This window comes from Rhineura floridana, chromosome 2, assembly GCF_030035675.1.
Source record: "Rhineura floridana isolate rRhiFlo1 chromosome 2, rRhiFlo1.hap2, whole genome shotgun sequence".
Lineage (NCBI taxonomy): Eukaryota > Metazoa > Chordata > Lepidosauria > Squamata > Rhineuridae > Rhineura > Rhineura floridana.
Window position 1 is genome coordinate 27,145,519 of NC_084481.1, and position 249,369 is coordinate 27,394,887.

At 41.7% G+C, this 249,369-nt stretch overlaps 1 protein-coding gene across 4 annotated transcripts; it reads right to left on the bottom strand.

The window, feature by feature from the left end:
- Positions 1–29,513: 29,513 nt before the first annotated feature.
- On the bottom strand, positions 29,514–228,327 carry MYO1B (myosin IB). 4 transcript variants are annotated; one of them, XM_061608188.1, is made up of 31 exons: positions 228,247–228,327; positions 185,835–185,979; positions 153,891–154,006; positions 131,875–131,969; positions 127,928–128,032; positions 124,456–124,502; positions 117,625–117,688; positions 104,077–104,175; positions 103,800–103,903; positions 102,584–102,731; positions 101,324–101,442; positions 97,492–97,578; positions 97,203–97,268; positions 85,186–85,290; positions 77,503–77,565; positions 74,897–75,097; positions 74,230–74,456; positions 71,641–71,841; positions 63,413–63,506; positions 62,491–62,640; positions 61,575–61,643; positions 58,032–58,118; positions 57,643–57,729; positions 47,612–47,698; positions 45,077–45,151; positions 43,563–43,697; positions 42,310–42,416; positions 40,581–40,713; positions 39,410–39,562; positions 39,102–39,229; positions 29,514–31,096 (listed from the first exon to the last, which is right to left on the bottom strand). In XM_061608188.1, the coding sequence occupies exons 2-31, from the start codon at positions 185,967–185,969 to the stop codon at positions 30,973–30,975; spliced, it is 3,411 nt and encodes a 1,136-aa protein (XP_061464172.1). In that variant the 5' UTR covers positions 185,970–185,979; positions 228,247–228,327; the 3' UTR covers positions 29,514–30,972. The 4 variants fall into 4 exon arrangements, with proteins under 4 accessions (XP_061464172.1, XP_061464170.1, XP_061464173.1 ...); XM_061608186.1 differs by lacking the exon at positions 228,247–228,327 and adding an exon at positions 228,130–228,213; XM_061608189.1 differs by lacking the exons at positions 57,643–57,729; positions 228,247–228,327 and adding an exon at positions 228,130–228,213.
- Positions 228,328–249,369: the final 21,042 nt, after the last annotated feature.

Here is a 249,369-nt window from a genome sequence, read left to right on the forward strand (position 1 = left end):
TCTTAACTTCCACAAGAATTTTTTCTTTACTCTTCATGACCGTGTTAACTGTAGTTCGAGTGAAGCCTAGCCTTCAACCTATCTCAGCTTGAGAAACACCTTCATCAGACAGTTTTATCATTTTAAGCTTCATATCTAAGGTAATAGATTTACGACTTTTCTTTTATCTGCCATTACTGTATGTACTGTACTGAACTGTACTGTACTGTAGTACTGTACTGTATGAAATTGTGAAGCCAAACAATTGAAGACAAGGGAAAACAATACCAAGAGGCACCCCACACACACACACGCAAAACCACCCTATCAAGGCTTGCAGTTTCTATTGGGAGTCACAAGCCAACAGTGGCAAAAGCCAGAACTAATGACGGGCAGAGACAGAGAGAAAAGTATTCCGGATTAATTAATTCAGAATAAAGATTGTCCTGCTTCAATTTTCACTAGGGTAAAATTCCCAATCCTATGCAAGAAGTGAACACAATTGCTTTTTTACTGTTCTTTAGTGTGCTACAGAGAGAGAGAGAGAGAGAGAGAGAGACAGCAAGAGCGCAGACTTCTGCTATTTTGTTCTCAACTAGCTGGGGGGAGGGAAGCCTTTTCCTCAAGTTATAAAACTAGATTTTTTAATTTTTTTATAATTTTTTTTAAATATATTTTTTAAATTGTATCACAATGAAATAAAGCAGGAAAGGAAGAACTCTGATGGGACAATGGAGAGGTATAAAATGAAAGGGGGCCCGTGTAACTCCTGGACTTCAGGTTGTACTTACTGTACTGTAAGCACAAGGTGCCCCCCCCCACACACACACACGCAGGCAGAGCCAGCAGCTGCTGGCTAGGCTCAGATCGCTACGGCTTCCACCAAGGGACTGTACAGTACAATACTGTAAAGAACTTAAAGAACTTAAGGAGTCGCTCAGACCAATGTACTGTACAGTAAAATTGAACTTAAATGTAAAGGAGTTGCTTAGCCTTCAGGTCAGGAGTCGCTCAGAGTCACTCAGATCCCAAAGGAGAAGACGACACTCTGCTGCCGCAAAGCACGAGGCACGTGCTGTACAGAACGCAAGTTCGGGCGGTTGTGTCAGTGTCCGTAAGTGTCTGTAAGTACGAAGCAAGCGTCCGTAAACAGGGGAATGGTGGAGTACGGAGTATGTTCGTACTCGTGAGTGAACATAAAATGAAGGTCCTTAAAGCGGGGTATTCCTGTAACTGCTTGCTTGTTTTAATCAGAAGTGGTACTGTCAAATTTCTGCACTTCATACAGAGTGGAGGAATATAAACAGTGCACAAATCCTTTTTTATATATATAAAAATGAAGAATCCACTGAGTTAGCTGGGAGGAGTTGCAGTAACCTCTCCTGGTTAAATCAGCACAGCCACAGAGTGTTGCATTGTCTGGCCCAATGATATCACAAACTATTGCAAAGAGACTGGAATTACTTCTTGCCTTTCATGCCTGCAAGACTTAGGGTAGGCATGAGCAGGATTATTTTTTTTTAGTAGAACCCTGAGATTCACTAATCGAACCAAATGCAATATAGTGTTGGAGCAGCAACAGATGCTGGAGGGTTCAAGGGATGGATCGATTGCAAGGTCCATTGGTGGCCACACAGAACAGGGCCTTTTGAGCAATGACACCCCTTTCTCCCCCAAATGCCAAATGAGATCAGGTCATCCCCATCTCTTGTTAGTTTTAAACAACCTTTAATGACTCACATTTTTACCATGGCCTTTGCGGGCTAATCAGGTACTATTCCTCAGAGTTAGGTGGGTTATTTTCTTTGTTTGGTATACTACTCTATATTTTGGGTGGAACTGAACATTGTAATAGTTTAAAATTCTGCTATTGTTGGATTTTTTAGATTTGTATTTCACTTTAAACTGATTTGGAGGTCAGTTTTGCAGAGTTTCCCAGAAAGAGGGATTGACAGGGCTCATCTACAACGGGTTTTACTGTGTGTCTGGTGCTACTTGCATCCCCTTTTAATTTGCGTGGTTCACATGACATTACTGGCAAACAGAAGCTATCACGCAGTTTCCCCTTGTAAATCCGTACAAACCCAATCCTCTGATAATACGAAAAGGGAAGGAAAAAAGTCTTTGCTCCATATCTCTAGGGCTTGCAGATGCTTTGCTCCGATGCTTTTAAATGGGTGTGTCAACCGTTCCCCTCTCCATGCCCACTCCCTCCTCCTCCCTTCTTTCATTTCATTTCCTGTGGGCTGAAGAGAAACTTCTGCTTTTCTCTCCTGTTCCGCAAGCGTTTTTTATGTTGCTGCAAATGGTGCCTTTATTTCCCCCCCCAACTTGTGCAAAAAACCATAACACTGCTGAAACAAAGATTTGTATTATACCAGTGAAAATACAAATAATCACACTTGCAGATTATTATTATTTTTAAATTAAACTTACTGGTAGAACAAACTGAGCATGCTCGTTTGCCAGATAAACAGAGAGAGTAGAAATATTAAATTAGAGGGCATGGTCTTTAGGAAACTGCGTGAGTGCTGCTTCCCCTCAAGTGTGACTAGAAAACACTGTGTTTGCAGCTGGCATTGATCCCTTACTGTAGACAATACAAACAGAAAATGGAGGTAAAAACAGTGTCTTTAGCATGATCCCATGTGGATAAGCCCATAGTTAAACTACACTGGGAATTGTAGCTCTGTAAGGAGAACAGTGGTCTCCTAACAATTCTCAGCACCCTTAACAAACTCCAGCTTCCAGGAGTCTTTAGGGGAAGCAATGACTGCTAAAGAGGTATAATACTGCTTTAAATGTATAGTGCAGATGGGACTTAGGGCTCATCAACACAGTGGTTTAGTGTGTATTTGGTACTACTCACATCTCCTTTTAATTCACATGGTTCACATGACATTACTGGCAAACAGAAACTACCACTCAGCTCCCCCCATGTAAATCGGTACTAACCCAATCTGCTGATAATTCGAAAAGTTTAGAACAATATGGCTCCACTCCACTCCATGTTTTTGAAGACAGTTTGCTTTGATGGTTTATAGTGGTTGAGTGAATCATCATTTTCAGCTGTTCCCCTTTCTCCACCCACTGACTCTCCCATGAATTCCATTTTGTTTCCAGTGGTTTATCTAGCAACTTCTGACTGCTGTGTCCTCCCCGCTTCACAGTTTGCTGCAGCCCACCCTTCTTTTCTCCCTTTCTCCCCAAGTAACTTCCTTCACTCCTTGTAGCTAGTGATGGGATCCATTGGATTTTATTATTCTTTCTCATATTCTTTATCTTTGCAGAGAGAATTTTGAAGTCTGTCCACACCTGGTTTCCAATTTTTTTAAAAAAAAAATCTAAAGTGGATTTTAAAAAAAAAGTAGCCTCAGAAATATTAATATTGATATTTTCTCAAAATATTGATATTGATATTTTATTTAAAATATCAAAATTACATTGATTTGTTTTTCCAATGGAAAAATTAACTCAGAAAAAGCAAGAGGCAGTGAAGAAAGGAGGGGCAGATGACCCCACTTCTTTTCAACCAGCAAACTTCAGAAAGCAGGAGGGAGTGGAAATACTGCGCAGGTTAAAAATATTTGCACATGCCCAGTAACTGAGCAACTGGAGGGAGTAAAAATGTAAAATTAGAGGGCAGGGCCTGATGGAAACAGCAACACTAATCCAGAGCTTGGAAAAGTTACTTTTTTGAACTACAACTCCCATCAGCCCAATCCAGTGGCCATGCTGGCTGGGGCTGATGGGAGTTGTAGTTCCAAAAAGTAACTTTGCCAAGCTCTGCACTAATCCTTCCCAAAGGAATGCCTACTTGTGTGAATGGAAAACAATGGATTTGAAGCTACCATTGAGCATGAAGTGTGGACCTTGCAAATCTATTACGGCAGTAAAAGCAGTGTATTTGCTACAAAGAAATGCTCCTATGTGGATAAGCCCATAGTAACATGCATAACGCTGGCAGGCAGGCAGGCAGAAGCATCTAACAGGGAGATATTCATAAGCAGACACCTTTTAACACTCTCCACCACCAACCACACACACACACACACACACACAAGCTTAAGGAGTCCCAGCTTTAATCCGCTTTAATAGCACAAACCTAAATTTCCGGCATGCACATGAATCCCCCCCACAAAACAATGACAGTTTGGAGGCACCCAGACTGTTCTCTAGCTTTGAATCTAGCAAAATTAAGTTGCCAGATCTTGAAATTTCCACACCATACATTTAAAGTATATCCAACACACACATTCAAAGCAAATGACTTCCACCAAAGCATCCTAGGAACTGTGATTTCCCCCTGACAGAGCTACTACACTACAGTTCCCATGATTCTTTGGGGGACATCATGTGCTTTAAATGTGCTTTGAATGTGCTTTAAATTATGGTGTGGACTATCATACAAAAATCATGTCAGCCGGCTGGTACCTGGAGATGGTGCCCACTAAATGGTAGCATACCAACTTTGCCCCCTAGGTGTCCTTTTCTGATGAGTCACCCACCTTGGAGACAATGTGTTTAGGGTCAGTATGATCTGACTGAATAACCATGGCATTATCAGATTACCTAGATCCACATCATTAGGCCCAGCGGTCAAACTTTCTTATTCTTTAACACCACTTGTGGCTAAGAAGTCCTGACAATGGCAATATCTATATCAAGGTAACAACACTTTGCCCCCATACCCAAGAAGAAGACACAGAGACAAGGCATTGGGTTGAATGTTATATTTATTAAAATATAACAATATTCAAATAAGAATCAAGTATCTCCAATTAACCAAATTAGAACATAGGTGAGGAATTCAACTACTTCTGGTAGGGAAGACTCCCCTGTTTTAATAGTGCTTTCTTAACTCAGAGAAGACAGAAAGCTGCTTGGTATGACTAAAGCTTTATTGAGAGAATGAATACAAGATCTATAGTGCTTGCTCAGGCTCCTTTCATTTGACCTTTATACTAGAGTTCAGCTTCCAGACCTCTATGGCAGTCTCCTTGCAGTTCCCTTTGCTGTATGGAACTCCTACCTATTATAACATCCCCAATGTCACATTTGTTATAAGAACATACAAACAATGTAAGTATAACTTCTCAAACTAAACAATTAACTTGAAAGTAGCGCTGGTTCTGAATTACTGATAATTAAGCTGCCTATCAGTCATCTAATACAAAATCTGTGTATAGTTTAGGTGGTTTGATATGATTGCGGGTACACATGCTCTTACAAGGTCACTGTTCGGTGTTGGTGATACAGTTACATGTGTCTCTTGATTTTGTGGTTCAGGACCTGGAGTATGGTGTGCATCTTCGTGAGCGCATGGAATAATGGAATTTCCTGTATATCATCATCCACCACATCTGAGGTGTCTTTAAGTCCTTGAGGACTTATTAGGCAAATGAACTTAAAATTCCGTTGATATGAGCACCCCATTTAACTTCAACAATATAAGTGTGGGGATTTATTTGTCCCATGCATGTTCCTTTCATCCAAGGACATGTCTTGTCTTGAGGAAATAATTGGACACTTACAGAATCTCCAGTGTGCAGAGGTGGTAGCTCTTTTGAATCCCTGTCATAATAGCTTTTAGTGTTATTGTGTTTGTGTTGCAGCTGATCTGTGACTTTCATTGAAATTTTGGGTTTCAATAATGCAAGAGCTGTAGGTAGAAAGGATTGTCTGCATTTGGACATAAGTCTTTGCACTGGGCTGCTATTCATGCCAGCAGTCAGAGTATTTCTCCACTCCAGGATAGCTTGCCATATGCTTTCTTTATTTCTTGCCATTTTCTTTAATAGAGTTTTTGCAATTTTGACAGCTGATTCAGCTTTGCCATTAGACTGTTGTAGGGAGATGACGTTATGTTGTGAAATTCCCAGTCTTTTGAAAATGTGGCAAATTCTTTGCAAGTGAACTGTGGTCCACCATCTGAAATCACACAGTCAGGTATGCCAAGTCTGCTGAAGTGGTTCATGATTCTTTCTGTTACAGTTGCTGATGCTGTATCTGGCAGTTTATCCATTCCCCAGAAGTCTGAATAGTAGTCTACTAGAATGAGATAATTGCTGCCATTTTCTGTGAAGAGGTCCATCCCTACCTTACCCCATGGTCTGTTAGGAATGCTGTGTATCACCAACGGTTCTTTTTGCTGACTGCCTTGGAACTCAGCATACACATCACAATTGCATACAAGGTCTCTGATGTCATTAGTAATGTTTGGCCAGTATACCACATCTCTAGCTTTCCGCAAACATCCTTCTATTCCAGAATGACTGCGATGTATTCTTGATAATATGTCTTTTCTCATGGCCTTTGGAATGAGTATTTGGTGTCCTTTGAATATGATGCCATCTTGGACACTTAACTCATCACAATAGTTCCAGTATGCCTGGGTAGACACTGGAGCTTTGTCCCGGGTGTCTGGCCAACCTGCTAAGACAACAGAGATCAATACTTGCAGCTCTTTGTCCTGTAAAGTATGTTCCTGGACTCTTTGAAGTCCTTGATGTGAGATGGGCATATATGCAGCTTGATTAATGCTTTCTAGTTCCTTTTGTCTGGCTTGCGCTTGAGTATCTCAGAGTCTTGCTTGTCAGTGTGCCTGTCATGTGGCAAGGGTGCACTGGATAGAAGATCTGCTATGTACATCTCAGCTCCTTTTTTATATTGTACCTTTGAGGGATAGCATTGTAGCCTAAGAAGCATGTGTTGGAGGCTTTTTGGAGCTGATAGCAATTACTTCTTAAAAATAACTTCCATCCAGAGGCTTATGAGCGCTGTCAACCTTGATGCATTTCTGACCTCGTATATATTGGTCAAATTTTTCATAAGCAAATACTATTGCTAAGCATTCTTTTTCAATTTGGGCATAATGCCATTCAGTCTGTGATAGACCTTGATGACAAAAAAAAAAGGCTGTCCTTTTTGCAAAAGTTTCACTGGCGTCACATTGGATGGTGACATCTGCATTCATGTCATAATACTTCAACACAGGTTGTCTAGTAACCAAGTCTTTGATCTGTTGGAGGGCTGCGTCATGTTGAGGTAGCCACACCCAAGTTGCACCTGTGTCCAATAGTTGTCTGAGAGGCTCACAAATATCAGAAAGGCGAGGAAGAAATTTGGACAGATAATTAACAAATCCTAGTAACTGCTGAAGAGATTTGGTGTTGGATGGTTTATTTTTGCTGATATAATGCATGCCATCAGCTTCTGAAGGGTGCATTTCTTGCATTTGCACAAGGGCTTGTTCACTAGCCTTGCATATGTCTATAGCTTCGTGCAGAGTCAAGGTAGGCTTTCGGAGTATTCTCATCTGTGCTCCCTTTGCCCTTAATGCCTATAGCCAATCTGTCTCTAATAGATTCTTCTTTCAAAGTGCTATATGCACATGAATCTGCCTTTCTGCATAATTTAGCAACATACTGATCTGTAGTTTTATCAGGTTCTTGTGCACATTTGTTAAAGAGATAGTGTTCCTATATAACATTTCTAGTAGGTTCAAAATGCCTTTGGAGGGCTTCTAGCAATTTGGAGGGATCTTGTCTGTCTGCTGCTGTAATATCAAACTGCTGCTGGAGCAAATGACCATCACCAATAGCGGTGTTGCAACCCTAATCATTTTATCTTTGCCATCCTGTCCTGTTGCTATTTCATAAATCTCCCACTGCGCTTTGTAAAACATCCAGTTATTAAAAATATTACCTGCCATGTCCATGGCCCCTGAAACTGGAATCATGCTGGCTGCCATTGCCAAAGTATCTTCTGCTGCCACCAGTGTGCTTGTTGCTTTTGTAAGCAGTGGTGCTTGAGCCCTCCTTTTCTTCAGAAAAGTATATTCACTTCTGACACCATGTTTAACTTTTAACAGTGCTTTCTTAATTCAGAGAAGACAGAAAGCTGTTTGCTATGTCTAAAGAATTATTGAGAGAATGAATACAAGATCTATAGTGCTTGCTCAGGCTCCTCCCATTTGACCTTTATACTAGAGTTCAGCTTCCACATCTCTGTGGCAATTCCCTTTGTTGGATGGAACTGCTACCTATTATAACTACTTCTGGTAGGGAAGACTCCCCCACACACACTCCTGGGCATGTTGTCCAGCTCATAGCTGTGACCCACCAGCCAAGGATGTGGAATAATTTTCCCTCCTTGCTGGGTGAGCCTTGGGCGTGGATCCCCCATGCGCACCCTGGCCCCGCTGTACTCGCATTCACCCTGATGAGCATGACAGTCCACAAAGTGGGCATCCCCCAGTTCACCCCAGACTGAAGGACTGTTGGATCCCTGAAGGGTGCGCCCCTTACCCAATAATGCCTCAGTATATCTAATTGCCACCCCTAATTTCCTCACCTGCCTGAACTCAATGCCATAACAGGCCATCAGCCACGCCTCTCTCTAAAAGCCAAATGAATTAGACCCAACAGTATGAAGTAGGCAAAACCCAAAGGGCCCCAACAAAGGGGGCCCCACTAAAAAATTCCTACTTGGCCCCCAAAAGGTGACCGGCATAACCCATACTGCATGTAGGGAGGGAAGGTAGTGCAAACAAATGCAAGAGGAGGATTGGAGAGGCGAAGTAGGCATTTAAGCCCTACTTTGCCCCTCCCTCATTGGAGTGGAAACTTCATGTGCCCCATCAACTCACCCCTCCCTTCAGGACAAACTAGCTCCGTCTTCTTCCTAGGAAGAGAGTGAGGGCAAAATCACCCCCACTTTATATTGGGAATGTTGTTTTATCATATTGAGTGTCAGGATCTTCAAAGGTGGTGACAGAGGAGGTCCTGAAGCTGCCTCCAGCTTCAGGGATATCTATGTGACTATTTCAAGGTCATGCAAAGAGCTCTTTTTTTTTATTCTGAAAATAACTTGTAATTACAGCATTGTCTCTAATCACTGTCAGAAAAATGCATATATGCAGTAATCAAATCTATTGAGCCAATCATGCAATCAAGAGAAATCAGAGGCTTTATAATGAAGAGAACTGCAAAGATGCAAGAGAATCAACACAAATTTGATTTAGATACATTTGCACAGTTGCTTCCCAGAGAATCACTTTCGCATATTTAGGGGACATGTGGAAAGTAGACAATACAGGCATCTGAAAAAAAGGAAGTACTTTATGCCTTCCATGAAACCATCTGCCTTGCCAAGTTGCCATACAGCCAAAACATTCCATGTTGCAGTTGTCACCATTTGCAAGCCAGCCGAATTTAGTACACGCTAAAATTGCCGATATATGGATTGCAGATGTCAGTGTTCATTGGGTGCACATCACCATTCACCTAAGGTCAATTGGACACACACACCCTCGCAATCTGTTCCCTGCATGTTTTATTTTATTTATTTATTAAAGTGGGGGAAAACGTCAAGTCCAAAAATGTTTCTTCTGATTTTGCACATTCCATTTGTCCATTATTTATCCCAACTTAAAAAAAAGGCTAGTCAAGTAAATGTTCAAAAAGCAAGAGCACTAATCTGCCCTCAGCGACAAATTGGCCTAAGCAGTTGCATCTGTTGAGAATAGCAGGGAAGATGGGACATGTGGCTGATGTTTCAAGAGGATGTTCCCCCTTGAGAAGCTTGGGAAAGCAGCTGGGGTGAAAAGGACAAGGAGACACAGGAGGCTTGATACCCCACAGCCCTCTTGTTTAAGCAGATGGTAATCTAGGAAGGTCACTTGCTAATGGTATGAGAGTGCTGGAGTGGGTTAGGAAAACAGGAAGAAAAGAAAACAAACAAGATTCCCTACAAATGTTCACATTTTGAAATGTGTATGAAACCTGTTTCAAAATGTATGCAGTATCAATTGTCATGCTCCGTGAACAGATGATCATAAGTTCTTCACCACTCCCTTGCCCCTCCTCCTCACATGCAAAAGGCACAGTCCTTTAATAAGTTAGTCATGACCAAGTCCCATTCCTTTTCTTCCTAAGGGAATTAAGTCATGACTTACTGTTGCTGGATGCATAGAGGGTTGGATGCACCACAAATGGTCCCAAAGCAATACAACCCACTGAAAGAGCCTTGGTTATTTCTCTATTTTATTCTTGCTGATGGAAGGACAAAAATCATTCTATTATAACTAATGCAATGGAGTGACTCATGTGACACAACCTGATCTTAGGCATGTTTAGCCAGAAGTAAGACCCATTGTATTCAATTAAGCTTACTTCCCAGCAAGAAAGGGTTGCAGCCTAAACCCTTTTCTAGATCCAGCAACTCCCTGCAGACCTCAAGGCATTAACACATATCGGGCTTAAAGTGACTCTAAGCTTCGATTGGCTATGCAGTATGAAAATAGGCTAATGAGTCAGAGGGCTTACTTGCATTACAAATGCCTCTCGTCTTGTTTCTACACAAACAGCAGAAATAAACTTGAAGAGTTCAAGAGATGCTTAAAGGCTACTTCAGCCCAATGTGTTTAAATGTCCTGGTCATTGTATACCAAACAATACACACAAAATTCAATTCAGTGGAAAGAATATGGGGAGGTGGGTGAGTTTACACACTTCGTGCAATGATGCCTGCTTCATACCACCAACTCTCAAACTAAAAACAAAACTAGTTACTGTTGTGCATCTCCAGTCTTGGATAGATCAATCACCACTGCTGGTCAGCTGTGGCCTAACATTTCCTACCATGATGCATCACCTAGGCTACAGCATTCTAGAAGTCTGCTGTGAATACCTTTGGATCAACGAGGTTAAAGGCAGGAGCGAGCAGCAGTTAACTGGGTGCTAGGTAACAGGACAAAAGGTGGCTTAACACTGAAAGCTATAATTATGAAAAGGTTAATGAATTCAAGCAGAATGAGGTATGTAGTTGCTTATTCATTTTAAATCAACTGCTGATTTGCTGCCAAAGAGGCAGGGTTACCCAGGAACTACTGCTATCTACTTGACGAAGTTCACCGCCATTCTATCTTTCCATCCTTGATGTTTAAGACAAAACACTTTTAGGCTGTCACCATATCCGGAGAAAAAATTAAACTCTGGATTCTAATGCATAAGAACGTGGAAGTATCTGATTACTGAATAGCAGTTTTCCCACAATTCATGAGTATTCTTTTCAGCATCCAGGAGTCTTTAGGAAACAAATCCAAAGCTTATCAGTCATATCTGCCATGACGTGAGAGCCTTATAACCATGTTTGACATCCCTGGAGCACTTTGTTATTTTTCAGGGTTTTGAAATTTCATATTTTTCATTCATAAGACTAGAAAGGTTCAGCAGCCCAAGTACAGCTGACTTTGCAATAGTGAACATTTGAGTTCCAAAATAAAGTAAGGTTGCCCATATTGGTCAAAGGAGAGACATCCTCTAGAACTTTTTTTAGGTTTTCAACAATGTCTATGCACCATCTACAACAATGTGCCTTTGTATTTGAAGAGGTTCTTTGTGTACTTATGTACATTTATATCCCACCTTTTCTCCAGGTTGCTCAAAGCAGCATACGTATTGTTGTTCTCACGGTCTCATCACCATTACATTTCATCCTCATAACAACCCTGTGAGATAATTAGGCTGACCCAAAGTTCCCCAGGGGCCAAGTGGGGATTTGAATCAGGGTCTCCCCATGTAAGCACTCTACCCATAGGCTGCATAGACACTTCACAGTTTGCAGCACAAAAATGTCATTTTTCTCAATACAGAATCGTCCATGCACATCCTCAACATGCTACTTTCAATCTAGATTGTAGATTCTGCCATCCAGACAGGTGGGTGTGGTTACTTGATACGTGTTTGAAAACCCTCTCTTTCATTAGATTATGTGCTTGAGAACCCTCCCCTTGTGATCTTGGTACATACCCACCCACAATGTGATTGGGCAGGTCTCGATACTCACTCCACCTCATTGCTGGGACCGCCCACATCTGTTTTCAAATGGACACACTGCAGGGTAACACAGAATCAATCTTCTACAATGAGCTTTTATTTTCAGAATGAAACCAGTTTGTCAATAAGTGCTTTTCAGGGGCACAAATATGCAATAGGTCTAGATTATGTGTGGACTGAGTAGAAGAAACAAGAATTCATTCTCCATAGGATCTAAAATGAAATGTGCTGTGTAGAATAGGATAGGATTGCAGCCACCATGAAATAATGTTATGGGGAATTGAAGAGGAGGTGGAAGGGGAGAAACCTGATAGTGTGTAACTAATGCAGAGGGAAGTTCAACATGATCTCCAGTGATCAAGAGGTCAGGCTTCAGTACATAGCCCCGGTCTCCCCCATGCTGCAGCAGAATAAGCCTACCAACCGATGCACATTTACAAGTAAACACACAGAAAAATGGGTCATAAATTGTGCAAAATAAACAAACTTAATTTTCATCATTTATGCATATCCCAGGATCCAGCTTGTTTCCACACAGGATTTGATGTACCATGCAGTATTTTCTTGTTTAACCCTGGGACTACACAGCTGATACTACTTTCACCATTTTAGCATATTTTTATAGTAAAATTACATAGACAAAGCTAGTTTGCAACTTAAATTCTGTAAAACCATGTCATCAAATATATCTCTAGGATATAGGTTGAAGGAAAATTTCTGCACTTACAAAAGGTTCTACAGAAGGAAACCATAAATGATTTAAATGGATTTACAGCCAGCATTATGAATATACAACCGCAGCTGTGTCTTCAAATCCATGACAACAAAACTCAAGGCTTACTGAAACGTTGATATTTGGGTCCTAGCTAAGATTTATACATTCCTAATGCTTGCTATTTCCGCCTTGCATAAATAGCTTAGCAATGCAGACAGCTCAAAACAGATGTGACAGCATCTTCTTTAATTAGATTGATCCCCAAAGAATATTTCCTTTAGATTACAGGAGAATAAACATACTGGCGCTTAGAGCTGCTTGTAGTATTGACTTCCCATATTTTAGCATTTCCCCCCACCCCAATTAAATGCAGATGTTGGGTGAGAGCCAACTTTATGTTAGCACAAGAAGTTTGAGAGTTGACGTGTTGTTGCACAAGTGTTTGCACGAACAGTAGTGCAAGAGATAGTGGACAAAGCTTAACTGTCACCAAATAGCTGTGCAACAGCTTTCACAAAGGCAAAACACCCATTGTATTTAGTTGTGCTACACTAAGAACAGAGCTCCAACGAGTAGAATGGGTGTTGTGTGAACGGGCTGCCAGAATTGGATATCACCCATTGTCGGCATGTAGCACAAGCTTATACATGTTTACTTAGAATTAAATCCCAATGATTTCAGTGGGACTTTCTCATCAGTAAACATGCATAGGATTGCTATCTTAATCCAACTTCCTATATACAGTCAACCCTAATCTAATGGCTCTAGTGCACATAACTTCTCAGGAGCTACAGATCTTTGGATGCTCCTTGGCACTTTGTTTTTCCCTAGTTTCATTTAGCATAGGAGTGATAAGCCACCAGGGCCAGAGTCATGGGTTGGCATGATCAGGTACATGCTAAGGATCTGGAGGTTCAGAAGGGCCCATTGCTGGCCTGCCACCCCATAAACATTGGGACTCCCATCCGAGTTTCTGTGTGGCACTGCTGTGGCTGCCACCATCATTCTCATCTCACCTCACAGCCTCCTTCCCACAGAGTTGTTTACCCAACAGATAGAATATTATTAGATAGAATCATTATTTTTAAAATATAAATCCTGCTTTTCATCATCTAGGTCTCAAAGTGGCTTACAACAATAAAATATGCATACTTCAAAACATAAATTAAACCTCAAAAATTTAAAACCTCAAAACAACCCCACCAGAAAATGTAAAACATCAAAGAAGCTTTCATGATGCAAAGGTCTCCCAAAATGTAATGGTTTTAACCAGCACCAGGGAATCCAGCATGCTAGCAGCCTGCCACAGAACAGAGCTGAGGGGTGTCTCAGTTCCTGTAATAAGTGCTGCCACCTGCCACTGGGTTAACATGTCTATGAGATGAGTGAGTGGTGGCAGCAAGCAACTGAACTGTGTGGCTCTGCACCAAACAGAAACATTGTGGGGAATGCACCAACACTATGGGGGAGACTATACAGCCCATCAGGAGCACCTTGGTCAGGCCCTGCTATAGTCTGGCACTGGTACTATAAGTCATAGACATAGCAGTCACCTGGACATGTCATTCATTTCAGGCTTGGGACATGAACAATGCTGAGCCCCAGTTCCAGAGCTTGGAAGATTACTTTTTAAAAGTAATCAATTACAGTTACAGTTACATGGCCCCCCAAAGTAGTAATCACCGTTACAATTACAATTGCTCTGAAAGTAACTGATTACTTTACTTTTACTCAAAAGTAATTGCTACAATTACATTTTCGTTACTTTTTTTAAAAAAAATTGCCTACAAGGTGTTGGCCTTGGCTGCTGCACATCTGAGTAGCCTAAAACAACATTAAAAATAAGCACACACACACACACACACAGAGGGTAGTAGAATATTTTTTTTTATCCATAAGGTTAACAGAATGGCATAACAGAATCTCACATCTCCTCACCCCACCCCCAGCAATGATGATACCCCAACACACATATTTTTGTATATATATATTGCCTCCAGCTCTTTTCTCCTTCCACTCCTGTCAATTTTTAAACAATTGTTTTCTCCACCCCATCTCGCTCTCCACCTCCTCCCTCGTCGCCTCCTAAGCACCCATAGAGCATGAAGGAAGAACGCTGCACAGAAGCCCAATTTGAAGCACATGATTTTTATTCACAAATCAGAGGAGCAGAAGACTTCCCCTGCTCTCTCCCAACTAATGCGCAAAAGTAATGCTGGCAACACTACAATTACTCTTCAAAAGTAATGAAGTTACTACTCATTCTATTACCAGCAAAATGTAATGAAGTTACCCACTCGTTACTCAAAAAAGTAATAAATTACAAGTAATTCGTTACTTGTAACTAGTTACTTCCAAGCTCTGCCCAGTTCATATATTCAGATGAGGGCAGTACTTCAGCAGCAAAGTGGAGGAGCAACATTCAGCGACTGTGTGGAGATTGGATGATATATAGGAGCCTATAGGTGTAGACACCAAAATACCTAATTCTCATTGCGCAATCTGTACACTGGAAAATTGCAGTGAACAGATTGTACAATCGCCTACTCACATAATGCAGATGTTATGATCACTATGTGGGGATTGAGTATGTGGACGGGGCAGGATCTGCTATTTTGATTGCCCACTCCACACATTCATTTGAATCTCTGCACAGGGCTCATGAATCTAGCCAACGCTAAGAACCAGGCCTTATGTATGAATGTCCGATTGCCATGAGCACCATTCTGGTATTCCCTTCTATCAAGTGGAGGAAGCTCTAGTGAACTGAACCTCCATGTAATCAGTCCTCACACTGAGGACTTATCTCTCACCAGCGGAGGCTGGTTCATTAGGGCAAATGGGGCACTGCCCCACCAGCCTCAGTCTGTCTCCAGCCAGTATCCCCAACCTGCCTTCTTATTTATATCCAGTACAAGGGCTGGGACTGCCTATCAGCTTCCTCCTCCTTAGTCTCAGTGTTGCCCTTGCAGAACTCTCAAAAGGGAGGGGAAGGGGGACAAAACCAATATTAGTAGACTCTGTCTACCATTGGCCCAGGCTCCACCTACTGCCTTCTGCCCCACCAATTCCAATGGGCACCACCCACCACTGCCTCTCACAGTAAGCTGTTTGTGGAGGGAAAGTCTATTATATATCAAGCTATTTTTGAGTGACTAGTTGACAGCAGTTTCAGTGTCCTAGTTAATCTACTTCCATGCAAAAACTACTTTTGAAAAGCTTTGCCATCCAGCTGTAAACTCTGGCTTCAGTCAAGCATTGTCCATCAAATATTTCCTAGTGTGCACTTGTATTATGAGTTTTTCTTATGAGTTGTTCAGGATATTCCACAATTGTCTGTGGAGGAGTTGAGAGGGTAGGGAAAGAAGTGTATGTAAACATGGAACTGAGGATCAGTGGAAGGTTGTAAGAGCAGAGGATCAGCACATTCTGTCAAAAGAAAGTTCAGCAACTTCCCAGCACACTGAATTGTGGGAACTTTTGCTTTACCAGGGAATAGCTGTGCTATTTTTAACATTTTTTTATTATACAGTTTGTCACAAGCTGTCTCAGGAGACTATCTACAATCAGTTTCAATCCCAAACATTTTCCCACTTGCAATGCGGAACATCTGGAGCAAAGGGACGTGCTTTCAAAAGATGCTGAGCAGTTGGGGTGACTGTTCATTTCTTGGTTCTGCCTTCATGACTATTCACATGCATTTCGCACACATAAAGATGAACCATTCAAAATGCTGTTAAAACTAGGGAAAACTGCTTTCTTTGAAGAGAAGGAAGGAAGGAAACCCTCCTCCCCTCCATGAAAAATGGTACTTTGGCCCCTTTCAGTATGTTGCTGAAAGCCAACCATTTGCACATAATTTCCCCAATGACAGGCCATAAAATGCTTGAGCTGGAAAGAGGCCAGCAGGAACCAGCATGCCAGAACATTCACATAAACATTCAATCTGTAAAACCCTAGAAAGACACACGTGTGCCTCTCTGCTATGTCCCAGCTGTAGCTATTAGCTGTGTGTGCTGCTACCATCTTTCTCACCCAAGAAGAAGGATGGCTTTGGAAAAACACAACAGAGAAAGAATTATGTCTCCAAACAGTTCTCTAACATGCTGCAGTTTTTAATTCATCTTGACTTCTGCCGCCCCCACTCTCCATTCCTGTTTTGCTCAATATGACAAATGACATTTCTAGTGATGATGGCGGTTGGGTGAGGGATCACTGATCCATTTTGTTGTGCAGGACTGATTTCCAGGACCACCTTTCAGGGCTGGTGCAAAAACAAAAGACTGTGGCATTATGTCAACATTTTATTTATTCATTTATTTACATGAATGTGTTTACCCCTTTCTTCTAATGCTACATATCACTCAGGGCAGATTACAGCAATTCATATCAAATACTATATCATCAGAAAAACTACAATATCAAACAAAATATTTTGGCAGTCAGAACATATAAAAACAGACTCCAAATTAAAATCATTATCTGCCCAGCAGGGCAAAACCCTGTCAGAATTAAAAAGTCTTTACTAGCCACAGAAGGTGGGGGCCATCCAAGCTTAATGGAGCAAGTTATTCAACAATCTCAGTCTGGCCATTGAAAAAGCCAACTATGTGTTCACCATAGGACAAAGAGAAGGGCTTCCAGGGCAAATCTCACTCAGTGGACAGGCTGGCATCGGAGGAGATGGTCCTTTAGGGATTCTGGCTGGATCCAAGCCATTGAGGGTCCAAGATATTTAGGGAAATAAACTGGCAATAAGTGCAGCTCTTACGAGAGATGTGTTATATGATCAACATGGGTAAGAAGTAAGAACCTACTGCCATCCTTGCTGCTACATTCTGGACCAACTGAAGTTTCCAAAGACTTTTCAAAGGCATCCCCCATGCAGAGTGCATTGCAGTAGACAAGCCTGAGGCATGCGTTACCATAGCCAGATCTGACATCATTAGGAATGAGGACAAGTGGTACATCAGCCTAAAGGGGGCAAAGCTATTCCTGGCCTCTACTGCCACTCCAGGAGAACTTCCTGAATAACTTCCAAATTCAGAAGAACATCCAAACAGCAATGCAGATTCTTCAAGGGGAGGACAATCCTAGTTCAACAGTATGTCTCCTTTCTGACCAGGAGCACCTTTATCTTGTCTGGGTTCAGCTTCTCTTGATTAGCCCTTATCCAGCCTATTGAAATGGAAATGGACTGCCTTCAAGTCGATCCCGACTTATGGCGATCCTGTGAATAGGGTTTGCATGGTAAGCAGTATTCAGAGGTGGTTTACCACTGCCTTCCTCTGAGGCTGAGAGGCAGTGACTGACCCAAGGTGAGCTTCAAGGCTATGTGGGGATTTGAACCCTGGTCTCCCAGATTGTAGTCCACCACCTTAACCACTACAACACAGTGGCTCCAGCCTATTACCACCCCCATATACCATCAATTCGAAACAAGACTATTATCCTTCTTATGGAGATATACAGTACGTATCTCTATAAGGCAATGGCTGGGAACCTTTTTCAGCCTATAGACTGAAGGAGGAAAGTGAGAGAAACCCAGCAGGACCTACACCTTGCTGCTGTAGCCTCCTGCAAAACTCCATCTGCAGGCTTCCTCGGGTGTCAGCTGCTACTCCCTGCAAGGCCTGGGTGCCAGCTGAAGCCAGTTGGAGCTAACAAGGGAGAAGGCAACTACTTGAGGGTGGGGAAGAGAGCTCCCTTTTATAAGAGTCACCTCTAGCCAAGGCTCTCCCCATGTCAGATTTTATTTTACATGTGCTGGGGTAGGAGTAGTTGGGGGCCCACCATTAAGGTAATATTGGACAGGGGACGTAATAGCGGTGGGAGGCAGACTGGCCGTTACAGGGAAAGGGATATAAGACATCTTCATGCTTGCATCCATTCTGGTCCCCCTTCCAAACCTTGGAACACTGGTAGCTATGCTGGGAACTCCCTGAATCTTGCTGTCCTGCTGATGAATGCAAGGTCAACATAGATCATCGGCCACAGTGACCAAAGCTGTCTCAGTCCCAAACCCAAGCCTGAAGCTGAATTGAAATGAGTCTAGATAATCCGTGTCATCCAAGAGCTCCCAAAGCGAAGATACCACCACATGCTCAAGTGCTTTGCCCAAAAATGTCAGATTGGATACGTGTCAGAAATTATCCAACAGCAGGATCCAAAGAAGGCTCTTTCAATAAAGGTTTTGCAAAAGCCACTGTAAGGGTGGGATGGCATTGCCCCTTCTTCTAAAGGACAAGGAACAAGCATGCACATGATTGTGCTCAGGCTGTACAAAATGAAACAAATCCATTACAACAGGGCAAGCAGGACCCAAAGGCCCATCATTAAAAACTATTGTAATCATGGCACTTAAGACAAAGTAGATGCAAGTGACTTTATCCACAAAATGTCCAGCAAAACTGTCGCAATGGGCCACTCTTCCTCAATTCTGGTCTTGTTGTGTAACAGATCTTTCATTTCTTGGATCATTCTTAGTGGATGTGATGATGGTGGATAAGTATTACCATCACCATCACACTACAGGCCTTACTATAGGCCTGTGTCCAATTGCATTCATCCGAGGTCTTCCTACACCATTTTTATTTGTTTATTTATTATTCAATTTGTATCCAGCCCTTCCTCCCAGCAGGAGCCCGGGGTGGCAAACAAAGAGCCAAAAACACCATCATCCCTGTTTCTTCATTGCCCTGGAAAGCCAAGGAACCTGCCTGTCTATATCAGCAGGGATAGGATGTTCAGGAGCAATTGCGTCAAATTCCTAGGATGTTTCCTTTTCCCAGAGGCTTCAGTAGAGGTGGCAGAAAGCACCCACAGAGTAAACCAGGAAACTGTTCAGATCCTTCTTGCTCCAAGGGCAGACCTTTCTAATAGGTCCCTTACCCTGCAAAAGTTAGGTGTTCCTGTAAGCACAGACTCCACCAGATAGTCATATGTCCATGACAAAGGGGCCACATACTGCCCCTCCATACCTAGATCACCACCATCCTGTCCAACACAAAAAACCAAACCAAGAGTATATCCTGCTATAGGAAGTCAATATTGCATCATTTGTGTCACATATATCTTAGGATAGGGAATCGTAGCACAGTATTTGGAGTGAATTGACATGTCATCCTAGTTCTTTTCAGGGAGATGTAATTGAGTCTGGCCTAACCACTCCACTTCTTTTTTCCCCTCCTACTTTGAAACCATTTCACTCCCTTTTTTCCCATTTTGGGCACTGGTTGTAGTATATGGCCTCACCAGAGTCCCATGATTGCATTCCTTTTTATTCTGGTTAATCACTCTTCTTTGCTTCTCTTTGTTTCCACAGTACATACATACACAGAAAGACTAGCACAGGATCAGAGCGATAACAGACAAACCAAATGGGTTGTGCCTTTGCTGAGCTGAAAAGCAAAAAAGAAGAGATAAACCTCAAACTGTTACCAAGAAAAAAGTTTTGAGGACTGCATAAAGTTCACACAGTATGGATTGTCTTCACACTGCACCACTGAACCTGTATCATTTTAACCACATACCTACACCTGCTATGTGGGAACATCTTCCTTGGTTCCTTGGAGAATAATACAATTCAATAAAGCTTCTCCAGGATGAGATTGTGCTCACCTTGTGGCAGTTTGATATCTGTATGAGTTCACAATGAGGACTTGTCATGGCAACACAGCGCTGTTGAGGACCTGATACATGTTGATAACTTGCTATGCTGTTCCTTTTCAGATAAGAATGTTCATCTCATATTCCTTCTTCAACCAAAAGAGAAGCAGTGTGGCAAATGATCAGTGCCATGTTTGCTGGAATATCAAGCCTGTGAACTGTGTTACATCCTCTCTCATAAAAAGGAACACAAAAGCACACAGATACTGTGATATCTGCACTAATTTCTAAAGTTTTGCTTGCCTCATCAGAAGCAGTTGAAATGTTGATAAGGGTTGCAATCTGGATCTTAAAGCACACACACGGAGGCTGGTTCTTAGAGATGGAAATGGAAAATTAAAAACAGAGAGCAAAAATGACATTTGCTTAATGAGATTCAGATGGGAGAAGAACAAAGCAACCCTTGAAGCTTTAACAATTCAGAAGCATTTAAGCTTTCTGCTCTTGAGTTTCATAATCAATATAAAACCACATACTATCAAGAATATCTAACTTTGAGTTAAAGTTGGTCAAGCTAAAATGGTTCAACCAGAGGGAATTCTGGGAGCTTGTTGATCCCTGGGACATTCTGCTGGAGAAGTCCAAGGCTTCAGTGCCAGACAGGAAATTTGCAAATGTCAGGAAGGTGCAACTGAACCTTATTTGTTGTCTCTTATTTGCTTCCTGAGATCAAAGTCAGGGAAAGTGGATTTTGCAGATCAGGACCCCTGGGTGGGACTGTCTAGCCCCCCTTATCTTCAAAGGAGGTGATCACGGAAGGGGTGCCTGGGATGGTTAATTGGCCCCCTCCCTGTTGCCAGCTAAATCCCATAAAAATGAAGGGTGATCCTTCAGTTACTTGTTCCAGTTCCCGTTTCCTAATTCCAACTACGTGGACCTGCCTGACAATGCTGTTTGGGAACCAGGCGTTACTGAAGCAAGTGACCTAGCTAGGTTAGGCAGAGGTTTGTTGTTGTTTTGTCTGTTTGAATCTTTCACTATTGTTATGCCAATGTATTTCTTGTTAGCCCCGTTGAGGGCAATTAGCTTTTAAGGAAACAGATGCTGCTCTCTTTTTGTATGTACCTTTCTTTTCTTTTAAAGAAACTACCCTTTTATTAATGGTGTGTATTGCTTGGGGCTAATGACTCTAAATTCAATCCTTGATTGTTGGATGCTACTGACTACCCTTGGTTAATGTGGGTTAATGTTCTAGAGCAGAAGGAGTAACAATAGGTATGCTCGAGGATCTCAGTTAGCGCTCTGAGGTCCCCTTCCTCAGAGTAGGGAGCTAAAAAGAGGGGGGGTGGCAGTTCTATCGTAAAACTAATCCTGGAAGAGGGAGAGTTTGCCTGGGGAGCAGTGGCCCAAGGGAATTGGAACTGTTCTCAGAAGCAAAGAGCCTCCTTGGGGTACTGAGGTCAAGGGACCCCAGGGGGACAATATTTGACACACACACCCTGCACTTCACCTATCAATTTGTGGGGGGGCAGGGGGAGAGAAGAAAATGTCAAAAAAACCTTTCCTGCAATGCAGAAATGTGTAAATTATAATCTCCTTCTGTGAAGCCACCTTTTCCTTCTGCTAAGCAACCCTACACCCACTAAATTGTAGAATGCACTTCAGCAAGAGCCATCCATTGAAAGAAAAAGAACACTTTCAAGCATAATGGAGCTGATCTGCAAAATGTGCCTTGATGACTGCCAGAAGCACCCTTCCTCTGATTTTCCCCTACAGAGTCACAGAGGGTAGCTGAGGTCAGTGAACAGAGCAGGGTAGCTATAGTTTTTCTTGCAGTGTTAAAATACAAAGGAGGGGGATGAGAGTGGGTAGCGAAATTCCCCAGTGATCCATTCTCTTTCCCAGCTCTAAGCATTCCACATTCAGAGGCTTACAACAGATGAGAGAATAGGCAGAGAGATGAAGCATGCAAACTCCATGGATGATCAATTGGCATCTATGGATTCTGTTCCGAAAGCATCTAGTGAAGAAGACACAACACAATGCCAGTCAAGTGACAGTATAAATTACTTGGGCCACTCTCTTAATAAGGATGGTTAGACTTTCCCACTAATGACAGCAGGATAATTTAAAACCATAGCCAAGGAAACGGAACTTGAAGTATGCTTCTCTCCCGAGAGAAAATCATTAGGTTGCTCTAGACTAGGGTGTGTGTGTGTTTCTGCAGGGGTATGTTGCAACATGCCATTTACACAATAATTATGCATTAATGATGGATTTCTATAGGGCCAACCACAAATCATGCTGCTTTATTAGTTGTTTTGCAATGTTTCCTCAGTGCTTTGCATTATTGCTGTCTTGAAGGGCACTCCTGCACTATAGTGCAAGAAGAGTGGAACACCTACCCACATCCCTCCAGAACATTTGTGGTCTAAAAAGTTATGGAATTTTAGCAGGGGTGTTAGGGGGCATGCACCAATTAGTAATGGAGCAGTAGGTCCACCCTGAAACCTTTGCAGATGCAGACAGTATTGAAAGTGGGATCATGTTCAACCACTTGGATATCATCATGGCTGAATGTGAAGCAGTTATCTTGCCACTAATCTCATGAATCTCAGAGCCACTTCACACATCCTGGACCAGCCAAAATTAAGAAATGTTTAAGTATCACTGAACTGGATTTAAAGCATTCAGCAAACGTATAGCTTACCAGATACTATGGCTGCACGTAGAGTAGTGATCGCTGCTGGGCTATGTGAGTGACATACATCTTGGACCCCTGATTGGGTTGGGAGTATGAAATGTGTAAGCAAATGTTTAAAAGTACACTTGCATAAGTCTGCACTGCCTTGGGAAACTCCAGTGCAATGCCTATGCATGTACATTTATTTATTTATTTATTTATTATTTAATTTACATCCCGCCCTTCCTCCCAGCAGGGGCCCAGGGCAGCAAACAAAAGCAGTAAAAACACTTTAAAACATCATAAAAACAGACCTTAAAATACATTAAAACAAAACAACTTTAAAAACATTCTTTAAAAAAGCTTTAAAAACATCTTAAATAAAAAGGGTTAAAAAAAACATATTGCTTAGAAAAAAATGTTTTTTTAAAAATATTAAAAGCAATTCAACACAGACGCAGACTGGGATAGGTCTTAACTTAAAAGGCTTGTTGAAAGAGGAAAGTCTTCAAAAGGCGCCGAAAAGATAAGAATTGTGTTTGCCATGTAACATGGATAGTTCCCTTAAACAATACTCTTATTTCTGACAATAGCAAAGTCTTGTAGCACCTTAAAGAGTAACAAATTTATTTACGGCATTTGTCATGGACTAGAGTCTACTTCATCAGATGAATGAAGGTTTTTTTCCTGCAGTAGACTAAATCAGTGACCGTCTGGAAGTAGTTTCTAAGATGCACATGCAGTGTACATATTAAAAATGCAGTAGGGCCCCACTCATATGGCAGGTGACGTTCCAGACCCCCACCGAAAAGCGAAAACCACTGAAAAGCGGAACTCATTGAACAGAGTGGTGTGCGACACCCGAAAACCGCCGTAAAAGCAGAACAAGCGCTGTATGAGTGGGGCTTTAGTCTAATTGCGTCTAATTGAGACCGCCGCATTAGCGAAGCGCCGTAAAGTGCCGCCCTACTGTATATGGGTGTTTTAGTGTACACACAAAGAATGCACTCTCAGAGGCTGTCTTGGAATATGTGTGGAAAAAGATAAAAAGGACCAAGTGAAGGACGTATCACTCTCATACACCTTGGTTGTTTAGTTCCAAAGCTGAAATGTCCTTAAAGAGTTTTCTTCGCACATGTCCATTGTGATTCTTTCTACTCTTTTAAAACAAATATTTCCCATTTGACTCAGTGTGGCTCTGACCATTTACTGTAATTCGAGAACTCATGCACATAGTTCAAAAGTTCATTAATGTGCCTCCATCTGCAAGTCTGATAGATGGCTTTAGTTTCGATGGTGTTGGGCTTTGGCTTAGTCATTTTGGTCTGCAGCATACACAAAATGGCTGCAAGAGCATTGCAGGGCGTTAGCTCTCTATGGGAGTTAGCTCTCCATGGGAACTGACATCCCAAACAAAGGGAATTAGTTCTTTGCCACTGTGCTAAATTGTCACCCTCTAGCACAGGCGTGGGGAACCTTTGGCCTTCCAGACGTTGCTGAACTACAACTCTCATCATCCCTAGCCATTGGCCATATAGTAGGACCCCACTTTGTGGCGCTCCACTTTGCAGCGTTCCACTGATACAGCGGTTGTCAATTGTGGAAAGGCCCTGCTCCTATGGCGCTTGTTCCATTTTTACAGTGTTTTTTGGGTATTGGGCACCATTTTAGACAATGTTAGTCAATGTGTTCCGCTTTGTGGCGGCGGTCCGGAACGGAACCTGCTGTATGAGCGGGGCCCTACTGTACTTGCTGAGCTGATGGAAGTCATAGTTCATTAACATCTGGAGGGCCAAAAGTTCCTCACACCTGCTCTAACAGGACTGTTCAGGGGCCAGCAAGCAAGCAATGTTCTCCCCCAGGACATAAGCAGTAAAGGGCTCGGGGAAGCCTATTCACTCTGCTGCCCTCCCCTCATGCCTTTTTCTTTTCCAACCAGCACTCAAAATTCTGTGGGTTATATTCAGCATAGCACTAAGGCTAAGGTTACATCAGCGCAAGGATTTCTTCTTGTGCAGTGGAACAATCTCTCCCTCCCCCTCCCCCCTAAATCTGTTCTGGGGGTTCTCCTAACTTTTCACAGCCAATTTGGGGCCAGCATGGGGGGAGGAGAGGGGAAAAATCCCTTTGCTCTAGTGCAAACAGTTAAATACAACCCCTAGCCCAGCCAGAAATCTCTTCCGTTAGTTTTTATCAGCCACAAATAAAGAACCTCTTGCTGGAGGGAAGTGCTTGAGGGTCGACATGTGCCTGAGAGAGAAGCAGTTGGGGAGAGCATGGGGGGGCTATTGCAGTGGTCTGGGGGAAGGGGAGGCATGGTGTGAGAGAAGAAGTAGCCAGTTAAGGCATACACAACACAGACAGTTCGTGCAGTGGTGTCACTAGGGTTGGTGTCACCCAGTGCGGTAACTCATAGTGTCACCCCCATGGACCTCTTACAGCACCAGACCATACAGAATCCTTAGTAATGTTTTTTGTACTAATGTTACTCGTACATTGTAATTCCCGTATATCACTGAATGTAATAGCACACACACACAGAGCCAGCTGTGGGATCGTCACACAACCTAGAACATTTTTTCCCTTTCACAAGGACATGCAAAAGATTGAACCCAGGACCTTCTGCATGCAAAGCACATGCTCAGCCTACCACTGAGATATAGGGTAGAAAAGCACTCACTGTTCTGCTGGCCTGGGGATAATTCTGAGGGCCAGTGGGAACCACAGATGTGATGGGAGGCAGGGAGAAGTGAATGGGCAGAGAGTGCAGGTGCAATGCTGAGGTGCCGTCTCAGCAAAACTGACGCCAGTCCTAGTGGGTAAGCCCTTGTAATCAGCTCTCAGTGACTTTCAATACCATCGACCATGGTATATTTCTGGAGTGGCTGTCCAAATTGGAGGTGGATTGCACTGCTTTGCAGTGGTTCTAGTCTGACTTGGATGCTCTCAGAAGGTTGGGGAGTATTGTTTGGCCCTGTGGAGCCTTCAGTTTGGGGTTCCTCAGGGTTCAATTTTATCCCCCATGCTATTTAACATCAACATCAGCTTTTCTCAACCTTTGGGTTCCCAGATGTTGCTGGACTATAGTTCCCATAATTCCTGACCATTGGCCAAGCTGGCTGGGGCTGATGGGAGTTGTAGTCCAGCAACATTTGGGGATCCAAAGGTTGGGAAAGGCTGATCTATGTGAAATTGCTGAGTGAGGTCATTCGGAGATTTGGAGTATATTGTCACCAATATGCTGACGACACACATCTCTACATCTCCCAGAGTTGCAGTGGAAGTGCTAGACAGATGTCTTTCCTCGGTAATGGACTAGATGAGTCAATAAACTGAAGCTCAATTCAGACAAGACTGAGGCACTGTTAGTGGGTGGTTCACTAGACTGGATGGAGGGGATGTGCTTACTATATTTATGGGGTTACACTCCCTCTGAAAGAGCAGGTGCGTAGCTTGGGAGTACTTCTGGAACAGTTACTGTCCCTTGAGGCTCAAGTGGCCTTTGTGGCAAGGAGTGCCTTCCCATCAGCTTCGGTTGGTGGCCCAGCTACAACCCTACCTGAATAGGGATAGCTTGACTTCTGTTGTCCACACTCTGGTAACTTCTAGGCTAGATTACTGCAATGCATTATACATGGGTCTGCCTTTGAAGACAGTTCAGAAACTGCAGCTGGTGCAGAATTCAGCAGCCAGGTTGCTCACTGGGGCAAGACTTTATGAGCAGGCAAAGACATTTCTCCCAAGCATTTGCTCCTAATTTGGGGGGGGGGTGCTTTTGGAGGACTTTGTTGCTGTAGCCTCTTTTAGGGGCTGGGCTGTCAGTGCCTTCACATTATGTATTGTCTTTTTGGTTTTTTAAAACTTTTTAATTTTTTATACTGGTTTTAATCTTTTATTGACTGTAAGTCATTTTGGGTTCACCTGGTGAAGAAAAGCAACTAACAAATTTAATAAATAAATAAATGATTCTTTGAGAACACTGAGCATACTCAGTCCTCATTGTATTATCACGAAGGGGGAGTGTCCTCTTTTGTGTTGGTTTTGTACTTCTACAACACTTCCGGTTCATCTGAGCATGCCAATACCTCATTTTTTTTTTAGTGGCCACATTGTGGCTCAACCATCTGAGTTTGCTATTACAGGAAAGATCTAGAACCTGTAACAAAATGTTGCAGTGTGGCATGCAGCTGTCCAGGACTCCCAACCATGACATCTTCCATAATATTCCATTATATTTCCCCTCGCCTGGTTTTTCTTAGAAGAGCTGCCTTACTTGATCAATTCAAAGGCCCACCTACTGTACCATCCCCTTTCTCAGAGGCTAACTGCCCATAGGAAGTCTCAAAGCAGGACATGATGGCAATAGCTTTCTCCCACTGTTGTTCTTCAACACCTTGCATTCAGAGACATACTGCCTCTGATCTTGGAGGAAGCAGCCATCATAAGGAGCAGACACTGATAGTCATGAATTTGTGTAATTCTCTTTAAAACCATTTAGAGGTCAGGGGCCTTCACCACATATTGTGGAATTGCATGGTTTAATTATGTGCTGTGTAAAGCACTACCTTTTGGCTGTTGTGAATCTCCCAGCATTCAACTCTATTGGGTGACCCCAGGTTCTAGTATTATGAAATTTATGAAAATTATGAAAAGCAGAAGAAAAACTTCCCTCCACTCTTTTTCGAGATACTTGGCATTCCAGGGCCATTCAGCATGCTCAGTCCTCATTGGGCTGAATCTAAACATGTTTTACTTTTGTTCATGGTTCAGTCTTTGGCACCACCAGTTTAAAGGATGAGGTAGCAGGTGATGGGGAAGACCTCTTTGTGCCCTGGAGAGTTGCATCCCATCCTAGTAGACAATGCCTTCACTTGTGGGGGGGGGAGCTCTTTTCAGCTTGAGGGCTGCATTCTTTTGCAGGCAACCTTCTGGGGGCCACATGGCCAGAGACAAAAGCAGATAACAGATGCAGCTCTTAGTACAGTAGGTTACTTTCCAGCCATGCAATACTCAAGACGTTTCTACACATCCCACTTCAACTTCCCATCCAGGCAAGCATGAGGCATCATCATAGTTCAAGGATATATTCCAGCCAGGCAAAAGCACTCAAGGAGGGCACGGAACTGGATCAGTGAAGGGTGGGACCTGGTCTTGGGGAGGGCCAAGGGCCAGACAGAAATGCCTGAAGGGCTGCATTGGTCCCCTGGCCTGAGGTTCCCCATCCCTTGGCTAGATCGATAGTTTGATTTGGTATAAGGCAGCTTCCTATTTTCTTAATGGAAGAACCTCATGAGATTAAACGTACATTAAGCCTTACCCATGAAATCCCTGTCAGTGTGGACTTGGCCACTTAGGGCTGGAAGGCAGAAGCAGGTTTTGCTCTCTCTGCAACATTGCTCCCAAGTGCTGCAGTCTGCTCTTTTGCATGGGGGCAAATTGCACCCATTCACTTCAGGAGAGGGGCAGAGTCAGGGAGGCACTGATCTCCCTATCTGTAGGCCACCTCTTTACCTTTGGTGTCTAGGTCACGCAATTATAAAGAGGTAGTAGGTCAAAGTTTGTTCCCATCATAGCACTGTCCTAGAAATATTGGTGCTGTTTCACTTTCCATACAGTAGAGCCCCGCTTCTCGGCGCCCCGCTTTTCAGCGTTCCACTAATATGGCACCAGTGGGGTGATCAGCTGGAGGGGGGGCTGGAGCTCCCCGCACTCCAGCTGATTGTGCCGCAGAAGGGGAAGATCAGCTGTAGCATGCTACAGCTGATCTCCTCCTTCTCCTCGGGGGCCGTCAGACTCCCACACTCCAGCTCACCGCGATCAAACTCCCGCTTGAGCTGATCGTGCCCGAGGAGGGGAAGATCTGATCTTCTCCTCCTCTGGTGCGATCAGCGGGTTAGGTTCCAGAACCCCACGCTACAGCTGATCCGCTTTCCAGCGGGGGTCTGGAACCTAACCTGCCATATGACTGGGGCCCTACTGTATATGAATTAATGACACCCACCAAGGGGTACATTTGAAGGGTCTACTGGGATGGGGGTAAGCCCGTTCCGTTACCCCAGCCACTCAGAAAACAACCCACACTTTCTCCATAGCTCTGCCTCTTTATCTGCATACCATCATTCTGAGTTTGGTTTTATGGTAACACAAGTACGCTGAGATTTACTGATTTATAACAGCAGCAGCATGTGTGTTTCAGAGTTCCCTGAAGGCAGCTCTACTCTTAAACATTATTGCCACCAGAAATACCATTGTAGGAGACAAAACCTGACTGAACAAGTGGCCATCATTACAGTGAGAACACAATACAAATCCCAGGCAAGAAACTGGTGCACCACTGGAGAGAAACCAGGGCCAAACTTTTTATGAAATGTTTGTGGTTCAGAAAGTGAAGCTGCTATCTAACATGAACTGTATATATTTGCATTTTCTGCATTCAGTATGAAGTAGCTCAAGTTGGTACAAGCTCTTCAGAAAAGCTCTTCAGAAAAGTTCTTCTGAAGCCATCAAATATCAAATGGGACAGAATTTGAATTGTAGATGCAAGAACATTTTTTTTATTTAAGAAACCCATCTGAAAAAAACTATATACTATTAATGGATCTGCTGCAGTTCAGTTTTCTACTCTGCAGTGTAAAAAAGGTCCATGTCCATGTCTGTTAAAATAACCCAAGGGCAAACACAAACAGCATGTGTTTCAAAGCTTCTCTTTACTTATACTTGAGCTTTTAGCATTGCACATCTCATGCAGTTACCTTTCCTTGAAGGCAAGTTCTTGCATCAGACTGAGAATACAGTAGATCTAAAACCATCCTTACATCAACAAAATCAAACAGTCACATTCAACAATCTCCTTTAGCTAACTTCTATCTAAACACTTGAAAACGACACTCCATAAATCAATGTGTTTGGCTAATTCTCCTGGTTCATACAAGGCTTTAAGTTGCAATCTGTATGCAGGAAGTTTAGAATGCAGTTCTTGATTGTAAAATGTTTCTGTGCACACATTACATATCAGGCACACAAACTTATATAAAACTGGTTGGAATACAAAAATATGGTTATCACAAGAGTACCAAACAGCACAGAATTAAAACATTTATCATTAATATAAAATGTATGTACAACATTCCCCAAATGATTTCTCTCCGCAAAGTGATAACTTCAAAATTAAGACAGAACTAGCCTAACTTCAGTCGTTACAACAAATACACAGGATGTCTCAACCATCTTTATTACCCACAGAAGTTATTATAAATAATTTTCACAAGTTGTGTCAATGCTTTATTGCACATTGTACAGCACATATGCCAATGTCTGAGAGAAAGAGAAAACGATTCAATCCCTTCATTTGACAAGTAGTTTAAAATACCTTACTCTCTGTTTCCTCATGCAAACAACTGCAAGTTATAAAATTTAAACAAAAAATTAAGGGTCATTTTAAAGAGGGGTAGGGCCCTCAAACAGAATAGATGATTTGTAAACTCTTATAAAGTCATTAAAAGGTGACAATTAAAAAGTATGATGCAGAACACCAGCTTTTTCACTGCAAATAAAAAAATATGCAGCTGCTGCATATGTAGTCATACATTCCTTCTGCTTTGCAGAATTAGGGTTTCCTGCCTCATATTCCACTAAAGATCAAATTACATGGTGCTTTTTGCTGTTGGCAATTAACAAGGTAACTACCCAGAATTGTGCCGGAATCTCTAATCTTGATTCATGATTAACCCTTTGGAGTGAGCTTTGCCACAGAATAGGATCAGGAGGAAACAGGCACAGCATGTCTTTTTGGAAATCTATATAGCCTGAGGTAAAGGATTGTAAGTCTAAAGAATATTAAGAATGGGCCATAAAAGCATATGGATTTACAATATGAGGCATTAAAAAGTAAGGAATAAAAGAAGGAATTATAAGCGACAAGGCATTGGCTAGTTCATAATATGCTGTCAGCACACAAAGCCTGTATATAAAACCAACCAAAAGTTATCATAACAAAAAAATGTGTGTGTGGTCAATAAGTTAGTTGCACCTTTCAGCAAGGAATTCTCAAAGCTATTGGCCATTTGCAGAATATCTCTTCCACAAAATCCTCCTCTCATGGATAAAATTGCACCATTACAAAGAAATGTGTTGGAGAATATGTATAGTTAAGGTACAGCAACTTCAAGAAGTCTGTTGTTTTTTCGCTTGCAAGTGGGTATATTGCCATTTTTCTGGTTGCCTCGCACAAACTTCACACACACTTTGTCTTGTCTGAACTGAACGAGGAACCTAGGAGATGAAAAACACAGGTTGCAGTTCAGAGTTACATTAATAATAGTTAGCCGCAACACCGAAGAAAAGGCAAAAAGCATAAGCACATTGCAAATCTTCTTTATATGAGTAATAAAACGGAGAGTGATGTCCAACGTTAGTTGTACTTAGAGAAGACACACTGAAATCAATGGACTTAATATGACCCATGTTAGATATCCTGACCTAATAAAGCATTGTAGGTTTTTCACCTTGATTTCCAGTTATTGTCCATAGTGCTAAGTGAGTGGGAAACCTCCAAAATTTGCTTGACTAGAGGCAACCCTACCATTAGACAAAGTGAGGCAGGTTGAGGATTTTGGAGGCTATTAAAGGCTTTCAAATGTCAGATAGTTTACTAAAAAAAAAACCTATTACTGTTGAGAGTAGGGGAAATACGTGTCCGGATTCTCTACTACAAGCATCAAAACATTTGGGGCTAGTTCTGGTTTATGTAGTACAGAGTTCATACTCAGTTTGGAAAGGCCCAATTGTTTTTAAAGACTAAAAGGCAATTATTAGGACTGTTATTTGATTAAAGAAATATTTGTGGTTGAGAGGGTTTTAATAAACTAAATCTGCAGCTTTATGCAAATAAAACATTTTGGAGAGAGAAAAACCTGTGTTATTAGATAGTGTGTGTATGCATAACAGCTGGCACCATTTTAGGAAAAACTTTTCCTCCTGCGGAAGAGTGAAAGGGGATGCCTGTTTTAAGGTGCTGCCTCTGTTCTCTGCAGGTTTTTTAAAAATAAGTACTCACATTAAAGTTAATTAGCTTTTTAAAAAACCTGTTGCCAGTCAATGAGGGATTCCTGGTCTTTCATCTGAGTATACATGCATAAGATTAGGGTGAAAAGGCTGCAGTCTTAGAAACAATCACAGAAAGCTGACATGAACATATTTTACACTAGACAGCTGAGGTGCAGAGGTCTCTGTTCCAGCATTGGGACCCAACCTCAGCTCCACTACCATCACAGAAGCAGCCATGAACCTTCTTGTTCTGCTGTTCTCTGCCCTTACTTCTGTATCCCTTGGGGCATACAAAAAAGGAAGGTATGATATTCTGGAAGGGACAGAGGTGGGGAGGGGCAGGATCTCTTCTGGACCCCATTTATGCCATGCCATAGTCTTTTGACCTGCCGAAGCAGCAGAGTTATGCCAACTATAAGGTGGAGGAATTTGTCTTAATCCCCTTTAAAAGCCATGTGAGCTGGTGGCCATCGCCATATCTTGTTTCAGTGACTTCCACTGGGTGTCACATGAAGAAGTCTGCCCTAAATCTCCTGCCAAACCATTTCACTGGATGACCTCACGTTCTAGTATTATATGAGAGGGAACATAAAATCCCCACTGCTTTATTTGCTTTTAGCATCCCATTGGAAGGTCTCAAAGAAAGCAACGTTTTCTATGGCGTGTCAAAAAGTGGATTGTTTGTGTGTCTGGTGGCAGCCACATATGACCAACATTAGAGTAATCCTTTGCACATGCATGTCTCCATGCACATGGAGAGGATCATACCGGGGAGAGAGAGAAAGTGTGGAAAGCCCTGATTGACACCCTTATTGTGTTGTCCTTCAGCATGGTATTACAAAAAGGAAAAGGAAAAGCAGGCATTGGAATAAATACAAAAGTCAAGCTTTGATTTTACTTTCAAGATTGGATCAACATGGTGTGCAAGAAACTCTACCACTGGCTAAAACAATCACAACATATTTTTCAGCTGTATTTGAGCTCCAGCACATTTAGTACAGAGATATTATTTCCCCACTTGATGCAAGGAAATAATGCAAGGAATCCAAATGGGACACATTCCACCACCAATCCTTCCTGGTGGAAGAAGGAAGACACCAAGGAGACTTGTTCATCCTTCTCCTGCATAATACAGAAGAAAGCAATGCCTTAATTGCTCACTGTCAAATTACTGTTCTCTATTCTTATTCATGTAATCATTGCTAGCTACTGCATTCTGTGATATCAATATTTTTAAACCTTCTAAAGCCAGTTTATAACGGTTCTCACCAATTGGAAAAAACTTTTTTGGGGGGAGAGGGAGCAGGGTTAGTAAACAAAGTCTAAAAGCCCACATTTCCCACAAACAGTTCCACTTTCCTGTAAGGTATACTCTAAGTCAGAGGGTACTACTAACCTAGTCCTATTTGTGAACTACTTACCAACACCAGCAACCAAGAAAAAACCCACTATTTCTATGAACTTCAATGGATTCTTTAACCCAGAGGTAGCCAATGTGGTGCCCTTGAGACATTGTTAGGCTACAACTCCCACCATCACCCCTGACAGTTGGCCATGTTGGGTGAGGCTGATGGAAGCTGGAATCCAACAATATCTGAATGGTACCACATTGGCTACCCCTGTTTCAATCATTATTCTTCTGCATAAGTCTGGGCTGCTACTGGGAGGAAGGGCAGGATATAAATCAAATTAATTAATTAAATTAACAAACAAACAAACATGTATATCCACCCACAAACAGGGAACTATTTTAAAAAGCTATTCAGTATTCTAATATACTTACTATTCCCACGCCTCTATCATTTCTGAGGCCTGGTCCCTGCTTCCTGCTCATTTCAATCCAACTTCCTTCCATCAGCTCCCATCAGCTGTCACTCTCTCTTACAGCTTAAATATGCAATGGTTCTTCACTCTATATACTAGGCCTTGTCCTACAAGAGTGATCAGTGGACACGATCCAGCTAAAATTAATCACTTGGTTGATCCCATTTACTGCAACAGGCAAGTTAAGCATGTGTCCAACTCTCTCCCATTGGAATCAATGGAAGTTTAACTTCAACTGAGCAGTGATCTACTTTTCAAACCAGATGCTGACATACACTTGCATTTAGGAAATCTTCCTTAGGGCATCCAGTGCAATTACATTTTGAGGGTTCTCTCAGCCATGGGGAAGACTTCATACGTGCTTCTTTTTTTCTTTTTCTTTTGGTAAGCCATGATAAAAAGTTCAGAACTTCTTAGAAACATCTTGGTCACTTGTATCTACATATCTGCTCTATGATAATTTAGGGCTTATCTGAATCCATTTAATGTCTAAAGCCTCTCATTTTCATGTTATACTAATCTTCACAATGATTATGTTAAGTCGATTTCCTTTTCAGCCCTGTCCAAGTTATATAACCAGTTCTTGAAATCACTTTCCCTCTCTTGGCTCTGTTTCTTGAAGCTCTCCATATCCTAGTGGGTAGGCACAATTCCCAGTTGCTTGCAAATAATTAATTTAAGCATGACTGAATATTCCCCCCCCAATCCAATCATTTCATATAGCAGCACTGGAAACCATAAAGATAAACATCATAGCACTATTTAGCATTGACAGGTCCCACTGGTAAAGAAGCAGGAAAGCACACCACCTTTGAGAAGAGTCAGCCTCTCCTTCTAGCATTGTATCTTAAGTGAGACTTCCAATGGAGATTTAACACACTCCAGAAGGATTTTTGCCTTAAAGCAGAAACCACAAATCAAACTAACTGCAGAGCTCCTGGGAGGAAGGAGCCTGCACTTTTCTGAGCATCTACCCATGTACATCTTTCCAGCTATTCAGCTGGGAGTCCCAGACGAGTCATTAGGCCAGAACTCTCATCCACTCCCTTCTCCCAGCACAGCACTCACCAAGTACACTGGAAACATAACTGGCAAAAGAGACCAACCCTTTACAGTGCACTCTTCTAACACCACACCCGGCATTGTTGTTTGTGATTCATAGCATCACAAACACGCACATACACCCCTGAACTAAATCATACTTTTAAAAACATCTTCGTAATGTAATGTTAGTTGTAAGCCACCTTGGAAGGATTTGTATCCCTGAAAGGTGGGATATAAATATCGAATGAACAAATGAACAAGTCCATCAATTACTGAAAACAGTGGCCAACCGTCTGTAGGATTATACCAATCCTATTCCAAACATCAGTTAACTACCTAAGGCTGGAGTGGGCAACACTTACTCATATTTTCAGAAGCTCCCTCTTCTGAAGGGCTCCAAGCAGATGACCACTACAAATAATGAACATAGGAGAATGGCAACAGTTGTTCTAAGCCAATGTAGCAAAACCTAATTCCCTTCCCTCAAGCTGTTGGCAGCTGATGCCTTTGCTGCAGCCTTTACCTCTAGCTTGAGGAAGCTGTCTCATACCAAGTCAGTCAGATCACTCAGTCCATTCACCTCAGTATTGTCTACACTGACTGGCAGCAGCTCTCCAGTGATTCATGACAGGAATCTTTCACAGCCCTGCCTGGAGATGCCCAGGATTGAACCTGGGATCTTCTGCAAGCAAAGCAGGTGCTCTACCAATGAGCTACAGTCCTTCCCCATTTTTCTGAGCTCCACTGCACTTTCTCCTTTCATGCACCTTGTAGGGGCACAGTAGCAGCCCTAAAAAAGGTGTAAGCGGTGCTCCTCAGTTTCTCTTAGATCCCTCTGCCAAAACAGGAAATCTGGTAGTCCTTAAGATCATACTTAAGGGCACACATGCCATTGCTGGACCAATACCTGATGGAACGCCTCTCCCGACATGAACCCACCTGTACACTATGCTCAACATCTAAGGCCCTCCTCTGGGTGCCTACTCCAAGGGAAGCTGGGAGGATGGCAACAAGGGAGAGGACCTTCTCAGTGGTGGCCCCCAAATTATGGAATGATTTCTCTGACGAGGTGCGCCTGGCGCCAACACTGTTATCTTTTCAGCGCCAGGTCAAGACTTTCCTCTTCTCCCAGGCATTTTAGCATGTATTTTTAAATTGCTTTTTAAAAATGTGTTCTTAAATTTGTTTATCTGTTTTTAATTGTTGTAAACTGCCCAGAGAGCTTTGGCTATGGGGCGGAATACAAATGCAATAAATAAATAAACAAACAAACAAATAAACAAGGAGCAACACAGCAGCATGACTATCACATGGTTTAGGGACTGAAAGCTCACATGCCATTGCCAGTCATGCACACCTTCTTCTTTTTGATGGTTCACAGCACTAACAGTCCACCACCCAAATACACATACGCCAACACAAACAAAAGCAGTAGTAGTTCTAGACTGAGATCATCATAGTCTAGCCTTGTTTACATCAATAGGCAAGAGACCTCCAGAGTTACATCACATAAACACTATTTTATTTATTTATTTATTTATTGTACTTAGAATCATAGAATAGTAGAGTTGGAAGGGCCCTATAAGGCCATCAAGTCCAACCCCCTGCTCAATGCAGGAATCCAAATCAAAGCATTCCCGACAGATGGCTGTCCAGCTGCCTCTTGAATGCCTCCAATGTCGGAGAGCCCACTACCTCTCTAGGTAATTGGTTCCATTGTAGTATGGAAGTTAGGAAGTTTTTCCTGATGTCCAGTTGAAATCTGGCTTCCTGCAACTTAAGCCCATTATTCCATGTCCTGCACTCTGGGACGATCGAGAAGAGATCCCGGCCCTCCTCTATCTGACAACCTTTCAGGTACTTGAAGAGTGCTATCATATCTCCCCTCAGGCTTCTCTTCTCCAGGCTAAACATGCCCTGTTCTTTCAGTCTCTCCTCATAGGGCTTGGTTTCCAGTCCCGATCATCTTGTTGCCCTCCTCTGAACCCGTTCCAGTTTGTCTGCATCCTTCTCGAAGTGCGGAGACCAGAACTGGACGCAGTATTCAAGATGAGGCCTAACCAGTGCTGAATAGAGGGGAACTAGTACTTCACGGAACTAGTACTTTCCAAAGTATAGTACTTTGGAAACTATACTTCTGTTAATGCAGCCTAATATAGCATTTGCCTTTTTTGCAGCCACATCCCACTGTTGGCTCATATTCAGCTTGTGATCAACGACAATTCCAAGATCCTTCTCACATGTTGTACTGCTGAGCCAAGTATCCCCCATCTTATAACTGTGCATTTGGTTTCTTTTTCCTAAGTGTAGAACTTTGCATTATCCCTGTTGAATTTCATTCTGTTGTTTTCAGCCCAATGCTCCAGCCTATCAAGGTCCCTTTCAATTTTGTTTCTGTCTTCCATGGTATTAGCTTTGCCCCCCAACATTGTATCATCTGCAGATTTGATAAGCATGCTTTGTACCTCCTCATCCAAGTCGTTAATAAAAATGTTAAAGAGCACTGGGCCCAGGACCGAGCCCTGTGGTACCCAACTTGTTACTTCCGCCCAGTTTGAGAAGGAACCATTGATAAGCACTCTTTGAGTACGATTCTGGAGCCAACTATGGATCCACCTGATAGTTGTTCCATCCAGCCCACATTTAGCTAGCTTGCTAATCAGAATATCATGGGGCACTTTGTCAAAAGCTTTGCTGAAGTCGAGATATATTATGTCCACAGCATTCCCACAGTCTACAAGGGAGGTTACCCGATCAAAAAATGAGATTAGTTTGGCAGGATTTGTTCTTCATAAATCCATGTTGGCTCCTAGTAGTCACTGCACTGCTTTCAAGGTGCTTACAGATTGACTTTATAATCTGCTCCAGAATTTTTCCAGGGATTGATGTTAGGCTGACTGGTCTGTAGTTCCCTGGTTCCTCCTTCTTGCCCTTTTTGAAGATAGGGAGAACATTAGCTCTCCTCCAGTCATCCGGCACCTCACCAGTCCTCCATGATTTCGCAAAGATATTTATATACCGCCCCACAGCTGAAGCTCTCTGGGTGGTTTACAACATGAAAAACATGATGAATTTGCTTCACTCAGACTAGTCTAGTGTGCTAAATATTTACTAAGCACACACAGATTTAATTTTGGTAAAGTCTTGCACCTTTGGAACCAAAGGCTATTGTCAACTATGGTTTACTAGTAAATTAAATGCACTTTTTTATTACATTAAAAAACCTGGATTTTCCCTCAAAACACCACTAGCGCTGACATTTTAGCTTATGCCAAAGATAAGTCACCTAAAAATTCACAAGTCTCAGTTTCTTCCAGACCTCCTGCAAGCAAGTAATTCTATAGTAATAAATTGATGAGAAAATAATAGAATGTATAAGCCCCTATTTTATAAGAACGCACACTAAGATTAAGAGAGTCTGATTTTCTCTTATTCACAGGTAGAATAAAAAAAACTGCTCACGCAATGGAATCAATCATTTCCCACACATTATTAAGTACCAGTAAAGTTGAAGTAATTTCTAAAAACTGTGTTTAAAAACACAAATGTGCATCTGTGCTCAGATAGTAGAAAGAGACCCCCAACAGTCCACATCATGTTGTGATACAAGATGGGCAACTGACCTCCAAAAGTGCCATGGGGGTAGGCTCTGGATACAGTTAGGGGGCAGTGCTGAATAAGGCAATAAAGGGATAAAGGAAGTTATTTGTGAAAACTGTCTTAGGCTAGGGAGGAGTCCCAACACTGGCTATTGGGCTTACATCTTCAGGCAGGCTGGTTGAGAAAACGGGAGTAGGGCACAGCCTTTTCTGTTTTAGCCAACAATGGAAACCTTTGTTGTTTCCACATGCTTTCCCTTTCTCTCCATGGTGGTTTGTTTCTCAATAGCTTTTATATTTTCTTTACCTTTTGGTAAGAAAGGTACCATTTGGAATTCCCTCCCGTTAAATATTAGACAGGCGCCATTTCTGTTATCTTTTCGGCACCTACTGAAGACATTCCTCTTTCAATAAGCCTTTTAAGTAGAGACCTTATCCCAGTCTGCGTCTGTGTTTGATTTTAAGATGTTTTAAAAGCTTTTTTAAAAAGATGTTTTAAAGATGTTTTGTTTTAATATGTTTTTAAAGTTATTTTGTGTTTTAATATATTTTAGTCTGTTCTGATGATATTGTAGTGTTCTTAGTGTTTTTGTTTGCCGCCCTGGGCTCCTACTGGGAGGAAGGGTGGGATATAAATTAAATGAAAAATAAATAAATGCCTTTGATTTATTTTCATATTAATATAATGTTTTAATATTTTGATTGCAAGTTGTTTTGAATACTCTTAATAGAAACTGACAAAAAAGACAAAGCTCAGAACATACTCATCAGATATTTCTATGTTGAGCTTCTGCTTGGTTTGGCTGAGTGTGGTGCGGTAAAGCTTGGTGGCCATTTCAATAAGATGATCACTGCTGAAGAGGAAATCCCCTTTTCCAGCTGCTTCAGATCCCTGGTACAGAAAAGTAAATTAGTGGATGCCAATTCAATGGAAGCAGTATTTTACACATACTGAATGTGTGTATATAGGGAGATACCAGAATTTTTCCATTCTCTTCTGTAAAGTGTGCAATTTAGATACTAGCATCGCTAGTTTTGAATTATGAACATTTATACAACATTTTATGCCTACCTCTTTGAGATGCACAGCAAAAAAGCCATCATTCTGGGAGCTCATGGACACTTTAGTGACATCCCCCAGAGGAACCTCTGACTTGATATGCCCCGACTTCTGATCGGCAAGCAGCACATTATTTTTTGTGAGCAAGAAAATCCTAGCAGTGCACTGAGGAAGAATAATAAGGATTACTTCTGGGGCCAATATATAAAAGAATGCATTTTCAAGGTCAGGCTTATATTAATATTGTTCAAGTCTACGTGACACAGGGCACAATCCAACTTGCATTTATGCTGGGCTGAGGGGAGTTGGATGCGGCTGATTCCCAGCTCAGCTGGGCTACACCAATGCAAATCCCTCAACCTGGTTCAGCTGGGGCTCAGCCAGACCAGCCAGCTCAGCTGAGACCAGCACAAATGAAGCCAGCATAAGGCCCAAAAAAGTGGTGTGCTGGGGTAGTGTCAGCGGAGGGGCTAGACTTAGGCCACATCCAACTTGTGTTTAGAGTGCTCCTGCAGGTCCCAATACAGGCAAAAGTTATGCCAGGAAAAAGTTTGTTCTAAGAAAATAATTGCAAACAGAAGTCAATGGAGAGGGTTTACTCCCAGGTAGGGGTATTTGGGAAAGCAGGCTTTTACTTTCTGGTCCCTGTGCGCAGCTCCCAGTTGAGCTGGCATTCAGCCAACCCAGAGGCTCCTGAAAGGCAACTGGATGTGGTGGAACTTTACACTGGCTTCTCTGGCTTCAATACAACTTGAACCGGCTTCCCCTGAGCTGGGTTGCCCTGTCAAGAGGTAGCCAATTTGGGTCAGTGGAAAAAGGGCCACAGTTAGACCTTTCTGGCTGAATTCCCAATCTGAAAAATGGGAGTATATTACAAAACAGTTATGAGAATGTTGTAAGGAGACAGTTACCCAGGGATAGGACAGGTTACAAATCTCATTGATGCTCCTATGTTTAAATACTTTATCACCCATGTTAATAGCTATTCTAAATAGAACAATAAGGTTAACTAGAAATAATTACACATGGTACTTGAAACACAATATTATTAAATGCAACAATTCTTGCTATCCCTTCAGAGAAGTCCAGTAATAAGCTTATGCATTTTATCATACAAAGTTTTCATAGAAAAAAATGTCAAGAGGAGCAAAAAGTGAATTCCGTTGTGTATAAATGTTTTTACCTTTCCATTTGCTCTATTGATTTTGTTTACTACTTCAGCAATAATAATTTTTTCCTCCACAGCATCTTTTAGTTTCTTGTACTTGGGGTTCTTGCTGATTTCGAGGTAAGCTCCTTGAAAAGGCTGTCCAACACTTTAGGGACATAAAAGAAATAAAGAGATGAAAGAATGTAAAAAAAAAGGTTGCTTTGACATCCCTCTAATGAAGCTTGCAAATAGCCACCTGCCTGATTGATATGGAGCGTTTAATTAGAGATACTGGCAAAGACTTGGAAGAGAACTTTGGTGGCTCATTAAGGTCCATCTGAAAGGAGTTATGAGATTTATAGTCCCCACAATTTTCCTTCTGAATTAAAACCCAACTTTTCTGCCCTCTCAGTTTTCCCCTAGTGAATGTTAAGGGAGCCAATGCTCTTCATTATATTCCGTAGGGAAAATAAAGACTTTGCAGGGGCAAGATCCAAAACCATGGAGGAAAAGCCACCCCCTGCCTCCCTTTGGCCCTCGGATCCTCAACTTGCAAGCAATCCAGTTGTGTGTGGTTTGTGTATGCTTGTGATGCAGTGATTACCATCTTAGACTACATTAGACTCCTTTCCTCATCTGGGAAACAGAGACTGGGGTGCAAGCACCAAGAGCAAAACCCAGTGAAATGAACACACACCCCTTTAGCCATGCAGTCCAAGAGATGCTATGCACCACCACAGGTTATGACTCTCCTAACAAAACAGGCCAACGTTGTATTTTAGCCACCACCATCAAATTAGTCTTAACTGGAAAGGGTGACTAAATTTCTTGTTTGTCTGCCTCCAAAGCAACAAAGAATCCAACCTCTTAAGCAATATGAACTGCGTATTTCCCTGTATGGAACAAGTACTGCTGGCCGAGATTCATCCGACCATATGACAAGCTTCTACCTGTCTAAGAGACTGATAAGATAAAGAACTTAACTTTGGTTGCTACCTTAATACTGAAGTGTAAAATGAACTGTAAAATGTGTAGCCTCATCACAGATTTGTGCACAGGCATTGCTAAACTGACAGCTTTATTTTCAGTCCTTTTCCTAATAATCCCTAGCATGAAATGTGCCTTTTTCACAGCTGTCACACACTGGATCTACATTTTCAATACTCTATCCACCACAATCTATTAGTTCTCACTCACTCCAGAGGTCCCCTGGAACGTGAGGCTTTGTTTTTTAATCCCTTCTGTAGAATTTTTTTGTGAATTGCTGACTGACAGAAGGACTTGTGAAAATGCAAACAACACACACCACATTCCTTGGAAGTGTATAATTTTAAAATAAGGCAGCTCCTAGGAAGGTTCTTCACTCCTAGATTTGAATAATGCCCTCTCTCACTTTGGCGTGGGCGAAATCAGTGAAAGGCCTGAGGGGTGTTTCTTTTAGTTTTATGTAACATCCATTTCTTACCTACATAGTATCTAAATTTGATAGTCTTGTATGCGGCTTGTTTAGTGTTCTTAACCAACTTAGATTCAACTTTCCAGATGTAAAGCCAGGGAAGAAATAGTTTATTAAGTCAATAATCCATGTAATATAAGCTCTCCAGGCAGGTCAGTGGAGATAAGCGAAGCGGTGAAAAGTCTAGAACTGGCAGCATCTGCCAGTACAGATAAGTAGGATTTTCTAGCAAATTTCCTCCCAATCTATATAAAATAAGGTCATTTTATCTTGCAGACTTAGCAAAGGCTCAGAATGGCTTATTACCTGGCTGGATATAAAGCTTTCTTGTCCTTGAAGAGTTCGCTAGCTTCCAGTTTTTCCTCATAAACGAGCTTCTTCTGGTCTGTGAACTGGTCTCGATACTTTTTACACTACAAAAAAAAATACAGATGAATTACAAAGCTGTTCTTTGAAATTGGCTTCAGAAAAGCAGCTGCCATGGCTTGCTATTTCCTTTGTGCTCAAGGAACACATTTTAATGCATTTGTAGATTGAATGAGTCACATCTCAAATGCAAATTATATAGACACAGCAATAACATCAGCAGAAGTACCTCATTTTCTACTTACTTTTACCTGTTTCCCTGTGAACGCACATTTATCACAAAAAACGGACTAGGCATTATGGTGTTCTTGTTTTTTACCAAAACCTGCTCTGGCTAAAAATTCATTGATATGCTCACAATTATCTTCACAATTTTTCAACTGCCTCATAAAACTAATTAGTAACATACAGTCCATAATATCAGGCTTAAGTAAATTCCAACGAGTGGGTAAAGTGTACTGGAAAATGTGGAAATTACCTAGAGGGCTGGTTAAAGTTTCATTGGTTACGCTTCTCATTTTGATTCAGCTATCTTCAATAACAAAACTAACCTGTGTAATGTGTACATTTCCAGATAAGCAGAGAGAGAGAAATTCTGACTTCAGCCAGTTTGCCTGGGAAGTTCCAGATAATGTGTACACAATTCCCGGTTGTGACTTTGTCAGGTTGGACTTTGCTTGAATTCTTAAGGCAGTCACACTTTAAGTTTTTTGTAAATAGAACCGAATGGTTACTTGCTTCACAAGGTCGATGACTATACAAGCACTACTAAGAAAAAAAGATTTATCACCTTTTCATGGAGAGAAAATGTTAACTCCCCACCTAGCAAATGGAAACTAAGAGCAATTCATTTTCTTTGGATTAAGGCCCTTTGAAACTATGACAGCGAGCCATAGGAATACATATATTTTTACTATACACGTTTAATGAAGAATAAAGATTATCACCAGTGTATGTTTTGTTGCCCTGGCTCTTTATTACTGGCTTTTATTGTATTTTATTAGTTGAGATATTCTAATACTTCAATGTTTATATTTTTATCTGCTTGCATTATAGTGGTATCGAATTGTTTTTGGATCAAAATATTTTTATTCTATAACTTGTGTTGAATGCCTATGGGTAGAAAAACAGACTATAAATAAAAATATAAACAAACAAATATAATAGGATTAACTCTCATATAATGCTGTTACCCTCCACAAGTGGAATATCCTCTTCAGTTCCTTGTGAGTTGAATCCAAGAAGAGATAAGGCCTTGCTGGCCAGTTTTTATCTACTGGTGATAAAGAAGGCATCTTATTCTTCATTTCCAAAAAATACTTTTGCATCTATGTTAAGAAAAATTAAGGAAGGCATTTTAATTAAATCAGTCTTGAGGTTTCATAGGACCATATTTCATATTCACAACATCTAGCAATCCCACATCCAGCTTCGCTTATTCTAAAAGCTATGACACTTCTGGCAACCACTGAATGTGAAACCACAATAGTTTTTAATAACCCAATTAGCTAGTTCTGATGTAACACTAAACCACAGTTTAGCATTACAAGACTGAGCCACAGCAAGCCTCAGGCTTATGTTTTCCACCTTCCTCATGCAACACTGTTGAGAGGACTTTTAGCAGTTGGAAAAAAGAAAGATAAACACAGCTTACTTTGTCATCCAAACACAGAAAACGGTTTTAATTTTATGGTTTGTTGAGACAAGCCTGTTCAAGCCATAATTTATGAAGCTGGATTGTTTCAACTAACCATAGTTAAAGTATTAACCACAGTTGAGGTTCAGATAACATGATAAACTGCAGTCAACATAAAATGGAAGTGGAAGCTTCTGATCGCTTCACAACACATGCTGAAAAAGAGAAGGGAGAGTACACAAGCCTGAAAGAAGCTAGATTCTTTCTCATAATGCTAAACCATAGCATTACATTGGAACACAGCCACTGTGTTACACATATTCCTACAGCACTCAAAATATTAGGCTGTATCCAGCACTCTCTGCTAGCACAAGGGCTATTGCACTAGCAGATGGGTGAGTTTTGCAACAGAGGAATCCAATGCAACAGTTGTGCTAGCAGAAACTCGTTGCGTAACAGACTATGACATCTGTTTTGTAACAAAGTTATCAGCAACCTGCTTGTGTGCATTCTGCTGCGCAACAACATTCTGCTGGCACAAAACATTACACTAGCGGAACAAGTATACCAATAAGTGATTTTACATTAGCACTACACTGGATACAAACCATTATCTTCTGTATTTTCAGCCTACGGGACAAGCGTAATTATTTGGCACTAAGAGGGTCTTCATCTCTGTTTTCCATCTTTAAGGTAAATTGTGCATGGTCAAATCAGATTGTGGGCTTCAACTACAGAGCTTCATTGGCCTTGACTGGATGAATGATGCAGCTTCAAGCTATAGTTGCAAAAACAACAACCCTTGTAATTTTTAAAAACTATAGGAAAAAGTGTTAAATTTAAAAGTCATGATTGCTACTAAATTCCAGATATACCTAGGAGCGCTATGTATATTATTTGTCTTTAACATAGATAATTTTTAAAAAAAGGGAAGCAGTGTTCTATGTACTATATATTCCTCCAATCAGCCCATCTTATGTATGCTGAAAAATGCAATATATTTAAAGAATTAGTTTCTAATGAATGTCAATGTGATTGCTGCAGTAATCTTATAAGGATGAAAATACGTACAATTTTCTGAAGTATGAATTCATAAATTTTCCTCCCAGCATTGGCCCGGAAGAATTTCCTGTACTCTCTACGGACCTGAGAAATAGAAACCCCAGAGTAAACATTTAGCTTTTGGTTTTTCTCACAAGCATAACTAGTGCAATAAATTGCAAGGAGTCAATTTTTAGTGGTGTTCCGAAGAAGTAATACCACAATCCAGAGTTCTCTCCAAATATAGAAAGTTAGGGTAAACACAGGCAAAGTAGAAATGCTCCTTAACTACACAAGGAGTTTTAATATTCCTGGGTCTGTTTCTTACTATTGGTAAACCTGTGTCTGAGCACTATCAGTTCAGATTACAGACAAGGGCTTGCTTGCTTGAATATATCTCTACACCAGAAGTGGGGAACCTTTTTCTGCCCAACAGCTATATTCCCTCATAAGCAACCTTCTAGATGCTTTAATTTGGATTCCTGCATTTAGCAGGGGTTGGATTTGATGGCCTTAAAGGCCTCTTCTACCTTTATGATTCTATGAAGTACGCATGCCAGTGGAGGGTGAGGTCAGAAGAGAAAAAATGGTTGAGGTCAGAAGCACAAAGTGGCACAGCAACAGACTGAAGTCTTAGCTCTGTACGGTAGACTACATTCAAGCCACACAAAACCCAGAGGTTTTTATTCAGCTCCCCGTCCCAGCCCAATCCAGACAAGCAAGAGCATTATCACAGTTCTAGGACACAGTCCAGTCAGGCAAAGCCTCTCAAGGAGGGCCAGCAAGGAGCAAGGTCTGGGAGAAAGAGGGTGTGGCCTGGAGAGGGAGGGCTGCCTGGAGAGAGTCCTAAGAGGCACACAGAGGCCTAGAGGGCTAAATTTGGCCCCTGGGCTAGAGGTTCCCCACCCCTGCTCTATAAAAAATATGCATCTGTGTATCCATATGTATCTGTGCACATGGTGCTAGTTTTTTCTGTGCAGACAAATTTTTGGTAGAGGAACATTCAATCAACGGAGCATTCACCTGCAGCCTGAAGTTGGTACAACCCAAATACAAGTGAGGACAAGTCCTCATTGCCCTTAAGGTTATCTGACAGTATCAGGTTTGTAATACAATGGAGAATCTTCCATGACATTTTCCTCCCGACAGCATACAGGTTTGATTTCTAGATACTCAGATATTTGAGAAAGAGCAGGTCTTAGGAAACAGATTAACTGTAGTAGCTGTAATATTCATTTAGATCAAGAACTTTTTAAAAATTAAGTAAACCAGAGAAAGAGAGACAGTGAGTAAAACCACATCAAACATGACTTACTCTGATTTCTGAGTGTCTGGTTAACGTACAGCAACAAGAATGTATAGCATCTTCATATATCTTTGTGATACAAATATTCATGATCAATGGCAATACCCTTATTGATTTTAATGGAGTGGGGTTCTACCTTTAATGGATTTGCCCCCTTTGAAGTTGCTTACAGGTCACGGTCAGCGAAGAGACAGTATAATCATGAGCCTTGGTTTGGATGACATGCTGAGCACAACTCAGCAGCAAAAAGGACTAGAGAGGAGCAAAGGAGCTAATCTCTGGGAACCTGCATACACAAGCGGTCCCAATAAGCCACAGGCTATTAGTATTATTTGTTGCTTGTTACCTGAAGGTCTCTAAGTGACTTAAAAACGAAACAAATATATCAAGCTATAAAAACAAAACAATAAAACAACAACACCATGCAGCCACAGAAAGCTTTGACAGCATATTTTATGTGGCTGCTGTGAATTGTGTGTGAAGTTGGGAAACTGAGAAGTTTGCACAGAAATTGCAGCGGCCACATATAAAGTGGTCCCCTCCCCGGGAAGCATCAGTTCATATAAATGGTACCTCCACATGAGTGCAACTCATTTGTCTAGAGCAGCTTTTCCCAACCAGTGTGCCCCAGATGTTATTGGACCACAATTCCCATCTTTCCTGACCATTGGCAATGCTGGCTGAGGCTGATGGGAGTTGTGGTCCAACAACATCTGGAGGCACACTGGCTGGGAAAAGCTGCTCTAGAGGAAATACCTGGCAGGGATCCACCCTCACCAGAACACTCTGAAGGAAAATTGTACTTTGTATTTAGAAATTCTGGGCAATAATGTACCAACAAAAGCAGAGAGTGATAGTCACAACCAGTCCATTCTGCAGCAAAAGGAGGTTAAGAAAAGAACTGACTGCAATTACTCCAGTTTGAATTGTTCCCAACACAGCCCAATGTCAATAACGGTGATGACATACATTTAATTAAAGCTATTTATTATCTTTCTGATAATCCACACTCTGGGTAAGATTAGCAATGATTTGAAACAGCTGCATATATTACACACACACACACACACACTTTAAAATGTCTGACATAAATAGGCAACACCATTTTGTTTGTTTTTAAAAGTCTAACAGAAAGAATAATTTCCTTAAAGATCATGCTTGCTATAGCAATCCCAGATCACCAAAAAGTTTATTATGCGTTAGTAGATGCCACGCTTTATTGAGTTCATTACTGACATAAGGGAGTTGTTTGAGAGTACCTTTAGTCCAAGCCAGTAAGCCCAAATGACTGCAACAGCATGCTTATGCCTAGCCTCCTCCTTCAAGCGTTTCAACTCTCTTCGAGCCTAAAACGTTCAGATAGTGAATCACAGAGACAGCCTGATGCAAAGAGCACAATGACCAGAAAAAGAATTCTCCCGTTGATAGAATAGCCAATACAGGAAGATGGAAGAACAGTATGCAACCTTTAGAACCCCAGCGTATCAGTGTGAAGATAGGGTTAAAGTGCAAGCTGACCCTCAACACTGCTTCACCAACGCAGATAAAAGAATTATGAGTGGCAGAAATTCCCTTGGTTCTGGCACTGTCATATAATTGGTCAAAGGCAGGATTCTTAATTATTAGTTCATGAAAAACTTTCTGCAAAGCTGCAGCCCAAAAGAATGTTATTTCAGGTAAAAAATTAGTAACCTGCCTAGTGCCTACATATTCCATTCAGCAACAGCAGGTTCTTTAGACACCAAGGGCTGAACATAAGTACTTAGGATCCCAGTTCAGGCACATCCATCCACCTTTATACTGTCCTTAGAACTTTGGATTTCCATGGACGTTCTTCCAAAATCTTGTAAATGAGCTTTTTTAGTTGTTGTCACATAAAGGCACACATGAACGTCACATCACATAAACATGATTTCAGTTTGGGTAGAACAAGGAGCATGGGAAATGCATTTAAAAAATCTACACATTCTGTATGGACATGAGATTGTGTTATTTTTTGGTATTTCAGTATTAGTAGAGGACAGACATCTACTGAGTTCAAACTGTATGGTACAGCATAACACTAACAGCAGCCATAGCTATGCACCTGCAGCATTATTACTTGTTGCATCTTACAGAAGATTTGCCTTGCAAATTTTGCTATCGCCAACAAAAGCATGCTCTGTTACTTAAGTCTGTATTTAAATTAAAAGTTCAAACAAGCACACGTAAGTTCTTAGTAAATGACATACTAATACTGAATGGAATGCAGTAGAATTATTTCAGTGTGTTTTAACGAGATAGAAACAGGGCACCACTCACCTCTATCATTCTGTAAGCATCATAGACAGGGACAGTTTCTTTTAAAAAGCTTTCAGACAATCATCAATTTCCTCTCAGTGAGATATTTTTTGTTTACAGTTAGCAACTGCCTCATAAATTCCTGATGCCCAAAGGTTTGGGTTTTGTTTGTTTCCAAAAACACAAAATAAAACAGCCTTGCTAATTACATGATTGTGGGCCAGTCATGTGCAATTTGAGCACCAAGTCACATGAACATCATTTGAATTACTACAGAGGAAGAGGGTGGTGATGCCAACCACCCATTAATTTAAATACCTGTGCATCAAAAACAAGTCTGTCAAAGCTATCTTCCAGGAGAATTTCCAATTCTTTCTTAACATACTAGTCCAGTCCAAAGAACAGAATTAACTACCTATGGCCTGATTTGGTGCGAGTTTACTTTTGCTGTATCCTGGCTATCACTGCAGCTCACAAACTTACTACCTTATTCTCCAAGTTAAACCCACAATCCTCAAGCCATTTTTAATTGTACATCACCACTGAAACTCAAAATAAGATGAGCATTTTTGCCTAAGTGTTGCATTTTACCATACAAAATAAAAAAAACTACAGCAAATAGTGGAGCTACAGGTGGTATTTACTTTTCTAAGGTACAACAAAGTTCAGTGTGTCTCTTTAGTAAGAACCATTAGCAGGTATTTCAAAATAACATTCTCTAGCCATATTTTTTTAAAAACAGGTTTTGAATGTTGTATTGCACACCTTTTTTTTCTTTTGTCTGAATTTATTATACAGCCACGAGAGTGGCTGTATACTATAGTCAGCATGGATTCTTTGCATTCCACAATGTTAAATTGAAAATACCCCTCCATGACATTCTGATGCTTCCCATAAGCTCATTTCAAAATAAAACCTTACAAAACTTACAGTCCTGAACTCAGAAATACTCGCTTAACAACCCTCTAAATTTTCATGGCGATACACAAAACTGTCAGAGAATCGAGAGTTCAAAGTGTAAAGAGAGAAAAACCCCAAAGCCCTTTTGGACTTTTTTCTGTCAGAGTTCTCATAATTTGTTGAAATTAATTAAAAATCAGCCATGTTCACAGAGTACCTGTAATCCTATTACTGACCTTACCCCATACTCTGACCTTCATCTTCTGTAGTTTAAAAGTTAAAAAAATGACTGGCTGAGTTTTAATTTATTTAAGAATTTAACACTGAACTCAATTATAAGGCCTGGCATGCTCAGTAAGAACAAACTGTCAGTGTTCTAAAAGCCAGACTCTCAGCTGCTGGCCTTGCCTAATCAGGGGGCCACACCCACACCAGACCATTATTTCAGTATGGCAAAGCTCATACTGAAGTATGGCAAAACTCATCAAGAGGGCTTTAAACTAAAGCCTCTGGGGGATGGAGATGATAGCTTAAATACCGATCCAAAGACAGCGGGTTGTAAACGCAAGGATTTGAAGGGTACAGGAGACACTGGGAGAGAGAAAGGGATGCACGGCAAAGCTCACGGTATATTAACGGAGGAATCCAGTCGGGACAAAAGAGACTTCTGGTGTCTATATACCAACACGCGGAGCTTGGGAAACAAGCAAGGGGAGCATGAAGTCTTAGTGCATCAAGGCAAATATGACTTCATAGGGATAACAGAAACTTGGTGGGATGACTCCCATGATTGGAATACAGCCATTCAAGGATATAAACTCTACAGAAAGAATAGAAGCAACAGAAAAGGAGGGGGAGCAGCATTATACGTCAAAGACAAATACACCTCTATGGAAATCCAAGAGAGCGAACAAAGTGGTCCGATAGAGACCATTCGGGTAAAAATAAATGGAGAAACAAATAAAACCAACATGGTAGTAGGTGTCTACTACAGACCCCCTGGCCAAGAAGAGGTGGTAGACGAGGCCTTTCTCAAACAAATCTCTGAAATCTCAAGGAGGCAAGAAGTAGTAGTGATGGGGGACTTCAATTACCCGGATATCTGCTGGGAGACAAACTCTGCGAAGCACAAAGCCTCCAACAAATTCCTGATGGGCCTTGCTGATAATTTCCTCTTTCAAAAAGTAGAAGAAGGAACAAGGGGATCGGCAATCTTGGACCTGATCTTAACTAACAGGGACGAATTGGTCACGGGAATTAAAGCGGCCAGTACCTTGGGGGAAAGTGACCACGTAATGCTGGAATTCGGGATTCTGGGGAAAGCCAAAGAAGAATATAGTCAAACATGGACCTTGGATTTCAGGAAATCCGATTTTAGCAAGCTCAGGGAAATGATGGGTACGATCCCGTGGCTAGACAGACTAAAGAAAAAAGGAGCCCAAGAAGCATGGGAGTTCATGAAGAACGTATTACAAAAAGCGCAGTTGCAAACAATTCCAAAGAGGAAGAAAAATGGAAGACATCGGAAAAAGCCAATGTGGCTACACGGAAGACTGGTGGAGGTGGTAAAAGTAAAAAAGAGCATGTATAAAGAATGGAAGGAAGGACGCATCACCAAGGAAGAGTACCGACGAGCGGCTCGAGCTTGCAGGAATAGCGTAAGGAAAGCTAAAACCCAGAATGAGCTGAGGCTGGCGAGGGAAGCGAGGAACAACAAAAAGAGGTTTTTCAGATATGTTTGAAGCAAGAGAAAGACCAAGCAAACGGTGGGACTGCTGCTCAATGAGGATGGCAAAATGTTGACAGATAACGAGGAAAAAGCAGAACTGCTCAACACCTATTTTGCCTCCGTTTTCTTCCAAAAAGGGAACAGTGTGCAACCTTGCATCAGTAGCAATCTCAGTAAGGGGTCGGGACTGCAGTTCGAGATTGATAAGGAGATAGTCAGGAAATACCTAGTTAACCTAAATGAGTTCAAATCTCCAGGGCCTGATGAACTGCATCCCAGAGTATTGAAGGAACTTGCGGATGTACTCTCGGAACCTCTTGCCATCATCTTTGAGAAATCCTGGAGAACGGGAGAGGTGCCGGAGGACTGGAGACGGGCAAACGTCGTCCCACTCTTTAAAAAGGGTAAAAAAGAAGATCCGGGGAATTACAGGCCGGTCAGCCTGACTTCAATACCGGGAAAGATATTAGAACGGATAATAAAAGAGTCCATTGGCAACTATCTAGATGACAATGCTGTGATTAGAAGGAGCCACCATGGGTTTGTCAAGAAAAAAATCCTGTCAAACTAATCTCATCTTTTTTTTTTATCGGGTCACTAGCTTAGTAGATGGTGGAAATGCTGTAGATGTCATCTATCTAGATTTCAGCAAAGCGTTTGACAAAGTCCCCCACAACCTTTTGATTAGCAAACTGGCAAATGCGGACTAGATGGAAATACTGTCAGGTGGATTCACAACTGGTTGGAAAACCGTACTCAAAGAGTGGTCGTCGGTGGCTCTGCTTCGGACTGGAAGGAGGTCTCGAGTGGAGTGCCACAGGGTTCTGTCCTGGGGCCGATACTCTTCAACATTTTTAGCAATGACTTAGATGATGGGGTGGAGGGAAGCCTTATGAAGTTTGCGGATGATACGAAACTGGGAGGGATAGCTAACACAATGGAAGACAGGAATAAAATCCAAAGGGACCTGGATAGACTAGAAAATTTGGCTGAAATTAATAAAATGAAATTCAATAAAGACAAATGCAGGATTCTGCATTTAGGCCACAAAAACAAAATGCACAGGTACAGGATGGGAAATACCTGGCTTAGCAGTAGTGCGTGTGAGAAGGACCTTGGAATTGTAGTGGATCGCAAGTTGAACATGACCCAGCAGTGTGATGCTGCGGCAAAAAAGGCAAACGCGGTTTTGGGCTGCATAAACAGAGCTATAGTTTCCAGGTAGAGGGAAGTAATAGTCCCACTATATTCTGCATTGGTCAGACCTCGTCTGGAATACTGCGTTCAGTTCTGGGCGCCTCATTTTAAGAAAGATATAGACAAGTTAGAGCGGATTCAGAAGAGGGCGATGAGGATGATAGCCGGTATGGAGAACAAGTCTTATGAGGAAAGGTTGAAGGAACTTGGCATGTTCAGTCTGGTAAAGAGAAGGCCGAGGGGTGACATGATTGTACTCTTTAAGTACCTGAAGGGCTGTCACATAGAGGAGGGTACAGATTTGTTCTCTGCTGCCCCAGAGGGTAGGACTAGGTCTAATGGTTTTAAGTTGCAGGAGCGCAGATTCAGATTGGACATTAGAAGGAACAGTAAGGGCAGTTCGGCAATGGAACCGACTGCCTAGGGAGGTGGTGGGATCCCCTTCGCTGGATGTCTTCAAGCAGAGGCTGGACAGCTATCTGCGGGAGATGCTTTAGCTGTGGATTTCCTGCTGTGAGCAGGGGGTTGGACTCGATGGCCTACAAGGCCCCTTCCAACTCTATGATTCTATGATTCACTTTAGACAGTCATGGCTTCCCCCAAAGAATCCTGGGAAGTATAGTTTGTGAAGAGTGCTGAGAGGAGACTCCTATTCCCTTGACAGAGCTCCAGTGGCCAGAGTAGTTTAACAGTCAGCCACTCTGATTCAGGCTCTCTGAGGGGAACAGGGCATCTCCTAGCAACTCTCAGTACCCTTCATTAACTACACTTCCCAAGATTCTTTGGGAGAAGTCATGACTGAGTGAAATAAAGGTCTGGTGTGGATGTGGCCAGGGCAGCTTTGGTATACATTTGGGTGGGACGCTACAAGTGCCTGCTGAAGAATAAAAAGGCGGGGGAAATGCTGAAAAGCAATGATACTGTTCATAATGTTTTCCTTTTGGAAAGGAAAGAAGCTTCCCTTCTGCCCAGTGCCCATCCATCCACTCTCCTCCCCTCGACCTCCCCCTTCCTCCCCTGCCCCAGGTCACTTTCACCTATCCTAAGCATGATTGCACAGGAGTAAATCCCACTGAACTCAAAAAGCATGCAAATGATCAAACCAGCCCTCCCCTCCTCCCCCTATCCCCTCCCTCTTGCCCCTTTCCTCCCCCTTCCTTCACCCCCTTCCCCTTCCAATCCCCTTCTTCCCTCTTCTCCTTCCCTCTCCCCCTCGGTCACTTTTACCTATCCTAAGCATGATTGCATGGGATTAAATCCCATTGAACTCAATAAGCATGCAAATGATCAAACCTGCCCTCTCCTCCTTCTCCCTCCCATCACCTCCCTTTTGCTCCTTCCCTCCCCCTTCCTTTACCTCCCCCCTTCTTCCAATCCCCTCCTTCCACCTCCACCTCCTTCTGCTCTCCTCTCCCCCCTTCCTCCTTCCCTCTACTCTCCCTTCCCCCCCTCCTCCCCCATGGTCAATTTTACCTATCCTAGCCATGACTGCATGGGAGTAAATCCCACTGAACTCAAGAAGCATGGAAATGATCAGACCTGACTTTCCCCTCCTTCCCCTCTCCTCTCCCTTCCTCCTCCCTTCCCCTCTTCCTTCTTCCTCCTCCCTTGTTCACTCCAGGCCTCCCTCCCCATGGTCAGTTTCTCTTATCCTAAGCATGATTGCAGGGGAGTAAATCCCACTGAACTCAATAAGCATGCAAACGATCAATCCATTCTCAGCAAACTTGCACAGGATCCCATTTCTTACCTCCCAGATTAAGAAACAGAGAAATTCACTAATAGGCAAAAAACCTTGTGGTTTAAGAACGTACCTATAGCCAACAGATATTTCTATCAAACTTTAAAAAGCAGGGAAATTGGGCAGCTATAGTGAATGCATCAGGGGAGCAGGAAACCTGACCTCCTCTCTGAGATATTGTACTGCCCTACACATTTGTCAAAATGCAAACACAATTTGGGTTGGTCTTTCACAGTCCAATCCACTTCTTGTGTAGCTTGGAAGTATTTGGTAACATGTGCCTCTGAGTACATGGTGAGTGGTGGCAACACCTGCAATCAGCCCAAATAACAGAAACAAGACATGTGCTGTGCTGATCTTGTTTTGAAGCAACTATATTAAAACAGTTGATTTAGTTCAGATGGTCACTTTAAATATGTTAGATTTACTTTGCAATGTAAATGAATTTTCCTATAGTAAATCATTCTCTTTTGTTTCTGTGAATATGTGAAGTACAGCAACACCTTCAACACTAAAAAAAAGCTCTAAAACAATTGTAGAATAATGGCACTGACTATTCTGCAGAATAGTTTCCAATGCACATGAGGAGTGTCTCAGTTTGCACAAGATAAAACAGTGGGAGGTGAAATATATTCTAGCAAAACGCTAGGTGTGCTCTACAGTTTTAATTGACCATGCGCACCTTTCCTTAAGTGGATTAGTATAAGCATAGCAGGCTGAAAACATGCATCTTGAGCAGGCCAAGTTTGTTTTTTTCCAACAGCTAGAGTCATTGCCGAAGTAGCAACATATTGTAATCAGTCTGATTTTAGATCAAACTGCAGTTTCAGATTCGACTGTTAATGTGCCCAAAATAGAAATAGAGCATAACGTCCAGTTTGAAACACAAACGGCTGTCTGGACCATCGTATGACATTGACCAATAAAAAGGCTTTGAAATTAATAAAAATAAATTTGACACAGATTTCTAGAATGAACAATGACAGAAATATAATTTTCTAGGTTAGATTCTCTGTAGAAACAGTAGTAACACAGGAAAGAAGCGATGTAAGAAGAACACTAACATACAAAAATGTCATTCTCCATCTTTGGAGATGGCATGTGTTGCCCCCACTCACCATATGCTCAGAGGCACATGTGGTCAGATGCTTACTTTTGAACCTCTGGTAGGAGTTCAGATAATAATATTGCCATTTTCCTATGTATTTTTTAGGTAATATGGATGTTAACTATCATGTTGGTAATATTCTTTCTAAAATTGTAAATAAAAATTTAATTTTAAGAATTCTCTAGTGTATCTCAGAGGAACATTTACATAGTCCTCAGTTGCAGCCTGGGGATTAGCACCAGGCACCATTTTCAGGGGGGCTTTGAAAGATCAGAGCCCCTGAAACCAAGTGCTGACTCTGGGCCTGACAACATATGAAGTTGACTTATACCAAGTCAGACCCTTAGGCCCTTCAATCCCAGAACTTTCTACTCTTGACTAGGAGCAGTGTTGCAAGATTTTGGACATTGGTCTTCCCCCCACCCTGATACCTTACACACTTTAGCTGAGATGCCTATCATTTTCTACATGAAAAGTATGGGCTCTGCTGCTCAGTTACAACCCGCCCAAAATGTAGATCACTGAGCCTGGATGCAAGCTGGTTATACCTGATGTGGCAAGCAGGTGGTGTTAGTGAAAAGACTCCTTTTTGGCTAATGCAAGGCAACATCCTGCCTTGGGCTTCCACCCCACTACTTCAGAGGTTGTCCAGACATGGTAGTTGAGCAGAATAGCGGTAAGAGCAGAAATGCTAGTGGGACAGATATAGAGGTAGATAGAAGCTGCTGCAGCAGCCAATCAAACTCAGCAATTTGTAGAGATGTATTGTGGTGGGGTCTACCAATGGAGGCAAGGGGGGTGTCTTTTACCTGGGGCCCAAAATGAAATAGAGCCAGCACTGATTTGTCAAGGATATTTTAGTTCAGCTTCATTTTTAAGAAAAGCCGACACTGGAATTCCTGGATTTTTTTCAGAGCCTTAGTTTAGGTTTGCATGTTAATTTCTTTCTCTTGACAAATGTGAACACACTGCTATACAGGACCTCTGGTGCTAGTACTGTTCTTTAAAATAAACCAATAATTAAGCACAAGCAAAATGAATTTGTGAAAGAAAAACTTTTGTAAAACTACAGTACTATAATGCTACACGTTCTATGTGCTAAGTAAAAATAATTACTACAAGACACTGGTAACAGCTTGTTACTGTTTACTGTTACTTATTCAGCTAGTTACATCATGGACATCAAACTCAGTGGGCTGGAGGATCAAACTCTCTACTCAGCAAATGCCCGGGGGCCACTGCCATACCCATATTTTGCACCAAAAATCTATCTAGTTTTAATGGCAGAATGGGGAAGAAGATCAGCACTTAGGTCAGTAACTAGTTAACTTCCAAAAATAGCCTCACCATCCTACATCAATGCGCATCCCTTCCACACTTTTCCTGTCAAACACCTTTCATCAGTTACCAGCACTGGTTCCAGTTTCCAGGTCCTTCTTGTGGGTCTTAGCTACCAGCTGCAAACTTGGAACTGCCCACCATTTAAGTTTCCCATTGCATGTTCCATTGCTTGACTTCCAATGGTTGCTTGATCTCTGACATGCTGAAAAATTCCTACTGACTACCTCTGCCCCTAGCTCTACACCTAGGCTGCAAATGTTGGCACTAACCCCACATTCCTTGACACCTGCACTGGTAACGTAAGTGAAATCTGTGGAGAACCTAATACTGTGATATACACTAAGCTATTAGTAGGATTGCCCCTTTGAACACTTAAGGGCATTTCCTACTGAAGATGGTTCAATAACACAAGTGTTAAAAGATGCAATCGACCACACTGAGGCTTGTAGTGAGCCTCTAGATCAGATCTGGAAAATGCTGGGTTATATTTTCCATTTTATTTATTTTTTTAAGAGAAATGTATATCATAACACTGTGTTGGGATGAAAGAACACTTTCTGAAAAGTATTGTCATGGGCTAGAACCTAGATGCATTGCTGAGAATTTAATTAAAGGAACTATCTTTTTTTTCAAATTTAACAGCCTTAGTGTGAGAATCTATATAAATATTACTGCATGTGCATGCTAATAAAATATTTTTTTGCTTTGAGACATGCAAGTTTGGTTAAGGACATGTTAGAGCGTGAGCAGAATAATATCCAATCTAGATGCTTTATGGCTTGAAAACAAAGCAATTAGTGCTATACAGCTGGGCATGCCTACAATTTTTTAGTATATGGAATTTTTTCAGGTTAAGTGGGCAAAGATGGAAATGGAAGGTCATCAGCAGTCACAAGCTCATGTTTAGTAAGTCAATACAAATGATTAATTCTTGCTTTTTTACTTGTATGAAGCTGGATAAGGGAAGGGAGCACATGACACTTGCATGTAGTACCTTAAATCCAAGCCAGTAAGCCCAAATAACAGCAATAGCAAGTTTATTCCTAGCCTCCTCCTTCAGCCGCCTCAGTTCCCTTCGCGCCTGTGGTGTATTTGAAAATGAATTGCAGAAAATTTTGAGAGAGAGAGAGAGAGAGTTAAAAAGAGAGAGGTTGCTTCAATTTTCCCAATAGATAGAAAGAAAGGCATCTTGCACAGTCTAAATGGAAGTGTGTGCTGGGTTTCTAGACTGCGCCTTGTTAAAAGTACAGCTGCAAAAAAAGGACAACTGGTAAGTGAAGTGAACTCAGCAGCTGAAAACATTTCTTCTGTCTTTCTATCGAGGCAATCTTTGCACCATGCAGTGGCTTTGAAACAAACAGAACCCTGCTTGTATTTTCTTACCTGAGCACCATGCCAATAGGCAGCAATAGTTGTAACAGCTTCCTGACAGCGCTTCTGATGCTTCAGTTCACGAAGCAGCTTTCGAGCCTGTGAAATAGCAACACGTGCACATCAATGCCAAAGAAGAGAACAATCAAAATACAACTATGCAGAAGTTACGGAATGATTTGAAGCTCACCTACCCACTTCAATCCCCCAGACAAGACAAATGCTTCACAATATTTTCACTTGGTCATTCTGATGGAATTCTGTTCTGTCTTCCTCAATGCAGGCTAAGAACACTAAAACTAGGCAGTGTTGCAAAAATAATGGTGAAGGGGAAATAGCATTTGTTTTCTATGGGTGGTTATTGATACACGAGTAAGACTGGTGTCTAAACTAGATTTCCCAGACTCACCTAATTCTACTAGTCACTTGGGATTTTAACCCACAACCACTCAGGTTTTGAAAACATTCAATAAATGCATGTAAAGTGGATTCTAGAGAAAGCTTCAGTTAAACAAGAAAAAAATTAAGGGAGAAAATAGATTATTTTAAGAATAATCCAGACGACATTCCTGTAAACCACATTTTGCTTCATTGGTTTTTCATTTTAGATTCTTTCAGTACAGGCAAGGATGTAGGCTGCCCAAGTTGTTTTAAAGAACATTTAGGGTCTTTACAGGTCCAAGATGCATTCCCAAATCCCAGTTGCTGCTTCTACACCACAAAGCAGGCATTTTAGCATGTGTTTTTAAATTTTTTTTGTGTTTTAAAATATATATATTTGTTTTTAATGTTTTTAATTGCTGTAAACCACCCAGAGAGCTTTGGGGTGGTATATAAATGTAATAAATAAATAAATAAAATTGAATTAAATTACATTAATTTTAAAACAAAGTTTTCCAGTGGCAGGATACAATTCTCAAGTAAGAAGAATTGAACCAAGGAGTGTTTAACACTTCTCCCACTGTTTCCTCCCACCTGCGGGTTTAGATAAATGTTTGGGAGTGAAACTTAGGTATCGAACCTGAAGCTGAGGCTGGGAGAGGGAATTAAAGGGGAAAATGGTGGGCAGAGGAAGGATTAAGAGGCCGAATTTACTTTTACTGGGACAAACCAATGTGTTATAAAAGTGTAACAAGCTTTCGAGTTCTCTGGAAAGAACTCTTCCATCAGGCAAGATGGAAGGCTGCCTGATAAGGTATTCTGGAGAATTAGAAAGCTCACAATGCTTTTTTGGTCCCAGTAAAAGTATTACCCAACTACGGACTTTGGAGTTTTTTTCTTATGGACCAACACAGCTATATTTGCTCTTTATGAATTTACTTCGTACATGTCATCATTTTGCAGAGGAGGATATAGTTGGGAGTGGAGAGGTTGACTACCATCGGGGGCAGAAACCTAGCTTTGGTCCCTGTCCCCTGCCTTAGCCCTCTCACTCCTCTGGAAGTACTGGTAGCTTATCTGCTGAGTCTTCTGGTTTGGTGGTGCTGTTATGGAATGCCAGTCCAGTCCACAATAAGAACATACTCATCCATGATTTGATTGGGGATGAACGTCTTGACTTGGTGTGTATCACTGATTACTTGGATGGGTGAGCTGGGTGGGCCTGATCTAACTCAGCTGTGTTCATTTAGGTACACAGTGCAGCACCAGGGTCAGTGTGCATGGGTTGCTATTGTCCATGAAAGCACCATCTCCTTCACCAGGAAACCTCTTGGTCTTGGGATGGGCTTTCAGGGTTTGCACCTGGTGTTGGGCCAGAGAGACAAACCAGAGATAATACTTGTCTGAAGACCACCTGTTGCCCAATGGCATCCCAGACCGAGCTGGCTGAAATGGTCTCTGATGTGGTGTTGCAGAACCCCAGGACAATAGTTCTGGATGACTTCAACATCCAAGTAGAGGCTGCTGACAACCATGGAGCTGTCTCAAATGGTCTTTGGTCCAACACATTGGGCAGGCCATACACTTGATGTAGCCTTTACCCCAAATGATATGAGGGATGAACTGATGATAGGGGGCACACAATGCACTCCCTTGTCATGGTCCAACCATTACCTAGTCTAATTTGAACTGGTAGTGGCAATTCCCCCCTGTAACGGTGGTGAGCTTGTTTGGATGGCCCACCCTTGGAGGCTGATGGAACTTGTTATGTTCCTCAATATTCTGAGGAATTTTCCACAGGAGAAAGCTGACAATCCTGTCAAAGCCCTGGCATCACTACAGAATGGCAAGATCAAACGGGCAGTTGACACGATCACTTCTGGGCATCCTCTTAGGCACTATAGAGCCTGAGTGGCTCCTTGGTATTCTGGGGAGCTTTGGGCTCTGAAGCAGGCCAGACGTGTGCCACAAGTCTCATTCCTAAGCCGACTGAACTGTGTGGCAGGGTGGGCTGTGAAGGGGGCTCATATTGCAGCTTGCATTGCATCCTCCAGTAGTTGGCCAGCAGAGTTATTGACTCCTGCTGTGACCAATGGGCTACACTGAGGATAAAGTCGCTCGACTTCAGAGTGATCTCTGCTGTGGTTGAAGTTTCAGATGAAGCACCCAATGCTAGAGTTAATGTTGTGTTGTGGGATCAGTTTCAGCTTATGCAATCAGCTGATATAGACAAGGTGCTGGCAGCTACACGTCTGACCATGCCCTTCCTGGCTTGACCCTGTCCCTCCTGGCTTATTAAATCTACCAGAAGAGGTCTGACTGGTTGGGTCCAGAGACTAGTTAACACTTCAGTTACTGAGGGGGTGCACCCTGCAGCCTTGAAAAAGGTGGAAGTGAGGCCACTCCTAAAGAAAATGGCCCTGGAAACTTTGGACTGGAATTAACTATTGACCAGTTGCAAATACCCCCTTCTTGAGGAAGATGGTGGAGAGAGTAGTGGTGGGGCAGCTGCAGGCATTCTTGGATAACATGGATTATTTAGATCCATTCTGATCTGGGTTCAGGGCTGACCATAGGACTGAGTCACCCTTGGTTGCCCTGATGAATGACCTTTATAGAGAGTGGGACATGGGGAGTGTGACCTTGCTCCTGCTTCCCAATCTCTTCTTGGTGGCTTTGATATAACTGACCACAATATCCTCCTGGACCGGCTCCGTGGAATGGTAACTGGGGGCACCATGTTATGGTGGTTCCAGTCCTACACACAGGATCAAGGGATATGTATTAATATTTGTACTATATTTGAAATTTGTCTTGAAGAAATCTTGATCTATGTATTTATTTGTACATCGCCCAGGGATCCTTTGGGATGACGGGGAATCTAAATGTTTAACAAACCAACAAATAAAAAGTAGAAATCCTTTAGTGTTCTTTATTTCTAAGTAACTTAGGTAGGTCTATTCCAAGGTGTGCTTTATTAGCATTTCTGATCATAGTGGTGAAAATGATAACCAAACAACCAATAATAATGAAAATCTTATACTGATTATATGCGAAAATAGAGAAGACTTTGCATTCCAGCTTTGTCCGCTTGGATGCTTCAATTAACCAGCAGTGCTGAGATCACACAGGGTAAGGATATAATGGCAAATTCAAATTATTCACCAAACTCACCTTCCATCCTCTGATATAAGATTGCACTACGATGGTGGAACTCTTGATTTGCTGGTACTTCTTCTGTTGCTACATTGAAAATTTAAAACAAGAGTGAGGTGTACAAAATTGGAATGCTAATTAAATTAAACTTCTTATGGGTTCTATTGTCATGCATGCTGCGTAGGACTGCCCTTAGTGACTTATACAGAAAGAATACCCTCATCTCCTAATGGAGCCTATTTGCTAGAAACACACCAAGCTTGCAAGAGCCATGCACTTAACCATGATTAGGCATTACATCTAAATAACTAAATAACAGTAAATAATTGGCCACAAATCAACATCTGAAACCAAGGTTTGAAGTGGGTTTGGAAATCATGCTTTGTATTAATGGTTAAGTGTTATAATGGCAATAAGCAAAACACTGTTAAGATCGTTTCCCCGCCAATCCAGCATTTCTGTTCACAAGGTGACAAGCAGGTGTCGCCTTATAAACACCATCTGGATGCATATATTAGCTAGGCAACAAACAAACAAACCCACCCCATGGTTTCACTGAACATTTAGAATATTAACCAGGAAGAAGGCAACAAACCATGGTTAGGCATTATGTCTGCACTGGGTCCAAGAGATGTACTGCTTTTTCTATAGCCTTTCAAGATCAGTTCAAAGTGCTTGTGTGACAAACAAAGGGAATTCAAAGAAGCATTCCTCTACTGATTACTTTATAATTACAAGACTGTGGCAAAATCCATACCTGAGCATCTTCCAAGAATACTCACTCTAAAAGGAGTGCACAGTTCTGAAATTACGGCCATTTCTATATTTCACTGGGTGTTCTTTGTTTAATAATGTATGTCACTTTTAAAAAAAGTATTGCTAACTTCAGTGAACTCTTGAGAAGGATAAAAGCCCAAACAAAATCCTTTCTTACTGCATATCTCCTGTACCAAGCAGCAATCACAATTTGACTCCTTTTCATGAGAAGGAAATGTGTGCGGCACTTCCAGCCCCTGTAGATCTTTTGGATCAGTGTAGCTAAATCCTCAAGACGCTGTTTTCTTAGGTCTTCTAATTTGAAGAGCTATGCAGATTTGGGTAGGGGGGATGGAAAGGAAGAGTAAAATTAAAATATTTAACATCTTAGGTCCTTGTTCTCCGAAGAAAGCTAAGGTGGTGTAATGGTTCAGTGATGAAGCCTGCCAGATGGTTTGGGGGCAAGACACACTTTCTGCCTTTAACTTACTTTAAGCTTTTGAGTACACATGCAGCAGAATAAGATGGTAATGAGGTGTCAGAGACTAGAGGAGATAAAATGGACTGTACCAATTGCCACTGCAGGTGGAGAGATATTTTAAAATGCCCCCTATATTCAAAATAAAACAAAACATAAAAACAAATCCTCACAGTCGAAAACAGGAAACAGGCTGCACTTGAATCTCTTTGATATGCTAGCTTTTTGTTTGCAAGTTTTCCACGGGAGCACATTTGAAAATGGCATGCCTCACCTGCAGTCCAAACTAGTATAATTCATTCCTATTTTGCCATTTAGTGCATGAGCAAACCAGGCCTAAGAGTTATTGAGATACCAAAATACAGCTCTGGAGGAAGGGTAGAATACAACAAAGAAGTTTCTTTTTCTCTGCAGTTTAGGAATGTGATACAATCATTAGATCTGCTGAACTGACTACTTTCTTCTTTCCAAAACCTACTAAGCCTTAAGCCCTTCATTACTAAGCAAACTGAATTTAGCCTTAGGTCAAAATAAAACTCTGGTATCTTGTTAAAAAATAAAGAAAAAGAAACATTTATTCAAGTTGCCTTTGGTGTTAACGGAGAAAAATTGGTTCACATACTGTTCTTGGATTGCGGATGAATATTTTTGATCTACCCAAGGAATATTCTTCTTCGGGGACTTCCAGCTCATTGAACAATACCTCTACTCCAGCTCTAAAACACACAAAAAATGCAAGTGACAACCCCTCCCATGAAAGCAGCATCTCTTACATAGGCTGAGTTCACCACAAGTATATTTTAAAAGAAAAAGAAAAAGACCACATTAGCATGGGAACTTTTTTTTAGGCCGATAATCATTACCTAATAGTTACCATTTGTGCTTCAGATATGAAAATGGTATGCAAAATAACAGATGTCTGCTCTAATAAAGTGATTAAGGATTAGGTAGTTCCAACCAGATTGTGAAATTGTCAAAGCAATGGTGAAACTTCCTCTGTTGACAACATAGGGATGCTTGAGGAAATTTATCTTTGTGAATTCATATATGCAATGCCCTGATCTGCATCTCTCAAACTTATTTATTTATTATTAAATTTCTATCCTGCCCTTCCAGAATGAGCCCTGGGCGGCAAACAAAAACACTAAAAACACTTTAAAACATCTTAAAACAAAACATCATTAAAAAGATATTAAAACAAAACATCTTAGAAAAGCATTTTAAAAACAACTTTCAAAACATCCTAAAAAGAAATTCCAGCACAAATGCAGACTGGGATAAGGTCTCTACTTAAAAGGCTTGTTGAAAGATGAAGGCCGAAAAGGTAACAGAGATGGAGCCTGTCTAATATTTAAAGGGAGGGAAGCCCAAAGTGTCAGCACCACAGCACTAAAGGTCGACTTCCTATGTTGTTCAGAGTGGACCTCTTGATAATATGGTATCTGCAGGAGGCCCTCACCTGCACAGTGCAGTGATTGAATGGGTATATAAGGGGTAAGACAATCTTTCAGGTATCTGGTCCCAAGCTGTATATGGCTTTGTACACCAACACTAGACTCTTGAACCTGGCCCAGTAGCTAATGGGCAGCAGTGCAATTATTTCAGCAGTGGGTAACATGTTAGCGATACCCTGTCCCAGCACACATTTTGCACCACCTGCACCTCTGGACCAACCTCAAGGACAGCCCCGCATAGAGAGCATTAAAGTAATCCAGCCTCAAGGTTACCAGTAAATAAATAACAGTGGTCAGGCTATCATGGTCCAGAAACTGCTGCAGCTGTCTTGACAGCCGAAGCTGGCAAAAGCCACTCCTAGCCACTGAAGTCACCTGGGCCTCTAGCAACAAAGATGGATTCAGGAGCACCTCCAGACAATGAACCTGTTCTTTCAGAGGGAGTACAACCCCATTCAAAGCAAGCAATTAACCAGTTATCTGAACTCGTGAACCACCAATCCACAGCACCTCAGTCTTGCTAGGATTCAGACTCTGTTTATTGGCCTTCATCCAGCACACCACCGAGTTCAGGCACTAGTCCAGGGTTTGCACAACTTCTCCAGATTCAGAGATTACAGAGAAACAGAGCTGGGAATCATCAGCACACTGCTGACACCTCACCCCAAATCTCCTGATGACCGCTCCCAAGGGCTTCAGCACTGGGGACAAGATGGTACTCTGTGGCACCCCACAGCACAATTGCCAGGGGGCTGAAAGACAATCACCCAATGCTATTCTCTGAAAATGACCTTGGAGCTAGGATTGGAACCAATGTAAAACAGTGCCGCCAATACCTATCTCACCGAGTCAGCTCAAAAGCATACCATGGTCAATGGTATCAAAAGCCACTGAGAGATGAAGTAAGAATAACAGGGTCACACTCCTCTTGTCTTTCTCCCGATTAAGATCATCCATTAGTGCGATCAAGGACGATTCAGTCTCATAACTAGGCCTGAAGCCAGACTGGAATGGGTCAAGATCATCCGTTTCCTCCAAGAGTATTTGCAATTGCTATGCCACAACCCTCCAGATCACCTTCCCTAAAAAGAGAGTATTTGCAACCAGGAGGTAGATGTCATATACCAATGGTCCAGGGTGGGCTTTTTCAGGAGCAGTTGGATCACCGCTTCTTTCAGGGTGGCTGGGACCATTCCCTCATGACCACATCCTGGCTCCACTTGGTCATACCTCCTCAGCAAGCTTTAATAACTGAAACTGATCCCAAGAAGTTGCGGCAGATGTTGCACTGGACACCTCACTGGGGACTACAGTAGATGTAGATGGAGCATCAAGATTGCTATGGAGGCCCGACTTCCCAGGAGGATCGCTCTGCCTGTGCTGCCTCTGGGACAGGCTCCCGTCTTGGTGGAAACTTTTTCAGTTTTAAAACCAGTCAGAAGGGCTTTTTGACTGGGGAAAATTTCTTCCGGATAAGGAAGAAACGTAGAGATTTTCCACAGAGCTTTGTTGTGTTTGTTGGAGGCTGGAATTCTGCGAAAGAAGGTCTTCCAGCAGCTCGGACGGAGCTAGGATTTCCAACCAGCTCAACTGATTAAGTGAGCCGTTTTTTTTTCTTCAAACGGATTAACAGGCAAGCATTCTCCTGTCTTTTCTCATTATTTTGTTATCAATACAGCTAAAGAGATTTGTCAAAGAACCAGCAATTAAGAAACACTGGGTGAGTCATAGCTTTCTCTTTTATTCACGGAGCTAAGGGGAAGAAAATAGAAATAGTTTATCTTTATTTTTATTGCAAAAAGCTGGCATGGAATTCAACATTATAAAGATTATAAATGGCTGAGGGGCTTCTAATTTAAAGAGATTTTTTATTTATTTATTTATAAGACTTTTGAGTAATATATGTCTGGGACTATTTTTTCCGGTTTACTTTTTTTTTTTGACGAATCTGCTCATTCTTCCTGCTACTAATTATTTGGATGCTGTGAATTAAAGTTGTTTTGGCACTTTTGGACATACAAGAGATAAGGCAGTTCATCTTGTCTAGAGGGTGATGTCAGCTGGCTTGAAAGATTAACTCCTTTGTAACTGGATAAAGAAATAAACTGTTCTTTGCTTGGGACATTGGAGATTGAAGGGATTGTGGGTTTTTTTGGTTTTAAGAATGACAATCAAGAAGGTGGTTGAGATCATGGATGTACAAGAAGGGACTTTCTCTTTAGATATGTTTCAGAAAATAATGAATGAGATTAAGTTAACAAAACAAGAACTCAGACATAACAGACAAGTGATGATAAGTGAATTTGGCGAAATGAGACAGGATTTTATGAGAAAGGAGAACAAAGATAAATTTGGAAAATTAAAAAAGGATGAAAGAAAAATTAAAGGGAAGGTTCAAGCCTTGGAGATTGGATTAAATATGGTCTTGGAAAAAGATTTGGATTTCCTGGCTGTGATGGATCCTGGAGATAAATATTACTGTTTGGAATTCAGCGCTGTCCCTGAAGGAATTGGTGAAGAGATTGGAGATAAAGATATCATCGGTTCGAAAAAATTCATGGACTGGAAGGATTTGATGGAACTTGAAATGGAGAAAGTTTACAGAATTAATTCCTGTTTTGTGATAATGAAAAACCCTTCAAGAGATGTGCTAGTGCATTCTGTAAAAAAGAGGAACAGAGATGCGGTTCTGCAACAATACTTCAGTGATACGTTCGGAAATGATGGCAAGAAAATATTTGTGATGAAGGAAATCCCTATCAGACTCTTATTATATGACTATGACAGCAAGATTATTGGGTGCGTAAAGATGGAAGATGGAATCAACACTGATAAAGGAAGAAGAGCGACTTGAAATTACTGGATTTAATAGACTTGAAGAGTTGGATTAATTGACATGTCTATCTAGAAAAAAATTGATGGACATATATCTCAAGGATTGGAAACTTCTCTTTGACTTTTTGTAGAAGAATAAAATGATATGATGTTAATGAGATTTGATACCAACTAAGATAACTGCTGGAGGAAGGTGATTTTATAATTTATCAAGAGACAGGTTTGTTATATATTATAGACCTATAGCTGAACTACGACAAATCGGAAGTCAATAGTTTTTTTTTGTTTTTGTTTCTTTTTATTGTATTAGTTTTAATTTGTGTTTTTCTTTTTGTACTGTCTTGATTTTGAAAATTTGAATAAAAATTAATTAAAAAAAAAGATTGCTATGGAGGCGAGCAACTTTTCCCTCAAAGTGCCTTGCAAACAATTCACACTGTGCTTCCGAAGGGTCTAACACTCCATTTCCTGAAATTGATGTTAACAGACGCCTGACAATATGAAAAAGCTCCACTGGGTGTTTGCTTGAGGATGTGATAGAGGGCAGATAAATGGGCCCTCTTCACCACCCTTACTGCCACACAGTAGGCGCAGTTATGTTTACTTGTGCCAATCAATCTCACAGCTCGTCCTTCGCCACTTGAGCTCTAGCTGTCATCCAGCCTGTTTCATTGCCCTTAGTTCACTGGTGTACTATGATGCAAACCAGGCTCCACAATGTTGGAAAGGGAACTCAGGGGCAGCCGTGTTAGGAGCCTGACGCATTTCATTCTACAGCGTAACAAGTGCTTCAACAGGGTTACCTGCTCTATATACTGAGAACTCCCCCAGAGTGTTAAAAAATCCAATGGATTCCATTAGTCTATGGGATGGACCATCTTAATCTGTCCACAACCCCTGCAGGGGAGGATTGAAGCCGTAAGTCTAAACTTCACCAGCAAGTGGTCTGACCATGACAATGGGGTGACATCTACTCCCCCTTATCTCCAGTCCACCCTTTTCTCCATCTGGAGCAAAAATCAAGTCAAGGGTATGCCCTGCCGTATGTGTTGGACTGGTGCCAACTTGAGACAGTCCTATGGTCGTCATGGAGGCCATGAAGTCCTGAACACTAGAGACAGCCTCAGCATGGACACTGAAATCACCCAGAACTATCGTTCTGGGCTCCTCCAATATCACAGCCAAGACAGCCTCTGCTAGCTCGGTCAGAGAAGCTGCTGCACAACAGAGTAGATGGTACACCAGCAGCAACCCTAGTTTACTATCTCCTTGGCCCAACACCAGACGCAGGACTTCACAACCAGCACCAAGACAGAATGGTTTCCTGGTAACAGAGATGGAAGTTCTGTAGACCACAGCAACCCCTCCCACCCCCATCCTTGCAGCCTGTGCTGGTGTTGCACTGAGTATCCAGGGGGGCAAAGCTGGGTCAGGTCAACTCCTCACAGCTCACCCACCCAGATCTTGGTAATGCACACCAAATCCGCACCTTCATCCATGATCAAATTATGGATGAGTGTGGTCTTGTTGTGCATTGATCTGGTATTAAACAACAGCACACCCAGGCGAGTAGATACAGCAGATGGACAACCAGGAACCCATCCATGGGAGGAGTGGGACCGAGGAACAAGGCACAGATAGCCTTGCCTTTGTCTTCCATGGTAGCCCATTGCCTCCCTATGGCTATACCTCCCTCTACCCATTATCACTGAAATTGGGGTGGCATCACTGTCCCTCCTTCCCAAGACTGTCCTAAACACATGACAGAAACAACAGCCCACCAATAAAACATATCACAACAGTTATCCCAGTATGCCTTTGAGAGAGTTGGGAACAGTATTACTAGGACTACACCACCTAGGGCACATCTATTCCCCACACCCTCGTCTCACACCCAGGGAGGGGCAGCCTTCTGCCAGTTGAAGACTCTCACTTTGAAGGCATGTGGAGACTTTCTCCTATCACACAGTTCAGTGCACAGGATATCATCATCCTGTGAAGAAGCCACACAGGCGCCTTACACCCTCCCCACTACCAATCTCCTCCAGAATGGTTTAAAAAAACAAATTAAAAAATAGAAGAGGGTAGTGGCCTTCAGGACTCCCTATGAGGCTCCCTCTTCAGTGGTGACCCTGCCATACAGACTGGAACATAAACTATCCAACAGACTTCACAGTTCTTAGCAATTTCAATGTATCAAAATAGGTATTGAAATGTTTATTTAGAAATATAATAAAATACGTATTTTAAAATTATTGTTAAATATTGCAGATTAATGCAAAATGGAATGGAATTATGGCTAAACATACAAAAAAGACACAGACCAGAAATTATTAGATTCATCCATCTCTAACTTTAATTCCTGTATGGGCATGGATCAAGTGTAGGGCCACAGAACAATTTGCAATTTAAAATTGGGAAGGTTGGTAAACATCCTGATTATACTTCTGTGCTGAAAGGGGAAAGGAGCTTTAACAGAAGTAACAAGCCAACTATCTTCTAATTCAATCCTTACATATCTTTTACTAAGCTTGATTTCCATGGCCAACATAATTGAGTTGGGATTATGATTTCTTCACAGAACTACCCTGAAGCTAGATAAATATTTTTCTGTTTTGCCCAAATTATGCCACACTCGTGCAAATGGATCATTTGAATAAGAGCAGAAACCACAATTTGCATATTTCCTCCCAACTCATATTAGGAACATTTGTGGTAGCATGCAAAAATTATGGTTTGTCCTCAGAGACAATGGTGCACATTCCTCCCTGGCACATTCTTCTCAGGTATGCTCTTCCCATTCACACTCCTGTGGGGCACATTCTTTATGGGCAAACTGTTTGCATTCACGGTCCTGGTCCTGCATAGCCTTAATTTGCAAGTTCATTAATTCCATATGCTTAATTATAAAGTCCTGCATTCCAGCCAGCCAATTATCCGAGGCATTTCCCGACGTTGGTCAACTCTCTTGGCCATCGGCACCTCCACCACCCAATGCATAAGACTATGAAGGCTCTCCTGCCTACATCCCATCTTGAGGCGATGACTCCGGCTGTTGTACAGGTCCTCTCCCTCCTCCTTCCTTCCAAGCCCAACTCCAGCACCAGGAGTGGAGAGCTGCATCTGCTGCCACTGCTCCAAGCAGCCTCAACTTCAGCCACTGCTTTGAATCTAGTTTTAGCCATCCTCACTATCACAAATAACAAACCTCTGTGGCAGAAGTCTCTCTCCAAACAACTGCCAATTTTGCCAAATGCACTTATTTCACCAATGTGCTCACCAGTAGAAAATTAAGGCCTCAAATCTCACTGCTGCCAGTTCTCACTGGGACTCAACTCCCAAGTCCAGGGCAATTCATCCCGGCCAGGCACAACCTATGCCTCCCTTACCAGGGCTGAGTAAACCAACAACAACCCTGCAAGGTAGGTAGACTGCCACCACCCCTTAAACCTGGTCACCCACTCTGGGCCCGGGAAAAAACCCAAAGTGCCAGAAATAGATCTGCCAAGGATTCCAAAAGACAAGAGCCAAGAATGCACTCCTTGTCTTTGAGCCTGAAGGCAAAATACCCAGCTATATGATAGTCTGTGGCTAATTGGCTAAGGTGTTGGATTCAGAGCCAATTCCCCCCTGAAATGAATACACACTGGTAAATAAGAGGTACCTTTATTAGAATAAAATATAAGTGCAAAAAGTATAGTAGCAAAATAGTTCCTTAAATCAAACACCCCCAAGGGCTAGGTAAAATACAGAGAGAGTTCAAATCACAAATAAAAATAACAAAGCTGTCTAGCCTAATCTATACTCACACAATAAGGTAAACCAGCAGAGTAACATCATCATTCCACATCTCCCCAGATATGTATAGCCTGGACAGCAGATGAAAGATGGAACCCCAACATCAGGTAGCACCAACAAACATTGGGGAACAAAGACCTACAGTCTCAGTTCTATTTTTATGGGGAAAAGCCCAGCAACAGCCAGGAATTAATTAGCCAATCAGGGGGCTTTCTGATGATGAAATCTTCTGGAGCTTTTGCATCCAACAGTCACGCACATCTCCATCCTTTCCACATCGCCTTGAAGTACCAGTCTCGGCTGATAAGCAGGTGTTCTTGCTTACTGCTTAATTAACTGAGTTCAGATGTGAGAACTGACCCTTTCATGGCCTCCCAGAGGCCCTAATTCAGGCAAGATGTTTCCCCCCCACTGTTCCTTGCCACAGAACCATTCTGGAAACCAGATGCTCTTGACAATTGCCAACTGCTTAACTGTGGCTTGGGATATACACATCTTCCATATCCCTACTGAAAAATAAAATTACTCTGTGCTGCTGGACTTAACCATGGTTGAATGGTATGCTATTACATCATAATCAGCATTAACCATGGTTAGAGCTAGCCAGCAGTCATCCATAATCTGTAATTTGAAATCATGTTTTGAAGCTGGAAAGACATGCAATCCCACAGCACAGTCCTAATTGCTTAACTGTGGTTCAGAAATCAAAACCAATGCACCTGCACCAAATAATTACAATGCAAACACTATTAATAACTCTTACCTGGCAGGACCTCTCCAATGGGGCCATGTCTGTTTACAAAGCATTTTGTATCTTTCTAGACAAGGCTCATAAGGTTGCCTGAATGCATATCCTGCCCTTCTGACACGGACATTTTCCAGCAGACCCAAATATCGAACTTGATGACAAACTAGAGCCTCATTGAAGATATGTGCTGCTTTTTTGTCATTGGGCTTAATGCATCTGCATATAAAACAGCATTAATCAATTTCCCCCACTCAATTTATTTTAATTTTACATGTATGTATCAAACAGAAACACCAATAAATTAATAAAACTCCTGACCAGAGAAAAGGTCTGGCAACTACAATGGCATGACAGCTGAATTAATATATTCTCTACCATTATGAATTTAATATAGAAGACAATCATTATGAAGTTAATATATAAGAAGAGAATTACCATATTTGTCAGACAGTATAACGCAAGACATCATAAACAATATTAACCAAAGGTAATCCCCCAGACACTTGACCCTTTAATTATTTTTCCAAGTTGTTGCATATTCATCTTTCCCATGGTATCTTCTGTTAATATAGAGTACATATTTGAAATCAGGCCCCTCAATTGATCCACTGAGCCCAAAACCAAGGCCACAAAAGGCGTGAGGCCTCTGGAAACTTGCTCACAAATCTCCCTGTTGGAAATAAAAGAATGGTTTGATGGATATTAAACCACTTGATTTCGACACTTGCTAATCTCTCTCTCAATGTTCTTCCGTGAATGGATGGGTGTTGATATAAAAGCTCTTAAATTGGCACAGTCCCACCCCTTCCCAGTTCCTAAACTGTGTCTCTCTGTCTGCACCATAGAAGGATGGATGATTTAATCCAGGCACCCGGAGGACTTCCTTGGGGTTAATTTGAATCTCCATGCTTGTTTTTCAGTATTACATTTACATTGTACGGGAGTTTGTTGGAAGGAAAGGTTGCACCTGCAGAGTAGAACAGCCTTTGATCCTGACTGTCCCATATCCATCCAGGGTTTGCCTTTATTCCCCAGTATCAGATAAATTAACTGGTGCAACTGACAAACTAATTTGTTTTCAAATATAGAATTCCACACTCCAAATATAGTCCTTTTGTACATTAAATCACAACCAAATCTGACCCTCTTTTTCTAAAAACTAAAGATATAAGTAGAAGTTTGCCATTTTCAGAGCATCTTCCCTGAAATTAAAAAATGTGAAGCACCTGAAGCATAAATAACAACTTGGGGAGAACTGACATTTTTATTGCTGCTATTCTGCCTAAAAGGGACAAGCTTATCCAGCTTTTCATTCCTTTCCTAATTCTTTTGAGCACTGGGTAGAGGTTTAAGGCTTAGATCTTTTCGAATCTGAACTGACTAATTTAAAGCCAGGTGTAATCCCCATAGCATGCTTGACCTGCATATTGGGGGCAATATTTACATTACAGACTTCTCATAGTTAATTTTCAACCCTACAGCCTCCCCATAGTATGTATTTCTGGTAAGGTCTGTACTGGGTCCGACAGCATTACCACAATGTCATCTGCAAATCAACTCAGCAGATGTTTTCTGCCTTCTATGGTGTACACCCCATAATCCTGTCATTCCCCTGCAGTGCAATAGTGAAGAGCTTTAGGGAAGACAACGGACTCCCCTGTTTAGTATCTCAATGAAGTTCAAAGCAAGAGAAATCAAAATCACTGGTTTTCACCAATGCCCTTTAAGTACTATGTAATTTTGTTATGGCACACACAAACTTCTCAGATGAAGTAATTTCAAAAGTTTTAGAAGAAATGGCCATGCCAGTTAGCCAAGTGCTTTATATGGTTCCAGCATTATCAGTGCCAATGGATTGCCATTTCTTTTGTTATGCTGTATTACAGGGCTGGGGAACTGGATCTGGAACTCCACCACCCCACATGGACATTAACAGATAGGTAGGGGCATCCACTTGTCAAACATCTGATGCTACCATGACATCAGGTGATACAACTGCAAAGGAAAGAATTGGGAGTGCACTCCTGATTCTTCCTTTTTTCCTTTGTATAATATGTTGCACAAATTAATAGTTAAAATATGATTTATAATAAACAAGACATTGTAAGCCTGGAGCAGTTAAGCCTAAGGTTGTGCTTCATATTTTGCTCCCTCATGCACTGACTCATACTAAAACATTTTTTTAATGTGGGTCTCAGTAAGCTGGGTTTCAGCTTTGCTTTAACTGGGCAAGTAAGGAATTTTAATACACTAATTTAAAAGGCTTTAACCAAATCCACAGTCCTAATAGGACAACTTTCAGTTCTTGAAGACTATAAGGGCTGGTTTTAATCTAAAACTTATTTTGGAATTGAAAGGTGCCTCACCTTAAAAGAGTATCAAAGCCCAAAGGTTTCTATGTAGCTTGAAAGCTCCCTTCTAGCATACTGAACTTTAATCAATACAAATAAAAGGCACTGGTTTTCTTGCTCCGTAAGATAATGATCAAATAGAAAAGATTCCTCCCCTCTCTGACACCTTCTCTGGAATCTATTAATCATTTCTCCTTGATTGAACTGAAGATTACCACTTTCTGAAAGCATTATTTAACTCCTTGATGGTTACCTGATGTAGTTGGGATTTTTTGTTTGCAAGTTCTTCATCAAGGTTGCCACAGAAGCCTTAAATTGAGAACCTGCTGTTGGGGGCCTCTTTAAATTAATCTTGGCAGGGTTTCCTTCTGGGAATAGTGCTTTAATGAGGGAGTGGTTGGCCTTCCACATGGCCTGGGACAGATCACGGTAAAGCAGGTCGTTATTCTTGTCGACAAATCCTTCTACCTGGTACATCACCTAACAGGACAGACCAAGAGTCTTAATAAACAAGAGGCAGGGGGGAGACAAAATTACTCACACCTTCAAATGCTACTTTTGCTTGTAGCACATCACACATCACAAATTGTCTTGTCTTAAACCACTTTTTTAATCTCAGTACTTTTCACCATAAACAAAGAGAAGCTACTTAAAACTATATTTTGGTTTGTCTCTTCAACATTGGGTCTGCTGCAGTGAAAACATGAAGGAAAGCTATAGTTGCATGAGGTTCGCTCCCATGTGTGCACATCCATCCTTGGCCCAAACCTTTTCTTAGAACATCAAAAGCAAACATAATTTCAGTTGTCCAAAGCTGGAATGTTAGCACTGTGTACAAAACCATAGAAACTGTGATGGCCTTTGGCTAAAAACAATAAAGATCATTCATTCATTCATTCAAACCGTAGAAACTGTATTACCTTGCCAGCATAATGCTGAATTCTGAAGCAACTGTGGGGCAGGGAAGTATCGTTCAAGAAACGTGAACATTTGCTCATCCTGCTCTCAAAATGCTGGTGTGTTGCGCAGACCTGGTTCAATTTTTCTAAGAATGTGTCATCAGTAACAACTCCTGGCCTCAAGCATTCTTCATCTAGCATAGCTAGAATTCCATTCTGATTCTGTTTCCGTAACAATAAGGTTCATTCCATTAGCTGGGCATAAATATCATATACATTACTTAAGGTTCATAATAAAGCAAGGCAAAACTAAACCAGATTTTAGAAAGCCAAATTTCCGGTCTTAAGACAGAGCTGAAAACCTGCCTGCACTTCTGCCATATGCAGTCCTTGCCATGTTTGTAAGACACTTATGTAGATTAGGTTACTTCAATATATTGAGCAGAACTAGTATTTCTAAATAGTATTTACCTGAATATGTCCATCCGTTTTATTTATTTATTTCATTTATTAAACAAAATTTACATACCACTTTCTCAACAGAAAACTTTTAAGCAGCTTACAGAAAGGGGTTTTATTTATTTCCAAAGCAAGTTTATAGGTGTTCCTATTTTTTTTTAAATTCCCATTCATTGTTTCCTAGGAACTCCCTGTTCTTCATTCAAGATCTCCATAACAACTATTTGAGATGCCTGTGAATGAGTCTGTCCACCTCACCCTCCTAAACACTGAGACCAGAAATATGTCAGAAAACTGGGAAGGGACTGTGTTTAGGAAATTTACAACCTTTTGCTTGGAGGGAACCCCCTCCTATCCCTCTAGGATCATAAATAAGAAGAAAGGCTTTTCTCCGTGTGGTGCTTGGCAACAACATAATCAAGCAGGTGAATCTTCTAAAATTCCAGAATGTAAACGAGAAGCGGCAGATTCCACAATACTGCCTAGCAGTCAGCATGCTCCTTAGGGCTGGTTCATACATTGTGTCAGAGCAATCAAGAGGAGGGGCTCTGAACAAGAGTACAGCTTCCCCCTGCCCCCATGCAGCAGTTACATGATTGTCTGTCACAGTGCCTGATTTTTTGTGGGGGAGGAAGGGGTCTTTAATGAAATCCACAAGCCTAACTCCCCCCCACAACTCTCCACAAACATAGCCAAATTACAACCCCCGACCCAGTAGCATTTTAAAAAGGGCCTGGAGGAAGCATCACAAAAGGAAAGAGGCTCCCCTATAATTTGACAATTGCCCTGTTAGGCAGTTTTAACAAGAATCCTTCCAGAAATAAAAAGTAACATGAGGGGAAGGGAAGGGGGGGGGGAAGAAACAATGGCTGAGGCAAAGGCAAACTGAGAAAGAGGTGGAAACTGCTGCTGGCCCCAGAGCCCGTTTTTAAGACAAGAATGAATCGTTCAGTACTTTCTAGTTTAAATTATGAAATTTGTCAAGAGGACACTTGTTCCTCTCTTAATACAGTCAATAGACCAGATTAACACAACTTAGGCTGGGCAGATCTAACATTCAAAACTAGAATGTGACAAATTTCGTTGTATGGAGGCCGTGCACTGGAAAGTGCAAAATGGGCTCCATATCAATTTGTTTATACAGTATTCCCTTCTGGACACTGAGCAGTAGAAGCGTATCTACCCAAGGGCTAATTCACACTTCCATGCAGCAGCCATCAACGTGCTACTTTTTCTGCATGTTATTATCCCAACAGGGATAAAGGAACTGCATAGACAAGACTAACTGCTAAGTAGCTGCCGACTAGATGGGAAGGAAGGAACCACATCCCTGGCCCTTCCCACTTAGGTACTTCATGCACACTTCATGTTACTTTCAGCACACCACAGGATTGTAGTGCCAGAATGCAGTTCACATACAGGGTAAGGACATGCAAGTCATTTCTAACAGTTGTAAAATAAGGAAGGCATGCAAGAGTGCTACTGATCAGATGTATCCTAATTTATATGTCAATAGTGGGAGGACCTAAGGAGAGAGATGGGACTGTAGGGCTTCTCCATCCACTCTACTGAAAATATTCACAACTTTGTTCCTCCTGTCCTTGAAGGCTTTCCATTCCTGCTGCTCATTCTAAGGAATGGTGTCTGGATTCCCCTCCCCCCCCGCTCCCTCCCAATCTATTTTCGTTTTATGTTTTGTCTTTTAGATTGTAAACCTAAGGATAAGGATTTCTTATTACTGACATTTGTAAGCAGCTTTGGGAGCCATTTCTTGGCTGCACAACAGGATAAAAGTGCTATAAATAAAACAAGATTTTACTCAATTCCATCTCGGGGAATGTTTTACTACAGGTTGCCCTAAAACAAGTGTCCTCAAGATATTGTTGGATTATAGCTTCCATCATCCCTGGCCACTGGCCATGCTAGTTCAGGCTGATGGGAACTGCAGTAGTACTACGTCATCTGGAGGGCACCAGGTTGTAGAAGATTGTTTTACCAGGAAGGGAACACTATATACAATGATAATTTCTTATTTCTAAAAGCACTATATCACAATACATTCTTCAGAACTAGATAAAGTGGCACTCAAAAAATCTGATTAAACATCAGCAGAATGAGAAAACTTCAGAAAAGGTAACAAATTTCATATTCCTGAAAGTATTACTTACATTTTCTATTAGGTCACAAATTATAGCGTTGTTGAAGTATTCAATGTGGGTCCACTCAATACCCTAGAAAAATAAAACACAGAAACTGAAAAGAACAATAATGGTCGAAGCATGGCTTACTGGCAACAGAAACCACTGTCTCTAAGCATGTTTACTCAGAAGTTCATTGCAATGAGTTTGATACTACTTACTTCCAAGTTTACATATGACTGCAGCTTTCCATTCTTACTAAATAAAATACTTTTCAGAAGGATGTTATTGTAGAGACGAGACAGTACAAGTATTAAAACCGCTCAGAAAATTCTCATCAAATGAAGCTGACTTATGCCTTTTCACTGTTGGCAACAGAAGGACTCCTCTCAATGGCTGGTGGCTACCATTTTTATGTCCCTTAACTCCTCTGGAGTGATGTTACATCAAAGTAGAGTGTCTTTCCAACAAGGGTTCTAGGGGGAAAGTGTGGCTACTAGGAGGGTCAGGGAGACTGCTGTCACAATCTGTAAAGCCATCTTTCACCTCCACATCACTACAGTGCCTCCCATTTTGCTGTTTGCAAATGGAGGGCTTTTTTACTCAGCCCTCCAAAATATTAGAGGGCCACTCTAGAGAGTGGAAAGACATCCTGGTTATGTTTGAACCAAGCTATGTTGAGCTTGGAAAGTTATTTGACCACATAAGCCTGGGTTAAAAATTATATGTGCATCAAAAATTATATGTGCATCAGTCCCGCAGATGCCCAAGACAAACTACTAGGTTATCTCTAAATGCTCTGTTACTCTACCATCACATGGTTTCTTTCCCAGGTGAGAGAAATTCTCAAAAAAGGCATTAAGAACGTTTCATTACATCTCAGGATTCTTAAGAGTTTCCTCAGCCCATCTAAAAGGAATTCCCTTTCTATTGTTATACATGTTTCGGGTAATACCAGCCCTTCCAGTTTGAAATGCACACCTTTCACATCTCACCTGTCAAGATATGCAGGATGATTACAGTACATCCACCATGTTTTCACTGTAGCAAGATGTCTGCAGTTGGAAACACACCAACCATACATCCATGGAAGAATTGCTCAGATTCTCTTCCCAAAGGCTAACCCTCTGGCCAGATCTCTCCCATCTCCTTCTACTGGGCATAAGGAGAAGATCAGCCACCTGTCTCCATGCATGATCTTTTTTGAGGGCACTCTGCTAAAATTTTGCCCATTTCAATTAGAGCCTGTCTTAGTAAGCAAAGGGTTTGTCTTTTTTTATTCCTTTCCTAATACCCTGGTTCTTCTAAACACCAATAAAGCCACTTATATAGTTTAAGACCTTACCAATGATTTTTCACTTCGTAAGCATTAAGCTGTTTCAGGGCTGGGTATCTAATTTAACCTTACAAGGTTAAATTAAGAGCTAGTGAGAAGCACCATAAGGCATCCAGAGTCAGAATCATGTTAATATTATGGTGTACATGATTTAAAATGTTTTGATATGTGTTGAGAGTGTTTATTATTATTTATTATTTATTATTATTATTTATTAAATTTATATACCGCCCGACTAGCAATAGCTCTCTGGGCGGTGAACATGGCAAAACAATAACATAAGAAATACAATAAATGACACAATATAGTACAAAAATAATGCAATCTAAAATCAATACAATAACATTTTAAAAATTAAATCAATTTAAATTAAAATGCTTCAGAGAATAAGAAGGTTTTAACCTGGCGCCGAAAAGAAAACAGAGTTGGTGCCAGGCGCATTTCCTCGGGGAGACTATTCCATAGTTTGGGGGCCACCACTGAGAAGGCCCTAGATCTTGTCACCACCCTCCGGGCCTCCCTATGAGTTGGAACCCGGAGGAGGGCCTTCATAGTAGAACATAGTGTACGGGCCGGTTCATATCGGAAGAGGCGTTCTGCAAGGTAACGTGGTCCCGCACCGTATAAGGCTTTATAGGTTAATACCAACACTTTGAATCTGGCCCGGAAACGTATTGGCAGCCAGTGCAAGCGGACCAGAACAGGTGTTATATGCTCGGACCGCTTGGTCCTTGTTAGCAGTCTGGCTGCCACGTTTTGCACGAGCTGTAGCTTCCGAACTGTCTTCAGAGGTAGCCCTACGTAGAGCGCATTGCAGTAATCCAAATGCGAGGCTACCAGAGCATGTACCACTGATGTAAGGTCCTCTTTACTCAAATAGGGACGTAGCTGGGCTACCAACCGAAGCTGGTAAAACACATTCCTTGCCACCGAGGCTACTTGAGCCCCAAGTGAGAGGGAAGAGTCTAAAAAGACTCCCAGACTACGAACCCGCTCCTTTAGGGGGAGTGTAACCCCGTCCAGGACAGGGTATATATCCACCATCCGATCAGAGAACCCATCCACCAACAGCATCTCAGTCTTGTCTGGATTGAGTCTCAGTTTGTTAACTCTCATCCAGTCCATTGTCGCGGCCAGGCAACGGTTCAGCACATCGACAGCCTCACCTGAGGAAGATGAAAAGGAGAAGTAGAGCTGCGTGTCATCAGCATACTGATGACAACGCACTCCAAAACTCCTGATGACCTCTCCCAAAGGCTTCATGTAGATATTAAAAAGCAGGGGGGACAAAACTGACCCCTGCGGGACCCCATATTGGAGAACCCACGGTGTCGAGCAATGTTCCCCGAGCACTACCTTCTGGAGACAACCCGCCAAGTAAGAGCGGAACCACTGCCAAGCAGTACCTCCAACTCCCAACTCCGCGAGCCTCTCCAGAAAGATACCATGGTCGATGGTATCAAAAGCCACTGAGAGATCAAGGAGAATCAACAGAGTTACACTCCCTCTGTCTCTCTCCCGACATAGGTCATCATACAGGGCGACCAAGGCTGTCTCGGTGCCAAAACCGGGCCTAAAACCCGATTGAAATGGATCTAGATAATCGGTTTCATCCAATAGTGCCTGGAGCTGGCCAGCAACCACTCGTTCCAAGACCTTGCCCAGGAATGGAACATTCGCCACTGGCCTGTAGCTGTTAAAACTGTCTGGGTCCAAGGAAGGCTTTTTAAGAAGCGGTCTCACCACTGCCTCTTTCAGACAGCCAGGGACCACTCCCTCTCGTAAAGAGGCATTTATCACTTCCTTGGCCCAGCTACCTGTTCCATCCCTGCTAGTTTTTATTAGCCAACAGGGGCAAGGATCTAGTACCGAAGTGGTTGCACGTACCTGTCCAAGCACCTTGTCCACGTCCTCGAGCTGAACCAACTGGAACTCATCCAGCAAAACATGACAAGACTGTGCTCCGGACACCTCACTAGGATCAACTGCTATAACTTGAGAGTCTAAGTCCCGGCGGACACATGAGATCTTATTCTGGAAGTGATCAGCAAACTGATTGCAGCGGGCCTCCGATGATTCCACCGTGTCCGGAGGGTTTAAATGAAGAAGCCCCCGGACAACTCGAAAAAGCTCCGCTGGGCGGCAGAGAGATGATTTAATAGTGGCAGCAAAATGATGTTTTTTAGCTGCCTTCACCGCTCCTACATACAGCTTAGTCGAAGCACTAACCAGCGCATAATTGTATCCGTCGGGAGTTCGCCTCCATTTCCGCTCAAGCCGCCTCCTATCTTGCTTCATCGCTCTCAGCTCCGGAGTATACCATGGAGCTGTATGAGCTCTACACAGGAGAGGGCGTGCAGGAGCAATCGTGTTTACAGCCCGGGTCATCTCCGTATTCCATAGAGCGACCAGGGCTTCAGCAGGAGCGCCAGTCCTATCAGCCAGAAAATCCCCCAGAGCCCTTTGAAAACCTTCAGGATCCATTAGTCTCCGGGGGCGGACCAATTTAATAGGTCCCCCACCCTTGCAGAGGGAAGAGGTTACTGAAAGTCTAAACTTCAGCAAGCAGTGATCTGTCCATGACAGAGGGAGTGTTGTAAGACTCCCCACATCCAGATCACTATCCCTATGTTCAGTAGCAAAAACAAGGTCTAGAGTGTGCCCCAATGCATGCGTTGGACCACTAACATATTGAGACAGTGTAGTTTGAAAGAGAGGAAGGGCCTTTTTATATCCCATCTCCTCATCACAATTATGTGTGGAGTTTGTAACTTTAGCATTAAACTGCAGAAGCTACTAATGTTGCTGCAGCAAAATAAGCGTCCTTGAATAACTGCCAGATTTGCTTTCCATTCCATTCCCCAATCTGTGTCAATTTCCCATGCACTTAACTGAAACAGAGCCAAATCTGTGCAAAGCCTTGGGTCAATAATGTTTTGTGCATCTTGGAGCATTTCTAAGGAAACTGACAATTTCACCTCAAGAACTGCTGGTATTTTTTCCTGTCCTTAGTCTTCAACTTGAGGTGGGGAGATGACAAGTTTAAATGACACCATCAACATCGGCTACAGTCCAGCTCAGCAGTGGTCAACTTTTTTTGGCAAGTATGTCACAACTCAAGTCCTATGTAATGCATAGTGCCACCCAAGCGCATACAACACTACAACTGTAATTTTCCCCCTTCCCAGTATCTCAGAGAGGTTTTGCCTCTAGTCTATTGAGCTAGGAATCAGGTAGTTGTCTACTACTGGGGAAGGAAGGAAGGTAAATTAGGAGTTTTTAGGATAGAGTGGTGCCAAGCACCAAAGAGTGTATTATGTTTCAAGCAGCTGTCTCCACGTTTCCAATCAATTAATGCAGCAAAGTACTTTGTAACAAGGTCTCTTTAATTCTCAATGTGTGGCACTGGAAAGGCAGTCTAGATCTTGGGCTCACTATGCTCTAGTTACATCCCCGGCACTTCTTGGCTGGTCCAACATTGTTACAAATGGCTGCTGCCTGTCCCACTTATGGCACTTGTACCATAAGTTGAACATCTATGGCAGTGGTTCCCTACCTTTATGAGTATGGGACCCCCTTTGTAAGCTCGAAAAAGTTTGTGACCCCCACACACACTAATTGTAATTTTTGTCTTTGTTAATTTAAAAAATGGTGCATGGCAAAATCGCATCTCCAAATATCCCTTTCCATATAAAGCTCCCTGAAGACAGGGAGGTGTTGCTTTCTTTTCTTAATGCAAAGATCCAATCAAATTGGAATCCCCCTCCCCTCTGATAGTCTGAAGATGTGCAGTCCTGTCTGCCAACACCAGTGGTTTACAGTGTTGGGCTAAGATCCAGGTTCAAATCCCCACCCAGCCATGAAGCCCACTGGGTGGCCTTGGGCCAGACACAGTCTCTCAGCCTGACCTATCTTACAGAGATGGTGTAAGGATAAAATAGAAGGGGGGGGACCATGTGCACCACCTTAAGCAACTTGGAGAAAAGATGGGATAAAAATGCAATAATAATTAAATAAATAAATACATTTCAGCTGCAGTATATAGACCCCAGCCTCAGCCAACCTGCTGAGCTTTTTTAAAATCATCATCATCATCATCATCAAGAAGCAGCAATGTGTGAGAGGTGGGGAGGCTAGATTGTGAAGACAAAAGGGTGGATTGATCGAGGAGGAAGGTTAGTGCTTTTAGGCCTTGGGATGATCTGAACTGAGGACTTGGTTAGCGTGAATTTGGGGAATGAGACCCGCCCCTCCTGCAAACATCTGTAGGACTGCATGCATTTGGGCATGTGGGAGGGGAGAAACCCTCAACTGCTGCAGCACCTTGGAGGGAGAAGTTGGGGAGGTGGAATGTAGGTGGAAGAAAGGGGCAACACTGCCACACACACTTAGCCTCAGAGATGGGGGGCAAGCGAGTCCTGAGCTTCCTCACTGCTCCTTGGCTCCGTCTCGGCTGAAGGTGAGATCTCGATGGCCTTGCAAATAAGAATAATTTTTAAAAGGAGGTGGCAGCAAAGCAGGAGTCAAGAAAGGCAGGCAGGCTGGCTGTCAGGAAAGAAGGGGGAAAGCAGCCTTTCCTTGCAGCCTTGCTTCTTTTTGCTTCTTGAAAAGCCCTGTGCTCTCATTCTGAGTAAGGGTGTTGTCAGCAGCAGCTGTGCGAGGACATGGGAGTCGGGATAGTAATCCCCTCTTCTTCCTGGTAGCACCTCCCTCAGCCTCCTTTGGCATCTGCCATGTGTGGTATAGGCAGATGCCTGCCCTCTGCGCGCCTGAAAGACGCTCTGGTTCTTCAGCAAAGTCCTCCCCTCTCGTTTGGAGCAAGGGGGAGTTGTCGTCTGCAGTGGCAGTGGGGAGAAGACAGCGTCCAGGTAGTGAAGACTTTAAAAATAAACAAATAAATAAATAAATCATTTCTTTACTGTTCGAGGCCCCCTCTGGATTATTTAGTGGCCCCCAGGTTGGGAACCACTGATCTATGGTATAGCTGGTGCTCAGATGTTCTTAACAACTTATCAGTGACAACGCTCTATCAGAAGGCAATGTACATGCAATAGAAGATCATGCTTTATGCACATGCAGGACATAGTCATGTTTACTTGAGAGACAGGCTGCATTTTTAGCCCACCGCAATGTAGTGTTCCCTTCCTCTAACAACCATGGTCATGCACAGTTGTAGTTGTCTAAAAGGACTCCATGTGATCAGGACTCCCAGTTATGCATACTGTTTGTTGAGGTGCTCTGCAAACAAAAGTGCTCAACACATGGTTGTCAGAGGAAGAAAATGTGACATTGGGGGTGGAGATAAAAGCATGGCCCTGCTCCCAAGTAAATACAGCTATGCCCTACACATCAGTAATGTGCGAGAAGAGCTATAGTATCACATGATTTAATGTGACCACCAAAACCAACATATAAAATAAAGCTGGCAAATGTCTAAAATTCAACTATGGGAACTCAGTCTGGCAACATGCCATCAGAATTGTAGTGTTTAATAAATACAACTACAAGTCTTGTACAAGGCATTTAGAATCATGTATAACATGTAAATGAAAACGTTTGCCTTACAACGACCTTGAGGTTTTAGGCTAACCCAATAATGGAACTAAAGTTCTGAAAATTGATAAGAGTCACAGACTAATAAAGCAACAAACTCTTACTCAGTCTCATAAAAAGAATAGTGTCCACATTCATAAGCATAAATTTGACTTGGATTACTGAATTCTAGTAGCCTAATTATTGAGGGGTGGGGGAAGGAGAGAATGGACTGGGGAAAGGGAGGGGAAAAATGAGGGAGGGAGATTACAGGTGAAAAATAGAACTAGAGGCAGAGGTCAGTGGAAAAGCAGCAATTCTTCCTTGCTGAATTCATTTTTGTGAATCCCCAATTCTGTTTATTATTCATATATTAACGGCGTAAAATCCAAACATTCAGCAGTGCTCTCGCTCTCTCTTGCTCTCTCTGCTGCACAATAAGGATTTAAAAAATTCTAGAGGTCTCTTTTCTATAAGTGCTGTTCTTCTAAAGAAACCCTGCCAAACACTGAGAAGGAGCCAAGGAGTCCAACAAGCCACCATTCCACAAGGAAGCTTTGGGAGCAGTGTCCCACTTCACAACAACACTTGTATCAGGATAATCTTGCCAACTGGTGTATAGACTTTTCTTTAGCTTTAACCCCGTGCCCTTCCAACCATCTGTTTGGTTTCAGGGGTACTACTAACACTCATGTTTCATTAACAGAACATCAATGTGATAGTTCAATTTCGTGCTTAAGGTCATCACAACTGGCAAGGAAAAACATGGATATATTTTTGCATGGAGGATTGGATTGTAGGTGTATGGAGCCATTTAGTTACATGAGAAAAGAAATGGGCTTTACCTCTCGTATGTACTCTTCTTGTTCTTCCTTCAAGGTAAGCTCAATGAAGATCTGCTGTAGTTTCTCATTGCAGTAGTTAATAATGAACTGCTCAAAACTGTTATCCTAACAAAACAAAAACAGGCAAGAGTGACAATGGTCACACATGGAGGGTTTGCAGCAAATCTCTTACAGAGATAAAATCTGTCCAGACATAGCCTGCAAGCAGATTTTACAATAAACTATCTTCTGGGACTTAAAATATATGCACATATTCCACACATGCCAGCAATTATCAATAGACCTGAAGCCCTTCAGCTAATCACTCTTCATACTTTGTGCTTGTTCAGAAGGGAGTTCTGCAGGCAGCAGTTCTTTTTACTCAAGATAATTGAAATCTCCCTTAAGAATTGCCTACCAAAGAGAACTTACTGGATTAGAAACAACAGACAAAGATTCGCAGTGTATGCACCAACAATTATGTTAATAACTACAGCCATAGTCAGATGATCATATATCAGCTCAATAAGCAGAGGGACAGCCCTTTTGCCTGCATGCACAGCCCCCTTGCTCCTTCCTTCACAGTATGAGCAAATCAACCATGAGGTCTTCGACTAAGCATAGCTTCCTGTTTCATCTGAATCAGGAAACTATGGTTATCAGCTGTGATATTAAAATATGGTTTGAAGTTGATTTTAATACCATGCCTTGTTCTAAACAGGCAGCCAAAGTTTGGATGAAAGGAAAAACTATGATTAATTAGAGGCTTCCTGGTTTGACTGCAGCTGGAGAGGAGTTGTACACACAGGGAAAAAGCTAGTTCACAGCCAAGCTCACTAAGCTGAGATATAATCATCTGAATCAGTTCTAAAAGACCAACTTGAGCATAGAAGGCGATGCTTTTCACCTTAGCAAATAGGAATCAAAACCTCATTCTCCTGCATAGGACTTCTCCTGTGTACTTTGCCTGTGCTTTCCTCCTGTTCTCTCAATCACCTTTTCTGTTACTTTATTTTGCTGAAGAGGTATCTACACTCTCCACTACACTGAACTCCAGCCTCACAGAACATATTAACACACACACATCCCTGTTTTCCTCACTTGCAAGTCCATCAGTTGGCCAAACCATCCCTCTCTCTCCTCTTCCTCTTCTGTTTTCAAGCCTGATCAGGTATCTCTTTCTTGTGGAGACCTGCTCTCTTTCTTCCTTTTGCTACTTTCAGTCCATCCTCTAGTCATGCCCCCAATTCAGTCCATCCTCTAGTCATGCCCCCAATTCAGTCCATCCTCTAGTCATGCCCCCAATTCAGTCCATCCTCTAGTCATGCCCCAGACTCTTCCAATTGCTTTCCCCCTTCTCCTCAGTTCAGCCAAAATTCCCCCCAGCCCTGCTGTCCTTGACCAATCTTACAGAATCTTAGCTTTGCTATGCATTTTTATGTATGCTTTTAGAACTGACAGCTTGTATGGTTAGTTTTAACTCCTTATGTGCCTACTGCTAGTGTACTGTTTATGGAAGTATGTGTCAATTGATTCAGCTTAGCATCTTTTAAGAAATATTCCAATTCCTTTTTATTACAATAAATTGCTTGAGTAATAATAAGTGGAATCCTTTGACTCCTTGCAGTGCCAATTTTAGGGCAGGCTCAGGTCTCAATGCCAAAAGATCTCATAAGGAGTGTCATGGTTGCATGTGACCACTGTAAGCTTGTGCGCAAACTGCACACTTTATAACATAAAAGTGGTGGTGGTGGTTCTTGTTTCTTAAAAGACCACCAGCATGAGCGGGGCGGGGGAGTCATTGATAATTATCAGAATTACAATAATCACGGGCAGATTGTAACTCTTTCCTCCCTTGCTGCAGTCCTACAGAAGAATCCATCTTCTGAGGCACAAGTTTGCTTCGGGAGGAAGGAAATCCCACATTGGTGCCAATGGTGTATTAGTTTCCAAAACAAACACCTGCTTCAGAGGAGTTTTTTTCCTTAGGACCACAACAAGGGAGGAAAGAGTTATAGTTTACTACACAGGCACACTCCGTGATTGCTGCAGTCCCAATAGCCGTCAACTGCCATCCTCCCTTTCAGATGATGCCATTAAAAAAAATAATAACTGCATCCTATATGCAAAGATGTAACAACTTGTTTATCTTGGGCCTTAATCTAAGATGCCACAAGTCTCGTCATTATCTTTCCTCCTAAATATTTTCATATCATATTGATAAGTGGTGGCTGCCTAAGTTCTTTAAGAATTTTGAACCAACAGGAGTTTTGCTATTGACTTTAACACAAACAGAACTGAAGCCTTTTTGTGGTCAAGAGCCACAAGGCTGGCCCTTGTTCACTTTAGCATCTGGTAATCGGATTTCTCACAGCACTAAAGGTAAAGGTGTCCCCGCACTTGTAGTGCAAGTCGTTTCCGACTCTTAGGGTGACGTCTTGCGATGTTTACTAGGCAGACCGTATATATGGGGTGGGATTGCCAGTTCCATCCCCGGCCTTTCTTTACCCCCCAGCGTATGCCGGGTACTCATTTTACCGACCACGGATGGATGGAAGGCTGAGTGGACCTCGACCCCTTTTACCGGAGATTCGACTTCCTCCTTCCGTTGGAATCGAACTCCGGCCGTGAGCAGAGCTTCGGCTGCGTTACCACTGCTTACCACTCTGCGCCACGGAGGATCTTCTCTCACAGCACTACCACCATCTTATCATTCATTTTATCATGAGCAGCATATTCTTCTCTCCTTTTATACTAAACTTCATATTTGTCCTTGCTGAATTTCAGCATATTTATGATAGACATAAGCTCAGAAAAATCATTCTGTATTAAATAGCATATATATATATATATATATATATATATCCCCTGCATTGCTCAACCAATTAAAAAGAGGCAATGTGTTGTAAGAAATGCAGGAATTTTTTTTTTTCACTGTTACCCTATCCTACTGACTCAAAAGAAAAATAAATTCCAGTCATGAAAAACATTTTGGACGGGACAGTGACATGACTGCAATTATAAACAGATAAGCCTGAATGTAAAGAAGCTACATTGTATTTTAAAGAACATGAAAAAGTTCATATGAAAGAAACTAAAGATAAATACAGTACGCCATCCATTCTTGCCATCCATTCAGCAACTTATTCAGAATGGATGGCAAGAAAATATTTGGGATAGAGGAAATTCCCATCAGACTCTTATTATATGACTATGGCTACAACAGCAAGATTATTATGGAATACTGATAATGGAAGATTGGACACTGAAATTACTGGACTTAACAGGACTATTGAAGATGGAAGATGGAACTAATAGGGATAATGGAATAATGGCTATTGAAATTATTGGACCTAACAGATTCTGATGAGATGGATTAATCGAAATGTTTATTTGGACTATGGTTATGACAATAAGATTATTATAATTATTAACGAGATGGATTAATTGACATGTTTATTTGGAGAAAAATTGATAGATATATTTCTTAAAGAATTGAAACCTCTCTTTGACTTTTTGTGGAAAGAATAAAGTAATGTTTATGAGATTTGATGATTAATTAAGATAACTACTGGAGGAAAGTGATTTTATAATATGATTTAAGAGACAGGATTGTTATATATTGTAGACCTATAACTGATTTGATATGTGACAAATGGGAAGTCAACATTTTATTTTTTTTTGTTTAATCATTTTTGTTTTGTTTTGTTTTGTTTTTTGTCTTTGAATGTTTTATGATTTTGTTTTCTATGTTTTATGAAAATTTGAATAAAAATTATTGTAAAAAAAAAAAAAAGATAAATACAGTACGCCTAGCATAACAGCCTTGGGGAGAAGCAAATTAACCTGACATCTCTCCTTGATCTGAAATGCAAAGTACATTTTGGTCTCAAGCTACGTGTAACCTTAATACTAAAAAGTAATGTGAAGAGCACAGGGATGGCTTGCCAGGTGAAGAATAATACATTAATTCAGAATTCTAAGATTAAGCACACACACATTGGTAAATTAATATACATAAACACTGAGCACTGCTTATCCAGCTTGTTCTCTCATTGTCCATGATCTGTCAGAAACCATCAGGTAGCTTAACGTAAAAGTCAAAATCAACTCACACACTCGAGCGCATGCATGCGCACATGTACACACACACACACACTGATACTGACTACCACATATTAGGAGATTAATCTGTGATCTGATGCTTTGAGAAGAAAGCCAGCTTTCCTTTCACTCCATTTCATGGGCTGGTCCATCTACATTCAGTTTGTATGCCTCCATCCTACATTTGACATACAATTATTATTATTTTATTTTATTTTATTTATTTATTTAATTACATTTCTAAACCGCCCTATAGCAACAAGCTCTCAGGGTGGTGTACAACAAGATAAAACCAGAATTAAAATACAAGCAAGTGTAGATTATAAAACATATTAAAAACAAAATTAAAATACAACTAAAAATAAAAAATACAATAAAATTAAATTTAAAATTAACATTAAATTAAGGTTAAAATGCCTGGGCAAAGAGGTAGGTTTTTACCTGGCGCCGAAAGGATAACAAAGAAGGCGCCAGGCGTATCTCATCTGGGAGGGCATTCCATAATTCGGGGGCCACCACTGAAAAGGCCCTAGATCTAGTTGCTGATCTCCGGGCTTCCTTATGAGTTGGGACCCGGAGAAGGGCTTTAGCTGTCGAGCGCAGTGAACGGATAGGTACATAGCGGGAGAGGCGTTCCATCAGATATTGCGGTCCGATGCCGTTAAGGGCTTTATAGGTAAGAACCAACACTTTGAATCTGGCCCGGAAACATATTGGTAGCCAGTGCAGTTGGGCCAGAATAGGTGTTATATGGTCGAATTTCTTCGTCCCAGTAAGAACTCTGGCCGCAGCATTCTGCACTAGCTGAAGTTTCCGAATCGTCTTCAAAGGTAACCCTATGTAGAGTGCATTACAGTAATCCAATCTAGAGGTTACCAGAGCGTGAATAACTGAGGCGAGGTTCTCCCTGTCCAGATAGGGTCAAAGTTGGGCCACCAGCCGAAGCTGGTAGAATGCATTCCGTGCCACCGAGGCTACCTGAGCCTCAAGTGACAGGAGCGGATCTAATAAGACCCCCAAACTACGGACCTGCTCCTTTAGGGGGAGTGTAACCCCATCCAGGGCAGGTCTGACATCATCCATCTGGGCAGAGTGCCCCCCCACCAACAGCATCTCAGTCTTGTCAGGATTGAGTTTCAGTTTATTAGCTCTCATCCAGTCCATTATCGCGGCCAGGCAGCGGTTCAGTACATCGACAGCCTCACCTGAGGAAGATGAAAAGGAGAAGTAGAGTTGCGTATCATCAGCATATTGCTGAAAACGCACTCCAAAACTCCTGATGACCTCACCCAGCGGCTTCATATAGATATTAAAGAGCATGGGGGACAGAACTGAACCCTGCGGGACCCCATACTGGAGTACCCAGGGACTCGAGTAGTGCTCCCCAAGCATAACCTTCTGGAGACGACTCCCAAGATAGGAACGTAGCCACCGCCAAGCAGTGCCTCCAATTCCTAAATCCGTGAGTCGCCCCAGAAGGATACCATGGTCGATGGTATCAAAAGCCGCCGAGAGATCAAGGAGAACCAACAGAGTTACACTCCCTCTGTCTTTCTCCCAACAGAGGTCATCATGCAGGGCGACCAAGGCCGTTTCTGTACCAAACCCCGGCCGAAAGCCCGATTGACATGGATCCAGATAATCAGTATCATCCAAGACAGCCTGGAGTTGGTGAGCGACCACGCGCTCTAGAACCTTGCCCAGGAATGGAACATTTGCTACCGGTCTATAGTTGTTGAAATTATCGGGGACCAAGGAGGGCTTTTTTAGAAGCGGTCTCACCACCACCTGTTTCAGGCAGGGTGGGACCACTCCCTCTCGTAAGGAGGCATTAATCACCTCCTTGGCCCAACCAGCCGTTCCATTTCTGCTAGCTTTTATTAGCCATGAGGGGCAAGGATCCAGAGCAGAAGTGGTCGCCCGCACCTGTCCAAGCACCTTGTCCACATCCTCGAGCTTTACTAACTGAAATTCATCCAATAAAACCGGACAGGACTGTGTTCTGGACACCTCATTAGGTTCAACTGCTACAATATTGGAGTCAAGATCCCGGCGGATGTTAGTGATCTTATCTTGGAAGTGCCTCATGAATTCATTACAGCGGTTTACTGATGATTGAATTGCATCCGGAGGACTAGAGTGTAGAAGTCCCCGGACAACTTTAAAAAGTTCCACTGGGCGGTTACAAGATGACTGAATAGAGGCAGCAAAGTACTGCTTCTTTGCTGCCCTCACTGCCTTCACATAACGTTTAGAAGAGGCCTTCACAAGAGCATAATTACAGCCGTCGGGAGTTCGCCTCCATTTGCATTCAAGCCGTCTCCTTTCTTGCTTCATCACTCTTAGCTCCGAGGTAAACCAAGGGGCCAATTGAGCTCTGCAGCGGAGAGGGCGCACCAGGGCGATTGTGTCAACTGCCCGGGTCATTTCCGTATTCCACAGAGTGACCAGGGTTTCGACAGAGTCGTCAGTTTTATCAGCCGGAAAATTCCCCAGAGCCCTTTTTATTATTACTCTTTATTTTTACCCCGCCCTTTTTCCAAAACTGGAACTCAGGGCGGCTTACAAATAAAAACTACACATACGTAAAAAACATACAAAAATATACAATTAAAATAGAATTAAACTATTCGTAACATTAAAACCATGAAACATACACTTAAAATACTAAGACAATTTAAAACATTAAGAATAGGACCATAGAACAATACAATACAAGAAGTGAGGCAGGCTGTACATGTACACACCTGATTTCTATTATCCTTCTATCTCGAAAATAAGAAAGGTTGCATACGATTATGGGAGTTAAGATGACTATATGTACACGGAAAGCTATCTTATACCATGTGTGACTATTTGTTCATCTAGCCCAGTATAGTCAGCTCTGACTGGCAACAGCTCTGCAGGGACTCAGACAGAGAAGGCCTTTTCCCATCAACTGCTACCTTAGTCTTCTAACTAAAGATGCCAAAGCTTGACCCTGGGACTGTCTGCATGCAGTGCATGTGCTCATCCATTGGATCTATTGTCATCCCCAAATATATGTGCAGACTCATCACCCAATTATTCATGTTCTACTTTTGGGAGCAGCCATGTGTGAATTGGTTCTCCAAAACCAAACCAAGAAAATATAGAATGGCTGAGGTGCAAATGAAGTATCCTTAATGAAGTATCAGCTTATATTTTTTTCCATTCTGATCACAGTACAGCCTAATTTACTGAAACAGCTTGGGCAGAAAGACAATGCTTGCCATTTATTTTATAAAATAGTCAGATTCCAAGAATATGGTGACCACACATGAGCATAAAATACTACTTTCCAAAGACAGCCAAGCTGATAAGAGTTTAGAGTACTGAGCTACACACATACCAAGGTCCTAGCCCAGGAGTGGGGAACCTTTTTGCCCAAGTGGGCAGAACTTTATCTCCTGCCACCCTCATGGGCCAACTTTGACAGGTGGGCGGAGGCACCCCTTGTCAATAATCTGACTTCCTGCTGGCTCCAGGGTTCTGCTTCACAGGGAATGCCCTGATGAAGCAGCACCCAGCAGGATCAAACCCCACCTCTCCCATCAACTGATGTCACCTAGTGACATCAACTGATGGACAGGTGGCTGTGGTTTGGGGAAATGGCCTCATGATCAAAGACTGGTTCATAGGCCCAAGGTTCACCATCCCTATCCTAGGCATGCCAGCAAATGGATAAAAGCTAGTGAAATATTCCTGTTTTCAAAGTCAGAAGGACAGCTTTCATACAGTTGTTGACAACAGTTGCTATGTTTTAAATGGTTTCAAGGAAAATCCATGAAACTCAGATCAGCAGAGATGCTACTAATAACACTACATCATTGTCATCATCATGATTTATTAAATTTCTATCCTGCCTTCCTACCAAGGTATTCAAAACTATATTTTCCAGAATGAAATATTTAAGAAAGTAAAAATACATGAAGTTGCAAATAAAGTTTTGAATAAAACCACTGTTTCACCTTCAGGTAAACCGTAAATTATAGGTCAGTGGTGTTGTAGATCTTTCCTTGTTGTGGCTAGTCATGCCAGCTTTCAGTGTTGGGATTCCTGTATCTTTAACTAATTTATAGAAGAGATAATGTCTCTGTAAGTGTGGTTTAGGCACAGCAGCACAGGAACTTGAAAAACTCTACCTTCCCAAAATCCTCTGATTTATAACATGTGGGAATACCCACCACTACAAAGGCTAGTCTCTGCTAGGTTAGAGAATGGTGAAGACAGTATGTGGCCATAGATTGTGCTAAGAGCATTTCCCTCCATCCCCAATTGGGGGCTTTGTACAACTGTCAGTTCTAAATGATACAGAGACAAAGACAGCATGGATTAAAGATTAACACTAGAATATAGCCTGATATGTTCTGACTCTCAGAAGTAAAAGTGTACTTCTGGTTCTCACTGTTATTATAGTTCCAGTAATGCATGGTACAAGGCAATGGGACCATGCAATGGGACCAAATGTCTACCCGCAGTGTAAGGGGGTATGTGGAGTAGGAGCAGCACTGTGTTTGCCAGGATGGAGATTGGTTTATGGATTGGTTGCAGGAGTGTCTTGCACTTGCAGGATGCTGCTGCCAAACCATAGCAACCCTGACCTTGCCACTGCCTTGCCCCATCCCAGCAAATGCACCATCCAACTCATACACTGCTGCAGCAAACAAATATAAAAAAAATTGCTATTTATGATTACTTTAAAAAGCTAGTAAAGGGTAAACTAAAGACAGAATAGTTTTAAAATCTGTTTTAAAGTCTAAGAAAAGCTGTCTTTCCAACTACCAATTTGAAGTTTCCATTACAAATATTACACCAGGCTATTCTAGTTCAAGGCTGCCCACAGACTGTGTCAGACTTCTAAAAAGCTATTTGTAGTCCCCTACACTTCTGGGTGTCATACTTCAGCCCATTTTTAACCTTGTTTGCTGCTTCTTTGCTATCCTTTCTCTTCCCCCTCTTGATGTGTGACATACTTGGTGGATGGTCCCTACAATGTTAACTTTTTTTATCTAGGACAGACTGAAGAATTACTTATGCTATAACCAAAACAACTGAGTAATTAGCTCCTAAGGGGATCTTATAAATATTTCCTGGAAATAATAAGGTAACTACTACAGTTATTGCTGTAGTAAATTAAGGGTGTGCACCAGCCACAAGATTCAATTTGTATTTGTTACTTCAGGAACACCCCAGTCTGTTTTGGAGCGGCTCTGTATCTTTCCAATTTGACATTATTCAGGACATAATTAGATCTGTTAAACAAAGCTCTGTTTTCTTCCTATTTGCTATAATGAGGAATCCAAAATGGCTACAATGTTTTCTCCTTTTCACAGAAGTGGGTGAAATTTGCAGGCATAGCAGCCCCTCCAGAGTGGATTAAGCCTGCCAAACTATAGCCAGACACATTCAAGTCATTCAAATTTGATTTGTTAAAAAGGAAAAACTTTTTACTTCTACCAGATTTGGATGTAATTGCAGACATGGTCACCACTTGAGGGGACAAAGCCTAATATATTTCAGAATGATAGCTCCATGATTCTCTCTTATGGGTGGACTTCACTATTTTGATACAGTAGAATTCAGGGGGGTAGGAAAGAAAGATAATGGATCCCCAGAAAGACTGTGGTGGGTGAAATGTTGGCCCCAACAGAAGAGTAGTACCTCAAGGGTTTGTGCAAGGAAGGCTTCTGCTCCCCATCACACATTTTTGGAGATACGGGATAATAGATGGACATGAAAAATAAACATGGTTTCAACATTCCTATGCCAAATCAATATTGGATTGGAGTGCCCTGAAAAAATAATTCATAGACCTGTCTATCAAAATGAAAAGTCACCCCACTTCTCAACGTCTCCCCATTCAAGCTCAGAGTGTTTCCCCAGCCAGATGGTTTTGCTCTTTAAAAAAAATAATGCAGTGGTCACCTTCATATTCCAAGTCCACAGAGCAACTTGGGATTTTAGCGAGTCCCTGATCTGCCTCAAGATACATTTGTTAATGGCTCAATCTGACTTGGGCATGTGAAAACTTCACCCAAATCACACCTATTCACCTCACATTTGGGAAGTACATAGAGTCATACATATGTGTACACACACAAACACACACTCTGCTATCAGCTACACTTCAGTTACGAGTCAAAATATTACACAAAACATATACGTACAGTTTGAGCTAGTAAAATACTTTAAGCAAGAGAGAAGCCTATAAAAGCTAAATTGTATTTCAATACCTTGTTCAGCTGCCCCCCAAAATCCCATTAGGGTTTAAATTTACCAGACATTCATAATGTTCAACTTCATCTCAGAACCATCATACTGTATTCACATGCAGTTATGCATTATTAGATGTACACCAAAAATGTGTAAATAAACCAAGTATTAATGGAACACATCTGTGTATCATTCAGGTATACTAATCAGGGAGTCATGCTTGCTCTTTTAGCATCTACTCAGTGGCTAACCCAGGTTTGCCTCTGCATAAAGTATGACACGACCCTAAGACAGAAAATACATATGCTTCATCAAACAATACATTTAATGCAAGATTAGCCAACTTGAGGCCCTCCAGAAGTTGCTGAATTGTAACTCCCATCATCCCTGACCATTGGTCATGCTGCCTGCGAATGATGGGAGTTATAGTTCAACAACATCTGGAGGGCAACACATTAGCTACCCCTGATTTAGTGCATAACACACACATTCTTTTGGTCATAAAAGTCATGTAATATTATTTGCACAAAGGGAAGAAGGATCTATGCAAATATTATACACATGTTTACATCAACCTGAGAACTTACTGAAGATGCTGTGAGACTCTGCTATTATACCAACATTCCCACTTATTTTCCACATCTTACTGGCTTGTGCCTTTCAAACTGTCTTGGTAATGAGTCCCTTCTAGTACAGGGTTATAAGCAAGGCCATATTTTTGACAATATTAACACAGCCAGGGGTAAAGCAGACAGGCAACAGGAATAATGGGACAGCATTTATGAAACAAGGTAAGCTGTACGTACAGCTTCACTGCACAAAATCTATTGTCAGTTGCATAAGTATAAAAAAACTGATAGTTCACATAACCAATAAAAATAGTATTAGAAATATATACCAATCTGATTGAAGGGAAGGGGGGGCACTCTACATGATCATTATGATGACTGACTGCAAGAGGTATGAGGAACAGCTGAAAATATTTTATGTAATGTAATTATATGCGCAGAGGTTCTCACATACCCCAAAAAAGCAGGAAAAGAGGGAGGGGAAAAACAAAAGCAAACTAGCTTTTCTCATTCACTTCTTTTACTTAGTTGGGAGTAATCGTGACAATAGTTAAGGAAAACTGCACTGGCTTTTGATCTAGTAACGTATACATCTGTCTCAGTTTTACGGTCATCTGGGGAGACCCCTTTTGCAAGTAATCCTGCCTACAGTGGTTAGATGAGTGATGACGGGAGAACTGGGAACCAAGAAGAAGGTTTTATTTGCCCAGGCCTTTTAATTTTATGTCTGCTGCTATTGGAGCTTCAGTATTTTTAAGGTCAGACTGTGTTTTATTTGCTGCTCATTCATTTACCCACCCTTCTTTCCAAAGGATTGCAGGACTGCAAACATCAAGAAGTTAAAACAATACAATTGAAAATAAAATATTTGAAACATTTTAAAACAATTCAAAAGCCATCTTAAAAGATTTAGAACATCTAAAAATATTTTAGCATTTTCATGTCTTGATACTTCAGAGTTAGCTGTAATAATTTTACTGCAGTTCTCATGTTAGTTTTATGTGCTTTTTGCATTGATTGTAAATGCATCGTAACTGTTGTTTACTGCAGGCTGCTTTGACAAACTTGAAACAGAATAAATAAATGATAAATCATATCTTGCCACAAAAGAGTACACTTAACGAAAAGTACCTCAAAAATTTCAAAGCCGTAGATGTCCAACACGCCCATGACTTTCTTCCTTACTTTCATTTGTGCCTTTAAAAGAAAGTTATTATTTTCATGTTTATTAAATGAATGAGATAGTATAACTGTTCCATTAAGTTTTAATGAAAAATATCACAAATTAAAAAACAGAAAAGAGTAATACCTACAAACCTATAAAGAATTTTGCATTATTATGCCAAAAACCGATGAGTATATAATTTTACTTAACATGTTTATTCATTCTAATTATATATTGAATTTCAGAAAATATTACCTTAATGCTTTCATTGATTCTGGTAACAAGCCAAGAAAAGAGTCTACTGTAAAGATTCTTTGCCAGCGCATCCCGAGCATAATAAGCCTAAATTTAAAAAAACCACAAATATTAGACATATTTGGGATTATCCAGGACACTTTCTGGTTCTGGCCCAGTTTAAGGAGGAGACAATCTATAACTACAGGTGCTGCCTATTGCGTTACAGATCTAAATATTGTAACATTAAGCAGACATGATTTGCAGAAGTCATAAAATGTGATGGAATTTCCTAATAAAATGTTTTGATGTTGTCATTATTATATTGTTTTATTTTATTTATAGATTTATCTCCCACCCAGACACTGACGAGTCCTAGTTCTGTTTAGCTTCAGCAAGGTTGCTACATCATATAACTTAAAGGCCATAGTAGTTCTATGTAAATATGTGCCCTATCAGCAAACAAACAAACAAACAAAAAACTTATAGGCTACAATAAAGTGTTGTAGTGACTTGATATCAAGATACACATGTGTGAGCCTATGCTTGCTTGCTTGCTTGTGTGTGTGTGTGTGAGTGAGTGAGTGAGCCTACACTGCTGAGTGAAGGAGTGCTTTAGGAAATTGCAGAACTCATTAAATTCAAATACAAGAATAAATTCATTAACAGGCAAAAAAAAACCCTTGCGGTTTAGGAACATACCTATAGCCCAACAGATTTTCTATCAAACTTTAAAAAGCAGGGAAATTGGAAAGCTATAGTGAATGCACCAGGGGAGCAGGAGACCTGACCTCCTCTCTGAGATATTGTACTGCCCTACAAATTGGTAAAAATGCAAACACAATTTGGGACACAGGAAGAATTTGGTAACTTGTGCCTCTGAGCGTATGGTGAGTGGTGGCAACACTTGAACTCAGGACTACATCTCCAAATAAGGAGAATTACATTTTTATATGTTTCTTGGTTTTCTTCTTACTTTGCTTCTTTCCTGTGTTACTTGTTTCTACAGAGACTCTAACCTAGAAAATTATATTTCTCTCATTCATCCTAGAAATGTGTCAAATTTATTTTTATTAATTTCAAAGCCTTTTTATTGGTCAAAGTCATATGATGTTGAAGACAGCCTTTTGTGTTTCAAACTGGAGGTTACATTCTGTTTCTGTTTTGGGTGCATTAACAGTTGAATCTGAAACCACAGCTTTGATGTAAAATCAGACTGATTACAATATGTTGCTACTTAAGCAATGAATCTAGCTGTTAGAAAAAACAAACTTGGCCTGCCCAAGATGCATGTGTTCAACCTGCTATGCTTAAACCATTCCACTTAAGGAAGGGTGCATGGTCAATTAAAAACATAGAGCACACCTAGAATTTTGCTAGAATATATTTCACCTCCCACTGTTTTATCTTGTGCAAACTGAGACAGTGCTCATGTCCATTAGAAACTATTCTGCAGAACAGTCAGTGCCATTATTCCACAATTGTTTTTGGAAGATTTTTTTAGTGTAAATTATGCAAAGTGTTGCTGTACTTCACACATTCACAGAAACAGAAGCAAAAGAAAATGATCTGCCATAGGAAACTTCACTAAACTTGCAAAATATATCAAACATGTTTAAAGTGACTATCTGAACTATTTCAACTGTCTTAATCTTGTTGCTTCCTCCCTGCTAAAACAAGATCAGCACAGCACATGTCTTCTTTCTGTTATTTGGGCTGATTGCAAGTGCTGCCACCACTTGCCATATGCTCAGAGGCACATGTTAACAAATTCTTCTGAGCTATACGGAAGTGAATTGGACTGTGAAAGACCAACCCACGTTGTGTTTGCATTTTTACCAATTTGTAGGGCACAACAATATCTCAGAGAGGAAGTCAGGTCTCCTGCTCCCCTGGTGCATTCACTATAGTTGCCCAATTTCCCTGCTTATTAAAGTTTGATAGAAATATCTGTTGGCTATAGGTACATTCTTAAACAGCAAGATTTTCCCCCCTATTAGTGAATTTCTCTGCTTTTTAATCTGGGAGGTAAGAAATGGGATCCTGTGCAAGTTTGCTGAGAATGGATTGATCATTTGCATGCTTATTGAGTTCAGTGGGATTTACTTCTGTGCAATCAAGCTTAGGGTAGGTGAAACTGACCACCGGGGAGGCAGGGAGTGGGCAGGGGAAGAGGAAGAAGAAAGAGGGAAGGGGGGAAAGGGAAGGAAAGGAGGGGGAAGGGGGAAGGAGAGGAGAGAGGGGGAGGGTAAAGGCAGGTCTGATCATTTCCATGCTTATTGAGTTAAATGGGATTTACTCCTGTGCAATCATGCTTAGGATAGGTAAAAGTGACTTGGAGGAGGAGGAGAAAGAGGAAGCAAAGGAAGGAGGGGGAGGGGACTGGAGGGGGAGAGGCGGAAGGGGTGAAGGGAGGGGGAAGGGAGGGGCAAGAGGGAGGAGACAGGAGGAAGGGGAGGGCAGATTTGATCATTTGCATATTTTTTTACTTCAGTGGGATTTACTCCTGAATAATCATACTAAGGATAGGTTAAACTGACCTGTGGGAGGGGCAGGGAGGGTGGAGGGGTGAAGGGGAGAAGGAGGGGAGGAGATTGGGTGGGTGGGCATTGGACAGAGGGAAAGTCCCTTTCATTTCCAAAAGGAAAACATTGTGAACAGTATCATTGCATTTCAGGGTTTCCTTCACCTTTTTATTCTACAGCAGGCACATGTAGTCTCCCACAAAAATTTAAACCAAAGATGTCACTGGCCACATAACACCAGACCTTTATTTCACTTCAGACAGTCATAGCTTCCCCCAAAGAATCTTGGGAAGTGTAGTTAGTGAAGGGTGCTGAGAGTTGCTAGGAGATGCCCTGTTCCCCTCACACAACTAGAATCCCCAGAAGAAGGCTGACTGTTAAACCATTCTGGCCACTGGAGCTCTGTTAGGGGAATAGGAGTCTCCTAACAACTCTTAGCACCCTTCACAGACTACACTTCCCAGGATTCTTTGGGGGAAGCCATGACTGTTTAAAGTGGAATCAATGGCTGGTGTGGGTGTGGCCCCGATTAGGCAAGACAAACAGCTGTGAGCCTGGCTTTTAAAACACTGACAGCTGGTTCTTACTGAGCATGTCTGTGCTTATCATTGACTCCAATGTTAAATTTCTTTAATTAATTAAAAATCAGCCAGGCTTTTTTGTTTTTACCTTTAAACTACAGAAGATAAAGGTCAGAATATGGGGCAAGGTCAGTAATAGGATTACAGGTACTCTGTGAACATGGCTGATTTTTAATTAATTTCAACAAATTATGAGATCACTGACAGAAAAAAGTCCAACAAGGGTCTGCATTTTTTTTCTCTTGTTTTACACTTTGAACTCTCAATTCTCTGAGTGTTTGTGTATTGTCATGAAAACTTAGAGGGTTGTTAAGCAAGCGTTTCTGAGTTTAGGGGTATACATTCTTTTAAAAAAATGAGCTTATGGGAAGCAGCAGAATGGCCTGGGGGGTATTTTCAATTTAACATTTTGGAATGTAAAAAATCCATGCTGGCTGTAATATACAGTCGCTCTTGTGGCTATATAATTCTGGAAGGAACGTGACTAGGAACTGCAAGGCTTGACTGACTATCTGTCTATCTATTAGATTTATATCCCGCCCTTCCTCCTGGTAGGAAGAACTATTAAGCACCCAAGGCAGGTATTAATATTTCCACAATGAAATAATGGGAAAATATATATCCTTCAAGAGGGCCTAGAGAAGTCACTTTTTCAGGTCACATTTTATTCACTGTAATAAAGGACGTTCTTCTTACATTTCTTACCAGAAAGAAAAACATTTATGCAAGGTAATAATCTGATGTTACCTGAGCCACATTTAGGGTTGTAGACACTTTCTCTTGCTTAGCTTCAACTGTGCGGAAGCTGAAGGCTCTTTCCAGTACTGACTGATCAATGCCTGTCAACTCACATATTTCTTTGAGTTCTATGGAAGCAAATAATCTCAACTTAAAATCATTTTGTTGTTTCTATACTAGCTGCATTAACTTCAATAGTATTGCAAATATCTTGAAATAATTTACAAGCTAATAAGACTTGTGAATTCACAGCAAAGGAGGTTCAGGACTATATACACCATGATCAGGATACAGATGCTGTCAAAAGCAGCCTCTTGAAGGAAACTGATCCTCACCAAGCCCATTAACAGTTGGGAGGCATTTATTGCAAGGAGTTTGGCCATCATGCTCCAAATCTTCATGGCTCCTTTGGCAACTGCCAAAAAAAATGGAGCATGATGGTGGAGATAGGTGAGCTATACACAATTACTAGTTCTAAAAATTATGGGCCAGGTGGAGATTAGCTGCCATGGGGAGGTAGCTTCAACAGCATTCCCAAGGTGACTGTAAGTAATAGGTGCTTGAGCCCTAAGACACAATGGTCTATAATTCTGAAACAGTGAAAAAACCAATCCACCCCCCCCCAGTAAATCCTATACATTCAGAGCAATGGTGTACAACAAATATTAAAATAAATATAAATAACTGTGCTCTTAAATCCAAAACCCGCTTATCTTGCAGTCCATGGTTATCTTGAATAATCCAGGTTACTCAGAAATAAGTCTCATTGGCCACATTTGGACATTAACACAAAACTATGGTTTAACCCAATGTGAATAAGCCTAGCCTCCCAGGTTCACACACAGCCAAGGCAGGCATTCAGAAGCTTTTGTTTTTACTTTCCCTTAACGATGGCTCCCCTTTTGGTAAAACAAAGGTTTGTGGTTTACCATTAACAATGGTTAATTTCAACAAGCCAGCTTGAAAACCAATGGTTTGAACTTGTTTAATTTGGAAACTAATCATAACAACTATGTCATAGCGCTAAAAGTCAAGAGGGAAAAAAGCTATAGTGTAACCAAAGGTCATCACCTTATGATAGTCAAATACCTCTCATTTAGCATTTCAGGAACAATTAGATATACTGTATATAACAGCATTTTAAAAAAAGAAAAAAGGTACGTTCAACAAATATGTAGCCAAGCAAATACATTCAGCAGGAAGAGAAAGAGAAAAAAATTACTAATGTGCAGGTAATTTTATTAGTCTAGAATATATTATTTGAATTACCATTTTTATCTTTGATTTTACTTTCATCTAGACCATTCACTCGAGATTCAGGTTTGAATTCAATGTTTCCCAGTTTTAAGATGGCTGCAACAACTTCAAAAACTGACTGTGTTTCATGGTCCATAAATCCCACAATCTGCATGGCATTCTAGAATATGGAAATCAAGTTTTATTTATTACACTGTTTTACCCTGCCCTTCTTCCAAAGAGCAGAGGCTGGTATACGGTGGTTCTCTTCCTCCCTCCCCATTTCATTTTATCCTCACAACCAACTATTATTATATTATATATTTAAACTGCCCTTCAGCTATACAGATACCAGGGTATAATGGGCTTGACTAAACTGGTCAATAAATCAAATCTGAAACAATTACAACAATAGAGCAGATAAACAGCATAACCAATAATTAAAATGCCAGGGCAAATAAAAACGTTTTAACCTGGCACTGAGAGGATTATGGCATGGGTATTCCACAATCATTTCCCCTACTCTGGTGCAGCAAGGAGGAGCCTGGAAGGTTTCACTTTGACTAACCACAGCTTGCTGTGTCATCTGAATTTAGCAACCTGTGGTTAATCTCAACTATGTTTAGTTTCAAAAGAGCCAACTTCAAACTGTGGTTTATGGAGCTGGCTTCAAACTAACCATAGTTTCAAGTACGGATGACATGGCAAACTGTGGTTAATCTAAAGCAGAAGTAAATGCTTCCAAACCTCCTTGCAGCTGCACAGGAAGAGGGGTACCCCCATGAGCCTAAGGCATGTTGCAACTCATTCCTCGTGCAATAAGGCATCGCTTATCATGACATCCAAATGCAGCCTTTATCTTAACTTTTTTTAAAAAAGTAGCACTCATACATTTATTTATTTTACAAAATTTATAAACTGCTTCAAGCCTGAGGCCACACAAGCAGTATGATTACTTAGCCCGCTTATGGTAGCTGAAATATCTCTCGATACCCAAAAGATTATTCAACTGTTTTAACACAAAAAAGTAACTAGAATATAAAAATACACTGATCACATTTTCAGACCACATGTATTTATGCAGCTGGCTCATGAAGTTTAGACATTTAAAGTCACTACCTTATCCTAGCCAATTGTCCTGGTTGGCTAGACGACTCAACAATTTAGCAGTATTGTAAAATGAAGCAAATTGGAAGCGTAAGGTTTCAAAGTGAGGACAAACTGATATTGAACTCGCACCAATTCTTACCCTAACTGTTCTGAAGTTTGCAGCATCATCTACTCCATTTACTTTTGCAGAGTCCAGGCTAAGGTAGTTGTATCGACTGAAGTCTCTCTCCAGTTTAAGTTTTTCTAATGAAATGAAAACAGGTCTTGTAAACAGCAAAGTTCCATTCCCATTACTTATCTTATTATCAGTGAGGAAAAAAGCATACAAACCACCGACATCAATCATGGAGATTTAACTCATGTAATTTCATATGCAATTCTATTAGATGAAAAAATACCACCAGAATTCTACTTACTGAGCAAATCTTCTGATCCACCAGACAATATCTGATAAAAAATGTGGAAATTTCTTTCACCTCTTGGTTGTTTAACAACACGGGACTTTTCCAATAGATCTAAAAATAAGATGTCACACTAATTATTTTCCATTCCTGTAGTTTGCCTCTTTTACTTTGAAGAAGCATGAATACAGGGTGAACGGGACAAACAAGCTAAGCAGAAGGCACGTCAAACAAATCCTCATCGCGACCATCTTCCATCTGGAAACCTATGTCCTCACTGTGGGAGGATGTGTGGATCCAGAATTGGCCTCCACAGTCACTTACAGACCCACAGTTAAAGACCTTATCTTGGAAGACAATCTTACTCGCCCACAAGTGATCACCAATGGACCAGTATTACATCTGTATCAGAGAATCATTCACCTAGACAAGAAATGCCTAGAGGGAGTGGGCTTGTGCAAATCCACTGTACACACCTAAATGCCTAACCATGATCAGGCAATTGGAAAATTTAACATTCATTTATTAAGAAAGGAATCATGGCTGTCACTGCAACTGCATTCTGGAGGGTTGGAGAACCCTCCAGAGAAGATGAAGGGCAGAGCAGGGATTACAAGAGAGAGGAGGAATCACCAAAAATTGCCTTTCATCCCATTCTACCATTGGATCCCTTCTACCAGGAGAGAAACACCCACTGGATTCCACCCTACTTTTACTTCCTGCCTTTCTCCAAGGAGCCCAGAATGACAAACCCAGTGAGGCTGTGAGATAGTGACCTGCCCAAGGTCACCAAGTTAGCTGTGCGGCTGAGTGGGGATTTGAACTCATGTCTCCCCAGTTTCTAGTCTGACATACTAACCACTACACTGCACTGGCCCTCTATCTATCCATGAACTAAATAAGTTACAACACAGTTATAAAATCTGGAATGCTTCCCTATATATTGTGGACGCTTAAAATCAGTAAGTACAAAAGCTGTCATTTGAACACAACATGTCCCCAGTCAGTGGTTAAGTATCAATAGCTGTATGAACTGTTGTAAAGTGTAGCACAGAACACTACCAGTGTGTTGTTGAGAAACATGAAGAACAAACCATGAAACCATTATTGGAGAATACTCCCTACATGCTACCATCTTTCATAATATGAAATAGAAGTGGCACACTAAAGGAAGGGTGGCCAGGTAATCTAGCAATACACAAATTTTCCATCCGTATCAAAATAGTGAAAGGGTAAACAGCCTGTCCAAAGCATACCTCTGACATTCTTCCATTACACATATTAATCAGCTAAAGTATGGTTTGTATACAGCCTGCGTCAAACTAAGAACTTATTTAGATTACTTTGGAATCCCTCCAAGCTTAAAATGAATGTGGGGTGATACAAGCTCCACTTTCACGATGACAATCACATACAGACATATATATAATTTGCTCCTTCACCTTGTCTCTTAAATGCAGATTTGCTAGAAGCCTTTACCTTCAATGGGTGTATTTGTATACCAAATGCAACTTGTCCCCATCAAGCTACTGCTTTGTGTTCTGCTTCATCAACATTCAGAACAAGTAGTAGCACATATAAATATTTCAGTAAGTTACCAACAGAATTTTGTCTTCATGTCATCTGCAGTTATTAGAAAAGTATATATGCACACAGGCCTTTTGAGAAAGAACACTCTGAATGAACGCACTGTTTTGAATAGCAGAACAAGGTATGAATTTAAAGAGGCACCACTAGCAGCTTACGCTTAAATAAAGATATCTGTATGAATAGATGTATATATGAAGCTCGAAGCAACAATAGCAATTCTCCCACTAAACATTTTAAACCTAAGAATGTGCTAACAAAATTAAGCACCAATATTAAGTGCCAATATTTACAATTTATTACAGTACAGGCAGGGCTATGCTATTATTACATGAGGATCCAATAAATATTCCCTAGAAAGTAAATCAAAGAAACCTGAAAGGCAGGAGGTTGCAGGGAGAGAAACTGTACTTCTACCCTTCTACCCCAAGGGCTGCCTCACCATATATTTACTCTTATTAATTAACTAGTATGCCTTTCAGATTTCCATGTCAGCACATACCATTTTTACAACTGCTTTCAAGAGCTTAAAAAAAAAAGCTATCCACTGCTTTTGAGACGTGGGATCCATCTTTCACCCAAACATGCATTTGGAGACCCATTTCTTTCTTCCTTTTATATTTGTATGGTTGCCACTGGACTTTTGATCAGGCCACAACCGGATAGTGGGTACTGACCCACCACCTGAAGACCAATGATTTAGCCTACTGCTGTTTGAGCTGGTGCAGGATGCTCATCCCTTTGCTCAGTTTGCCACTGATTGCTATTGTACATCATGACAGGCGAAGGCTCTAAATATGTAACAACCAAAGCAGCAAGAACAGTCAGCTATGTTTGTGGTAAAGCTGTGATACCCAAGAGGTACAAAGCCCTGACAGCGGCCAACAACTCACAGGAACCGAACCACCTAACATCTTTTTTTCTTTAATATTTTGCAGGGCAGGGGCAGTAGTACTATGTTTTGCACATAGCAATGCATTATTTGTGTGATCTTTGGAATCAGCACACTATAATAAACAGCAATGCACTGTTGTGATTTATGCATCCTGTAAAGTATATTCGTTAAACAGATATGCAGTAAGAGGAGAACTGTTGTGGAGCTTTACATTGTTCTAATGAGCTTATAAAGAGACAATATACACACAGCACTTTTTTCAGTGGTACAGAGTACTGGCCCCCGTTTTTTGCTGCCTATGGTAACCATTTTGTGTTGACACTCATAGCAGTTTTATCAAGGTATGAGTACCAGTACCTCATTTTTACCAGAAAAAAATACTGTATAATTTATTGTGTGTGTGTGTGTACACACACACACACACACACACACACGTATGTAAAAACAGGCAAGCTCCACTCAGCCCAAGTCAGAATTAGCTCAATAATTATGAGCTCTCTCAACAAGTATTCAGAAAAAGCTAGTTGTCTACTGGCTTATAATAGTGTCACAGGTGTGTTGATGGCACTCTATGCATGCAGTTTATCATATGCCTCCTGGGGATTGTAGTTCCTATCACCAGCTATGCTTCTAAACTGCTTGGAAATTGCTGCCCTCCCAAAGCAAACACACCCAGGAATAAAAAAGGGTTTTAGAGCAGATGAGGCAACAGAGTTGCTTACAAAGTTTTTAGCAAGTTCTTAGGGCTTATTTAAATTCAAAAAATACCAAAAACATTTGCAACTGACTCTGGACACGTGGTATGCTGAACACTAACTGCATATGCAGAGGATCTAGTAAGGAGAAAATGGAACTTAATTTGTAAAGTAACCATGTTTTAGGAGCTGGACAAATTCATATTTCAAACCAGGTAATCATGAACTTAAGCAATGTAATTTTTATAAAGCAATAGTTTGAAAATAAAACAATTATGTGTTTTGAACATAAATGAAGACATACCTGGTTTTACTTAGAACGCAGCCCTGATGATAATTAGACTACATGAAAAAAAAAGAATTCTGTAATTGTGAGTTACAGAGCGTGGTAGTGGAGTGAGAATGCAATACATCGCTGTGACTATGGACACACCCTGCAGCCTTCCGTGTCAGGAGCAGAAGGACTCTACTCTCTCTCTCTCTCTCTCTCTCTCTCTCTCTCACACACACACACACACACACACACACACACACACACACACACACACACACACACACACAGAGAGAGAGAGAGAGAGAGAGAGAGAGAGAGAGAGAGAGAGAGAGACCAAGTGCAATACCTGACTTAGACATAGATTCATTATATAGGGAAGGGGTGTACTTGGAGACACCACTAGAATAGAGTCTCAGATCTGTCTCACACCTCAGTGACCCCTAGGGTTGCCAGGTTCAAGGCCTGAAACTGATCCTGTATCTTTAGGAGAACAGAAAGTCAGCCAAGTGCAGGTGTTCTTGCAACATTGTAATGGGAAAAACCACAAGGTAGACTTCTCCCTCCCCCCTGCACAGCTTTTAAAGATGCAGAAGACCTCTTGGTTGCCAGGCCCAGCCTCTAAGAGGTCTCTTCTGTATCTTTAAAAGCTGTGCAGGGGGAAGGGAGAATTCCACCTTGTGGCTTTTCCCATTACAATGTGGCAAGAACACCTGCACTTGGCTGCCTTTCTCTTCTCCTAAAGATACAGGATCAGTCTCAAGCCCTGAACCTGGCAACCCTAGGACCCCAGTGTCTGAGTTGAGAAATCTGTCCTCCAAATTACAAACTGTTCATTTTGGCTACAGAGCTAGACTCTTTTTACATATAGCTGAGGACTGCATTCTGCTCTGTAGTCATGTGACAGTATGACAAAGTCCCCCTTCACTCACACATGCACCAAATTCCTCATAATCCTTCTCATACAGCTACAATATATAAGTGAATACCACCAACACAAAGATGGGTTTGGTTGAAGGTATCTTTCTCATCTAACTGGCATACCACTAGAAGACAGGGAGGAGATCAGGGGAGGGGAAACCCATGCATAGAGATATGAAGGCCTGCGAAAAGATTTAAAAACGGGAAAATTCAGGGGGAAAAAAGGAAAACACTGGCTCCCCCCCCCCATTTTCCCCCAGGTGTTCACATCTCTTCCTCATGTGACTGTCTCCATCCTTGCGGTTATGACATTTGTTCATATACCACAGACAAATGGCACTGCATCATGGACTACTTGGTACTATAGAGCAACAGGTACGCTTGAAGTATACCAAGTACAATAGTGTAGTGGCAAATTCAGAACGGCAAGGTCCCTTCACGACTGTCATGCCACACCCTCTTCTAAGGTTATACAATAAAATGAGCTTTCAGTCTCTTGTTTTGTTTGGAGTACTTTCTTTTACTGATGCACTGCAACAATTAATGCAGATCTGTATGTGTTGCCTTTCAGCTAGATCTATTATTTTCTGTGCACATACATGGGCAAATGTACTAAGGTGCTGTATGGTAACGAACTTTCTTTGCTGAGTTTTCCTTCTTGGTTGTCATACTAAAGACTCAGGGTAACGGCATTTGGGCAGAGCGTATGAGTATTAGGAGGAAATTTAAGCATGAAAATTCCTGATGCTAACTTCTGGGTTGGCTGCAAAACACACACTCACTCTCTTAAGCACATTTATTTGCATATTACCTTACCATGTATGACATACACATATATAGAGATCATCATTAAAAGCTGAAACACCATCACACATATACACTCCCCCCCTCCCCGGCTGAAAGTATTTTTTTTCTTTCCCTCCTCCTCCCAGGGCTGTGGATTCGGAGTCAGAGTCGTGGAGTTGGAAGCAATTTCGGGTGGAGTCGGAGTCGGTAGAAATGTACCAACTCCAACTTCAAAATAAATTTTGATTGACACATTTTTTAAAAATATAAATTCAAAATGTCAAAGAAGCTTTCCATGAAGTCAGCTGTAATTGAGCATTTCACCATAACTCAAGATGGAAAACATTTTGTGTGTCAGTGTATGACACAGGACCCAGATGAAGACAAATGCTGTGATGCCAAGATCACCACATATTCAGGCAGCGATAAAAATGCTCCTATGAGAGCTTCCAATTTAAAAATACATTTACAGCCCTTTCCAGGGCTGTGGAGTTGGAAGCAATTTTGGGTGGAGTCGGAGTTGGACAGTAGAAAAATAGAGGAGTCGGAGTCGAAGGTTTGGCGTACCAACTCCACAGCCCTGCCTCCTCCCCTGCTACTCATGACTTTGGGCTGGAACAAAACCACACATCCTCCTCCTCCCCCCTTTTTGTTGCTGGGTTGAGAATAAGATGTTTTTTAACAAACAACCTGGAGGCCGTACAGAACAGGAGAACTGGATTTTATTTTTGTTTACTTTTCTACTTTAAGACTGGAGGGCCTGCTGCATCCCCTTTGGACTCTGATTCTATACAATTTATGTAAGGTTGACTTTAATAGGTTTTAAAACAACTCAGGACACATATCTACTTGCCCTGACATGCCTGAAAGTTTGTACTGCAAAGCACTGGGAAGGACTGACAAAGACTGTTAGTACACTCTGTAATACTACATTTTACCTAAAGTACCTGGAAATGGACACAGCTGAAGAAAGGATTGTGTGGTAGATGCAGCAGTGATCAGATCATACTTGGGGGGGGGTCCCACTTGGTTCTGGATGTTTTTAACAATGTAGTCTTTATACAGTACAGTAAGGACAACTCCATGTGTGTAACCCCTTCCCCCAAGCAGAGGCTAAATGTCATGGCCGCTTTTGCTTCATCCCATGCTAGAAATTATACTAGAAACAGAAGTGCAATAGTTAACGAGAGAGATTCTCTTTCTCACAAACACCCCAATGCATGCCAGAGACCACCACAAGCTACTAGATAACACATCTGCATACAGATGTAACCATTGCTTAGTAGACATTTGGAAAAAGATGCAACTGACATAAATAAGCTGTTCTGATATCTAGTAATTTACTCAATAGATTAGCTCTACAAATCTTGCATATTTTCTCTCCCTGTTCAAAATGACTACATGGTAAAGGAATTCTGCAATATCTTTCTCCTTTGGTCAAACACTTAGGACCTCATGTACAAATGGTTCTAAGACCAGCATAGATGTATTTGTTTGAAAAAAGAGTCAACTGATAAAGATACTGCACACGCCTGGCTGCAATTACTCACATGCCCCTGGAGAGACTTATATAAACAGTTTCATGAACATGTTCAGTTTTTTTTGTCAGACGTACCACTCTCTGTCAGATTGTCTTCAGGAGGGAAGTTAAAGTAATTAACAATTTCCAAAGGAGAACATTTGCAGCACTGTCCTTACAGAAATTTTCCAGAAAGCTGTTATAAGCAGGAAACCAGATATTTATTGTAACAAGCAACCACCATTCCCAATCTTGTTTGAAACAAATGTTAGATTATGCCCACTTGGAGATCCCAAACATGTAGCACCATCTACAGAACGTAAAAAAAAGTAGGGACGTAATCCTCAAGGAGCCAATTACACCAACAATTATGAACTCTGTGTCCAAAATAAAGAAACAAAGCTTATATTCATACAATTGTATGCAAGTTTTTTAGGCAAACCTTCACCCAGAAAGCATGCACGAAAGGATTCGCAAGCTAACACAACAGGTGTGGCATTTGCCATTCAGCAGGTTACTTGCCAGACACATTGCAAAAGATCCCCTGTGGTGTACAGGTAAATGCCAGCAGGCAGGTTGTTAGAAGCACATGCGTGCTGGCAATTTTTGTATATCTATCTGCAAAATTGCTAAGCGCCTGGGTAGGATGTGTCCTAAATGACTGATGCCGATGTGAGGATAAATCTCCTCACAGGAGCTCACTTTTAGTAAATAGTTTATAACCTCAAGTCAAATATGAAATTGTTTGATGTTAAATCTAAATCTGACAGAAAAATTATTTGAAACCTTGCAGGCAGCGTAAGGAACTAGGGGACTTAAGTTTCCTGATTGTCTCTCTTTTGGCAATAATTACAGAGTGCCATTAATGTAAGAAAAACTCATTTACCACATACATGTGCATTTTGCCACACATGTCCATCCGATATGTCCTAAAATTCTCTCTATCACTCAGCAGTATAGTACAAATGACCAAACTACCACAGGGAGAAACGTTGCCAAGGATTGCCTATACAGGCTTACAGTACTGATATACATAAAAAGCTACATAAAAAGCCACAAAGTTAGATTAATGAGAGACATAGGTAAACCAAGGGATTTTTACATACAAATCAGAGTGATATGCATTATCCCCAACTTTGGCAGCCTTGAGAATACAGTAATCATAAGAAGAACAAAATAAGCTGCTGAAAATAGCTGCTTTCTCTGATCTAGTCCCATAATTTAACTGGTCATATTTGTTATGTACATGGACCTTCCTCCACACCACCCCCACAGGTTACCTTGTAAATTGAGAACACAAAGGATAGATATAACTTAGCTATAAACTTTGTAAATCAGATTTTTCAATTTAAATAATATGTATATTATAGTACAACACCCAAGAATCATGAGATAAGCTATGAGTGGTAGTATTTATATTTTTCTTCCGATACCTCAACAATTTTTTTTTTTTGCATATATAAACAAAACCAATAAAAAATTAAAAAGCAAATGCTCGACAGCAGTTAGCACTAGGGATGTGCTGGAATTCTACCCTATTCAGATTTGGTACCAAATTTTCTATTAATTCGCTATCATTGTGGATCAGATTTTTATATAGTGATCTTCTGCAGCTATTTTCGGGGGGGGGGGGAAATCCACTTCTAAAATATCCATATTTTCTTTAAAATATATTTTCCTTTAAAATATCAATATTAATATCAGTATGTTTTCTGAGGGAAAAAATGGATTGGTAAAAGCAACAGCTTGTGGACAAAGAACGAACTCGAATCCTAAGCCTGTTAGTTTGATGGAATGTTTTCACCGGCACTGGCCAACAGATCTATTCCCTAGCCAGCACTATGGCCATATTTCCATGTCACGATAAGCCACGGTAATGGCTTATCATGCTTTATTGTGCAAGAGGAGAGTGCGAGTGCACTCTGCCCAATTGCTCCTGCTTGCTCCTCCCCAGCATAAGTAGGAGAAGCAAACTGGGAAGATGCAATTAAGCTTGGCTTCTCATTTGAACCCAGGATCATGGTTTGCTGCTCTCTAAAAAGCTAAGTCCCATAAGCTAGCAACAAACCACGATTTAAGGCTGACTAGTCTACATACATAAACACCACCTCTCCTAAACTTTTACAGTTGGTAAGATGTGCCACACAAAGTCCGTCCTCCTTTTTTTGATCATACAACATTTCATTTCTCATTCTCTCATTTGCATTACAAATTGAATTCACATTTAGGAAAGGAATTAATATATATCTCAAGCAAGAAAAAAATGTCAGTAATATAATATATTCTGAGTTATCCAGGAACAGTTATATTTAGTCACTTCCTCTTGTTCCATTACACAGTAGGGACCCCTGGTTTTGTGTGTGTGGCAGGCAACCAAGTTGAAAGTTAAATATAAACTTGCAGCCTGACAAACCACACACTTCCTTCCATGTCTCATCCCAAAGGGCTACCAAGGGGGAAAAAGGGTGGAGGAACCTTGGACAGAGAAACTCCGCCCAGACAAGGATTACTGCTTCTTCTGCAGAGCAGCAGCAAATTCAGAACTGAATCAGAGCAGAAAATCAGAGCATTATTAGGAGCTTAGTTAGCTCTTTAGAAAGGGACATACTGAGTCATTAAAATAATGATCTTTGCTTCAGCCTGTTAATTGTATAGATGTAATTCAAGCTTTTAAACCTACACTACAGGAAAAAAATCTTTTTAATATGACCATTACACTGATTTGGTAGGTAGAGTGGTATTCTTTAACAGAAAGGTACAGTAGCAGGGCACAGAGGAGCTGGAAGAGAGGTTTACAAAAGCACTAAGGGACTACAAAAAACCCTCCATAATAGATCCATGCAATCTAAAAGTGACTTTTCGTGCATGCACCAGAGCAACACACACCTATATTATACATGCCCAGCTACCACACTATAGAAAAAAGTTTGAAAAGCTTTTCATAGGACTTTTACTCTCAGGTTACATGAAAACGTCCTGATATGTCAGGAGTAAAGGACAAATATTTTCTTGACTGTTCTACCAGGCAGGAATTGGAAAAGGAGCCAGAGATAGACTTCTCCCACCTCAGAACAGCAAACAAAACAAAATCTGAGGGGCGCCTGGTCTGGCATGCCAATACATTTCTCACATCTTTCTCAATGAGGAGCACATCCTGAATGAAGCAAAGCCCTGCATGTGATCCAGATACTGTGTAGAGAAGAGGACTGAGAGAGATGGACCAGCAAAACTTTGGAGCACTCATAATGGCATGAGAATTTGCTTCCTTTAAAAAGGTCAAATTTGGATATCCTGACATTTGGATAACCTGACATTTGGCAGGTTAAGGGCGCTTCGCTGTGGCAACAATCTGTGGCCTCCAGAGAAAAACAGAACTGCAGCAAGGGGACACAGGCAAGTTTCATAGGTCCAGAAGATGGCATTGGAAACTCTGTGGGCTCATAAAATGGGCTAACAACTTAAAACCATATGGTGGCATTTCCAGAAAGTGACTAGGGAAACCATTATAATCAAATGATAAAATGGCAGTCAAAAAGTAATCCTTCAATATCTGAACATTAAAAAGTAGCATTTCTTCATCAATGGAGATTGTCAATGATAAAATTATAAAACAATATGAAACGTTTCTGAGTATACTGCTGTTGTATTCCACATATGTACATAATTTAAAACGTCAAAATCAAGGAACACAGTGAGGTTGGGAGAATTTGGTTACTTCACACATTTTCTCCATTATAGAAAGAGTGGGGAGGGGGGAGAGTGAAGTCCCTTTGCTTCCCAAATAAAAACCAAGAGTCCTTGCTTGTCTCTTAGTGTTTGTGAGGGAAGAACAGATTTGGTATTTAATTATAGTCTTACTCTACCGTTTGGGTTGCAAATATGCCCATATTGATTAAAAGCTTTCTAAACAGCCATTACTGTACATAGCTCCATAGTTATTTTCTAGTCTATCATTATGGCACTGAAAGGTAATGCGCAAACTCAGGGATCCTTCTCAGATGAGAGCAGCAGCATTTTGTGCCTCCATTACCCCCCCTTCACTCTCTTTTTCTCTCTCAGCTAACAAATTGGAAAAGACAAAGCATTATTTGTAGCGCTGCAGTGCCTCGCTTATCTGAGGGGGGATGGGACTACAAGAGAACTAATTGTGGCATTACATTTTTATTCCACCATCACTCCTCCATCATGAACTCAATGTGCATGGAGCTCCCAGCAAGTCTTCAGGCTCTGACCAGACCCAAATCTGCTTAACCACAGCACGCACTATCATGTGCCTTCAAGACTACGCCCTAGGCTTAAAGGGTGGTATTCAATGCTATTTCTACTCAGAGCAGACCCAGTGAAGTTAATAAACATGACTAATTTGTTCATTAATTTCAATGGTCTACTGTGAGTGGGACTTAGTTGAATACAATCCAAAATATTTAAAACTAAGTAATTTTTAAAAGTGGATGTGCAGTTGCCAGTGTTCAATACAGCAAATTGGATAGTTCACACACATTAGCACATAAGAAGAGCCTGCTGGATCTGGCCAGTGGACCATCTAGTCCAGCACCCTGTTCTTACAGTGGCCAACTAGATGCTCATGGGAAGCCCATAAGCAGGATCTGTGTGCAAGAGCACTCTCTCCTTCTGCAGCTACAGGCAACTGGCTTTCACATACTGACTCTGACTATGGTGGCAGAGCACAGCCATCTGGGCTGGCTCTAAAGGGTGGCCAGGTGGGGCCCTGGGGCTACAGGGGCCCCTGCGCTCCCCTTCCCCAATCCGCAGCAGGACTGCTGCTGGGGATCACAGGACAGGAGCTTCCGAGCCGCCTGACATTCCCCTGCTTCACCTACCTTTCTCTCTTCTGTTTTTTGCAGCTGTGCGCACTTCACGCACAGGGTTGCCATCAATCAAGATGGAGGCTGAGGTTTCCCTAAGGGGCTGAAGCCTCTGCTGCCATCTTGGTTGATGGCAGCAATGCACATGTAGTGCATGCAGCTGAAAAAACAGCACAGAGAAAGGTAAGTAGAGCGGGGAAATGGCGGGTGGCTTGGGAGCTCCCACTCTGCAATCTGCGGTACCAGTCCTGCTGCGAATCGCAGAAGGGGAGTGCCAGGGGCAGGCTGGTGCCCAAGGGCCCTGACATGCCTGGGGCCGGCCCTGACAGCCATCATGGCTAATAGCCATGATGTAGCACACCAGCATTCCCTGTGCAAGGCTTGGTCCTTTACAGCCTCATAAACCATAGCATTCTCAATCCAATAAACCATGGTTTAAATGGACTGAAAATTAGCCATTGTGCCTGCATACTCATTCCTCCTCCTCTGTCATACACCTAAATGTAAGGCTTGTGCAATTTGTTAGAATACAATTTTGCATTATGTCTCAACAAGGAATCTGTTGCTTTAAGCTCTGGTCACAATCCTGGCTTAGAAACCAGGATCAAGTCTTAGATTGCAAACCTGATTTGTAACTGAAGTTTAAACCACAGAGCTTAGCACATGGTCTAGAGGTAAGAGGAAACTATTATTTAATGTACCCCAGAAGTCTTGATTAAGAGTGTGAAAGAAAATACAAGATGGAAGGACGATATGCATGAGTACAACACTAATCCTCAGCATTAACTGTATTAACCCAATACAGTTAATTCTAAAATAAAAACAAAATAAAAAAATATAGTCTGCTGCCTCAGCTGGAGACAACTTTTTAATCAATTCATCTAGCTGATTAATTGACTAAATGTTTCAACTCTATTCCCCCCATATGTTATTTTAGACTAGAATACATTAAAAGGGGAATTGCAGTTCTTTGATTTCAAGTTTAACGCATTTAAAAGGAAACTTCCAATGAGACTGGCATTTTTAGATCAAAGGGTCTCGTTTTAACTATTTGCCTGGAGGCTAGTGTGACGGGAGATGGGATGATAGCACTTTCTTTAAGCAAGAGCTTATTCCATTGAGAAGTATAGAGAGAGGAAGATTTGTTACTGAGTGGACCCTAGTGAAATCCAGAATGTTATTAATACCTTGAGATAAAAGCACTAGCTTTTATAGGCGACTTCATACTTTACTGCAACAACTCAGGAATGACCAGAGTTCAATTAAAAGCTACTTCCTTCTCAATTCTACAGAATGGAAGCATGTGACTGGTGTGTGACGGACAGGCACAGGATAGGGATTTAATTCGATGAACAGGCTTAGGCAGTTTAGGCTACGGTTCTTCAAGTAAAATTGGCTAAAGCAAAAAATAAATGCACATAAAGCATCTGACTGAGTGAATTACGATGTCATAATGTTGAGTCATAAGAAAATTCCATGAAGGGAAGCTCAGTTTAATGAGAGAGCTGGAAGATAATGCATCAAAGAGCAGTGTGTTTTTCTATGCTTTTGCTTAGTTGGGAATAATGTGGATCTGATAGATTGGACCCAGTGCTATATATAATTCATTCTATGATAGAAAAAGCTCATACACACACACACTTCATTTATGCAAAGCAGCTGTATGACCTCAGGTCCCCAAATATTTTCCCTTCAGGATAGGGAATGGAGCTGGGTAAGGAGGTTTTGAGCAAATGACAGGCAAGGAAAGGGTTCAGTGTCACACACATACACACCTGTCCAAATCCTCTGCTCAACCTGAAACTACTGACGGTTGCTTTGCACTTGTGGTGGGGAGGGAGAGCCCTTATGAAACACCCTTATGGGAAAACACATAACATCTAGTTTGGCAAAAACAATCTAGTGTTTAATAGCCAGAGCCAGTTTTCCATCCTTTTTGCAAACTGCAGATTTGAGGAATTATGCCAGTCAATTATTCCCAATATAAATTATACCTCCTTTTGAGCGGTATAATGAAATCCATAAAAATGCATCTACACACACAAATCTATGCCAGTACTTACAATTGCTTATAACTCCTCCAAGCGGATCTCCTTTGAAATCAAATTCAATGTCCATATACTTGCCCTGTGAAGAGAACAGATTTGAAAAATTTGCATAAAACAAAAAGTTTTAAGCTGCCCTTAGATCCTAAATCAGAGATGTTGCAGAGAAATTCCATTGCCTTGATGTGTGTATTTAAATGTAAATGACAGCTAATAAGCTTTAGATAACATCTTCCTAGCTGCACTCTAACTGGGTTAAATGTGACAGTTCATAAGAGCCAAGCTATTACATTAGCTGTTGCTTGGAGGCCAGATCATCTAAGTTAACTCAGTATGAAACTTTCAGCAACTGCAACTACAACAACAAACACCATAAGGACAACATCTGGCTGTTTACAGAAGGATTTTGAACACACCTTGACTTTATTAGTACAAGTCAAATTTCCCCAATATCCTCCTCTGGGCCTATTATCCAAAGATTTACCAGTATCACCATTCACCAAGTTCCTGGCATTTATTGCCTACTTACTTCATATGCATGTAGCTTACCATAGCTACCAGACTAGAAAAAGTGACAAGTATTGATGCAAGGACACTCCTTGGATAAGTCTTTTGGAAATTTACCTGAGTAAAGTTCTTTGTAGGTAACTTGAGAAGAAAGTATGTGAAAGAAAACAGCATATCAAAGATGGACTATTGAAAAGCTTTTAAAACCTTGTCTCTGTATGGTTGTACAGTTGGCCAATTAGATGCACTGGTAGAACAATTCATGCACCCAAAATCTCCCCAATCATCATTAGCATAGCAATTAGCTACTGGACTCAAAGACAGGAGGCAAACTCTGTAAGGACTATCACATCCTCAAGTAAGGTAGCTCGCATTACATCAACTCACAACCACTGCGAGGGAGCTATGCTGGTGATGCTTACTTTTTCTCCTCCTTCGTTAAATATTGGATTTCCCCCCCTTCTACACCAGGTACGGGAAATCTGGCACCCTGCAGATGCTGTAGGACTCTGCGCTCATCACCCCCAATCAGCATGGCCAATGGTCAGGGATTATCGGACTTGTAGTTCAACTACATCCAGAGAGCCACAAGTTCCCCATTTCTGATCTATAATGGGATGGGGAATCTCTGCCCCACAAACTTAATTAGGCTTACCAGGATTTCCCATTTGATCTGTTTGGCCAAGCCATGCCCGCTTGCCCTACCCCAGACACTCGCCAAACTACAGAGCCAAGTGGCAAGAGCAGAGCACGAATAAAACCTGAAGAACTTGCTCCTAACTCTGCCTGGCAACAGGTTCCTTTCCCCGCTCCACTCCTCCACTACAACCCCTTTTCAGGGCAGACAGCTTCACAGAATCATAGCTGCTGCTGAGGAGAGGAACATGTAAAGCAACTGCAGCTCAATACTCCCTGCTGACATGTAAATTTACCTTATTAAACTGTAACAACCATTTATATGTGAATTTTTATTTTTTTTAAAATACAGGGTTACATGGCAGTTGTTAAAAAAAGAGAGCATCCTCATAGGTAAAACTGGAAGAGTTGAAAAAAAGTTCAAACTCCTTATAATCAGAAATAGTGAGCTTTAAATTGAATACTGTCCATAAGAAAAGATGGTTGCCAGCAATTTGCAACTCATGGCTGCAGGGTAATTAGCACCTCTACAGCAAACAACTGAGTTGCAATCCACATGGTGCCCTGAAGTCTCAGTTCCACTTTCATGCATCCAGAAATAAAAAATCCCTGATGTAGGTGACCTGGTGCACATACTTTTAGGGAACCACTTCCTAGATTCATAGTAGGCACTCTGAGATCTTTCTTCATGAAATCTTGCTCTTCTGGGATGAAACCATAAGCTAAAAGGACAATTACATCTTCTGAATGAGGAGGAATCACAGGGTACGCAATCCACGGCATCCCTTGACTCTCAACATATGGCATCCCACAGAATATGAGTGACATTCTGGTCAAATGAGGAGGCTGCGTGTTCATAGATCTCCAGCTCTCACTGCACATACAGGAGGAATTTGGATGTGAAATGTGCCAGCAGGGCTACTATCAAAATGCCACCCAGTGCAGGAAGAAAATGAATGGCATGAAGTTCAAGGAAATCAACACCCAGAAAAAATGCTCAGGAGTGAAACCCAGCATGATATCCTTCCATTACAAGTTGCCAACAACCACCCTTTTAGATTTGACATTTGAGCGACAGCTTCAGAGTTCCTGTCCAGTAGTGGTTGACAAATAATGACTCCTAGATTTGTTCACCAGTGTTTCTGGGAGAAGCCACAACATTGCTTAAGGGGAGCACCTTCCTCCCCATTCTGGCAGAGCTAGTCAATTGAGCATCCACAGAAACGTCAATATTACTACAACAGAAATACTACTACAACAGAAACGTCAATACTACTACAGTAGAGTGAGGCCACTTGCAGAGCAAGCCTTTGGGTGTGTAAAAGCAAGGTGGAGATCACTTTAACACCTTGCTAGAAGTAGAGGAAGACCTTGTCGCTGATGTCATCACTGTTTGCTGTATCTTCCACAACATCTGCGAGATGGGGGGAGACATCCTGATGGAGGAGCACCTAAACCTGTCTAGCCAAGGTGAAGACAGGTATGTATTGTCCATGGATGGAGAACAGGAAAACTATCTTCCTCAGCCATTCAATTGCTGGCAAGCGAATGCAGGGCATCTTCAGTCCAGGGCAATCAGGTATGTGATATCCTAGTTTATTTGGGACTATTATCCCCACTTTCCCTGAATTTCAGGCTACTACTGACTTGTGCCACATATCTTTGCTTGCACCACCTGTAGCGGCTAGCTGCTAACCCCACTGGCGACTGATCCTTTCCACATCACCTCCCTTTTGTATTCAATCACTTGCATTATGGGTTGCTTTCACCTATCATTCTCTTAATTTTGTTAATCAATAACGTTTGATCATTAATCAAAATGCATCTTTACTGACAGAAAGTGTGCAACTGAGGTGGCAAGATGAGAAGTAGTCTGGCTATCTGGTTGGCTTTCTGAAAGTGTTTCCTGCTTGCATACAGGTGGGGCTGTTTTATAAGTAATTTCCTGGGGTGTGGTGGTGGGTTTGGGTATTTCTCTGTTGGAAACTAAACTGGAAAGTTTTAGTAGTTTTGAGTACTTTGGTGTAACAGCAGCTCTATGATATTATGCGTTGCATTGGGGGGGATTTCCCCTTAGGTAGGTGTGTGCTTTAGGGTGCTTGTTTGTACATTATAAAACTGTGCTCCATACTGTTTACTTTTCCTCCAAAGACTCACATATTTTGCCAAGAACTCCACTCACGCAAAGACTTGGGTCAGAGAGTGAAGGTTTCACCAAGTGGACGCTTTAGTGTTGGAGGGAACTTTCTCAGCACAGTGGAAAGGGTTAAGGGACTTCTAAACATCCATAGGGAGTTTAAGACAAACTGTTGCCCATATAATGGTGTGCAAACAAACCCTGTGTGTAGAAAGTCAGGTAGTAAATTCAGGGTTGTGAAGGCATTTCAGCCTGGATTGCCCTGGTAAGCGTCTCCACTGATTCAAAATAATGAAATAATGCTTCTTCTCCTTAACTTTCTGGGGACAAATATTAGCATCCTGCTGCCACAACTATTTTTCTTTTTATAGTACAAGTGCAGCTTCCCTCCTTGCCTTCTCATTTACTTTTCCACTTCAGAGCAACTTATTTACTTACTTAACAGAGACTTAATAAGAGTGACAGACATTTCTATTTACAATGACAACAGCCATAAAGCCTGTATCCAAGAACAGATTATGGACAAGCCACAGAGCTGATATTTCAAACCAGTTTAGAAGAACTTTCTGTGGATTTTCAAAAATTGTGGAGAAGGATGGTTTTCACCTAATCTGCAACATTTTCAGTTTAAGGTTGTCCATGACTATTCAATTACAAATTCTGTAATATTTTGCAAAGGGTTAAACGATTATGTTCAAATCCATCACAGTTTTCAAGCAAAAGATCAACAGTTATGTTTCTAGGAGTGCAACGCACAACTGTGGATGGGGGGGGGAAAGCAAGTCATCTACCACTTCTGCACAAGTGTTATATATTAATATTAGTATTTGTTTCACCCCAAATTGTGAACTGTTCTGCAGCACACAGAAATGATCTGGATTTTGACTAGAACAGGGGTGGCTAACTTGAGAGCCTGATGTGGCACTCAAGTACCCCACTGATCTTGGCAGCACCAAAAAGCAAACGAATTTAAATGGCACAGTGCTGGGGTGGGTGGAAAGATGGGGCCTGCCTGTCATCAGACTGATCGACTGATAAGCAGAAAGGGGCTGATAACCCCCTCCTCAGATGTTCTGCATTGGGGGGAGGATCTGCCTATGTCTGTGTGAGAGTGTGGGGTGGGGCACACCCACTTTTTGGCCATACCCACCACTGGCATGTGGCCCTCTGAGGGCTGGCCAAGGATGAATGTGGACCTCAGGCCAGAAAAGGTTAGCCACAACTGGCCTAGAACAATCAGAGACCAGGAGAGGTAGACAAGGCAAAAATTGAGAGGTGAAGGACTAAGCAGTAGCAGAATGCACTGAAGTGCTCAGAGTAAAGCTCTACTGGGGGAAAAAGAAGAGCGACGGAGGATTTGCAGGTATACAACAGGCATGGTCTAAATATTGATGGATTACAGCTCACGGCAACTCTGACCATTTGGCCATCCTGGCTAGGACTGATCTGAAGGGCCACAGGATTCCCACCCCTGATATATGGGGAAACAGCTTGATTTGTTGTTCTAGACACCAGGAGAAAGCAAAAAAGCAAGAGAAGGAAACAAAAAAGGAAGCATAAACTTCACATTTGGAGAAGGGGATTGCTGTCAGTGGGTCATCTGCCTTGCCACCATGACCACTGCCCATTTGCTTCCCCTATCTCCATCTGGACCCAACCCACAGCACTGCTCCCAAGAAGAGATGCAGCAGGTGGCAGAAGCTGCTGCTTCTCCTTCCTTTTACATCATTGCTTGAATGCTGAACGCACATGAAGAGGCAGGCAGGCAGGAAAAAAATAGGACCAGGAGGTTTGTGAGTTTTTCTTTTCCACCCATAGCCCGCTCACTGACAACTAGTAGCTACTACTCTTCTTGACTCAGACCAGAAGGAATGCTCAGCCCACAAATTCTGTTTTCAAACATTTTTGGTGCTTTTTTTTGGTAACTATGTAAGGCTCGGCTTTTATAGACCAGGTCCGCAGCCTCGGGATCATTCTTGACTCCCAACTGTCCATGGAAGCTCAGATCTCGGCTGTGAGCTGGGCAGCACTGTATCAACTCTATCTGATACGGAGGCTGAGCCCCTACCTTCCCAATCATCTGCTCCCATCGGTGGTACATGCCCTGGTCTCCTCTCGCCTAGACTACTGTAATGTGCTCTATGTGGGGCTACCCTTGAAAACGGTCTGGAAGCTGCAACTGGTACAGAACGCGGTGGTGCCAGCGAGATCACATAACTCCAGTGCTAAAAGAGTTGCACTGGTTACCAGTTGCTTGCCAGGCCCAATTCAAGATGTTGATTTTGACCTTTAAATCCCTATACAGTCTCAGCCCAGTCTATCTGAAGGAGCGCCTCCAACATCATCAGGTATGCCACCCAACAAGATCAGTCTCAAAAGAACTTCTCTCTATCCCATCAGTCAAAACAGCCAGACTGGTGAGGACCAGAGAGAGGGCTTTTTCAATTGTGGCCCCCACCCTGTGGAACTCCCTCCCAAATTATCTCCGCCATGCCCCCTCTATAATGAGTTTCCGCCGGGCCGTGAAGACCTGGCTCTTCAGGGAGGCTTTTGGGGTGGGCTAGATTTTATTGTTATTGTTTTCAGTTTTTTAAAGTCTATTATATTTGTATGCCTATTTTGTACGTCACCCAGAGTGGCTGGATAGCCAGCCAGATGGGCGACTAAGAAATTCAATTAATTAATTAATTAATTAATTAATTAATTATAGTAGTAAGACACATTAAAATTCTAATTAGATCATTTGTTTCTGCCTCACTAGCTGGTAAAAATGACAATAACTAGGTCATCTCCCTCCGCCCCAACAGTATATAATCTATCAACTGTCCATCAAATGACCTGTTAAACTCACATATCATGCCCTTGCATTAAGGGAGTGATATGAATGATATGACAATGTCCTTACCATCTTCCATGAGTTCATCTTGCAACATTTAGGATTTAAGGTTATGATTAGGTGGAGTAGTTAAGACTTCTCACTCTCCTGTTCAAAATATTTCTTAGAATACCACAGTAACTATTTTTGCCTTGCTTTCGGAAACACTCCAGAAAATGCACCTACACAACAGCATTTATGAATGACAAATCTGGTTATGCCTTGTCATTGGGTTGGATCCAACAATGTCACTCCATAAACAGAAGGAGAAAAGACCTGGAGAAGGGTTGCACATGCTATTTTTTTAATATAAAGGACAAGAGGAGGAAAAAAAAATATGGAACCTAACAGAACAGTGTCTATGGTTTCAGTAGTATCATTCAGACCTCTGACAGAATGTGTGTGTTTTCTCTAGATGCACCTGAGCTTTGGAATCCTGCCTATTGACATTAGGCAGTCTACATTATTTAAAACATTACTTGTTTTGTTTCAGCAAACCTACTCAGACATTGTTACCTATATCTTTTTAAAATAAGTTTTATTGATTTTATCTTTGTTTTGAATGATGATTGTTCTATGCATATTTGTTTTAGTTGGAATGTGGATTTAGCTGTGTTTATCTCCACTTTGATTTGTACACTGCTTGGAGAACTCTTTGATCAAGCAATATACATTTAAATAAATAAATACTTACAAATCTAGAGGAGTTGTCATTCCTTACAGTTTTGGCATTTCCAAACGCTGGTAGGAAGAGAAAAATAAAAAGGTGAAATACACGCAAATACAAACATTAAAGCTAAGCCAATTTGTAAGAACAAGCAATGACATTTTTATTGTTTCTGGCATTACCACAGAATAAAGACAGATAATCCAAAGTGAGGGATAATGAAATCACACTTCAAAGATATTTTGTTTCTCTTTACATAATAATTAAATAGCAAACCTACAGCTAGAATCATGATTTCCCAAATGCAGAATTTTATTGCAATAAACTATAATGTATTCAACATTTAGCTGTTCTGTTCACTAATAAATTAGTAATTAATAGTTTGCACCAGCATAATGTTTCTGCCTAAGAAAGGGTGGGATTAAAATAAAGAGGTGGGTGCTGGAGTACTGGATTTAGAGGACAAAAGGTCAGACCACCTCCTGTAACCCCTCTCCATAGCGTTGCAAGAGGCACAGAGGAGAGTAGGAAGCTCCTTTCTAGAAAAAAAGAACTGAGAACACACAATTACATACACACCCCTTAATGTTTCTTCATCATAAATCTAGCTTTTTGAAGTATCAGGATTAGAGATGGGTGGGGCATGTTGGGGAAAACAGAGCAGCTGTGGCTTTGGATATGGCTACTGCACACATACACACACCATGCACACAACGGAGTTCACACAAACCAACAGGGTCAAAGTTCTTCGCATGCAAAAGGTCCCAAGTTCAATCTCCAGGTAGGAGAGAGCCCTGAATGAAAACCTGGAGAACTGCTGCTAGTCAGTGTAAAGACAATACACTAGATCAGCCTTTCCCAACCAGTGTGCCTCCAGATGTTGTTGGACCACAATTCCCATCTTTCCTGACCATTGGCAATGCTGGCTGAGGCTGATGGGAGTTGTGGTCCAACAACATCTGGAGGCACACTGGTTGGGAAAGGCTACACTAGATGAACCAACAGTCTGATTCAATGGAAGGCAGCTTCCTATGTTCACTACTTTCTCCACAGAATTATGTACCTAGGTACAGAAGATAAATTTGCCCAGGGGGTGGGGAGGGGATTCAGACTTGATGTCACACCATGGTTTAGCACTTGCTACACTGAGGTGAACAACCTGTTCAGTGTTGAGGGCTGCATTCCTTCAAGGGAAAGTAACCAGGGTGGGGTGGTAGGTGTGGCCAAAGCCAGAAAGTGGGAAGGGCCATTTTCTCTCCATCCCCTCTTCATCTATCCATCCATCCTCTTTCACATGCGCAGAGAGGGGGGGAGAGAGAGTGAGAGAGAGAGAGCGCTTCCTGGTTGTTCCTCGAAGACTGGATGCCACACCTCTTCTGGCAGGTGCTCTAGCAGCTCTACTCAGAGAGCCAACCACTGCCAGAAGATACTCTGGCATCTGCTCTCAGAGGGCGAACAAGGAAGGAAATGGGCTTGGAAAGAAGAGAGGAAGCAGGAAATGGGAAAGAAAAAACCCACTGATTTCAGCAGCAGGGGACGGTTGCAGTAAAATTTTGCAGCAGCAGGAATAATTCAGAAGAGGATGATAGAAGGGGACCTCCAAGGGCTGCACATGGCCCACAGACCATGGGTTGCCCACGTATGCACTACATGAATGAACAGTTGGTTCTCATGCGCTCTTCTTCCTCCCTCAGCATATGGCAATTCCCTCCCTCCTTTACTGACTTGAGGCAAATCTCAGTTCATAATTTCATCCAAAGCAGCATATTATGGTTTCTATTTGCCCTGAGAAGTAGGTTTGGAAACTAGTTTGATCCTGGTTTACAGAGTGCAAACTATGGTTCTGTTCAAACCAGGAGAGGAGGAAGGGAATCACTGGGACAGGGGGAGCATATGAGCCTGAGGCCCCTGACTGCTCATTCATGTAACATGAAACCATGGCTTCATGTTATGCTTGAATCACCCCAGTGTAAACCACACTGACAATTACTAGTCAATGCATTTTGAAAAAATGTACTCTTTTTAGTCTCTCCTTCTGGCCCCAAAGTGACCCTTTCATTACTGTTTTTTGTCCCACATCATACCACATTATTCTATGTTGATTAAACTGTATTATGACCTTCCTTTCTCATGTGCCTAAGCATCAACTTCATGGACAGCCATGGTGGATTCATCTGCTTTGCCAACAATACATAACCAATGCTCAAGTCAAGTGGATATTTTGGTGGGTGGAAAAATGTTGTTCCTGCTTTAGCAAATTTGCATTTTCAGATTTCCTGGGATCAAAGCACTGAAGCCAGAAGGAAGAATGTGTTGCTGTTGTTGTTTGGTGTAACTAAAATAATTGTTCTGAAAACTTTATACAGTGCAAAGTTTGCAAGCAATAAATCATTTTTCAGTCTCTGGATTGCATGTCATTAAACATGGGGCTAAACACTGGGATCATTTATAAATGAATGCAGAATCAAATACAAGAGGTCCATTATTAAGAGTTTGGAGACACATTCTTCAGCCGTACCACACGTTCATTGTATCCCTATATTCGTGTACAGTAGCTACACTAGAAGGAATGCGGAGTTGGTAACTTAGGCAGGCAAAATTCTTAAGAAGCTTTTGAAATGTGGTTTTAAACAAACATAAAAGAGGGTCTGGAATATAGTGATAATTATCAAACTTGCATACTTTAGGAGATCATTTAATTTTTTTAATTATTTTTTATTAAATCTTAAAATTTAGGAGATCATTTAATGATCAATGAAGTAAGTTCTTGGAACATTGGTCACTATTTGTGATATCTCATAATGACAAATACCAGCATGGTATCCAATCAAATAACGATGTTGCTTTATTGTTATATTTCACATAATGCCTGAGAATGTTTACAAAGATATTGTACTTATCATTTTTTTTAATAAAAGAGCAACAGCCTTTATCTCATAATCAGTTCAGTACAGCTGAAGATTCCTATACTGGACAGAATATGTTTTACCTAAATGTCTTTCAAATATGTTATAATTCCAGACTCTGATGCAACTAAGGGCATCATGAGTTGGAAGCAGGATTCTGCACCCATCTCTACAGTGCCCATGCAGTTCCCCTCTCTATTCAGTAGCTGCACATGTAGAGTCAACTTTTAAAAGTCAAAGTCCTGGAGACAGCTCTTTAACTGGAATGGGGAGGCCAGGAGACACAAGTCAGTCTTCTACTCATTCCCCAAACATATATGAGAATATCCTATTGTGTGGCTCCACAAGAGACATCAGACTCAGGTAAGAGTAGAGTGTTGAACAAGCTTCTAAAACCTTTCTGCCACTTACTCAGAACTAATCTGTGGGAAATACAAGAGCAACTATATTTAACTGCATCCTAATAAATGTTCGCTGGCTGAATAATTCATGGTACTGAATTGCAACCTAGAGCTTCCCATTGTGTATTCAACAACTGTTATTATAGTAATCAACTGCAGTAAAATCATCAATATTAGTTACTAGATTCTTACCTTCAAGCACTGGATTAGACTGTAAAAGTTGTTCTTTTACTTGATTAACTTCTGCTCCTTTGCCACATACAGCTGCTACATAGGACATGACAAGTTTACTGGCCTCTACGGGTTAAAAAAGATCAAAAATCAAAAATATTCCACCCAAAGTTATTAAGAGAAATCCACGAATGAACCAGCCAGAAGTAATGCATTGTTCAGGTTCAAGCCTATTGTTTTTAACTTTTATGCCTGATAACACATTGCACTTTTAGTGACGCTAAGGAATGAAGGAAATGCCATGGAAAATGAGGTCTGCAAATCACTATTTTGTATGTTTTACAATAACGTTCTGTACAATTTTTTCCACCCAAACTCCTCACTCTCAGTCTCAGAAAAGAACAGACTGCAAATATGATTCTATTGAAAACGTGAAATTGTACTGAATTTTGTTACTTCTGATGATTTGATAGTATTCAGGAAGAAATATGAAATCCTGACTACCAGAGGGGAAGAAATAAGGAATTAAAGGTGACCAAATATTCTACATCTGGCTGTTCATTATGCAGAAATTAATTTCAGTGCTAGCCTAGCCATCTGATGTTGACACATGTCCTTGAACTATGCACATCCTCTCCATACCTTTTGACAAGGGTTACAATAGGGCCCCACTCATACGGCAGGTTAGGGACCAGACCCCCGCTGAAAAGCAAAAAGCACCACCAAGTGGGACATAGTGCGTGATCAGCTGATCAGTACAGCTGATCGTGTGCTACAGCTGATTGCTGTCAGCTGTAGCACGGGGAGCTTGAGGGGTCAAGTGCTGTCAGCTGGAGTGTGGCGGCTGGAGCTGATTGCCCCACTGGCGCCGTATTAGCGGAACACCAAAAAGTGGGGCACCAAAGGGGGCCCCCTACTATATTTTAGAACTTTATTAAAGCAGCACAGAAGCAAAGAAACTAGTGAATGCAAATTAGGGCAATGTGTCAATCAGATGACATAAGAATGATCCAATAGCATAAGTACATTTTATATACTGCTTTTGCATCAACTTCACTCCCTCCCAGCTGGTTTCTAGATTCAAAGTGCTGTTAATGTCTTTAACCGTTGACAGGTTTGGGACCAGTATTCCCCAAAGGTTGCCTTTTCCCACAAGAAGCTACCTATTTACTCAGGTCAGAGGCCCCACCCCATATCGCTGAGACATTTGAAGAGCAGTGCATGGCCTTTTAAAGCAGGGGCTTCTCAATGGTGGCATGCAGCTCACAGGCTCATTCTGAGATTCAAACAAGTTATTTTTTCAGAGGACATTTGGGGCAACGGATAATTAGTAACTGCCCTTAGTAATTCTGTTTTATTACTATTTCAGCTCTGAATTAATGTTTGTGTTTTATGTTTTTATAGCTATTTATTTGTTTTTATAATACGGCTCAGCTGACGTGTACCCTGGTAGATGGAAAGGTGGGGTATAAATAATTTAAATAAACACACATGGAAAAATAAAATGTATTCATACATTCTGATAGAGTGGATTAAATAATGTACTAGAAAAACCATTTTTAGAAAACAGATTTTCTTCCTCTCTCCATTCTGATGTGGGGGTGGAAATATCAAGTACACTATTCCTGCAAGCGGCCTTGTACACTTCCATTTAAACATTATGAAGAAATTAACTGATATAGATATATACAGTGCCTTGCAAAAGTATTCAGACCCCTGACCAATGCTCTCATATTACTGAATTACAAATGGTACATTGTAATTTCGTTCTGCATTATATTTTATTTTGAAACTCTGAAACTCAAATCAATTTTTGTAAGGAGACATTGGTTTTATGCTGGGAAATGTATGTAAGAAACATAAAAAACTAAAACATGTTGCTTGCATAAGTATTCAACCCCACACATTAATATTTGGTACAGCCACCTTTCGCTGCAATAACAGCTTTAAGTCTTTTGTGGTAGGTATGTACCAGCTTTGCACACAGTGTCGGAGGGATTTTGGCCCATTCTTCTTGGCAGAATCGCTCCAGGTCGTTCAGATTGGTTGGACATCGTTTGTGGACTGCAATTTTCAAAGAACACCACAGCGTCTCAATGGGACTGAGATCAGGACTTTGACTGGGTCACTGTAGGACATTCACCTTTTTGTTCTTGAGCCATTCCAATATTGCTTTGGCCTTGTGCTTGAGATCATTGTCCTGCAGCCAAGTGAATTTCCTCCTAAGCTTCAGCTTTTTAGTGAACTGAAGCAGGTTCTTTTGCAGTATTTCCTTGTATTTCCATTCTTCCTTCAATTTTAACAAGATGCCCAGTCCCTGCTGATGAGAAGCATCCTCACACATTATGCTGCCACCACCATACTTCACTGTAGGGATCGAATGAGGAATGGGCATTGTTAGGTTTGTGCCATACATAGTGCTTTGAGTTTTGGCCAAAAAGCTCTATCTTGATCTCATCTGACCACAAAACCTTTCCCCACATTGCAGCTGGGGCACTCTCATGCTTTCTGGCAAATTCCAGACGTGCTTTCAGATGGTACTTTTTGAGTAACAGCTTCTTTCTTGCCACCCTTCCATATAGACAAGTGTTATGCAGAGCTCTTGGTATGGTTGACTGGTGCACCTTTACTCCACTCCCAGCCACAGTAGCCCCTTCCAAGTGATTGTTAGCCTCTCTGTGGCTTCTCTCACAAGTCTCCTTCTTGTTTGAGCACTTAGTTTTGAGGGATGGCGTTTTCTGGGCAGTGCCTGGGTGATATGATGCAGCTTCCACTTCCTGATTATTGATCCAGCTGTGTTCACTGGGATATCCAAACACTTGGATGTTAGTTTGTACCCTCTTCCTAATCTATGCATTTGACATTATCTCTCACTTCTGTAGAATGCTCTTTGGTGTTCATTTTCCTTCAGATCCACAGCCTGACCAATGATCCTTCAACAGTGGGGGTTTTAACATGACAATATGACAGCAACTTTAATGGTTCACGGGTGGGAGGCCAATGGCAAAGTAACTGTATCCTCCATAGAGCAATTTCTTTCATCTCTGTAAACTGGGAGCTTCCACAGCACAGGGGTTGTTATGCAAGCAACATGTTTTGGTTTTTTACATTTCTTAGAAACATTTCCTAACATAAAACAAATGTCACCTTACAAGAATTGATTTTGAGTTTCAGTGTTTCAAAATAAAATATCATACCGAACAAAATTACAATGTACCAATGTACCAAAATTACAACGTACAATGGAGAGCCAGTGTGGTGTAGTGGTTAAGGTGTTGGACTAAGACCTGGGAGACCAGGGTTCGAATCCCCACATAGCCATGAAGCTCACTGGGTGACCTTGGGCCAGTCACTGCCTCTCAGCCTCATGAAAACCCTATTCATAGGGTCGCCATAAGTTGGAATCGACTTGAAGGCAGTACACACACACCTTTGTAATTAAGTAATATGAGAGCATTGGTCAGGGGTCTGATTACTTTTGCAAGGCACTGTATAAATTTTTTAATTTTGTATATTGTACGTTTTCAAATTTGTTCTATATTGTGCTTTTTAAAAATGTGTTGTAAGTCACCTACCACTGTGTATGAGGAGACTAACAAATATATACATGGAACTGTGTGTGTCTGTGTACAAACACAAACATACATATATACACACACACACTTTGAGTGAGCTTATGAAAGACGCTTGCTCCTCCAATCCGAAGGGTTACACACACAGGTTTACCAGCTCAGTGAATAAAAAAGTGCCCCAAGGAGGAGACAATCTGTAGATACTGTAACAGGGGCCACAAGCTCATAGTATCTGGAAGAACGGAAGTGGGCATGAAAAACTTTTCAGCACCACTAGATAAGCCTCACACTTGGGTGGGGCATAGACTTGTAGTTATAGGATTTGGATCTCAAAATGAACAAAAATGTCCAAGGTGAGCCCTAGCTGTATTGCATTTTGAGAAAATTATGCATTACCTGTTTTTCCAGCTCCACTCTCTCCAGTTATAAGTATACACTGGTCTTTATCCTGGTCCCTCAGAGATCGATAAGCCTCATCTGACAGGGCAAAACTATGAAATAAAATATGATACACTGAGAAGACAGGTAAGCACTATGTTTTATATACATCACATCTTCAGCTATGGTGTACTGTAAAACATTTCTATCTAGGTCACATCAATCAGCATTCAGTAGGCAGCAAAACAATTCCAATTCAAGTCTTGAACACAAGAATTTCTCTGCAGTAGGCTGACAAAGACTGTCAGATGATAGACAATGAAAATCAGTGCCATTGCGCAGTTGCGTTCTGCAAATTTGCTGACTGTACATAATGTCTGATAGGAATATTGCCTGTGCAAGCTCCCCATCTATAGCCCATTTAATTTGTTCGTATAATGCCGAATTTGGCCAAAGTGGCAAACCTCTTTTTAAGACGTTTATAATGTACTCTGTAAAAACATGGCAGACATGACAGATAGATGCTAAGCATGCCAACCGATATCCTTTTCCCACACCCCTGTCACATCTATGATGTGAAACAGCAACCACCGCATATTCTGGCACAGAGATTTTCCATGCCAATGTCTGACACCTCCAGGAAAGAGGTTGCAATGATCTGGATGGGTCCAGTTGCCAGAATAACATGGTGGCAGACAGCGACCGAGGTTGCACTAAAACAAAGCCAAACCATGGCTTTGTACCAATGTATGAGTGTGTGGGTTCCCAGAGAGGAGATTGCAGCTGCTGTGCTATTCACTCGGACCTGGTGCTACCATGCCACACATGGCTAAGCCATGGGTTGGCTTAGCATGTTATTGGAATGCAGGGTTGTGGTTTGTCTTCCCCAGATAAACCACGAGTGGTAAGCCAAGAACAACCCTTAGTTACAGTTCACAGTACATCCAGAGCAAGTCAAGCCATAAGCCTGGCCCAGACAACATGTGAAGCCAAGCTATGGCTTGGCTCTGCTAGTGTGGCAGCAGCAGGATCATCAAGGGGCATGCCAGCTGCAATCTTCCCTCCAGGAACTTGCACATTTCCACTAAGCCGTTGTATGTTACAACTACAGTTGGAACAATCCATCACATGGAAGTCATTTCCAGAGATATCCAAATGACTATCACAATACATGCTCTGGCTCTAAAAGTCATGTCATGTAGTATATATAATCTTTTAAAAAGTAAACTGTAAAGCATTTGCAGACACATTTCAATGATGTCAGGCAATTATTTTGGTGTCTGCCACTGTCCAACATTTTGGAGAGACATACTGACACCAATGCCTGGAGAAGGGGAATTTAAGAAGTATTGTAACATGGAAATGTTCTAACACAGAGGCAGCATCCACAAACTTTTTTTAAAAAAAGATCAAAAACCTAGTTCAAATTGCAATCAAGTATGCAGAACACCAATATCAAGTTTTAAAATTAAAAACATGCTAACATCTTTACAAAATGGAGACGCAAGCATTTTTGAGTCTAAACTGAGTCAGCAGTGGTCTTATGTGAAAACTATTTGTATGCAACAAAATAACAGTTTATTGGACAGGCTTTTGTTTTTTGCAAAATTCTTATAATGAAAAAATGGAAAATACAAAAATAAAAGTATTAAAAAGAAATTTAGTTTTTAAAATGTAAAACTTTTAAACATAAATTCAAATTAAGTGAAAGCACACAGAGTGCTTATAAAAACGTTGTGCCTTTTCTCAATTTTCAGACTAGATGCTTTACGTATATCTGGAAACCACATTCAAAAAAATTTAAGAAGTTACATCTTTCTTCCACTGTCAGCAACCTTTTATGGTACACTAAATTACCAGCAACCAAAAACCACTGGCCTAGCTTACTAAACCCCAATAACCTGGTGCTTTTATCATCATTTATTTGGGAAAACTCCTTGGATACAAACTAAGACTTTCTCCACCAATAGCCACTTTTAGACTGACCACAAGTAGCATCTAGTTCATATCCATGAGCCTTTGCACCATACTTGCTGATTCAACACATAGGGAGGCCTGTATAGTTTCAACCCTGACTCATGCAGGCTCAACATGACCATGACTATCAGACTCCACTCCAGAATTTCTGCTAAACTCTTCACAAGGCTTTAATTTGTCTGCACGATATCCTGCTACTCAGTGTTAACTATGCTTGTAAACACCATAAACATGAATTAAGACATGTAATCAATGCAGTACGTAAAGGAACAGAGCACAAGTAAATGTTAGCACTGTTTTATCCCAAGGATAATGCTGTGGCCCTTGCAGATGAAAAGGATCCAAACTTTCTTTCCCTTTAGATGTATCCAATAATCTAAACAGGCCTGGAGCCAGTGGGTGGCCAGATTGGACAGTGGCCAAGGAACCCTGTGGCTGAGAGGGGCCCCTGCTGCTGGGATTGGGTGGGTGTAGCTCCCACTCCATGATATGTCAACCATTGGGTCACAGAGTGTATGCCCCATGCCCCCAATCCTCATATGGATCACGGAGTGGGAGCTACCCTCCTAGGCAACTCCCCCGGCTACTGGCACGTTCTTGTGTCAGCGTGCTATGTGCACATGCTTGCCACCACCCAAGATGGTGGCAGGGGAGTCAACACACACACACCACCGCCACTTTGTGTGATGCCAGGTGTACACACACAGCGCACCAGTGCACTGATACATTCAAGCCCCTGGCGGTGGTAATGGTGTCGCATCGCTGCCACCTTCAAAAGCACTCTGCAGTCTGGTACCAGCCCTAATTCTATACTGTTCTTATCTCTTTGGCCCACACAGACTCTGTTTTTGTTTACCAGTTTTGCTGGCACCGTAACGAAACTATGAAGAGTACTTCCATGTGTTATGAGCAGACCAACTATATTAATTGAATTTATTGGTGACCTCCCATGAATAGCACACCATTTTCAATTTTTGATTCAGCTGTTTAAAGTCATACCAAGAAACACTTGTTTTCGGAGTGACAGCAGAGCTCACCTATAGAAAACCTTATGCCACTTCATTCCCCATTTTAAGCATTTCTTTTGGAAGAGCCAGCTTAAAAATTTGTGCACTTTACTATTGTAAGGAGGCTGACAAATAATACTGTCTGATCTGTTTATCCAAGTGAAATACATAAGATACACTGTCAGCAGTGGACTAGGTTATCTGAAATTAATTTCCATGCACCTCAGGTCCTTTGAGGGGCAGAGTGATGTTTACAATTTATTTTGGGCAATTATTATTGTGACATTGTTTTCAGCCATACAGAATTGCACCACGCATTTTCTTCAAGCACACAGAGTGATAATGCAGCGAATAAAAGTAAAGGCCTAATTCTGCCATTATCTGCACAGTGATTTTAATCACATCAGAGGGCATGTATAGATGTGCGCGCACACCTCAAAGAGAGGTGGCTCCATCTCATTCTTAAAATTACATTCTGTTCGCTATGTTGTAGAAACTTTATGCAACTTCACCTGGCAGCAGAAACAGTCTTGCAAGGTAATGTAAGACTGAGTCTAAGAAAGGACACAACTCCAACGGCAGGAGTGGAACGATATGGAAAAATTAAACTCTGCAAAGAGAGAAAAATCCTAAACAGCAGTAACAAACACACTGGAGTAGCTAGCCTCCCTAACACCTCTATATTAGAGGATCAGTGTTGTAAGGGGACCAAACTCATCTAGTCAGTCATCATTCATTTACATAACATCAACACCAGCTGCCACCAGCTCCACTCTGCTGATCCTAGACAATCGAAACAAGTGCCTGGCAGAGACTGAGACCAGGTGCATTTAAAAGCTACATTGTAAGTAGAATAAATAGCTCTAACTCATAAACAAGAGTCCCACCAAATGGTAGTCTGCCCAGGAAGTCTTCTTATAGATCTAGGTATCAAATTAGAAGTTAACATTTTATGTATAGACACGAACTTGGGTCAATGTACAGAAGAAAGTTTGGGTACCTCCAGCTTGACATTTGATATGGCATCAGGGAATGTAGCCAAAGAAATACTTACAGAACACCCCAAACCCCAGCAAATATTTTGTACTCATGCACAGGGCTCTGAGGATCCTGTCTACCATTTCCAGTGTCTGCCCTTAATTTGGCAAAATCCAGAATCTCAAGACTATCAATTCCACTTTCAACAACTCAATCTTAACTATTTGGAAAGGAAAATAACAAACAGGTGGTTTGCCTGCTGCGATCACCACCAACACAGTAGGCGAAAAAAGAAGCTCTTACCTGTATTTGATCAGATTTCACTTTGGGTTTCCACTGCTTGCATTCCAGCTATCTCCTAGCTGCTTCAAGGGTCCCAAATCAAGAAGCCATTAAGGCTGTCATCAGTGGGAAACTGAATGCAGGACTGAGTGTATCAACCAACCAAGTCATCTCTGTATACAACTGAGTGATAAGGGAGGGCTTCAACAAGAGCAGCAGCCATACCTATTGAGAACTCCCTAAGGCAGCACCTCATAACAACAGTATTAAAATAACCCTCAGTCTTCCTCTCAAGCTTTAAGATTGGTGTCGGCAGGGTGGAATCATTCCTGCAATTGCACTACAGCAGCATGAACTATGAAGGGAAGCACTACCCATGCTATACCAAACAGCGCAATTCTATTATCTTCCCTCACCTCCAAGCGTGGAGCTGGGGAGGGGAGTGTATGCCTGCTAATTTTTTGGCACACAGCATGAGGTCAAGGGCCACTTGAGGAAGAAGGCTAGAAATTGCACACTTTTGGTTGGCCACTCAGCCGAAAATGTGGAGATCTCTGCCCCAACAGCTCTGAGAGTTCCATCACCTTCTAGGAGCATCCAATCTAAGTAAGCCCACTAATTCTGTGGAAGAAAACATGAGTGTAAACTTCATCAGGAAGCTGTCTGGCTGCGGCAAGGACATCACAATGAAATGTCCAATTCTTAGATCTAAGGCCCTCCTCCGGGTTCCTATTCTGAGGGAAGCTCGGAGGCTGGCAACAAGGGAGAGGTCCTTCTCAGTGGTGGCCCCCAAATTATGGAATGAACTTTTTGACGAGGTGCGCCTGGCGCCAACACTATTATCTTTTCGGCGTCAGGTCAAGACTTTCCTCTTCTCCCAGGCATTTTAGCATGTATTTTAAAACTGTTTTTATTTTCTTTTAAATTGTATTTTTAAATTGTTTTTTGTGTTTTAAAATTTGTATATTTGTTTTTATTGTTTTTAATTGCTGTAAACCGCCCACAGAGCTTTGGCTATGGGGCGGTATATAAATGAATGAATGAATGAATGAATGAATCACAGCACAGGAGATCATGTAGTCCACAGTGTGGGCTGCCACATGTGTAGGTTTGATGATGTGTTGGGACAGCCCCATGACTCTCATCGCAGCCATGAAGTCCTGAAACATATCAGTGCATGCTCCTTTATACTGTAAACATCTACAGCTATAAAACCTCAATTACATGCCAGCCTTCTGAGCAAACATATAATTACAGACCAAATAAATCTTTCACGCTCTTCTCATTTTAAGAGTTTAGAACATGTGTTTCCAATCATTTTGCCAGGATGTCAGCACGGCTATTCACTGTACTTAAAAAAAATGAAATAAGGGCTTGTTTAAAGTATTCACATAAAAGAAACCATATTAGTCTTCTACCTCATAAAATAAAAAAACCCTGCCCTACCGAATGTTCTTCCATATGACATGCAGTATTTATTTGATTCCATATTGAACAGTGACATTTTCTTTGCAAAACAGTATTTTATGGAAAAATACATTTTTTCCAACTCTCATTTGCTATCTCCTCTACACCACTGCTTTAAAAACCTCTAAGGTACTAGGGCAAATGTAAGAGGGATTCATAATTACATGTCCCCATGCTATTTCGAGCAGTCTTTGCCAACATGATGCCCTTCAAATGTTTTAGAATACAACTCCCAAGCTAGCACTTCTGTGCTGGCTGGGGATGGTGGGAGTTGTAGTTCTACACATCAAGAGGGCAAGAGATTGGCCAAGGCTGTTATAGAGGAATCAATCCCTACAACAGAGGCTTGAGCCCAGGGCACAAGTAGCATTAACAATTAAGTCCAAATACACACCCACACCTGGCATCCTTCTTGTGTAGCTCCTCTGAATTTGCCATCCAACTACTTAGGGATTTTCAGATGTTATGAAACACCTCTCTTCATTGCCCTTTCTTGCTTAATTCTGGTCGACCTTGTCAACAACACCACTATTTCAGCAATCTTCAGAAAAAGGCTTTAATAACTTTCTAATCCTGCCCTACTCCAATGCTTCAGGGCCAATAAACTCTACAAATGTAACATATAACATTCTTAATATTCTTATCCCTTAGGCACACCAAAAAAACCAGACTGAATGTTTTTTAAAAAAAATCTCACAACACTGCTTGGACTTGGAGTTTGGTGAAATCTCAAACGAAAGTGCATTCTCACATGTGAAACAAGGCAACAGGAACTCCCTACCCCCTTCTTCATGAACTTATGGCCAGACTGTGGAAGATGCTCTCAGTCACTTTCAACTATGGAGATGCAGGCTGTGTACACACCATATGTTTAAAGCACATTTCAAGTACATTGCTTCCCTGAAAGAATCCTTGGAACTGTAGTTCCAGTTCCCAGAACCTTTAACAAACTACAGTTCACAGGATTCCATGGAGTGAACAATGTGCTTTAAATCTATGGTGTGTTCACAGCCACAGAATAGGAGATGATCGCTTACTTTTAGCCCAAGTAAAATCAAGCCAGATCTTTTAAAATGCGCCCCATAAACAAGGTGCCAGGGGTCACTGATGAAGGCTATCATGCATCCAGGAAGAGAGTTGTGATCATTTCTGACAAAAGAGGGAAGAAATATGCAGAAATATTATGATAATGATACGCTCATGAGTTGCGTACACACCCTTTTAAAAATTCCCTTTTGCTCTGAATGCTGTTAGATCCTCACCTCAATGAGACGATGTGTATCAAGTTTTCTTTCTTACTAAGACCAGAAAGCTCCCTCCAAATACAACCCTTCCCCCCTCCCACTTTTCCCTACCACAGCAGCACATTCCCGTCCCGAAGCAAACAACAGAGCGGTCTGTCCCTGCTGCTTAGCCACAGCAGGTGGCATTTCCTTCTTCTACAATGCCCCCACCATCTGGGATACCCTCAATACCTCCGAGTCTAATTGACTCATAGCTCTTTTCAAATGCCACATTAAGGCACACTGCCTCCATTTGTCTTGCAAGTACCAACTCTTAACGCTCCTTGGGAGAAGAGGGAGAGGGAGGAAAATCAGTCATGCAACTCATTTTCCCTTTTATTCTATCCCATAATAAGGCTAATCAATGGTGGCATATATTTTTCTCATTTGCATATATGCTGCGTTAATCTGCTACTTTTATACTCGTATAGAAACTGAGTAATTTTGAACCATATTCTCAATTACTTGAAATGTTCATTTACCTGTTTCAACAATTTAACTTAAAAATAAAAATGGGGGGGGGAAGTTTCATGTTTTTTAAAAAAGGAGGGAGGAGATAAACATACAAGAGGAAAAGGTTATGGAACACAGTACTAAGAAAGGTAAGACTTCACACACACCCCAGAAAACCCTGTTGGTACAAGTTCCACTTTTAGAACATTGGGGGGGGGGAATTAAGTTGGTTGATATATTTTAAAAAATAGAAAAGTGACAGTGTATTTGCTTTCTTTTAGTTGCTATTGAGGAGTACAATTTCTTATAACTACTCCAAATGTAATATTCCCCTTTTTTTGTGAAATAGGCAATTTTGTAGTATGTTTATGGCAGGAGTGGGGAGCCTTTGGCCCTCCACATGTTGCTGAACTACAACTCAGCAAACATGACCAATGGCCTTGGGTAATGGGAATTGTAGCTCAGCAACATCTGGAGGGCCAAAAGTACCCCATACTTTATAGCTACAATTGGCAAAGGAGGGGGAGATGAGATCAGGGGAATCTAACCAGCAAATCATTTCTGTGAATTGCACACTTTTCTCTGAATGTTCAATGGTAACTTTGAGAGAGAGCACTTCTTATGTCCCAAGGGTATCATTTTAAATGCAGTTGTAATGGGAAATATGTTGTGTTACATTCCTTTTTTCCCCTGTAGTTTTTCTGCTAAGGTAAGGATCACTATACTTAGACATATACTTGAGAGAGAGACAGAGAGAAAGAGAGACAGAGAGAAAGAGAGCACTTTTTAAACTAGATGTTTCTCTGTACAGAACGTCAGCTAACAGATATGCTATCAGGAGTGAGTTCAGAATTCCCCAGCACTCTGTCATTCAATTTCATGTCAAGCGGGGAGAGGGGGGGAGAAGAGGAAAAAGTTAAAGTTCCTAATTTTGAAAAGAGAAGATCATCATGCATCTAAAAAGAAAAGTACAGACCTCTACTACCACTTCAGCACAATGTATTTCTACATCATTACCCATAATTTGAAAAATGGAAATGGATTGCCTTCAAGTCGATTCCAACTTATGGGCGACCCTATGAATAGGGTTTTCATGGTAAGCAGTATTCAGAAGGGGTTTACCATTGCCTTCCTCTGAGGCTGAGAGGCAGTGACTGGCCCAAGGTCACCCAGTGAGCTTCATGGCTGTGTGGGGATTTGAACCCTGGTCTCCCGCCCTAAAAATGTTCATTTTTCTAAAGCAGGTTTTACATGAATTTCCACCATTGGAGACTCCAGCACTGCAGTGGTGGTCACACAAGAGAGAGCACAAGTACATCATTAGGTCTCTCCTTCCAGTACTGGTAACTTTGCTGGTAACTTTCACTTGCAGAACTGCTTCTTCTTTCTTTTCTTTAACTTTAATCTCTTTTTACTTCTTCCAATGCTCAGTCACAGGTGCAAGGGCTCCTCACTGAAAATCAAGGCCAGGCCTGAAGTTTGTCACTCATCTGCAGTAGACAGCAATTGGTCTGTGGCAAATCAGAACAACCTGCATTGCAAAAGCATTGCCGTGGAGCCAGGATCAATTACCACCATGTCAGGTTGTGCTTCTTTCTTTGCCTCTATCTTTAATAGGCTATTTGGGCTACAATCTTGGATCTGAATACCTGGAAGCAAGTTCCAATGAACTCAGTGGGACTTCTGAGTGGACATGTGCAGGGCTGCACTGTTAAGGACTACAATTCTAGAGATCATTGGAATCACTGTACCTTAGGTGAAAGACACTGTACTGCTATAGAAAGTAATGACTTTAGCTAGATTTTACATTTTTAAAAAGGGTGGGGAATCAATCATCTGATTTTGTCTTAATGTTCACACTGTTACACACTGCACATTTTGTGTCTTTAAAAAGCATGCTTGGCCCCTAGCTCCAATTTGCTCAACATCCAGCCCAATGAACTGGCATGGAGAGCTCGAAACCTTACTTACTATTTTGTAACATGTTGGCTGGTAATAATAAAGGTGTAGTTGAATATAGTTGCCCTATGGTCGATTACTTGTTCTAACTGGCTAATTGAGTTAGCTCAGTTAATAAGCTAAATTTTAACTAGCTTGCAGTCATAGATGAAAAGGGGGTAGATAACACAAGACCTACAAGACCATGTGAGAGCCAGTGTGGTGTAGTGGTTAGAGTGTTGGACTGCGACCTGGGAGACCAGGGTTTGAATCCCCACACAGCCATGAAGCTCACTGGGTGACCTTGGGCCAGTCACTGCCTCTCAGCCTCAGAGGAAGGCAATGGTAAACCCCCTCTGAATACTGCTTACCATGAAAACCCTATTCATAGGGTCGCCGTAAGTCAGGATCGACTTGAAGGCAGTCCATTTCCTTTTTTTTTTACAAGACCATGTTAAGCTCACTAAGGCTTTTGTCCAAGTAACACAGCCCTTTGCTGCAACCACATAGTAATGTTCACAGGCAACTAGCTCCAGGGAAAGAGAGAGCTGTTTTTACAGGAAAAAGCCCCAATAATCCGTTTATGAACTCAGAATTTATATTTTTTTTTAAAAAAATTCACATGATTTCATAGGGTAGGGTATAACCAAGCCTGTTCTTGCTATGAGGAAGTGCAAGATTCTCCAAAACATCCTGCCCCCTTTGCTCACAAATTCCCCAGTAGACTGCCAGCTTTAAATATAGCCAAGGGGTGCATAGGTGCCAACTTCTAGCACAATTACTACAAACCAATCTTAACTACGATATGAAGCACAATACAATCCTGGTTAAGGCAAATCCTAGCAAGCATTTAACCACAAAAAAGGCCATCGGGGCATTCACATGAGGATGTTGGGTTGTATCCAATGGTGGCATTGCTTCAGTAGAAAAAGTGCTTCCACTGACACAAGCTGGGAAATCAGATTTTCACTGATCCCTCCCCACCACCACCACCTACTGCACCCTGGCTCCATGCCTTATCCCATTCTGTTCCAGAGAATTCCCTGGCCATCTTTGGAGAAGGGGGACAGAAAAAAAAAAGAGTGCCTCAACCTGCATAAGCAGAGTGCTTTACTCTAAGGCAAAGTTACTACTGGATACAGCCTAAGCCCTAACACAGGAACGTAGATACACAGATTAAACCACTGGTATCTATCTCCCAGAAAGTTAAGTCTAATGTATGCAACAGTAAATCCCACATGCTGGCACAGGGTTGCTCAAAATCGAGTACATATATTCATACGTGGTCGGGATGTGAAGTGATTCAAAGCTTTTGGAAAACTACTTTCTCTGAATGTAGTACTATAGTTAGGCACAACATAGAACCAACACCTACTCTTGCATTAACAACTGTTTTTGATGATGTAAAAGAAGATGCACCATACAAAAAGATGCTCTTACCGCTCCTAGCAGGAGCTAGGCAGGTTATAGCCCACAACTGGAAAAAGGAAGACAGAGGCACATTCCAGGAATGGAAACCTTTAATTTGGCAATATGCTTTATTAGAAAAACTTACTAAATAAATGCTAGCAGCACTATGTTTGAAGGAGGGAGGATGATTTCATAGCACAATTGTACAGCTTTATTATATGGTCCACTGAAGATGTTGATAATGCTTTGGGGATTTCATGGAGGGACTTGGTGGGGTCAAAATGGAAACTACACTGGTCATTCTGCTCTAGCTCAGTATTGTCTACACTGACTGGCAGTGGCTCTCTGGGGTTTCAGGCAGAAATCTCTCCCAGCCTTACCTGGAGATGCCAGAGATTGAACTTGAGACCTTTTGCATGCAAGACAGATGTTCTACTACTGAGCTACAAAGACTGTTGGTTCCATCTTGTACATATTTGATAAATTATGCATGTCCCAATAGTTTAGAAACCTTTATCCCTTCTTATAAATCAAAGCTTCTCTGAGCAAAGATAGGTTTTTTTTTAAAAAAAAAATACAACAGCCAGACTTCAAACAAGATAGGCTGGCTATTTAATTAAGGATTTGTTGGTGGGGGGGAGGTCAAGCTATTAGCTTTTCAAAGAAATGGCTGCTAGTAAGGATTTCTTGCTGCCATCCTTATTGTTACTTTAAATAATGGCCAAAGGCACTTTGGGCAGCAGATGGATGCCATTTGTGTGCTGTAAATTGAAAGGGGGGGAGGCCTTAAACATAAATGACCATTTTTAAATGAAAAGAGACAGGCAGCTGTTCCTAATTGCAGCTGGGGGCCTCAACAACTAATAATCATATTTATGACTATTACGTATCAAGGGGGAATAATCAGTGCTCTAGCCAAAGACTTTGGTGTGCATCTCTCTGTGCTTATCTTCATCTTTCTTATCTAAATCAATAACTTAAACTGAACATTGTTTACTCCTGACTTTCTTACCTCTTTTGAATTTGGGTGGTGACTTTGTTTCTTTACAGTTTTCCAAAACCCATCTATAAACTGACCCAAGAGAAAAACTGCTGGGACTAGGTTTATTTGAAATAAATATCACACACACACAAAGCCTGGTCAGAATTTCATTCAGATCTTAAAACTTAATCTGCATCCCACAAGTTTACAAAAGGTTTCTCTCTCATCCCAAATTTAGGATCAGCTCACATTTCACTTCTTAAGACAACGGAAGCTTTATCTAAGATTGAACTTAATTGTCCATGACAGAATAGCACCATTCAGACATTTATCTGAATGCATACAGAGTGGAGAGTGAGATCATGCCCACTCACACTGTTCCCTGCACACACCGGGTGCAAATGTCTGAAGGAGCCTATGTACCTATAACTTTGTGTGTATGCCAAGTGTGGGGAACTTTGGCCCTCCAGGGGTTGCCCAACTACAACTCCCATCAGCCAGAGCAAGCATGGCCAATGGTTAGAAATGGTGGGAGCTGTAGTTCAGCAACATCTGGAGGGCCAAAGGTTCCCCACACCTGACGTAAGCTCTGCCCACCTGACAAGGGACTCTGCCTACTCAAGGGTTTCCAATCATGCAGACAACTGATGGTGCTCCCTCCTCTATACACATTCAAACATCTGAACAGTGCTAGTACAACCAGCTATCTCCCAAACCAAGCCTCTTGAATTTCCAATGTGACAGTTTTAAATTATTATTATTAATATTTTATTATTATTATTATTAAATTTATATCCTACTCCCAAAAGGAACCTAGGGCAACAAACAAGTGATAAAACAATAAAAACATATTGACACAGATTTTTATTATTATTATTTTATTGTTAGATAACAACAACAACAACAATCACCATCGCTACCACCACCACCATCATCATAATCACAGGCCTTCTTTGGTGTTTAATCATGAGTTGGGATCATATCTAAGTAACTAAGTGGAGGGGTCTTGGTTTTTAGCACACATTGGTCATATACAAGCAAAGGTTGCCAACCAACCAGAAAGAGAAATAACCTAGCTGCAGTTTGGCATTGCTTTTGGGTCAGTAGCCAGAAAAGCAAGAGACAAAATGGGAGGGGCATTCCCATCAATTTTTAAACTGTGTACCTCAGGTGAATTGACAGCCTTTGTAGCAGGATCTACCTCCCCACCAAAAACTACTAGCTTCACCCCTTGAGCCAGAGAGCTCCAAACATCAGAATTATTATTTTTAAAAAACACTGGCAGTCCTACAGTATCTTTTAATGACTGTATTTCCAAGGTTATATGTACTGCAGTCTGTCATGGAAGTGTTCATGTGTCAGTGTGCACATATTGCAGATGCAGTTAAGTTTATAACTGCATTGTTTTCTCAGCTTCACTTTTTCTCAATCAGAAAAGACTACAATACAGAGTCTGAATTTTGTAAAAAAAAATTTTATAAAACCATTTCCTATTACATAAACAAAATTCAGTTAATTGTCAATGCATTTCTAATCATACAGAAACAATTTACTACAAATATATCTATGAGTGAACCAAGAGCAGCACAGTCTGCCCTTTTGTAAAAATTTGTTATGTGCCTTCAAGCCGATTACGACTTATGGCGACCCTATGAATCAGCGACCTCCAATAGCATCTGTTGTGAACCACCCTGTTCAGATCTTGTTAAATTCAGGTCTGTGGCTTCCTTTATGGAGTCAATCCATCTCTTGTTTGGTCTCCCTCTTTTTCTACTCCCTTCTGTTTTTCCCAGCATTATTGTCATCCCTCCCAGATGATCTTCATCATGCCCCCTCTATGATGAGCTTTCGCCAGGCCTTGAAAACCTGGCTCTTCAAACAGGCTTTTGAGGTGGGTTAGGTTTTATTATTATTGGTTGATATTTTGATATTTTAATGTAACTATATGTTTTAATTTTGTACATCGCCCAGAGTGGCTGGATTGCAAGCCAGATGGGCGACTAATAAATTTGATAAATAAATAAATAAATTCTAGTGAATCATGTCTTCTCATTATGTGTCCAAAGTATGATAACCTCAGTTTCATTATTTCCTAAAAATACCCCAGGCTATTAACTACCCCAGCCTCAAAGAAGTTTCATTAAGAAAACACGGACACATACATGAAACTGAGCATGGTGAACTACTGAAGTTAGCAGCTATCTCCATACACTCGCTATAGGAATCTTAGAATCATTTTTTAAATGTTCCATCACCAAAGCAGAAACAACAGTTCGCTATGAATACTGAGCAATACAAGAACTTGCATGCAACAGGAAATGCAAGCACTGTTATAGTCAAAGTATTTCAACTATTTCTGATTCATAATTCTGATGTGTGAGAACAAGAACATTATGAACTATACACAGAAGCGAGTGCTGCAAAAGCATTTCTGACAGATTGTAATCTGAAATTTAATTTAGAAATAGATTTGTAATCTGAAATTTAATTTAGAAATCCAGTATAGTTGTTGTATTGCTGGATTGACCAGGTTTTACTTTATGCCACCCAGTGCCGATCTGCATCATTACCTGTCCTTGATTCCAAACTCTCATTAAAAAATAAATGCAAGCATCTAGCCCTTAAGAAGCAAAATGTGTAGGCGCTATTCTGTCCAATTGTTGTGAGAGAAATGAGCCCACTGCTGTCTTTCAGCATTCTTAGCCAATGAATAAAGTCACAACTATAACTGACATTTGGGGGAGATGTGTAAGCTACAGATGTAAACTAGGGATGGGGAACCTCCAGTCCACAGGCCCATCTTGGCCCACTGGGGGTCCAATTTGGCCCATGAGGCCATTTTCTCCAAACCACACCCACCTATCAATCAGCTGACTTTACTGGTGATGAACCCCACAAGGGATTTTGACAGGTGGATGAGATAACCCACCTGTCAATCCTGTGACATCATGTGATTGACATGTGAGTTGTCCTACCCATCTGTCAAAATTGGCTTGTGGGGTGGTCTTTATCTGGCCCCAGATCTTTATATGGCCCCTGGTGCTACAGCTGCCATGGGGAACCTCTAGCGTGCAGCCCACCTGTTCCACACCTGATATCTTATGTGATATTAGGTGTGCAGCAGATAAAGATGAGGCTGCAAAGGAACAATCCTGGTTCATTTTGAAGCTGGGGGGGAGGGTCTACCCTGGTGGAGAAGTGATTACTGCCCAAATAAAACAACTGAGAAGACCAGAGTTTTAATGAATCTGTGACTGGGCAGTAGTATTTTCACCTCAAAAGGGAGCAGCAAAAACAGTCTGTGCTCTAACTCAGATCTTATTTCATGCAAACAAAGAAACAGAAACCTATCAATACAAGCAAAGGCCAGCATTATATTAGCAGTGTAGGAGGAATGGCTTTTTGACTAAGGAAGTATGAGTTAAACTTGACCTGCAGAGTAGTGCCATGCTGTTTTACCCATATTGCTGGGTTATATGATATCCCTGTAGTGAGTAATCAGTGAGTAATCCCTAGAGAACTGGTTAGGTGGTTTTGTTTCTTTTTTTAGGAAAATGCAGTCAGAGAGGGCTGCTAAGTTGATGGTAGCAGCAGTGCTCAAGAGAGAAGGGAATGCTTACCTGCTTTCTCACTTATTGGGGGGGGATAAGGGAACTCTTGTAGGTTCATGTAATTTGATCACAAAATCAGGTTGAAGGGAAAGTGTTAAATCATTCTTCTACCAATACTACTTTTGCAGTCAACTTTTCAGGCCCCACCCACCCTAATAAGAATAATGAAACAACCATGTGTTTGAACGTCAGGACTAAACAGAGAGCTTTGCAGAGCTTTAAAATGTTGCAGTAGATGTTACAACCAGCACTACTCCACAACCTGACTATGACAACCCTGGAATCCATTCAGTTTTATATTAATTTCTGCAAGAAGATAGGAACGTAACAACTGATAGACCAGTTATTTTGTTTAGAAAAAGGTATCTTTTAATTTAAATTCTTCATGGCATGTTTGGATCACAGTACAGCCTCTAATTTGAGTCTTCCAAAGGACAATTCTTCACTCATTAATATGCTTTTGTTAAATACCATCTAACAGTACCAGTTAGCCCCAGACAATAACCTATGCAGTTTTTTAAATGGGACTTTTTTAAAAAAAAAAAGATGTTTGATCTCTCACACACACTTAATAAAGATCTTGTCTCATTGTTTCAAATTCCTCTAGCAGTTTCCTTCAAGACCATTTCCCCGACCAAGCACTGATTCAGATAGTCTCTCCTGACCACCAAATGTGTGCTGTATTACAGCTCCTGCTACTACTAAGTATGCATGCATCATCTTTCTTGAACAAGAGGCAGCTTTAAACAAGACAACACCAACCAATACCAAAAGCAAACTTTTAAAAACAGCTAAAAAGCAACTTACCAGATCAACAGTCAGCCAGAAAATATTAAAGGCTTTCCCCAAGCAGAAGGTTTTCTTCTACCTTCTAAAAGACAGAAGTAACTGTGGGGCAGAAGGTTCTCAAATTGTCTCTCACAGACAACTGGTAGCCCACAAATCTCATTCAGGTGGTCCAAAGAAAGGCTGAAGAACAGTCAAGAATATCTGTACTTGGCTGTGCACATGATTTTTTTTTTCTGACAATGGAGACAGGGGTCACCTTGACTTGGACCGGATTACTAAAGGGGCTAACAAAACCCAAAGGTCCATAATTTTCATAATACCACACAGGTGCAATCAAACTTTTCCCTAGAAATCTGCCATGTGGCTCTCCTCAGCAGCCTTCCCAGGACTCCTGGTTTTGACTAGTGTTTTCTAAATTAGTATCAGTATGCTTCAAACATAGTTTTGTCACATTTTGTCAGCTCTGTATGCATGATTTTCATTGGACACATTTTCGGCTAGTCTGTGCAAGTGGTTTTTGCTGGGCACGATTCAACCAACTTATGTGTATTGCTTTTATTGGTCAATGTTTGTCAGCTGTGTGCTTGCAATGGTTCCAAATGGATTATGTGCTTTGATTAGTAGGAAAAAAGGTTTACAAGGGACGCTGAGACCCCCAGCAATTTTCATGTGGGTCATGGGGGGGGGGGATTTGAGAACAGCTGCTGAAGGGCATGACCAGGCCTTCTGGGAAGCAAATTCTACAAAGCCATGGAGAACACAAAAGGATTTGCAGCATTGCACTGTAAAATCTACATAGATCTGAATGGCCTGAGGGAAGGCGTAATGCACAATGAATTCCACAATCCCTACATCTGAAAAAAATACAACTTCTTTTAAAAAAAATAGTGCCTTCTGGACAATTTCAAACAACCCAGTTCCACAGGGATTCATGTGAACACCACCGCACAGAGATAATTATGTATTCAAAATAGGTGGGAGTTCTATAAAAAGATAGCTAAGCACATACTTTTAAACCATTTAGCCAAGCTTTCTTCAATTTCATATATATCTAGTAGACAATCTAATTTGCATTATGGAGAATCAAATCTGAATTGTCCAAAAAAGATCAGTGTTAAAAGCACAAGAAGAGCCTGCTGGATCAGGCCAGTGGCCCATCTAGTCCAGCATCCTTCCTCACAGTGGCCAAACAGATGCCTATGGGAAACCCGCAAGCAGGACCTGAACGCAAGAGTGCTCTCTTCCCCTCACCTCCCCGGTTTCCAACAACTGTGGAGGGTGAGTATAGCCATCATGGCTAATAGCCTTATCTTCCATGAATTTGTCTAATCCTCTTTTAAAGTCTTCCAAGGTGGTGGCCATCATTGCCTCCTATGAGAGTGAATTCCATAGTTTTAACTATGTGCTGCATGAATTAAGTGCTTTATTTTGTCTGAATCTTCCAACATTGGCTGTCCACATATTCTAGTGTTATGAGAGAGGGAAAACCTTTTTCTCTATCCACTTTCTCCATGCCATGCATAATTTTATACACTTCTATCACGTTATTTCTTACTCGCCTTTTCTCTAAACTAAAAAACCCCAAATGCTGCAGCTTTTCCTCACAGGGGACTTGCTCCACCACCTTGATCATTTTGGTGACCCTTTTCTGAACCTTTTCCAATTCTACAATATCTTTTTTGAGGTGAGGAAAAATGCAGTTCCACAATAGATTTGTATAATAGCATTATATCGGCAGCTTTATTTTCAATTCCTTTACCAATGATCCCAAGCATGAAATTTGCCTGTTTCATTGCTGCCGTACACTGGGTTGACATCTTCATCAAGTGTGTCAATCCTCAGCGCTGCAAACACTGTTATCTTTTTTTCGGCGCCAGATCAAGACTTTCCTCTTCTCCCAGGCATTTTAGCATGTGTTTTTAAATTTGTTTTTAATTTTTTTTAATTGTGTTTTTAAAAATTTTGTGTGTTTTAAAATTTGTATATTTGTTTTCATTGTTTTTAATTGCTGTAAACCACCCAGAGAGCTTCGGCTATGGGGCAGTATATAAATGTAATAAATAAATAAATAAAGTTTGAAAAGACAGGAAAACTTCCACAGAAAACAGCAACTAGCAACTTTAGTAATGCTTTTTCCCTAAAGACTCCACCTCTGAAGTACGAATCGTTAGCCACAAAAAATAACTAGCAGTGTCAGTGTACAGAATATTGCTCAATGACAGAGTTTTGACATGGAGACCCAGTGCCTGCAGGAAGAAGGGAACTACCATTGCCCAGGGAAGGAGAGCCATCTGCTGCGGCTGTCTGCCTGCCGGCTTGCTTGCTACTGCTGCTGCTGCTTGGCTACCACCACCACCCTCTCCCTGTTGGACTTCTGTGCTGCAGGTTGCCATGCCTTGCAGGACCAGGCCCACAGGTACTCAGCCAGCTGTTGCTGATTTTGTCCACCTGTCCCTTCCCTGGAGGGGATGCATAAGCTGGCTGGCTGAGGTGGCTTGGGAGACCCAGTGCCTGCAGGAAGAAGGGGACTACCATTGCCCAGGGAAGAGGGAGAGCCATCTGCTGCGGCTGCCTGCCTGCCTGCCTGCTTCTGCTGCTGCTTGTCTACCACCACCGCCCTCTCCCTGTTGGACTTCTGTGCTGCAGGTTGTCACACCTTGCAGGCCCAGGCCCCCAGGTACTCAGCCAGCTGTGGCTGATTTCGTCCACCTGTCCCTTCTCTGAAAGGGACACATAAGCTGGCTGGCTGAGGTGGCTTCTGCTTGTAGGACTTTTTGTGGGACTTGCTGGTCTTGAGTTATGTGCCTGGGAGGGAGGACTCAGAGCCAAGCAGGGAGACTTGAGGAGCCCCCAATTAGTGTAGCGATGGGTAGAGGGAGATATGGCATTGTGAGGAGGACTTGCCAGGTAAGGGGAAGGCGGCCCAGGCAGTTAATGACTGTGCCTTGTTCCGGTCCTCCCCACAACAGCAGGTTTGTTGGTTGCCCTATCAGCCAGCTCTCAGACATTTGGATGCTGCTCCTAAACACCAGATCGGTACATAATAAGATATCCCTCATTCATGATTTCATTGTGGATGAGGCAGCCAATCTGGCATGTATAACCGAGACCTGGGTGGGTGAGCAGGGAGGAGTCAGTCTCTCCCAGCTATGCCCACCAGAATACCTGATTCAGCATCAGGGTAGACCTGACAGCCAGGGAGGGGGGGTTGCTGTGGTCTATAGGAGCTCCATCTCCCTCTGCAAGAACCCTGTCCATGTGACTACTGGTCTGGAGTGTCTGCACCTTGTGTTGGGTCATTGGGACAGACTGGGGATTCTGTTGGTATACTGCCCACCCCACTGCCCAACAGACTCCCTAGCTGAGCTGACGGAGGTGGTCTTGGGTGTACTGCTGAGATCCCCCAGACTGTTGGTTCTGGGGGATGCCATCATCCATGCCAAGGCCACCTTATCCGGGGCAGCTCAGGATTTCATGGTTTCCATGACAACCATGAGACTGTCCCAACATACCATTGGCCCAACACATGTAGCAGGGCATACTCTAGACTTGGTTTTTGCAACTGGACTGCATGTTTTTTCCTAATGCTTATCCTGAGGTGCCATGCCTTGTAGCAGATAAAAAAGTAAGTTTGGGGATTTAGGGTGGGTGGTTGAGGGGAAAGAAAGAAGCTACACAATTACCTAAGTTCCCAAAAGCAAATGCTTAAATCCTCAAAGTGGCATTTTGTTTGCAGACTATAACTATTTCTTTGATTAAAGTATGAGCTTTGAGGCAAGTAATTATCAGGAAGTAAAGTAGTAGATTTACAAAACTAAATTTCTCCTTAAAGCCATGTTTATTTCCAGAGTAAAAACAGCCATGTGTGCTTGAGATATCCCTTCACTCTGCCATCACAGTAATTTTCCCCAAAATTTGAACCCAATGCTTTAACACTCAGGCAGGAGCTATGTGTCATTAAGCAAATGGAGCAATTTACACTTGGAAGCCTTAAAAGTTTCCTATGATTTGAAACATATTTTATACTTTCAAAATGGGGAATACACTTAGAGCAAATTTATCTTTCCCCCATGCAGCAGCACTTTAAGCTGCTAGCATCACATTACAGAAATACTGAAAAATATAAAACATCAGCCCAATACACAAATTAAACTGAAGGATAGTAAACTGTTTTCATTCAAGTCAACAGGATTAAGGGTTGATTCACACTGCCAATATTCCCATAACACTTCAGTTATCTGAAGTCACCTAGCAGCAGGACACATGTGGAACTCTTCCTCAACACATATGCAACAAGGCTCAAAAGTCCAAGATATAACGTGTGCTTACTAGAAGCCTCGATAAATATGTGGCACAGATGCCACCATACATTCATTAAAAAAAAAAAAAAAAAAAAGTCTGGTAGCAGATATTGGGTTGTGTGAAATGGCTCTGAATCAGAATGTATTTAAATGCTTTGGCTTAAATAAACGGACTTGGATCCTAGCTTTCATTCTGTGAATGCTGAGCCCCAGTTCACCCAGGTGGGAGAGATGTCAGAGGAGGACGAGGCTTTCGAGGACACTGAGGGAGGGGGAGATGCTGACAGCCCGCAAGGTCCCACGGACAGCCTGCCTGTCAGCACGGCTCCTGCTCCGACTGCAAGCACTTCAACAGAGCCGTTGGAAAGCGATCTCTCACAAGTGCCAACTCCACCCCCCTGGGATTCCCCGCCTGGCGCTTCCAATGCTTCCCCGCCAACCTGCTCCCTGCTCCCCCTCAGGAGGTTGAGCCGGCACCTAGCGAGCCTTTGCTGTCAGATGAGCAGCAGGAGGTTCATCCCCTCTCGCCCCGCGCAAGACGATGCAAGAAGCAGGATGGTCAGGATATGATACTTCGCAGGAGTCAGAGATTACGGGCAAAGACCTTCCCTATTTAAGATGGCGCCCCCCTGATTGGGGTGCTGAGTCAACTTACTCCATACGCTGCAGAGAATGTCTAGTTAGCCTAGTTAGGGACTTTAGTGAATCAACATAGTTAGGTCTATGAAGCGCACTGCTTTTGATGTAACCGTTACTTTAATAAAACAAGAATTAATTCCCGCCTCGCCTCCTTCTCCTGTCTCGCATTCTGGGCAGAACTGTGAAGAGAATAGAGTTCACATTCACAAAATGAGACTTTTCTAACTGCCTTCCCTCTGAAGCTCCTGAAAATCTGCTCGGGAGGGTGTTGAAGAACCCTTAAAAACCAGATAAGGGGGGGGACAGGCTGCCCAGGGAAGGGAAACTTGATAGGAGCAGCTTTGGATCCAATCCATGGTCTAGTCCATATCTAGATGTTACAGTAAGAGGCTACCACCAAAAAAAGCAACTCCTTGTCTGCTCATAGCTCACTGAAAACATCTAGATTCAGTAACATCGTTTCCTGACTCACTTCGCTATATGAAACATTCTGAGGGAGAAAAATTCTGACTACAGCAACATAATGTACCACATTTTGTAACACTAGACCTTCCCAAGGGATGACAACCAGGAGGAAAGGAGGAGAACAGAGGGTGGGGGGGGGGGGAGAGAGAGAGCGCGTACACAAGATACAAGGCTCCTATTTTACAGGCATCTGCTGTATCTTATTATTCTGGGCTGAGATGACACTAGAAAGTAACTTCATCGGTAAAACCAAATTCTATCACAGTCAATGAATAAAATATCCAGATTTCCTCCCTTGGAGAAAAAAAATGGAAATAAACTTGATATGCTTAGAGCTAATCAAAGGCATGATAGATCAAACACATTCTGTGGCTTATAGGAAACAGCTGTTCCCATCTATAAACTGCATCACTTAAAAAAGAGTAAGAACCTAAAACCTTTTACATACTTACATGTGAGGTCTGAGTTCATAGAAATTTCTGTTTCTGTATTCTTCCACTTTCTCTGGTGAATAAATAGGTAGCAATCTGTATGGATTTATCGATATCACCACACTACCGATGTAAGTCTGCAGAAAAGCAAGAATGTGCAGTAGAGTTTTAACAGTAGACAGGATAATTTATCCTACAAAAATATGTTTACGAACATTTACCTCTACCTTATAATTTGTATTGAAAAAATTGTGTTGGTTGAGACCATGATGTTGTCAAAAATAAGCATTTAAACATGGCAATTTCTAAGTCTAACGACAACAATGATCAGATTTTTAAGTCATTCCCTCATAGTTGTTAAGGAAGATGTCCCAGAAATCCACAGACTTACTATACATTTTTTCTTTTAAAACAAAGAATTGCGTAAGTTGAAAGGTGCTTTGAATTGTGATTCAATAGAATGGATTTACTTTCTCATGACTTGAAACTCCTTTACAAGCAGTTCATACTCAGAATTCTGAACAAATGGATCCAAACTTGAAAATATGTGGTAACTCATGCTTGATTCACTTCTTAACCACTAGTCTTCAATTGGTAAGGTGGGACTCATCAGTGCAGGGGTAGCAAACATGGTACTCTTCAGAAGTTGAGGGCTTCAATTTGCATTGCCCCTGTCCATCAGCCATGCTGGCTGAAGGTGATGTTCTTATAGCCCATAACATCTGGAGGGCATCACATTGGCTACCCATGCATTAGTGGGTTACAGCCTGACGTAAGCTGGGACTCAGCAGCAATGTTACCACCTTATTAATATATGGTTTAAAAAAAAAAGTGGATCCCAAAATGTTTGAATTAAAGGTGAGCCCAAAGTCTGAAAAGGCAGAAGACGACTATACTAAAGGAGCACAGTATTATTTGAAAGGGGAAATAGTAGCAAAATGTTCAAATTAACTTGAGACTTAAGTCTCATTCGCATCTTTGCCAATATCTGTTCAAAAAGGGGATGGGGAACCTCTGTGGCTCTCCAGATATTGTTGGACTACAACTCCCATCACCATCAATCAGCATAGGCAATGGTCAGAGTTGATAATGGGAGGTGTAAACCAGCAACATCTGGAGGGCCACAGGTTTCCCATCCCTAGTTTAGGAGGACAAATACTAACCACAGTCTCATTGTCAGAGAAAAATGAACAAAATGTGAAATCCCAAAACTGAAGTGTGGTGTAGTAGTTAAGGTGTTGGACTATGACCTGGGAGACCAGGGTTCAAATCTCCACACAGCCATAATGCTCAATGGGTGACCTTGGGCCAGTCACTGCCTCTTAGCCTCAGAGGAAGGGAATGGTAAACCCCCTCTGAATATCGCTTACCATGAAAACCCTATTCATAGGGTCGCCATAAGTCGAAATCGACTTGAAGGCAGACCCCACTTCCTCAAACTATGCGAGTTATGAAGGAAATTCCAGAAATAGCCAAACTAAAATATTTCCAGATTTAATTTTTAAAAAGTAAGCAGAGAGGAGAATTAAGAAGTGGATGAACTCCTCAAGAAATATTTTGCCTTTTAAGAATACAAAACCAGCAAGCATGTTTCTGGATTTGTCTAAGACTATGCATACTTTACAAAAAGAGAAGTACTATATTATAAGTTACCCTGAAGGCTCTGTTGTTCCTTTTAAAGGGATATAAATATGGGGGGGGACCCTACATATTCATTAATACTGAAGAATGATTTGGCAAAATGTCATGTTCACATTTTACAAATATTCAAAAGAAAAAATGACTTCATCTCTCATTAATGAATGGCAACAGAGAAAGACAACTGAAAGTGAATACAGATGAATTGCTATTTTATACCATATAATCAGCAAAGGTCTCAAGAAACTGAGCAAAGATTTATCAAGTAACTACATCAGTAAGGCATCATTTTAACTCACAAGTTCTCTTGAGGGTGAAATCCTCTTTTGGACAACATAAGGGGGATTAATCTTTAAATTAAGCTACTCTAATATTCTGGGAACAAGTAACCAGCTGTTCACCAATGTATTCCAAATCCAGTATACCACATCCTAAAATAACCAGTATTTTCAAAAGGTCAAAGAACTACGTCTAGGCAAGGGCACATACATGTTCTCATGTTTAAACTAAAGTATGTCAAGAAGTTACTGCTTTGGTTTGAGCACCACTCAGACCTCTGCCTCAAAAGAAGCCTCATTACTACATTTTAGCCCCATCTTGACTTCAAAATATTGAAAGTCCCTTTAGTGAGAAAGGAAGAGGGTACATCAGGGAAAGAGAACTTTCCCACACAACATCCTCCTTCCCACCAGGACTCCAGAATAAACAAGTAGAGATATAAATGACTTAATTCTTTGAGCATGGAATGAGTGCAATTACATTCCAGTGATGAAAACAGAACTCCTGGGGTAAGGGGAAGAAAATGCCACAGCATCCAAGGGATTAGAATATCCTTAGCTTGCTGTGAGTTCTTAAACTGCTACTGTTTTAGAACTGCAGCCCCAAAGGACTGGTCTCGTGATCAAAGCACAGGAAAAAGGCACCACAGAACTTGTCATGAGCTTGGACAACAATTTAGCTTGTTTGGACATCGATAATTGATCCCTCACTTCACTAGTCTGATGGGATGGATTCTAACTGCTACCTTATTACATGATTCTCACGTGCACATGTGCATTAACCACCCCTACATTTTTGCAAGCCTCTCAAAGTCTATTTGAGCCTCTAAGATCTGCAAGATGAATATGGAATCAGCAGGTAGATAGATCTCATTTCCACTCATCCCACCACCCTATGATATCATGAGATAAGCAAGAAGTGGGAAATGGACTGAATCACGCCCATGAGGCACTGACTCAGAAAACAAAAAAGAGAAGGTCCTGTAATAGCAAATTATTCTATTCAGGGGGCAATGAGCGCAGGTGGACACTCTTGGTAGAGCACACTCTTGGTTGCTCTTGGAATAAAGGCAACCTGAATCATACCCATTGGCAAGTGGTGAGGGGAGAATCAGAAAGCAGCAAATTGAACTGATTTTGAGTTCTAAACTAGATAATATTGTTGACAGTCTGGCACTGCCTATCTACTTGCTTCTGGACCACCACAATACTTGCTCAGCCTGCATATTTGGAAAGAGCAGCCAAAGTCTTCTCTTCCAAAAGGGAAATATAACAGCAAAGGCTAACTCTGAAAATGAGAGTTTCAGTCAGCTATCAAAGATAAATTGAACAGAAAAGAGACCAGATGTTTCAGCCTTTCTTTGTAGCAGAGATGGTCCAACCCCTTGACTTATGTCTTCAGTGAGCAGAAGGAGTCAGAGTCCTTCTGTGAGCAGAACTGTTCTTCTGTGAAGAGAAGGTCCTTCCATTAATGGAACAAAATGTTTTAGATATAACTCATAAGAGTTAAAGCTCCTACTCTCAAAGAACAAATCGTGTATAAAAGTATCTGACCTTTGGAATCATATACTGTACATCTACCACAATAGATAATATATTGTATTACTGTGGCAAAATTACTAATATTTCAGACCAATATTGGAATATTTGTTTTCTCTCGCATTAAGAAAACACTGCCCTGTCCAATATTCACCAGACTGTACAATCTTAAAAAGTTCTGGGCACTCAGACTACTATCCAATGGAATATCATACTTAAAGCCACTGATCACAATGGGCTTAAGCACACCCAAATGCACGTTGCATTGTGTCTCTGGTCTTCAAGTTAAGTAAGCTTGCTTCATGCCCTTGCACGACGTGTAAAGAAAGAATCGTCATCAACTAAAGAATTTATTCACTAATAGGCAAAAAACCTTGTGGTTTAAGAATGTACCTATAGCCCACAGATATTTCTATCAAACTTTAAAAAGCAGGGAAATTGGGCAGCTATAGTAATGCACCAGGGGAGCAGGAGACCTGACCTCCTCTCTGAGATATTGTACTACCCTACAAATTTGTCAAAATGCAAACACAATTTGGGTTGGTCTTTCACAGTCCAATCCACTTACTGGGTCAAGGTCACCCAGTGAGCTTCATGGCTATGTGGGAATTCGAACCCTGGTCTTCCAGGTCATAGTCCAACACTGACCCGGGGGAGGGGCAGGGAGGATTGGAAGAGGGGGACGGGAGGGGAGGAGATTGGGTGGCCAGGCTCTGGGCAGAGGGGAAGCCCCTTTCGTTTCCAAAAAGAAAACACTGTGAAGAGTATCATTTTTCAGTGTTTCCCCCACCTTTTCATTCTACAGAAGGCACATGTAGTCTCTCACCCAAATGTAAACCAAAGCTGTCCCTGGCCACATCCACACCAGGCCTTTATTTCACTTTAGGAAGTCATGACTTCTCCCAAAGAATCCTGGGAAGTGTAGTTAATGAAGGGTGCTGAGAGTTGCTAGGAGACGCCCTGTTCCCTTCACAAAGCTTCAATCAGAGTGGCTGATTGCTAAACCACTCTGGCCACTGGGCCTCTGTCAGGGGAATAGGAGTCTCCTCTCAGCACCCTTAACAAACTACACTTCCCAGGATTCTCTGAGGGAAGGCATGACTGTCTCACATGAAATCAAAGTCTGGTATGGGTTTGGCCCCCTGATTAGGCAAGCCAAGCAGCTGTGAGGCTTTTAGAACACTGACAATTGGTTCTTACTGAGCATGCCCCACGTTACCGAGTTCCAGCCAAAATTCCTTAAATTAATTAAAAATCAGCCAGGCATTTTTTAAACTTTTAAACGGCAGAAGATGAAGGTCAGAGTATGCGGCAAGGTCAGTAATAGGATTCCAGGTACTCTGTGAACATGGCTGATTTTTAATGAATTTCAACAGATTATGAGAACTCTGACAGAAAAAAGTCCAGAAGGGCTCTGGGTTTTTTTTCTCTTTTTAGACTTTGAACTCTTGATTCTCTCTGACTGTTTTCTGTATCACCATGAAAATTTACAAGGTTATTAAGGAAGCGTTTCTGAGTTCAGGACTATAAGTTTTGTAAGGTTTTGTTTTGAAATGAGCTTATGGGAAGCATCAGAATGGCATGGGGGATATTTTCAATTTAACATTGCGGAATGTGAAAACTCCACGCTGGCTATAGTATACAACCACTCTTGTGGCTGTATAATATACCACCTTCCCTTTCAAGGAGAAATACAAAGGCTATGTGACCTACATGAATTGAAGATTCTGTGTTATGGGGCTCCTTCTATCACCACTCCCTATAGATGAGAGCAATCCCAAACTGCCTCCTGTCAGCTTTCCCCAAAAAAACTTTCCAAGCTATTTTAGAAGCTTTTTGATTTTATAAAACCAAGAGTTAAGATCCCATTACGATTTCAATCAGAGCCCCTGATATGGGCCTTCCCTTTCCTCAAAAGTCTTCTCCCTGCCTAACAAATCCAAACTCTCTTCCCAATACTATTATCTCATCCATACATTGAGATATCAAAGTGATGCCTGTCTAGTCAGCCCTACATGTAAACAGGTAGTATTTCAAAAAATGCAACCTTATGGCGATCATTTCAATATCTTACTTAGCAGAGAGCTGGCCTTGAGAACCTTTGTGTCTACTCTTCTCTGTTATAACATACGCACACACACACGTGTGTATACACACACACACACACACACACACACACACACACACTGAATTTTCTCCAGCACTCTTCAACAGTTCTGCATCCCTTGCACCTGGAAGGCTTGAGCAGGCAAATTCAGTCATTACCATGGACATTCACTGCAACTGTGCTTTTTATTTGTAAGTACTGTACTGATGTAAGCAAAACCATCACAAGATTTGAATACATTTCCACTGACCCCAAAAAGACACACACGCACACAAAAGACCTAAGATCACCAATTTACTAACAGATAAAAAAGGGGGGAAACAGCAGAAGAAGCCAATGTGGCTTCACAAAAAGCGTAGAGATGACCAGAAAACAAAAAAGGACACATACAGGAAGTGGAAAGAAGGCCAGGCCACAAAGGAAGAGTACGGGCAGGTATCACAGAATTGCAGGGATGGTGTCAGGAAGGCTAAAGCTGAGAATGAGCTGAGGATAGCGAGGGATGCTAAAAGCAACAAAAAAGCTTTCTTCAGTTATGTCCATAGTAAAAGACAGAGAAAAGAAATGGTGGCACAGCTACTCAATGAGGATGGCAAAATGATAACAGATGACAAAGAAAATTGAATTCCTACTTTGGCTCAGTCTTCTCCCAAAAAAGGGCCTATGACCCTCCTGGGAAACATGAAGTAGAAGGGGCAGGACTGGACCTTGAGATGGATAGACAAATGGTCAAGGAATACCTAATCACTTTGAATGAGTTCAAATCGGCAGGGCCCGATAAACTGCATTCTAGAGTATTGAAGGAACTAGCTGAAGAACTCTCAGAACCTCTCTCTATTATCTTTGCGAAATCATGGAGGACCGGTGTAGTGCTGGATGATTGGAGGAGAGCTAATGTTGTCCCTATCTTCAAAAAGGGCAAGAAGGAGGAACTACAGACCAGTCAGCCTAACATTAATCCCTGGAAAAATTCTGGAGCAGATTATAAAGAAGTCAATCTGTATTTTTTGATCGGGTAACCTCCCTTGTAGACTGTGGGAATGCTGGGGACATAATATATCTCAACTTCTGCAAAACCTTTGACAAAGTGCCCCATTATATTCTGATTAGCAAGCTAGCTAAATGTGGGCTGGATGGAACAACTATTAGATGGATCCAAAGTTGGCTCCAGAATCGTACTCAAAGAGTGCTTATCAAACTGGGCGGAAGTAACGAGTGGGGTACCACAGGGCTCGGTCCTGGGCCCAGTGCTCTTTAACATTTTTATTAACAACTTAGATGAGGAGGTACAAAGCATGCTTATCAAATTTGCAGATGATACAAAATTGGGGGACATACTAATACCATGGAAGACAGAAATAAAATTCAAAGGGACCTTGATAGGCTGGAGCATTGGGCTGAAAACAACAGAATGAAATTCAACAGGGATAATGCAAAGTTCTACACTTAGGAAAAAGAAACCAAATGCACAGTTATAAGATGGGGGATACTTGGCTCAGCCATACGACATGTGAGAAGGATCTTGGAATTGTTGTTGATCACAAGCTGATTATGAGGCAACAGTGTGATGTGGCTGCAAAAAAGGCAAATGCTATATTAGCCTGCATTAAATGAAGTATAGTTTCCAAATCCCGTGAAGTACTAGTTCCCCTCTATTCAGCACTGGTTAGGCCTCATCTTGAATACTGCGTCCAGTTCTGGTCTCCACACTTCAAGAAGGATGCAGACAAACTGGAACAGGTTCAGAGGAGGGCAAAAAAGATGATCAGGGGACTGGAAACAAAGCCCTATGAAGAGAGACTGAAAGAACTGGGCATGTTTAGCCTGGAGAAGAGAAGACTGAGGGGAGATATGATAGCACTCTTCAAGTACATGAAAGGTTGTCAGATAGAGGAGGGCCGGGATCTCTTCCCGATCGTCCTAGAGTGCACGACACGGAATAATGGGCTCCAGTTGCAGGAAGGCAGATTTCGACTGAACATCAGGAAAAACATCCTAACTGTTAGAGCCATACGACAATGGAACCAATTACCTAGAGAGGTAGTGGGCTGTCCAATCCTTCTCACATGTCGTATTGCTGTGCCAAGTATCCCCCATCTTATAACTGTGCATTTGGTTTCTTTTTCAGAAACAACAGTAAAATCAGAAGCAACCTTTGGAGGTTTACTATGAATACTATAAGGATCTTCCCTATAAAAATACACTGCTAAGCATTCTTCCAAAATCAGCACAGCATATATATCCACAGTCAGTAAAACCTTGGGAACACAGTCCCTTAGCAACCAGAGTTTCTAGAAAAATCAGTGTCCCCATTTATTACCTTCAAATGGCCATGAGGACTGTTCTTTCTTACCTGATGCTCTCATTTCCTCAGAAAAGTTCACACAATATAAAATTTGAGGAATGCCCTGGAACATGCTCAAACAGCTTCTGCAGTAAATACACATTAACACCTTTGATAGGAAGCCATTAGCTATAATATATGCAGTGGTGCAGGTGGCTATCTTTAGACCCTGCACTTAATGGTCTTATCAGGAACCCATTTAGACAGCCATTCCAAATACGTTAGTCCAAAACATACATACACACAAAGTAGTTTGCTAATGCTGATTTTAAAAAAATAAATACTCTGCCCATGTATCAATTCTCATTTTAAACTCACTTAAATCTTAGCACCACTATGACTACAGGAATACATTTCAATTTGCTTCTGCTGCCCTGATGCTAAACACATTTGTATTTGAGAGTAAGCACCATTTTGTTCTAAAAAATGATAATGAAATTGTAAAATAAGATAATAAGAGGATCTGTAACTATGTATGCGCTCAGCAGGCTGTCCCCAACTAGAGGTTTTTTTTTTTAAATCAACAAGAAATTTGTTAATTTCCATACTGTGTAGACCAGCATCAGCTCCAGTATGTCCAGGTGCTGATGTGGGGCCTGTAGGTTGCTGCCCCCATCACATCCCCCCACTAGGTGGTCATTGGAGGACTGCAGGCCCCTGGACTTGGCCTAGTCACACCAACTATAAATTATCATGAATATGCAAACACACCTCTAAACTTCATGAATAAAGGAAGAGTGTGCAGGCCCAGTAGAAACAATATAGACACTAACCAAATTCCCCTGTAACCAGATTTGCAAACCCATTTTAGCCAATGTTTGAAACCTGGAGTCAAGAAGGGAATTCTGGTTAACACTTTACGCAAATTTAATGCTGCTACAGCATTCCCTGGCGAGGGCAGCTATGAGATAACTGGAAAAGGTTCTCAAATGCAAAGATGTATCACTGAACACCAAAGTCAGGATCATTCAGACCATGGTATTCCCAATCTCTATGTATGGATGTGAAAGTTGGACAGTGAAAAAAGCAGGTAAGAGAAAAATCAACTCATTTGAAATGTAGCGTTGGAGGAGAGCTTTGTACATACCATGGACTGCAAAAAAGACAAATAATTGAGTGTTAGAACAAATTAAACCAGAACTGTTACTAGAAGCTAAAATGACGAATCTGAGGTTATCATACTTTGGGCACATAATGAGAAGACATGATTCGCTAGAAAAGACAATAATACTGGGAAAAACAGAAGGGAGTAGAAAAAGAGGAAGGCCAAACAAGAGATGGATTGATTCCATAAAAGAAGCCACAGACCTGAACTTACAAGATCTGAGCAGGGTGGTTTATGACAGATGCTCTTGTAGATCACTGATTCATTGGGACGCCATAAGTCATAATCAACTTCAAGGCACATAACAACAACAGCATGGTTAAAGCAATCTATAAAAAGGAGATTCACGTGATGAGGACACAAGCCTCCAGCACACTCCTGATCTCCTAGCCATGGTTATGCAACTGGTAATACTATATCCCCAAAGGGCCTAAATTAAGAGAATAGCAGAAGGTGAAAATATTGATCCATTGTACTAATCCTTGTCAACTTGGGGCCTTCCTGCAGTTACAGAAAGCCCATTTGAACTGTTACAGGTGGGCAATCCTGCCCACTTGTCAAAGTTGGCCCGCAGGGGGTAGATCCAGACCACCAGCCAGATCCAATTCCCCACTCCATTCTACATCCATCAAGTGTGCCATCTATCTCTCTGTATATCCTTGGAATTTCTGTCTGGGCACAGCAGATGAGGCAAGGAGATCTTGAAGCATGCTTTGGGGACCAAACTGGGACTCATGTCTGGCCTAATTAGGCTTATAGGCCAGAGGCTCAACACCCCTGTCCTAGAAGTGTGGGACTTCCCTTCTCTGGATATTTGGTTCAGTCTAGATTTTAACATCACACAACTTTATAACTTTTTTAATAAATGTGCTGGCTTTTATATATGCACAGGCACCTAGCCTTGAGCCTCTAGGTAATTTGAAAAACTGGGTCTACATTGCTTCTATTTTTTTTTTTAACAAAATATGTATTTGCCTTAACTTCATTTTGTTGATCAACGTAGTTATGGGCTTGAACAATTACCCTAATATTAAATGAAAAAGAAAGTGCAAACCGATATAAACTTTGTTAATAAGGCCATAGTTGACTTCAATCTAAATTAAAGGTTTCTTGCAAGAGGAGTCCCACATTCACCAACACTTCAGATAGAACAAGCCCCTAAATTAATGTTTGATGGCTCTAGTACAGCTCCAAGGGGATTAATGGGGAAAATCCTATGTTCAGTATTCTCCTGGCTAAGTACCAATTAGCAGTTTTGCTTGTTTTTATGAATACATTCTTCAGATCTGTAATTCAGGAATGCAGCTGGACACCCAAGTCCTGCGAAGTTGCCCTGAAAATCATATCAACAAAAACATAACTAGTTTCAGAAACTGGATCTATAACTGTTTAAGAGCATTTCCTTCCTTTGCCCAAAGAACACATTGTTTTCAGAAACGCTCCACTGTCCCCTACTTAAATATACATGTGTGCCTTGGTACCTATGTTTAGAGACAAAATGACCTGCTCAGCAGAGTGTATAAAGCCTTGCCAGCTAGAAAAGAGTATTTTAAAATAAGATATTGCTTCTCCACCCTAGAATATTTGTAACACGGTTATATAATTAACCCTCCAAAAAAGACACTGAAATGACAAACCTTCAATTTATACTGCTTCCTTTGAACTATAAGCTATTTAACTATAGCTTTAAATCCACACCTAGCTATCACCTCAGGGGCAAATTATACATTATATGCAAATGTGGGGAACAAAACAGTGACTTACAAAAAAAATTAAAAACAGCCTTAGGAGGCTGCTATTTGGAGCAGAACAGCAGTTGAGGAGGCAAAGTTGGTCTCCCCTCTAACAGGGCTCCAAGATATGAGAAAGAACAGCTTGAGGTGACGGGGGTGGGTGGGGGGAGCCATGTGTTAAATATATGCAGGATTCCATGTGATGACAGGGAAGTGGGGAGGGCAGTTGTGGCAAGGTGTGCACTCCTCACTGCTCACACATACAGGCTCCTCTTGCTGGGTACAGGCCTAGCTAGGCTGTGCAATTTGGGGGGCACAGACCTGGTCATCACATGATGGGGGAAGAGGGCTAAAGGTTGATGGGGACAGGGTTACATACCAGCTCACACACACCCCTCCCTCCCTCCCTCCCCTCCCTCCCTCCCTCCCTCCCTCTCTCCCCCTCTCCCTCTCCCTCTCCCTCTCCCCCTCTCTCCCCCTCTCCCCCTCTCTCCCTCTCTCTCTCTCTCTCTCTCACACACACACACACACACACACACACACACACCCTCCCATGGTTGCTTTTCACAATGAAGTTTCATCATAAAAATGTTTGTATAGCATGCTCTTCAGAATTCAAGAAACATGTATAAATAAGAATGTTGAGTCTTGGCACTACAATATCCAACAGCCCCTGCTGTAACCTGTCTGACCTGGATGAGTAAGTTGCCTCTCCCAAAGAAATGGGGGAGTAAGAGGTTGGGGGTGGAGTAGGATGGGAGAGGGAAAGCAGAGAGAGGAGTGGTGGTGGTGGTGGTGGTGGTGATGAAGCACTAATGGGGGAGGTTGAACTGGAGTGGGAAACTGTTCTTAGCAAAGTGAAAACAAATGTAGCTCTGGAACTGTTGTTACACAAACTGACTGTGCTGGAAGATGCCTGGACAAAGAAGGGTGCCTATTGTTGAACTGGCAACTGCAGAAGCATGGATAAAGACTTGGTACATTTTTACTTCAAGTTTTATGTGCAACTGGACGTCTGCAAGCTTCCCTGTTTTGCCTACCATATTAAACCACATGTTATTGTTGTAACCCATGGATTGCTGTGACCCAACCAGGGTTACAAAGTGCTAACAATAAAGTGCCTTCAGCTCTTGCCTCCAATCTTGACTGCATAGGCATGCCAATTACAGCAGAGAGAGAGAGAGAGACGATACCGCAAATGTAAAGTCTTGAAAATCAGCATTAAAGCCAGAAGGGGGCAGCACACAGGGGTGAAGTGGCTGTATATGAGACTTTAAAAACTTGGGGGGGTCAGTGTTTAGATGACAGACTACTCAAATGTACATAGCACCATGGATGTTATTCCTAACTTTTATTCTTGTTCAGCTTGTTTGTGGTAACATGGAGGCAGGCTTTTTCAATGGTGGAACCGGTGTTGTGGCATGCTCTTCCTGCTGATATAAGGCCCCACTGGTATTGGCATTCCACTGGCTCTTGAAGATGTATTCTCCTGATCTCCTGACTTGAACCTCCTGTTTTAATTGTTATTTAACTGTTACTTTGTATTAATTGGCTTGTTTATTCTACATTTTAGTTATGGATGTTTTAATCTTGTGATTAAATTGTTTCACTATGTAATTTAATTATGGGTAGTTATATTTTTATAATTCGGTTTTACCTGCTATTTTGGTTTTGGTTTCTATGTGTTTGTGAACCGCCGTAGTATTTCTTCTCAAAATGCAAGGCAGTATGTAAATTCTTTTAATAATAATAGTAACAACAATAACTAACCAACCATTTGCAACAGCCACAAGCACACAAGTTTAGTCAGATACTGCAATTAAATCCTAATATGTCTATGGTATGTATTTATTTTTGAAACTTCATCCTGCCAAGTAGCTCAACAACACATTCAGGACAAAGTACAACATTAACATAAGTTCAAGGACACTAAAAATGGACTTATGCAGCCAATCATTGCCTTAACAATCATCTCTTCCAACAATATTTTAAAAGAAAGCAAACAAAAAAACTCTCCTCTTTCAATTGTCTATCAGGTGACAGAATCAAAGCGGAATTGGACATTAAGGTTGAATATTAAATAACTAGGGCTATTAAAATTATTCTTACTTTACTATCATCATCATCAATTGATTTCTGTTATCCGCCTCTATCCTGGGTGTGGGTCCTGAGGCAGATTACATAGATTTAAAAAACACAATATACCTAAACCCATATAGAAATTTAAAAATACAAAAACATACAAAAAAGATACATAAAGAAATCCTTAAAATTCTTAAAAACTTCAGTATAATGGCACAAAGGGGAGAAATTTAATCAAATACTTGCATTAAAAGATGGGACTTCAGCAACTGTCTAAAGAACGGGAAGAGGGGGCTGATCTTATCTCACAAGGGAGGGGCCACAACAGAGAAGGCTCTGTTGCAAGTATTTGCCAATCAGGCTTCAGATATAGTAAGCACTCACAACAGGCCCTCTTCTCTGGCTCTCGTGCAATAAGCATGATTAATGGGGGGAATGCAGGCAGACAGATACAGTGCCTTGCAAAAGTAATCAGACTCCTGACCAATGCTCTCATATTACTGAATTACAAATGGTACATTGTAATTTCATTCTGTCTGATATTTTATTTTGAAACCCTGAAACTCAAAATCAATTCTTGTAAGGTGACATTGGTTTTATGTTGGGAAATGTTTATAACATGTTGCTTGCATAAGTATTCAACCCCTGTGCTGTGGAAGCTCCCAGTTTACACAGATAAAAACCCCACGGTTGAAGGATCATTTGTCAGGCTGTGGATCTGAAGGAAAATGAACACCAAAGAGCATTCTACAGAAGTGAGAGATAATGTCAAATGCATAGATTAGGAAGAAGGTACAAACTAATATCCAAGTGTTTGGATATCCCAGTGAGCACAGCTGGATCAATAATCAGGAAGTGGAAGCTGCATCATACCACCCAGGCACTGCCCAGAAAAGGCCATCCCTCAAAACTCAGTGCTCAAACAAGAAGACTTGTGAGAGAAGCCACAGAGAGGCCAACAATCACTTGGAAGGGGCTACTGTGGCTGGGAGTGGAGTAAAGATGTACCAGCCAACCATATCAAGAGCTCTGCATAACACTGGCCTGTATGGGAGGGTGGCAAGAAAGAAGCCGTAAGTCAAAAAGTATCATCTGAAAGCACGTCTGGAGTTTGCCAGAAAGCATGAGAGTGCCCCAGCTGAGATGAGGCAAAAGGTTTTGTGGTCAGTTGAGACCAAGATAGAATTTTTTGGCCAAAACTCAAAGCGCAATGTGTGCTGCAAACCTAACACTGCGTATGCCTCAAGACACACCATCCCTACAGTGAAGTATGGTTGGTGGCAGCATCATGCTGTGGGGCTGCTTCTCATCAGCAGGGACTGGGCAACTTGTTAAAATTGAAGGAAGAATGGATGGAACAACATACAGGGAAATACTGCAAAAGAACCTGCTTCAGTCCACTGAAAAACTGAAACTTGGGAGGAAATTCACTTTGCGGCAGGACAATGATCCCAAGCACAAGGCCAAAGCAATATTGGAGTGGCTCAAGAACAAAAAGGTATATGTCCTACAGTGGCCCAGTCAAAGTCCAGATCTCAATTCCACTGAGAATCTGTGGTGCTCTTTGAAAACTGCAGTCCACAAGCGACATCCAACCAACCTGAACGACCTGGAGCGATTCTGCCAAGAAGAATGGGCCACAATCCCTCCAACACTGTGTGCAAAGCTGGTACATACCTTTCCCAAAACACTTAACACTGTTATTGCAGCAAAATGTGGCTCTACCAAATATTAATGTGTAGGGGTTGAATACTTATGCAAGCAACATGTTTCAGTTTTTTATGTTTCTTACAGACATTTCCCAACATAAAACCAATCTCACCTTACAAGAATTGATTTTGAGTTTCAGGGTTTCAAAATAAAATATCATACCGAACAAAATTACAATGTACCATTTGTAATTCAGTAATATGAGAGCATTGGTCAGGGGTCTGAATACTTTTGCAAGGCACTGTACATAGGTCCCAAACCTTTTAGGGCTTTAAAGGTCAAAATCAGAACCTTGAATTGTATTCAAAAACAAACTGGGAACCAATTTAGCTCTTTTAGCACAGCCATAATGAGCTCAAACTGGTTCTTTCTAGTTAACATCCTGGCAGTCACATTTTGAACCAGCTGAAGCTTCCGAGCGGTCTTCAAAGGTAGCCCCGCACAGAGTGCATTCCAGTAATCCAAACGTGGGGTGACAAGGGCATGGGCGAAGGTGGTCAGGTCTGAGCATCCAAGATAGGGCTGCAGCTGACACAACAGCTGAAGCTGAATGAAAGCCCCCTGGCCACCAGCAGTACCTAATCTTCTAGCAGCAAGGCCAGATCCAGGAGGACTCCCAGATTGCAGACCCACTCCTTCATGGGAAATGCAACCCCATCCAGAGTGGGCCAACTACCCAATCCTGCTTTAGCATTTCTGCTCACCAACACCTCTGTCTTGTCCAGATTTAATTTCAGCTTGTTCACCCACATCCAGTTTATTATATTGTTATATTGTAACCAATATGTAAAGTTGGGTATCATCAACATACTGCTGGCAGCCCAGCCCACACAGATTACATTTAAACTTGCCAAAGTTTAATGACCAAAGTATGGATATAATTGCTATCATTTAATAAAATGGTGCCACTCATTAGGAAACAAGGCCATTGTCCATATTTTTTATTTATTTCTTTTTACCTTAACCACAAAATCAAAATACCTTTTAAAAAGTCTGATAGCACCAAGAGTTGTGGGCAGTTATATAGTATTTGCCTCACTGAGGCAGCCCAATCAATCAACTAGATGATGCATTTAGACCTGTGCTCCTCCAGATACAATTGGACTCCAAATTCCAACCAGCATGGCCAATCATCACAAACAAAGCAAGCTGCACTCCAGCAACATCTGGAGGGCCACAGGCTCCTCACCCCTGATCTACAGATTAAAGGTTACAGCTCTGCTGACGGACTGAAAAGAGATGGTGTGGTGACTTCAAGGGGAGGGCTGTGGGCCCTCTCTTTAAACTTTAATTTTTTAAAAAAGTCAATACTAAGTTTAGCCCTGCCACCTAAACAGAGAGTATGTGTGGACTACATTATTGTTATTTATTAATGTATATACTTAGTTGTCAAGATGGCTTCTAAGCAGTTTACAAGTATGGAACCAATTACACATAATTGCGCCACTCCTCCAGGGGGAGACCTACTGACATGGCAGCACTTGCACTAGCAGAGCTCCCTCCTAGTACACCCATGGGAATGCTGAAACCTATTGCTCACTAAGGAACAGTGTTCCAGTGCTGTCAAGAGAACATCAAGAACCTGGGTGTGGGAGGGAGAGAGAATCTGTGACACATCCTAAAGCCCTGCCAGCCGGCTGCAACCAGGACAGGAAATGGGAATGTTTTCTCTCTCCATCTGTTTCTTCCTTCTGGCATCATTATGGGCCCTTTTCAGGAACATCTCAAGGAACAAGGGGGATTTTCATCCTTTAGATCCTCATCCTCCCCGACACATTATATGTGTTAGGTGGCTTTGCCAATATCAGTTCTGCCACTATCAGGATGTCTAGGTAATCAAAAAATCACATCTGTACTTTTTTGCATTTCATTTCCAATTGACCTCACTTTTTAACACACACACACTGCCCTTACCACCAGCAGAGCATCAACAGGATGCCCACACCAACAGAGGTTTCCAGGGGAATACTACGAGGGCGGGGAAGAGTTCTGACAGTGTAATTGCTGCCCTACCAACAGGGTTTCCCCTGGCAGGCAGAGTAGCACTTATCTGTTTTTTATGTATTACGTTTATACCCTGTCCTTCCTCCCAGAAGGAGTCCAGGGTAGCAAAGACACTGAAAACACTCTAAAACATATTAAAACAAAACATATTTTTAAAAAATCTTTTAAAACATCTTAAAAAGCAATTCCAGCACAGATGTAGACTGGGATAAGGTGTCTATTTAAAAGGCTTGTTGAAACAGGAAGGTGTTCAGTAGGTGCCAAAAAGATAACAGAGATGGTGCCTGTCTAATATTTAAGGGGAGGGAATTCCAAAAGGTAAGTGCCACTTTCTATAGCCCCCTCAGCTGACTAAATACCAACTGCAGGACTGCACCCTTAAACGTTTATTAAAATCAATTTAGGTAACTACATTTCTATAGCAAAATAGTTTTAAGCAATATGGGTAATACATTTACACCTATTTTCATAGCACTTCATTTACATAATTTAATTTTAAATTTTGTCCATTTCACATTCACTTATGTTACCTCCCTAGTAATACATGCTGTTAGGTCAGTAGCTGGAAATGTGAGGCCTAAATGGAGAGAGATGTGAAGTGATATGTGCACCTCTCCATGCTTTGAAGATTTTATATATGCATAAACACGCATTCGTACATTGGTGTCTACAATGACAGTTGAAGAGCCCACATCTCACTAAATTCCCATAAGAACATAAGAACATAAGAAGAGCCTGCTGGATCAGGCCAGTGGCCCATCTAGTCCAGCATCCTGTTCTCACAGTGGCCAACCAGGTGCCTGGGGGAAGCCCGCAAGCAGGACCTGAGTGCAAGAACACTCTCCCCTTCTGAGGCTTCCGGCAACTGGTTTTCAGAAGCATGCTGCCTCTGACTAGGGTGGCACAGCACAGCCATCACGGCTAGTAGCCATTGATAGCCCTGTCCTCCATGAACTTGTCTAATCTTCTTTTAAAGCCATCCAAGCTGGTGGCCATTACTGCATCTTGTGGGAGCAAATTCCATAGTTTAACTATGCGCTGAGTAAAGAAGTACTTCCTTTTGTCTGTCCTGAATCTTCCAACATTCAGCTTCTTTGAATGTCCACGAGTTCTAGTATTGAGAGGGAGAAGAACTTTTCTCTATCCACTTTCTCAATGCCATGCATAATTTTATACACTTCTATCATGTCTCCTCTGACCCGCCTTTTCTCTAAACTAAAAAGCCCCAAATGCTGCAACCTTTCCTCGTAAGGGAGTCACTCCATCCCCTTGATCATTCTGGTTGCCCTCTTCTGAACCTTTTCCAACTCTATAATATCCTTTTTGAGATGAGGCGACCAGAACTGTACACAGTATTCCAAATGCGGCCGCACCATAGATTTATACAACGGCATTATGATATTGGCTGTTTTATTTTCAATACCTTTCCTAATTATGCCTAGCATGGAATTTGCCTTTTTCACAGCTGCCACACACTGGGTCGACATTTTCATCGTGCTGTCCACTACAACCCCGAGGTCTCTCTCCTGGTCGGTCACTGCCAGTTCAGACCCCATGAGCGTATATGTGAAATTATGCATATTGGAGCAAAAAATCTTAATTTTACACTTGCTTATATTGAATTGCATTTGCCATTTTTCCGCCCATTCACTCAGTTTGGAGAGGTCTTTTTGGAGCTCTTCGCAATCCCTTTTTGTTTTAACAACCCTGAACAATTTAGTGTTGTCAGCAAACTTGGCCACTTCACTGCTCACTCCTAATTCTAGGTCATTAATGAACAAGTTGAAAAGTACAGGTCCCAATACCGATCCTTGAGGGACTCCACTTTCTACAGCCCTCCACTGGGAGAACTGTCCGTTGATTTCTACTCTCTGCTTTCTGCTTCTTAACCAATTCCTTATCCACAAGAGGACCTCTCCTCTTATTCCATGACTGCTAAGCTTCCTCAGAAGCCTTTGGTGAGGTACCTTGTCAAACGCTTTTTGAAAGTCTAAGTACACTATGTCCACTGGATCACCTCTATCTATATGCTTGTTGACACTCTCAAAGAATTCTAATAGGTTACTGAGACAGGACTTTTCCCTGCAGAAGCCATGCTGGCTCTGCTTCAGCAAGGCTTGTTCTTCTATGTGCTTAGTTAATCTAGCTTTAATAATACTTTCTACCAGTTTTCCAGTGACAGAAGTTAAGCTAACTGGCCTGTAATTTCCGGGATCCCCACTGGATCCCTTTCTGAAGATTGGCGTTACATTTGCCACTTTCCAGTCCTCAGGCACGGAGGAGGACCCGAGGGACAAGTTACATATTTTAGTTAGCAGATCAGCAATTTCACCTTTCAGTTCTTTGAGAACTCTCAGGTGGATGCCATCCGGGCCCGGTGATTTGTCAGTTTTTATATTGTCCATTAAGCCTAGAACTTCCTCTCTCGTTACCACTATTTGTCTCAGTTCCTCAGAATCCCTTCCTGCAAATGTTAGTTCAGGTTCAGGGATCTGCCCTATATCTTCCACTGTGAAGACAGATGCAAAGAATTCATTTAGCTTCTCTGCAATCTTCTTATTGTTCTTTAGTACGCCTTTGACTCCCTTATCATCCAAGGGTCCAATCACCTCCCTAGATGGTCTCCTGCTTTGAATGTATTTATAGAATTTTTTGTTGTTGGTTTTTATGTTCTTAGCAATGTGCTCCTCAAATTCTTTTTTAGCATCCCTTATTGTCTTCTTGCATTTCTCTTGCCAGAGATTGTGTTCTTTTTTATTTTCTTCATTTGGACAAGACTTCCATTTTCTGAAGGAAGACTTTTTGCCTCTAAGAGCTTCCTTGACTTTGCTCGTTAACCATGCTGGCATCTTCTTGGCCCTGGCGGTACCTTTTCTGATTTGCAGTATGCACTCCAGTTGAGCTTCTAATATAGTGTTTTTAAACAACTTCCAAGCATTTTCGAGTGATGTGACCCTCTGGACTTTGTTTTTCAGCTTTCTTTTTACCAATCCCCTCATTTTTGTGAAGTTTCCTCTTTTGAAGTCAAATGTGACCGTGTTGGATTTTCTTGGCAATTGGCCATTTACATGTATGTTTAATTTAATAGCACTGTGGTCACTGCTCCCAATCGGTTCAACAACACTTACATCTCGCACCAGGTCCCGGTCCCCACTGAGGATTAAGTCCAGGGTTGCTGTCCCTCTGGTCGGTTCCATGACCAACTGGTCTAGGGAATAGTCATTTAGAATATCTAGAAACTTTGCTTCTTTGTCATGACTGGAACACATATGCGGCCAGTCTATGTCCAGGTAGTTGAAGTCACCCATTACTACCACATTTCCTAGTTTGGATGCTTCCTCAATTTCATATCTCATCTCAAGGTCTCCCTGAGCATTTTGATCAGGGGGACCATAGATCGTTCCCAGTATTAAGTCCCTCCTGGGGCATGGTATCACCACCCACAACGATTCTGTGGAGGAGTCCGCCTCTTTTGGGGTTTCGAGCTTGCTGGATTCAATGCCTTCTTTCACGTATAGAGTGACTCCGCCACCAATACGTCCTTCCCTGTCCTTCCGATATAGTTTATATCCACGGATAACCGTATCCCACTGGTTTTCTCCATTCCACCAGGTCTCCGTTATGCTCACTATATCAATGCTCTCCTCTAAGACCAAGCACTCCAGTTCTCCCATCTTGGTTCGGAGGCTCCTAGCATTAGCGTACAGGCACTTGTAAGCAGTGTCTCTCTTCAAGTGTCTTTGGCACTTGTGGTTTGGCCTGTGGTAATTTTGCTCTTCTGAATTTATATCCTGTGCCCCTGCTCTCACAATGCCTACTTCTAGGCCTACCCCTTTTAAAATTTCATCATTTCTTTGGTTTTTATCCCAGGGGGGAGGTTTATTCCAAACCGGACCTTCCTCAGCTCCTGTCGGGTTTCCCCCCTCAGTCAGTTTAAAAGCTGCTCTGCTACCTTTTTAATGTTAAGCACCAGCAGTCTGGTTCCATTCTGGTTCAAGTGGAGCCCGTCCCTTTTGTACAGCCCCGGCTTGTCCCAAAATGTTCCCCAGTGCCTAACAAATCCAAACCCTTCCACCCGACACCATCGTCTCATCCACGCATTGAGACTGCAAAGCTGGGCCTGTCTGGCTGGTCCTGCACGTGGAACCGGTAGCATTTCAGAGAAAGCCACCTTGGAGGTCCTGGCTTTCAGCATCCTACCTAGCAACCTAAATTTTGCTTCCAGCACCTCACGGCTGCATTTCCCCATGTCATTGGTGCCAACGTGCACCACGACCACTGACTCCTCCCCAGCACTGTCTACCAAACTATCTAAACGACGGGCAATATCCGCAACCTTCGCCCCAGGCAGGCAAAACACCTTGCAGTCTACACGCCCATCACACACCCCACTGTCTATGTTCCTAATGATCAAATCACCCACTACAAGGATCCCTCCACCCCCTGGAGATATATCCTCGGCACGAGAGGATAGCTGCTCATCCCCCAAGGAATGGGTCCCTTCTAGGGAATTGTTTCCCTCTTCCTCAGCTGGATGCTCTCCTTCCCCGAGACCATCGTTCTCCATGATAGCAGGAGAGCTATCATTGTTGGAGTGGGACACAGCTATAACATCCCTGAAGGCCTCCTCCACACACCTCTCTGCCTCTCTCAGCTTTTCCAGGTCCGCCACCTTGGCCTCAAGGAAATGAAGTCGTTCCCGGAGAGCCAGGAGCTCATTGCACCGAGAGCACACCCACGACTTCTGTCCAACAGGCAGATAATCGTACATGCTGCAGGCGGTGCAAAACACTGGAAAGCCCCCACACCCCTGCTGGCTTCTTACCTGCATAGTTTTGTTTGAGGTTTATTACGTCAATGGGTTGGAGACTGCGATTTAGTTGAGGTCAGGAAACAGACGGGCAGAGTGGGGGGCCCTGGCCTCCTCGCCCTGCTGCCGAACTCGCTCTGCTGCTTAACTCGCCTTGACACTTTGTCAGCTTGGGCCTTGACGCTTCGTCAGCTGGGGCTCCCTCTAGCTCGTGGAGCAGGCTCCCTCGCTAGGGTGCTCTGACTTTATATGTGTGGCTGGTTCCTCCCAGAAAGAGAGCTCTGTTATACATCCATATCCATTGCCAAGTCAGTTGAAGGCTATACATTTAAAGGCAGCAAGCCCGTTCCTGGATCCAAATCAAACGCTGTGAATGGTAAAACGGAGAGGGGGGGGGGAGAGAGAGACAGCACTCCCTGTTCTTAAAGACCTTGTTGCACTAGATCAGCAAACCTGAGAGAAAAATGCACTAATACATCAAAGACTAACAAGGAGAAGCAGGAGAGAAAATGCTCACCCTTCTTTTCTTCCAGGAAAACATTGATACAAAATGCATTAACTCTATTCCCTGGGCCAAAAAGGACCGACTATAATTTTGCCTTGTAATCATTATTGTTTCTATCAGGATGATTAGATATTTTAAATTAACACAGGAACCTTAGCCAGCTGAACAGCCAACCTGATTTAATGGCAGGGTATAGAATCTAAACTGGTAAAGACTGAGAAAAATATGTTTTTTGCATTCCAGCATGCACAGGACAGCAAGCCTACCTTCCGAGTAAAGAAACTGAAGAACAATTTTGACTGAATTTAGGACTCATTATGTAGTTTGTACGTTGCTGTACACCACCCCGATGTATTGTAAATACTTTTATAAATAGATAAAAACTACTCAATGTACCCTGAGCTTCATTTGACCTTCCCTTGGTTAAAAAAACCATCATGAGGCTACCAAATGAGAGGTGCTGAAAGGGTGACTCACTCAAAAAGAACAAATTAGCTTTTATGGACTTAATAAAAAATTTTTAAAAAAGAATTACTAATTCTTGTACAGCGCACCGCATACCAGTGGGACTCTCAAGTTTACCCTGAAGTAGGACAGGACAAAGCACAGGCCACTCCAAAACAAGTAGTACAAAAGAAACAAAAGGTAGAAAGTATAAAAGGGAAGGATACTCCAGTGGTTGTGACCTGCAAGGTGTCTGCCATGTTCGTTTTCTTGCCTGAGAACAACATGGCATACATGTGCAACAAGTGCAAGCTCGTGGCACTGTTGGAAGAAAAAGGCCTGGAACAGCGGGTGGCCACACTGAGGACTATAAGAGAAGATGAGTAGTTCTTAGACAGAATGCTGGAACAACAGCAGCAAGAGAAGTGGAGGTGGAAGAGCAACAGCATGTGGTAGGAGAAGAGGAGACTGCTTTGGAGAGGAACAACGAAGTGAAGGAAACTCCACGGGAAAGGGTGACAGTTAGGAGCAGAAGAGCTAGAAGACACCCTGCACCAGTGGAAATATGGAACCACTTTCAACCACTCGAGGATGAGACTGGAGGACAGCCTGTGGTGGAAGAATTACAGGAGACCCCGTGCAACAATGAGCAAGAGGCTGAAGCTCAATCAAGGAGGAGCAATGAAACCACGCCCCACAACAAGAGTACTAGTAGTGGGAGACTCCCTACTGCGTGGGATAGAAACCCAAGTATGCCGAGAAGATCCGTGGACTCGCCAGGTATACTGTCTACCAGGAGGATGGATTAGAGATGTGACAGAAGGGTTGCCATCTCTCATCAAGCACACTGACAGGTATCCCTTTCGCCTCATCCATGTGGGAACAAATGATACTGCCAAACAGAGCTATGAACAAATCACATCAGACTTTGAAGCTCTGGGAAGCAAACTCAAGGACTTTGGGGCCCAGATAGTTTTTTCATCCATCCTTCCAATACTTAGGAGTAGAAAGGGGAAGAAAAACACTCCGTGTGAATGTCATCCTAAACTCCCAGCTGTCCATGGAAGCTCAGGTTTCAGCTGTGAGCCGGGCGGCGCTGTATCAACTCCATCTGATACGGAGGCTGAGCCCCTACCTTTCCAATCATCTGCTCCCATTGGTGGTACATGCCCTGGTCTCCTCTTGCCTAGACTACTGTAATGCACTCTACGTGGGGCTACCCTTGAAAACAGTCCGGAAGTTGCCAGATTGATCGGTTTTTGACATCTCACTGGGGAGCCATAACTTCTCTCTGCTACTCACTAATTAATAGCTTATCTCTGTTTTTGTTGCAAAAAGCTGTCCTGGATTTGCATTCTAAAGATATACACAGAAGAGGGATTTCTATTCCAGATTTTTATTTTGAAGAATATTATATTGTCTGAGACTACTCTCTTTTTGGTCTATTTTATTTTGACGAATCTGTTTTCTGACGACCGCCATTAATTGTTTCGATCCTGGGAACTGCATTTTGTTTACTTAAACATGGAGAGATAAGGCTGTCTGCTCTGTTTATACTGTGATGTCACCAAGTTTGGAGTATTAACCCAATTGTTGCTGAAATAAGAAGTGGTTTTCCTATATTTTTCTTTTAAAATGGCAATTAAGAAAGTGGCTGAGAAGCTGGAAATAACTATGTTTCAGAAAATAATGGATGAGATTGAGATAACGAAACAAAACCTGCGACAGGGTTGTAAGGAGCTGAAAATTGAATTGAGTAAAATGAAGCAGGAGATTAAAGATATAGGGGTCCCTGTGAGAGAGGTGACCCTGGAAGGGGTCCCTGTGAGAGAGGAGACCCCGGAGATTGGAACAAACGTGGAACAGGAAAAAGATTTGGAGTCTATGGACTTTAGAAATAAAATTTATTGTTTGGAGACACAGGAGATTAAAGACATAGGGGTCCTTGTGAGAGAGGAGACCCTGGAGACTGGAACAGGGGTCCCTGTGAGAGAGGAGACCCTGGAGACTGGAACAGGGGTCCCTGTGAGAGAGGAGATCCCGGAGATTGGAACAAACGTGGAACAGGAACAAGATTTGGAGTCTATGGACTTTAGAAATAAAATCTATTGTTTGGAACTCAATGTTATCTCTGAAGAAATTAATGAAGATTCTAGAGATAAAGTTATCAATGGCATGGATAATCTTCTGGACTGGAATGATGTGATGGAGCCCAATATAGAGAAAATCTATGGAATTAACTGCAGCCATGTGACAATGGAAAAACTTTCAAGAGATGACCCAGTGTATTTTGAAAAAAAGAACAGAGATATGATTTTACAGCAGTATTTCAGCAACCTATTCAGAATGGATGGCAAGAAAATATTTGGGATAGAGGTAATTCCCATCAGACTCTTACTATATGACTATGGCTTTGACAGCAAGATTATTATGGAATACTGATAATGGAAGATTGGATACTGAAATTACTGGACTTAACAAGACTACTGAAGATGGAAGATGGAAAATGGAACTAATAGGGATAATAGAACAATGGCTACTGAAATTACTGAACCTAACAGATTCTGATGTGATGGATTAATTGAAATGTTTATTTTGACTATGGTTATGACAACAAGATTATCATAATTAGTAATGAGATGGATTAATCGATATGCTTATCTGGAAAAAAAAATTGATAGATATATTTCTTAAAGAATTGAAACCTCTCTTTGACTTTTTGTGGAAAGAATAAAGTAATGTTTATGAGATTTGATGATTAAGTAAGATAACTACTGGAGGAAAGTGATTTTATAATATGACTTAAGAGACAGGATTGTTATATATTATAGACTTATAACTGATTTGATCTTTGACAAATGGGAAGTCAATATTTTACTCTTTATTTTTTATTTTTGTTTTTTTTTTCTTTTTTTCTTTTTGTTTAACTATTTTTGATTTTGTTTTTTGTCTTTGAATGTTTTATGATTTTGTCTTGTATGTTTTATGAAAATCTGAATAAAAATTATTGAAAAAAAAAAAAAAAAAAAAGAAAACAGTCCGGAAGTTGCAACTGGTACAGAACACGGCAGCTTGCCTGATTAAAGGCAACCGCCGGCAAGATCACATCACTCCAGTGCTGAAGAGTTGCACTGGTTACCAGTTGCTTACCAGGCCCAATTAAAGGTGTTCTGGGACCACGGGCTATGCTTCCTGGAAGATGGACTGCTGGCAAGTGATAGGTTGCATCTCACAAGGACTGGGAAGAATGTGTTTGGCCACAGCATGGAGAAGTTCATCAGGAGGGCTTTAAATTGAATCCTAAGGAGGAGGGAGATGTAAACTTGGTGGCAATGACTGACGAAGGCTTGTGCACAGTAACGGAAACAGAGAGATTGGCTCTAATAGGGACCAGTAACAGTCCTCAGAAAAATGTAGTAAGGAAGCCAAGCCACAAATCACATTGTCTTCAATGTCTGTATACTAATGCACAGAGCACGGAAAACAAGCAGGACAAACTTGAACTCTTAATACAGAAGGGTAATTATGACTTGATAGGTATAACTGAAACTTGGGGGGATGACTCCCACGACTGGAATACAACAATTGAAGGATATAACTTGTTCAAAATGGACAGATGGAATAAAAAGGGAGGTGTTACATATGTTATAAATATGTTATATATGTTATATATGTTAAAAATATATATCCCTGCACAGAAATACAGGAAGATGAGCTTGGTAGCTCCACCAAGTGTGTCTGGTTTAAAATTAATGGGGCAGGTAATAACAGGAATGTGGTGCTTGGAATCTACTACCGACCACCCAATCAAGGAGAAGACGAGAATGTAACTTTTGAAAAGCAAATTGCCAATGTTTCGAGGAGACATGATGTAGTAGTGGGGGACTTCAATTATCCCGGTATCTGTTGGGAGACAAATTCTGCCAAACATGGCCCCTCCAAGAAATTTCTGACTTGTGCTGGAGATAACTTTCTCCTACAGGAAGTGGAGGAATTAACCAGAGGATCAGCTATCCTGGACTTGATTCTAACCAATAGAGATGATTTAGTGGATGAAGTGGCAGTTACAGGAACTCTGGGAGAAAGTGACCACACCATACTTGAATTTTGATTTTAACAGACGCAAAAGCTGAGAGTAGCCATATGCGCACCCGGGACTTCAGGAAAGCTTATTTTAATAAACTCAGAACAATTGTAAGTATGGTTCCATGGCAAGCCACCTTAATGAGAAAAGGAGTCTAAGATGGGTAGGAGTTTCTAAAAAAGGAAATTCTAAAAGTGCAATGGCAAGCAATTCCAACAAAGAAAAAAGGGGGGAAGCCAATGTGGCTTCAGAAAAAGCTTAGAGATGACCTGAAAACAAAAAAGGACACATACAGGAAGTGGAAAGAAGGCCAGGCCACAAACAAAGAGTACAGGCAGGTGTCATGGAATTGCAGGGATGGCATCAGGAAGGCTAAAGCTGAGAATGAGCTGAGGTTAGCAAGAGATGCTAAAAGCAACAAAAAGGCTTTCTTCAGGTATGTCCATAGTAAAAGACAGAGAAAAGAAATGGTGGCACAGCTACTCAATGAGGATGGCAAAATTATAACAGATGACAAAGAATAGGGAGAAGTGCTCAATTCCTACTTTGGCTCAGTCTTCTCCCAAAAAAGGATCTATGACCCTTCTGGGAAACATGAAGTAGAAGGGGCAGGATTGGAGCTTGATATTGATAGACAAATGGTCAAGGAATACCTAATCACTTTGAACAAGCTCAAATCAGCAGGGCCTGATAAACTGCATTCTAGAGTATTGAAGTAACTGGCTAAAGAACTCTCAGAACCGCTCTCTATTATCTTTGCCAAATCATGGAGGACTGGTGAAGTGCCGGATGACTGGAGGAGAACTAATGTTGTCTCTACAAAAAGGGCAAAAAGGAGGAACCGGGGAACTACAGACCAGTCAGCCTAACATCAGTCCCTGGTAAAACTCTGGAGCAGATTATAAAGAAGTCAATCTGTAAGCACCTTGAAAACAATGCAGTGATTACTAGGAGCCAACATGGATTTATGAAGAACAAATCCTGCCAGACTAATCTTATCTCGTTTTTTGATCGGGTAACCTCCCTTGTAGACTGGGAATGCTCGACTTCAGCAAAGCTTTTGACAAAGTGCCCCATGATATTCTGATTAGCAAGCTAGCTAAATGTGGGCTGGATGGAACAACTATCAGGTGGATCCACAGTTGGCTCCAGAATCGTACTCAAAGAGTGCTTATCAAACTGGGCGGAAGTAACGAGTGGAGTACTACAGGGCTCGGTCCTGGGCCCAGTGCTCTTTAACATTTTTATTAACGACTTAGATGAGGAGGTACAGAGCATGCTTATCAAATTTGCAGATGATACAAAATTGGGGGGCACAGCTAATACTGTGGAAGACAGAAAGAAAATTCAAAGGGACCTTGATAGGCTGGAGCATTGGGCTGAAAACAGAATGAAATTCAACAGGGATAAATGCAAAGTTCTACACTTAGGAAAAAGAAACCAAATGCACAGTTATAAGATGGGGGATACTTGGCTCAACAATATGACATGTGAGAAGGATCTTGGAATTACTGTTGATCACAAGCTGAATATGAGGCAACAGTGTGATGTGGCTGCAAAAAAGGCAAATGCTGTATTAGGCTGCATTAAATGAAGTATAGTTTCTAAATCACATGAGATATTAGTTCCCCTCTATTCAGCACTGGTTGGGCCACATCTTGAACACTGCGTCCAGTTCTGGTCTCCACAGTTCAAGAAGGATGCAGACAAACTGGAACAGTTTCAGAGGAGGGCAACAAAGATGATCAGGGGACTGGAAACAAAGCCCTATGAGGAGAGACTGAAAGAACAGGGCATGTTTAGCCTGGAGAAGAGAAGACTGAGGGGAGATATGACAGCACTCTTCAAGTACATGAAAGGTTGTCACACAGAAGAGGGCCGGGATCTCTTCTCGATCGTTCCAGAGTGCAGGACACGGAATAATGGGCTCTAGTTGCAGGAAGGCAGATTTCGACTGAACATCAGGAAAAATGTCCTAACTGAGCCATACAACAATGGAACCAATTACCTAGAGAGGTAGTGGGCTCTCCGACCCTGGAGGCATTCAAAAGGCAGCTGGACAGCCATTTGTCGGGAATGCTTTGATTCAGATTCCTACATAGAGCAGGGGGTTGGACTTGATGGACTTATAGGCCCCTTCCAACTCTACTATTCTATGATTCTATGACTACAGCCCACTTCATCAAATGCATGGAAGTGTTATGCTGGGCTTGGTAAAAAGTGAGGTCAACGGGAAATTAAATGCAGAAAAGTATAGATGTGATTTCTGATGATCTAAACAACCTGGTATTGGCAAAGCCACCTAACGCATATGAAAAATGGAAATGGACTACCTTCAAGTCGATCCCGACTTATGGCAACCCTATGAATAGGGATTTCATGGTAAGCAGTATTTAGAGGGGGGTTACCATTGCCTCCCTCTGAGGCTAGTCCTCCCCAGCTGAGGGGCAAGTGGGCTCCTTGGAACTATGCAACTTGCCCACGGCTGCACAGGTGGCAGGGTACGTAACCCTTGAGCCACTCACTGTGGGGGTGATCTTTAGCTGGCCCTTGACACCCAGGAGACACGAGTGGGGATGTGAACTCACAGACTCTGGACTCAATGTGCTAAAAATCCTTTGTCTCAGTTCAATCCACAATTTATAGCATTGAGACTCTTGTTGTATTGTAATTCAGTGGTTTCACATTGCAGTCTCCCTTTGAAGTTCTTTTGCTTTAAAAGAGTACACCAGAGTCACTTCCACCAACTCACATGCAAACCCCCTCCCCCTAAATTGCATTTTAAAGCCCTTAGGAGACTTAAAAAAGCAGTTTGACTGTATAGATGGCAGGGCAAGAAAGGTGGCTAGAATGTACTTCTGAATGCACACTTGATTTCTCTGTAGTTTTTTCTTACTGCATCATGTTCACCAAAGAATTGTGGCCATTATCTATTGCCCCACATGCAGAGAATTTTTGTACTATTTTATTAAAAAAGGAAAGACTGGCAATTTGTGGGCACCAAAACTGTCCCTCATTAGAACAGAACCAGTCTGCCATGGATCCGTCTGACAACTGACTAGATAACAAATTTAAATTCTTGCAAATCCAACAGGAGACTCTGCATTTCTCGATCAACATATCAAGTAAAGGTTCAGATTTCAGGATTTGAAACTTCATGGCTGAGGCTTGTTTTACCAGTAAACAGAATGAATTTACAAGAGCCTCAAGTAGTACAACCTTCTCCAGCCTCAAGAGGGCAGGGGATGAATTCAGTAGGTGAAGGAAAATAGTGAGCGCAAGAAAAAAGAGCAAAAAGAACATTCTTAGCATTGCTTAGGATTTTTTTTTAAAGTTACAAAGCACCATAAACCAGATAGCAAGTACAAAGCTCCACAGTATATGTGTATATTGGCAATCAAAGGCATTTCTAAATATCAAGCGTTTTACTTCAGTCTCATTGGCCCTGTCCTGAAAAGCAGGCACAGATCAATTGTTTTAAGTGCAAATGATCAGGTAGTTCGGCAACTCCATCATTTCCCTTTTCTGGCCAAGATAAGAAGACTAGAATTTTCATACCTGTCTGAAAGTCTTGTTAATTTGTTTAAGTTAACAGCATTACCACCTGGAAGGCAAATGTTCACACACAAAAAATTACACTTGTTGTTTTGCCAAAGTAGCAGGTCATCATTTCCCCTAGCGTGTTTGACAATCACCTATTGTCTGTAAAGAAAGTGCTGAAAAGAAAGACTGGAATCCAATAGGCAAAATTAGTCACCTCAGTAACTGAAAATTGAACAAGACAGTACACTCAAATCCATCTAAAGGGCCATTGAACATATTGCACAGATGCAAACTCAGGTTTGCCCCCAAAGTGTTATGCAATCCAGAGCTTCAGCCAATCACAGTTCTCTGACATGATGCCTTTGCTGCAATGAAATTTAAAAATTTTAGGTATGCACCTTGAATGTGCAGAAAAAACTCTAAATGTGTGAAGTGGCACTAAAATAGCATACTCAGTTCTGCATCTGAATATCAAGGATGGCAATAGTTAACTGACAGAGACGTCTATACATTTTATGCATTTTTAAAGAAAAAACTTGATCCCATTTTATCTCTGTCAGACAAATACAGGCTATTTTACTTAATCTGTGCAAACACACATACAGACCCTTTGCTTTTCTTAAATTTCACAAGCAAGATAAAAAAAACTGATCTGTCTAGCTTTCAGCACTGATACTGAGAATTCCAAGAGAAAAGCAGACAAGCAACAGAAGTCTGAACAATTACACAATTCTGGCTTGGTTTAAAAATAAATAAATAAAAGTGATGCAGGCTCTCACATGCCCTTGATATGTACAGCATGTATGATCCTGCTTTTTTTGCTTTAATAGTAAGCAGTCCCTTTCAGTCCATAAGGACTGTATTGTAATAGAAAAATGAACTGAACATCAGCAAACTGCCCTAACAAATCCCTTATAAACAATAAGAAAAGGAGAGAAACAAAAGGTTATGGGCAGCTGACCTCTCAAGAGATTAAGAGTATATTTAGTTTCATTGTGAATCTGGTTAATCCCTAAACCGTCATTGTTGTACATTTGCACCAATCCTCAACATTATAAAACTTGCCTGGGCAATTCCTAAAGAGCACGGGCTAGCCCTCCTCTCATTTTGGCAAAGCCTGTTGGCTACGACTGTGAATGGAGCTGAGCAGCCAAGAAGCCTACAACAGTTCCATATTCTCCTTATCAAAAGGGAAGAATGCCCTTTGAAGACAGACAACACTGCAATCCCTTCTTTTGAGGTCCTAACAGTAGCCATTTGCACACACACCAAAAAAGTTTAAACAAACGTCTGCCCAGAGAAGGGAAATCAATAATCATAAATCAATGGACTTGTCAACACAGGAGTCTGCCAAGTGAGCTCCAGGAAAAGTTCAAAGGGAAAGGAACAGCAAGAATTATTCAATGCACTTTCAGGAATGAAAGGCACCTGTTGACCCCTCTGCTTTGCATTAAGAAGGCAGTTACAAAATACACACATTTACTTTTAAAAGTGGTCTTGACCACCCTTTTCTACCCCAATATATTCCTGCCTTGCTTGCTTTTGCTTCTTCATCTCTACCACCTTCCCAAGGTTTCTTGCTGTCAAAAAAATTATCCTATTCTCCTTTGTATTAAACTTCCTCCCAGAACTACGTAGTGCTACTTCTCTCCTCCCCACACGCAACCCCCCACCTTTTCAATGAAGGCTCAACACAATGAGAGATTTTCTTTGTAACTGTGAAAGATTACAGAAGTCCAACAGCAATTATCATTTACCAGCATTTATTTGAACATTTTTATAAAATACACAAAGGAAAAAACTGCAATTCCTTTTACATCACTTTACAAATAACATTGTTTCAGGATTATTAAAAAATCAGCTGAACTGGTTTATTTGTCCACTGTTATGCATACAACTATATACCTCACATTCAGCAGTTTTTTAAAAAAGACTACTACTGGCATTTTGAATCCATGTGCCTAACTGCATGGAATGACCCTATAGAAGTCAGGCCTTCTATATTAGCTCCCATATGGATATTTTTAGAGCATACTTACATATATCTCACTATGATCAAAACGTTGCTTGAGATTACTGATAAAGGATTCCTCAGTGAGGGGTTCCAGAAGTACCATATCTCCAACCCCGATCATATTGTCAAGAAGAGATGTCTTCACCTCCATTTTTGCCATTTGTCCTCTACTGTAGGCAAAAAGCAGAGGTAGGAAGATTAAAACTTAATATAAAGTTCAAGTGACCTAAAACATAAGAATGAAGTACCTCAAATGACATTTTTAGCACACAGCGACACAGGAAGAAAAAATGGAAAAGATTGTTCACAGCAGGCAGTATAATCAAAAGAAAGACACTGCGCAGAAGAGTAGTCTTCAAGGTCAGAAAACAACTGTTTCCACTGTTTGCATTTGCTATATGGCAGTTATGAAAAAGCTATTCAGGAAGATAGATGGCGCCAAGGACCTAGGCCTCCTTGTGTCTGTAAATTGTTTTGTTGATTCTTCTAGCCATCACCAACCCCCCCCCAACTCCCCCAAAAAACTATTTTATAAATGCATAACTAAAATAAACAGGCTTATAATCTTGTAAAAATTATGGCAACCATATACCAGAAGTAACCAGGCTGTCACTTTAAGAGCTCTAAAACAAAGTTGACATTCCACATTCCCTTTTGTAATGAGGCTGTCCAAGTGCCATGATGGCCAGCCATTCAGGAGTAGGGCCTCTGTTTTTTGGACTGCCTTCAAGTTGATTCCGACTTATGGGCAACCCTATGAATAGGGTTTTCATGGTAAGCGGTATTCAGATGGGGTTTACCATTGCCTCCCTCTGAGGCGGAGAGGCAGTGACTGGCCCAAGGTCACCCAGTGAGCTTCATGGCTGTGTGGGGATTCGAACCCTGGTCTCCCAGGTCGTAGTCCAACACTGACCCAGGGAAGGGGCAGGGAGTGGGAGGGGAGGAGATTGGGTGGGTGGGCACTAGGCAGAAGGGAAGCCCCTTTCCTTTCCAAAAGGAAAACATTGTAAACAGAATCATTCTTTTTCAGCCTTTCCCCCACCTTTTTATTCTACAGCAGACACATGTAGCCTCCCACCTAAATTTAAACCAAAGCTTTCCCTGGCCACATCCACACCAGGCCTTTAGTTCACTTTGGACAGTCATGGCTTCTCTCAAAGAATCCTGGGCAGTGCAGTTAGTGAAGGGTGCTGAGAGTTGCTAGGAGATGCCCTGTTCCCCTCACAGACCTTCAGTCAGAGTGGCTGAATGTTAAACCACTGTCTCAGGGGAATAGGAGTCTCTCAGCACCCTTCACAAACTACACTTCCCAGGATTCTTCGAGGGAAGCCATGACTGTCTCACATGAAATCAAAGTCTGGTGTGAGTGTGGCCCCCTGATTAGGCAAGCCCAGCAGCTGTGAGGCTTTTAGAACACTGACAGTTGGTTCTTACTGAGCATGCTCCGCATTATCATTGGGTCCCAGCCAAAAATTATTAAATTAATTAAAAATCAGCCAGGCATTTTTTAAACCTTTAAACTGCAGCAGATGAAGGTCAGAGTATGGGGCAACGTCAGCACTCTGTGAACATGGCTGATTTTTAATGAATTTCAACAGATTATGAGAACTCTGACAGAAAAAAGTCCAAAAGGGCTCTGAGGTTTTTCTCTCTCTTTTTACACTTTGAACTTTCTATTCTCTCTGACTGTTTTGTGTATTGTCATGAAAATTGACAGGGTTGTTAAGCAAGCGTTTCTGAGTTCAGGACTATAAGTTATGTAAGGTTTTGTTTTGAAATGAGCTTATGGGAAGCATCAGAATGGCATGGGGGGTATTTTCAATTTAACATTGCGGAATGTGAAAAATCCCAGCTGGCTATAGTATACAGTCACTCTCGTGGCTGTATAACAGAGCCTGGAAGTAACTAGTTACAAGCAATGAATTACTTGTAATTCATTACTTTTTTGAGTAACGAGTGGGTAATTCCTTTACATTTCGATTGTAATAGAACTAGGAGTAATTTTACTACTTTTGTGGAGTAATTGTAACGTTTCCAGAATTACTTCTGGGCATTACTTTGGGGGGGGGAGCAGGAGAAGTCTTCTGCTCCTCTGATTTGTGGATGAAAATCATGTGCCTCAAACTGGGCTTCTGTGCAGTGTCGCTCTTTCCTCATGCTCTGTGGATGGGGAGGAGGAGGAGAGTGAGACGGGGTGGAGTGGAGAAAACAATTATTTAAAAAAATGGATAGTGGTGGTGAAGAATGGAGTGGAGGGAAAAAGGAGCCGGAGGGCAAGAACACGAGCTAGAGGGAGCCCCAGCTGATGAAGCGTCAAGGCCCCAGCTGACAAAGCATCAAGGCGAGTTAAGCAGCAGAGTTAAGCAGCAGAGTTAAGCCACACATATAAAGTCAGAGCACCTAGCGAGGAAGCCTGCTCCACGAGCTAGAGGGAGCACCAGCTGACGAAGCGTCAAGGCCCCAGCTGACAAAGCGTCAAGGCGAGTTAAGCAGCAGAGCGAAAAGAGGGTAAGTAGCTCCCATTTATTCCATTATTTAATTGAATTAAAACAGCTCAGAGAAATAAGCAATAAGGGCAGCCTAAGGTCACCCTGAGCTAGGAGCCAAATCCTGAAAGAACCTATATCTTAGGAGACAGATCCTAGGAGAAGGAAGCCTATAGAAAGCTAGTGTTCAACACCACCCTAGCAGGAAAGCTTCAGGGGACACTGTAAATAAGGCTAAATTCCAGTCGGAGAGAAGGGGAAAAAGGAAACTCCACCGATACATACAGGGAGAGAGTCAGCTCAGTCCTTGCTAAAAAGGGCAGCTTCAGCCTTCCTGAAACACAACCACAAGCTCTGTTTCCCTAGGTTAAAGAAAGGTCAGGCTGTTCTAGGTGGGAAAACAACAAACACAAAAGACTTGCCTGGAAGTCGCAGCCCCTTGCTGAGATTAAAAGCAGCCAAAAGCTATCATGGAGAACGATGGTCTCGGGGAAGAAGAGCATCCAGCTGAGGAAGAGGGAAACGATCCCTTAGAAGGGACCCATTCCTTGGGGGATGAGCAGCTATCCTCTCGTGCCGAGGATATATCTCCAGGGGGTGGAGGGATCCTTGTAGTGGGTGATTCGATCATCAGGAACATAGACAGTGGGGTGTGTGATGGGCGTGTAGACTGCAAGGTGTTTTGCCTGCCTGGTGCGAAGGTTGCGGATATCGCCCGTCGTTTAGATAGTTTGGTAGACAGTGCTGGGGAGGAGACAGTGGTCGTGGTGCACATTGGCACCAACGACATGGGGAAATGCAGCCGTAAGGTCCTGGAAGCAAAATTTAGGTTGCTAGGTAGGATGCTGAAAGCCAGGACCTCCAAGGTGGCTTTCTCTGAAATGCTACCAGTTCCACGCGCAGGACCAGCCAGACAGGCCCAGCTTTGCAGTCTCAATGCGTGGATGAGACGATGGTGTCGGGTGGAAGGGTTTGGATTTGTTAGGCACTGGGGAACATTTTGGGACAAGCCGGGGCTGCACAAAAGGGACAGGCTCCACTTGAACCAGAATGGAACCAGACTGCTAGCACTTAAAATTAAAAAGGTAGCAGAGCAGCTTTTAAACTGACTGAGGGGGGAAACCCGACAGGAGCTGAGGAAGGTCCGGTTTGGAATAAACCTCCCCCCTGGGATAAAAACCAAAGAAATGATGAAATTTTAAAAGGGGTAGGCCTAGAAGTAGGCATTGTGAGAGCAGGGGCACAGGATATAAATTCAGAAGAGCAAAATTACCACAGGCCAAACCACAAGTGCCAAAGACACTTGAAGAGAGACACTGCTTACAAGTGCCTGTACGCTAATGCTAGGAGCCTCCGAACCAAGATGGGAGAACTGGAGTGCTTGGTCTTAGAGGAGAGCATTGATATAGTGAGCATAACGGAGACCTGGTGGAATGGAGAAAACCAGTGGGATATGGTTATCCCTGGATATAAACTATATCGGAAGGACAGGGAAGGACGTATTGGTGGCGGAGTCGCTCTATATGTGAAAGAAGGCATTGAATCCAGCAAGCTCGAAACCCCAAAAGAGGCAGACTCCTCCACAGAATCGTTGTGGGTGGTGATACCATGCCCCAGGAGGGACTTAATACTGGGAACGATCTATCGTCCCCCTGATCAAAATGCTCAGGGAGACCTTGAGATGAGATATGAAATTGAGGAAGCATCCAAACTAGGACATGTGGTAGTAATGGGTGACTTCAACTACCCGGACATAGACTGGCTGCATATGTGTTCCAGTCATGACAAAGAAGCAAAGTTTCTAGATATTCTAAATGACTATTCCCTAGACCAGTTGGTCATGGAACCGACCAGAGGGACGGCAACCCTGGACTTAATCCTCAGTGGGGACCGGGACCTGGTGCGAGATGTAAGTGTTGTTGAACCGATTGGGAGCAGTGACCATAGTGCTATTAAATTAAACATACATGTAAATGGCCAATTGCCAAGAAAATCCAACACAGTCACATTTGACTTCAAAAGAGGAAACTTCACAAAAATGAGGGGATTGGTAAAAAGAAAGCTGAAAAACAAAGTCCAGAGGGTCACATCACTTGAAAATGCTTGGAAGTTGTTTAAAAACACTATATTAGAAGCTCAACTGGAGTGCACACCGCAGATCAGAAAAGGTACCGCCAGGGCCAAGAAGATGCCAGCATGGTTAACAAGCAAAGTCAAGGAAGCTCTTAGAGGCAAAAAGTCTTCCTTCAGAAAATGGAAGTCTTGTCCAAATGAAGAAAATAAAAAAGAACACAAACTCTGGCAAAAGAAATGCAAGAAGACAATAAGGGATGCTAAAAAAGAATTTGAGGAGCACATTGCTAAGAACATAAAAACCAACAACAAAAAATTCTATAAATACATTCAAAGCAGGAGACCATCTAGGGAGACAATTGGACCCTTGGATGATAAGGGAGTCAAAGGTGTACTAAACAACGATAAGGAGATTGCAGAGAAGCTAAATGAATTCTTTGCATCTGTCTTCACAGTGGAAGATATAGGGCAGATCCCTGAACCTGAACTAACATTTGCAGGAAGGGATTCTGAGGAACTGAGACAAATAGTGGTAACGAGAGAGGAAGTTCTAGGCTTAATGGACAATATAAAAACTGACAAATCACCGGGCCCGGATGGCATCCACCCGAGAGTTCTCAAAGAACTCAAATGTGAAATTGCTGATCTACTAACTAAAATATGTAACTTGTCCCTCGGGTCCTCCTCCGTGCCTGAGGACTGGAAAGTGGCAAATGTAACGCCAATCTTCAAAAAGGGATCCAGAGGGGATCCCGGAAATTACAGGCCAGTTAGCTTAACTTCTGTCCCTGGAAAACTGGTAGAAAGTATTATTAAAGCCATATTAACTAAGCACATAGAAGAACAAGCCTTGCTGAAGCAGAGCCAGCATGGCTTCTGCAAGGGAAAGTCCTGTCTCAGTAACCTATTAGAATTCTTTGAGAGTGTCAACAAGCATATAGATAGAGGTGATCCAGTGGACATAGTGTACTTAGACTTTCAAAAAGCGTTTGACAAGGTACCTCACCAAAGGCTTCTGAGGAAGCTTAGCAGTCATGGAATAAGAGGAGAGGTCCTCTTGTGGATAAGGAATTGGTTAAGAAGCAGAAAGCAGAGAGTAGGAATCAATGGACAGTTCTCCCAATGGAGGGCTGTAGAAAGTGGAGTTCCTCAAGGATCGGTATTGGGACCTGTACTTTTCAACTTGTTCATTAATGACCTAGAATTAGGAGTGAGCAGTGAAGTGGCCAAGTTTGCTGACAACACTAAATTGTTCAGGGTTGTTAAAACAAAAAGGGATTGTGAAGAGCTCCAAAAAGATCTCTCCAAACTGAGTGAATGGGCGGAAAAATGGCAAATGCAATTCAATATAAACAAGTTAAAATTATGCATATTGGAGCAAAAAATCTTAATTTCACATATACGCTCATGGGGTCTGAACTGGCAGTGGCCGAACAGGAGAGAGACCTCGGGGTTGTAGTGGACAGCACGATGAAAATGTCGACCCAGTGTGCGGCAGCTGTGAAAAAGGCAAATTCCATGCTAGGGATAATTAGGAAAGGTATTGAAAATAAAACAGCCGATATCATAATGCCGTTGTATAAATCTATGGTGCGGCCGCATTTGGAATACTGTGTACAGTTCTGGTCGCCTCATCTCAGAAAGGATATTATAGAGTTGGAAAAGGTTCAGAAGAGGGCAACCAGAATGATCAAGGGGATGGAGCGACTCCCTTACGAGGAAAGGTTGCAGCATTTGGGGCTTTTTAGTTTAGAGAAAAGGCGGAGGAGACATGATAGAAGTGTATAAAATTATGCATGGCATTGAGAAAGTGGATAGAGAAAAGTTCTTCTCCCTCTCTCATAATACTAGAACTCGTGGACATTCAAAGAAGCTGAATGTTGGAAGATTCAGGACAGACAAAAGGAAGTACTTCTTTACTCAGCGCATAGTTAAACTATGGAATTTGCTCCCACAAGATGCAGTAATGGCCACCAGCTTGGATGGCTTTAAAAGAAGATTAGACAAGTTCATGGAGGACAGGGCTATCAATGGCTACTAGCCGTGATGGCTGTGCTGTGCCACCCTAGTCAGAGGCAGCATGCTTCTGAAAACCAGTTGCCGGAAGCCTCAGGAGGGGAGAGTGTTCTTGCACTCGGGTCCTGCTTGCGGGCTTCCCCCAGGCACCTGGTTGGCCACTGTGAGAAAAGGATGCTGGACTAGATGGGCCACTGGCCTGATCCAGCAGGCTCTTCTTATGTTCTTATGTTCTTAACATGGATAAAGGAGGAGAAGGAGGCACCACCCTTTCTGGCTACTGTGCTGCATTTGCAGTACTTTAACTTTTTTGCATCTCAGGGGAAAATGTTTGCTTGGGTGAGTGTCCCTTAGTTGGTGGCAGGGCAGAGTCTGGGAGGTGGTTAAGTGAGAGAGATTATGCTTGCTGGCTGAGGGGGAGTTGCACTTGGTTTGACGTACAAAGAGCTGAGTAGTGGCCTCAGCCTCCCTCCCCACCACCCTTACCAGCGGAGAGACCACAATTGCTATCTTATGGATAAAAATAATTATTCTACTATCTCTGTACGTGTGTGTTTATTTTTAATGTTGTTTTAGGCTACTTAGATGTGCAGCAGCCAAGGCCAGCACCTTGTAGGCGTTTTTTAAAGTAACTGGAATGTAATTGTAGTGATTACTTTGGAGGAAAAGTAAAGTAGTCAGTTACTTTCAGAGCAAGTGCAATTGTAATGGTAATTACTACTTTTGGGGGCCATGTAACTGTAACTGTAATTTATTACTTTTTAAAAGTAATCTTCCAAGCTCTGCTGTATAATACATTTAGGGTTTCAAAAAATATAAAAATGAAGCAGTTCCGCTTTAAGCAAACGTGTGATAAGTATGGTCAGGTACTGAAGGAATTAAAGGACAGATAGGATACTTAATGGATTGGAGGTGGTTAACAAGCCTAGGGGTGTCATGCATAGAATAGAGCTCATTAGAAAAGACTAGAAGAATTGCAAAGGACCCCACTGCCTTGGCTTTCAATCAAGCAGCCTACACAAGTTCTTCATTTTTTTTTTTTAAAAGGCATTTGGTCTGGAAGAAGAAAACCAAGCAGAAGAAAGAAAGAAAGAAAGAAAGAAAGAAAGAAAGAAAGAAAGAAAGAAAGAAAGAAAGAAAGAAAGAAAGAAAGAAAGAAAGAAAGAAAGAAAGAAAGAAAGAAAGAAAGAAAGAAAGAAAGAAAGAAAGAAAGAAAGAAAGAAAGAAAGAAAGAAAGAAAACCAACTACACAGAAGACACTAGCCTACCTTCCCATGCACCCTTATGTTCTTCATGTGACCCAAAGAAAAAGGTGAAATTTTTGTCAAGCAACCCTTTCTAGTCATAGAATGAGCATTTGGTTATTTACAACCCTGCCATAATGTACCACTACCTGTGCATTCCATCATCATAATAATTGGGGGGGGGGTTGCTTTGTTTTCTGGGGAGGAAACTTGAACCAAAGCAAGAAATCAATTCAACTTTCCTACTTCCAAGATCGCTGCCCACTATTAAGGGGATGCTACTGTTATGTGCTAAGTCCTATCAGAAATATGATACATTGAGTGCAGAGGACCTTACTTCCAAATAAGCAGACAAAGCATGGGGCTGCATATGAAAGACTTTAAAAGCTCACACCCATTCTGCCTCAAGGACTTCTAGGTTTCATGTTAATCATGTTTAAAACCTGAGGAGTCAAGCTTTTCAAGTACAAACACCAAAACCACCACTTCTGTGCTTAAGTTGTTCATGGAATTCATTAAGATTGGATCTACACTTTTAAAAGCATACTTTTCCAAACAATACCAATCTTATTAAGGTCATTTGTGGTTAATTTTTTTAGTCTGAAACAGATTCTCAGAATTTTTGCCATTCTAAATTACAAGCTACCTACCATACTAAAATACATCACTACTAAGGAATTTCAAGTGTGGATACAGCCAAACCAATAAGCCTCCTATTCCAACACTACTAGACCAAGAAGTAGCTCTGGCCTAAACGCAACAAGCGATATTTAAAGTATCCAAAACAGAAAGAGCAGCACAGCTTACATAATCATGTTGCTGCAGGACAAACTGCCTTGATCAAAACCTAAAGGTCTGCTTACAACAATAATAAGCATTAAGAAAATAAGAGCAGACCTGCTGGATTAGACCAAAGACCCCTCTAGTCCAGCATCCTGTTTCTCACAGCAGCCAACCAGATGCCTACAGGAAGCCCACAAGCAAGAGAAGGAGGGCACTAGGCCTCTCCAACTATTGTTCTCTAGTGAATGGCAGTGCCTCTGATCTTGAAGCTAGCATATAGTTACCATAACTAGAAGCCATTGTAAAGGCCCATTAAACAAAAATGGGAGTTTTTTTCCTCCCATGGGTCTTTAATTTCTAACCTCAAAGATGCTCCCTTGAGAGCTAGGAGCTCATTGCACCAACCACACTCCCATAACTTGTGTCTAGGAAGAAGATTGTGTACAATATACTGCATAGCTCCGAGACCCCTGATGGCTTTTTACCTTCGTAAGTGGTTTCATTGTTGTTTGCTTATTGGACTTGTTTACTTGCAAAGCCAGAATCTGTAATATCAAGAAGACAGAGCAGCCTTTCCAAACTGGTGTGCCTCCACATGTTGTTGGACCACAACTCCCATCAGCCTCAGCCATTGGCAATGCTGGCTGAGGCTGATGGGAGTTGTGGTCCAACAACATCTGGAGGCACACTGGTTGGGAAAGGCTGAGATAGAGGGATGACCAGAGCTTGGAAAAGTTACTTTTTTGAACTACAACTCCCATCAGCCCAATCCAGTGGCCGTGCTGGCTGGGGCTGATGGGAGTTGTAGTTCAAAAAAGTAACTTTTCCAAGCTCTGGCCTGATGACTGCCATGCCTCCTTACCCTGTTGCTAAACTGGCACAGGCAGTTAACTTGCCTGTTGTAAGTGGTTTTCCTTTGATGCTTTTTCAGCTGGGGCTCCTCTCATAGAGCTTTAGGACAGTAGTATCTCCCACTCCAGTGCTCAGTCCACTTCACCCATCTGCTACAGCAACCATAACCATTATCCACCACAGTGGACCGAAGAGAATAGCAGGAAAATGGACTGTTAAGCCACTGAAATGGAAAATGGTGCAGCTGCCTAGTAGCTTTCTATGCGAACCCTTAAAACTGTAGGCATTATCTCTGCCAGGATACTGACCTAGCAAAGCTCTATTTTAATAAGCAAGTTTAAATAAATTAGATAGGTTAATTTGAAATATTGCTAAGAAATACTATGCAAAGTCAATTATACCCAAAAGCTCTGGATTAAAGTCAGCTAGACTATAACCTCCTCACACACATTTACACATGGTAAGATTTACAAAACAAAGATAATAATAAAATATCACACAATTCAGAAAGGGCAGTAAAGTTGAAAATATGTTTGTTCCTTGATTCTTCAGTATCAAAACACACACACACACAAACAGAAGCCAGATTCACATGTCACATTCAACCATTCTTATACCAAGGTTTATTCAAACTATGGTTGGTTGAACAAGCCATACTTAAGCCAAAGGCAGTTCTGCTCATGATCAAAGTAACTATGGCTTGTTTACACATACTCTGCTCTCTTTCCACTCCACCTACTTCCCACCCCCAGCTGTCTCTCCATCTGACATCCCTTAAGCTTTGTGGTGTCCAACTGCCGGCAATACATCATGCCACCATTTCCATTGGTCAGCTGCAACAGCAAGGGTGTGGAAATCTTGTCACTCTTTTGCAGCTGTTTTCAAGCAGCCACTCTCCCCTTCCTTTCACCCCCGAAAAAGAAACAGTCATACTCCTTTATAGCTTATAGTTTAACCCTTTTATTCCATTTGCCCACTCTGCAACCACACTATTTATTTTTCTTTCCCCAGCTGAATGTTACATGATCACTGTGTCTGCTGCCACCAGCTTGTATTATTATAGATACCCTTAACTGCAGGTGCCATTTGCCACGCCAGCATGACTTGCAAAACGGCATGAACATGAGCGTCTCGCAGACATGGTACATGATTCCCTTCTAATACAGCTAAATGATTCAGTAACAATTGCCTCAAGGTTCCACCACTTTGACAAATAAATTCTAACTTTTGTATAGTTTCAAACAACTGTACATATTATGCTGTGGCACTGCTGCGAACATACAACTGGCAGTGTGAAGCAACGTGGGGTCCAGCAACACAACTTTTTAATATTTGCTGCCTGTGCTTTTCCTTGAAAAGCTGCCGAAAATTAAGAGAAGCACATTCCCAAAAACCATTCTAAGCAAAGTCAATCAAGCACCAAGCAATGGAAACATCTGCAAAGCAATAGTTCAAAAAAGTTTATTTATTTATTTTATTTGCATCCCACCCTTCCTCCCAGCAGGAGCCCACAGCAGCAAATAAAGCACTAAAAACACTTAAAACATCATAAAAACAGATCTTAAAATACATTAAAAAACAGCATTAAAAACATTTTTTAAAAAAACAACTTTAAAAAGGGTTAAAAACATTATTAAAAACATATTAAGCAATTCTAACACAGACACAGACTGGGATAAGGTCTCAACCTAAAAGGTTTGTTGAAAGAGGAAAGTCTTCAAAAGGCGCCGAAAAGATAGCAGAGATGGTGCCTGCCTAATATTCAAACGGAGGGTATTCCACAGGGTAGGTGCTGCCACACTAAAGGTCCGTTTCCTATATTGTGCAGAATGAACATCCTGATAGGATGGTATCTGCAGGAGGCCCTCACCTGCAGAGTGCAGTGATCGACTGGATATGTAATGGATAAGACGGTCTTTCAGGTATCCTGGTCCCGAGCTGTATAGGGCTTTGTACGCCAAAAGTAGAACCTTGAACTTTGCCCGGTAGCTAATGGGCAGCCAGTGGAATTCTTTCAGCAGCAGGGTGACATGTTGGCGATGCCCTGCTCCAGTGAGCAGTCTCACTGCTGCATTTTGCACCAGCTGCAGCTTCCAAACCAACCTCAAGGGCAGCCCCACATACAGTGCATTACAGTAATCCAGCCTGGAGGTTACCAGTGCGTGGACAACAGTGGTCAGGCTATCCTGGTCCAGAAACGGCCACAGCTGTCTTATGAGCCGAAACTGGTAAAAGGCATTCCTAGCCACTGAGGTCACCTGGGACTCTAGTGACAAAGATGGATCCAGGAGCACCCCCAGACCACGGACCTGCTCTTTCAGAGGGAGTACAACCCCGTCCAAAGCAGGCAACTGACCAATTATCCAAACTCGGAAACCACCAACCCACAGCGCCTCCGTCTTGCTAGGATTCAGACTCAGTTTATTGGCCCTCATCCAGCCCACCACCGAGTCCAGGCAGAAGTCCAGGGTTTGCACGGCCTCTCCCGATTCAGATGTTACGGAGAAATAGAGCTGGGTATCATCAGCATACTGCTGACACCTCGCCCCAAAGCTTCTGATGACTGCTCCCAAGGGTTTCATATAGATGTTAAACAGCATGGGGGACAAGATGGTACCCTGCGGCACCCACAGCACAGCTGCCAGGGGGGCGAATGACAGTTACCCAATTCTATTCTCTGAGAGCGACCCTGGAGATAGGATCAGAACCACTGTAAAACAGTGCCTCCAATACTCATCTCACCAAGTCGGCCCAGAAGGATACCATGGTCAAGGGTATCAAAAGCCACTGAGAGATCAAGTAGGAATAACAGGGTCGCACTCCCCCTGTCCTTCTCCCGATAAAGGTCATCCATCAGGGCGACCAAGGCCAATTCAGTCCCATAACCAGGCCTGAACCCACACTGGGATGAGTCAAGATAATCTGTTTCATCCAACAGTACTTGCAGTTGCTGCGCCACAACCCTCTCAATCACCTTCCCTAAGAAGGGGGTATTTGCAACCGGTCGGTAGTTGTCACAAACCAATGGGTCCAGGGTGGGCTTTTTCAGAAGTGGTCGGATCACCGCCTCTTTCAAGGAGGCTGGAACCACTCCCTCCCGCAATGATGCGTTGACCACACCCTGGATCCACTCAGTTAGACCCCCTCAGCAATCTTTAATAAGCCAAGAAGGGCAAGGGTTGAAAGGACACATTGCTGGCCGCATCATCACAAGCACCTTGTCCACGTCATCAGGCCACATCAACTGAAACCGTTCCCAAGAAGTTGCAGCAAATGTTGCACAGTAGATGTGGATGGGGCATCAAGACTGCTACGGAGGCGAGCAACTTCACCCTCAAAGTGCCTTGCAAACAATTCACAGTGGGCTTCCGAAGGGTCTAAGACTCCATTTCCTGGAGTTGATGTCAACAGACCCCTGACAATGCAGAAAAGCTCCACTGGATGGCGACTTGAGGATGCGATGGAGGCAGAGAACTGGGCCTTCTTCACCGACCTCACCGCCACGATTATGATGTTTTACTCGTGCCCAATCAGCCTCACAGCACGTCTTTCGCCACTTGTGCTCTACCATCGTCCAGCCTGCTTCACTGCCCTTAGCTCACTGGTGTACCAAGGTGCAAGTTGGGCTCCACAGTGCTGGAGAGGGCGCTTGGGGGCAACTGTGTCGAGAGCCCGACACGCCTTGCTATTTCACAGCGTGACAAGGGCTTCAACAGGGTCACCTCCTCTATCTACTGGGAACTCCCCCAGGGCATTCAGGAATCCAGTGGATTCCATTAGTTCCCTATAAGTTTTCAACTGCAGCAGCTTCAGCTCTAACTGTGAATCAAAGGGGAGATGGGGTGAAGTTGGGCAGGAAAAGGATCCTGTTACTAGGCAGCATTAGCAGTGTCAGCTTCAGGAAAAGCACAAGAGGCTTCGTTTTCCAGCCATTCTTGCTCAGCATCTCTGTTGCTTGACATGTGATTTGGGTGGGGCAACAAAGCAAATGACACTTAAAGCAAAACTGAAGAGACGCCTGTATTCACATATAATGCTAAACCATAGTTAAGGTCAGTAAGGAAACAAAAAACTATGGCTTATTTTCAAGAATAAACCAATTCAGACACTGTGCTTGGTTCTGATAAAATGCTGAGCCATCGTTTAGTAACTAATAATTATTTAAACCATGGCTTAACAAGACTGTGAACTATGTCAGAATGTAAATCTTTTGTCAAAGTAAAAATCTTCTACAAAATTGCCTTATGGAATTAGGTATACTCACATCTTCTAAACTTCTCCACACTATTTCAACTTCTTAGCAAGAAGCCAATTTGCATATATTAAAAGCTACCACCTTTACATTTTTAGAATAGCAAATCCCAATGCCTTTTTTTTCTCTGGCACAGGCTCTGTGTGTGCCTTTTGCCCACACACAAACTTCCTGTAGCTTTCCTGGTTTCTTCAGGGAGTGTTGGGGAAAACTATCTGAGAATTTCTACTCCCTTCTGTTGTTCCCAGCATTATTGCTATCTTAACTACACACGTACATTCACCTCCAAAAGTATCAGTGAAGAATCAACAGTACAGTAGGGACCCGCTTTACAGTGCTTCGCTAATACAGCGGTCTCAATTAGACTAAAGCCCCACTCATACGGCGCTTCTTCCACTTTTACGGCGGTTTTCGGGGATCATGCACCATTCTATTCAATGGGTTCCGCTTCACAGCGGGGGTCCGGAACGTAACCCGCTGTATGAGTGGGGCCCTACTGTACCAGATGATGAAGACTGTTTATGCAAGATGTGAATCAGATGACTTTGAAGACCTCTAGAAATATATTTATGAACTTTGCTGTGATCCCTCAGTCATCTATTTTATTAATGTTACCAAGAGATGTGTTCAAAGTATACTTCAACATGGAGTCAAAGCAGTAAAGCCACACCCCAAAAAAAGAACTTAAGACTCACACCTTCATTTTACAATGAGCAATAGTGGAAAGCTACTCATGTTCCCTCACACTTTGTCAGCAAAAGAACTAGTCAGGGCAAAAGAAAGACTTGCTTGTAAACTCTGTGAAATGGAATCTTCTCCTGAGCAGCAAGTGATTCCTACAGCTCTATGTCTAAGAAGTGACATCCGTAACTTAAAAGAAAGTCATTCTAGTCCATGGCTCCCAACACCTGATCAGCTGAGAAAATGTGAAGTGCTATTGCCAGACTCAGTAAGGTTATTCCTGCAAATACTGCTGACAGGTGACTGTTCTAAAGCCATCAGTTGTAGGGTGCCATGTCTAATATGGCCATTTAGTCAAGATTTCATTCATGAGAACGTTAAAACACCAAAACATATTCTTCTACCTTTGCATTGAAGACAATGTCTGGTCACGTCCTTGAGCTAATGAAAATCATAAACCAATGTGGTCATGGTCTCATACCATCAAATTGAAGAAATCGAAACAGCTATTGCTGTCCAGAAAGTAACTGTTGGTGAAGATCAATTCCTAATCCTGCCAAGAAATATTGTCCCAAATGAATGTAACTCATCTTTCTTGGTATAACTGATTGGTTAGAGGAACCACTCTCTGGACCTGGAACTCACTTTGTAAATGGCACTGCAGTGCAGTTAATAGCAAAGACACGGCCTGCTGCCACAATTTCAGAATTAGGAACTGTTAAGAAGAAAACGTAACACACTTTTTAACTGTTACACAACTAGAATTACCACCATGCAATCCTGCAAAAAGAGTTAGGCCTGTCTTAAAGCATTGTGAAGAGATCATCTTGCACTCTCAATCTAAAAACCTCCTGTGGATTTTGATGTGTAGTATTGATCCCCAGCACCAAATCATTCCTAGCCGGACTGGATTCAACATTAATCTCCAGAGAGGCTGTGAAATCCACCCAACTATCAATTCTCCAGCAACCAGCATGAACACCATACATGAAATGCTCTATCAGTCAATAGCTATCAAAGAAAAATTAGAACTGAATTTGATAGCCATTACTGTAGATCAAGCCATTTATGCAAAAGCAACTGAAATTGTGGGGAAGCATCCCAAACAATTTCAATCAGTAGTTCTAAACCTTGGAGGATTCCATAGAGTCTGCAACTTCAGATTCTAGATTCCCTGAACTGCTTTTAGAATCAGGAGTTGCTACTGAAGGGTACATCTCAAGTATTTTGCAAAGCAAGCTTTACAACCATGCAGTGCACATGCATAAGCTCATATAAGAAGCTCTTGTGCATGTAATCCTACAGGAGTTTACATTATGTTTACAGGCTCATCACCCAGGGACAATCTCTGTGTTGGAAGAAGTTCAAACTAACATTTCACGGTTGTACGAAGACTACTACTGAAGACTTCTCACAAATATTGTCCATGCATGCTTTTACTACTACTTGTGATATGTTTGAAAGACATTTAGAGCATCCCAGGAAAAGTCATGGAGACCTCTTGTCCTTTTGGATGTCCTAGAGTGATACAGTAAGCCATTCTTCTGATGACAATCCGAGCTACAAGAGAAAGCAACTGGCCTCTGTACGAAAAATTATTCCTTGGTGCTTTGCATACGACCATCTCAACTATGCATGCTTCCCTCCAGTGTATTATGTTGACATGCTGGCACAGGGGAAAAAATCATCCATCAGTGCATAATTCCTTTCAAAAAAGCAGTTTTTCTGTACAAATTGGGAAAGCATTCAGAAAAATCCCTTTTGACCAGATTATTGAAGAGGCTGTAAACAAAGACACACAAGGGCCATCTGGGGCAACCAAATGTAGTACGCATCAAGCAGCAGTTGAAACGTACAATTTGGTATCAGATGTCAGGGCTGAATTCTTGCGGATGCTTCGAGAAGCAACAGACTCTTCATCAAAAAGTGAAATCATTCATCCTGGCCTATCAATCCCAAGAATCCAGAAAGATGAAACAGATGTGTCATCAATGATATATAGATATTGACCAGTGAATGGACCAACCCTTTCAAGGAGATGAACCTTGTAAACATAGTGACTGGAATGATAGCTACTGCGGACATCAGAAATGACTTGTTAAATACATATGAAAAAGGCAAAACAGCATAAGATAGTTTCAGAAGTCAATGTCTGCATGAAGGTGTTCAGCCACATGTATTCCATTCAGTCTTTGTTTAGACAAAGGGGAAGACTTTCACACACTTAAAGAAAAGGGAAAAAAACATAAAACTGAAAGACAAGCAACTTATTCTCAAAGCAGACAGGGGTCTTTTTGCCCAGGTGGCTATGAAAGCTCAAAAAAGAGATTTAGATATGAGGGAAGTCCTGTCTTATCCTCTTGCACCCTTGTCATGGTCCATAGCAATGCCACAGGGAACCATTAGGAAAACTGCACAGTAGAAGCTAATGGGCTTGTTAAGTAAAAACTGTGAGGCTGCAGAAGATATTTTGCAAGAGATTCCAGCATGCATCATTGATGGAATGAGTTTGGTGCATAAATTAATAGCGGTTCCTAAATCATTTGATCTTCTTGCAGTAAAGCTGGTTTCCAAAATTCTTCATGAATTGGATGCTTGCCCTCGTGTTGATATTTGTGTTCGATACATACCATCCTATGTCTATAAAGAATGCTGAAAGAATTTGGAAGTCAACAGAGGAACCCAGTGCATGCAAAACTTCATGCCTGCGCATCCTGTGAGAAACTGGCAGCAGTTTTTGTGCAACTCCAACAACAAATCTGAGCTTGTCAGATTCCTATAGAAAGAATGGCAGCATCCAAAGTACACTGGGATGCTAGGTAGCAAAGTTATATTCATTACATGTGAGACAGATTGTTGTCAAATGTCATCATCATCACTTGTGACAAATTTTCTACCTCTAAATACATCCCAGGAAAAAGCATATACACGTGTTGTGCTTCATGCCTGTCATGCAATCGCGTCAGGATGCTCCAGTGTGGTAATTCAGTGTGTTGACGGAGACGCTGAAGTGATTATACTGAGTACATCTCTCCAGCTCTCACCAGGTATGGTGGGTGCACCTTCATAAAAAGTGGAACATCCAATCGACTGAGGAACTATGATATGAACCAGATTCAACCTACATGGTGAAAACATTTCTGCAGCCTTACGAGCGATGTATGCTTCACAGGAATGTGACATGTTTAGCGCATTTGCTGGTAAGGGAAATGCTATGGCTTAGGATAGGTGAAACTGACCATGGGGGAAGACGAGAAAGGACTGGAGTGGGGAGGGAAGAGGAGGCAGAGAAGGGTAAGGGGAGAGGAGTCAGGAGGGAGGAAGGAAGGGGGAGGGGCAGGAGGGGGAAGGAAGGGGGAGGGGCAGGAGGGGAGGGCAGGTTTGATCATTTATTATTATTATTATTATTATTTGATTTATATCCCGCCCTTCCTCCCACCAGGAGCCCATGATTATTTGCATGCTTATTGACTTCAATGGGATTTACTCCTGTACAATCACACTAAGGATAAGTTAAACTGATCTGGGAGAGGGGAGGGGAGGGGAGTAGGGGAGGGAGAAAGGGGGAAGAGAGGGGAGGAAGGGGAGGAGATTGGGGGGTGGGCAGTGGACAGAAGGAAAACCCCTTTCCTTTCCAAAAGAAAAACATTGTTAACAGTATCATTATTTTTGGGGGTTTCCCCCATCTTTTTATTCTACAGCTGTTGAGCCCCAGCTCTCTCTCATGAGGCCCTGGGAGGGGGAAGGCATGAGTTTCAGGTTCCCCAGCAGTCAGAAGGCGCGGAGGATCCAGTAGTTGTTGAGTCTCCTCAAGACCTTGGGGAAGGGAGTAGGTTTGACGTCATGCCAGTTCCCACAGACGGCGCTGCCTCCAAAGAGGACAGTGCGCAGCCCCCAGACATGCCAGGAGAGCCGTTGGGCGATGTTTCGGAGCGCGCGTTGACTCCCCCTTTACCAAGCGGCTCTCAGGATGCTTTGAACGCTTCTCCGCCTCCTGACCTTGAGCCTGCCACTAAGGAGCCAGTTCTTTCGGATGAGCCGTTGGAAGCATGCCCCCCTTCACCTCGCTCTCAACGTCGTGAGAAACGGATGGGGCAGAGGCAGGGCTTGCGAAGGAGTCAGAGACTACAATCCAAGACTTTTCCTATTTAAGACTGCAGCTCCCTGATGAGGGTGCTGAGTCAACTTACTCCATACGCTGCAGAGCATGTGTAGAGTTTAGCTAGAGTTGTAGTGAGTTAGCATAGGGAGTTCTATGAAGCGTGCTAATTTTGATGTATCCATTACTCTAATAAAACAAGAATTGATTTCACCTTCGCCTCCATCTCATGGCTCTTGCCCTGAGCAGGACAACAGCAGACGCATGTCCACCCACAGCTCCCACCCAAATTTAAACTAAAGGTGACCCTGGCCACATCCATACCAAACATTAATTCCACTTTAAACAGTCATGGCTTTCCCCAAAGAATCCTGAGAAGTATAGTTTGTGAAGGGTGCTGTTAGGAGACACTCCATTCCCCTCACAGAGCTACAATCACCAGAATTCTCTGGGAAGAGAGGTTTAACAGTCAGTCCCTCTTCTCAGAGAACTCTGGGAATTGTAACTCTATGAGGGGAAGAAGGGTCTCCTAACAACTCTCAGCACTATTCAAAAACTACACGTCCTAGGGTTCTTTGGGGGAAGCCATGGCTGTTTAGAGTGGAATAAATGTCTGGTACAGGTGTGGCCCCCTGATAAATGCCATACAGCTGTTAGTGTGACTTTTAGAACACTTACATTTGGTTCTTACTGAGTATGCCTGCACTATCATAGACTCCTACATTAAGTTTCTTAAATTAATTAAAAATCAGCCAGGCTTTTTTTTTTTTACTTTTAAACTGCAGAAGATCAAGGTCAGAGTACGGAGGAAAGTGGGTAATTGTATTACATGTACTCTGTGAACATGACTGATTTTCAATTAATTTCAACAAATTATGAGACCACTAACAGAAAAAAGTCCAACAGGGGTCTGGATTATTTACTCTTGTTTTAGACTTTGAACTCTGGTTTCTCTCGAAGTGTTTTGTGTCCTGCCATGAAAACCTAGAGGGTTGTTAAGTAAGTGTTTCTGAGTTCAGGACTATAAATTTTATAAGATTTTGTTTTGAAATGATCTTATGGGAAGCAGCAGAATGGCATAGGGGTTTCAATTTAACATGGTGGAATGTGAAAAATCAATGCTGGCTAAAGTATACAGCCACTCTTGTGGCTGTATAATGCATCAGTAGCCCACATCTGTTTAAACTGATTATTCCCTTATGTAGTAGACATTAGTTACTAAGAAACCAGCCTCTGATCTAGCAAGGTCTGCAAAACAGAAGCTTTAATACAGGTATATTCTTCACAAGAGACCTGTTTATCAGAAAAATCTACTATTGTTAAGTGAAGACATTTGTATAACAAATTTCTATTATCATCAGGGTGATCTTAAGATGGCTCAAAGATCTCCAGTAATTTGCTCCTTGACAGAATTTATTTTAGCCCTCAGTCAGGTAGGGCACAGTTTCAAAGTTTAGCAGAACAACTTGGTTAAACCAGTCATGCAAACAGCTCCACTTATACCACCAAGTATGGTTAAGGTACCATACTTCCTCTGGCCAAGATAAGGTAAGGCAAACAATACTGGGAAAAAGGTTATTATGAAATATTTAATGATGCACACACGTACACACAATGCCAGTGAAAACTTTCAACACATTTTGTTCCAAGGACAGCAAATCAATCAACAGCCTATTTACCTGTTCAAGTGGATACACTTATTTCATAAATGCATATCCCGCTCTTCAATGTAAAACATTTCTAGGGTTGCTACCAAGGTAACTTGGTCCAGTCACTGTCTCTCAGCTTCACCTACCACACAGGATTGTTGTGAGGATAAAATTGGGAAGGGAAGAACCATGTATGTACACCACTATGAGCTCCTTGGAGGAAAAGTGGGATATAAATAACAACCCCCCAAAAGTGAACCATCTCAGAAGGCTAGAACTTGTTTTCCTAGCATGTAAGCCTTCTGCATGAAGATTTTGAGCTAGAGGTCCTTTCAAGCCAATGACCCTCAAGCCAACAACCCTTTCACAAACACTAAATCCTAAACACACAAATCAGCCTGTGCTGGAAAAGGGCAGTAATCCACAGTTGTTGCACTATATCTATAATTAGTAAATGTGAACTTGGAAAAACTGTGTCCCCTACTTCATATTTGTCTTAACCAAAGACAAAATATTTTGTTCTATATAAATCTTGTTCGCAAGGGGTTAACTGGTTGTTGTTGATGGTGTTAATGAAGCATTAAACTAAACTACCTAAAATAGATCTGCTACATTCAGTATTACAAACAACAAGCATTCAAAGAATGAGAAAGCCACCAAAACAGGTTTTATATTTTTCTTCTGGATTTGTACCTTTGCAAACTCTGTACAATCTCCTTCAGAAAGACCATTTTAAGTATCCTGTCTCTGGCAACAGCAGGGTCATCATGTTTATTTGTATGTAATTCCACAATTAACTTGTGCTTAAGGCAGCTCAAAACACATCAAAATAAAGTAATTGCAGAACAGCAACAATATAATGTTAACTGTATGCCTACTGTATTGTCACATTTAGGTGGCAAACTCAACGTCAGCAACAATCCTAAACCCAACTTTTTAGGAAGTAAGTCCCATTGAACATACCAGGACTTGCTCCAGAGGGCACTTCCAGATGACCTGTTTATTGAACAATCCTGATTTGTTTGTAGGGAGATTAGACATTGGCTATTTAATGAGGATTCATCTTTGTGGGGAGGTTAGATGACAATGTGTCAAAGCAAGTATTATCCCACACTTTCCAATGCATTTTCCTATCACTTTCCTTATTGCAAAAATTCTGATATTTGGGGGGAGCTGGTTTGTTGCTCAAGACCTCCCAATGAACTGTTACCGCACAACCTGAATTTGCCAGGATGTGATCAAATCCTATTTAAAGATAGCAACAGTCTGGAAGTGCCTCAAGTATACATGCATAGGATTGCACTACATGCGATGTCACAATGCCACTTGTATGGGAGCTGTCCATGGAAGAGGATACTATGGAACATCAAAATCATCTACAGAAGAAATGGAAGTCCAGCATTAGCATTAGGGAACAGAACAACTGGCCATCTTCTAAGGACCACAACCTGGAAAGGGATTGCTATCAAGAGCCCCCTACCTCTCCTCTCATTGTTGCTAACTGTTTGCTCTCCCCTTTTCTCACCACCAGCCTTCCCGCTGGCAAATAAGCAGCCAGCAGCAGCAGTAGGGAGGGTGACAAGGAGGGCCCATTCATGGAGGGAGCCTCCACACAAGGTACCTTGTGTGTCAGACTCCCAAAAGCTGCAGATGGCCCTGGAGGGAAATATGGCCCACAGGCCTTAAATTGGCCACTTCCACTTTAAAGTCACACAAACTGGAACTCTTATTTTCATGTTTAGAAGACTCTTACACTGTTAGTTATGGATCGATAGAAACAATCTCTCAACAAGCAATGTTAACAATATGCACATGATTTTATGTACCGTCAAGGATCGCATACAAGGTCAAGCAAAGGAATGCAAACAATGGGGTGATATTTTAGTGCACTATTAACAAAGGGCAGCCATAATCTTATTTATTAAAAGGGCTGAAGTAACAAGTACCTTACACTATCTTCACAGTATCCAGGTGTTAAGGTGTCACAATGGCCTGTGCAAACCATGCTTATTCTTTCTACAAGCTCTCTTAGATCAGGTGTGGGGAAACTTAGGCGAGCCTGATATTGTTCAACTACAACTCTCATCATACTGGCCATTGGCCATACTTGCTGGAGCTGATGGTTCCCCACACCTGCCTTAGACTCAAGGCAACATTGCTCAAAGACTGAACAGGTATCTTCCCAGCATTCCCCACTTCCACTATTGTATTCTCTTCCGTTAAATCTATCTGACAGGACCCCAAGAGGAGAACCTTCCAGTTTCTCTTGGGCCCTCTCATCCACCACCACCGAAGATAGACATAAGGTGATTTTACTAGTTTGTGTCTTAATCAGAACATCTTGAAAAGCCATGCATAGTCAACGCATGTAAGTTGAACCTTGTCTCTAGCTCTTGTGTTAGGCTACTTAGCTGCTACAATTTCTGTTTTTATTTTATCTTGTACTCCGCTTATCTCTCTCCCTCTTCCTTACTCATTATTTTTAAAATGAACTCTGTCATTTTGGAATATTTATTTATTATTTGATTTATATCCTGCCCTTCCTCCCAGTCAGGAGGAATAATGGAGGGTGGCTGGTTGCTTAGATCACTAGTTTATCTTACATGAACCAGAGTGCCCCAGCAACACGCTGTAAGGTTTGGGCAAATGGGGTATCAGGAGAAGATGGCTAACCCTTCCTTCCAGCAGGGAGTGAAGAGGTCCTGTTGGCAGTTTCTCAATTTTTCAGGAAAACAGCCTCAAGGCTGTGAATGTCCCCACAATCTACTAAGCTTAGAGGCTTATAAGCAGGGTAGTTGCTGAATGCTGAGGCCTTGGGTGCTGATTTACCTCCTCACAGGTGGATGCACACAGAGGGCTCTGTGATATAAGGATAATACAATAATGGACAGACTCTGCCCACAAGGCCACAACAAAAATGCTGTATATGATCAGGTACTGACTGTTTTGGGATGTAATAATTTGTTATTCAGTTACAAAATTTTTTTTTAACAATCTACAGCAAGTTATCCTTTTTCTTGCTGTACACATCAATCACTACAATCTAGATTCTAAGACACACACTTAGAACTTTTTCTCTTTCCCTTCCCAAAGGTCTCTTTCAACACACACAAATTGCAACAAAAAAGCTGAACATTCTTAATTAAAGCTCACTTCCTCCCATCAACACAGTATGCATATATGAGGACTGCAGTGGCTATGAGGACTGCAGTGGCTATTGAACATTTTCAATTTGGGGCTATAAACAGAGATTTTGGGAGGGACAAAAGATTATCCCTCCCCCTCAAAAAACCTTCACTTTCCCCTGCACCCGATTCCACTGTTTAGTCTCTCTGCTGCTATAGCACCATCCCCCCCTTCAAATTACAAAGTTATTTTCTTCCTGATGATGATTTATTAAATTTGTTAGTCACTTGTTACCCGAAGGTCTCCAAGCGACGTACAACACTGTTAAAAACACAAATATATTATACTATAAACAACAACCACTCCCATAACAGATACAGGAAGCTTTGGTAATGATGCCACCTTACAGGGGATCACACAATGAATGCGGTATCATGGCACTACGCTTATAAGCCAAATCAGATCTGGTTTTGTGACATCACCAAGGGCAAACTGAGAGTGAAGGCAATGCTTTTCATATCACTCACATTGTCGATTATTGTCAATCTGATCACCGATTGGCCTCACTCTGCATGGGCAAAGACACTTTTCAATGCAATCCCTGAAGGGGGGAAATGCTACAAAAGTGAAGGGGGAGGATGCTTTTCAATACTGTTGAAACATTCACAACACAAAGAATACAGCCACCCTGGACTTCTTTGGGCTTCCCAGTAAAACTGAAGAATTACACCTAATATTCAAGTAGCAATTCTGAGACTATTGCCAATTCCAGAAAGAGTGTCCATATCTGCTATTGTTCAGTACGTAAGAGAACTATACAAGACCGTGATTTTTAAAGTAGGCTGGGGCAAAACTAAGCCTAATGAAACATGAAATGAGATCTGAGTATTATAGATCAATCCATAAGTATTAGTCCACTTCATTAAATCCCAATGAATCCAGCACAGAGTGCACACAACAGAAACAAAACTACAAGCAGGGAAATTATGCATACTTTAGAAATGTTGTTTAAGACAGCTATATTCAGAAACAGATTCTGCAATGCTGAAACAGATTCACCTTTTACTGACTACAAATCACATAGACAAAACATTTTTCCCTATCTTATCTTCTATGGAACTAGTGAGATAGCTGTTTCCATCAGATGTTATACACATGCCTACTGGAAAATTTTAACTGTGTAAACTTTATTTCAGTTCTCAACCCTTGAGGATTTCCATAGAAGGGTTTCTTGGACAGCACCGATATAGAGTGGCTGCAACTCGGCCTCAGTCTCATTTGTTCCCCTCTCTCCTCTCCGCATCACAACCGCACAAGATCAGAAGCTTCTGCTCATGTTTTAGATTAACAGCAGTCTAGCAGAGTCAATATAATACTGTTCGTTGAAAACTATGGCTTGAAGTTGGTTTGTTTCTGCTGACCATAGTTAAGAGTGACCATAAAATGCAAGTGAAAGTTCCTGGACCCCTTGATGCTCCTTGAGGAGCATGCAAATATAAGGCATGAATTCACAATGCTAAACCATAACTAGTGTTACGTCCAAAAAAGCCTAACAGATAGTAAGGGAAACGTATATAGCAGATTTTATCTTGGCACACACAAGAGAAACATTGTGTTCAAATACTACACACATGCTATTCAAGGGTATTCATTCTGAAGAGAATTCAGATGAAACATTTAAGCTTAGATCTTGCCTAGTTGCAGCACACACACACACACACACACCCCTCTGGTACCAACTAAGCTTCAATATTTTCAAAATATGTTGGTGATATGGAAAGCATATACCTTAGCATTAAATTGTATGAACTTGTAAATTGTATGCATACATTATTTTTAGAGATAGATATTTCCTCTCAAGTAAGTGAAAGAGGAAAACTGCAAGAGTAATTTTATAAAGAAAAAACACTACAAAAAGTATGTTTTACTTCTATTGTTAGGATAATTCATGAGAGACAAATAATATGTCCCGTAACAGCACATTACATCAGTTTAAAATACAAGTGTATCTTTAATTTTTTTCTTTAAAAGTAAGCTGGTTGCTGCCTTTCGGTTTTATGTTACAAAGGTTGTGTTTGCATAAGTGTTACAAAACAGAAGCACATATGACAAGCTAAGGTTTATTTTAGGTGTCATAATTTAGACCAAGCACACACAAGTATGTGCTGGGCAGCATACACCGTTAACCAATCTCCACTGCCAAGTTACTACATTTTTCTAAGTGAAATATCCTTCTCATACAACAAACATTGAACACTATGACTCATCTGAAATGTCACAACAAGCCATAGTTTGCATTAGACACATTTCAGAATCCAAGTGATGGTTCGTGTTCCAAATGTACAAGCAAACCAGCTTACATTGTGCTTTCTCATCCCTGGATGCTAACCCAAGTTTGCCTTAGCGCTAAGCAAAGCAACACTATACATGCTGCTTTGTTTCTATTAAATGGCTACCTCAAACATCCAATGTATGTAGCCAAGGACTCTATGCATCCGTAGCATTTCCAAACAGATGACTGGTCCGCAGCATGTCTGTCTTTTCTAGCATTGTATTCAGGAGTATCATCCTTTCCCTCCCCCCCACTCCTTACTCACTTATTTCGCCTTCCCCCTGGATGATTTGTGTGAAGCCTCAGTCACATCTGATTGTGGACATTACACTAGAACAATCAGATGTGACTACAATCTGAAACTACTTGACAATCTGAAAGTACCTTGCAATGATTATTTGCTAGAGTACTGACACTAGAACCTTCCCTGTTAAGCTTGTTCAATAAATAAATTTGATTGGCCAATTGAATTTTTCCCCAGCTAACTTGTTAGTTAGCACAATGAACTGGAATTTTGCTAGTAAATATGACTAATAATGCATGTGGTTGGCATATTGGCTGGCAGTATTACAAAGACATTGGATCCTGAATACCCAGACAGCCATCCTGTGACTCTCCTCTCTGCAGTTCCTAAGTGGTAGACAATGGAGGACTTATCAGACATGGTGGTCAAAGAGGGGGGAAAGCCAGCTTACTTCCCCTTCTCTCCCCCTCTGCTCTCTCCTACCTAAGCCCACAAAGCAGTTCAGGAAGAAAATGACAGACAGGCAGGCAGGCTCACAGAAATATGAAACGCTACACAGTCTCTTCCCCCCTCCAATTAGCTCAGTTTAGTGTGGCACAGAAGGTTCCCCCACCTCATTATTCTCACAACCACTTTATGAGGAAAGTTAGGCAGAAATAGCGACTGTTCCTAGGTAAATCCAATGAGATTCAAGGCTGAGTGAGGATGTGAATTCAGTTCTCCCTAGTTCTGGTCTGACATTCTATGCAAGACATCATGCTGGTTCTCCTGTACTGCATAGGCAGATACTGTACTTCCTTTAAAAAAAAAAGAGGGGAGAGGAAATTATTTGAAGTGAGAAAAGTCAGATGACCACCCACTAGGTTATGTTTCACACTTACAACTTACTCCCTTGTAATGCTACTCTACCCGAAGGCTTGTAACTGAATTTTCAATTATTTATTCAGTCACCATATACCCAAACTAGTCTAAAATACTGAAGACACTTTTAAAATATATTTCAAATCCACAGCATTAGTTGCCATTACCAGACAATAATATAATTGCTAGCATAAAGGTCTAGGAAAATGAAGTCTATTAAACAAAACCTTAAAATGGCAGGTCTAAAAAAACAAACTTAAAGATAGATCCAGAAGTTGCAAAAGGGAAAAAAAGACACAGACAAAACTACATATTAAAAGCCTTTTAGTTACATTACAAAGAAAAGACAAACAAAGGGCTATTCATGTTGATGAGTATTTTCCTCAAGCCCAATTCATGAGTTTTAGGAATGATTCGATTCCACATACTATTTTTTATACCCATACTTCAAGACAACAGGATTGATTTTAGGTTTAACAGCACTTCTGTTTCTTTCTGGGTTTTAAAAGAAACAAGACGCTGTCTGCTCACAACAAGGAAAAAAACAAAACGCTCAAGCCAAATGCTTCTTCTTCAAGGTTCGTCTCCAAACTTGATTTGCTAACCCACTTTATTTACCTATTCTACCTTTCTCATTACTGTACCACAAACATTTTATCAGAAATGAGGCCTTAAAATAACTTTGCTATTGTATAATACACCAATAGTTTCCTTATACTATTATGAGGACCACACCACCACTATCCACTTCTATGAAAGTATATCTATCAAGTTACCAAATCCTGAAAAACAATCTTGCTGAGGGACGTAAAGAAGGATCCATCCCCTTAGTCTCCCAACCCAACAATTCACAGGATGAGTGGACACCACTCTTTTCAGGAACACAGAGAACTTCAAGTAACGATAGTGGGAAAAGTGTGTGTCTGTGTGTTTGGGAGTCTGTATGTGTGTGCGCCTGCGTCTGGGAGTCTGAGGAGGGGTGGCCTGTGAAGTGCGCAGGTGTAAAGCCCCTACACACACACACACACACACACACACACACAGAGTACATATATATATATATATATATATATATATATATATATATATATATATATATGCACACACAAACATATATGTATGTAGGTTACTCTTGTGATACTCAGTAACTGACTTTCTATATTCACTCTTTGTAAAAGATTTCAGAACAGCTTAGGCTTACAGGCTGTACAGAGCTAGCAAGCACTTTGCAGATACTGACTGGTTCTAATAATAAGTGAAGCCCATCTGAAGTAACCAGGAGCCCAGACGAACAAGGCACTTTGCAAACTTCAACCATAACACACTGAATGCCATCACAAGTGCTTTACATTTACGGTTACTCTCTCTTAAATGTATTCATATGGATTAATGTATTAGTTGACACACATTCCTAGAACACCCCACTACCCCTCCCCAAATATTTACTCTCCAAAAGTGTCTTGCAAGATTTCCCTCCCTTATCTTGGACATTAACTTTTGAAAAAGAAATAAAAAGCATCACAAGTCCAACTCTTACAAGTGTTTACAAGAGAAAGGTCAATGAAATATATACACTACTAGGAAAAACTAGGTCACACTTCAAACTTGTCCACTTCAAAACAGTTGATACTTTCATCAATGCAATATTAAATAACTGTGGGCATTACAAAATGCCTTTGTCTATCCAACCTCTACCAGTCTTAAATCATCAGGGACGAATCAGAGGGTAAAGGAAAGGGAAATAGGTAAGGACAGCTCGGTGGCCCCCTTAGGCACCTTTGGAGGTGATTGGCAGTTCCAGAGGCCTGTCTGTCAGAGCTTTGCGGCTTGAGGGCAGGATATGGGCTGCTTTGGGGGCCAGCTTAACTCATCCACCCGAGGGTTGTGCGGCCCTGGGGGGTGGTGACCTGAGAAGGCCCCCCTACTCACCTACTGGGTGTGGCTGGTGGAAGGGGTAAGCAGATGGGGCTTGCCCTTGCCCTCAGCAGGGGCTGGTCGCCCGTGAGCTGTATGGCAAGATGCTTGCTTATAGATAGTTCCGCACCTAGGTTTCCCTCTGCAGGTCATTTTAAAAAGTGTTTTTGTATAGTTTAATAAAGTGGCCCTTGTTCAACCCAAGCTGATGTGTCCTTGTCTTATTTCGCCCCTTCACTCGCAACTCAATCTAGAAGTTAAACAAGTCATCTGAGAAAGTGAAAATTGACATAGTTGTCCTTGCAACCGCTTCAATACTTATATTTTATAGATGTACAGCTAACATTTTTAAGAGACACATGGATCATACAGGTAGGCTCATCAGAGAACCAGGACTGGTTACAGCTTCTGTCTAATACACAAACTCAGTGATCAACCTTGGGTTGCTAGCACGCAATAAAACAAGAGACCCTTAGATGTGAGCAAACTGGTTCAACACAAAAGACAAAGTATGTATACATTTGAGTAACAGCACTGCACTAAGGGAGTTGAAGGGCTACACATTACAGCCAAACTAGACAAGACACTGGGAGATCTGTGTTCAGGTCTCCCGCTTGTTTCTGCATTCACAGCATTTATATTTAGTGCCTTCTTGCCAAGGCATCCAAAGTAATTTGTAATTTACAATACTAAAACAAAACAAAAAGTAAACATTACGTAAGGGTGGCCTGGAGCTCCCTGGCCTAGACATCTTATCAGAGTGTTCTCTATTTAGTTCAAATACAATACAGGGGAGTTTGAACTGGATCTATGGATTAAAGTTTGAAGAGGAAGGGAAACAGCTCACTCCCCATGCTAGTTTCCTGACCTAAATCACTCCCCCACAGGCACAAACTATATATATGGTGCTTATGGGTTCCCTGTCCCCCCCATGGGACAAATAGCAGCTTAGGATGGACATTTAGACTAGAAAAATGATACAAGGGTTAAGACAGGCCACCTTCACAGGTCTATCTCCCTGCACCTGATCAGATTCAGAGAGAGGGCTGCTGTGAACTTGGCAAAACCAAAGCTCAGGCATTTTGATCTGGCCCTCATTTCAGCTACCAGTCAAATGCTGAAGTTACACTAAACTGCCACTTCTGTTGCCAATTTAACTTTTCCTTCAACTCATCACTTTTTCCCTGTCCAGAATATTTCCCTTCTGCTGCTTTCACACATGCTGTATTTCACACAATACCAGCTGCTTTCACACATGGGGCTGATTGTGTTAGTTTAATGGATTAAAATGGTAGCGCTTCTGTCCCAATTTCTAAAATCCCTTTCACACTGCTGTACCTCTTGCATTAAGAGCAGCTTTTTCAGCTGATATACCAGCATTTCACGCAACTATCTTTCACACAGCTTGTTTTCATCCCTCACCCATGCCTACTGTTCCCCACTGAGTAGGAAGTCCAAGACCTCATCCCATCACCATGCAAGCCCTCTCCTTTTAAGATCTGACTTTTTAAATGGTTTATATCAACACGGGTGTGTGTGGAAAATGCTGCTGCTATCTGCGCCGATGTCAGAATGCCGGTACAACGTTCATCAGGCAAAAAAAAAAAACCCTGTGCAACTAAAGGGCAGGAACGCATTGCATGCTGGGATGTCTGTCACATGAGCGGCTGCAGCTAGCAAAAAACTCCTGCGATCTTCCAGGTTCCCAGCCTTGCAAACAGATTATTTCTGGTATCATTTATCATGGAAATTTGCACTAAACTTTCACTACATTCCACTAGAATTCTGGAGCTATCTTGTGCGTTGTGTGAAAGATCAAATATAATGCACAAATTACTAGGTAAGACATTGTCAGAATAACAGAATAAAGTGCAGTGTGAAAGCAGCCACCATCTGTCCCTTCATCCAAACCAAGGACACAGGATAGCTGCTCAAATCCCGAGTGGTAAGTTAACTCCTCTAACCAGAACAAAGACAGTAACATCCTAGAAGGATCAAAGCAAGCAATCACTAGCACAATTAATGGCATCATGCCATACAAATGAGGCTGGAAAACTGCCTAAGGAAGCAAATGCATGCTACCTGTTACAAATAACATTAGAAGCTTCCTGCTACTATCAATATACTGGCAATTCTAAATGCTCTTAACTTCAGCCAAACAGCCACAAGATTTCCTGTCTACCTCTAAGCTTAAAACTACGCCATGGATTACTAATAGGGTTCATAGCCTGCTGGCAAAGCAAGCACTGAGCCAGCAGATGTCTATGAAGATGGGCAAGTGTAAGTGTGTAGGAGGGAGAGGATGGTGAGAGCAAATTGGTCCTTAGTCAAGCAACAAGTTGTTCAGACTGAGCAACCAGATCCAGGTTTGACGTTTCAGCTTCTGTCCAATACAGGGACCAGATACAAACCCTATTGACCTCTCATGTCACCTGAGAACCAAAGAGCTGGTAGGTGCAGTACTGCCTTTTGGCCAGTTCCACTAGTGTCACTTAAGCATAGCAAAGAGGAGGCCAGCTCCACCATAGTGGTAAAGAGTCTTGGTTGCCAGACACCCAGATTCAAGATCCATAGTTATCTTACAACTGCTATTGTTCCATGAACCGAAGTATTCTTGCCAACAGGCACAAAAAATGGCTCATAACCCAACAGCTACAAATATGCCAGTGATTCACAATCGGAATCAGGGGCTGTTCAGCTCCCATTCCTTGTTCAACCACCAATGCCCCACTTCACATGCAGGGGTCTCTGTGAGTACAAGGGTTTGTGCTACCCGCCACCCCCCATGTCCACACACTGAGCATGGACATCTACATAGGAGAAGCCTAGGCATGTGGACCTCTATGCACATAGGCTTCCACATTAATAGGAATGTTGATTTCACAGGGTTTCAGCATGAACAGAGGTCTACAAACATTTGCTTCCCTGGTGCAAATGTCCACTCTCAACACACAGATGTCACGGACAGGGAAGTCGTGTGATATTGGGAACGTAACCACCTGTCTTGGTCATTATGGAGACCCTTCCATGCAACTAAGGCACAAAGGGGGCTTATATCTCTGCACAATAAAATGGTTGCATGACTTGAACACACCAAAGATAACAGACCTATTCAACGGAACTTCAAATTCAGAAAGAACTCTGAAACATAGGAATACTGAACTTGCTTGACTTGATATATAACATTAAAAAACCACACAACTATACCTAGACAACTGCAAGTAATTCATTCATTTATCTACCTATAATTTCACAAGTCTACCAATTCTTGAGTTCTTTATGCATATTAGTTTTAAATTATGATAATAAAATAGATGGATGAGAATTACCATCAAAGTGTGATATCCATTTAAGTGCAATTCTTTATTCTTCAAATAAAGGAGACCTATTGTGGATAAAATTTCAGTTTACATCTTCCTGTTTTGTCATTCATATTCTTAAGCAACAGCTCTAGAACTATTACATACTGCTGTTAAAGAAATATGAGATTTGAAAGGAGTATAAGGAGACACTTTTCCCTTAAGGCCCAGAAATTTGATGGTCTCAGAGGACCTTGTTGAAAACAGACTCCGACACTTTCCTATATTCTTCCAGTCTTTCACAAATCTCTAGTGGGTAACACAACTACTTGGATCATGTTTCAAATGCCCATTTCTTAATTATGTATTTCCACTGTATGTTATTCGTATATTCAAGTAAATGAGGCATCTTGATTCAGATCTTCGCTAACTTTAGAATTTAGGAATTTAGACTAAAGTCTCTACCAATGATTACTTTCAAGCATCTGAAATTTTAGGTAATAGAGTTTTCATTGCCTGCAGTATGCATGTTCCTTTTCTTGCTGTCCTGCCATGGGGTCTTGCCAGCCAAGTCTGCAAGTTTTCATAATGGTTCAAAGCTGTACCTTTGGAAAAGCTTGAGCCACCACCCAAAGGGATACTGAAACAGACTGCAGCAGGCACCTATTGGATAGCACCCTTGAGAACACACAAACAGAGCAGTTTTGGAATTAGTTTTTTTCATATATGAAAAGAATGGGTGATTATTAAAAAAAATACACAAGTACTCATATAGTCCTTTGCAAGACATGCTCTGTCTCTCAGATATGCCTTGCAATTATAGGAATATACATATAGGAAACACTTGCAGTAGCACAGTATGCTCCTGAGGTTCATCTTATATCCACTAAAACCAGGGTCTTTAGTACAGTGGAACCTGTCCTTTGGAAAGTGATTCCAATGAACAACAGGCAGACACTTACAATATTAGCATTTAGGTGCCTGCTTAAAAGTAATCTGTTCATCAAGGCATTCCCTGACAGTGATCCAGCTATGTTGACGTATTAATATAATTACTGATTTTTGATGTCTTTTGTACTTGTTTAATGGAGGTTTATTGTTGAATTTATGCTGTTTGCCACCATATTTTCCTTAATGTTGGCAGTGTATATTTTTTTGCAAATAAATAAAGCTTCATTCAGTCTGTGAAAGGAAATAATAGTCAACTACATCACTGCACTGAAGTGACATGTGAAGCACGCTGGTTATACTACTCAAAACAATACAATTTGGAAGTGTGTCCTTGTCTACCAAGAAATAGTTTCCTTTGTGATGAGCTTTTCATTTAGATGATTCCAGTGCAATTTTGGTTTAATGACTCTAATGCAATTTAACCACAGTACATTAAGCACTCCTCTCCGTTAGCAATAAATGTCACCCAAACTATTCATCATTTACTATTAGTGAAACAGTGCCTAAAGACCACTACCCAAGAATAAGACCATATGATGGTTGGGGAGTTAACTTAAAACCACACTGGAAATGTGTCATGAGCCAGTAGGCAATTAGGTAAATTTGCAGAAGCACAGCTGATGCAAGCAATGGCAAGTGGAAATGTAGTTTCTTCAGTATTCATTTGGTTGGTTCGATGCAACTGTTCAATATTCTGCTTTACGATTCTGAAGCATGTTTTTCTTTACAGCTCTATAGATTTCATTCATTGTGTTTCCTTTTCAGCAAACAATTCCTGGCATGCTGGAAAATGTGATAAATCCCCATAATACTCAGTGAAACCTACTACCAATAACCCCAAATGTTTAAACTGAGTCAGACCCACATGGAGAAGATTCAGGACAAGGGCATTAGAGTGTCATACCGTCACTGGACTATGAACAAGTATTCAAAGGGAATGTTCAGCAGATCACTCACCAGAAATGAAATAAATATTTCAGCATGAAACAGAACTTGTTTGTACAAATTCACAATTACCCTCGTATTCCACCCTTGCTCCAAGGAATATTCTAATCAAACAAGTAATCCCCTGCCCCAGTGAGGCTAAGAGCTGTAACTTGGTCAAGGCAACCCAATAATGAACTTTGACCTTGAGGGCTGGAGGGAGGAGATGTGAACCTGGATTCCCCATATCCAAGACCAACACTAGTCACTACACAATATTTGTTCACTAATTAATACCTGTAAAAATGCAATTTCCAGTGTCGCTGCTCCAGCAGTTGGCATTTGTACATGGCTATCCTGGGCTATACAACTTGTTTCGCAAACATATATGTTTCTTTAATAGGCATGCCAAGTACTGCATTGTCATTCTAATAGTATGTCCATACAGCTGCAGATTCAAGGATCAAACGTTCTCTATAGGCCCCTTCCAAAGTCCCCTTTCTTTATCAGCACTAGAACTGCTACAACATGACTCCTTCTGCACTACTCAGTAAAACCAGGAAGTCCAAGGTCACATGGGAGGACTCCATACCAACATAGCCCCAGTTCCCACGAGGGGCAATACTGATATGGGAAGGATCCATGGTGTGTTCCCAGCTCCTTTCGTATGATCTTGAACTCCTGATGTTACCAAGCAGCATGGGAAAGAACCACACTGCAACAACTTTGTCACTACTAAATGGAGCAACAAAACTTATTCCTAACCCCTGCTGTCTGGCTTGCACTTCCCAGTCTGCCATTGTAACACAGACATTGTCTGTCCAGTAATGAGAATCATATCTGTATACAGTGTCCTCAACATGATGCCTGCATGAATTTGCAGGGTGAAATATGAAGAGTCCTAACAGAAATTTAGTACCACAAGTGGGGGGAGAATGGAATGGAAACATTTCTGACTAAAGAATGCATGAAACAACAAAGCTCTGCACATTCCATCAAAGTGTTTGAGTCTCCTTTGCACCACTTATGTAATGCAAGAACACTGAAAATAAATACCTCCCTTTTTTCAGGGAAGATTTTCAAGTTACAGCGAGAAACTTAAGAAAGAAAAGGATGGCAGTGTTAAGTCACTTTTTGACATATAGCACTTAATATTGACAGAACACATATTGTTATCATCACTGATGCAGTTGTTTCTTTAGCCATAGACAAATATATAGCACAGAAGAGAGGCATGAAATGAAGTCAATAAGGGACAACCAAAATGAGGATACCCCACGTTGGGGCTAAAAGCACGTTGTCTATTATGAGCAAAAGCTTATTAACTATCTTGCTACACAGCTGCATCAGACCAACACGGACTAATTAACTATCTTGCTACAAAGATGTCAGACCAAAATGGTCCAATATGAGAAAAGACTCTCCTTTGAAGCAGAATTTGACAAAACAATGATTCACACAAGGGAAGGCTGTTCACCTAGTGCCATATTGAATTCACAGACAACAGTAGCCTGGAAAATGAAAAAAAAATCAGGACTCAAACGGTAAAACTGTCTGACTTTGCAATTTTGTTGTAACCAAAAAACCCCTAATTTTACATACTTTCAGAAGGCAATTATTCTAGAATTGTGAAGCTGAGGGGGGAGACGCCTGGAAAGTCATCTAGCCCAAATTCTGGTTTCCCGGATCCCAACATTCCCAAAGCATTAACAATCTAATTCCAACTAAAATAAAACAAGCAGAGAAAGAGAATATCAGGGTACTCCATGATAAAGATACTTGCAGAATTAGAACTAAAATTAATGTGCATGTCCAAATGGCTCAAGTGAGTGTCTGAATGTTTAGAAATGTTCAGATGAATGGCAAATGTGGGATGGCTGTTACGTTTTGCAGTGACAGAAAAGTTCCATTTCTTGCAAGGCTTAACTTGGAGACATACAGATGCAGAGTAATTACTAGTGTTAATTACAAAAGGAAAGGAGATGCTTATATCATCCCACTTCTAAAATTACAGGAATTTACAAGTTCTATCTCCACATCTTTTTGAGAACTCATAATTAAACAACTTACTTGGAAATGGATCAAAAATCTAATAAGAAGAAAATAAGTATTTGTGGCCATCTAGAATATTGACTTTTTTCAAAAAACTGTAATGATTAATTATTTCAGAAGATCCATTAATTTACACCATAAAATAAAGTAATTTTGTTGCTTACTGAAATCTCTATAGGCATGCTGGCCTTCTGTTGAGGTTGTCACTTTAGCTCAAGGTGGTACAGTCTTTCCACATCAAAGACAGGGTTTCATGGGACATGGGTGGAAACAGCATCTCAGAAAAAAAAATCAATAAGATGTAGCACAAAGCTGTATCCCAACGGGCCTCACAAGATGATTATTTGAGAAGGCAAAGGAAAGGACTTCCGGGAAGGGTGACTTCGCTTGTGCCTGCTTTTGGGACGGGCTCCCGCCTCAAAAGAAGCTTATTCAGATATAAATCAGTCAGAACATTTTTTTTTTTTTTGACTGATGAAATTTCTCCCGGGCAGGGAGAAACGTAGAGATCAACCTCAAAAGCCTGTTTTTGTTGGGAGGACTGGATTTCATTAATTTATGAGATAAGGTCCAGCCAACAATGCCGGACGGACTTTCTAACAAGCTCTATCTGTTTAAGCCATACGTTTATCTTTTCTTTAAAGAGAGAACGGACTAACAGGCAAGCACCCTTCTTTCTATTATTTTTTTTTTACTTGGTTTAAATTGTTACAGCAAAAGGAGATTTGTCAGATTGATCGGCTTTGGACAACTTCTGGGTGAGCTATAACTCTTATCTGTTATTCACGAAATTAACAGCTTATCTCTGTTTCTGTCGCAAAAAGCTGTCCTGGAAGTGCATTCTAAAGATAATAAACAGAAGAGGGATTTCTATTCCTGATTTCTATTCCGAGGAATATTATATTGTCTGGGACTATTCTCTTTTTGGTTTATTTTATTTTGACGAATCTGCTTCTTCACGACGCCACTAACTGTTTTGATGCTGGCAACTAAATCTGTTTTGCATTCTTGAACATAGAGAGATAAGGCAGGTTGCTCTGTTTATACTGTGATGTCATCAAGCCTGGAATATTAACCCAATTGTTGCTGAAATAAGAAGTGGTTCTTCTTTATTTTTGTTTTGCTTTGTTTTCGTGGTTTTAAAAATGGCAATCAAGAAAGTGGCTGAGAATCTGGAAGTAACTATGTTTCAGGAAATAATGGATGAGATTGAGATAACGAAACAAACCCTGCGACAGGGTAGTAAGGAGCTGAAAATTGAACTGAGCAAAATGACGCAGGAGCTTAAAGAAATAGGGGATCCTGTGAGAGAGGATAATGAGATCAGAGATGAGAAAAGAAAAAATAAAGGGAAGATACAAGCCCTGGAGATTGGAACAAATGTGGAATTGGAAAAAGATCTGGAGTTTATGGATTTTAGAAATAAAATCTACTGTTTGGAATTTAACGTTATCTCTGAAGAAATTAATGAAGATATTAGAGATAAAGTTATCAATGGCTTGGATAATCTTCTGGACTGGAATGATGTGATGGAGCTTGATATAGAGAAAATCTATGGAATTAACTGCAGCCATGTGACAATGGAAAAACTCTTAAGAGATGAGCCAGTGCATTTTGTAAAAAAGAAGAACACAGATATGACTTTACAACAGTATTTCAGCAACTTATTCAGAATGGATGGCAAGAAAATATTTGGGATAGAGGAAATTCCCATCAGACTCTTATTATATGACTATGGTTACAACAGCAAGATTATTATGGAATACTGATAATGGAAGATTGGACACTGAAATTACTGGACTTAACAGGACTACTGAAGATGGAAGATGGAACTAATAGGGATAATGGAATAATGGCTATTGAAATTATTGGACCTAACAGATTCTGATGAGATGGATTAATCGAAATGTTTATTTGGACTATGGTTATGACAATAAGATTATTATAATTATTAACGAGATGGATTAATTGACATGTTTATTTGGAGAAAAATTGATAGATATATTTCTTAAAGAATTGAAACCTCTCTTTGACTTTTTGTGGAAAGAATAAAGTAATGTTTATGAGATTTGATGATTAATTAAGATAACTACTGGAGGAAAGTGATTTTATAATATGATTTAAGAGACAGGATTGTTATATATTGTAGACCTATAACTGATTTGATATGTGACAAATGGGAAGTCAACATTTTATTTTTTTGTTTAATCATTTTTGTTTTGTTTTGTTTTTTGTCTTTGAATGTTTTATGATTTTGTTTTCTATGTTTTATGAAAATTTGAATAAAAATTATTGTAAAAAAAAAGAGAAGGCAAAGGAAACATGGTGCACATGTTCATGTTCTCAGTTCATAGAGATGTGTCACTCTGGCCCCTTTATTTGCACTGATAAAATACATTTATCAATAAAGTACTTGCAAATACAGAAATGAATTCCACTTATTTTAAAATATTGGCTTTGGTCTTCAACATTTTGAAATATATATAAATCCTGTGTTTTTTAAATTGCTTTTTAAAAAATGTGCTTTTAAATTTGTATATTTGTTTTTAATGTTTTTAATTGTTGTAAACCACCCAGAGAGCTTCGGCTATGGGGCGGTATACAAACGTAATAAATAAATATTAAATAAATAAATTAAATGTCAGGCTTCAAATAAGCTCACAGATAAAATATTCATGTTGGATGAAGCCAAGCTGCATAAGAAAATGACACACTTGAGTTAATCTAAGCACTTCTAATAATTGATCTTCTCTACAATCCCAGTTCCATTTAACTTGTCCCTTATGTTATTATGGCTTAAAGATCAAAAGTTCAAGTTTCTTGACAATTCCTATTTGCAATCCTTTTTCTAAATACATCTGCAATACAATCGCTCATCCTACTTGCTTTTTAATAGTGAAATGACACCCATCACCGACAATGATTTCATAAGTAGTTTACCAGCCTAGTCCCTCCTTTAAGACCATCTGTTAAAAGGAAACCTCTGGTGTATACACCACACCACAGTTTTAAACTGAACAGCTACTGGGATATGCATCCGCTTTGGACAAACCCTGAATCCCAAACCAAAGCAAGCTGCTTCAGAAGCATCGAGACCTCTTTCAAAGTGAAGCAGTCCAAAGCAAAGAGGGCTGGCCGCAAAACTTTGGAGCTTTGTACATATATTGGGACATCTGTCAAATCCGAAAGACCTTCAGAGCAGTTACGCCATCAGCAAGAGCAGGGACTGCTCTGAAGGCATAATCACAGCTTTTGCAGCTGTCCTTATATACCAGGAATGAAGAACCTCTAGCCAGAAGGCCAGTCTTGGCCAGCCAGGAGTCCAACTTAGCATGCCAGGCTGTTTTCCCAAGACCACACCCACCTGTCAATCAGCTGACATCCCTCCAATGGGTGATGTCAGCTGGGGGGCAGGGCTCAATTCTGCATTGGCTATACTCACCGCTTCTGCAGAGGATTAAATCCTGCTGAGTCAGCTGATGAGCAGAGACTTCAATCCTGCTCTTTCACGGTTACTATCTCCCCCCACTCCCGGGGTCAACTTTGACAGGTGAGCAGATCTGCCCACTGATCAGTCACCTGATGTCATTATGTCAGATCATTGACCGGTGGATGTCTGCACCCAGCTGTCAAAGTTGGCCCACGCGGAACAGATAAAGATCTGGACTGCTGAGCCAAAAAAGTTTCCCACCCCTGCAATATACATACCTTCAGAGGCTTTCTGCAAATTGATGGAAACAGTGCCATCTCCAGCTGCATCCCTAAAAATGGCTGCAGGGAAGAAACCCATCCTAGCAAGAGATACCCTGTTATCCCAAGGGTCCTTGGAGTTGGGGGAGGTCTTTCTCACCATCAGCAGCCATTTGCAAGGGTGTATCCTCTATTTTCCCCTATACCAGTCAATGAAGGCAGCACTATCTCCAATGACTTGCATGATGGGGAGACATCTAAAGCTTCAGAAATCCTGAGGCTTCACCTTGTGTCCAAAGTGCAGTGCGTCTTATCCCAAACTGAACCAAAGTTGTGTTCTATCCAAAAGCAGGGCCATGTACTAACTACTACATTTTTATGAACATTCACTGGTCACTTACTTTAAAAAGGTGTAGCAGTTACGAAGGCATTTCCAGACAGCTCTAATTTAGAGAATCCAATGAGTTTCCTGCACCATCCCCTATCTCTGGATAATCAAGCAAGGGGCTTTAGTCCATGAAATTCCACCCAGCTGTCACAGACCAAAGAAAGCAAATTTGGGTGCCATAACAAGTGCAGGGGTGTGATGTCCCAAGGGAAGAGAAACTGGAGCACCCAACCTGGACCTGAGATAACTCGTGTTTAGGCATGACTTCTGAACAACCGCTCACATAATAGCCTAGATCAGGGATACACAACTAGTGCCCCTTCAGATGTTGCTGAACTACAACTCCCATCATCATCCCTGACCACTGCCACAGTGCATGGGGCTAATGGGAGCTGGAATCCAACATCATTTGGTGGGTCACAGCTTCACCACTTCTGGAACTGGGAAGAGTCCATAATCTTCCCCCCGCTAACCCTCCAGGGCACTCTAGATTACAAACAAAGAGATATAAGGGCTGATGGGCTAGTAACATCTATGGGCTTATTTTCAAGCCTGTCTTGATCATTTCAATTCTAGCATGAGAGCAGAAAAAACCCTTGGAAAAAGTGTCCTAAGACAATGTTACCTATTGTGCAACTGAGGAACTCAACAATAATTTCCCTATTATTTTCCCACTTAGGCACTCTCTTAAGTATGGGCCACCTTATCTCACGCAATGAACAAAGCTAACCCTGAAAATGGGCTATGCAAACATGTATACTCTAAAGCAACTTGTCTCTCCCCCAAAAAGATAAAACCGGGAAAGCAGTGGGAAATTGTTTCTCTTTTATTTGCTCTTTTAATAACAGACTGCAAAACATGCAGGGAAAAACAGTTGAAGTTTTTGTCACTGCTGCATCACCATGCCAGGAAAAGCTTCACGTGTTTAGTTCTGTCTCTTCTACAGCTGTTTAAGGCACACAGCCTCTGTTCATAAATAAGGTGACAATCGTAGTAAACACATCTAGAGAGACAGTCTCATCCAGTAGAAGCAGCTGCTTGTCTCTATTCAATGCCATGTTCCAGCTATGCTATTAAGCAGGGAACTTGTTGCAACTCAAATTGCTACCTCTGGATTCTTAAACAAATGCAACAAACCCCCCCCTCCCCTGCCAAACAAGGCACAGATGTCCAAAGCTGGGACAAAGGGTCCCTAAAGACAAAGAGTTACATGCACACCCTAGTGGCTCTAGCTTTAATACAGATTTAGATCTATGGTCTCAGAATCTGGTTTCAATCCCTCTGCAGCCCCCCCCCCCGGCCCACACTCACACAAAGGACAGAATCACACACACACACAGTCCTTGAGACTAAACAAAGACCAGGCAGGCTCTGAGGAGAGATGCAGGAGGACATAAAAGAATCTCCTCCCAGAAAACTCTTGTGTCCTGGCAACATGTTTCCAAGAGTTAATTTCAAAATCAAGAAGAGAGAAAGGGAGGAGAAAGGGTAAAACTTGATGTATAATGACCTAGTAGTATTCCATTTTTATATCTATTTCCCACCTCCTCTACCCAAAAGCATAGACATATATCAGTTTTGCACTCCAGCCACACACCCGCACACAGGCAGTGCGGTCATCCAACAAACCCTGGCTCCTTCGCTCTTCTCACTAGTACAGCCAAAGTGGCCTTCCTATCCCAAGATGCCTCTGTGGCCAATGCTCCAAGCCTCGGTTCCCAGATTCCACATCATCACACCCACAGCCTCTCCCTACCTCGAGGCAAAGGACCCAGCTTCTCACTCACCATCCCACTCCCACCTAATACCCCCCTTTAATCTCCAACCCCCCATTTCCCTTCCCTAAAACCCACTTTCGAGACTCACAATACAGGATATTCTTTTTTCGTCTCTCCGATCCTCAGCCAGACGCACAAGGTCCCTCAGGTCATCCATTTCCCCATCATTTCCCATGGTAGCTCTCCCACCACCGCCACTACCCTTTCTTAAGGAGTAGTCCCATTAATCGCCCCCAAACCCTTCCACTCACCTCCCAGAATCCCTCTTCTCCCATCATCTCAAAAGGGGGTCCCTTTTAACCCCGTCCGAGCTATCCCTACCTACACCAGTACTTCCCAGCCTAAGCCATCCATTTTAGTATTATTTTGGTCGCACTACCTCTTAAATCGTACCTGACCCAGCAGTCAGCAAGTCCCCTTCCACAGCCCAGCACACACACTCTCATTCACTTTCTCTCCCCCCCCCCGCAAGCGGGAAAACGGCAGCCGGGCAAGCAAAGCACCTGGAAGCGCACGACGCACAGCGCCCGAGGGGGCGGGAAGGGGAAAGCGCAAAAGACCCTCCGCAACAAAAGCAACTCCGCAGCGCGCGCGAGGAGTTCAAGCCGGACGGCGTCTCTCCGTACCTTTCTAGGGAGCCCTCCAGCCCCCCCGCAGCCCGCCTCTGTCCAAGCGCCTCCCGACCCTGATAAGCGGGAGAGACGGGACCAGCTCCTGGCGCCACCAAACTCCAGCAGACTCACTCTCGTTCTCGCTGCCACCCAAAGCAGCCTTCCTCCGGCAAGAGGTAGTCCTGCTCTTCCCACAGCCAAAGAAACCCGCTCTCGGGCGGCAAAGGCTGCTGCGAGGACAGCCACTCCCCTCTGCCGGGCGGGGGCAGCAACCTCGCAGCAGGGAGTGGCCGAGCTCGGGGAGGGGCTGCGACGACGCCTTTACTCCACACCTCAGCGACAGCAGCAACGGGCGAGTCAGAGGCAAACGCCTCCCAGTGGCTGACACGGGCAGTGGCTGCAGACTGAGGGAAATTTCACTCAGCGCGAAGAAATTGAGAGAGATGCCAATGCTCAAGAAGCACTGCCCTCTACATCCAGAAGCCCGCCTTTTAATCTTTTATTTTGTGAGATGCTGTAGTTACTCATTAGTCGTGAGAGCAAATGCAATCTGCACCCACTCAGAAGCACTGTCATTCATCTTTCCTGCGTTCCAGGGTATTGGCCAGGCATTGATAACAGATAATAGGACAAATTTAAACCTTGAGGAAAGAGAGAAAATCAGAAAAGTACAAGAAGGTTATAGCCTAGTTTTACCTGTTCCAAGACAGGTGTGCTTCTGTTTCCATTATCTAAAGAGAAGGCTTCAAACTATTTTAAGACATGGTAGCTATTTCCGTTCATGGTGCCTCAAACTCTCCTGTCTTTCTTTCCCACCTTTCTGGATGCTGGTCACTTCAAACTGAGGCCAATTTATAAGTGCTAACTTGAAGGAAAACTGTTTAAAATAAATTTTCAGTGATATCTCACTCCACATAGACTGAGCAAAATATACCTTCAATATATGTTTTGTTGGAGATATAAGAAGACCAAAGCAGATTACTTGCACACACACAAATTGAACAGCAGTATTGAATGTAACACAGGAAATAACAGGGTATGCAGCATCCATCCACCTGAAAACATTTCTTCATTGTATGTTGCAATTTGAAGTTAGAAGTGTGGATCTTCAACTGATGGCAAGCCATTGGACCATTGCTAAACTTTGTATAGCTCAACAATAGTTCTCCTATAGGACGGGTGTAGAAAGTGGAGTCCCCAAAGGATTGGTATTGAGACCTGTACTTTGTAACTTATTCATAAATGATCTTCATAAATGAACCTCATAAATGAGGTTCGGAATAAACCTCCCCCCTGGGATAAAAACCAAAGAAATGATGAAATTTTAAAAGGGGTAGGCCTAGAAGTAGGCATTGTGAGAGCAGGGGCACAGGATATAAATTCAGAAGAGCAAAATTACCACAGGCCTAACCACAAGTGCCAAAGACACTTGAAGAGAGATACTGCTTACAAGTGCCTGTACGCTAATGCTAGGAGCCTCCGAACCAAGATGGGAGAACTGGAGTGCTTGGTCTTAGAGAAGAGCATTGATATAGTCAGCATAACCGAGACCTGGTGGAATGGAGAAAACCAGTGGGATATGGTTATCCCTGGATATAAACTATATCGGAAGGACAGGGAAGGACGTATTGGTGGCGGAGTCGCTCTATACGTGAAAGAAGGCATTGAATCCAGCAAGCTCGAAACCCCAAAAGAGGTAGACTCCTCCACAGAATCGTTGTGGGTGGTGATACCGTGCCCCAGGAGGGACTTAATACTGGGAACGATCTATCATCCCCCTGATCAAAATGCTCAGGGAGACCTTGAGATGAGATATGAAATTGAGGAAGCATCCAAACTAGGAAATGTGGTAGTAATGGGTGACTTCAACTACCCGGACATAGACTGGCTGCATATGTGTTCCAGTCATGACAAAGAAGCAAAGTTTCTAGATATTCTAAATGACTATTCCCTAGATCAGTTGGTCATGGAACCGACCAGAGGGACGGCAACCCTGGACTTAATCCTCAGTGGGGACCAGGACCTGGTGCGAGATGTAAGTGTTGTTGAACCGATTGGGAGCAGTGACCACAGTGCTATTAAATTAAACATACATGTAAATGGCCAATTGCCAAGAAAATCCAACACGGTCACATTTGACTTCAAAAGAGGAAACTTCACAAAAATGAGGGGAGTGGTAAAAAGAAAGCTGAAAAACAAAGTCCAGAGGGTCACATCACTTGAAAATGCTTGGAAGTTGTTTAAAAACACTATATTAGAAGCTCAACTGGAGTGCATACCGCAGATCAGAAAAGGTACCGCCAGGGCCAAGAAGATACCAGCATGGTTAACAAGCAAAGTCAAGGAAGCTCTTAGAGGCAAAAAGTCTTCCTTCAGAAAATGGAAGTCTTGTCCAAATGAAGAAAATAAAAAAGAACACAAACTCTGGCAAAAGAAATGCAAGAAGACAATAAGGGATGCTAAAAAAGAATTTGAGGAGCACATTGCTAAGTACATAAAAACCAACAACAAAAAATTCTATAAATACATTCAAAGCAGGAGACCATCAGATCCCTGAACCTGAACTAACATTTGCAGGAAGGGATTCTGAGGAACTAAGACAAATAGTGGTAACGAGAGAGGAAGTTCTAAGCTTAATGGATAATATAAAAACTGACAAATCACCGGGCCCGGATGGCATCCACCCGAGAGTTCTCAAAGAACTCAAAGGTGAAATTGCTGATCTGCTAACTAAAATATGTAACTTGTCCCTCGGGTCCTCCTCCGTGCCTGAGGACTGGAAAATGGCAAATGTAATGCCAATCTTCAAAAAGGGATCCAGAGGGGATCCCGGAAATTACAGGCCAGTTAGCTTAACTTCTGTCCCTGGAAAACTGGTAGAAAGTATTATTAAAGCTAGATTAACTAAGCACATAGAAGAACAAGCCTTGCTGAAGCAGAGCCAGCATGGCTTCTGCAAGGGAAAGTCCTGTCTCAGTAACCTATTAGAATTCTTTGAGAGTGTCAACAAGCATATAGATAGAGGTGATCCAGTGGACATAGTGTACTTAGACTTTCAAAAAGCGTTTGACAAGGTACCTCACCAAAGGCTTCTGAGGAAGCTTAGCAGTCATGGAATAAGAGGAGAGGTCCTCTTGTGGATAAGGAATTGGTTAAGAAGCAGAAAGCAGAGAGTAGGAATCAACGGACAGTTCTCCCAATGGAGGGCTGTAGAAAGTGGAGTCCGTCAAGGATCGGTATTGGGACCTGTACTTTTCAACTTGTTCATTAATGACCTAGAATTAGGAGTGAGCAGTGAAGTGGCCAAGTTTGCTGATGACACTAAATTGTTCAGGGTTGTTAAAACAAAAAGGGATTGCGAAGAGCTCCAAAAAGACCTCTCCAAACTGAGTGAATGGGCGGAAAAATGGCAAATGCAATTCAATATAAACAAGTGTAAAATTATGCATATTGGAGCAAAAAATCTTAATTTCACATATACGCTCATGGGGTCTGAACTGGCGGTGACTGACCAGGAGAGAGACCTCAGGGTTGTGGTGGACAGCACGATGAAAATGTCGACCCAGTGTGCGGCAGCTGTGAAAAAGGCAAATTCCATGCTAGCAATAATTAGGAAAGGTATTGAAAATAAAACAGCTGATATCATCATGCCGTTGTATAAATCTATGGTGTGACCGCATTTGGAATACTGTGTACAGTTCTGGTCGCCTCATCTCAGAAAGGATATTATAGAGTTGGAAAAGGTTCAGAGGAGGGCAACCAGAATGATCAAGGGGATGGAGCGACTCCCTTACGAGGAAAGGTTGCAGCATTTGGGGCTTTTTAGTTTAGAGAAAAGGCGGGTCAGAGGAGACATGATAGAAGTGTATAAAATTATGCATGGCATTGAGAAAGTGGATAGAGAAAAGTTCTTCTCCCTCTCTCATAAAACTAGAACTCGTGGACATTCAAAGAAGCTGAATGTTGGAAGATTCAGGACAGACAAAAGGAAGTACTTCTTTACTCAGCGCATAGTTAAACTATGGAATTTGCTCCCACAAGATGCAGTAATGGCCACCAGCTTGGATGGCTTTAAAAGAATATTAGACAAATTCATGGAGGACAGGGCTATCAATGGCTACTAGCCATGATGGCTGTGCTCTGCCACCCTAGTCAGAGGCAGCATGCTTCTGAAAACCAGTTGCCGGAAGCCTCAGGAGGGGAGAGTGTTCTTGCACTCGGGTCCTGCTTGCGGGCTTCCCCCAGGCACCTGGTTGGCCACTGTGAGAACAGGATGCTGGACTAGATGGGCCACTGGCCTGATCCAGCAGGCTCTTCTTATGTTCTTACGTTCTTATTATCTAGAGTTAGAGGTGAGCAGTGAGGTGGCTGATGTTACTAAATTGTTCAAGATTGATAAAACAAAAAGGGATTGTGAAGAGCTCCAAAGGATCTCTCCAAACTGAGTGAATGGGCAGTAAAATGGCAAATGAATTCAATGTAAACAAGTGTAAAGTTATGCATATTTGAGCAAAAAATCTTAATTTCACATATACACTTCTTAATTTCACATATACACTTATTTATTTATTTTATTTTATTAGATTTATAATCTAATAGTAGGAGCCCAGGAACACCTCACATCTAATGGGGTCTGAGCTGACCAGATGACTAACCAGGAACGAGAACTTGGGGTCTCATAGTGGATAGCTTGATGAAGATGTCAACCCAGTGTAAGGTGTGAAAAAGGCAAATTCCATGCTAGGGATCATTAGGAAAGGTATTGAAAATAAAACTGTCAATATAATGTCGTTATATAAATCTATGGTGCAGTTGAATTTCGAATTATACAGCCACGAGAGTGGCTCTATACTATAGCCAGCGGGAATTTTTCACATTCCGCAATGTTAAATTGAAAATACCCCCCATGCCATTCTGATGCTTCCCATAAGCTCATTTCAAAATAAAACCTTACCAAACTTACAGTCCTGAACTCAGAAACGCTTGCTTAACAACCCTCTCAATTTTCATGGCGATACACAAAACAGTCAGAGAGAACAGACAGTTCAAAGTGTAAAAACAGAGGAAAAAAACTCAGAGCCCTTTTGGACTTTTTTCTCTGAGAGTTCTCATAATCTGTTGAAATTCATTAAAAACCAACCATGTTCACGGAGTACCTGTAATCCTAATACTGACCTTGCCCCATACTCTGACCTTCATCTTCTGCAGTTTAAAAGTTAAAAAAAATGCCTGGCTGATTTTTAATTAATTTAATAAATTTTGGCTGGAACCCTATGATAACATCGGGCATGTTCAGTAAGAGCCAACTGTCAGAGTTCTAAAAGCCAGACTCACAGCTGCTGGGCTTGCCTAATCTGGGGGCCACACTCACACCAGACTTTGATTTCACTTGAGACAGTCCTGGCTTCCCTCAGAGAATCCTGGGAAGTGTAGTTTGTGAAGGGTGTTGAGAGGAGACTCCTGTTCCACTGGGAGAACTTCAGTGGCCAGACTGGTTTAACACTCAGCCACTCACTCTGACTGAGGTCTGTGAGGTCTGTGAGGGGAACAGGGTGTCTCCTAGCAACTCTCAGCACCCTTCACCACCCACACTTCCCAGGATTCTTTGAGAGAAGCCATGACTGTCCAAAGTGAACTAAAGGCCTGGTGTGGATGTGGCGAGGGACAGCTTTGGTTTAAATTTAGGTGGGAGGCTACATGTGCCTGCTGTAGAATAAAAAGGTGGGGGAAAGGCTGAAAAGCAATGATACTGTTCACAATGTTTTCCTTTTGAAAAAGGGGCTTCCCCTCTGCCCAGTGCCCACCCACCCAATCTCCTCCCCTCCTTGCCCCTCCCCCAGGTCAGTGTTGGACTATGACCTGGGAGACCAGGATTTGAATCTCCACACAGCCATGAAGCACACTGGGTGACCTTGGGCCAGCCACTGCCTCTCAGCCTCAGAGGAAGGCAATGGTAAAACTACCTGTGAATACTGTTTACCATGAAAACCCTATTCATAGGGTCAACATAAGTCGGGTTCTCCTATACTACATAGGCAGATACTTCCTTTAATTAAAAAAAGAGGGGAGACGAAATTATTTGAAGTGAGAAAAGTCAGATGACCACCCACTAGGTTATGTTTAACACTTACAGCTTACTCCCTTCCAAGCTACACAGCAAGTGGATTGGACTGTGAAAAACCAACCCAAATTGTGTTTGCAGTTTGACCAATTTGTAGGGCAGTCCAATATCTCAAAGAGGAGGTCAGGTCTCCTGCTAACCTGGTGGATTCACTATAGCTGCCCAATTTCCCTGCTTTTTAAAGTTTGGTAGAAATACCTCTTGGCTATAGGTATGTTCTTAAACCGCAAGCGTTTTTTTTGCCTATTAGTGAATACTGTATACCGTTCTGGTTGCCTCACCTTATAAAGCATATTATAGAGTTGGAAAAGGTTCAAAAAAGGGCAACCAAAATGATCAAGGGGATGGAGCAACTCCCCTATAAAGAAAGGTTGCAGTATTGGAGGCTTTTTAATTTAGAGTAAAAGTGAATATGAGGTGACATGACAGAAGTGTATAAAATAATGCATGGCATGGAGAAAGGGGGGGGAATTCTCCCTCTCTCATAACACTAGAACTGGTGGACATCCAATGAAGCTGAATGTTGAAAATTCAGGACAGACAAAAGGAAGTACTTCTTCACACAGCACATAGTGGAATTTGCTCCCACAAAAGGCACCAACTTGAATGGCTTTAAAAGTATTAGACAAACTCATGGAGGATAAGGCTGTGAATGGCTACTAGATATTATGGCCATGATCTGCCTCTATAGCAGAGCTTGGAAAAGTTACTTTTTTGAACTACAACTCCCATCAGCCCCAGCCATCATGGCCACTGGATTGGGCTGATGGGAGTTGTAGTTCAAAAAAGTAACTTTTCCAAGCTCTGCTCTATAGGCAGAACCAATATGCTTCTGTATACCAGTTGCCAGTAGCCACAGGAGTGGGGAGTGCTCTTTGCACCGAGTTCCTGCTTGCAGGCTGTGGCGGTCCTTCTCCGGCTCTCCCTGTCAGGTTACTACCTGCTCGTGGCTACTGCCTGTCACTAGGCACCACCAGGGACTCCACCAGTCCAGACCGTCCTTTCTTTATGGTTTCTCTCTCCGCTCTAGCATAGACCTCACCAGATCCCCCTGCTAGGCAGCACCACCAGTCACGTTCTATAACCAGTATCCCCAGAGACTCTGCCTGAGTCTCTCTCAATCAGGTTACCTCTGTGACTGCGTGCTCAAGCTGTCCCACTCCCTTTGTATCAATGCAGATACATATATTTCTGGTTTGCTCTGAATACTTGTGGTGTTATTCTTCCCTTCCCCGCTGCCACCATTTGTCACTCTTCAGCCTTGGTATTTACCTTACCCTCCCTTCTGGTCTGTGAAACCCCAGCCAAGGATCAGGCCTTTGATAAACCAAAAGTATTTATTAACTAACAAAGATAACAAGATTACTTTAAAAGGCACTTAAGTATATGGTTACATCTATTCCTGAGGCACTGGTTTTAGTATTAATCCGAACTCCACACTCTCCTCTCATAAACCCACCCAAACAACCCACTAACATCCACCTCACATCCACCCAGATTTACCTGTCATCCTTCCATTTATACTGTCAGCCATTTTAAACATTCAGCCAATCATCTAGCATTCTACTGCCCATTCACTCCCCCCTCCTCTTTCATTCCACTTACCATGTATCTCCTATACAAACAGCACTTACCATATATACACTAATAGAGGAACATCACACAGGCTTCCCATGGGCAACTGGCTGGCCACTGAGAACAGGATGCTGGACTAGATGGGCCACTGGCCTGATCCAACAGGCTCTTTTTATTTCCTTAAAAGAAAAATATTTTTATTATTATTTCATTTGTTAGTCATCTCATACCCAATGGTCTCTAGGATACTTACAATGGAATTAAAAACATACAATATAAAACAGATTTTAAAAAACATGCCATTTAAACAAATTTAAAAACTTACAATATAAAAAACTAAAATCTTCCAGTTATTACAGAGTACTTGAGAATAATCTGGGAGATAGCGCTGGCAAAGTTAACATATAAAAGAAAAACTGTAACAGCCAGCAAGATACATTGATTGAGAGACGGGCCTTGCTTATTCAGTTTTGGAATGAAAATGTAACAGATTCTATTTATGCTTATCATTCTTTCATGTTAATATAGTAGACTCTCAATATGTAAACTTTCCTTTTCTTTCCCTCTTTTTTATGCATTTTTTCCTCTTTCTTTTTGAATGTAAACAAATAAAAATATAAATTGAAAAAATGGCTTGCATCTGTATGTTTAGGAGCCATGGGGTCAGGGCCGGTGCCAGGATGTCGGGGCCCTTGGGCACTAGCCTGCCCTGGGCCTGCAGCACTGGAGTGCAACCCCCTCATACAGGCCACATGGGTCTAATAACCACCATGCGAGTCCCACCTACCACTATGGTTCCTGTAAGTTACATGTGCGCTATGCATACATGCTTGCCATCAACCAAGATGGTGGTGGAGGCTTCCCTAAGAAGATGATGCCCCTGCTGTCATCTTAGTTGTGGCAGGCATGTGTGCACTGCGAGCTGAGCAGTCCCTAGCCTGCTGGAGAGGACTAGCCTCAGAGGGAGGCAATGGTAAACCCCCTCTGAATACCGCTTACCATGAAAACCCTATTCATGGGGTTGCCATAAGTCAGGATCGACTTGAAGGCAGTCCATTTCTATTTTGCCCCTTGCCCCAGTGCCACAGCGAGCTTGATGAAAATCGATCCACAAACTATTTATTTAAAAGCATTTCTAAACTGCTTGATATTTTAAAAATCCCTAAGCGATATACAACAATAACATAAAACAGCATAATAAAAACAGTACAACAGCATTATAAAAACAGGAAAAAATCCAGAAAAAGGAAAAAATAGGATTTTAGAAATAATAGGAGCCGATCTTATGGGTCAAGGAAAGCCTGGCCATAAAGATATTGCCTCACAAGACATATGAAGCAAACAATCGGTGATGTTTCAGTCTGGGAGAGGGAAGGGCATTCCACAGTTCAAAAGGAATGGTGGAAAATACACATTTTCAGATCATCACCCCGTGATATACTGTAGGGTGTGGTGTTACAAGTAAAATTTAAGTGATATTAGGTTCAAAAAGGGGCAGGCAGCCTTTCAGGTAACCTGGTCCCAAGTTGTTCATATTTCCCTCAGAAGAGAAGCTAATATTGGTGTCATTACTGCCTGTGAATGGCCTACACTGTTTGGGAATGAATGCTCTGAGCTGTGGCAGACAGGCACTTGCTCTCAGTGAAAGCCCTGTCTTTACCCTGCTCCAAAGACACAGAACATACAAATACAGTTCTCCACTCCAGACTGAGATTGGGACAGGAAGAAAAGACTACTTTTTTCCAAACGTTCTTTTTAATTTTTCCCCTCCTCCCCTCCCTTCCCTTTTAATGAAGCTTGCAAGAAAACTCTGTGCCAGGCTGAATGGGCTGCAGGCAAGGATTGGCTCCAGAGGAGAGTTGGCAGGTTTCTATACACACTCGCACACCCCTCTCTGTCTTCCATGATGGAGGCAAAGAAGAGGCATGGTCAGACTTCAAGGACATATTTCAGCTGACCAAAAAACATCAAAGAGGATGCAGAGCAGGCCAGGCCAGGCCCAGGTCCCCGAGCCCGGGCTCCCGCAGCCGCCTCCCGACATAAACCATCACCACCACCACCGGCAGAAGCCTGGGGAGTAGCAGGCGAGCGACCCCGAGGACATGGAGAGGAAGACAACACTGAAACAGCAAACAGCTTCGCTGTATCAAATGCCTGTCGCCCTTCTGCCTCTCGGGAACTGCCGCCCCTGCTAACACCTCCTCCCCTTTCTTGGCAGTGCCGATAATGATAATGTTATTTGTTATTTAAATTAATTTTTGTAAATCGTATTGCTTTTATTGTATTTTTATTGTATTTTTATACCTGTGTTTATTTTTCTTGTAAGATGCCTTGAGGGCCTTTGGCCAAAAGGCGGGGTATAAATAAAATTTAATAATAATAATAGTAATTACTGTTAAAAGGGCAAGCAGGAGTACTTAGTTGCTGGTCTCCCTTGAGGGTTTACATTTTATCATTTTTTAGCCTATTTATCATTTTTTGTTCCCAAACCCATTCCAGTATCTTTAAGTGAAGGGAAATGTTTAAGCCTGAAGGGAAATGCACACGGAGGGAAATTTCAGGAGTAAAATCTACAAGCCCGGCTGACAAATACACCTCTATTGTGGTAGTTCCAGCAAATCTACTCCTCCCTTGCACTGGCATCTGGGCAACATTCCATAACACTCTAAAATATGCTGACGGGGTGCCACTGTTTTTATGGGCAGTGGCGCTGTACCTTGAATAGTTAGCTGCCGAACAGGCAGTAATGAAATGGTGACACTTTTGTGGCAAGAAGATGAAGTTTTAGCAAGAACTCAACTCGTCGAAATGATTCCTACCTGCTATGCAGCTGTTCAAGGCACAAAGCCTCTGGTTCCTGCATTAACACTGCAATCCTATGCACTTTTAACTGGGACCAACAGCAAGACCTTATGATGTAAGGCACATATCACCACATTTATTTCAACAGCTGAGGGCATACCTAACTCTGCATAAGATTGGGCTGTCAGGCTGCTATACCCATTTACCTGGGAGGAAGCCTCATTGAAATAAGTGGGATTTGCAGTGCATCTGAGTAGAAACGCGTAGGATTGAGCAATCAGTCTACTCTAATTGAACTCTAACTTACTTAAATTTATGAGTAAACATGATTTGGAAAGTTTGTATTACACAAAGGTTGCAAGACTACCTAAGCGTGGGTGGAGAACCCATGTATGTAATCATGTGGGTTGGACAAGAAAATAAGTGCATCCTACCAACTTTGGAAGTGAGGTGTATGTCAGTATCTTCACTCCCACCTAATCTAGGTTTTTATGTTAAAAATCTAAACCTATGATTATAGAACCATAAATACATATTATATTGTCTGTGTAATTGTTTAAACAACTCCAGTGCTTAGAAAGTCTTACATGGGTGAATTATCCACCTGTTTGGAAACTGAGCTTTTGCTTGAGAAATTTGCTCACATCAAGGAATTCCCCGCTACCACTTTTCTTCAGTGCAAACTTATCTATAAAGTAGTTGTAATCTGCATGGGTGTTTATCTTTAAAGCAGGATCCTATTTAATTAAGCTAGTAGATAAATTAATCAGAAGGACATAAAATGGCACGTATTCCTAATTTTGAGCAAATGAACCCCAGATTGAGCAAGATCAAAAGGAACTTTAGAAAGTAGTAAATTGATGTTTTTTACAACTGGCAAGACCCCATGTAACACATATGCAAACCTGCTAATGAACACATACAATGTCTTTTGACTCTCTCCATGCTCCACACTGCTTCCGTCACCCCCCTGCTTCACAACGTCAATTCTGCTCAGAGACAATTAGTTACCTTGAACTGCAAGGTTCCACATTTACGGTAAGGTGCTTTGGAAATGCTGTAGGACTTTAGACAAAAAAATGCGTGTAGTTATACTGATCATTAAAAAAAATCCCCAAAGCACAATAGTGCAGTACCGTTAATAGAACCAACTCACAAAATAGTGAGCAAGATTTCAGTTTCCCCAAAAACATTTTCAGAACGTAAGAAGATCCTTGTTGGATCTGACCAAAGTTTCATCTAGTCCAGCACTTCCTGTTTCCCACAGTAGCCAACCAGATGCTTCCCGCAGGGCCACAAGCCGGGCACAAAGACAACAGTCCTCTTCCTCCCTCTGCTGTTCCCCAGCAAGTTGTATTCAGAGGACCAGCACTGACAGTTCAAAACAACAAGGGACGTGGGGGAAAAGATGTATTATTTCAGGGAATGATGGGACAGTTTGGGGCAGGTTTAAAACTTTTCACTTTTTTCAGAATCCTGACAGCAAGCACTTTTTAAAAACTTTTTTTCAACTCCTGACTTGGAATTATGATTTTCAAGAATCTAGAGGAAGGAATCGTGTTTTCCCCACTTTCCCCACAAAATAGGCTCTTGAGCAGCATTTTAGAACAGTTTGGGAGCAGCTTTGAAATACTTCATGACCTGCAGGACACATTTTTGGGGGGGGACTCCTGATTTTCAAGATTTTTGGGAATGTAGAGTAGGTAGTCACTTTTCCCCACTTTTTCTGCAAAATGGGCTCTTGAGTAGCATTTTAGGACAGTTTGGGGCAGTTTTGAAATTTTTCAGTTTTTCAGAATCCTGACCTGCAGGTCACTCTTTTGACTTTTTTTAGATTCTTGACACTGAGTTACAATTTTCAAGATTTTTCAGAATCTAGAGCAGGGAGTCATGTTTTCCCTCTTTTCCCATGAAGTAGGCCCTTCAGCAACATTTCCTGACAGTCTGAGGCAGTTTTGAAATTTTTCACATTTTTGTGAATCCTGACCCACAGGTCACATTTTTGGAATCCTGAACCACATTCACTATTTTCAAAAATTTCCAGAATCTTGAGCGAGCAGTCATTTCCCCCACTTTCCCCAGGAAATTGGCTGTTGTGCAGCATTTTAGGACAGTTTTTGGCCCTTCTGAAAAAGATGACTCCTGGAAAGATGCCCAGATCTCACAAAATCAAGGCCCATGTTTCAGGATTCCAAAAACACAAAAAAAGTGTTCTCTGCATAGATGCTGAAAATCCCTAAAAAACCTGACCCATGGGGTCAGGATTTAAAAAACACAAAAAAGTGATATCCAGAAATTGTGCCAATAATCACCCAAAATCGTGACCTGTGGGTCAGTATTCGAAAAGCTCCAAAGAAGTGACCTCTGGAAAAGATGGGGGGAAATGCTGGAAGATGTCAAAGGACACACACAAAAATGCAATCCAGGCATCAGGATCCCAAAAAGACCAAGAAAATGTGACCTCCAAAAGAGATGCCAAGGAATGCTGGAATATGCCAAAAATCACCCAAAATCATGATTTAAAAATACCAAAAATGTGACCTCCAGAAAAGATGACTTTCCCAAAAATCATGACCTGTGGGTGAGGATTCTAAATAAACCCCCAAAAAGTGACTTTGGGAAAAGATGCCCCAAATAACCCCAAATCTCTACAGAACATGACCTCTGAAAAAAGATGGGGGGAAATGCTGGGAAATGCCCCAAAACATCACCCACAGATTAAGATTCCAAAAACACCAAAAAAGTTACCTCCAGAACAGCTTCCAGAAAATACTGGGAAATGCCCAAAAATTTGACATCCGAAAATGATCCCGAAGATCAACTAAAATCATGACTCACGTGTCAGGATTTCCAGAACACCCAAAAATGTGACTTCTGGAAAAGATGCAGAAGAATTATAGAGGATGCCAAAAGACACCCAAAAACATGGGTCAGGATTACAAAAACACCAAAAATGTGCTCTCCAGAAAGATGCCAAAAATCACCCAAAACTGTAATCCATGGGTCAGGATTCCAAAAGTACCAAAAGTGTGGCCTCCAGAATAGTTGCCGGAAAATGCCAGACAATGTCAAAAAACATGACATCCAGGAAAAATTCTGAAAATCACCCAAAATCATTTCCCATGGGCCAGGATTCCCACAACATCATAAAAGTAACCTCCAGCAAAGATGCCAAAGAATGCTGGAAAATGCCAAAAAAGGCCCACAAACATGACCCATGGGTCAGGATCCCAAAAGCACCAACTAATACGACCTCTGGGAAAGATGCTGGAAATCACCCCCAAAAAGACGCACAAGTCAGGGTTCCAAAAACACAAAAAACTGTGACCTTTGGAAAAGATGCCCAAAATCATAACCCACATGACCTGGATTAAAAGACCAAAAAAAAGGGATTTCTGGAAAAGATGCCTAAAATTGCCTAAAATCTTGAGCTGTGGGTCAGAATTCAAAAAAGACAAGAAATTGTGACCTTCAGAAAAGATACTGAAAACCCCCCAAAATAGTGACCCACAGGTTTAAAATTCCAAAACTACAAAAACAGTGACCCCCTGGAAAAGATGCCAAAAATCACCCCAAATTCGGATTCCAACAAGACTAAAAGTGACCTTTGGAAAATATGCCAAAAAATGCTGGGAAATGCCCTCAAATGCCCCAAAATGTGACACCCCAAAACCATCATCTCCTGAAAAAATGCCAAAATAAATGCTGGAAAATGCCCCCAGTATCCAAAAATGTGATGTGAGGATCAGGATTCCAAAAGAACCAAAAAACATGACCTCCTAAAAAGATGCCCCAAATAGTGACCCGCAGATCAGGATTCAAAAAAGACCAACAAAAGTGACCTCAAACAAGAATGCTGGAAAATGCCTAAAAACACCCAAAAACGTGACAGGCAAGTCAGGATTTCAAAAACTAAAAAAGGTAACCTCTGGAAAAGACGCTGAAAGATGTCTAAAATGGGACCCTATGGGTCAGAGTTCCCAAAACACCAGAAAACGTGATATCCTGAAAAGATGGCAAAAATTGCCAACATTGTCACCTATAGATCAGGATTTCAAAACCACAAAAAAAGTGACCTCTGGAAAAGATGCTGAAAATGTCCAAGCATCATGTTTCAGCAATATTCCATTCAAACCTCTCCCTTAATCTGATTTCACACCAGGCTTGTTCTGAGCATGTACTGTATGAAATCCCCAAAATGCCTTTTTAATTAAAAAAACCTACAAACATGTTACACAACTGATGGCTAAGTAAACGGAGAAATATTTCTGCAAAAAACATGGAGAAGAAAAATCACCTGTCAATACGTCAAAGTTTCCATCAAATATTTTTCAAAATAAGCAATTTCTTATCCTTTCTACCACCTATTTGGCATGGACTGTCTTCAAACTTACACTGCCTTGTATCGAATGAGTCCACTGAACCATTTTCTAACTATAAACCATAGAGCCAATTTCCCCTGATTTCTCACTAAAATGGCGGAATGTGGTTCAGCTGACTCATCCTGAAGATAGATTCACAACTGTGGCCCTATACTAAAAGAACTCTCAAGTAGGATACTAGCTCAGCAAAGGATGAGCTAGGCTAGAACACTTCTCCTTTTTGAGCTATTTTTCTACTCAGAGTGATTATTTATTTATTTTACACAACAGGACATTCAAACAACATTTTCAGCCAGCTTTCACTCTGAAATGGTGCTGTCCAGTCTGCGACATCAGGATTTGTACATCTCATTCTCCTGAATGTGTAGACTAGATAATATGGGATGTAGTTGAAAGATTGGCTTCAAATTTCTTTTTAGATTGGACTTTGGCTCATTTATGGCAACATACAGTAGATAATATTACAGCATACACAGCACATTAGATTGTATGGTTTAACAGGAAGAATGCCTTTAGCATCAACGGTCTATTAGAATAACGGTGCTATGAGACCTCTGCTGGCAGTTTGTATTCACAGCAAGCTAAATTTGAATAGGTGTTTTTTTAAATAGCAAAATGGAGGCTCAACTACAGGAACAGATGGGTAGGTCACTGTTTCCAGTCAGTGTCATGTGGTCACCTTTCTGCATTAATCTGTGTTTTTTTTAAAAAAAAAACCAACACAATTTATACTTACATATGTCTTTAAATATATATTTTATGTCAATTAATTTTATTATTGTTTATTTATTATTTCCATTTATAAACTGTTCCTCACCCAGAAGGATTTCAGGGCAGTTAATGTAAAAAAAACCCCATAAAACAATTAATTTAAAGATAATTAAAATCACATTAGATCAGTAAAAACAATTAAAAGCAATTTTCAATTTTATACATATGCTACTGAAGATGACTTTATAAGCTGAAATGCATCTGGCATGTTTTCCAGTTCACATCTAGTTGGCACAGTTATCGTCTACAAGATACCATTGTTATGGGCAACCATATTGTCATTACTGTCGTGAGACCCAGTGTGGTGTAGTGGTTAAGGTGTTGGACTACGACCTGAGAGACCAGGGTTCGAATCCCCACACAGCCATGAAGCTCACTGGGTGACCTTGGGCCAGTCACTGCCTCTCAGCCTCAGAGGAAGGCAATGGTAAACCACCTCTGAATACCGCTTACCAAGGAAACCCTATTCATAGGGTCGCCATAAGTAGGAAATGACTTGAAGGCAGTCCACTTACTTATGATTAGTCAGGTATTTTAGAATGTGCAGTTACACAGTTTTTGCATCTTATTGTTGTGAAGCTTCACAAGATTGTTTGTACTAATTCTATATTCACTAATAGGAAAAAAAAACCTTGCGGTTTAAGAATGTACCTATAGCCCACAGATATTTCTATCAAACTTTTAAAAGCAGGGAAATTGGGCAGCTATAGTGAATGCACCAGGGGAGCAGGAGACCTGAACTCCTCTCTGAGATATTGGACTGCCCTACAAATCAGTCAGAATGCAAACACAATTTGGGTTGGTCTTTTACAGTCCAATCCACTTCCTGTGTAGCTTGGAAGAATTTGGTAACATGTGCCTCTGAGCATATGGTGAGTGGTGGCAACACCTGCAATCAGCCCAAATAATAGAAACAAGACATGTGCTGTGCTGATCTTCTTTTAGCAGGGAGGAAGCAACATTATTAAGACAGTTGATATAGTGCAGATGGTCACTTTAAATATGTCTCATTTACTTTGCAATTTTAGTGAAGTTTCCTATAGGAAATCATTTTCTTTTGTTTCTATTTCTGTGAATATGTGAAGTAGAGCAAAATTTGCACTAAAAAACTCCAAACATAATTGTGGAATAATGGCACTGACTTCTGCAGAATAGTCTCCAGTGGACCTCAGGAGTGTCTCAATTTGCACAAGATAAAACAGTGGAAGGTGAAATATATTCTAGCAAAATTCTAGGTGTGCTCTATGTTTTTAATTGACCATGCCCACCTTGCCTTACATGAAGTGGTTTAAACATAGCAAACTGAAAACGTGCATCCTCTTTTTTCCAACAGCTAGAGTCATTGCTGAAGTAGCAACATATTGTAATCAGTCTGATTTTACATCAAACTGCAGTTTCAGATTCAACTGTTAATGCACCCAAAGTAGAAATAGAACATAACCTCCAGTTTGAAACACAAAAGGCTGTCTGCACCATCATATGACATTGCCCAATAAAAAATAAATTTGACACAGATTTCTGGATGAATAATGAGGGAAATAAAATTTTCTAGTTTAGATTCTCTGTAGAAACATTAGTAACACAGGAAAGAAGCAAAGTAAGGAGGGGAGGGAGGAGGGAGGGAGGGCTGGAGTGGGCAGGGGAGGAGGAAGAAGGAAGACGGGAGGGGAGGAGGAAGGTGGAGAAGGAAGGAAAAAAGCAGGTCTGATCATTTGCATGCTTATTGAGTTCAATGGGATTTACTCCTATGCAATCATGGTTAGGACAGGAAAAACTGGCCACTGGGGGGGAGGAGGAGGGGGAAGGACCGTATTGGAGGGGGCAAAGGAAGGGGGAGGGGAGGGCAGGTTTGATCATTTGCAGGCTTGTAGAGTACAATGGTATTTACTTTCGTGCAATCATGCTTCAGATAGGTAAAACTGACCATGGGGAGGAAGAAGGGGAGGGAGGGGCAAAGGAAGGGGGAGGTAAGAGGCAAGAGGGAGGGAACAGGAGGGAGGAGAAGGGAGGGTGGGTTTGATTGTTTGCATACTTTATTTCTGTGCAATCATGTTTGAAAATGGAAATGGACTGCAAGTCAATCCTGACTTACGTTGACCCTATGAATAGGGTTTTCATGGTAAACGGTATTCAGATGTGGTTTTACCATTGCCTTCTTCTGCGGCTGAGAGTCAGTGACTGGCCCAAGGTCACCCACATGGCTGTGTGGGGATTCGAACCCTGGTCTCCCAGGTTGTAGTCCGACACTGACCTGGGGGAGGGGCAGGGAGGAGAGGGGGAGGGGAGGAGATTGGGTGGGTGGGTACTGGGCAGAAGGGAAGCCCCTTTGCTTTATTTATTTACTCATTATTTGATATATATCCCGCCCTTCCTCCCAGCAGTAGCCCAGGGAGGCAAACAGAAACGATAAAAACACTTTAAAACATCATAAAAAGACTTTAAAATACATTAAAACAAAACAATGTTAAAAACATTTTTAAAAAAGCTTTAAAAACATCTTTTTTAAAAAAGGGTTAAAAACATTATTAAAGAAAACATATTAAAAGCAATTCTAACACAGATGCAGACTGGGATAGGTCTCAACGAGGAAAAGTCTTCAAAAGGCGCCAAAAAGATAGCAGAAAGCAAAAGGAAAACATTGTGAACAGTATTATTGCTTTTCAGCATTTCCCCCAACTTTTTATTCTACAGCAGGCACATGTAGCCTCCCACCCATATTTAAACCAAAGCTGTCCCTGGCCACATCCACACCAGGCCTTTAGTTCACTTTGGACAGTCATGGCTTCTCTCAAAGAATCCTGGGAAGTGTAGTTAGTGAAGGGTGCTGAGAGTTGCTATGAGACGTCTTGTTCCCCTCACAGACCTTTAATCAGAGTGGCTAACTGTTAAACCAGTCTGGCCACTGAAGCTCTCTCAGTGGAATAGGAGTCTCCTCTTAGCACCCTTCACAAACTACACTTCCCAGGATTCTCTGAGGGAAGCTATGTCTGTCTCACGTGAAATCAAAGTCTTGTGTGGGTGTGGCCCCGATTAGCCAAGCCCAGCAGCTGCGAGGCTTTAAGAACACTGACGGTTGGTTCTTACTGAGCATGCCTGCCCTTATCATTGGCTTCAAGCCAAAATTTCTTAAATTAATTAAAAATCAGCCAGACATTTTTTTTACTATTACACTGCAGAAGATGAAGGTCAGAGTATGGGGCAAGGTCAGTATTAGGATTACAGGTACTCTGTGAACATGGCTGAGTTTTAATGAATTTCAACAGATTATGAGAACTCTCAAGAGAAAAAGGTCCAAAAGGGCTCTGGGGGTTTTTCTCTCTTTTTAGACTTTGAACTCTTGATTCTCTCTGACTGTTTTGTGTATCGCCATGAAAATTGAGAGGGTTGTTAAGCAAGCATTTCTGAGTTCAGGACTATAAGTTTGGTAAGGTTTTATTTTGAAATGAGCTTATGGGAAGCATCAGAATGGCATGGGGGGTATTTTCAATTTAACATTGCGGAATGTGAAAAATCCACACTGGCTATAGTATACAGCCACTCTTGTGGCTGTATAATTCCATTTGCCTTTGGCCGATAGATTTGATTTTTGTAAAGTTTTTTATACATTATATAGTCATATATGATGTTCATTTGTATTTAGATGAACAGTCAAGAGTAGCCATGCTGGTTTGTTGCAGCAACAACAATTAAGGGCAAAGACAAAGAGACCCATGGCTCTTTCAAGAATATCGAGTTTATGATAGTACAAGCTTTGTAGACAGAAGTGTGTTTCATCACATGAAAACGTAGACAGCAACAGTAGCTATACACAGCAGGATTAAACTTCAAACCTCCAAATCATAACCTCGTTACCTATGCCAAAATTTTGTGCACCAAACTAGCATAACACTTTGGTGTAGGTTTGGAGGGAATGTGACAATATTGTTTGGGGGGGATTAACTAGGATATGTCAGTACACATTTGTGGGTGGCAGCACAGAGTTCAGAGTTCGTGGCACAAAATTCTGGCATAGATTTTGACTTCAGAGTACATGTACATGATACTTCAGAATCCTATATGGAACTGGTCAGGTACTAGTCAGCAGAAGATAGTGCTCAAAAACTTGAGATTGGATTGGATGAGGCCAACCACCACAAATAACAGAATCGCTGCTGTCACAACCTTGATAATATTATGGTGTTGCATTCTTCTACGTGTGACTCAACATTAGCTTTGGGAGGGATTTGTCAGGATGGCTACAGCCATAAGAAGATTCCTGCAATTCTCCCTTCCCAGTCACAACTCTGGGGCTTTGTGCCCAGCATCATACTGTAGTTCCTTTGACATTCTGACACTCACCTTCATATTGACCCCACACGTCTATGCTGACCTCATGCCATGGGGCTTTATATTGCACCATGCAACTAGGAACCATTTGAAATATACTATTTGCTTCTGGCTGAAAATTAGTGAAATCAGACAAGCTTAACCAGACAAGTGCTCAGCAGTTGGATTGCATCTTTCCACCTCTCCCCCGCCCATCTACATATATATGTAAGTTTGTTATGTGTATCAAGGAGCAATTTTCATAATGGAAAACCCAAAGTCTGGGAAGCAGACAAATTTCTTAGGGCAGAATGGGGAAACAGACATGGAAACAAAAGTATGGTAAAAGAAGGTTCTTTGTATTTTCTTTGTGAATACACCTCGTTCTTTGCATTTTCTTTTAATTGACGTATGTAGGCCATGCTATAATGATGTTATTTCAGATGAAAGACTGCCTTTCAGGAAACCCTGAACAATTTGGTGCTGCTGGTAAAATGTAATCACCCATTCCCTCCTTCTCACCCACCTATTATTCATTAGCACCACTTTTACTGTTAAAATCCTGAGTGTTGTTGACAGACAGCAGGCCTTGAAAGAGCCACTTGCCTAGTCATCTACAGCATAAGAAGTATTGCCTCCAAGCAACCAGGCAGAAAACCTTTTGTTAGCTGAAAGCAAGTTGGTTCTCTCTCTCCCCAAATTTCCCCACCCTTTTTTAGGCTGTTGATGTTCCACAAATGATTAATGTAGGTTTGTGTGGGCAGACAAGCTAGGAAACAATTTTTGTTGACATTACCTTTATGGACTTATTTGCAAAGCTGGATATCAAAGTTAAGTGATACGACACATGAAAAAGCATCCCTTCACTGATAATTTGACACCCATTTCTCTCCTGTCCACATATCCAACATGTCCTGCTTACTGTGGCCATGTCTTTGGAAGAAAGATGTCTACCGTTACCAGGCACATTTCCTGGCCTTCTACCATATGGTGGTGTGGAAGATGCTATCCGGGCAATTCCTGATCAGAGTCGGTATAGCTTTGTGGTTAAGAGACTAAACTACAAATGAGAAAGTCTCTGGTTAAATCTTGTGTCTCCCATGAACTCACAAGGTAGCTGTAGTAGGTTAGCCCCAGTCCTCCCACCCCATCTGCAATATGGATAATAATGCCAACTTACCTTCTGTGATTGTTGTAAGGGATGCAACTACGTAACACATGTAAAGTGTTTTGAAAGCACTATAGAAATGTTAAGTATTATCTCAATGGTCACATCCACACCATACATTTAATACAGAT

What these genes read in the sequence shown, in the direction of transcription:
- MYO1B (XM_061608188.1), bottom strand. Translation starts at nt 185,969, where the DNA reads ATGGCAAAAATGGAGGTGAAGACATCTCTTCTTGACAATATGATCGGG. An exon ending in GTCTAATCCAGTGCTTGAAG is followed by an intron (nt 124,503 to 127,927) that starts GTAAGAATCTAG and finishes TCTTCCTACCAG; the next exon opens with CGTTTGGAAATGCCAAAACT. An exon ending in TCAATAGAGCAAATGGAAAG is followed by an intron (nt 39,563 to 40,580) that starts GTAAAAACATTT and finishes ATTCTTCCTCAG; the next exon opens with TGCACTGCTAGGATTTTCTT.